This window comes from Anser brachyrhynchus, assembly GCF_964034855.1.
Source record: "Anser brachyrhynchus genome assembly, chromosome: 4".
NCBI classification, from domain to species: domain Eukaryota; kingdom Metazoa; phylum Chordata; class Aves; order Anseriformes; family Anatidae; genus Anser; species Anser brachyrhynchus.
Genome location: NC_137698.1, coordinates 59,945,549 through 60,175,974, shown reverse-complemented (window position 1 = coordinate 60,175,974; position 230,426 = coordinate 59,945,549). Strand labels below are relative to the sequence as shown.

At 40.3% G+C, this 230,426-nt stretch overlaps 7 protein-coding genes and 3 long non-coding RNA genes across 25 annotated transcripts; 6 read left to right on the top strand and 4 right to left on the bottom strand.

Moving 5' to 3' along the window:
- Positions 1-19,213: 19,213 nt before the first annotated feature.
- SEPSECS (Sep (O-phosphoserine) tRNA:Sec (selenocysteine) tRNA synthase) lies at positions 19,214-45,976 on the bottom strand. Its single transcript, XM_080590881.1, has 11 exons — positions 45,843-45,976; positions 44,557-44,711; positions 42,191-42,309; positions 41,944-42,102; positions 40,853-41,006; positions 36,709-36,811; positions 35,097-35,226; positions 34,860-34,951; positions 24,613-24,706; positions 23,874-23,964; positions 19,214-22,155 (listed from the first exon to the last, which is right to left on the bottom strand). Exons 1-11 carry the CDS (start codon positions 45,954-45,956, stop codon positions 21,906-21,908), a joined length of 1,461 nt encoding a protein of 486 aa, XP_080447007.1. The 5' UTR covers positions 45,957-45,976; the 3' UTR covers positions 19,214-21,905.
- PI4K2B (phosphatidylinositol 4-kinase type 2 beta) lies at positions 45,955-67,441 on the top strand (the record flags this gene model as incomplete). 2 transcript variants are annotated; one of them, XM_080590878.1, is made up of 10 exons in its annotated part: positions 45,955-46,345; positions 51,812-51,969; positions 57,139-57,339; positions 57,873-58,004; positions 59,329-59,482; positions 60,470-60,537; positions 60,909-61,008; positions 62,246-62,379; positions 63,458-63,517; positions 65,765-67,441. In XM_080590878.1, 10 exons carry the CDS (start codon positions 45,955-45,957, stop codon positions 65,936-65,938), a joined length of 1,572 nt encoding a protein of 523 aa, XP_080447004.1. In that variant the 3' UTR covers positions 65,939-67,441. The 2 variants fall into 2 exon arrangements, with proteins under 2 accessions (XP_080447004.1, XP_080447005.1); XM_080590879.1 differs by lacking the exon at positions 45,955-46,345 and adding an exon at positions 48,994-49,329.
- A 1,076-nt stretch (positions 67,442-68,517) lies between these two features.
- On the top strand, positions 68,518-79,212 carry ZCCHC4 (zinc finger CCHC-type containing 4). Its single transcript, XM_080590880.1, has 13 exons — positions 68,518-68,659; positions 68,788-68,906; positions 70,264-70,346; positions 71,034-71,309; positions 71,824-71,904; positions 72,200-72,272; positions 73,229-73,379; positions 73,714-73,814; positions 75,066-75,187; positions 75,802-75,877; positions 76,380-76,431; positions 77,166-77,310; positions 78,982-79,212. Exons 1-13 carry the CDS (start codon positions 68,578-68,580, stop codon positions 79,103-79,105), a joined length of 1,485 nt encoding a protein of 494 aa, XP_080447006.1. The 5' UTR covers positions 68,518-68,577; the 3' UTR covers positions 79,106-79,212.
- Positions 79,213-79,698: 486 nt separating this feature from the next.
- ANAPC4 (anaphase promoting complex subunit 4) lies at positions 79,699-98,764 on the top strand. 3 transcript variants are annotated; one of them, XM_080590857.1, is made up of 28 exons: positions 79,699-79,927; positions 81,372-81,477; positions 82,029-82,161; positions 83,598-83,672; positions 83,812-83,838; positions 83,940-83,984; positions 85,170-85,254; positions 85,660-85,770; positions 86,370-86,453; positions 86,709-86,795; positions 87,531-87,595; positions 87,691-87,733; positions 87,842-87,918; positions 88,365-88,465; positions 88,545-88,596; positions 88,812-88,867; positions 90,049-90,095; positions 91,050-91,106; positions 91,274-91,330; positions 91,692-91,785; positions 92,939-93,036; positions 93,503-93,564; positions 93,648-93,686; positions 93,781-93,882; positions 95,158-95,235; positions 96,086-96,256; positions 97,446-97,569; positions 97,960-98,764. In XM_080590857.1, the coding sequence occupies exons 1-28, from the start codon at positions 79,820-79,822 to the stop codon at positions 98,173-98,175; spliced, it is 2,400 nt and encodes a 799-aa protein (XP_080446983.1). In that variant the 5' UTR covers positions 79,699-79,819; the 3' UTR covers positions 98,176-98,764. The 3 variants fall into 3 exon arrangements, with proteins under 3 accessions (XP_080446983.1, XP_080446984.1, XP_080446985.1); XM_080590858.1 differs by having other exon boundaries at positions 81,372-81,482; XM_080590859.1 differs by lacking the exon at positions 79,699-79,927 and having other exon boundaries at positions 81,380-81,496.
- A 295-nt stretch (positions 98,765-99,059) lies between these two features.
- On the top strand, positions 99,060-158,057 carry SLC34A2 (solute carrier family 34 member 2). Of its 9 annotated transcripts, XM_080590864.1 has the most exons (18): positions 99,060-103,513; positions 104,483-104,615; positions 106,224-106,373; positions 106,608-106,745; positions 107,448-107,507; positions 140,212-140,267; positions 145,830-145,944; positions 146,054-146,188; positions 146,788-146,916; positions 147,851-147,994; positions 148,620-148,731; positions 150,536-150,731; positions 151,277-151,372; positions 152,683-152,803; positions 153,514-153,681; positions 155,054-155,170; positions 155,259-155,383; positions 157,020-158,057. In XM_080590864.1, exons 7-18 carry the CDS (start codon positions 145,839-145,841, stop codon positions 157,593-157,595), a joined length of 2,025 nt encoding a protein of 674 aa, XP_080446990.1. In that variant the 5' UTR covers positions 99,060-103,513; positions 104,483-104,615; positions 106,224-106,373; positions 106,608-106,745; positions 107,448-107,507; positions 140,212-140,267; positions 145,830-145,838; the 3' UTR covers positions 157,596-158,057. The 9 variants fall into 9 exon arrangements, with proteins under 9 accessions (XP_080446990.1, XP_080446991.1, XP_080446992.1 ...); XM_080590865.1 differs by lacking the exons at positions 106,608-106,745; positions 107,448-107,507; XM_080590862.1 differs by lacking the exons at positions 99,060-103,513; positions 104,483-104,615; positions 106,224-106,373; positions 106,608-106,745; positions 107,448-107,507 and adding exons at positions 115,506-115,629; positions 118,733-118,943; positions 131,841-132,042.
- Positions 122,702-145,823, bottom strand: LOC308194696. Its single transcript, XR_013950804.1, has 3 exons — positions 143,630-145,823; positions 129,261-129,401; positions 122,702-125,247 (listed from the first exon to the last, which is right to left on the bottom strand). It is a non-coding gene; the product is annotated as an uncharacterized lncRNA (long non-coding RNA).
- On the bottom strand, positions 157,017-164,828 carry LOC308194695. The gene is made up of 3 exons (XR_013950803.1): positions 164,739-164,828; positions 163,502-163,762; positions 157,017-163,293 (listed from the first exon to the last, which is right to left on the bottom strand). It is a non-coding gene; the product is annotated as an uncharacterized lncRNA (long non-coding RNA).
- Positions 163,982-175,534, top strand: LOC308194698. Of its 5 annotated transcripts, none has more exons than XR_013950806.1 (3): positions 163,982-164,104; positions 170,211-170,406; positions 171,046-175,534. It is a non-coding gene; the product is annotated as an uncharacterized lncRNA (long non-coding RNA). The 5 variants fall into 5 exon arrangements; XR_013950807.1 differs by lacking the exon at positions 163,982-164,104 and adding an exon at positions 166,219-166,434 and having other exon boundaries at positions 170,312-170,406; positions 171,051-175,534; XR_013950808.1 differs by lacking the exon at positions 163,982-164,104 and adding an exon at positions 166,219-166,434.
- On the bottom strand, positions 175,240-213,102 carry SEL1L3 (SEL1L family member 3). The gene is made up of 24 exons (XM_080590848.1): positions 212,964-213,102; positions 208,464-209,031; positions 206,414-206,540; positions 203,372-203,493; positions 201,995-202,110; positions 199,697-199,752; positions 198,675-198,807; positions 197,880-198,012; positions 196,987-197,133; positions 196,404-196,609; positions 194,527-194,706; positions 193,256-193,375; positions 192,502-192,642; positions 191,319-191,381; positions 189,060-189,236; positions 187,346-187,473; positions 186,598-186,681; positions 183,453-183,543; positions 183,258-183,342; positions 181,089-181,198; positions 179,686-179,813; positions 177,954-178,056; positions 177,787-177,859; positions 175,240-176,508 (listed from the first exon to the last, which is right to left on the bottom strand). Exons 1-24 carry the CDS (start codon positions 213,018-213,020, stop codon positions 176,342-176,344), a joined length of 3,315 nt encoding a protein of 1,104 aa, XP_080446974.1. The 5' UTR covers positions 213,021-213,102; the 3' UTR covers positions 175,240-176,341.
- A 225-nt stretch (positions 213,103-213,327) lies between these two features.
- SMIM20 (small integral membrane protein 20) lies at positions 213,328-218,180 on the top strand. The gene is made up of 3 exons (XM_080590904.1): positions 213,328-213,461; positions 216,296-216,352; positions 217,642-218,180. The coding sequence occupies exons 1-3, from the start codon at positions 213,353-213,355 to the stop codon at positions 217,677-217,679; spliced, it is 204 nt and encodes a 67-aa protein (XP_080447030.1). The 5' UTR covers positions 213,328-213,352; the 3' UTR covers positions 217,680-218,180.
- Positions 218,181-230,426: the final 12,246 nt, after the last annotated feature.

Below are 230,426 nucleotides of genomic sequence, written 5' to 3'. Positions count from 1 at the left end.
CTTGCTTTTTGGCCCCCCGTGAGGGAGCTGCCCGGCAGTGAGGTGTCTCCTCCCGTGTGTCATCCTCCCAAAAATCCGCGGGTCTGCTCCCGTGTGCAATCCCCCCCCAAAACCCGTGTGTCTCCTACCGTGTGTCATACCCCCCAGGGGGCAAAAATTGGGAATATACGGGCAAGAGTTGAGTCGGTAGGCTAATGCCTCTGCCATCTGGTTAGGCTGAGGCATGGCAGAGAAATGATTTGAGGTCGGTGTCATTCCCAGTTTATATGTATATATATATATGCATATATATATATACACACACAATATACATACATATAATATACAAATATATATATATTTACACACATATACGATATATATACATATAACTATATGTGCATACACAGTGATTTTAATGATTCACATAATACACCTCTTCACAGGAGCTACGCCACATGACATCTGTGTCTTGACAACCACAATAATCTCAGGATACTTACTTCACTGGCAGGCACACAGAAGTTGTTGCAAACCATGAGCCCTGCTCAATTTTCTTCCTACAGCTGGGTCACAGGTACTTTACACTCTCATTGTAAAGCAAAGAAAATAGGCAGGAAAACTGCCAGAAGCGGGTGCAACAGTAATTTTCCAAAACAGTAGCAAAGTTGTGACAAACGTTTTTTCAACAGCCGCTGTGGCCATTCACGGGTGCCACTTAGGGGTGCATTCACAGCCCCACAAAGTGGTGAGGCTGGCAGGGCCCTCAGGGTCCACCCGCCCCAGCCCCTGCTCACGCAGGGCCACCCAGCGCAGGCTGCCCAGGCCCACGTCCAGGCGGCCTCCGAAGGTCTCCAAGGAGGAGGCCCCACGGCCTCTGGGCAGCCTGTGCCAGGGCTCCGTCACCCGCACGGCACAGAAGTGCTGCCCGGTGATCAGATGGAGCCTCATGCTTTCCAGCTTGTGCCCGTTGCCTCTTGTCCTAGCACTGGGCGCAAACCAAAGTATTCACCCTTCCCAAGTGGCATGAACAGTCTCAGGTGGTGGGATGGCTACAAAGTTTTGAATGCCTGTGGATACCTACTGGCATATAAAGCACCTTCTCTAGAAGATATACACCTATTTCATCCCCAAGACTTTATGATCCTGATTCTGTGACTCAAATCCGCAACTTCTACTTGAGCTGAGCTGTTTCGTGCAGGCCTCTTTTCAGAAGGGAATGCTTTTTAACCTGCTGTCCCTGCCACAATTAATTTTGCAGACAAGCTGCTTTCCAAATTAGCTGTACCTTCTTTGCTGGTCACCTCCCCACCCGCAGGGAAGAGGAAGGAGGCTTTTCTGCTCTCCCCTCTTGCTGGGCTTCACGTGGCTTCACCTGCAGCCGCCCCACTCCACACGGCTGCGTGGGATCTCGGGACCCTAGGAGCAACCTTTCCCAGGCTGCTGGAAGAGGACAAGGGAGGGAGACACATGCAGGAGAGAGGGGGTTCGCCAGAGGCTGAGGAAAGAGCCTGGAGCAGCAGCAGGATACAGCGGGTGGCCCCGTCTTGCTGAAATTAAAAATGAGCGATGGTTTCCAAACATTGGAATGACAGAAAACAGGTGCTTGGGGGTGTAGAAATATAAATATGCATACACACGCACCCACACACATATATACATTTCCTTAAAACAACATTTGGAAATTGTTTGTTTAAAAAGGGATGCCTACTGTATGCATACGGTAGCCCTGCATAAAAATGAAATACTTTCACTTGAGAAGAAAAAGGGTGTCAAAACAGAGCTCCAAACAACTAGGAAGAATGCATTCTGTTGCTTTCCTTCAAATTTCAGTTCATAGGTTTATGTGATTTTTTATGTAGGCTTGCAGGTGCATCCATTTAAGTCATGGCACAAATAAATGCAGTCAACTGCATATGAATGATTGTGCTATCAGATACCCATAGATAAAATGGCATTTAGAATGAGTAACACAATGAAAGAAGCACTCAGGCAGCATGTCAATGAGCATGACATAAAAGTCTGACCAGATATATGAGGTGCAAAGGATATGCCAGAGATTTAAGTGGTCCTCACAGTCAGGTGTGCACAAGAACATGTCCGAGTGCACACACGTGTAAGGGCATGGTCCTCAAAGTGGGCATTGGATGGAAAATATGCTGATTCTCAGTTGAGAATGGCTCAGACATCTTGCTACTTTAAAGGATTACTTTATTATCATTGTCACTTCTGCTAACACAATGACTCTTCTCCAAAATCTTGGTTATTGCAGAGAAGTGTAATCACACAGCCATTTAGGAGCACATAAATATTAAAAGACATATCCTGATGTGAAAGTTGTAAACCCTGTTCCTTCAAGATCAGGAAGGTGTTTCTCACACGGTATCATTTCTGCTTCTTAACCTCTTTTTTGTACCCCCCTGCTTTATTCAGTATAATATTAATGTAAATCCGTTCACTGTATTTTCGTGGTGGCTTTGACAGTGGACAGAAAGCTGCAGATCAGCCCACTCCATATGACATAAGAAGTGTAGAAGGGAAGAAAGATCTCAACCTTCTGTTTGAGAAAAAGTAATTTCTAGGTTAATTTGCAAATAAAATTGAGTTTTGTTGGATCACAACTCACCACCTGTCCAAAGTAAGAAATTTGGGAAAAAATTGGGTGAGATGAAAGTATGTCAGTAGAAGTGTTCCTGCTATGAGGACTCTTAATTCCTTGTGACCCTGCTGTGGAAGAAAGTATGGGAAAATTAATGCTCTGAGCAATATTCATCTTGCTGAGTGTTTTCATTTCTTTCTTCACTCGTGGCTGATGTGACCTTTTTGGACTCCAACTGCTAGAGGAGATGGACTGCAACATGCAGAGTACATTATTATTCTCTTGAATTTTCTCCAGCTTTTGTACCAAATGTTTAGTTTGCTTGGTCAGGATTAAATGTCCTTCTCTTTTGCCTTCTGAAGGTTTCTGGACCAGATCACACACCTGGTATGTTACTGCAGTTTTAAGGAAGTGTGAAAGCAGTTTTCCTTGCTGAAATGCAACACTACAAAGTATGCTTTCAAAAACTATTAAAAAAATCTCAGGAATTAAACAAAAACTACGGCTTGCCAAATCCTACTTCAGGAGAGCAGTCTTCTGCAGTGACATGCTGCTCTCCACCCCCCCTCTCTTACACCAGACATAAGCTACGTGCTCCACGTGGCAGAGGTTGTTGCTGATGTTACACACTGCTGGAAGAAGAGCATTTGGTCACACAAATTGTCCTTGCACACAGGTTTTCCAAAAGGCCCCTAAACATGGGTTCATTGTGGCTCCAACACTCTGGATCTGGGGAAGGCACGCTGTGGGAAAGAGGAGTAGGCAGAACGAGTTGGGGCTCCCCAGAAGTGTTCACACGCAGCTTCACCTACATTCCTACCTGGCAAGAGGTCTCGCTGGAGTGCTCCCTGTCCACCCCTCAGATGGGGTCTGATGGGATCTCTTCTTCTTCGTCACGGTCTCCCTGCCCTCTGTCCTCTCAAAACTAGTTCAGACCAAATGAGCTCAAAATTTATCCAAGGTTTCTGGGAAAAAGATCCAAATGCAAGCAGACAGCGCAATAACAGAAGTCCCATTTCTTTACAGCACCAGGCAAAAGAAAAAAAAGCCAATAGAGAGGATGGCAATTCTACAAAACACAGGGATTTTTGTATGTGGAAGCTGACTCTGTGTGAAAGTTGGTACACTATTTGACCCCCTAAAATTCAACTAGGAATTTTTATTTTTCTCTTTCTACCTTAAACTCAGCAAAAAAAATCTAAATTAGACTTGTAAATTAAAGTAAAATTCATTGTTTATATTCTCAAGGGCAGAATATCTATAGCATTGGCTACAAAAAAAAGTGTAGCAAAAGTATATGGATTATGTCCTTTGAAATCAATGAAACTGAATTACTGTACTTGGTATTTGTGTCTGTGCATGGCCAAGGCTCAGATAACCTGCAGTCCCTCAAAACCATAGGCATTTGAAAATAAACCCTTAGATAACCCGTAATTCAGATAACCCACATAAAAAACAGAGGCAGAGACAGGGAGGCTGTGGGAGAAGAAAAGCAGCCTTTGTGGGAATTATGGCAGGGGACTGTTAAGATAAAGAAGGTCATATTTTGCCTTGTATGTACCTATTTATTGAGAAATTCTACAATCAGCTAATAAATTCTAATGCTATTTGGTCAGCTGCAGCCCCCGACCCCTTCACCCCAATTTTGCTTGATACCATGTGCACTGAACCACTTCAGAAAAGCACCAATTCTCTGCATTCCCAATTCTGCTGGAAGTGACACCGAAATATCTTGGCTTCTGCACATTTGGGTCAAAACTAGAGATGATGTCCGTCACACAACAGACGTTGCCTAGCTTGTAGGTTTTAATCACCAGTTTTATTCAAAGTAGTCAGATTTAATCTGACATTGCTTTGTATATGCTAGAAAGTGCTATGAATATTTTCTGAATTTCAGGTAACTTAGACCCCATTTTCACAGCAAAGGAGGACAGAAAGAACAGTCCAAGACTGAAGCAGCTTGGCTATATTGGCAGCATGGCATTTGGTGTCATCCTTAATAGATTTTCTCATCTTCATCCTAATTTCTGTGTGATTTCGGTCCCTTGTGGAGCCTAGATGTGCTAAATGCTGCTGGAAGCGTGAAGGGGGCAGTGCTGCCTGAAGGGGAAGGGGCCTCATTGATTCCTATGTGCTCCTTTCTTTCCCTCGTAAATCTGTCCTGTTTGGCTTTATATCTTAAGAGCTCCATTGCCACCACAGCATTTGTACACTGGAGTACTCGTAGATGTTTCTGTCCCCTCGCCAGCTCTTTCTGCATGAAGCAGCTACGTGAATATGGATGGTCGAGTGCCCTGCTGCTCATCTTTCCCACCTGGAGAACATCAGGCTTGGAAAGCAGCTCCTCCACGGCTTGCCACGCTCATTTTCATGCAAGAAGCCCTCAGTTCTTTTCCTCTTATCCCAATCCTATGAAAATCAAGTGTGGTAACTGCTGTGCTACAGGCTTAAAATTGAAGGATGTAAGTAGTATTCTCACTAAATGGGTTCTGTAGCTACTGACATTACACCATGTTAAAGCATGTTTTACACTTAGCGGTTTCACTTACCTACGTTTACCACGACATACACCCTCAACCAGTGCACTAAGAAGCTTATCCCGATGTATGTTAGCAGGGAAGGCAGGTTTAATCCCGGATGCCTTGAGCCTCAAATAAAAGCCAGAGGATGATCAGCGGGGGTGAGCTCCGCAGGGGCTGCAGCACCTCCCTGGGAGGAGAGGCCGAGCCGGGATCCTTCGGCCTAGAGGAGAGGCGGCTTTGGGGGCACCTCCCAGGAGTCCTCCAGCACCTACGAGGAGGTCATCGAGGAGGTGACCAGGCTCTTCGCTCTTACCTCAAGGAAGGAGGACGAGAGACAACGTGTGATGAAACGGGAGGGGTTCAGACTGGATGCACGGAAGAGGCTTTCCCCAGGAGGGCAGTCGGGCGGTGGGACAGCCCGGAGAGGCTGTGCAATCTCCATCCCTGGGGGCTTTGAGAAACGGTGGTAATGACCCCGACCTCAGAGCTGGCGCTGCTCTGAGACAAGATTGGACTGGAGACCTCCTGAGGTTTCTTCAGCCTGGATTATCCTGGGATCATTTGAGTCCGTGAGCTCTGTTTATAGGCTCCGTAAACAAGGAGCCTGCTTGTAGGTGGTGTCACTGAGAATAAGAAATGCAACTGTGCAACTCTGATTTTTTTTTCCTTTCCTATATTTAAACTCTCATTAAAAATGATGGATTCTTTCTTTTTCTCTTTTTTTTTTTCCTTTTTACATCACCCAGATATATTCATTTACGCGCACATCCGCATATAGAAACAGAGAGTGTCTGTGCATTTTCCTCTGTGTATTTATCCACTAAATGCATGTTTTATAATCCTCGATGTTTTGCAAGGCTACAGGGTAATCTGCTTCATTCAGTAGTTACTCTTGCTCAGGAAATGCACAACAGTCACAAATGCTCCACAGATTGGTTGCTGGGTAAACTGTAGCTCATTTGTATTCAGCACCCTGTGTAAAAGTGATAAGAAGCCAAATACTCCTAGGAAACAGCACAAATGAAATACAGCACGCAGGAGGCAAAGTATTTATAGAAACAAAATATCAGCATTTTCCACACATTTACACAAAGCAATTTCAGTCTTTTCATAGGAAAAAAAGAACATCTCTGGCACTCATTTACTCATTTCCCTGCAGTCATATATTTTGGCCAAAAAGCACTGACTACATAGAAAACCTTCAGGTCACAGCAAATTAAAGATCAATGACAACCCAAAATAGATGCTGTCGTATTTTCACTCCTAACATGTCTTTGTAATAAGAGCGTTGTTTTAGAAAGTAAATAACGTGACATTTCTGCTTGAATGGGGTTTTAGCATCGTGGCTGAACTCTGCCCGCAGATCCCCAGCCTGCTATCAGCGAAAAATATTATGTCTGCGTTTAACTCCTTGGGACCTCTGGACTGGTTAGCTGAAGGAAGTGCAAGACTGAGGCCTGGTGGTCAGAAAACCAGCCCGCCACATCTTCCTCAATGTGCACGTATCCACCATGGGCTCTGTTCAGGCTGGCAAAACCTTGCTGAGTTTGGCTGTGATGCCCGCCTGCATCCCTGAGGATAGTCCCTGCAGACCTGCTCCAGCTAACGGTACTCTGGGCAGTTTGGCCAAAAAGCTTCAGCTTTGCTCAAGGGAAGGATGGAAAGGACCGTGGCAGCCTTTTTAAGAAGTGAAACTCTGCATCCCACTTAAGTCAGGACATCTGCATTGGTAGAGGGAGACACGGATCAGGCCAAGACCCCGCTGCCCACCAGTGCTTGGTTCTGCTGGTGGTTCTTGCCCACCCATCCTGTCCCGTCCCATCCTGTCCTGTCCTGTCCCATCCCGTCCTGCCCCCACGCACAGCACGGTCACCGAGTGCAGCACCCGCACCGCTGCTTCAGTCACCCAGCTGACGGACCATCCTCCCCCATTTCTTTAAATGACGGGTTGAAATGCAGAACTATTTTTACAACGTGATTTTGTTATGTGCACTTGGCTTTCCTTGTGTGCGTGGCTCATACAGACATCTTATGAGTAGCATTAGTTTTATGCAATATCACTTATAGATTGGAGAAAAAAAGTAGTTGCTTAGTCATTCCATGGTAAAGTAATACAATATATAACAATTTTTGCATGAAGCTTACAAAATAAGCACCTATTCAGCTAATTCCATGCATTATTCCCTCTTGGTTAATGGTGTGAATAAAGGTTGGGAGATACCACCAGCTGTACATTCTGCTGTGATCCCTGAACTTAAATCATGATTTACTATTTGTGGATTTGGGGTGGGGGTGGATTTAGGCATGCATGAAGAGTGAATGATAAAATCCCTGCTTTTATTGCTTTTTTATTGCTGGAGATTTTATTAGGAACACTGGAAACAGGAAAAACAAGTTGGAACCTTCTAATACAGAGCAAAGAAATAAAACAATGAATAAAGAAAGATTCTAAACTGGGAAACAGCAGAAAGACATAAAATGTTTTTTTTTGTCTGCCATAACCTTAAGCTGAGTCAAGAATGCTTTAGATCAAAATCGTCTTAACTATTAGTGGAAAAGACATTACATTTAATGGTACTAAGCAATCTTTTGCACATCTCTATTTAAGCTTAATTCTCTGTGATCTCTATCAAGGTTAAATAAGAAAATAAACGTGCACATCAGTGGTGTACCAACAGCACAAAGGAGGCTCAGACACCGCTGGCTTGACACACAGCTTGACACAGGATTTTCTTGAATCTGTTTCCTGTCTGTATCCACACACACTGTGTCCAGGTAAAGGAAGCAAATTTAAAAGATGTATTCCTACCACACCAGTTTCCTGATCAACAGGAGAGCAACCTGCAAAGCTTCTAATCTGTTCCTACCTGGCAGAGGAGTGACGATATGTACCAACCCGAGACAAACCTGATAAAATGGACCTCACTGGGAAAAAAAAAAAGGACGAGGTTAGAAAATCTTTAAAAAACTGACCCTAAAGCCACTAAATCAGTAAACCCAAGATTTTTTTTTTTCTGACCAAAAAATGTGGAGGCCTTGCAAGTTACTCTGCTTAGGATAAACTGATGCAGTGCTGCTCCTTACAAAATTTTTAACCCCGTTCCTTTGGGCACTGGAAGGACTAAGTAAACACGGGCAGTCTCTTTGCTTCTACCAAGTCTCTTCCAGACAGTATAACTCAAAAACTGCCTCTCCAGGCTTTTTGTCAGGGTCATGCTTATTTAGGGTAGATCTGACTTTCCACTCATTTCTGTGTCTTTCTCTTCCCTTGTGTATTCAGTCAAACATCAGGAAAGTTCCTCTTCCCAGATGATTTGGTTTCTTCAGCGCATTTACAAGTGAAAGATTGTTGCTTCACCAACCTCTGCAACACAGTTAGGTTAGTACAACACCTACTGGAGGCAAAAGATGAATATTCAAGCTCAGGAAATCTGTTTCACCCTCCCAGACACTGATTTACTGATTTTCTGAAGTCTTTAAAATTAATGCAAACACTCCGTTATGCTTTGGGTCATATGGTTAACCTGATCTGTTTTCTTCAGAGCTGTAACAGGGAAGCCAATGTTTCCAATTTGTGCACCTAAACAGTACCTTTTTTTCTCATATCAGATATCTATTTCCCTTGCTAGGATTCTTGTCTACATTTCAATACTCATAAATCATACCGATACAACAAAATAATTTCTTTTATTGTGAAATTTCTTACAGGGTCAGCAAGATTTTATCTAGAGCAATGCAGACATTCAAAGCTGCAGTTTATGCGTTGCTTTGAAGGGGGGAAAAAAAGTCAGGCTTGGAAAGTAAGCCAATAGCTCTCTGTATGGGGTCTAGGCGCAGGACACTGAAACCTCAGCAAAGTATCAGATGGACCTTGAAGGCCACGTGAGAGGGCACGAGACTCTTCCCTCCCACTGGCAGGAGGAAGGATCGGTAACAGCTAAATCAGGGTAGGCTGAAGGGAAAAGAATCGCTGATGCAGAGGTGCTAGATTGAATGACTGAGGCATCCCTTCTTGTGTCTTGACCTTTCAGAGAAGAAGGATTCTATCTGAAGTGGAGCTGGCTGCATTGGGAATTCAGGCATCACCTGCAGGTGTGATTTAGTGAGGTGGCCACCTCTCAGAGTGCTTGGCTGCTGCCTTATTCTGGTGGGTCCCAAGTTCAAAAGGTGCCTGTGTCCAAAACTGCCCAAGCTGTGGGGCTCCAGATCAGGCATACGTAAATTCAAAGGAGATCCAGAAACGGAACATTTCTTTGCCTCTGTCCCAGTGAAAGCCTTGCTCCAGCATGTTTTCTTAGCACACTGTGCTGCTACAAATGCAAATACGCACCCTGAGTATCACAGCCACGAAGCTTGGTATGCTGATCTTCAGCGTGGAGGCTTGGCTCACATGGCCCTGTGCTGGTCCTGCAGCCACTGGCACTTTCCAGGCTGGATGGGGCCTTGGCCAACGTGATCTAGTGGGCAGCATCCCTGCCCATGGCAGGGGAGCTGGAACCAGATGATCCTTCAGGTCTCTTCCAACCCGAGCCTTTCCATGATTGTGTGACTTCTTGGCTCCGGCACGGGGCCCAGGGCAATGTAACCTGCCGTGCTGACAGCAGGGCAGTGAGCAGCCTTGTTCTTCCATCTATGCAAATCTGATGCCGTGGCTTACATCAGGAGAATCAGCACTACGATACCTGCTAGCTGGAGTAATGGGCTATTGCTCTGAACCTGACAGTCACTGAAACCAGAAAGTATCTGTCGGTTTGAATTCTGAATCAATGAGCTTAAAGAATATCCTTGCTTAGGATAAAAGACTGAAGTCACCGGTTATTCTATACCATTTGAATGACTTTGCTTTATATTTATATGACCTTTCTCTTTCTTTACATTTTCTCTTTTGTTTTCAAAAGCAGAATTTTAAGAAGGTGCATCGAAGATGAGTTTGAGTGAAAATGACGCATTTGTTTTGGAGCAGTGTCGAGCCCCGTTTCCAGAAAGAACGGAAAAGTACAGCCAAGATCAAAGAACTTCGAACAAAGACAAAGGTAAGTTCTTCGGGAGCACAGCCAAATCCCCGGCGTGGGAACCGCGTTCCCAGGAGCACTGCCTGACAGCTGGCTGCGACCAAGCGGAGCGCGGGGAAAACCCAAAGACCGGCGTGCAAGAGCGACGAAAGGTCAGAGCGGCGAAGGAGGAATATGGAGAGATTAGATTAATCTGTTGGGAATCACGTATCGTCAAGAACAGGCTTTGAGGAAGATCTGCCAGGAAGATGAGGCAGGCAGAATTTGCTTGAGGAACAAAGGGGACCAACCCGGATTGAATTTGGAAATAGTTAGCACCACCTATTGGTGACAATTTTACACGGAAAAAGCTGGCCTATTCCCAAGTATCTTTATGCAGATGAAAGACAAAATCAAATGCCAGTGTGATGTTTGTTTTAATAACCAGCACTTGAAATACTTATAGAGATGGGATTCTTAGTTGTGCTTCTCACGCCGTGGTTTAGGTTGATTCTCAATAATGCACTAAGGACTTGGGAAATACGTACGCTGGAGTTTAACATGATATCATTAGGTCAGCATTAGATCTGACCTCACTTCAATTAAAGTAAGAGAAAATCCACTGAAAAGCTTTTCCTATGTCTTTCACACTTACCAGCATTTAAAAATACATGCAAAAACCTCCATATGCACTAACAAGCAGCAAAGTGGAAAAGACAAAAAGAAAAATATCTGTAAAGAACTCTTGCCTTCTCTCCGAAGCTGATCTAATCAATCAAAATGCATTTTGCTCTGCATATTTGCCTATTATATTTGCTGACCTGTGTAAGTAAAGCTCACAAATATTGGCAGTCTTGTGCTTTTCGGGAAGGGAGCTTTCAAGCAAGGCGCCATCCATCATAGCATCAGTGCTCTTAAGAGCAGTTTGGAAATACGCTAGGATGGAAATACACTAGGACTTGTTGGATTAAGCATTCTGGGGGCTTTTCGTAACCAATTTTGGTCATTAAAGACATGGTTACTGACCAGCATGGAGCAATACAGGTGCTGCCTTAGTAAACCTACGATCTAAATGCATTAATTTGTCTGCTCCCTGTGCCCGGTGCCCTGCGCCCATCTTTGCCCTTTTAAATTATTATTACTACTGCTTTTACTGCCAGCCTGTTAGCTAGAAAACTTCACTCAGGGGAACCAGCCAGACTTGCAGTTTAAAGGGGCTAAATGTCTTTGGGAAGAGCTGATGTGGAGAGACTGGAAGATCCACCAGGAGCCGAGGTCTTTGCCCAGGACGGTGCCGAGTACTTTCTGCTGGTTCTCCACATCCAGCGGGATCAGACCCCGCTCCTGCAAGCTATATTAACGCATAATTGGATTTATGCACAGGCGTTCCCAAACAGCATTGTTTTATCTCAGGCCTGTGCTATCTTTCTTCCATTTAACAAGCGGTTAAATAAAGGGCAGCGGCGAGAGGGAACAATTCAGCTGGGAGCCGCCTGTGCTTGGCCAGCCCGAGTGGCCGCGATCAATCGCCGCCTGTGTTCCAGGCTGTTGGCAAACACCGGCTTGCCCAAAAGGCTGAGCGCATGGTTTGTGGCTGCCTGCAGCAAGTGTTTATCACTCAGAAGAAAAAGCACCTTTGTTTTTTAATGTATGCCATTTCTAAATGCAGTTGTTATTTCTATTGACTATTTAAAGTATCAGGATTTCACAAAAGGCTTGTGAAGATATTTGTGTACTGAAAGTGTCCAAGTAAAATGTGAAATCATAATAAAAAATTTGTGTCAATATGGATTAAGTGTGTTTTAGGTGATCAGGATTTATGGCACCTACTTAAGCAAGAGAATAGTTCAAATCTAACAAATAATTGGATTTTTTTTTCAATATACCTCAGAAATGACTTGTTGTTTTTTTGCCTTTTTATTTTGTTCTTGAGACCTTGCAGCAAGATTGAAAGTGGAGCTCAGCAATGCCCCAAGTTTGGATGAAAATTATAACCACATTGGAAAACAGCAAATCCCTGCGGAGCTGCAGGGCATGTTGCTGCTCTGCGCTCCCCCTGTTAAGCACCATACAGAAAGATCTGCTCAGAGGCAGGACAATGGCTTCTGATTAACTGGTAGTGCTGAAATTTTCGCTGTCAAAATTTTATTTTACATTGTTTTCTGGAAAGCTACAAGTAACAGCTTAAATATGCTTTATAATATGACTGGACTTCGATTGCACATGGATAAGTTATTTGCTTAACTTCAAGCAAGATGTATTCAACTTTCCTGAAACCACCGACTTCAAAGGCAGGACTGCCAGTGCACAAGAGACTATGTAAGTAACATTGCTGAGGTACTTCAAATACTTAAGAAAAATATCTGCTGACAGGCTTGAAAACGGGCATTTTCTGGCCATAACCTGAGCACGATAGAAATGCTGATGGTGAAGTGTTACTTCCCCGCTCCTGCACTGTGCCTCTGGAAGGAAATCAGAGGTCTTCATGTTTCCTAAACTCCTTTTATCCTGGGCCCTTTGAAATAATCAAAGAGGCTAGCTAGTCACAAACACCAGCCTGGAAAAAGGGAGCTGCTGATTTCATCCCCGTATCTGCCGTAACGTGGCATTTGGTCTTGTGAATCCTATGGCAAACCTTACTCAGGCAAAAGCGTGTTTATCCTCGTCTCAATAGCAAAGATCTAAAAAAGGAAGAGTGGAAGTGATCTGCAGGTTAAAGAGAGAAGTGCTGGCACAGGGACCGTGTGGGTAGGGGGCTACCTGTCCTGTGCCCAGCCCATCTCCTTCCATCTGCTGCTGGGGGCTCCCCGGGGCAGGGCCAAGGGGCAGCAGGGACTCAGAAGCCCGTCGATACCCCTCGGTGCTCCTTCTGCCTTTGTTTTCTTGTCTATAAAGTAAGAAGGACACTTCATGTAGCTTGATCTCATAGAAGGATGGAGGAATCTACGCTTTTCGTTACAAGCTTTGTAGACCTCAAGCAAAACTAAAAAAATACTTGCAAGTGTTTTACAACCAAGATCATAAAATAAAATCATGAAATCGAATTTTTAAATTAAACGATTTAGCTGTGTTTGTGTGTAAAGCTCTCTGAGATCAGCTTTCCCCCTCCTTATGCCAGTTGCTAGTCTCTACTGCTTTTTTTTGGACGACCGCAAAGCAAGTCCCTTATGATGTACATGCTCTAGGCCTGGACCGGCGATATGATCAATCTTCTGAGACACCGGCGTCCTCTGCACTTCCATGTCACAACGCTTACACTGCTCTATTTTTATTGAGGAAATGAGGTCACTGAAGACTCACAGACTCCTAAATACAAATACTGTACCGTAAGGCAGAAGAACAGCGGCAACCTCAACCCCAGCGTGACTGGAGAGCAAAGAAGCCTGCACACCTGTCTCGTGGGACATCTGGCCAGGGGGAGCAAGTCCCACGGCACAAGACTTCTGCCACAGAAATCCATTTCTCCACATCCAGTGTAAGGGCGAGGGAGGGAGAGAAGAGCTTAAGGACTGCCCCACGTGTGCAGTTAATACCTGCACTGCTGTGGTGGGACAGAACTGGAGGAAGAAGCTGAAGCTGCCTTATTTAATAAATTCATTTAATAAATTACATAAGTAAGTGTAACAGCCCTGGAGCCCTGCCTGCACAAAGGGATAAGGCTGGAATTGGCCCTGGCCCCTTCAGAGCACTCTGGGGTTACGGCTCTCCCTCTCCATGCCATTTCAGAGCCATTCCAGCCTTTTCTGAGCAATTCCTTCTGAGCAAAGCCTTAGGGACAAGGGCTGCAGGTCGGACTGAAGGTGGGATGCAGGAGCTGTTGGTGCAGCCGCAGAAGTACAAAGCAGCAGCATGCAGAAAGAAAAAATCATAAGGAAAAAGGCAGGACACTCGGCCACAGAAAGGCCGGCGTGACAGCAACCTGGTAAACGAGCGAGGGGCTGGCAGCAGGGACGCTTGTCATTAAAAAATAGCCTGCTCTTCCCGACGTGTTTATTTTGGGAGCGCGTTTATTGTGCACGGGCAGCTTATCTCTGCAGGCCAGGGAGGAGTATAGATCAGCTCTCCGCTGTCACCCCGGCTGACAGGCAGCTGCCGCGGCGGCAGAGTAACAGCTGAAAGGCCGCGCATTGATCCCCGTGCCGCCGCGCTCCATTTCAGCTGGCGAGGAGCTTGCGTTCGCCCCGCTTTTATTGAAGCGATTTCTTCTAATTGGCTATTTAATGCTTTAAAAAATACGGGAGATACAGGTCAGTGCTCCTGTAAGCTGATGTTTGGGCAATGTTTTCCAGGTACAAATGAAGATTTGCTTACACCCAACACAAAGGCTGCAGAGAAAAATTAATGATCTTATCAGGTAAAGCAGGTGTTGTGGTCACACCATCAAGGTCACCGGCATTAACAAAACACTCCTGAACAGAACTGTGGCGTGTTCCCAGCAAGGTGCTGGAGTGTTGTAGAGATAATGTGCTCGGCCTCAAGGGGAAAAAATATGATGCGCTAACACTCACTAACAGCTGCTAATGGCAGAGGATCGTGGACACGGAGGAGGAGGTTTGACCTAGCAGTCCTTTGGAGGAAGATGCAAACAACTGGCTCGATTCCCCGCTGCCTTGCCCCCGCTATGGCCTCCCATGGTTGTGCCAAGTAAATGCAGCATATATGCTAAGTGGTATCACATCAAAAGGGTGAGTCCGAGCAACATTTGCACAGATGCAAGAACCTGCAGAAACTGCAAGGTAGGGGAAAACCAGGGCCTGTACGTGCAGGAAGAGGGACTCCCGCAAGAACGAAGTGCAGGGAGCCTCAGAAATGCAGTTTTAGGGACTAAACGAAAACAGCATCTTATAACTCTGCTAAAGCAGTGCCCCAGGAGCACTCTGAGTCACGGCTGCTTGCTTCCACGACAAAAAAATACATTTTTATTGTCTCTCCTTCCCGAGAGCACTGCAGAGCCGACGCACCTAGAGCAGAGAAACCCCTGGATCAGCAGACCAAGCCCTTGAAGGCCAGCAGCGCCCTTCCCTCCTGCCCAACTTGTCCCTCCGAAGGGCCCCCACAGCCCCTGCCCCGCCTGGCAGCAGCAAGGACACGTCAGTATTCGGAGCACGAAGCCCACCAACACTGCTGGCATGGGGGCTCAAACACCCTCAGCCCCGCTCCTCTCCGTGAGGAGGCCCACGCGGGCCTTGCCGTCTTGCTGAGGCGGCAGTAATGTTTCGCTCACCACAAAGTTTTAATGCTGATAAAGGGTGTTCCAGCGATAAAGCAGCACTTGTCCTGCCAAACTCAGTGTGAAAACAAAAAGTATTTACCTGCGAGGAGCACGCTGATCCAGAAAGTCACCATGAGGCACCCTGAAGGGTGCGTGTGGCCTACAAGGGTCAGCAGTACCACAACCGGCTCCTTCTGAGGCCAGGCGTCACCGAGGAATGTGTCACTTCTGGGGGCCTTGGAGCAAATGAGGCTGAAATTCTTAGGGACCCCTCCAGAGAGGCGAGAGGAACTGCCTGGGGCCCGGGCGGACCACCTACTGCTAGGTGGTGGCCATGCTGTGCATCTTCTTCTGCAACCCAAGGTGCTGATACACCTCGATACGGCTCACAGAGTTAACGCTCGGCTGCAATTTTTTAAAGCAAAAATGAACAGAAAAATGGAGCGTGACAGTTTGTGCCATCTGCATGGAACGCGAGCTTGAGTTTTAATGGCATCAGTTATATCATTATTAACAAACGTTTTCGTATTCAAACCCATTTACTGATTATAAAGCCTCTAACAAAAAAAGCTCGCGGCATGTGCACTCGCACCTGCTGCTTTCCTGTGCTCCGCTCCATTTCCTGCCTGCGTAGCTCTGCAACAACGGGGAGGGGGCAACGTGCTGGTCGGCAGCCTTCCCCCGTCCTTCTTCTTATGCAGTAGTACACCACACACACAAAAATAGGGTGAAAAAGGGGAGAAAAGTTTCAGAGGAAGATACAGGAGTGATAGAAATGAATAACATTAGGAGGTGGGGGTTAAAATGAGAGCTGTTTTGACGCTGTTCTCTGGCACCGCACATGGTTGATGTTTAACACTGTGCAGCAGGTCAAGCCTGGACTATGCATCCTCAGATCCTGCTGAAGACTCACTCACCTCTTCAGCTGCACAGCAAGCATTTCAGGCTATTTCTATTTTTATAATCTTCCCATATACTTTCCTCATCCTCTATTTAAGCATCTTTAACTGCATCCCAGGCCCCTCACCCCCCCAGCCATTTGCAATTTGTGCTTGGCAGTCCAATATCAATACTTAAGTGGGGCTGCCTTCCTCCGCGTGGGCACCGCACGCTCCTCCTGCAGCCAGACCTCGCCACTGGATTTGAGTGGGATCCGTCAGCCTCGGTGCCAGGGCAGCACACCCCGCCTGCAGAGGTGTCACTTCACTGCATTCAGACCCCAGAGCAAAATGGTTTAGGTATGGGACAAGAATAGCTGCAAGTATTTTTGAAGAATTTACAGCAAGAACTTTATGTATAGCAAAAGCCAAACACACATAACCAGTATAGAAAACTTCCAAAATATCAGAGACCTTGCTCTTTTTCCTTCTATTTTAGCCATTTGCTCCTCTGGCAGCTTTCAAACACAAGAAATGTGCCCAGGAAGCAGCTTTTGGAAAGAATCAGTCAGTAGAAACACTCCATGCTTGTTTGAATTCCCAATCATTTGGTGTGTTCCTACTTGGGATGCCTAGAGACAGAATAATTAATAATGCACACACCTCTATTGCCGTAATATTATTTGTGCAAGACCAATGTCCCACCTCAACCAATGGTCAGTGTAAGAAGGGAGCCTGATCTTTGAAGCTCTTTGAGAAAGAGCAATAGGAGAGGTAGCAGCCAGTGAAGCCAATGAATACGGTGAAATCAACATATCCATTCAATTCCCATTAGGTTTAATTAAAAAAAAAAAAAAGCACTTATAATTCTGTTATAGCCGACTCAGACTGGATTTGAATCCGGACTAAGGCAAATTAAGTTTCACAATCAAGGTTAAGAAAGAAATTCAGCTTCTGAACTGGATCAGCTCTGATGACACGCTAAAGAACTTAGCTGAACTGTGGTATAATGAAAAGCCTCCTGGTCAGCAGCAGATGAAATTATCAAACCCATCTTAATTTGATCATGAACTTGACTTTAGGATCCCAAAAAGAGTGTTAAATGCTTGGTCCAGTTACAGTGAAACTGGTCCAGAACACTGAAGCTGATCCATCAGGACAAGTACATTACTAGTGCTTTGATCTGACAGTTGCTTGATGAGCGACTGTGACAAAGCAAATGCTTCTGTAACTATAGTTTTTAAATGCCATTATTAAACTGCACTAAAATTTATGTTGTTATCTTTGAGGGACAAAAAAGTGTAACATGTGAAAAACAATTATTACACAGCAGATACAGCACAATTTTTCAAGTGCTGGTTTCAAAATTAAAACCATTTGAACAAAGGTTCTCTCTGAGGAGTCACTTTGTAACTAATTCAAGCCTTTAAACAGCTATTGTTTAAAAACCAGTCAGCTACATACATTGTTGTTCCTTCAGATTCCAAATCCTGCCAAGCCAGGTTGATTAAAATGCTGCATCTTAAAGTAAGAGGCAATCTAATCACCCCTTATAAAAAGTGAAAACAGCAACTCGATTTTTAAAGCATCGTGAACAAAAGGCTATAGCTCATCTATCATTCACGTATGGATTCGTGTAATGATTCTTCAATTAGAATTATTATCCATACAGCAACTGATGACTGAGAACTGCTGATACACTGCAGATGAGAACATTTGGTAGTCTCTGGGCTCCAGCCTTTCTTAAAAAATGATGATCACACAATATAGATCGCTCGGTTTATATGTGTATTAAGCTGCAATGCCAGCATTTACATTTGCAACATTACAATTTTGCTTTCTTAGGCTCAGGAGAATTTGCTGCATCTGGTAGCTTTTATTTGCTTTGTATCTTCGGCAATCGTTAGGAACAAAGCGTGAATAGGCAATATTATTGCTCAAATAGTCCTTAGTTTTGTTCATTATCTCAGATACTACAGAAGTAAACTCAGAGCGCGTCTGTGAGATGGATCATTCAGTGTCAGTTTGCTTGCACTATATTATCCCAGCGCTATTTTTATAAGGCAAGTCCATCTGCTCCTTCATTTCTTTCACCTATATAGATTCAGACAGCATAAGATGTAGTATCAGAGGGAAAGAAAAGCATCTCACGGAACAATTACAGGCATCTTAGGGGGCATAAGTCGCTTTAGTGGTTCAGACTGCGGCAACCTGAGGGGTTGTTCCCTACCCACGCACCCTGCCCCGCTGCCAAAGGTTATGATCTTCAGGAGCAGGTATCTGCAGACTGTGTTATCTGCAGACCACGTTTTCTGCAGAACAGGAAACATGCTTGCTCCACAGGCACCGTTTCTCCTACCTGCAATGCTCACTCCAACACTCCTGTTTCGGTAGTTGTTAATACAGCGTATGAATTGCGGCAGATGCCAAGCAGACGGATTGCTTTGCTAGCCCTGCTACAAGGCAGTAACTTTTGGCAGAGCAACAAACTAGGTAGCAAGAACGGGAACCTCCTCAACTTCTGAATCCTAAATTCTTCCGGAATATTTCAAGTGCTTGCCCTTTCCTCTTTCACCGCTGGTAACCACGTGCTGTGACCCATAACAAGACAGGGACAGGTAGCTACAGAAATAGCATGTTAATGGTGTTTCTACTACGGATTCTTGCTAAATGAACCCCAAGTGTTACCTGAAGCCCATGATGCTTTCCTAAATGTCTCATTAGTAACACGGATGCTGCAGATTACAGGTTGGCTCTAGCAGATTTTTGAGGTACGTGAAAGCCTTTAGTGTCATGTGCCTATATAGAGGTCGGGAAAAGGGTTGCACCATTCATTTTTTGAGTTAAAGAGCTTCTAACTTCATCGTACAACCTTAGAAAGAACTTCATAGATGGCAAATATTGCTAATATGTTTGTTTTTTTTTTGACAAAGCTTTGCCAATGCTACTATCATCTTTCAGCATTTTCAGACCTGCCATAGCCATGGAATCTCCCCCTACCTAGTACACAAAGAAAACGAAAACTCTGCTAATAATTATATGTTCCAGTATTATTTTATTACTTTATTATAGATATTGGTGAATAGAGAATAAGTGGTCTATATTCTCCTTGAAAAATACTATCTATCTGTTTCAACTATGCTGTAAATAACTATTTCTTCTCCATTTCTTTTAAGGTATATTGCCACTTGAATTCCTTAACATTTCAATATAATTATCATGACATTTATATAATGCTTCTGTCTATATAAACCTAGTATTAATTACAACTTACCACATCTCAGGGGACATAGCAGGCAAACACAACCATGAACTGGTACAACTTGCCAAAGTAACAGAACACAAATATTTAGTTCAAAAGTTTATACCTCATGGTGGGCATATTTCTCAAAATATTTTAAACTGTCTGACTTTAGGTGGAATGATTAAGATTTGTGAAGAGCTTTAATGACACACAGACACACAATTTGTAACTAAACGTGTCACATTAAGATGTTTTTCAATTAAAAAATAGAAGGTTTAAAAGCACAAAATCAGAACAAAACAGTTAATTCTTTCCCTGGATATTTGTTCGGACAGATTTGTTGAAATTTTTATCCCTGATTTCAAATGGGAAACATTTTGAAGACAGGAAAACACTACCTGAGCAAGCAGTTCAATCTAGAGTAGAAGTGAGTAAACTATTTGCAGCAGACAATTTATTACAAGAACATAAAAGGTAGAGTAGAGGTCTTTTCCTCTCAGAAAAGGCAACTGCTATTGGGTGTTTTTTTTTCCAGTTTCAGGATATTATTCATCAAATCCTCATTGTAGCTGCTACCATGCACCCCCCCAAACTCTCACAACAGTAGTTCTAATATTCACATTTTGTGACTAGTCATCTAAATCAGTAACTTATGCTCATTCAGGCAGGAAACAGCAATATCCAAAACCAGGAAGAAAGGTATCACTAAGGCCCCGTGATTTTCACTGTCTGCTCCAATACTCTGAATACAGAGGGCAGAGTGAGCTACAGTTTTGTCTCTCAAGCCTGTAGGAGAACTTTACTGACTGGAAAAACTGAGGTATAGCATCATCTCAAAACAAAACCAAAAAAGAAAAAAAAAAGAAAAAAGAAATTTACATCTCCTTATGGCCACAAGGACTTAGTGGTCAAGTTATATTACCCTTCTCCTACAATGTGCTTGTACAGCAAATAACAACTGTGACTGTAGTCCAGGGAGCCATCCCTTCCACAAGCTTTAATCAATCTGAAGTGTAACTGTAGCAATAACAATGTGGGAGCAGGTTCAATTTAAACTAAAGATACAATGAGCTTCACAAGTGAAAGCGCCTTCAGGATGATTAGCAGTCTATTAACTTCCACATATTAACTTCACCTCCTGTATCAATTCATTTGAGCACACTGGAGGGACGGTCCTTTCAATAGCACTGTTTTGATAAGGCAATTTCCAGAGGGCTCTGAAGGATACGGCTCAGATCCCACCAAACAAAGTAACTAGAAAATTTCCTGACATTTGGAACTCATTAATCGTGGTGTCCCAAGTATTACTACATTACGGACAAAGAAAAATGTCTTTGAATGTTCAGCTCACTTTGAACAGCAAATGACATAAAAACCTGCATATAATGTAGTAATTGTATTTAAGAATAATTAACTAAAAATTTTGCAACCTACAGCACTGTCACTCCAGTGATATGGAACCTTTGTTCCAGGAACAGACCCCGAATCTATTGTTTCTTTTATGAATTCAAATCAGTAACTGCACACAGCCACAGAAGCGCGAGTGCCAATAGCACTGTGAGACAGTTCAGAAGTGGATGTCTATAAATTTAAAAACAATGGACTAAAAATGCCAAAACACCCTCAGGTCTGGCTGGCTCTTGAAACTGCTGCATTCATCCCACAAAGCATTCTGCCTTTTCAGTGGATCTCTGACCTGAGTACCTCTATTCAAAAGTAACTATCAAAGAAGAGATGAAATGAATAAAAATGATTTTCCCTCTCCGCTCCATGGACCCATGCTTTCATCACTGCTCTTCCTCAGCATTCCATTTGGTTGCTGAACTATGAAAACGTTCTCAAGAGCTGAGTATTGGCAGGATATGAGGTATTCTACGTTTTCCTTTGCCACAGATGGCTCCTTTGTTCTAGGCAGTTCATGAGATGTGAGAACATCTAAGACTATTATTCCAACCCTGTAATTTCTTCACCAAGTTTCAACACTGCATTTAGTAAGGGCTATCCCAATGCGTTTATATAAATCTTTGAAAACAAATGAAAAGTGGCAAGTAAGCAGAGGAAAAGCAAGACACGTTGAGAGCAGTGAAACATTTCTTGTTGGTTGTGTACCTAGACAGGAATTTAGTCATTGCTACAGAAAATCTCGTTAACGAAGAACATGTGCATAAGCACTCTGTGACCATACCCAACAGTCACCCACAGGCTGACAGGCCAGGTCAAGATTTTTATGAATGTAGAGCTTTACTTTGGCAGATATTAAGTATATTTGTGTGGTGCAAAGAGCTTGTGTCTGACTTTCTAGGAAGGGAGAATAGGAGAATATCATCTGTTTCCTCTGAGCCTGAATTTCACCCAAGTTTTGTTGTTGTTGTGTTTTTTGTTTTTAGGAATAAATTTTCTGCACTGCAGATTCACAATGCAATACAAACCCCATACTTCAAACAAAAACGTATCCTCCTGTGTTACTACATCTGTATCTTCTACTTTGCAAGTTGTTCTGTGCCTGTATTAGAATCACATATTTCATTCACAGTTTTTTCTTTGTTTCCTTCTTTCCTAGATGTCTTCAAACACTTGTCCAGTCTTTTTAGGAATACGTCTACATCTTGCTTTTTAATTCCAATTGCTGATGCAGCATTGAGGTAAGCACAGGGATAGTCATTTGAATGTGACATAAAGCCTTGAAAAGTGTAGTTATTCACTGTCTGTACAGACCCACAAGGAACAACCCTGAAACAAACAAAATTGTGATTCAGTTAAAGACGCCTTGAATATTTTTATGTGATACTCTATGATGAACGTATACAAATTCCTATACAGTGCAATATCTCCTAACTCTAAACAAATGCCTGTAAGCAGGCTTACAATAGGCATTCTCCAAGTTAGTGCTCAAGCATCGCTATGAGTGACAGTGGCAGCAGATCCTACATTAGGTCAAGTCTGTGGGCATAGGGGTGTGTCCCTTCCTCTCTCCAGTTAAATTACTAAGATCTTCACTACTGGTATTTTGAGCTCCCTAGCATGGGGTGAAAGACATCTCAGAATCACATTCCCTCCTCACAGCGGATACTTTTCACCACTGCTTTTACCTCTTCCTCATATGAAGAACCCCTACCTATTACACCCTGTTTCTCAGCGCTCAGCACACACCCATTCCCTGATAAACCCAGACTTTAATCCACACCTTTCCTTGTCAAAGGAACAACTCACCTTATGGCTATAGTTAAAACCTACAGAAACAGTTAACACCAATCAATTTTAGTCAGAAGTCAGAATTTATTACATTCTTTGCAATCCATTTAAGAAGCTGCATTCAGACAAACTCCACCAGGATTAGCAGATCCTTTCTGTACTGAAGTGCTCAAACCACAGGTTATGCGAAAGCCTGTGTGCTAACAAAGCAGGAAGATGCTATTATTACCACTGCCGTGCACCACGAGCCTAACATTTAAAGTCTGTCAAAATGCCAGGTCTAACTGTATATTTACTGCAAAAGAATCACTTGCTTATACAAGAAAAGGAAAAAAGGGGAGCCTTTGTATCACGCAAAGAACTGGAGAGCTTTAACTTTTCAAATACGGAACTTCTTGAATCATTTCAGCCAAAGATGACTGAAATTTCCGGACAAGCCAAGGTTAGGACAGGCAAATTAAAAAGAGCATCGAACTACAGTACACATAGATTTACTGTCATTCATCTGTGCAGGAAGTGGAATAATCCAAGCTAATGAAGCATACCTTCTGATGTGGAAACAATCAACTCTGCTACAGAAAATGACATTAAGTCTACAGCAGAAGCTAGCATGGCAGCAGTAATATTCAGATTAAAGAATTCTGCCAAAACAAATTCTAAATCATTCTCTTCTTCTAAAACGTTTAAACCAAAATCATTAAAAATGATTTGGCTTACATTTCCGCATACCAGTGTCAACAAGAATAAATTCAGCTCAGAATGGCTCGAGTTGAAGTTGTTGTTTTTTTTTTAAACACAGCTAGTTCTGGAAAGCGGGATTTTCTTCCATATGACAAAAAGCTATGCAGGGTATTAGAAGCTTATTCCCCTGACGTCCAGCACAACCGTATTTGTGCTGCAATAAACAAAACAAAGATCTTCCTTAAGCAGCTTACAACTTAACTGTAAGATCAGACAACAGCTGGAAACTAAATGAAACCAAGGGGTTCTAGGGAATAATGACACTAAATTAAATGGGGATAGATTATCTATTTAGTCTACCAAAGCTAACAAAGAGGGCCTCATTGCTAACTCAGGCAGGTACACACATTATTAGTAGATAACACTGAGGAAAAAGGGTATGTTACTCTTGGAACTGTATTGCCACACTGAAATCTGTAATCATGAGGCAACTGACACAAAACAAATATTATACTATATATTTTATGAAATCCTAATACAACTCCTCCAAATTTTCAAGTTCATAGCATCCTCACCTTGCTCCAGAAACTTGTCTTGTGAAAAGCATAGATCCGAGCTGGGTAACGGCTACGTCATTATTTTCATCTAGATTCTTCAGTGACATGGCTGAAGTAACAGAAGATCAAATTAATTCTACTACAAAGCTTCTCTTTTTCCAAAAACCGCAGGGGATAAGGTGCCTTCCAACAATAAAAATCTGGCCAAATATTTGTGTTCAGATATCAAGGAAGAATAAATATGAATATTATAGTTTCATCATTTTGTTTTCCCACAAGCTGTCATGGATTACTTCTTTGGTTGGACTGTACATAAGGCAGAGATTCTGCACAGGGGGCAACATTACTTGGACGTTCAGCAGAATTTTTGGTTAGAACAAATATCTCGAGTAGGAATTGCATAATTTCTTTTACAGCACTGTAAGATGAAGTGAGAAGTAATTACACCCTAATTTATTTTAAAATCTACTTATTTATAAAGTATTACTACATGCTAACATCTTCTGCCTGCCTTGATTACAATAAATGAGTATGTTGGACAGGAGCAATTTTGTAAAAAGTAAAGGGCCTGAGTCACTGCTTTACTGCTCTGCTTTTACAGATGGTTACCTTATTGGGTTCAATGGTTTCATCCTGGCTTAAGAACAATTTAATGGAGTGTAGTGAACAATGACTAATGTATAGGAAATGTATATGAAACTGCATTACAAATGCACAGGATATTAGAATTTCTTTTGAAATATAACAAACAAGTTACCTAAGGATATGGGATTATGTGGTGTGTCTAACAGTCTCTCATTGTGGGTATCTGCCAACTTCTTCAGCCCACTTGAAAGATAGGAAAACATCTCCTGGAAAAAAAAAAAAAGATGCAATATTTTTGTTATTAGCTATCAAACAGAAAATGGTACCTATTTCACAAAACTGGTAAATCTCCATTACATCCTTTTTATGCACACCGAAGAAGTTGTCCAGACAAATCTCTGAAATCCCTCTATAAATGAAAAGCTCCATTTCCTTAACCCTGGTCTTCCCCTCAAGATGATGGAAAGCTCTCTATCTAGACTAATATCCGTGTTTGGGATGTCAGCCATTCTCTCTGTGGATCTGAAGCCTAGGGAAGTAAAATCTTTAAGAGATTACTACTATACAGCAGGTCCTCCTCCACGCTAGTGTCCTCTTGAAGGAGTAGACCCTTCCCCACTCCTGCAAGAGCTTCCCCTCACCCTGGCCCCACGAGCCAGAGAATGAACTGTTACCATCACAGATAGCCATGTTGTGAGATATTGTTCCTTACATTATCTTCTATTAACACATTCCAGGCTAAAACCAGCACATTTTGTTACTATTGTTATTATACAATCACAACTCCCAAAGGTTCACAGACTTTCTGTATGCAAAAAGCAATACGGTCTCTTAAGGAGAAGGCTGTGACTACATGTTTGAATGTATTTTGTTTCATACAACATATATTCTGAATACTCAGCTCTATTGTGTAGCCAGTCCTTTTCAAGCCTACTAAAAAAAAATGGAAATGAATTCCTGATATTGCTTACTTAGATTCCACCCTTATTGTGAAAGTATCATAAAACTGAGATTCACAGATGTTTTGGCTAAGATACAAGTCCCATTGCACATTAAAGTATGCTTCTCTTCCTTCATCCCTGTTTTATTTCTATAATAATCTACAATAACTGCTCATGGTCTTCCTCAGTTTATTATCTTCCCCCTCACATATCAGCTCAAAACACGACACAGTAAGAATTAACACCACTCTTATTGTATTTGGCTTCTCTTCTGTTCTTTTTAATGCTTTGTTTCTCATAAATAATAACAAAAACATGCAGATACTGGGTAGTTGTTAAAAGATACTAAACATCAGATTTCTTTTTCTGGCCAGAAGGACTCTGCCTCTCAGCTACTTCCATGTGACTGCCTGTTGCAGCATCCACATCAATATCTGGACCTGACAAGTGATTTTTCATTCTTCATATAGAGTTGTCTCTTCTGTTTGCAGACCAGTATCCTGTTCTGACCTGCACACTCTGACAGGTATAGATTATAGCTTGTGATCAAAATTATGCTCTTGAACAGAACCTCCCACAGCTCTTATGAAACCTAGTGAGTTTTGTAGTAGCTAAGTTAGAAGATTACAGATGTTTTTCTTAAGCCACTGCAGTGAAACCAGTCTCACTTCATGAGTGATCAAATGAACGCCGCTCCTGACTTGCGCTTCCTAATACCATGGAATGAATTCTGCCAGGGAGAAAAAGCACTATGTTACTATCTAAAGAAATCAGGCTGCAGATTCACTATCAACCAGACCATAAAACTTATGCAATACTTTGAACAACAACAGAAAACTATGGGAGACATCTATGGTATTCCAGAACTTGAAATCTGTGAAGAATCATTCCACTGATATTTTTAGAGGTATTTTGAAATCAAGTGATTTTGGGGCTTCGATTCTTCAGAGCTTATTTACAGTTCACTCGCAGAAGTTGAAAAACATTTACTCAAACATTCAAACACTTTTCCATTCCTTCTAGTCCCTCACTGAATATAAACACATTGTTCATTTGTTATTTGCTTTCCACAATGAGCATCATTAATATGTTTAGCCATTACATCAGGATGTTTTGGAATACAATTCATAAACTAATTTGTGCTCCCTCTGCTGGCTATTTATTTCTACAACCGAAGCAGAGTTTTACAGAACTATACATTAATTGTGCCTACTATGGAGATATTATCGATGAAAATAGTACAGAGAAAAGCCTATTCTGGAAAAGGAAGAATTTCCCAAGCAATTCATTTGTCTTTGTCATACCTAGGGAATTCTCTACAGCATCTCTTATAGTATTTATTAATAAAAGGACTTCAAGTTGTTATAAACAGTTACCCACTGTACTAAATTATATTAAGTACCTACGTTACTAGATCAGCCTTCACATACGCAGAAATTTGGCAGAACCAGTAAAAATGCGAAGATGGGGAAAAAAATATCCAAATATGCATTTTTATCAGTTTGACTGAAGCTATCTGAACAAAAATTCAAAACTTCTTATTTTTATGACCTCTTGATATTTTATAGTTTCAGAATTTAAAAGGTTTGTTGTAAAATAGATTAATGGCCTCTCCAAAAAAGAAGAAAAATGAAATATTTTGTGAGGTCTAATCTATAACCAACCCCTATTACAAAATATTTCTATTATGTGGAAAATTTATAAGCACCCTAAGCAATTATACACAAACGAGCTCTTACATAATTGAATTTCCATGGTAGGCATTCAAGTTTTCTCCAGTGAAGCTAACTATTATGCTGAAGTTGCACTGAGCAACCCAAGCACTAAATATCAATTATGTTTCGTTATTTAATTCTCTTTCCCCTTAAAAACTTAAAACTTTACAACCTCTTTGCTCTACATACAGACTGACTCTCACATCATGGAACCACAGAACGGTTTGGGTCGGGACCTTTAAGACTACCTGGTTCCAGCCCCCTTTAAAACCATTCCCCCTTGTGTCACACCATTTCACCCATATAAAATGAGGCTGCAATGCTGAGCATGGAGGCTTGTTAGTCCCTTTCGAAGGCTTCTTTTCTTGAAATGCAACCAAAAACACAACAGAAACTCAAACGTGTGTATGTGCAACACCTACATATACCACACAATCTCAGTTATAGATTCTCTTGCATTGCAAGAGAAAAAAATAATTTTGTTCTGAATTCATAAAACAGTGGAAACTTAAAAAAATACAAAACCTATTAAAGGACTTTGAAAGCTTGGTATCACATAAAGCAGACTGGAAGACAAATTGCTGGTCAGCAGCTCTGCAAAAAGGGATCTGGGGGTGCTGGCCAATAGTCAAAAAGGCAAGCAGCATTTTGGGGTGCATTAAACACAGCATACATAGCCAGCTGGTCAAAAGAGGTGGCTCTCCCACTGTATTTAGCACTGGTGCAGTCTCACCCTGAGTACTGTGTACAGTTTGGGGCTCCACAACATTAGAAGGATGCCTGAAAGGGTTGGCAGGCACGTCCTGTGACAAGAGGCTGGGGACACTTGGGTTGTCAGGTCTGGAGAAAAGGAGGCTGAGAGGCGACCTCGCTGCTCTGCACAACTCCCTGAGGAGGGGAAGTAGAGAGGGAGGTGTGGGTCTCTGCTCCCTGGGAACCGATGACAGGACGTGTGGGAACGGCTCAAAGCTGTGCCTGGGGAGGTGCAGACTGGGCATTAGGGAAAACTTCCTTACCATGAGGGTGGTCAAACACCGGAACAGGCTTCCTAGAGAGGTGGCGGATGCCCCATGCCTGCCAGTGTTCAAGAGGCCTTTGGATAACGCCCTCATTAATATGCTTTAACTTTTGGTCAGCCCTGAAGTGGTCAGGCAGGTGGACTGGGTGATCTTTGAAGGTCTCTTCCAGCTGAACTGTTCTATTCTAATCTAACAGCAACAGCTCAGTGAGTCTTGCCAACCTGGTATGAAAACACTAAACTCCATACTTATTTATTTGTTTTTTTTAATTCAGCAAATCTTCTTGTCAGCACTTACAAGGCCAAGAGATGTGGCTCCTTAAGGGCCATACCTCTCTCACTTGGTCTGAGTATGCACACCGCTTCGAAGCTTCCATCCATACTTGGCACTTGCTTAACTACACACCACCGTTTAACGTAATGACTACACCCAGTTAAACCATCTCGCCTCCATCCAGACCACAACCTGAATAAGGCTCTAGATATTTCACAGGGTGAAAGTTCTGCAATACTCCCACAGGTTTCACAAACTACAGTCTAGCAAACTGACTCAACCAAAAAAAAAAAAAAAAAGGTAATGAATGTCTTTCTTCTTGCAAGAATATTTGAAGTTTTACATTTTTAATATGCAGCATTAAATCTTTTCTCTTAAATTCAATCTTAAGTAGAGCAGCAATATAAACTCGTACTGAACAGTACAAATAATTTACTCCTATCAGAACAAACCACATTTTCTTGCATCAACAATAAAACATGAAATGTAAAACCAGTATTTTACTGAACTGTAAAAATCAAACAATTTCCTCCCACTCAGTGTGGTTTTAAATATTTTAGATGCACACTCCATAAGGACATAAGAACGGCTCCAGTTAATCACTCTAGAAAGTATAAAGACAGATGAACACAGACATAAAAAGCTCCATCACACCCCAAGTAACACAGAAATATGTTTAAGACAATCAGAATTATCTTGATCATTAGCTTGTTAAGGGAAGACTGCTGTAAGACGTAACCGCTGAAGAGAAGGTGAAGCTATTACCTTTTCAGTAAGAATAGCACACTAACTAGTTAATTGGATTAAATGGATCGCTTACGTACACATTGGAAAATAGTTAAAAGGTATTAAGCCTGTTACGGAATGCAGGTCCCTCGCTGTCTGCCAGGCCTGACATGACGATCAGTGGAAGCCCACTGTTTGTGGTACCACGCAGTGCAGCCCCTCTAACTGCTACGTGTGGCCTGGTTCAGACAAATGCATGCATGCAGACAGAGAGTTTTAAGACCCGGCAATACAGAATATGGGACACAACGTGACTGGTACTGAGGAAATCAAAGCAGTCAATTCATAAGCATAACCTTTACATAGTAACATGAGTTAAGCAACAACATTAACAAATTTGACCATGGATCTGTTATTGCCTGCATTACAAAAGGACCTAGAATCCCTTACTGAAATTTAAAAAACGCTGTTCTAAACTCTACATAAACATAGAAGAAGTAATAATGAGAATCCTGTACAAGCAAGAAAAAGTGACTGCTGGGAGTTTTTTTCCATCCCTTCTCTAGCAACATCAAGGCTAAATATGACTGCAGAGCACATTCCTTATTACGTTGTCATAAGTGGTCATGTTTATTCAGACACTTGGATGGCATGCATGTGCTACTGCCTTGCTCTCCTGTCCTCTGATTCATTGCACCATTTTATTCCCTCATATCAGAAGACAAATTTCATACTCTTGGACAATCTCATACTCCATGAATGCTAGCCTGTCAGAAAATACCATGCTATGTACATACCTGGCCCTGAGGCTGGTGTCACTGGCAGAATTTTGGATGTTTTTGATCGTAGGATGGTCTACACGACACCAGGCCTGACAGGATGGACCTTTCTCAAAGTAGGAAAAGAATTTGTCTCAGGAATTAGCAGGGCTGATTGAAAGAGCTTTCAATTTCAAATCTTAGAAGGGGGAAAGGGGTAAAACCAGGCTCGCATGGGATGGCATGCCAATGTTTGAGGGGCTGGGTGCCAGCAAGGCCCTTCAGTCTGCTCCAAGATGAGCTGGATACGCTGGGGCACACTGAAATATTTCTACCCTAAGTGTGAGCGGTAAGCAAGAGGAGCTAGAAGCTTTGTCACAATCCCAGCGCTACAACGTCATGGGTGTAAGCAAAACCTGGTGGGAAGAGTGCTGTGACTGGCGCGTTATGATGGACGGGTACAGGCCTGTCAGGAGGGACAGGCAGGGCAGGCAAGGGGTGGTGGTGGCCCCAGATGTGAGGGGAGGCTGGGCTGTACAGAGCTTGCAGGGGGTGACGACACGGTTGAGAGCTTCTGGATCCTAAAGGATTCAGGGACAAGCAAATAAAACAGATGCCATTGCGGGAGGCTACCACAGGCCACCCAGACAGGTTGAGGACACTGATGAATTATTCTACATGGAATTAACCTCTAGATCATCCACTCTCGTCCTTATGGGTGACTTCAACGCCCCAGATGTTACCTGGGAATACCATATAGCTGACAGGAACAGGTCCTCGAACTTCCACACACGTTGAAGATAACTTCCTGGTACAAGTAGTAAGGGAGCTGACCAGGAAAGGTGACCTCCTAAACTTGCTGTTTGTAAACAGAGAGGGTCTCGTGGCTGAAGTGGCAATTGGTGGCTGTCTTGGCTGTAGTAACGATGAAGTGGTCAAATTTAAACTCTGACAATAGGAGAAAAACTGCCAGCAAAACTCTGACCCTTGATACGGGAAGGGCAGACTTCAGGCTGCTCAGGGAACTAGTTATTAAGGACTCCTGGGAATATGCTTTTGAAGGTATTAGGGTCCATCAGTGCTGACCACTTTTTAAGAGTCCCCTCTTAAGAGTGCAAGGACAGGCAATTCCAAGGTGTCAGGAGTCAAGCAAGCAGAGCAGAAGGCCAGGCTGGCAGAGCAGGAATTTTCTTCTAGAGCTTAGGCAGAAAAGGAAAGCATATGACCACTGGAAACATGGTCAAGCAACATGAGACGACTACAGAGATGTCGTTCACCATCGTAAAAAGAAAATCTGTGTGGCCAAAGCTCAATTAGAGTTGAAGCTAGCCAGTACTGTGGGGACAACAAAAAGGGCTTTTTAAAGTACACTAACAGCAAAAGGAGGACCAGAGATAACATCGGTCCATCACGTGATGAGGACGGCAACAAACAGCGACATGGATAAAGCAGAGATGTCTAATGCCTTTGCCTCTAACACTGATGATGGACCCTGGGGCCCCCCAAGCCCTGAGTTGGGGTACCATAACTGGGGGAACACTAAAATCCCTGCTGACTGAATTTGTTCAGGATTTGCTGCTCCAGCTGAACGCATGCAAGTCTGTAGGGCCTGAGAGGATTCATCCCAGGGTACTGAAAGAGCTGCCTGATGTTACTGCAAGACCTCTCTCAATTATTTTTCAATGGTCTTAGGAATCTGGAGAGACTGGAAGCTGGCAAATGTTGTTCCAATTTTCAGGAAGGGCAAGAAAGAAGACCCTTGTAATTACAGGCCTGTCAGTCTCACTTCAGTGCCTGGTAAAATTACGGAGAAAATTATCATGGGAGTTACTGAAAAACACTTGAAAGACAACACAGTCATTGGTCATAGCCAACAAGGATTCACAAGAGGAAAGTCCTGTTTAACTAACTTAATTTCATCTTATGACAAGGTTATCCATCTAGTTGTCCAAGGGAAGCCAGTAGATGTGATCTTTCGGGATTTCAGCAAAACTTTCAGTACTTCTTGTCACAGTATCCGTCTGGACAAAATGCCCAGCACACAGCTAGAGAAGCACAAAATACAGTGTGTGAACAACTGGATGATGGGTTGGGCTCAAAGGGTTATAGTAAATGGGGTTACATCAGGCTGGAGGCCAGTCCCTAGGGGGGTCCCCCACGGCTCAATTTTAGGGCCAGTTCTGTTCAGTGCTTTTATAAATGATCTGGATGCAGGACTCGAATGCATGCTAAGTTTGCATATTATACTAAATTAGAAGGAGCTGCTGACTCTCCTAAGGGTAGTGAGGCCTTGCCAAGAGATCTTGACAGTCTAGAAAGCTGCAATTGAATGAAGTTAAAAAAGAACAAGTGCTGGATTCTGCACCCGGGATGGGGCAGTCCTGAATATATGTACTGACTGGGGAATGAGAGGCTGGAGAGCAGCCCTGCGGAAATGCATCTGGGGATTCTGGTTGATGGGAAGTTGAATGTGAACCAGCAGTGTGCCCTGGCAGCCAGAAGGGCCAGCAGTACTCTGGGGTGCAGCAGGCAAGGCATTGCTAGCTGATTGAGGGAAGGGATTGTCCCGCTCCGCTCTGCGCTGGTGTGGCCTCACCTCAAGCACTGTGTGCAGTTTGGGGCACCACAGTATAAGAAGGACATAAAACCATTGGAGAGTGTCCAAAGGAGGGCTACAAAGATGGTGAAGGGGCTAGAGGGCAAAGTGTATGAGGAATGGCTGAGATCCCTTGGTTTGTTCAGCCTAGGGAAGAGGAGGCTGAGGGGAGGCCTCATGGCGGCCTGCAGCTCCCTCACGAGGGGAGCGGAGGGGCAGGCGCTGAGCTCTGCTCTCTGGGGGCAGCGACAGGACCCGAGGGAACAGCATGGAGCTGGGACAGGGGAGGGTCAGGCTGGGTGTTAGGGAAAGGTTCTGCACCCAGAGGGTGGGCGGGCACTGGGACAGGCTCCCCAGGGCACTGGTCACAGCACCGAGCCTACGGAGTACAAGAAGTATTTGGACAGTGCTCTCAGACACATGGTCTGATTTTGGGGTGGTCCTGTGTGGAGCCAGGAGTTGGACTTGATGATCCTTGTGGATCCCTTCTAATTCCGGAGATTCTATGATTCTATGACTGTTCCTTTCCCTTGGTTGTATGAAATTAATCTCTTCTCAGTAATATTTTGATCTCTCTGGCTTGAGCTCAAATAACTTGAAATAACACTCATGAATAAGTATAAAAAGAGAAAGAAAAAGAAATATCGGAAGTTTTTTATAGCTGACTTTGTGTGAGTAGGTGTAGCTGCACCAATATAGAAAGGAGTACTCAATGTCAAGCTATAAATAGTTCCTGCTGAGAGCCTAATAGCTCTGCCTCTGCCTTCACAGAGCACAGGCAATAAACTATCACTATTACATTTTTACAATTCAGGAACAAACACATTTAAGCAAAAAAGGTTTCTATTCCTACAGCAAATCCAATAAAAGAAACATATTTATGCCATATATAAGGCTATGTTTATAGAGTGTACTCACACTTGATATAAAAAAGACCTGAAGTTGTAAAAATGTAATGCTTTATTCACTTTAGAATCCTACTTCCAAGAAAACGATATAATTTAAAATATACAGCTATTCATTAAGACAATTTACTTATGAAAGAATTATTATTTATGACTTGAACAATATTTATATTGCCCATTATGTTATCTGCTGACAGTGTAAATCTAAACATCAAAGTCAGTACTGCAGAAGACAAGATAAATTCACTTGAAACTCTTTCGGAGGTGGGAGTAAAAGGGGTGAAATATAAAATTCGTTTTTAATGAAGACACAAATCATAGACAGCAATACGCACAGCAGTCCAGAATAAAACAACGTTAGAAACTGTATTCCAACAGTGGCTAAAATGTGACTGCTTTCAGTGTTTCACAAGCCGTGTTTTCACTTTGGTGGTACAGATCACTCCATACCCTAAGTCAACTAAGCTGTTTTTTTTTTGTTTGTTTGTTTTTTCTATATTCTAGCTATTTCTAGGGATCTCAATTCCAGTACAGAGTATCTGCATGCCTGTACAAACAGCTAGAAAAAAGTCATAGCATCTAGCACTACTGCTCTGCTCTGATATCAGAGGCAAGAGCAAGCTGTCAGCAGGAAATAATTGGAACATATTTCATAAACAAAATAATGGAGCATATCATGCATGATTTAAAACTATTAACTTACAGTATGTAATCCACAGTATTTCCTTGTCTAAAACCCTTTACAAAAATATTTCTCTATGTTAATGCACACAGATAGCAAGATCAGGCCTTTAATACGTCCAGAATTAAGGACAACTTGAAAGGTTCCAACTTTAAACCACAGGAATATCTGTGCAATGCAGTTATATCCAACTTAAAACACACAGTCTGGGAGAGGCACAGAAGAAACCTAGCTCTGTATCTAGATAAATGCCTTAAATTACAGTCTTTTAATCTTTTTGTGCCCATGCACAGTATTTATTATTTTTAACTTATTGGAAGCTGTGACTCTCTAGAGAACGCTGTACAAAAGCATTTAATTAAACACTACCATAGCACAAAACCACGATATGGCCGAATGAAGATGAGCAGAAACCCCTGGGTTAGCTCTGCGTGTCCAGTCTCATGCTTTGGTCCTGGAAGCATTGTGATCATAACAGTACAGCATTTCTCAGATTATACTGGGCAAAATCCTACTGTATTAGTCATACTCTGTAACAACAAATATGAATACTGCACGAGATAGATAGTACAGGACCTCAGTTTAACTCTCTGGTTTGGAATACAACAAGGAAATCAGGCTTATTCACAACACCATTTGGCCATGAAGTAATTATATTGTATTGTCTTTCCAGATTAAGAACTGTGTGATCTGAAGAAATTCAACAGCTTTCTGTATAGAAACAGGATTTACTACGCAAAGCAGTTTTGCAACGAGACTTTTAACCGCTGACTTCAAGAAAATTCTGATTCCCAAAAAGCTTACCTTTCTCTCTTTCAGTAACTGTTTGTAGCCACTGGCACCTAGAGACAGAAGTGTAATGAGGACATCTAAAGAAGGAGATGCAGAAGCTCTTCCTGGAAAAAACAGACAAACAGAAACCCAATATACAGATTAAATTTACCAAAAAAAAAAAAAAAAAAAGAAGTAGTGAAAGACAGCTGATAATCGAGTTTTCTGCAGTTACTTTGTATGGATGAAATCAGTCTGCGAACTACTTACCTGGATACATTTTGCTGATCTCCTGAATGAAGGACGCATCGAAGCCAGCAATGATAGCACCACCTACTGGAACCATAAAATTTTTGTCCAAGCTCTGAACGAAAGCATCTATTCTGCCTACTCGAGCACCCTTTATCAAAAGGAACAACAACAACAACAAATGCATAGCATACATTAGAAGAGACTTATGATAGCATCATTATTAAACATAATTCAGCAATGTAACTGAAACAAATGTAATTCCTAAAACTCTCTGATACTGTATTTGTGATGAACAGTTAAAAATCGCAGTATTACCTTTTCTTAGTGTTGCTCATCATTATTCATTGTCTGCTTACATAGTGCCTTAAAAATTCTTATTTTGCTGCAATTTGAAATATTGGTTTAGTTCCTGCAAGTCTATAAAATGTAGCTCGTTTTCAGTAACTACCAAAGAAATCCTTGCAATTTAATGGAAATTATGCAGTTAAAACTGTACAAATCAAAAAGCCTCACAGATTCAGACAGTAAAGGGCTACAGGTTAATGCTTCATTAGAAAAGAAACATTTTTTTCTTGAGATATATAAATATAGCAAAGTATATATAAATAATAATATATATAAATAAATCTGCATCAAAACAAGAGGACTGTGACGCTCTCTCATGGAAAGGGAGCTGGGGGGTTCTGGTTGATGGAAAGTTGAATGCGAGCCAGCAGGGTGCCCTGGCAGCCAAAAGGGCCAACCATACCCTGGGGTGCAACAGGCACAGCATTGCTAGCCGTGGGGGCACCACAGTATAAGGTCATAAAACCATTGGAGAGTGTCCAAAGGAGGGCTACAAAGAGTTCAAGAAGTGTTTGGACAATGATCTCAGACACATGGTCTGATTTTTGGGTGGTTGTGTGTGGAGGTCAGGAGTTGGACTCCATTATCCTTGTGGGTCCCTCATAACTCGGGATATTCTATTGATTCTATATAACGTTGCCTGCAAAATTAAGATCCAATTAACCTCCACACAGTAGATTCCCCCTCTTCCTGGAAAACAAAATGTCCTTATACCTAGCCAATTACACATTCTTAAAGGGAAAAAATAAAAATGGTAGATTCTGCTGTGCGACTTCAGTTTGATTAATCCTGTATAATTGAACTGTACACTTAAGAATTATGCATCATAATATAACCTGAAAAGTATATTCAGGAAGATGTATACATATTAAATAATATGCAAGTAGATACATATTAAAGTACTATTTATTTTTTTTTTGAAAATTGAAAAGTTGAGAAAAATTGAAAATCTCAACAGAACGTGTTACAAGGTTTAATCTACATTCAAGTATGACCTATTATTTTACAGTTAGTTATGTCAGTAAGTTTATGAAATATTTTAAGAAAGATTATTCCATCATAACAGACACTTTTTTATTAAATTAAAAGCACATAATAGAAATAACAAGTATTGTTTTAAGTGCTATTTCCCTCTGCTCCTTGTTCTCAGAAAACTGTTCAACTACCAGACGTGCACAGGATTAGCCTTGGAGCTGTGAAACACGACAAAATTTGCTAGTATTGTTTCTAATTAGAGATTTTCTCATTTTAGTTTAAAAAAATATTTGAAATACACAGTTCCTACCTGCTGGATGAGATGCATACATTTTGAAGATTGAACTCCGTAGGCATTGTTGACTATATGGGGAATGTCATATTTAGCACAAATGACAGCCAGCTCCTCCAGCCTGTGAATATAAAATTGTAATTTAGAGAAATACTGATAACTGTAATTCATGCTATCAATCAGACCTTTAAAAGACTGAAAGGTCTACAAGAGATGAGAAGAACTTTTTTGGTTAGTGCCTCATGGTAGTAGCTGTCACCTTAAGCAGCAAAGGTTAAGGAGAACCTGTTAGCTTTTATACATACTACAAATTGTTGACCCAGGCTGAAATTTTTCATGCTTCACTGGAAGTTTTGTCTAGCACACAGTAAATAGATCCCAAATCATTCTGTTTCAGATATTAACATCTTTTTCATGCTACTTTAACAATAACTAACAGAACTAACAGCTATTTACGCACTTTTCTTTTAATATTCAACCTGAAAACGGCCTTATGGAAACTTCAGGGTGTGTCTTGGGAATTGAGAACTCAGAGCTTCATAAAAGAGGAAGTCTTTACATGTTTCTGGTTATGTTGGTTTTTTTTTGTGTGTAGTTTGTTTGTTTGTTTCAAAGAGCTAGTATTCTAAATGAAACCAGCTAAGCTGATTAACAGAAAAGACATTCTTCAAAGGAATGAATAGCCTTAAAATGACAGCTTTGAATGGATAGCCTTAAAATGTCTGAATGTGGAGATCAACACATTAAAACTTTGTTCAACTGTTTATTCAGAAATAAAGAGAAATTTTCATTTGCCTTTAGAAATTCCCCAAATTACATTGAGTTCAGCTTGGATCGATTTCTCAGTGAAACTAGGATTTATGTGGATGCAGAGGTCATTTCCATTAAGGGACTTCAGCTTTGTAAACACACATATGCTTAGTAACCTTTTCAAGGCACTCCAATCATGCTTCATTTTCTTTAATCCCTTGATTTTTAACAAACTTATGAATATCTCCTAAAAAGAAAAACTGTATGTAAAAAATAAGGTAATATACAATAATTTAAAGTGATGATAAAAGGTAATACTGAAAACAACAACAGAAAAATCCAAGCCTTCAATGTATTTTTGACTAGATCTCCTTTTGTACAGCCTCTCTCTGTGATTTACTGACACCCATATAAAATGTGACAGAGTAGGAAAACATTTTCCAAGAGGTGACATTCCTTTGTATTCTATTTTTATTACATTGCCCAGCATTGTTTTGTAATGCAAAACTCAGTCGCAAACCTCAAGCTACATTTTCTAAACTTCAATCCTTAGGAAAACAGCATCATTACAGTCTTATTTCTAAAGAAATAATTTCTAAAGAAATCACCAGTATGTAAATCACAAGTACGACTAGGTAACACCAGCAGTATTGGGTACGTATTCATTTTTTACAGTCAAGATATTCAGCAGGAGCTGCATGTCCAGTAATTTTTCACATTTATCAACATCCTGAATCCTGAACTACATAACATTAACAGGATACTTCAGGAAACATAATACTACACAGGGCAAAGTTTTTGCCCTCCGATCTGCTGATCTAGATCAGACTCATCCCTCGCCTTCCAAAGAGACTCAGAGGAAAATAGTTCCCCCTCTGACAGGCTTCTTTTTAAGTGCAGGTAGAGGATTTCACCAAACTGGAAACATGAGGGTTTACTGCTATGTGCGCTCACCTTTCTCAGCTTGCTGAGCCTTAGAGAAGCAGTAAGCTATATTCTACAAATCCTGAAAATAGAAAAGGCTCTTTACTTTTCCTACAATTGTTCTACTGAATGATTAGATCCATTCTACAATACAGGATGTGAGGGCTATAGCTTGAAAAGAATATGTGATTATGCGTGATTATGCACACAATTAAGCACACCACTTATCTGCTTCCAAGGATTAAACTGAACCATTAAGAGCAGCTAGTCATATCAGAAAAATAAAGCATTAATCTAAGTTAGGCTACTACTCAAGTTCCTAAAAGTCACAAACAGGACTTAAAGAAATATTTTCCAATTTATTCCTTCTTTCTCTCCTTCTAGTGAAAGTTCATTAAGAAAAAAAAAAAAAAAGCTTTGCTCCTTCTTCTAATACTAATGAAAGTAACAAGATAGAGAGAGGGCTCTGCTAAGTACAAAAATTAACCGAGAAGATAATTTTTTCCTTTTGTTCTCTTTCAAAATACAGTAGTTTTAGAAACAACTCACAGCAACAGCAGGTAGAAGACTATCAGAGAACTGATGTCTCTCCAACAAAGGGATTTATACAGTAGTGCATTATTCCAATAAAGTTAAATAATACTACAAGGGAAAGGTATAGGTACACAGGCACAAACGTCTTCCCTGACCTTCTAACAATCCTAAGCCACTAAAAACTATAAAACACCAGTACAACTAAACAAAACCTTAAAAATGTAAACTATTTAAAAACAGACTTATAAAATGGTACCCTCCAGAAATGCTGCATTTTCCTTCCTGTAGGAAGATGGATGTTATGGCCTTCAATAGCTGACAGTATCCTTTAAATAGAAAGTGCGTTCATTTCCTCCTGTATCTGTGGTATATCATAACACAGCGCCACTACCTAATATTTCATCTCTTAGTTGTGGAGAACAAAACAATCGCGTGTCAAAAAGAGAAGGCAGATAAGGAGAAGATTCATTTACCCGAGCTATAAAATAGACCATTCAATTCTGATAGCTCTGATTTAAGCTAGCCAATAAATTTGCGACTCAACTTCAAACAATGTTCATAGTATTCTGACAGAATTATTTGTTTTTAACTTCCTTCTAGCAACTAGGTTAAACCTCTGATAAATACTGTGGGTTTTTTTTTAAGGTAGGAAATCAGAAGAAAACATTCCTTTACTCACCATGTTTCAGACTCAATAACGTTTCTTTTCTAAACTTGCAAAAATTCAACTAATTTTCCAGGTAACACAATAACAAAAATGCACTGCAGATGAAAACTAAACATAAGTCTTCTCAACTTCATGACAAACACAAAATAATTAAAGTGAGGCAACTGAGACACTATGTTTAAAAACATGTAGAAAATACACCCTGTTAATATCTTGTACTTGCATGTAGTACATGCAGGCCCACAAAAATGTACCTGTTCAATTTTAAAACGTTGTGAATTTGCTTCTTAATACTTATTTTCATAAGCAAAAAGAGAAAGTGGGTTTTGCAAGTAACAATGATGCTTAATTTGGTCAAATAACTCAACATACCAAGTACTTTATCCAGAACCATACTCCAACAAGTCACTTTCAGATTGAGAAATTTTTCAAATATTTCAAAACCAATCTACACATCAAAATAATGACTCAAATATGCAATTTCCTACCCCGTAACTGTAGTGTCCACCTCTGCCTCAGCTAGTGCTTGAATTACATATTTTTATAGCAACTACAGAAGTTATGCATATGGACATGTAACATTAGGAAGGAGTGCAATGTATTTTAAGTGGCGATTCTTTTAATGGTGATTTAACGGCTGGAAATCATAAGCAGCAGCAGCAAGCAAGCAGGCAGCAAATGTTCAAACCAAGATATGTTACAGTAGGGCAAATTGTATGTTATACTCCTACAGCACATCTGCCCGACATATTTTCAAGAGTTTTCTTGTACCAGTATATCTTTATTAGTGCTACGGACACCAGCATAATACAGAAAAGAGCGACTCAAACAAAGATTTTAAATGTTGGCTGTAGGGTTTTTTTGTAGTTTTTAATTAATAGTCTAGGAAAATTCATCGTTGACTACAGAAGAGTAGAACAGGCAAGAGCAATATTAAAATTTGGCGTTAGCTGTGGAACTATATTTTCTGGACTATTTTTCTACGTAAGTCTTCTCCTACTACTTCTATGAAATTACAAAGCAAACCACTGCCAAAGTGACATTCATTATACCAAAAGCGACCTCAGTCATATGAGAGAAGGAAGACCTGTATTACTTACTTCCATCATACACTTTTCTGACAGTGGAACATTGTTTGACAACTTGCCGTTACCCTTACCCAAGGGGATTAAAGTATCTGCCCTAGTTGTTGGCAGTAATTAGGCAACGTCAGGAAGACAGGCATCCAAAACACACAGCTTTTTCACAATGACAACAAATAAAGCACTTCTTACGAAGACTACTTACCTATCAGGTACCCTTGGAGCAAAGCAAGACGTCGTTGAATGCACACAAAGAATATTTTCAGCACCGAGAGCCTTGATTTTAGCCTCCACTGCTTCAATATTTGTCCGTAGCTCATCGCCTTCTAGTACATTCTCTATCACCACAGGCTCAAAACCTAACCAAACGAAACAAGACCTGAATGTATATCATCAAATCTCCAACTAAGTGTGGAGTTTTGGTTCTAGTATAAATCAAAAAAAAAAAATCTTTCTCCTTTTAACAGATTCTTTTAGGTTTGGATTAAGAACATAGACACGTTAGTACAGAATCCAGTCCCTCTTTCTAATTGTCGCTTTTATCTAGTGAATCTTTTATGCAAAAAATAAACATTTCCTAGGAACTAGGACCAAAATCTATGCCACCACTTGCTCACCGAGCTGGAGAATTATGATATCCCTTACTTGCCCTTTCCTTGATCCCATAAATCTGCCTGTAGGAGGGGACAGAATCAGAACAGGGACAGACTTCTACCCTTAGCTTGCTTATAATCTGGTAAACAAGGAATTCCATTTGAGAAAAAGGTAAGGTTTGAACTAAGTAAGGCACCAAACTCATTTTCTGAGTGAGCACTGACACTGCAAGATTACAAACGAATGGGGCAGCTAACACTTGCCATGTTCCAAAATAAAAAAATGTGCAAGTCAGACGTCTAGCTCGTCACCTTCTGATCCCAATTCCTAGGGGACATTTGTATTTTGCATAAATCTGAGAGGGATGTGAACCATGAACCGCAGTTTTACAGCATTCTCAGGAAAGCAAATTGGGCATCTAATTAAGGAATGAATGGTAATTTCCTTAGTATTGTGCTCTCTACTGACTACTTTATGCATCTTCCTGCCTCAGCATATTCCAACATTTTATAAAGCATTAGGAAAACTCATGCGATTGCATGTTAGAAATCAGGTGTGTAGAAATAAAGCACTTAGCACTGCTATGCATTAGACCTTTTCTAGATCTTACTCCAAGCAAGTGAATTCAGGATCACTCTGAAAGATGAAGTTTTACAATCTGTTAGAAGAACACAATCATGTAATCAGTTGTCCCTCTATTACCTGCAGTTATCATTGATTTAAAGCAAGATTTCTGGTCTATACGTGGCCAAATAATGTATTTTGCCTTTGGTCTCTTGTGCCGCAATGTTAAAAAACACAGAGTTAGACTCATGCCAGTTGCCATAGGAACCACAAAGCAATTGGTCACTGTCCGGACACCTGCACACAAAAAACAGAAGTAAGTCAGAAATTAACATGAAGAACACAGGATGTGTCTACACAAAGATATTTTTAGATTTACACCTACCAGCCAGCTTTATAATATCCAGAACTACTGAATTAGTAAGTTTGTTCAAAAGGCTGGACCCTGCAGCTTTAGGCTGGACTGCAGAGATATCACCCGACCTTCCAATTCCATGGATCAACCTAAACAAAGAAGGTGGAAAACACAGATCAAGATTTTTCATGTTTCAAAGCAGTAATTCTTGCTGACTGAAAAGAACTGTTCGATAAACTACTGCAGAAAATGTATCCAACGTGATACCTGCCACACTTAGTTCCATTATAACAAACTACATACATTAGTATGAAATTGTCCTTTTTTTGTTTTGTTTTGATCCATAGACTGACCATGTTCCAGAATGCAAATAAAAACTTGGAGAAGGCCCAAAATTGCAACACCTTTAGCATCTGGCAGGCTTACTTTTAAATACACCCCAGCAACTTCTCGATGCCTGTTGAACTAGCATTATAAGTACTGATATGACCAGACACAAAAATCCAAAGCAAAAAAAATCAGTTGCCTATAGTGTAACATAGTATAGGCACGGTGGTACTATAGGGTACTATAGGGTACTATACTCCCCTGACAAATTCTTTACCTTCACAGGGCAAAGAAGTAATATATACCGTGACAAAACACCCTCAAAGACATTTAAGTTAATGTATCTCTTTGCCCATCTTTTTCTACACCTTCAATTCATCTACCTCATTGTCCTATTCAATTCATCTGTCATACAATACTGTCTCTCTATGCATTCTACATGTATAAATAATGTTTATAAACTGTGCTTATAAACCTTAGATATTATTTAGCACCTTTCAGGATTGAAGTATCCTCAAATCATTTATAAAATCTAAACTGACAGAAATAACTTTACCTATGGCTAAAATGCAGCTGTTCAAGTAAGCTACTAACAATACACATTTATTTATGCCTTTAATTCCGTTTTTGTCTTGGGAATGGAGTAAAATGCAGTCTCATGACTGGATGAAACTCAGAACTTCGTGGAGCACAGTTTTACAGTTTAGTGTTTTTTCCCCACTTCAAGCTATGGTTTGAAACGAACAATGGCTTGATAATCAGTTGAAACTTGCACCCAATCCTCACTCAATCAAAATATTTTCTTCCCTTAGTTTCTACTGCTATGTTCTTAATGGCTTTCTCACACTTTGTTTTCTTTTCTGCACATATTTACTTCTTTCTAAGGAGCTCTCAAAGTCTGGCCCTTAGAATGCGTTAAGCAGAAAGGACAGACAGCTCCACAACCATCTCCTGCCACCTCTAACCACTACCAAAGTTAGCTGGTAAAACTCACTGCAGAAATAAGTGGCATGGAGGAAAGCCTCTAAATCTTTCTTTGCTATTGCTTACGCTCACAGGTGAAGGTGAGATGCCATGGCTAAGGACAGCCTAGGCTCTCTGTGGCCAGAAGCTGGGCCTGCCTTCTCCAGCATCTTCAGCAAGCAGCTATGTAGATACTCCACTGGTGTGACTCTACCTCCCTCACGACATGTCTTAGACTAGACAGCAGTACAGAAAACAGAAAACCCAAACTGATGTACTAGTGGGTTTCTTCATCAATTTTTCATGGTATGGTAGGGTTTCAGAAAGCCATTAAGCTTCAGTAATTCAAATTCCATATGGTAAAGCTCACAACAATTCTGGTCTCTAATATGCTTTTGTGCTAATATTTCGAGGATAAACATTCCAAAAAGTTTCACTGAGTTTCATTCATGCTGGATGGAACATCAGCAAAGACATTCACAGTATGGAACACTATGCAAAAAAAAAAGTTTATCTTCAGATATTAATGCAGAGCCACTAGAATTATAGCATTCAAAGCACCTGTCAAGTGTAAGAAGGGCTTCAAGCTATTAACAGCTTTTCTAGTCTTTATAAATTTGCTTACTTCATATATAAATTTTAAATAGACTGAGTTTTTATGTGCATATCAACTTATCACATAAATATATTAATGAACATTAAAAATACAAATAGCTGTTCACTAGGAATGTTCAATACTTTAGAACTACAACATTCAGTACTTTTGAATAATACACAGAAGAGCTGCACAGCGTTAAAAAGGCAAGTAATGCATGAATTATTTTAAAGCAGGAAGATCTCTCCTTGCATTCAATCAATTCGACAACTCAGGCTTCTATCACTTCAGCATACAGGACATAACCCTGACAAAAGATTTTTGTTACATTCAAGACTTTCCAATGAGTTATTAATGAAAATTTAATACAGAAAGTTGCATCAAGTCAATATTGCATTATACTATTTTTCTCAAATGCTATCTAGGTCTCAGATAACAATTCACAGTAAAATAAGCACTTTGGAAACATTAATAATAAAACAGAATAATTCAAACTGCCAATAAGGTGTACCTGTAATGCCTTCGGGCTACAAGTCCTGACGCCACTCTTCCTTCCCTCTCACCCACACCGCAGTTGCCCAGGAAGTTATTGCTATCCATTATGGCAAGCTCATGAAGAAACAGTTCAATGGTGCTTTCATCCCATCCATCTTCAGGACACTTTCCCTTAATAATAATATAAAGATAACTCCTAAACTTGGAAATTAAGAACAAACACATCTTTATGTAATCTGGTTGATTGATGTTACCCTTCTTCTCCATGCTGAACTGTAGTTTGTATTTTGATTCTGCTTTCTGTTTTTTGTTACCTAGTGTTACAAACTTGTATTCAGAGAAATGTTAAATAATGATTTTTCCATATATTCAACACAATTACCGTTAGCATATCCTGATATTAAAATAGTCAGAGTATTTTTCACTTTCAAGTACCCTTTAAGGTACACACACCACCACTGCAGCACATACATGCTAATTGCTCCCTAGACTATGGATTATTTGATGTATACTCCACACAAAGGCTTAACACTGCAGAAGTTCAGCAGGGCGAACTGGGTGAAAACGAGATAATTGGGATAATAGTAACAAAAATACTAATTATAAGCAGAATATAGTTTCAGCTGTAACTCATCTTCCTATCCACGTAGTTTCCTTTCCAGTTATTACCCTAATACTTCAAGACTTAACTACCTTCTGAAAGTAATTTGTATAGGGCTGGAAGCAGATACAGAGTTTTGTGTGCTCCTCTCGGTGTTAGAACCGCAGTCATCTTGGTGAAGTATAGAGAAGACCCTCAAAGGAAAGGCACTGTAAACCATTCCTATTGCAAATCAAAGTTTAGTGGTTTTTGTTGTTGTTTTGTTTTTGCTTTCGGTAACAAAGCTAATTCAATCGTATTTTTAGGTTAAACGTGTTGTAGGAATGCGAACTCTGTCATGGTGGATGATGTGACTAATGAAAACGTTTGAAACATTCAAGAAACCATCGACAATGGCTCCGGAGACAAAGAAACACATCCCTCCGGCACCTCACGAGAGGGATTTAATTTCGTTATCAACGCATTTCGAAACAATCTGGCTGCCTGCCACCTTCCCTCAGCCCCGCGCGCCCTGAGGCAGCCCTGAGGCAGCCCTGAGGCAGCCCTTCGCCCCCCCCCCGCGCGGCCCGGGCCGGCCCGTGGCAGCAGGTCCGGGCACGCCGCTCTCCCGGGACCTCCCTGCCCGAGATCCCGGCCCCAGCTCGGAGCCCCCCGGGCTCAGCCGGGGCCGGGGCCGGGCCGGGGAGCGGCACTGCGGTTACCTGCTCCAGCAGGGCCCGCAGGAGCAGCTCATGGCCGCGGCGGCCCTGCGCCCCCTGGCGCACGTAGGCCGCCGCCACCAGGCGCTCGCTGGAGCCGAAGTTCTCCGCGTTCATGGCCGGGGGGCGAAACCCGGCTTCCCCTCAGCGGAGCGGTGCGGAGCGGGTTCGCCTCCAGCGCCGCTCGCAGCGCGGCCGGCCGCTGCCCGCCCCGCGGAGCCGCATGCGCCGCCCGGCTGCTCCGGCGGCCCTCCCCTGGCGGAGGCCGGGCCCGTTCCGGGTGCCGCCGAGAGGTGTCGGGCTGCTCCGCGCCGCTGCGGGCCTCCATTTCCCCTCCTCGGCTCCTCTGAGGACCGAGGTGGCGGCCGGCGGCTGCCCGGCCCTCGGGGAGCGAACCCCGAGGGAGGTAGACTTGTTGGCCGAGGAGAGCTGGCTGGGGTGTGCTTCCCCCAAAAGTTTAGCGGTAGAGAACAGCCACGTAACGCCCCCTTCGGGTGCCCCTCAGGGTAAGGAGACCCTTTTGCTCCTCAGGAGGTTTCTGCGAACAAAGTTGAGCTGTCTGTGGTAAATCAAGGTGGTGTATGCAGCCAAATTCAGGCCCGCCCTACCCGAGTCAGGCAGTTCAGCAAAAAAAAAGCAAAAATTGTGTGATAGGTAGGGAGACGTGCTGCTGGGAATGATCCCATTTTCTTCCTTTTTGTGTTATTTGGGAAAATAGACAGGCCAGTAGGAAACCTGGGACAGGCCTTGCATCTTTGCTAGGAATTGCCAGCAAAGCCTGAGCAGGCAGGAACCTTCCCACCCTTGTACTTGTCACTCCATGGGGGCTGGCAGGTTGCCCTTTGCTGTGCTGAAATAACCAGTGGCTAGCATGCAAAAAAACGAAGGGGCGCATTAAACACACAAGAGTGTTTGTTCCAGGGCTTCATATTAACCTGCCTGGTCGACTGAATTTGTTGATGAAGTCTTATCAGATTCTTCTGTTTTACACTTTTAAGCTCAGGTGGCTAAATAACATGAGAAAAGTACACAGTCACCGTCTTGATTCTGTATGTTTAATTACCCTGATTAGGATCTGTCAGGTGTTTTGTCTGAGTAATCTTACACGCCTGTTTGAATTGTCAGCTGAGACTATGATTAACACAGTTTCTTACCCTTTTCAGCATAAAAGAGCTTTGCAAATTGAATTGTCCTGCTTCTTAGTCTCCATAGTCATTCTGCGTTTGGACTGTTACGAGGCATTGTATTGATGTTATTTTAGAAACAGAACTCTTCGGCTTGTTCTTTATTTGAAAGGATCACAAGAGGGCGCTCACCTAAAGCAAAAAGTGCACTTTGAGTATGCATTCCCTGTTGTTTTTTTTTCTGTTTGTCCCGTTCCAATGTTTTGACGTGGTGCTCAGACTGATATTATAAACAAATGAGAAGGCGGACTGTGGGCTAGAATGATAGAGGCAAAAGTGTCAGCATGAGGAAAATGAGCAAACTTATTTGCATGCTCTAATTGTTAGTAATTTTAGTCCAGGTAGCTAATTGAGAGTATTAGCTACTCAGATTTAAAATTAATTGTTTGTTAATAACTATTATGGTGATGTGTATTTTGTTGAATGATGAGCTGTTGTAACATTTGAACTCTGCACCATTGAAGACGGAGGCAATGTAAAGGCTTCTTGAGATCAAAACATGGGCAAGTTACAGAATTCTCATTACAACAGATCAAAAGTAAGCGTTAAGTGTGTGTACACGTACACTAGCATGTGTAGATGGATCCCTAAAGCAGAAGAAATAACTGATGAGTTATTTCTTGTTTACCTTATTCAAAAGAAATAATTCTTAAATCTTTTAGAAACCCATGGGTGAGCTGTTTAACACAATGCTAACAACTCACCCTACTGTAACTAAACCTACTGCAACTACTGTAGCTAAAGGAAGACGCATTCTTCTGTAGTGATGTGCTGAGCAACATGTTAAGAGGTTTCTCATTTTAGTCTGACCTTTTTGTTTGCTTCATGCAGAAAATAAGCAGGATAATTTTCTGCGCTGCACATTGCATCCAGTTGTTGTATACTTCATATTCTTGTTTACTGGGCATAAAATGCCTATTCATTTGGAGTCACAATTGACTGAATATGTTCATTTTGAATAGAGAGGAATGGAAACAGAAATGTAAATGTGAACAGATTTTAACAAATGTTACAGATACTAATGATTACACAACTAAACATCCCAACTTTGTTCCAAAGTCCACTGGCTGACAGGTAACCTGAGACAAAACAAACACAAGTGAAGTATTTCAGCGAGGCTTTATTTTGTTAGTAACCGAGCAAAGTAATTTTTTTTCCATGATCCAGGTAATGTACAGAATGAATCATTATGGCATGAATAATTATGAGAATAATGAATAATAAATGCACATAATTGTTTTAGCTGAGAACTGCCTCGCTCCTGGTACAGCCCAGAATCTCAGTTCTGTAAAGGTACTCCAAGTATGTGTTTTTGTGTCTTATTTCACTAACGCCTCTGAGTGCTGTGCTGAGGAGGAGTGCCCTTGTATAGGGAAATGTAGGAGGCTGCGTCCAGGTCACAGTTTGATGCCGTCTGATGGGTTTCACTTCAGTGAATACTTTACTGAATTCTTCCAGTTAGAGCGTGTCAGGACGGTTGTGGGAAGGTGCAAACAATTATGATACGCTGGTGTTGTTTTCCCTCATTGCTTTTCCGCTTCCCTTTGGAAGTTGCACTCTGTGGCCTGTGCAGAACATCTTGTAAGGTGGGAGAGGAGCTGGGGAGCGGGAATTGGTGTCCAGGAACCAATCCAGCTTCAGATTTGGAGCTAAAGGAGACGTTTCAGGGCTGTTTTGTTGCATGACCAGCGTTTTGAGGCCGGCAGGTGCGATTTCCTCGAGGAGCACGGCGCAGCGCTGCACCCCACCACCCCGCGCTGCCTCACAGCGCCGTTTCCCTAGCACCTGCCGCTGCCCCAGCACCCTGCGGGCAGCTCCCCCCTCCAGATAACCTACAGCGGGACCCTCCCCGTCCCCGCGCGGTTTCCCGAGCACTGTTTCACCACAGCACCCGCGACCCCCGGGCCTTGAGGCGGCCCCAGGGGGCTCCCGCAGCCGCCCTCAGCCCCCTCAGGCGGCGGGGGCGGGCAGCGCGCATGCGCGGCGCGGCGGCGGGCCCGGCGGTGGCGGCGAGGCCGCCATGGGGCGCGGCGGAGGGGCCTGAGCCCGGCGGCGCCTCCCCCGTCCCCGTCCCCTCATGGCGGAGCCCGAGGAGCCGCTGCTGCGCCTCGCCGAGCCGCCGCCTCACGCCGGGCCGCCAGCGGTAGTCAGAGCAGCGCCCGGCGGGGCCGTCAGGCTGTGCGGGGAGCCGCGGGAGGAGGAGGACGACGAGGAGGAGGAGGAGGAGGAGGAAGGCGCCGAGGGGGATGGCGAGGAGGAGCCCCTGCTGCGGCCCTCCTGGGGCAGGGAGCCCCGCCGCGCCGCAGGTACGTGCCGGCACCCAGCGGGGGCTGCGGGCGGCCCCGGCACCCTTCCGACGTTTGTCTTCCGTGAATTTCTCTGCTTGCCGTGTCTCCGAATCCCACCTCGAAGAGGGAGAGGATTGGGGGGGGTAAAAACCCAGAAACGCGCGGGCTCAGTTATGAAACTGGAAAGCATGAGCACGGCTGGTGGCCAGTGTTAAGTATTTGTGCCAGGTGATAACCTACAGAACCGTTGTTTGCTGCTTCTCCTCAGACTTTCAAGCTTTCTGCTGCCCTATGGCTTTGCAAACAGGTGTGCACCTAGGGGTTAGCTCTTCTAAGAAAGGTTTGTGGCACTGACTTCATTTGTTGTTCTAATCATACAGTAGGATTTCTTGCCAGAGACAGGTTTAAAAAGAAAGTTTCTTTTGCAAGAGTAGTTCATTGTAAAAACAACCAACCAACCCTTCCCCACCAATCTGAGCAAAATAAACTATGCTAGTAACTTTTCCTTAGTAGCCATAGGGAGTTTTTGCTAGCATAATGTGTTTAAACATAAGGAAAAAAAAAAGAAAAAAATATTACGTAACGCTTCAGAGTGGAGACGAGAGCCATGTGTCTTGCCCTGCTGGGGCAATAAGGATGGTGAATGCAGAGCTCTTGGGATCTGCCCAAGACCATGTAAGAAAGTCTTAGAGCAGCATCTTTTGTCTCAGTCTCGTTTCCCTGTCCTCGCCTTCTCTGTCTGTCAGACACTTGTAGGTGCAGGAGTCTTTCCTGCTGTTGCCTGGGTCACGTGGAACAAATGCACCAGGTGTTATGCATGATTATTACAACACTGAGACTGTCTCGTAATACGATTATGGTCAGAACATGCATAGGAAGAGATGGAATTGGTTGAAGGGACAACCCTTACTAATGTTAAGAGAGTGTAAAGGAAGTTTAGTGTTACAGGAATTGTCATGCTACACTGACAAAATATATTGGTTTAGCTTATGTCATTGCTAACTTGATGGAAGAACAGGTTGAAGTGTACACTTGGGTGACAGCCCTGGTGTCCTTGGGATGTCTTCTTCGTTCAAACACAGCAGCTTCACAGCCTCAGACCTCGTGTGAACTAACTTGAGAACAGTTAGATGGACAGTTAGACTGTGGGGGTGAGCCCTGGTCTCCCGGATGGGGGTTTTCTTGAAAGAGTCATTTTCACAGCTGTTGCAAGAAGAACCTTGAACACTCAACAACTTTTAAGTTCAGAGACAGTACTAGAAACAAGAAGTGAATGTTACATGTTTTCACAGTGGAAAATTTGATTATTTTAATCCTGGAAGAAGGAAACCAACTTGGAAGACTCTTCCACTTTCAACAGACACCGCTTCTGAGTAAAGTGGCATATTTTCACTTGGGGACTATTGGTAAACTGAAAGGAAACTTCTTAAAACTGCCAACGTCCTTCTTTTCAGCCATATGTTTTTGTACGCCCCCGTCGCCGTAGTGATGGCTTTCTAGTAGCACAGTAGCAACACAAACAAATCCTGTGTTTCAAATATTTTTTCTTGAGCATACAGCATAATATATTTTTTTTTATTTTTAATTTAATACATTCTTCCTGCAGCTATATTTCATTTAAGAAGACACATGACTGAAGAATATATTCCCCGAGACAGTAAGGATTCTTATGGTTACAGGTTCTGGGGTTAATGTCAAGGAATTAAAAACTGACCTCTGAGAAAGCTAGCCTAAAGATATGTTGCAGAAATCTTCAGTTTAAAAACTTGCACACAAAAAAATTGGAAAAAGTTTTAAGAGTAACACAAGTATTAACGCCTGCCAACTGCTTTTCTAGTTAATTTTCTAAATGTCCCTTATCTACATAGAGCTGATCTTTTCGTCAGTGTGCGAAGAAGTTCTACAAGTGGTGGTGCTTTAATGCTGGAATGGTGCTGGCATGCCATGCGTGATTGGGATGTGGATGCCACTTGTCAGCTCTACGTGTAGCATACTGCTTTGTGAATAGCATTGTTGTGTCTTAGGAGCAGTTAGTGAACGTGCTAGCCAAGCTGAGAGCTGAATGATGTGATACCATCCTAGTAGTGGTTAATGGACAAGTTTACTTTGTTAGCTTTTTCTACAGAGGAACAGGAATCTTAATAAAAGTGATATGTAAATCTTTAGTGCATTCATGTATCTTTTATGGGTATTTTTGATTTTTCTTTTTTTTTTTTAGGCTTCATTATGTAAATAAATTTTTAAAAAATCATTGGAAAGTATAAACACTTTGCAAGGGTAGTCTCAAATGTTGTAAAAGTGTTGTAGATCTGGCTGAGGTTTATTAGATGTGGGTAAATCAGTGGGCAAGCTTGCACTGATTTAATGGGCTGGATTTTTCAGTCTGCTATTGACAAAGCATTAGCAGGGAAAGCTATTAGTTCTTCTGTGTGTTTACTTACATTGTTATTCATTCTTAGTACAAATTGCACTTAAAATTGCTTATTTCCTTATTTTTCAGGGCATACAGGACACGCTGTTGATATGAATACGTTTTTAGATGATCCAGAATTTGCAGAAATCATTCTGAGAGCAGAGCAAGCTATAGAGTGTGGAGTTTTCCCAGAAAGAATCTCTCAAGGATCCAGTGGGAGCTACTTTGCTAAGGACCCAAAAGGGGTGAGCAAAATATTTCAAATTCAGAGACTCTAACACTTAATTTAAAATGAAACTTATAAATTCCTTTTGAATTGAAAGCCTTTTACCTAAGTTCCTTAGTACTTTATGGTATGCCAAAATCTATGTTGGAAAAGTCAACACAAGTAAATATTTGGACTTCACTTATGCTGCAAGATGTTAGAAATGTAAATAACTGTTGTTTCTCTGTTGCAGTTTTATCATGATTTGGATGATCTGCACCAGAGAAATATGGAGGAAATAAAAGGGTCTCTTTAACCTCTGAAAACAATTCAGGGATTTTTTTTTTTTTTGTGCAGAATCTAACATTTTGTTCTCTGTATACTTCTATGGATTTTGTTTTGAAACAACCGGGCTTCTAATTTGGGTGCTGTTAAGAGTTCTTTAGCAAGCCTTCAATGTTTTTATCTCTTCTTTGTAGATTGTCTTATATTTAAGATGGTTTTGTTTCTTTGCTCCTATATAATTGGTAGACTGGCAAGATGAGTGATACAACCAAATCTGCCTTTTTACTTATACTTGTCTGCTAAATCTTAACTTGGTAGTTTTTGTTTCCCTTTCTTTCCCTTAGTACTAAATGGTACCTGAAATAGGTATGGTACCATCAAAGAGGTGACAAAGAAGTTAGTTACCTGAACAGATTGCTTGAAAAGTAACATTTGGGTAGAATTCTTTAATAAGATGACATACTTCTTCACACTTCAGACTTACTTTCACACTGTTTTCTTTAAATCAGAAATACTTTGCTTACGGACCTGTTCTAAAGAGTGGAGGACTCAAAACATTTTCAGCAACTACCAAAAAGACCGTTCCCTATACCTTTGATTTGTTTTATCCAATTTTATTTTAAGTTCCATCAACAATCTTTGGTTTTAGGTAGATGTAGATGTTTGTTAATTCTGAGATCCTAGTCGAGGTGGACATGGAAGCTGTAACACTTCAAGTGCCTAGGTTTTCAGAACGCCTTCGAGATCACTTCCTGCATCTCCAGAAAGGTCATTTCCCATTTGTTTAGGGATTATCTTTATTTTTGTTTTAGTTTTTATTCGTATTGTTGGTCAGTACAGAATATATTCCTGTTCTGCCACTTACTTTTCGTAGATGTCCAGCTTGTTTTAATGCCAGATTTCTGATGATGACATTTATGCTTTTGAGTCAGTGATTGCCTGACTTAATTCAAATAAATACGTGAATAACTTATGTTGTGTTCTCATTCTAAATTTATTGCTAATGTACAGTGGTAGAACTACCTCTAGAAAATCCAAGAACTGCATGTTATAGTTCAGGCTCTTGTGTTCCAGGAACATTTGTTAGCAGTGAGCCCCCTCATCCTACTGGAGGAGAGCCTAAGTAGGTTGGGAAGGAGGAGGTCTCTCTTTTTGAAATTGGACGAATAAAACATTCTTTTCTCTAATCAGTTTATGGGATTCTTGCTTATGCCTAGAATGCTGTTTTTATGAAAGCTTGTTCAGTTTCATTAGTTTTTTAACTTCAAGTCCCTTCTCTACTTCGTTAGTTTAGTTCTTTGTCAGTTTTCAGCTTGTATATTTAATATATGCATTTTCAAGTAGTATACTATTTTTGAAGAGATTTTTAAATTAAGATTACATTTTAGGATTTTTTCCTGGTGTATATTAATCAAGTAAGGAAGCAGATACTTGTCTAATACTTTTAAAGAATTTATTGCTTAACTTGCTTCTACAGTGTTATGCTAAAAATGTTTTCAATCTGCTTAAGTGGAGTTTTCTTAATGCTGTGCAATCAAAGTGTCTTATTCTTTGAAAGTTAGGGCCAATAGGGCTAGAAAAGTCATTCTTGTTGTGTATCTCCATGTGTGTAAATATCTTTGAGGAGATGCTTGAGGCTCACAGTGTCCAGGAGCTAATGAGAACGTAAGCATCGTTTTTGTAACCATAGTATTATAGATGGAGCACCTTGTTTCTATGTTTCTTATGTGGTGATTCTGTTGGTTTTATTTCTGTTTTGCAGTGGGGTGTTGGTTTTGTTCCCGGGAGTGACTTGCTCACCTCTCCCCACTTCATGCAGGTCATTGTTTTGAATGTGTCTAGGAGAAGTGAAGACTTAAACTAAAAATTTGGTGATTTTTTTTTTTTAGTGGAGGCCAGAAAGATTTCATTGCAAAATATTGCAAAAAAATATTTACTACCATGACTGAGAATAATACTGAATTCCTAGCTTACTTTGAATTTTGCTTTTGTTCTTCGCGCTTAGACCTTACCTAAATTTGTTATCCTTATTAAAGGTCTGATTAAAAAATATAATTTTGCCAGTACTCTGACTCCCATTTGTAGAATGGATTTCATGTCCTGTTTGACGGAGTGTTGCATCATCCTACTTCAGACCAGTTTTGTGACTTGCTTTCTCCTACTCTTCTTGAGTAATCTTCTCGTTATGTGGGAAAGAGCTTATTAAAAGATGCACTCAGCCTTCTTACTGGTCAGCTTCTGCACTGTTTACCCACGCTAATACCAGCTTAGAGCTAAGACGTTGCCACTAGGTCATCTTACTGATTTGATTCTTCCAGAAATACAAAACTAAAATTGTCTAATTAAAATTATCACCTTTGTGTATTTTATTGGCATAGTTCTATACTGATAAGCAGCAGTTCAGTACTTGAGCAGCACTCTTGCTGAAATGATGAATATTTCTGCATTCATTGCTCACTGTGTAACCAGGAAAGAAAAAGAGATCGTCTGCTGCAAACACAAACTCTTCTGCAAGGTGTTTCTGACCATCCAGCTCTTGGCTAACTGGTAATGTCAATGGAGCCTGTCTAGAAATTGGTTTCGGCTTGCACAATGAAGGCTGGCCTGCTGGGCTGTCTGCTTACTGAGCTGTCTGGTTTTACTCCGGTCCTCAACATCAGTGGCTCTGAAAAATTTATCATGGCTCAAACTTGAGGGAAAACTTGAAAACCATATCTCGATTTGATGCTACAGCACAGCGTGGTCCAGGCGAGTACTGGAACGAGCTAAGCTCCTTCTTAGAACGTTCAGTTTGCGGGAAGTGTTACCCAGAGAGTGACTCAGAAAGGAGATCATGAATGGCTTGGCATATACTACCACGTACACCACTGCGTCTCTGAGAAACAGAAAGCTGCTAGCTTTGTTTTGAGCAGGCAGGTACGTGTGAGTCAACAGGAATACTTAAATAACTTCTTAACAATTCTAAACCTAACGTTGGGGTTTTGACTAAAGTCGTATACCAAGTACATTCAGTTTCCAAAGCATTGTGACTTTTTAAAAAGGCCAATTACTGATGTATTATGTGCAGAGAACATAGGTTTGCATCCCGGACTGTCATGTCACAGAGAATGCTTATTGTAAACTTAAAAGCCTTTTGTGGAGGCCTAAATTGAATAGTAAATGTTCCCTTGCATAGAATTTGCTTGCAATTCTGAAGATACTCTTCGAATCACAGATAGCAGCATGTTGAAAACATAAGAGAACTTTTGTCACTATGTTTCCTCTTGATAGGAAGCTTATTTTATAGGATGAATGCAACTAGTGATATTTTGTAACTCTTTGTTCTGGTAGTTGATGGGATGACTCCAACCGGATGGGCAGGACAGGTGCTGTACTAGTGTCTGGTGGCTTGGGTACTGTTTACAAATGGAATGAAGCAAATTCCCTGTAGCTAATTTTGTCCAAAGCGGGATTAAAGGCAGGTCCAGAACAACTAGCTAGTTCATCTCCATAATCTAGCAGAACTGGCAGTTCATGGAGAAGGATGCTAGTTTCTGACAGCCAGCAAATTTATTTATGACTTGTAGTGTTAAACAGCTACGAAAACTGTGGTATGGCTACCGTCAATGTTTGGTTTATTTAGAGAGTCACTTTTTTTTGGTAAAGATTCAGAAAAATTAATATGTGAAAATATTTTAAATGGTTGTTTTCAATATTTATTAGATAGGACCATTAGGCTAGAGTTTATCACATGTAATTGGAAGGTTATCTATTTCAGTGTAATAAGAATCTTGCGGTTTGAGGTTAACAAATATAGAATCATGTGTAGGAGGCACCTTGAGAAATCATCTCTTTAAGACAATCGTGCTTTACAGCACAGGCATTAACAGGATTCCTGATGAATGCATGGCTAACATGTTCTTAGTGGCATCCTGTTTTGGAGACAGCACAATCCAGAAGTTTGTTGCAGTCTGGTTCAAAAGAGTTTTGCTTTGTATTTTATCTGCTGGGTTTTAAGCATATGATTTCTTGTTTCATTAACAGTAAATGTGTTATTTGTTTCTCTATAGCAAGCTGTTGCATGGTTCATTTTGTGTCCCATTTTCTGTTCTTTAGACTAAACAACCTCAGTTCATACAATCTTTCATTATTCACATTTTTCTGCTTATGCTGATTGTTTTCTACAATTTTCTCCAGTTAGTTCACGGATTTCTTGAAGCATAATGTCCAAAATTGAACACAGTACTTTGAGTAATTTTAAGCTTTGGCTCAATGTCTCCAATGAAAATAGTGGCTGACAGTATGAATTGTCAGCTTCGAGTCAAGGAATCTACGGCAGTAGTAAATTACACCACTCTTCGGAATTGCAAAGTGCAGTTTTTTATTTTGATCTATTCTAACTAAAAGCAATAAATAAAATGAATACAAAATATAAAATGTAACACTTGATTATTTGCATTCTGTATATTTGTTGCTTTCCTGGAGCCATTTTGTCTCTGTCTCAAATATCTAATAAATCTGGAATATCTAATCAATCAATCAAGCTGAAACTGCTTTTTGAAGCTACTTTTAAAAGCTCTTTTCTATTTTAAAATGCAGTCCTTTTTAATTTTGTAAAACTAGTAAATGTTAGCTGGTTTTGATTTTCTGTTATGAAGAGTTTAATTTGAATTTGTGCTACTTCTAGAAAAGCGTTCAGTGATGCATCTATTTGATATATCTTTTATTAGATCTATTATTATTATCTTTTTATTATTAGATCTATATTATTATCTTTTTATATATCTTTTGTTAGATCTAGTTTTATGATGTTATCTAAAAAGAGCAATTGTAAAATGCAATGGTTAGTATTTAAAATTATTTTGAAAACTTTTTAACTGAAAGTATTGGTTAATATTTTGCAACTTAAAGCATTCATAGTTTAATTTTATATTATTTATCCTAGAAAACTATTGGAGTATTCAAACCAAAATCTGAAGAGCCTTATGGACATCTAAATCCAAAATGGACCAAATATTTTCACAAGATTTGTTGTCCTTGCTGCTTTGGCAGAGGCTGCCTCGTTCCAAATCAGGGATATCTCTCTGAAGCTGGTGCCTATCTTGTAGATGACAAGCTGGGGCTAGGAGTTGTACCCAAAACTAAGGTAAAAGTTCAAATATATAAATTATTGAATGCAAATATACAGTCACAGATGTGTCGGTCTCTGGACTGTGGTTGTGAAGACATCTTTGTGTATCATGCATTAGTCCTGAGTCAATTACAGACTATTGCAAGTCCTAGTGCACAGTGGTTTAGTGTAGAAACAGTGACTGTATATTTTTTGTTTTACAGGGTAAGTCTGAGAGCTTAATTCTTTCTTTTTTTTTTTTTTTGAGCTACTTTAGCTTTTAGTATTTTCTGCTATTTTTGTGCTTTGTAATTTGGTGTGAAGCATCAGGATTGCAAATAGCAGCATATAAAGATTCAAATTTAAACGTATTTCATCACATTTCTGTTTGGGATATGTAAAATCACAAATATTCACCTTTTCCTATAAAACTTGCCTGTTGGAAATGCCTGATGCTCCTTTTTGCTTTCTTTGCAACTGAGCATAAAATTTTCTGTTAATCTGTAAATAAAATAAAGAACTGTGCTGTGTTTTTAACATTTGTAATGGCTATGTTTTCATATTTTAAGGTTGTCTGGCTTGTCAGTGAGACCTTTAATTACAGTGCAATAGATCGTGCAAAGTCAAGAGGAAAAAAATACGCTTTAGAGAAAGTGCCAAAAGTTGGTAAAAAATTTAATCGAATTGGACTACCTCCTAAGGTAAGATTAAAGATAAGTGATCTGTGTTTTTCCTTACTCATACAAAACCTTGAATAATAAAAAAACCGTCAACAGTAGAAGAAAAAGCTTGTTGCCTATTTAAAAATTATTTCTGAATGATTGATGGTTGATATAACTGTTACTAGGCAAAATCTGACCACTCTTACAGCATTTCTTCTCTTAGACTATATTTATGATCTAACCGTTTTTATATCAGTTTGCAGGCTAGCTTTTCTGTTGGAGGAGAAAAGCACATTAAAATATTGTACCTCCCTCTTTGTGCTTTTCTTGACTGTTTAGTGACATTCCCTTCAGTGTCTTTTTTTATATTGCATAATTGTTTCTCCCATTGGTATTTATCTAATTCTTTCATATTTCCTAAATCTTTCTCTCCCTTCTATTTGTTTTTCTTCTTTCAGGTATCCTATTGTTACGTTCATCCTACCTTCCTTCTTGTGTACATTACTTCACTGACAAAAACCTCTCATCTTTCTTGTATCCCCAGAACCTCACCACAGTGTCTACTCCTAATCTTTAAAAACACAGATTATGTACAGCACTGGTACTTGTCATTTCAAGCAATTTTGGTTCATGTGACACATGTTATGCAAGCTGGTATCAGCATGGTTACTCGACACACTGTATATTCATCCACATCTCAGCATGCGTGCATCTATCTGCATTTTATGTCTCAAATATAATCCCTCTTTTCAATTTTAATCTTGAGCATCTTTGCTGTTGCCCACACATATGGAGTCTATTCAGTCTGTAGTTTTATTCCTTGGACTCTTGGGAAAAGTATTTCATGCAAAAAGTATCTGTCTTGAAAAAAAAAAAGTAACCAAAGCTGCTGGTCTCATCAATGAACATACAAGCTTTTCAGAGAGGAAGATTTTTCTGCTGTAGATTTTGGTGAGTTTCCTATGAACTGGTGAACCAACTGTTCCCAATGAAAAAGAATAGATTGTATTTCTTCCTCTTTACTTGAAATATTACTCGTAATACCAGACATTCATTTATGTTGGTTTGTCTGGCTATGCTTTGTTCCCGGTAAACTCATTGAGTACTTAAACACATTAAGAAACAAACCAAACAAAAAAAATCCTAATGATAGATTTTTTTGATTTTTTTTTTTAAGAATTTAGGAGTGAAAAAGAAAACACTTAATCTTTTTTTTATATGTATATCACTCCTGCTAGGTGGTGTAATATTTCCACCTGTTCTGTACTGTGAAAGGATATCATCAATTTTTCTGTTAAAGATAAAATTATTTAAATGGACCTATGTGGGAGTGTTTTCCATACACAGTTTTTTAATGTTTCAGGTTGGCTCCTTCCAGCTGTTTGTTGAAGGATATAAGGAAGCTGACTACTGGCTCAGGAAGTTTGAAACTGATCCTTTACCTGAAAACACACGGAAAGAATTCCAGTCACAGTTTGAAAGACTGGTTATCTTAGATTATGTCATCAGAAATACAGGTATCATAGTGTCCTGCAGTATGTCCCTATTCTCTTGATACAGAAATTGTAAATAATGCTGACTGAAAGCTATCAATGAAGGCGTTAATGCATTTCAAATGTTTGTCTTGCAAGTGAAGGCCAGAATGCTGCATTTAAAACTTCTTAAAAACCACAAAACTTGAGATGCAAACATTACATGTTAGAATATGACAAAATCCAAACAACTTTGTGTTGGATCAACAGCAACCTTTTGTTGGATCAACATTAAATATTAGAATGACTATATCCAAACAATGTTTTTATTTAATTTAAGAGTTCAAAAACAAATACTTCTTTCATTTCACTTCAGTTGTGTCAGTTGGCTATTAACTTGTTTCCCCAAATTAGGGTAAGGGATGATGGGGGTTCAGGAAGGATAAGAGAAGCCACAACTACCATCCCTTTTATGCTAAGCTGGATACCATTAACAGCACACTTTCACATCAGTGCAAAATGCTTTGTATTCATTGTGACCAGGCACTGAAGTACAACTGCGATGCGTATCTGTACTCCTGGGTTCGTGTTTCTTTCACTCAGAGGCTGAGATTCTTCTTTTGACTTTGTAGGTGATTTATTTTTCCTCTAAGATGCAAAGGCAGTTTTATCGAAATGTTTCCTTTGTTGCTTCATCTGAGCTGTGCATCTTTAGTGTTCTTCAGGCATGCCAGCATCCGAGGATATTTCTTTATTGATGTTTTACAGTATATTCATCCAGTTAGGGAACCTAAAGAAGTAATATATAGTTAAGAATGCTTGGTAAATTTTCAGTCATTCCAGCAAATCAATTACCTCAAAGGTTTTATTAAAGGTAAAACGTGTTGATTTGGGGGGGAGGGGTTGTATGTGAACAGTTTTGCCTGACTCCTTTGGTAAATCCTCAGTTTACAATATTAGTCTTTCTATACAATTTTAGATGCTCATTACTTTGTAAATGACATGTTGTGACATGCATTTTCTTGTTTAAAGACAGAGGTAATGATAACTGGTTAGTCAGGTACGAAAAACAAGATGATGGGCCTGATCTGTCAGATAAGGTAAGAAAATATTCTGAAACACTGAACTGTTCTGTATCTTGTTCTTGCCTGGGATTAAGTAAATGGCTTTAATCCTGGTACATAGTCTTAAGAAATCTGATACTGCAAATTATTCTAGGCAAAGTGAGTGGAAAAGCTATTTGGATTAGACTAGCCTGAATAGAGAGAGCACTGCTGGAAGTTATTTTTGTGCTTTTTTTCTTTACTAGTTTGGACTATTAGTAATAAAACTGTCTGCTGTTTCTTAAGTACATTTTACATTTCTACATTTCTACAGCTATTCCTGTGCTGCTTATCTTGTACTTGTATTTTAATGTATATCACTATTTTTGTAAGCACATAAGCATCCCTTTGAAATATTCCTTCCCTAGGATATCCAGTGGACTGTAGCTGAAGAATCTACTATTAAAATTGCTGCAATTGACAATGGATTAGCTTTTCCTTTTAAGCATCCTGATGAGTGGAGGGCGTGTAAGTGTTGCATTCTTCAATAATTTGGGGGAAGTAACTTCTAAATAAGTATTTGCAGTCTGGTTTCATAGTTTTTTACTATTATAACCCATCACTGTAGTTATATATCGAATCTTTAAATAATAGCATACTTTACTTCAGAAAGTTAGCAATGAATTGTATTTCTGCAGTGGCATATGCAGTTTCATCCTTGTTAATGTGTGTTTTTGTTAACCCTTAAAACTGTGTAAACTGGTAGTGGAACTGAAAAAATACCAGTGTTTCTCACATTTTTCTCTTAATGTCATATAAAATGACTCGAGTGTAAGGATATACAACTTGTCTCTCTAATGGCAAATTTTCTATTTCAAAAGTATTTTAAGGGTATTGTTTTAAGTGAATAAGCAGACAATCTGCATGTTATTTTTACTCCTCTTCAGCTTTAGCTTAGTAATCTCCAGTTAATACTATGTCCAAGCAGATCGGATATTGATATTTCCAATAAATCTAGATTGCATCTGAAAACATCTCTGACTACTTAGAGTTTAGAGGGAAGTGCCTGGCGGTGCTTACAATTATTTGTCTGAACTATTAGCCAAACAGGTAATTATGACTTAAGTGTGGGCTAGTTTTGTGGGTAAAAGGCTAGCTAATTACCCCACTCACAGCTCTGCGTAGTCCTAGACATCTTGATACTCAATAGCTGCTGTCCCAAGGTATCTCTCTGCTACAGTCAATTCTGCGGACATGGCAATGCCTCCTTCCCTTAAAGGTGGTAGGAAACATGGCAATGCTTGCCTTCTCTTGAAGAAGCTGATTAATAGCAGCTACATGAAAAATTCAGAATATTTTTCTCAGTGTACTTAGAAGAAGGCATCTTAATAGAAACAAAAGACTGTTAAAAATAGGTACTTCTTTGTTCTTCAGTATAAACTGAACATCTGAAAGATTTCTGATTGTAGCCATTATTTTATTCCAGAGGAAACTGCATTACTGCACAAGGAGAAAGCCTCTACTTCTGTTTACAGTATTTAGTTATTGCTTAAACTAAATACTTAAATATGTTTTCACTGTTTGGAAAAAAGCTAAGTAGTTGCTTTTGTAGTTGCAGCCAGATGAGGTATGTGGGGTAACAGGCAATGCTGTGAAAAAGTGTGTGTTACTGAGAACTTTCAAGAGGGAACACAGCAGTGGTAAGCATTTAAAAATTTAATTTTTGCCTGTTGTTAATCTGAAAATGTGTTTTACCTACATTTAGATCCCTTTCACTGGGCTTGGCTTCCTCAAGCACAAGTTCCCTTCTCTCAGGAGACCAGAGACTTAGTTCTTCCTCGCATCTCTGATATGAACTTTGTACAGGATCTTTGTGAAGATCTTCATGAACTATTTAAGGTGAGCAGGTTACCGTGAATTTGACATTACTGAAGAACCTAACTGTTCCATTGCAATTATTAGCTGTTTTTTCTTTTTATGATTTTAACTTGTGTATGCCATGAAGCAGCTTTAACACTGGCATGGGTTTATATAATTAGAGGAAACCATCACCGTTGTGACTAATCAGCCCATCTGAACACATAATTAATTTTTATATATTTAAGTATCACATAATTAAGGCTAGTTAATTTTTATATCTCAAATATCTGTAAGGATTCCATTTAACATACCTCTATAGTGTGTATACACTTTAACTGTATTAGCCCAAGAAATCTTACATTTAATATAACTTACAGTACCTGTATACCTTTTATATGCTTAATTTTACGTACTTTTATTGTGTAAAGCTGATACTGAAATCTTGACCATTGTTATTTTAAATAAGGTTTCAAGTGAAAACTTTGTCAAATTTATTTTAAAGATACTGAAACTGTGCTACAACATTGACGTGTAATGGAATCTCCTTGTCTGAAACATTCCATAAACAATTATGTGTTTTGGTAGAGAACTTGTAAAATTCACTAATGTATCTCATGATCATTTAGATTATTCCACTTGAACGGGGTGGAAAAAAAAATATGTGATTTCAAACTTAATGAAAATGCAGCAGTAACTTCAAAGCTAGATCCTGAAATGCTGCCACTAATATTTCCATCTGACTCAGCTGCATTCAAAGTGACTCTGGGTTTTCTGTTAAACCCAGTAGAATTTGAAGGATTTAATAAAACTGGAGGAGGAAGAGGTATTCCATTTGCAGAGTAAAGGTGTGGGTCCAAGTAGTTTAGCACTGGCGTTTAATGCATAGGTAGGCCGGCTTAAGTGGTATTTATTGATATATTCTACTTTTATGATATGATAAATCATTTGTTTTCATATATGCAAATTTTCTGCAATAAGTGGACTCTTCTGAAATTTGTTGTGTTGGCAAATATGACCGTGCATAAGATGAACTTGATTAATTTGCATGCCAAACACATAGCTGAAAACAAATAGGTCATTTCCTATAGTAACTGTTTTTTTTTTGTTTTTAATAAAGACTGATAAAGGATTTGACAAGGCTACTTTTGAAAACCAAATGTCTGTTATGAGGGGGCAGGTAAGACTGCATTTCAAAAATATATATATAATTTGTCATCACTTCTCAGATGTTAATTTTTGTATCTCGGGGGTAGGGGGACACAAACTCCTATACATTTGAAAGACACTTGAAGGTCTTTTCATCTTAGACTAAATTTCTTTCTAGAGGTTGTTCTTATTGGCATATACTCAAGACAACAGCACATACTGTTTCTTTTCTTTTATAAAATATTTTCTAAAATGTAGTTGGAGGTTTGGTGTGTTTTTTTTTCGGGGGGGGGGGCAGGGAATGGAGATGTACATACCTGTATATGCTTAGACGTATATGCTGTATAGACTGTATATGCTTAGAGATGTACATACCTGTATATGCTTAGTTAAAAAACAATCCATCAAAGAATAGTCATGAATTTGGATGGAAAAAAATGGTGGGAAATATAGGTATGTTACTAAATATGACTTAATTTTGGAGGATTAACTTCATTAAAGTTTTACAAGGAAGAAATGAGGTAATAGAATTTCTTCATCCTAGCAGATGTCAGAACCAGTGATTAGCAAAGTAACTCAGGTATTTCCAGATTAGAAATTTGGTGACAACTAAGCCTTTTTTTAAGAACACTGAAGCAAGGGAGGAAAAGGTTTTCTTCATCTCCTTGCTGCTTTAAAATTGGTGTGATGTGCTAGAAAACAAGCTTTAGCTAAAACTTTAATTCAATTCATTCTGGAGTAAGCTAGGCATAAACCAGTGATTTGTGAAAACAATTGGATGAATTAATAGTCCTTTTAGCCCTGAATTTACTGAGAGTGACTCCTGTATTCTTAAATTCAGCATGGGTACTTTAAAGCCAGACATTCACAACTCCAGGAGTGGCTTAATCTGACTTTTTTTCCTATATCAGGAAGTGCCTTGCACAAGACTACTGTTCTTAGTCAAACATACTCTCGGTTAACATTAGTTTTGTGTGTTGGCTAAAAGCCAACAAACCTTATTCCATTTAATTATTAATAGTTATTTTTGAAATAATTATTTGGAGAAGTTTGTGCAGTTGCTGGAAGTACGCTGAAGTATTCATCCATCTTAAACTGGGTTAAGTGGCTTTTTGTGATGAGTCGATTGGCTACAGGGAATCTGTTCTTTAAGAAAAAGCTACAGGGAAAAAAGCTAATTTCTATAATTGTGAGAGATCTAGCTAAGGATGTCTAAACTAATTTCCCCCTAAAAAGGCTGAATCTGGACCCTTTCTTCCAACGTTTTTCTTGAGGGGGATTTCAGCAGAGAATTTTAAAAAAACTTTTCTACCTTTGCAAGAATATGTCACTACAAATGATGCCTTCTAGCAATGATATTTAGACTTGCTTTTGGTGTAAAAAAAAAAAAAAAAAAAAGTATGTTTCAAGTAAGTTTATAGTTAAAATGGATAACTACATTGATTATGAAAGAAGATAGTAATCTTTAGTTCATGCTGTTTGGAGTGATAGCCAAAATACCTGTTAAAATACGTTGTTAAAAAAAGAAGAACCTAAATGTAAGAATGATAAAGGGCAATGTATTTTGTACGTTAGGCTTCAGGCAACTTTAAATCTGAGGAACTGAAAGTAGTTAGAAGCATGTTGTTGTGAAGCAGGGGAAAAATTCTGGGAAGAGTTTCAAACCCAACTTAAACAATTTTCAAGAATATAGCAATTATGCAACCAAGTAATGCAGACCTACAGAGGATTGCCTTAGGACTTAGGAAATGTAAGTGAAAAGAGGAGTTTCTAGAAGAGCCGATTTGCATTAAGCCATGCTAAGGAATTTCTTCAGCCATGGAAGTGTGGAATGAACAGAAGGTCAGTGAGTTGCACAAGGGAAGAGACATTGTGCCAGAGGGGAAAAAAGGGGGTTGAGATTACAGCTAATGCAAGTATGTCAGCAAAACTGAATTTGAATGCTTGCTGTAGTTTACAGTAAGGATACTATTGAACATGGAGCAAATTATCAGGGTAGGTAGTGAGCACTGAAGTTTTGGAAGTAATAATTTACTTATAGATCTGTCTATCTTCCTTTTTAAAAATTGGAAGAGGATTAACATAATAAAAGAGTAAGATAGTCAAATAGCAGTTGGATGTTATAATGTTACCAAATAAGGTATTTCTACTTGGAATTGATAAATCAATTCTGTAGAAGACTGTGTTATTGAATAAAACGAGTGACAGCTAAACCTATAAGCCTGTTAGCCACAGATTAACTTGTGTGCCCTCACCTTACCTGCTTTTACTCTTTTAGATACTAAACCTTACTCAGGCATTAAAGGATGGAAAAAGTCCCATTCAGCTTGTTCAGATGCCACGTGTGATTGTGGAGCGAAGTAGCACTGGAAGTCAGGGCCGAATTGTTCATCTGAGTAACGCATTCACACAGACCTTTCATAGCAGGAAGCCTTTCTTTTCCTCCTGGTAGCAACAGAAATATATGGGAAGAGTAAACTTCTCTAACTGTAGTAAGCTACTTCTGTGTAAAGGCTCTGCAATAATGTACTTCTGCTGTATACCAAGAGCTCCGACTGCCGACACCTCAGTACTTAAATTCTAAAAGACTTAAGAAATGTATTTTGAATGTAATAAGTTTACAATTTTTGTGTCAAAATTGTGAATTCATATGTCAGGGAATGAGAAGAACTTGTCCATACTGTATTTTTATAGGCTAATTTAATGTATTCTGAATAATACTAAAGGGAAGATGCATAGTTTGCATATGCTGAGAAACTACTTTTGAATACAACAGGAATTCTTTTTGTTTAGTATAAATGTGAGAACCTATACCCTATCAATTTCTTTTTATATGCTCTTTAAAAAAAAAAATAAGTGCAGAATGCTATCTTTGTGAAAATGCTTTTCCTTGGAATTTCTTCCTGATGTTTTAAGCTGTTTATAGATTTTTCATAGGCTAGTTACTTGAAAAAAGTCATGCACTTAAGAAAATAATAATAATAAAAAACCTGCTATGGAGACACAAGTGAAAGAAAGGGAGAAGGGAAAATATGCTTCATGTAGATTTTTTTTTTGCACATGGGGACCAAAATGGTTAAATAGTTTTCAGTTGAATTATAGCAAAATTCATCCCCAGTAAGTACACACAGTTTCTACTGTGACAAAATGAACTGAGTGTACATTTCAAAGGTTGAAGCTTCACCTGTAGCTTTTAGAACTCGTGTATTTAATTACACGTATGGAAAATGTGAGATTTTTGTTGTGATGAATCTATGAAGAATTGCACAATGTTACAGGTTGGATTCTCAATATGAATATAAATGTGTTCATCAGTCACCAAAGTGGTTCTTCACTGTTAATGACAGAAGCACTATTCATCTCAAAGCCTGTCTGCCTTCTGAATTTCTATCCAAACACACTATTATTTTTTGACTGGAAAAAAAAATACTGTAATACATAGAGCACAGAGACTTATAATTGGACTCTTAGCAATGTCATGCTTATTTGCCAATTTTCATTTATGTTTAAGTTGTGTCTTAAGACATGATGGTCATGCTTCTAGATCCATGGCTTATGTTACATGATAAATATTTTGGTAATTTTCTGGACAGTGAAGACTGGGAATGGGAGAAAATTGCTGCTTTTATGAAACCTTCAGTATTTCAGACATTGCTGTATTTTGTAATTCTAAGCAATACTGTTGAACTCAAATAATAAAATGCTTGTATTTTATATAATTTTGAGTGGATGTAAATATTAATGTAGCATGTTAGCAATTCACATGATTAACTGAATTGTTTAAGCCTTAAATGTAAAACTTACTGTGCGGTGGAGTTCAAAATGAGACTGAAATGACCACCTTTATAAACTTTCCATGATTTGTTTTTATCCGAACAGTTTATTAAAATTTAAAGAAGGTATTTATGTACCAGACCTCCTACTGAAGAAAATAAATGTCATAGTTGAAAATGCACAGGTTTTTGGCTCCAGTGTTGCCTCTGTCCTGCAAAAAAAAACAGTCGTTAATTTAATTTTGTTTCAACCTTTTTTTCTATGATTCTATGATTCATACAACTTTGTGGTACCAAATATGTAGCTGTCACAGGGTGGAAGTGTTCGCTAAATTGTATCTACTGAGGTGATGTAGCTGAAGTGGCACTGCAAGGTAAGTTTAATGGCCCTGGCCCTTGTTTAGCATGCTTTGCAGTCTGTGCTGCACAGAAACGTTTCCTCGTGCCTCGCTGTACTATTTTATGGCTTTTTCGTAGTAACTGAATTATTATGACTTGGTGACCAGAACACTCGTACGTGCTCTCTAGACCTTTAAAGGCTTCATCAGGGTATTGGTGGTATAGTGGGAGAAACTGAACATGCAGCTGCAAAGCTGCATTTTGGTTCGGGGCTTTGGGCAATGCTAGGTTCCTAGGATCACCTTGCCTAGGCAGGTGTTGTTTTTTGTTTGTTTCTTTGTTTTTAATAAAAAATCAAAGCTCATCTCTTCTCTGTTCTTTCCACAAATCCTTCCTCGGAAGCATCTCTTCTTTAACACCTAGTTTTAATATTGCTTAGTGGAAGGTGTTGAACAGATGCTGTGTGTAACCTGTTTACACAACACACCAAGCTGTGGTACCTCGATTAAAAGGAAGGAGCAAGTGAAGTTCAAAACCTTGCCAATTCTTGTTCAGTGTTGCCTCTTCTTCTGTGTGGTGTTGCTTTTTTGGTTTTGTTTTGTTTTGTTTTTTTGTAGTTCAACCAGGGCACTTACAGCATTATACCCCACTTGCAGATTTAGAAATCCTTATTGAGAGAAGGGCAGAGAAGTACAAAATCGTGTTTTTTTTTCAGAACTGTTCCACAACTTGTAGCATGATTTCTGCTAAGCAGCATTTATTTGCCTTTCTGAACTCTAATTTTAAGGACTTTATCTGCCTAACAGTGGCACAACGTTAGCAAGAGGGCGGTTTCGGCAGAAGCATCAGCTTGACGTAAAGCGCGGTCGGGGCGTGTTTCTTTTGAAGGGGGAGGAGTTGCGGCTTTATTTTTTATTTTTATTATCACTTGTGGAGGAGGCCCAGCCCCCCGCGTGGCTGCCGGGAAGGCGGCGGGAAGATGGCGGCCGGCAGCGAGGCGGGACCGGGAGCGGGACCGGCCCTGCTCGGCGCGGTGCCCGGCGCCCCCAGCTGCCCGCACGGTGAGCATGGGGGCCGGGGGTCCCGACGGGGGGCTCTGGGGGCCCTGACTGACTGACCGCGGTTCCTTGAGGCGTTAAAGATCCGCGGGTGTCCCGTGTGTCGGGGTGTAATGGCGTCTGTCCTGCAGGTCCTGCTCTCCTCTTCGTAAAGGTCAGCCACGGCAAAGAGGAGGGGAGAAGATTTTATGCTTGCTCGGCCTGTAGGGATAGAAAAGATTGTAACTTTTTCCAGTGGGAGGATGAGAAGGTAAGCGAGGACTGCTTCAGGCTAAGTAAACATTGGGGTTTTTACTCTGTTTAACGCAAAACTGAATATATATATATATATATGTGTGTGTGTGTGTGTGTGCTGGAAATCTGTGGCAATTGTTTTGTAAATTTCGTCTAACAGCTCTTACTCAGGTATTGGAATAATTTTTTCAGCAGAAATGTGTTTCATATATACCTTTCAAGGAAGACTGTGCACATTTTGAGCAAAACTGGTGTTTGTTTCTTTTATCACCAAAACACCAAGTTATGAATTTTGCTAATACTATGCAATGTTGAACAAAAAAAGATAGTTCTGATTCCAAGTGGTCCTCATCTTCCACGGTTAAGACGGAGAAAGCCTGGTGGATACAGGCAGGTGGTGTGTAAAACGCACGAAATAGTGAGGACAGTGGGATCAGCGTGGTGCTCAGTAGTCTCAGAACATCTGCAGCACTTTTCCTAAAGAAGTTTGGTTGGAAAACTGCAGGGCAACAAAGTTGAGATTGGTGTGTGTTGGTGGAAAGCTTGCTGTGGCTTCTGTGCGCCGCATTTTGTTACTTTCTGTGTTGCCTTAATTGAGTATCTCGCGGTTATTGTCCTCAACAGGTTGGCAGGTTGGAATTTATTTGGGTTCGTAAACTTTTCAGCGCTGTGCTAGCTACCATTGAAAAGTATCATGAAGTGAAAATGAAGTGGTTAATCACTTGTTGTGTAGATTTAAATACTAGGTATTCCTAGTAAAATTTCACAATGAACATGACATCACTGGTGTCAAAGGGACTTTTGTTCCTTTGAATTTCCCTGTCTCACCCTTTAAACAAATCTGTAAGTTTTGTGCAAATGTCTTGGAACTATTAACTATGGAACAAATAAGTATGTTGTGTGGAACCAAAGTAAAAGAGTCAGCAGAGCTGACGTGCTTTTAAAATAACGGCACGCAAAAGACTTGGGATATTTTTCCACTGTCAGTCCTGCAGGGTAAGGTCATAGTTCTGCAGAGGGAAAGCAACTGTTGGAATGCATTCACAGACAGCATGTCCCTCTCTGTCTGCATCGTAAACATGTTCTGAGATTTTTCCCTCAGTATTACATGTGGTAGAAGAATGAAATCCTTATATTATTTGTTTGTTTTTGCATGGATTGAATTCAGAGAGACTTCTGTTTTGCAGCATGCCGCTACACTGCAGTCATGCTTGTTACTGAGTGGGGAATCCAAGGAATGTAATAATTTTCTTGAACAGAATTAATGAACCATGAGACCTTTGATGCATCCTTTTTGTTTAGTACTGAGATTTAATCTGCAACTCAGTGATACCTATTTGTTTTGTAACTTCTTATATACGTAAATTTTACAGGTGTCAGAAACTAGGCTTGCAGCACGTGAAGAATATAATAGAAATCATCAGCCGCCTTTTACTCACAGACAGAATGTGGAAAGGTATTGTTGCTAAATGCATTTTCTTTAGTAAAAATCAGTCTTACATAGGTTAAAGTACTCTGAATATGGACATAATAGAGATATTTAGAAAAATAATAAATGGTTGACTGCAAAGGGTAAATAGCATGAAACATCTGATTATAGCACAATGTTTTTGACCCAGGAACTTATTTTCTTTTCCATATATACTTATATGTATGAAAAAAAAATATATATATATATAGTTCTTCTTATGTTAGTGCTCACAATGTGCTAACAACAGGTCAGTAATGATGTGAGTTGAAAAAGTTATTCCTAACTTTCAGTGTGAAAAGGTGACAGGCTTTTTTTCACATGTTGTGAAAAGACACCAATGTATTACACTAATAATGATCTGTGAGTTTTGTGTATAAGCATACAGGACTGCTTGCTGGTAGTTGTTACAGAGTCTTTGCTCTGTAATTGAGTTATTTTCTGGGAACTCTCAATATATTTGGGTGTATTATTTAGTGTATTATTTACTTGTTTTCAGGGGAGGCTTTTTGAAAGTGTCTGAATATTTTTTTCATAAAAATTACTTCATTGACATGTAGGTAATGGAGTTTTGCAAGAACAGTTTAAGCCATGTGCCTATTTAAATGTATTACAAAATATGAAACCCCTTTCATTTCTTTTATATAGGCTTTTATTTATTTATTGTATTTAAAGGTACAAGAATTTTGTTCTGTTGCCATTATCAAAGAGGAGGTTTTGCCAGGAATGTCAGCAACTGCTGTTGCCAGCTGAATGGGAAAAACACTCCAGTCACCAGATTCTGTGTGATATCTCCACTGCCCAGTTAAGAAGCCCCAGTCAACTTCTGTATCCACTGGAAAATAAAAAAACAAATGCACAGTATTTATTTGCAGACAGAAGTTGCCGGTTTCTACTGGACCTTATTATTTCGTTAGGATTTAGACGAGTGCTCTGCGTTGGAACACCTAGGTACGTCAGTGGAGATTGTTATGCTTTCAAATAATATTACTGTTTCAATACTGTGCAGCTTACTAATATTTAAAAATTAAATAATCTAAGATTCTCCTATAAAAAGAGGTTCACTGTGCTTTAATTGGTTGGAATTATCCAGGCATCTAGTGGGACCTTGCTTAGAGCTCACAAGATAACACAAGGAGAGTGTAGCTGCACTGCAATTAACTTCCCACCCAGCCACCTGTTTTTTAAATGTCCTTTGTTTCTCACAAAAGTGATAACTTTCTTAGCTTATGTTTTTTTTTTTCATGGTGATCTACTAGTCTCTAGTGAGATATCATCTTTTAAGACTAACATAGTTTTCTAACTTTAAATGTAAGCTAAATAGAATTATTCAAATTCAGATTACTCCATTTTCTTTATCTGTTTGGTTTTAGGTTTAGTAAAGTACCAGACATTCTTGTCTTGCAAGATATTTTCTGAAGCCAGTGATTATGTGTTAAATCTCTTTGCTCCAATTATACTTCAGGCTTCATGAAATGATCCAGTCAAAAGCATCACAAGAAGAAGATTTCAGGGTTAGAAGCCTTCTGCTAGATATTGATTTCAGGTAGGTTTTGATAAATGTTCATCTGTCTGAAGAGTACGTGCAAATATTTATATTTTAATACTTTAAAAGATAAATTGGTAGTTGTTTTCTGTTTCCGGTCTCTTTCTTCTCCACTTCTACTCACATACACAAATGGCAGCTAGTTTATGAGGAAAAATAATTGTACTTTATAATTCCTGGTACTGTGTTGTCAGTAATCACCTCTTTGTTAAGGTCTTGTTTTCACTGTAAATCCCCTTAGGGCAGGCAAAAAGATATTTATATTTTTCTGTTACTGTTAAAACTTATTTTGCAGGTATTCACAATTTTACACAGAGGATGAATTCTGCCACTACAACATGTTTAATCATTATTTTTTTGGTGGAGAGGTAAGAGCAAGTATTTCGTGAATGCTTTGTAAAGAATACATGTTGTTGATGCAGAATTTTGTAAGAATATCCTGGCTAGTTTAGATGGTTTGTTAGAAAGCAACTGTTATGGGATAAAAGCAGTCAACAATACTGGAAATCAAAAAATAACAGTGCCTCTTCAGTAATTCTTTCCCACTTGGTTCAATGATAAGTTGCATGTTAAATTCATGCTAAGTTTACTTACCTTAGCTCAGCTCTTACTAAAAGACAGTTTGGTGTGACTTGTTGCTGTACTAAGTGTTGGTTAGCCCTGTTTCTGTGTTGCTACCACAGAATTAATTGTTTTATTCCCAGCCTTCACAAGCCTAGTGGATGCTACAAGACTTGTTCACTGATGTACTGGTGGGAAGGAAGAGGAGGTTGTCCTGGTGTATACCGAGCAAGCAAAGTCAAAAGATTAACCTTGTCATAAAATGAAGTTGAATTAGTGTCCTGGGTAAAACAAATGCTGAATTTGTAATTCGTTGTTTCTTTTTAAATGGCACATTAAGTACTTGAGTTTGTTAGGAAACCTGCTGCTGCAATAGAACGTTTACTGTGGGTTTGTTGTTTTTTTTTAATGGAGGATCATAGTGTAATTTAATTCCAAACACTTTTCAGAGCACTTAGCCTAGTAATTTCCTCTGTCACTGTTTGCTTTTCTCCTGCCATTATTAGTAAGCTGCCACGGATTTGCTGGTTTTTGTTTGTTTGTGTTTCCCATTCTGAAGCCTAATTTTAGTGAGTTCTTGAAAATAAAAAAATAAAAAGAATCCTCTAGAATGAAATGGAAGGGTGGTCTGTGTGTTCCTCTACACAAGAAGAAATAACCAACAGTGTTGAAGTTGAAACTTCTAAAATAATTATTATCTTGCCAAATACAGTCTTTTTACAGTTCTTGAATCTACATTTTTAGAAATTTATCTTTCTTACAGGCTGAACATGAAACTTGTAGGAAATTCTTGCATCAAGACAAAGATGAAAGAGTTATTATGGTGACTGATCCCCCATTCGGAGGTTTAGTGGAAGCACTGGCTTCTAGTTTTAAAAAACTGATGGCAATGTGGAAGGAGACAGAAAAAGAAGGTATGTATTACAACCAGAGAGGTGGGTTAAGCTGTAACATCACGTTAGGAAAAAGTACCTATTTAAAAGTCTGTAATTCTTGCTACTTGTAATTCTTGCTAGTAACACTTCTTACCGACCTAGGCAGGTGATACAAATTGTTAGAAGTAAATGGAACTTAAAGCTCAGTATATATAAACATGCCAAAAACTTCCTGCCCCCTAGAGGAACTAGTTATTATGCCCAGAGTGACATACGTATGTATGTTTATGTATTCAGAACATTTACTCAGTTTTATTCCTCCTTCACATACATTGTTTTTCTTTAATGTACATCCAAATCTTTTCATCACAAGGTTATGAAAACCAAGAGATGCCCATGTTCTGGATATTTCCATACTTCTTTGAGTCTCGTATTCTTGAATTTTTCCCAAGCTTCAGTATGATGGATTATCAGGTATGACCAAGCCCAGTGAATTTGCTAAATTTCAGTCATGTGAAGTGTGAACAGGAATCTGATGAAAAGGGGCATAATGGTATTAGCCGCGGATGGGCCTTCCTAAGCTTCTCGTTCTGTTGGAGGCACTGCAAACCATGTGATGCTCATCATGTGAACCCCAGATTCTGTATTTGTGTTAGTCATACCTTTAATAACTTTGCCACAATCCTACAGTTTGTTATATACAAGCTTGTCTGTCACCCGTCCACTTCTTCTGAAATGTTTTCAGTGTGACAAACTTTGCACTAATTTTAACAGGTGCATATTGCAGAAGTGAAGAGGTAGCTTGAGGAAGAGTGCTTAATTTTACCCAGATGTTGAAATGTCCGTAGCTTGATGAGTAATGTCCAGCCCTGGTCAAAAGAAAGTTTAAGGTCTTTAGTATCCAGAACTAGTGGGACAAGAGTAGAATTACACTGGACATTTTTGGAATTATGTAATAAATGAAGTTGTCAATGATAAAGAGATAATTTGGAGTCAGTTTCTCTAATGTTGTATCCATTCTACAAGTTGTTTAAGAGCGTTTACATCAGTGACTTTTGAGAGAGCAATCGTGTATTGATGATGTTAAAATTTTATTTCCTTCTATAACAAGTCTGCATAAAATTTGATATGGGTATTCCAGACAACATATTTGTATTGTGTAGAATGGAAATTCCCAGAAAAAAATTGGAAACTAATGCTAGTCTAGATTCTGTTCCTGTGGGTGTTCAGAGATGAGAATTTTGGGGGCAAGTTCTAGGAGGCAGAGCTGGAAAAAGCAGTGCTAATTGGGTTTGCAACGTTCTAATAGTTCTGAGATGGGTTAAGATGGACATCAACTCTTGTTCTGCCAGACAGAACAAACAATATAGTTCTGTTTTTTTTAATAGGTTGCACTTTTGTAGAACAGCCTCCTCTATAGTATAAGACAACCAAAATGTTATTTCAGGTGCCCTATGCAAAAGAGTAAAAAGGGAGAAGTTAACTTGGATAGTTGCAGTGCTGAGAACTTGGTTTCCTGAGTCTAGTCTGATATTATCGTTGCACAAATTTAAAAAGAAACGAGGCAAAATACTGTCTGTAGAATTTGTAATCTAATTTGAGGTTAGAGTCTTCTAGATAAAAATGACAATTTCATAAGATAAAGGGAATAAATATGCAAGTAGTTCTCTCTGTGCTTAGCATTCAATGTAAGACTTCTTTTTAAAAAATTTTTTTTTTTTCCAGGTAGACTATGATAATCATGCACTGTATAAACACGGCAAGACAGGTCGCAGGCAGTCTCCTGTCCGTATCTTCACAAACCTCTCCCCAAGTATGATTATACTTCCTGTAGAAGAGGGCTACAGGTAAGTTGTGCTAACAGTCAAATGACTGAATGAATGTTTGTTTTTAATTAGGGTATAAAGGCTTCAAAAGACTTTGGAATGTGCTCTTCAGTATTGTCATACCTAACTTCTGGATACCAGGTTCAAGAGCATGTTTCACTAAGTCTAACGTCACATGTTCTGTGTAAACAATGTGTAGGAGACTTGGGCATCTAGAAAGAGCTCACATTTTCCCTTGTGGAATGATAGGAAATGTGTACGCCTATGGGAGATGGAGATGTACAGCTATCCCAGCTAATCAGCTTCGTTGAGACACTAGTTAATTACATGTGCACCAAGAGAAGCGTCAGGGACAAATGAACTTTACTGATGAGGCTCAATTAATGGGGTTTGGTTTAATTCACTGCTGATAATGTGTTGCTAATTTGAATTCCTGCACCCAAATTTTTACTGCTTGTTTGTGCCATGTTTGATTATGAGGCTCTGGGCCTTAGTGGTGGCTTATGAATCAAAAACATGATCTTTGATTCAGCAAAATGATTTTGCAATCCTTATATTTATTTTTGTTGTATAAATTTCATTCACATTGCTTCATTAGTAAGTATTGGACCAAAACACAGTTTTCTTTTTACCAGGTTCTGTGCTATATGTCAACGATATGTTAGTTCTGGCAACCAACACTGTGAGATATGCAATTCATGTACATCAAAAGTAGGTATTCTGACTTCTTTCTGGGTGACAATTTTAGCAATAGCCTAATAACTTCTGTAACATTTAGTGTGGTAAAAACCTATTTTGATACTGATTTCCTTGGGAAACCCCAGATATTTTAATTCAGTTGTCTTACTAACTTCACTGGACATCATTCATAAATTACTGGGAATTAATTTCTGTTTTTTGGTTCCTTTCTGTTGGAAAGAGGACTGGAAAAGTTATCTGCTTGCCACTTACACCACACCTTATTCATCAGTGCTCTGTTTTACACATGCCTTTCTTCTTATGTTTCAGAAACTGTAATACTTGTTAACTTCAAAATGCAGCCATTTTATGGTGGTTGTCACAGATTCTCAGCGCTGATGTTTTTAAATTATGGTCCTTTCTACACAGCACTTGTTTCTTTAAATAATGGAGACCATACATTAGAAATTCAGTTTTAAAATAGAATCAATGTTTTTTAAAACAAACATTGCATTTATTCAGCTTTTATTTGCAGGATGGTAGACAATGGAAACACTGTGTTCTTTGCAAAAAATGCGTAAAACCCTGTAAGTACAGAAAAATACTTCTCTAAAGAAAAGTACACTTAAGCTATATTTCAAGGAAACTGAGGTGACAAATCAGAAGAGAAAATATTCTGTAAAAGAAGTAAAATGGGATCATACAGAAGATATAGCTTAAAGGAAAAATCTGTTTTACACAAGTTGCCATAAGATAATGTAGTTATTTCCACACAGTGGAAATACACCTAAATTCTTCTCAAGACATACTAAAATCCCACTTGTATTTGTTATGGGAAAACTGAAATATTTTGAGCTGTCATGTGTTTCCTAATTTTGTAAACTTTTCGTTAGAATTTTATAAACACACAGGCAATTGCTAAAATGTTTGTGGGGGCATGATCAAGTTATGCTTCATACACAAATGAAGTTGTATTTATAGTGGTATTTTATTAGCTGAAGCAACCATTTGAAATGGTTGCCAGTATTGAGATTGTATCTTTGTAAAACCATTTTAACATGTGAGCCATTTTTTCTTGTTAAGATCATGTACAGGATAATAGTTCTAATGACAAAATAATTCAGTTATATTGAAATAGTTACACGGTATCTCTAATGAATATTTATCAAGTATGATAAGGGACCAGAGACTGAATACCCACATCTCTGAAAAGGTAAAACAAAATAAAAACCCTCATAAAATAGTCTATGTTTAAAACTCAGCTTCAGAATGATAATACTGAACCTTCTCTAGATCATAAATCACTTCACTTGTTTTGCAGCTTGGTTTCACTGTAACAACTGCAACTGCTGCGCTCTTCAAAGCCACACTTGTGAGAAGACTGATGCTGGCTGCTTTGTTTGTGGCAAGGCAGGTCACAAACGCAGTACCTGTCCCAGTCTCTCCCGCACTAGAACATCATGCCAGTAAGTGTGATATTGTATTAATATAATGAAAAATAGCTTTCAGATGAGAGTTGACCCTATTACATAGAAATGATTTAGAAAGACAGAATTTAGGCTTTGCGTGCTGGTGTTGTCAGCTTTCAGTATTGTCCACTTGCTGTGTTGCTGGGAAGTATATACCAAAGGAGGATATGATAAAAACCAGGTTCATTTAGATAGGTAGCTTCCTGTGGTTCCCAGTTCCTTAACTGTCTTCTATCAAAAGGGATTTATACAGGTCCCAAACTTAGTGAATAGTGTATGGCATAGCTCTGCCAAGAAGATTCAAAATTAATCTAAAGTAATGTAAAACTTTTCTCCCCTTTGGATTTCTCACAGAATGGCAGAAAAACTAGTCACTGCACAGGTTTTATTGCTTCTAATCTCTTTTGCTTTGTTGTAGATTGTTTTTTCAATCTGGTATTTCATGTGTTCTCTGCAGTAAGGTCTAAATCTGCACCATGTGATAACTTTATTAACGAGGGGCACATGAAGTATGTTTATTCTGCCATGGCTGTGTTTCTGTAACATACACAAGCACATCTTTTTATGTATCAAAAGACAAAAAGTGTGTGTGATGGTCTTCAGGTAGAACTAACTGTAAAGAGGGAAGAGTGGTTGCTAAGAGATGGTCCAGCAATTGGCTCAGTCATTCCAGTTTGTGACAGTTGGCCCACACTTTTGTAACTTCCCCTGTAGAGTGAATGGTTTTATTTGTGATTCTTGACTTAAATGGATGTAACAGCGGAGATGCAAATCTTCCTTCCCAAAAGATGTACCTCTCTTGGATAGTGAGATTCAGGCAGTTAACCTCTTGGGTCAGCATCAAGATGTTCACCAGCTGCCTGCTAGATCTTAGCAGACTGCAGGTGTGTTGCTTCATGCCCTGCTACAACATTAATCCAAGTTTTGGTTACGGAGTATTAGAGTTAAAATGTAGCAATATTTTGTTTTATGTTACTCCCTCCTTTAACAGTTCTTTTTTTGCTTCAAAAAGTAAAAATGATACTAAAAGAAATTCATGAAACCTCATCTGTTTCTTCAGTGGGGTATATATTGTACTGGAACGGTTTAGTCCTTTCAGGCTATCAGTAATTTACTTTGCTGATTTATTACTGAAAATAACTGAAAATGACATTTATTTCTTTTTCTAATAAAAACACCTGGAAATATTTTACTTATTAAAATTACCCAGTGTTTTGTGCTATGAAATGCATCCTTTGTAGGAGACAGAAAACAAACAACTTGCTAATTATATTTGGGTCCCTTATTTGCATTTTATACTGTTATTAAACTTTATCTACTTTCATTTATGCCTTTCTATTATATATTCATACATAAAATACTCGGCACAAAAATCTGTATGTGCTGTTTTATACTTGGTCAGTGGCATTTTTTAAGTTTCCTATAGCTATTTAAAGGTAAACGCTGAATAAGAACATAAATGAAAAGTAATAAATGACAATAAAGCAGACAAACAGTTTTTGGAAGATTAAATGTCATAATACTATAAAATTGAACGTACTGTGAACTTCTTGTGACAGTACTTCTAAGTTCATATGCTTATATGGACAGATTATATAAACTATCAGCAAATGTAGAAAAGTATGTTCCCTGTTTTATTCTAATCTGTTTATTTTTCTTGCTTTACAGAGCTGACAAAAAGCAAAGACAGAAAACTCTAAAGAGGGTAAAGATGAAGATCCATAAAAGACTGGCTATGAAACACGCCATATTCTCCAGAAGAAAAATAAAGAATAAGAAAAAAAAGACATGACTGCTTGATATACAATTATTTAAGAGACTTTTTTACGCACAGCCTTTGATTCAATTTTTTGTTAAATGTTAATATCAATGTTCAAAATAAAACCTGATTTAAAGTGACAATTCTGTTGTTGCACATCGTTACTGGAGCAGAAGTGCAAAATAAACCACGCTCTTTACCATGTGTTTGTATGATGTCACAATGTTGTGTGTTTAGCTGTTTGGTTTAGCAGGAGCCTGAGGTCAAAGGAGTAGTGCTGAGAGGTCAGTTGTACTCGGGTGTGAGTGGGTACTGCAGTTCGGGGTACACACTGGTGAATTTGGGGCGAGGCTGAGTGATGGAAAGCCACAAATTCTTAGGAATCCAAGCTGCGTTAGCTCCATTTTTCTCACAGTAGGGTTTTGTCTGGGTGATTTTGAGTCGCATTTCCCACTGCCAGCGTGGAGCTGGGCTGTACAGTAAAACTGGACATAGATGTCGATGCAGCCCCTGGCTGGGCACAGGCAGGAGAAGAAAGTCGGGGAATCGCCTCACAGCGGGACGCGGCAGCAGCGAGGCCGTGGCCGCGCTCCCCTCAGGCGGCGGAGCGGGGGAAGCGCCGCCTCCGGAAGGCGGGAGCGGCGGCGGGCGGGCGGCGGGCGGCCGTGAGGGGCCGTGCGGGGCCGGAGGCTCCCCCCCAGGAGGGTCGGAGGGTGCCAGGCGGCCGCCTGGAGGAGCGCCGCCGCCATGCCCGCCTTCAGGCAGGTCGGCGAGAAGCAGCTGCCCCAGGAGGTCGTCTTCATGGCCTGGTCGCCCAAACGGGACCTCATCGCCCTGGCCAACAGGGCCGGGGAGGTGAGCGCCGCCGGGACGGGGGCTGAGGGGCTGAGGGAGGCGGGGGCGGGCGGCGGCCGCCATCTCGCGGCCGCCCTGCGCCGTGTGTGAGGGAAGGGAAGGGAAGGGAAGGGAAGGGAAGGGAAGGGAAGGGAAGGGAAGGGAAGGGAAGGGAAGGGAAGGGAAGGCCTGCCCGGTGCCTGGGGCGCTGCTTGTCCCGTCACCGGTGACTGCTTGGAAGCGTGGCCGTGTGTCTAGGCACAGCCACGCTTTATCAGGCTTCGCAGTACTCGTTATGCTTTCCGGTTTTAATTTGCAGAAAAAAATCATAGGGTTGGGGTGGGAGGGGTCTGAAGGATCACCCAGTCCCACCCTCCTGCCGTGGGCAGGGACACCTCCCACCAGCCCAGGCTGCCCAAAGCCCCATCCAGCCTGGCCTTGAGCACCTCCGGGGATGGGGCATCCACAGCTGCTCTGCCCCATCCACAGCCTCACCACCATCATAGTAAATAATTTCTTCCTCATATCTAATCTAAATCTACCCACTCTCAATTTAAAGCCATTAACCCTTGTCCTATCACTACAGTCACTGATAAAGAGACCACTATACGGTCTCCCCAGTGCTGCCTTTTCTCCAGGCTGAACATCCCCAGCTCCCTCAGCCTCTCCTCACAGGAGAGGTGCTCCAGCCTCTTGATCATCCTTGTGGCCCTCCTCTGGACTCACTCTAATTCTTCCGTGTTCTCCTTGTGCTGGGGGACCCAGAGCTGGATGCAGCACTCCAGGTGGGGTCTCTCGAGAGCAGAGCAGAGAGGGAGAATCCCCTCCCTTGCGCTGCTGGCCACGCTGCTTTTGATGCTGCCCAGGATGCAGCTGGCTTTCTGGGCTGCAAGTGCGCATTGCCAGCTCACGTGGAGCTTTTCATCCACCAGTACTCCAGGCCCCTCTCTCCACAGGGCTGCTCTCAATCCACTCCTCACCCACCCTATTCATGTTTGGGATTGCCCTGATCCAGGTGTGGGACCTTGCGCTTGGCCTTGTTGAGTGTGCTGATGTTACTCTCAGTGCCTCTACCTGTGAGATTATAAAGCATGTAAAATTTCCTATTTAAATTAAATCAATTTTCAATCTTTTCTTCTTCCTGAAACCACTGTGTGGTCATGCATGCAGACTGATTATGCTTTTGGACTGTCTTTGGTGGAGAAGCGTGGGTAACCCTGAAGGTCACAGGCTGCTAAATTCTACAAGGCGCCATCTATTCCTCTGTATTGCTGTACAGTAAACAGTATGCTGGTCTCTAAATCACGTAGGAGTGAAGCATCTACTTCAGGAGAAGGTGTTATTGAGGATGTAGAAGTTATTAAAAATGTTAAATATTGTGTCTTGAATTGATTTACAAATGGCATTAATGGTTTTATTTAAATTAGTGTTTTATCATTCTGTCTTAAATGTGTTTGCTTTTTAGGTTTTGCTTCATCGGCTTGCAAACTTTCAACGAGTTTGGAGTTTGCCGCCAAATGAAAATACAGGAAAAGAAGTGACTGCTCTTGCTTGGAGGCCCGATGGCAAAAGTAATGTAAAGTATATGAGGTGACATGCTGCAATAAAAATCACATTGGAATTCACTGAAGGTTATGGTGTTGATACATTTTATCTGCAAAAGAAACTTTAAAGTAAACTATTTGAAGAAAAGGGTAGCTTAATTTTCTGTAGGTTTATTCAAAGTGAATAAGAAAGATTTCCAAGATGAATTTATGTCCAAAATACTGCTTTTCAAGGTGTAGCAAAGCATCCATTTCCTAACAAAGCAGTTTTATGTAAACTACTAAATTTATTGGGAAAATAGAGAAAAGCTGTCTGATCAGGACTGTGTTAGAAGCATGTTCAGTTCAACATGTAAATAAATAATTTTGGAATCAGGCTTTTGACTTAAATATATCACTTAAAATATGAGAGTTCAAACCCTCATTCTAATCAGTAGGTTTCAAGTGAGAATTTGGAAGCACTGTAAATGGACAAAGAAAATTCTGTTCAGAGGTGGACTTTGAAGATGCGTTGTTTCAATGTAAAGTACAAAGTTTTGCATGTTGGTTATTTATACATTTTACTCGTCCTTTTCTAGTTTTGGCTTTTGGCCTTACTGATACCAAGCGGATTATTCTGTGCGATGTAGAAAAACCTGAAAGCTTGCACTCCTTCTCAGTGGACTCATCTATTACCTACATGCACTGGATGGAAGTAACTGAGGAAAGCAGGTGGGCCTGAGAAACTACAAGTAAATTATGGGCTATGTAGCACTACCTTACTAATAATTTATACTTCGTATGTTACAACCAGTCACATCATAAAATATGTCGTAGCAAATGTCATCTTCTTATTGCTTTATTCTAACCAAAAGGAAAATTTTAACAGATACTTTTCATATGGTTATATTCAGTGCTAAAACCTTAGTCTTGTGATTCTTTAGGTTATAAGCAAATATTTCAGCATGAAAGTGTTAACTTGTACAGCATGTCTCCTGATCCAGTTTACTTCGATACCAATTAATTTATTAAAATAATTATAATAATGTTATTAGGTTATTTTGTTTCCTTAGAAAAGGTATTGTATTTAAACCTTTCTTCATTTGTGCTTTCAAGACCTTTAGTTCGGTGTTTACATCTTTTAGCAGTGCGTCTTTGGTATGACATCCAAACCTGCTGGCGGTTCTGCCATGGGTGTGCTTGCTCAGGAAGTCAGATTGCTTGCTCGTAGTGACTGTGAACACTGTGGCATTAAATAATTCTCAGTAGCACTTGTGAGCTGGGAGATATCATGGTCCCCATTCCTGTGGTCTTAATTGTGGCACTTAATTGTAGTCTAAGATAATAATTAATAAAACATTTATTTGAAAAAGAGATGTGGGGTAAGTCTGACTGGCAGAGATTTCCCACCCTGCCTCTTGAGAATGAAAACCTTAAGATACCAAGAAAACAGCTATACCACAAGTTGTTCTAGCGTTCTTCTGATTGTAGAATTATAGAATCATGGAATGGGTTGGAAGGGACCTGAAGGATCACCCAGTTCCAACCCCACTGCCATGGGCTCAGATGCCACCCACTAAATCAGGTTGCCCAGGGCCCCATCCGGCCTGGCCTTGAACACCTCCAGGGATGGGGCATCCACAACTTCTCTCATCCACAGGCATCCTGTGCCTGTGCCTTACCACTGAGTGAAGGATAGATGGGGATAGACTTGTAGGGAACCCAATCATTCAGACATGTCTAAGGTGTGGTATAAGGACTGTATTTTAGTCTTCATACTGCAGTACGTGTCTTTAGAGTGAAGCTTTGTTGAGCTGCAAGTAGGTTAACTCCAGGACTGTACGGGTTTTAAACAGGAAGCCCCACTCAGTAACTGCATTACAGATAATGGGGGATTCAGTGTTAAGGTGCTGAGCCAGCAGTTACAAACTTTCTCCAAATATTCTCCTTTGATGGAATTAAAAATAAATAAATCAGGCTTCTTTTATTAATCTGGTTATTAGATAAATTTAGCTATTAAAGACCCCATAAGGGATTACTCTCTGATGTTTTATCTTTTTAATATAAGTGACATGTTGAGTATGTGCTGTAACTTCAACGTTAGAAATTCTCTTTCCCCTCCCATTTTTACAGTTTGGTTAGTAAAGGTAATCTTATTTGTTTTTCAGTGTTCTCACTTCCTTTTATAATGCTGAGGATGAGTCAAATCTCCTTTTGCCTAAATTACCAGCACTACCAAAAAAGTGAGTGTTATACTAGCAATCCAGGAATGTAACATTTGTGTTTGTTGTCATTGTTTTGTTTTTTTATCTATACTGCTCTACAGATGCTTTGGATTAGATGTCAGCAGATTGTAATTGAAAATACTGTTTTCTTTTTCAGTTATAGTACAACGGCAAAAATTTTCAGGTAACCTATCATATCTTTTTTAGTTTTTGTGTTTTGTTTGTTTGTTTTTCTGCTATTGAGACAAGCTACATAAAAACCAATCGTGTATTTTATATTTTCAGTGAAGAAAAGTCAGATGAGATTATGAAGCTTCTGGGTGACGTAAGGTAAATTCTGTTTGTGGGTTGTTCTTCCTTTCTTATTTATTTATTCATTTATTTGTTGGCTTTAAAATAATGGAGGGGCTTACTTTTACGTTATTCATAATCTGTTTTTAAGGGTCCTGGAGAAAGGGTATGAAATGTTTCCTTTTTTTGTGTACAAAGATGAAGTTCAAGGAATATACTTTAAAAAAGTATCCGTCAGTTTACATTTTTCTTCCTCAATTTAGAGGGTTTGTCAGACACCTTATGAACAACTGCTGTTGGTGCCACATCTTCTTTTCCTTAGATTTCTTGGGGCACAATTGAAGGCTATCCTGTATGTTTTACTTAAACTGATCTTGGAGACCCCATGAATGTTCGTTATATTTCAGACAGAGAATTTGTTTTTGCAGGTTTGCATGAGTGTGATTAAGATGAACTTAATATTATCGCTGAAATTAGCAGTACTACAGTAACTTCAAACATCTTTCATTAGGAAACATGAGGAACAGCTGGAGGATGTGTAAAATTGCCTTTTAAGTCTTGATATCTCTTCTTCTGGTAGGATTTCCTTGCTAGGGGAAAAAATGTGGCAGCTGGTGTTTGGTATAGGATTTTTTATGTTGCAGAGCATTGCTGCTCACTGTAATGTAATCAAATTATGTGCAGTTGAAGATGCATTGGTGTGCAGCAGCAATAGACGACCTCCCTGTCCAATGTTTTAAATGTAAACAAAAACGAAGAGGTCAAAGAGAAGCATTTTTATAAGTCATTGCAGCAAATTGATGTTAGTAATTGAGCAGAATACAGATCTATTTGTCCCAGATCCTGTTCTTTGAATTGGGTTTCTGTCTCTGATGCTGTTGTTACCTGTGGCTGTTCTTTGCAGCTGGATCTATATTATATATTTGTTGCTGCTGAGGTTTTCCTGAGGAGAACCAATGAGCGACTGCAACAAACTTACTATGTGTGTGGTTAGGATAAATGCAGGGGAATGAAAGTGTAGTCTTATCAGAGTGCTTTGCAGCCTGTATTGGTGGGCAGGCTGTTGTAGTAAGCTGCTACTTTTTTCTTCTAGAAGGTTCAAATTTAGGGAACATTATATTTGTTTGCATTCTAAACTGGCAGATGTGACTTCTGATAGTCCAGGAAAAAAGCTGTTAATTTCTTTTGGTATGCTCATCAACACATACTCTTCTGTTTTGATAGGCTTAATGCTCTTGTCCTTGGAGGCAGCTCAGGGTTTATTGAAATTTATGCTTACGGAATGTTCAAGATTGCTACAGTAACTGGGGTATGTTTGTTTCCTTTCCATGCTTTTTTTTCTTCAGAATATACCAAAGTATAGCTGCATTGAATGAAATAATGCGTATGTGTGCTTAAACGTAAGTGAAACTGCATTGTTGAAATTTCAAAGAAAGGAGTAATTGTTTTTCTGGGTTGGGTTGTGTGGTTATTGCTGGAAAGACATTCCAGCTCTAACTGATCATTTTAATGTATTTTCATTTTCAAATGAAACTAAGCTCAACACTAATCCACATTAAAAAGGGTGCTTTTGTTCTTGAACTGTAGCTGAAAATTCCATTTTGTTTTTAGATGTCATTGAATGCAGTCTTCTTTGTATGTGAATGTGATAGAGCAGTAAATGCATCATAAGAAATTACAGTATTTCAATAACATTTAAACTGCAATCCTTCAGGTGGCAGGTTCTTGTCGTGGACTATGTTTGTCTAGTGATTTGAAATCACTGTCAGTTATTACAGAAATACAAGACTCTTCGGACAGTGAGGCAGAGATAACATATTTTCAGGCAAGTAAAATAATTTTAAAATGTTCTTTAAAGGTAAAAGTGCTTGCTTTAGTTACTTTCAGCTAACATTATTGCTTTCCCATTATTTGCAGAAAAACACCACAACTATTATTTTCAGTCTCTTTGAAATTCACCCCAATCTAGCTTTTCGATCTCACATTGACAAGCAGTCTCACAGATGAGACTGATGGTGATGCTCTGAGGCATTCTTTTAAAATATTACTTTAAATATAATATTAATTTATTCAGTTAGTTACTCAAAATTTCTTCAGTCTTCACACAAAGGCATAGAAGCAGTGGTGTTGATTGATAGTCTATCCAGAATGGTGTTGACTGGATAGTCTATCCAGAACAGTCATCCTTCAAATAATTACTGTTAGAACTCCAGAATTAGGACTTTTTTTCAAGAATTTTTTGGATGTATTAAAATATTCCTTACCTCTTTGAATTAACTTAATTTCCCTCTTAAAATCAACTTTAAGAAAATGAGAAATGACAGCTTTTTTGTGGGTCCTCCCCATCTGTCTTTTCATTTTTGTTATCTAAAGCTGTTTAAAAGACAAATCATCTGTTAATGTTTCTCGGTTTGTTTGTTATAGCTGGATACCAGTCTATTATCAAGTTATTTACCTGAGGTAACTCGAATGGCCCGGAAGTTTACTCACATTTCAACTCTGTTACAGGTACAGTTTTGTTATGACATCTTTTTAATATTGCAGTTCTTAGAGGCTTCAATATTCTTAAATCAAGTAATTTTTTTCCTAGTAGGAAAAGTAAGTTGGTTTTAAGTAAGCGTAAAGCTCTGACTTGAAAAGTTGACAATAAATTTCAATTGTTATCTGCAGTATATTTTTCCTTTGCATTGTAACAGCCAGTTCTCTAATGTGTACTGAAGGAGAAAAAAGGGAGTAATGCTAATGTTTGTTTCTGTATTACAGTATATAAAGTTGTCATTGACATGCATGTGTGAAGCATGGGAAGAAATACTGATGCAGATGGACTCACGGTTAACAAAGTTTGTACAGGTATCATAGTATTAACTGTTCTTTTGGAAAGAAAGTTTTTTGCCCTATTTCTGCTGTTCATGCTAACAAAGTATCTTGATTTTGTTTGTGTAATGCCTCCAAATAACAATTTCTAAGTTCAGAGACAACCTCGTTGCTATTGTGTATCAGTCGCTCTAGCATTGAAGATACCTGAGTACAGTCAAGTGCCATTGTATTGTGATACTCCTTTACTTCATTGATTCTACGTTTTTTTGGTTTTTTTTTGTTTTTTAAGTTACAGTTTTCAGCTTGCACAACTATTGAACAGTTGCTTTCTATTTAAGGTTGTGTTCTTTGTACTTCAGTCACTGACAAACTGACCGCTGTAAATGCGGAGTGGCAGCCCACCCGCATTTGCAGCCTGGTTCAACAGAGCAAATGTAACAGACAGGATTGGGATGCTCATGAATTTGCTTATATTTTGTGTGCATGGCTGAAAGTTAATTGAATCAAGGAATTGATTTACTTTTAATGTAGATTCTTGATGATGGCAAACTGAAATTTTTAGATTTTTTACTAATACAACTGAAAATAACTTAAAATACTGGACTTGAATCATTGAATTGAAATGAATTTCCAGTGATCAGTAGTCTGATTTCAGCATTCAAGGGTATGGATGGGTTTTATGATGTACTTTAATTGAGGTATTTGTGAGATTATGTGGGGCTGGATTTAAACTCTTTACCAATCTATTTCAATCATTTTGACTGACAGGAAAAGAATACAACCACTTCTGTTCAGGATGAGTTTATGCAGCTGTTGTTATGGGGCAAAGCAAGGTAGTTACTGTTGTTTTATCTGAGTATGCATTTGCATTTGATATTGAAATACAAAATGAAAGGATATTTGATTTTCTCTCCCTCGCCCCCTTTAGTCTGGAACTTCAGGCATTGTTAATGAACCAACTCACAGTAAAGGTACGTTAATATTATTTAACGTTAAAATGATCTATTTCAGGATCTTTCAATCACTGTTCGGTTGCATTAATAGAATATTACTGTATGTTTGTATTTCTTTTTTAACAGGGTTTAAAAAAACTCGGTCAGTCCATAGAGTCCTCCTATTCTAGTATACAAAAGTTGGTCATAAGTCATTTGCAGAGGTAAGTCATGAAGTGTTCAATACGTTTTAGATAAAATGGCATATTATATACTTTGCTAAAAGGCAGTATGCAGTATCAGTGGTTCTTTGTATATAGATGTGCTGCTGTGGAGACCACGGTAATGCAAAATGTACTCTTGTCCTCTTGGGTGATGGAGAGCTATAGAAATATTTCAAGCAGTCTCTATGGCCTATTATCCATGTATCACTGCTTGGTGTTTTTATAGGATCTATGCAAAATATTCACATCAACTTTGAGTGATGGTTAAAATCATTAGGACAATGTTTGCTTTTCTGTGAAGTGATAGTTTGTTAACTGTTATATGCCAGATGACCTTATAAAGCTCTCTGGTTTGCCCATTAAAATATAAAAATGTGTGTAATGAAACAAAGAGTTTCCAAGTGGTAGCTACAAGATTATAATATTTCTTTGCTCTGCTTTCCTAGTGGCTCAGAGGCACTGTTATACCACTTGAGTGAATTGAAGGGGATGGCTTTGTGGAAACAAAAATATGAGTCTCTGGGATTAGATGCATCTGGAATTGAAGGTACAGTAGTCTGTATGGTACTTACCCACTCTCATTTTACTTTTGACAGCTTAATAACAATGTCTTGCTCTCTTTGCAGAGGCTATTACTGCTGTCGGTTCTTTCATCCTGAAGGCAAATGAGCTGCTTCAGTAAGTATAAAGTCTGGAGAATTTTAAAATCTGGTCTCACTGCATCTCATAGACTTACATGCCAAGAAAAGTCTTACTGGGAGGGTTGCTTTCAGCATTTTTTAAGAAATTGATATGCTTACAGACCTTTCCGTAGTAAAGATGAAACTTAAACCCAGAACAGCTTATGACATTTAGGTCTGGTAATTTTTTGTTGTTGTTTGTTTCTTGTGCAGGGTTATTGACAGTAGTATGAAAAACTTCAAAGCGTTTTTTCGATGGCTGTATGTTGGTAAGCTTGATGACATAGTAAACATTCAGTATCTGTTTTGTATGGTAAGCACCAAAATGTTAATAAGTAATTAAGCCAATTTTAGTTATAACTATCTATTATTATTATAGAAATTTTCTGGTCATCTATAAGTTTACAGTTGATGAGGCAAGAATAATTATAAATGTATTACCTGTTTTATATTGATAGATCTCCATTCAATTTACATGTGCTTAGACTGGGTATTCTATATTTGTAACCTGTAGTATTACCCCAGACTGTTGTGTGCTTCATTGAGCAGTTTGCTGGTCTTGACTTGGGGAAATGAAAGGATTGTTTTTAGTTTACACCAAATTTGAAGTGTAGTGTAACTTTTTGACTCTGTCACTCACTGTTGTCTCATACGGACACCTAGTTTACATTGGTGTGTAACTTTCCTGTTAGCAGTCTCTGCATGTTCTGACGCAGTTTGTAGCCACATCCAGTTGTAGCTGGGTAGCTGCAGGTGAAATGCTAGAAGAAAGTGCAGAACCCTTTGTTTTAGACAGCTTGCTTTTATAAAGTGGTTATGAGTAGGTTTATATTTTTTTTATTAATTGTTTCAGAACTATTTTATAAAAACCTAAGCAGTCTAACCCAGTACTGTAAAAGCACCAGAAATGCAGTGTTTGTGAACTTGCAAACAGGAAAATAATTATTTGAATTTTAAAAATTGCAGGAAGTAGAACTATTAGAGTTCTGTCATAACATTAGTACTTCAATTATTTAAATATTCACTGTGATTGTTTGTTTTGGAACTAAACAGAGAACTTTATCTAATTCTTACTGATTTAAAATTAATTATTTGTAATACTCTTAACACATGAATACTGTCATGGCCCAAAAAGTGTATTTTATGTATACACATTTTACTGCTCTTACTATGGACATGAATAAATTCTTATGAACTCTTATAATAATTTTATCTCAGTCTTGTGGAGGATATAATGCAGTTGGAATGGATAAAAGATAAAAATTATCCAAGATTTGTATTGCAAGTTTAATTTCAGACCCAATTCGTAATAGTTCACTCCACTCTTTAGCTTCTGACAAATTAATCTTTCTTATATTATCAGACGTGTCTTATTATATAATAATGGAAAATTAAGAATATTAGGAAAAATATTAATATTAATGCATTAAGAATATCTTTTTCCCCTCAGCCATGTTGAGAATGTCAGAAGATCATGTGCTTCCAGAGTTGAACAAGGTAGTAATAACATTTTCTAATAAATGGAGGTGTATTTTGTATTCTGCTTGACTTAGAGGGCAGGATTAAAGGTTTAAAGGTTTATTTTTGTTTCAAAACCAAAATGGTGTTTGTACAATTTCTTTGAGAAAGCTGATGCCTGCACATTCACACTAATATACTAATGTGCTGTCTTGCATATACTACTTTTCCTGTTTTCTTTAATAGTATCCTTTTTAGTACACTGTATATGACACAAGACCTCTGTGAAATACCTGTATAGCAGCTCTTTAGATGCCCTAAATTACAAAGTTAACAGGAATGGGATTTTAACATCTTTATCAATGCCCTGAAAGAGATAGACTTGACTACACCTGCATCAGATTTGCAGACACTGACACACTGGGTGAACCAGTTGGTACACTTGAGGACAGAGGGAGACATCCAGGGGGAAATATGCTGCAGGAATGGACCAGTAGGGACCTCCTGAGGTTCAGCAAGAATGAATGCAAAATTCTTCCTGGGGAAAAATTTGCAATGGCACAGCCTTAGCTACCTGGGGAGCAGCTCTGTTGAGATGGACCTGGAGATGTCGGTGGGTGCAAGCTGGTCATGAGCCAGCAGTGGGCCCTCGCAGCAAAGACAGTGTAGAGTAACAAGGGCTGTACTAACAGGAGCATGGCCAGGAGCTGAAGGGAGGTGATTATGCTCACTATTTAGGACTAGTCAGATCACATTTAGAATGCTTTCTCCAGTTTGGGGCCCTCCCATACAAGACAGACATGAATAAACTCGAGTGAGTTCAGCAGATGGCCCACAAACTGGTGAGAGACTGGAGTACTTACCCTGTCCTCACAGCTGAGGGAGCTGGTCTTGTTCAGCCTACAGAACAGGTATTCTGTGGGCACTGAGTTGTATTTCTCAACGTTTGCTCTCCTCTTGAACCCCCCCCCCCCTTTTTTTGTTTTGTTTTAGATGACTCAGAAAGATATCACGTTTGTTGCTGATTTTCTTACTGAACACTTCAATGAGGTAAGTTATATTGGTTTGCTGAGTACAGCAGTTGCACTTAATAACTGTATTTTTGCTGCCAATAATTGAATCTGAAAAAAAATAAATACTTAAATCATCTTTTTGTATCCTAATTCTTATTACCTTTGTATTTAAATTTTGTTTTTGTTTGCTTTTTTTTTTTTCAGGCACCAGAACTTTACAATCGTAAAGGAAAATACTTTAACGTGGAGAGAGTTGGCCAGGTAAAGAACCAGGGAATAAATGGAAAAAGAGAATAAAATAGGTAATCCTTAGATGGAGAAAATTCTAAAGGCTGTGCCCACTCTTCTTCTCTGTCCCTGTCCCTAAACATCATTTAAAAATCAGCTCCATATGGAAATGGTCCACATGGAAATCAGTTCCATATGGAAATGTCCATATGATCTTAGATGATAGTTTATTTTCTGATTCATTCCTTGAAGGGGTAGAATATTTAATTTTAAAAGCAGAGGTGTTGTATTTAGAAGGAACGTTTCACAGAATCGTGAGAGGCTGTGTTAGAAGTGAATTCTAATGACATTTATTCTTAATTTACAGTCTTACAAATGTCTCTTTCTTTTCTAGTACTTGAAAGATGAAGATGATGATCTTGTATCACCACCTAATACAGAGGGAAATCAGTGGTTTAATTTTCTTAAAAACAGCACTCATCTTAAAGGTAATGTATGGTTTACAACACATTGAATGAAAAGTATATGGAAAATTTAACAAGTGTAGAAGAGTAATCAGTTTTTTCATGCCTATGAGTTATTTCTGTAGTGTTAGTTATGACATCTGAGTAGAATAAAATAAATGGGCCTTGCTATTTCACAGAGTTTTTATGCAGCTGCTTACTTAGTTGTCTACAATTTTCTGGTTATTTGGAGTTTTCTACATTTTATGTACCAGTCTCAGAAGTGTTGGTTTGGAAGGAATTGCAGGAAGGTGTCTGTTTTAAGAGATGTTAATTCCAGTGCAAAGAAGTAATAAGTACCATTTGGTCACATCCTGGGGAAGTGTTCTTGCTTATTCTCTTTCACTGAATTTTATAAACTTCTGCAATGTTCCTAGAATATTTTGTTAATTAGTAGTGAAAAGGAAGTAAGAGACTATAACAAACTGATGCTGAGAATGATTCTTGTTTAACCATAGAACTTGTGAACTGTAAAAACTTTTACAGCATAAACTGTCTTGTAACATAATTTGCTACAGCTGCCTTTTTCTGTCATTACCAACTAATTCGATAAAAAGAGGGGACATGATAGCATTTTTTGTTTGGCAAACCAGGATCTAGAAAATGCTATCTAAGCTATCTAAAATGCTATCTAACTGGAGTTAGAATTTATAATCAGGGAATAATTTAGGAGATCACTAAATCCAGCCTTCTGTTCAAAGGAGAGCTGACTTCAAAGTTGGACAGCTCAAGACTTTGTACAGTTGAGTTAGAATACCTGCAAGGATAGAGACGGCATAGCCTCTCTAGGTGCCCAGCTCCAGTCCTTGTGAAAACTTCTCTGTATCTGACTAGAATTTCCCTTGCTGGAGCTTGACTGCTACATCTCCTCTGGCTGTGTGCAACTTTGTGAATGATGATGTTCTGCTTTCCGTAACTCCTCCTTTAGGTAGCTGAAGAGAGCAATAGGTTCCTTCTCACTTGCCCTCTTGTTTCTAGGCTGAACAAACCCAGCCCCTTCAATTTGTGCTCTAGCTCTGTGAACATCTTATTGGCCTTTCACTGGACTCACTCCAATTTGTCACTTTAGTGACAGCGTAATATATTTTTATAGAAAAAGAAGCATTCTTTTAAATGAACCTTGATTCTCTGTTTGCAGAAAGTCCGCTTTTGTTTCCGTACTATCCTGAGAAATCACTGCATTTTGTCAAAAAGCAAATGGAAGGAGTCATTGATCAGTGTTTACAAAAACCAGCTGTAAGTTCAATTTACATAAGTGGTAACTTTCTTTTAGGGGTAGCAGCCAGCTGAAGCTAGTAGCCAGGCTTAGCAAGGCCTGAAGTTTTAATCTTTGCCTTTAAGTGCCTCAAACCTAGGTGGCAGCACGCATTCAAGGTTCACTGCTGGGTGTCTTAAGCCTTTGGTTAGGAAGAGCATAATGGGGGAATTTTTGTTCTGTGTTTTCTGTGCATTCTGTTTGCCATGTGCATTAATGAGAGCTGTTTTAACATTAATTAACTCAATGTATGCACTGTAGATTAGATAGCTGATTAGTTGACAATACGTTAATCTGTATTCCAATATGAATATTGGTGGATTTTTCTTTCAAATATACTAGGGTTTTATTCTTATTTATGTATTTATTTATTTAATGGTATTAAGAAGGAATATGATTATGAATAATTGTCTGTATTTTTTGGTCTGTTTTCATTATATTTGTTAGGATGTGATTGGAAAGTCAGTGCGTCAAGCATTCTGCATGTCTCTTTACAAAACTTCTCAAAGGTATTTTTCTACATTATTTGTAAAGTTCAGTTGCACAAAATTATAATAGTATTTTATATGCTGGTTTTGTTTTCCCTTTTCAGTGAAGATTCCACACCTCAGTTATTTAAACTACCATTTTTGTAAGTATGCTGCTATTCCTTGTTATATATCATTTAACAGTTATTAAAATGTGATCTGACTTTTCGTTTCCCATTTACTCCCCCACTGTTATAGGTGGAATGACAAAGCATCCAATATACATTATGTGCTTTTCACCATATTAGAAAGTTCTATTTCTAAAATATACATTTTGAGGAGACATACAGATACTTCCAGGTAAGAAATAAAAAGGAGGGGGGAGAAAAATGTTTTGTGAGATTTAGCATGTGTTTAGAGGCAATTACAACTTGCCCCAACCCTGAAAGTTGCCCCATTCCTGGAAGTGAAGGAGTCAGGCTGGATGGGGCTTTGAGCATCCTGGTGTAGTGGGAGGTGTCCCTACCCATGGCAGGGGGGTTGGAACTGGGTGACCTTTGAGGTCCCTTCCAACCCAGGCCATTCCATGATTCTATGAACTTGAAGCTTTCTGTAAAAAGACGGATTGAGCAGCATGAACATAAATCCATAAACGTGGAAGACATTAGGAGGTGCAGTAGGAAACTACAGTAAGAGTTTGTATTTTACTAGGCTCAGAAAATCTGATCAAAACACCCAAGATGTTTGTAGGCTCAGGAAAAAAAACAGTCCTTGTTTTGCTCCTTGGAGCATTACTTGCTTGTTAACTAAGAAAACTTAGAGAGAATGAGGTTTTCAGCATTGGTTTGTCTTACAGTAAATATTCTTTAGTTAATTCTCTATAGCCTGTGATTTAATACACTAGGGAAAAATAGGGGTGTTGGACTCATAGGTTCAACTAATAGAATACATCTCTTTGGGATGTAGTTTTGGGCACCTTCAGGAGTTTCTGTACCCAAGATGTAGTTTGTCACTGCCTAGTGGTGCTGATGTAGTTGTTTAAGGTGCATTCTGTCAGTGGAATCGCTGAAATGACCAGGGTTTAGAAAACAACAAAAACTTTCTCTCCATAAAATACTGACTTTTATAATTGTGTCATTTAATTTGAGGAGATAATGACAGGGTGAGAATTTCTAAAAACATTTTTACAGCTGAAGAAAACACATGATGAAGCTATCCTCAGTGTTTCCAGTTGAGAGCTTCTGATGACAAAATTATAGCCTTGTGGTGTAGTTTCCATCCTATTTCCTCCCTCATTGGTATCTTGGACAGCCTGAACTCATTTTCTTTAGATTTGAGAAACAAGTAACTTAATGGACCTGGGACTGAAACAGTTGAGCCAAGACTTCAGCAACAAACTGTATCCCACAGGCCAGACGCAGTTTCCCATTTGACTCCATTAGTCACATTTTGCTGAGGGGCAGAAGAAATCAAAAGATTCGCATCCACCAGTTATATCATTTTGGGATGTAGCCGTGTGTTGTGCTAAGCTTAGACAGGCTTACACCCTCTCTTACCACAGCTGCCATTAGAGATTTTGTATTTTCTACAAGTGGAAAAGAAGTGTCACCAAGATAATGATCTCTGTCCTTTTAGATCTGTCAGTAACGGAATTCTTGCAGTAGAGTTTGGAAACCTCCTGAACAACAGTATAAATGAGAGCTCAGACTCCAGGTCAGTATATTTAGTTGATTTTTCTTCCAGAGTTGCACATTGCTGAATTGAAGACCATGTTTTCCAGTGTTTATTTTACATGAAGTTAACTTCTCACACATAATAATTTGGCTTTTATCCTGCAGATTAGTACTTGGGATGCTGGACTAGCTTGTAGTTCCTGAGTGAGTCAGACCGTAAGACAGGTGCCGTGTCCACGTGTCTCTTAATACCTCCAGAGATGGGGACTCCACCACTTCCCTGGGCAGCCTGTCCCAATGCTTAACCACCTTCTCTGTGAAGAAATTCTTCCTAATGTCCAATTTAACCTCCCCTGGTGCATCTTGAGATCATTGAATTATTTTGTACTTAATCTCGAAGTCAAGAAACACTTTATTTTTTTTAGTTGAAAACTAGAGCTTTAGTATGTGTGCTGGAAACAAAGCTTGTTGGAAACAGCTCTTGCTTATATCTGCAATCTTCTTAAAGTAAGATAGAATGGGAGGCATCTCAGAAGACGTGGCAGGCTAAGTTAATGCTTTTAATGTAGAAAGGCCAAATGTGGTGGCTCTCAGTACCTTCAGCTGTGTTTTCGAGTTTTCCTTGGTGTTTGTGTTAACTGTTTCTTACATTTCAACTGAAATGGGAAGAAATAAGATTGCTAGTAATGTCCTTCAGTGGCATTTGTTCCGTATCTTACAGGAGTTTTTAACAGTCTTTCAGTGTCTTAGCTACATGTCTGACCTTTTTATTGTTTACAGTAAAGCTCCCTGTTAACTACTGAATACTTAACGTGGGTGCTGTGCAAGTTCTGCATTCACTTTTATTCCTTGATGCTTTCTAAAATATAGGCACTGTTTTGTTTCTATAGATGCTACAGTTGTTTAGATGCACATTTCTATGATGATGAAACTGTAACTGTAGTTCTGAAGGAGAGTGTGGAACAAGAGGGGAAGGAGAGAATCTTGGCGCAGCTGCCTTTATCTTCAGTATACACAGATGAGGATCAAGAAGGGGAGTTCATCTGGGATTCCACTAAAAGGTACTGAAAAACTTTGAAGCCTAAAAGTGCAGAACTGAAAAGCAGATACAGCAAATATTCTAATTGTGTATTCTGTGTGTGTAAGTATCTTATAGGCAAAAACTCTTTGTGTGCTAGAGAAAGTGTGGTGAAGGACTGAAGTTTCATGAACAGTTTGTTTCATGGGCTTTGTTTTGTTTTAGTTTTGTTTGTTTTTTGGACAGAATACTACCTGTGTACTTGGTTCTACTTTGATGAAATGGGAGGAATGATTCAAGGCATCTCATAGAAGCAGAAATCTTACTTGTTTTCTGAAGTGGATGATAACTTTGCTGGTCAGAATATTGAGTTTAGGATGTTTTCAGTGTATTTGCTCATCTGCCTGTGCCTTGTAACAGGCACAGATTTTTTTTTTCTTTCCCCTGGTAGTCACACTTACAACTATTGTCAGCTTAGCCTTGAAAACATGAGCTGATGCCTCTCTGTTGGAGTAGGAGGGGGAAAGCATCTGGAGGAAGTGCACACAGGAGAAAAAAAAAAGCCATCGTAGTTTGAATGGCGAATCCAAGCTTTAAACTGTTGTGCCTCATTTGCTTTTTCTTTTTTCTCCATGTGCCTTTCTGGTGGGTGGATTAAGATATATTAATGGCTCAAAACAAAGGGCCATACTGCTCTGTAGATTCTTTTTTTATGCCACAAAGAAATTTATATTCAAGAATGAACAGACAGTATTAAAAACCAGTACGAACTAATCGTGGCCACTGTAATAGGGAGTTCCTTCATGTAGTCCATATGAGTGGGAGTGAACAGATATGTTTGTCTAAGGTCATGGAGGCCAAACTTCTGTGTAAGTGGAGGTATTGCCTCCAGGACTTCATTTGGAAACTCTTCTTGCAGAGGAGGGATTTGAAGGAAGCCTAGCCTCAATTTCTTGCTATAGTTGTTATCTGTGGCAAGATGGGACTCTAGAACTCCCTCTTGTTCTGTTGTAATCTTTTGCCTCAGTTGAAACATGCGGTGTCTCCTCTGTTGGATCCTCTCCTGCAGAGTATCTGGAGTATCTAGAGTTACGACGGTTTTAAATGCTTATCTGCTTGCTGCATGTGGTATAATAAAACTTAGACAAAAAAAAATGGGACTCACAGAGATTTATCTTTTTTTTACTACTGGAATTTTCTTATGTACTAGTTTTGTGCTTCTCTTCTTGCAGACTGGAAGAGCAGAGTGGTGAGATACCCACACGTACCATCTTCTTGGAGAACCAGTGGAGAGTGCTGGAGAATATGAAAGCTCAGTATGTTGCTGTAAATGGCATTAGAAAAGTTTCCTGTGTGGTAAGTACAGTATCTGTGAACAAGCCTGTAAAAATTAAAGGAAATGTACTATAGCTAGAGAGGGTGATAACCTGTTTCTCGTAGTTCATTGAGGTTCATCAAGATTCTGATTTTTATCGCTATTTGCGTATTGATTATTCTCTTAGAGTCTGTTATGAATGTGTCAGGATACAATCGTACCTGTCTCACAACACAACCAGGAAAAAACCTTTAACAGAAGTTAATAGATGAACTGGTTTTACTTTTCAGCCTGCAGAGCAATAAAACAGTTTCAAATTTCCTTGATACCTCCATTTCAGAGATAAAGGCTATTTTCAGGCCCGTTGGGCAACACTTAAATTGGTGTTGGTGCTTTCATTTATTAATTGAAACTTCTTAATGTTTCCATAGCTAAGTTCAAATCTCCGTCACGTGAGGGTGTTTGAGATGGATGTAGAGGATGATGGGGAAGTTGAGGAAGAGGAGGAAGAAGAGATAACTCAGACTGCAGCTGGGGAACCTGAAGAGCTGAATCAGTCTGCAGATAACCAAGAAAGTGTGTGTGGTGCATCTGCTGAAGAACTACCTGATGAAGCTGAAGAACATGAAACAAGCCTGGGTCCTTGATAGAGACTTTGACACTGATAAAGGGACAAGGCTGAAATCTGCCTTCAGGCTGCTGAGATGATGTGTCTCCTACACGCTCTGCGGCATGAACATGTTGCTGGGTGTCAGTTCTGTATCACTTCTCTCACTTCTCAGCTAAGACCATCCGAGTTCAAGAGTATACTTTCTTTTTTTTTTCTTGCTTTTTTTTTTTTTTTACCTGGCACATTGGCTTGGTAGGAACTAAATTTCTTTCTTTGAGAGTTTTCCATTTGAAGCTTTTTATAGGTGGAGAGAAAAAGAAATGCCAACTAAGGTTTTTATAGTTAATCTGGTCAGTCCTGAATACTGTTCTGAAGATAAAATGAACATGTGTGTGAAAACAACAAAACACCAAGTTTTAAGGACCAAAATCTTTCCCTGTCAGACTTCGTGTTCTACTGATGGGTGCAGAGGCTTCTTGTAAAGATAAAATTTAAGTGTGTGTATGGCCAGCAACAGGCTTGCAGATCAGTATAAAAATGGTGGGATACCAAAAGTTAGCAACTGTTATTTAAATACATACTTTTAAAAAATATTCTGATAAAAATCTGTCCTCAGTAACAGAGTATTTGTTCAGTTTGCAGTTCTTTGGTTTTCAGTACAACATTTTCTGTGGATGTGTGTGGGTTTATGTTTTGTCAGATGTCTCAGCCCCCTGGTTTGTATGAAATTGCTCCAGTCTTTCTCCTCCACCTGGTATTTTTGTAATGAAAAGTTACAACAGAGATTGTTTTTGTTTGTTTTTATTATTCTGATGTGGTGCTGTGTGTCTTGCATAGGCTTCAGCATAATCATGATCCTTGCTAGTTTTTGTATTGTTGTACGAGTGGTGTGGTGCTAAGCAGTAAAAGCTAGCAGATGTGTTTAGAAACATGACATGTTTTCTTGTTGCCTACTAGCTGGCTGGAGTCTTAACTTCACCTCAGCTCTTTGAATGAACAAAGCGACTAAATGCATGATCTTCCTCCAAGACAGCGAGTGTATGTTTAATTTCTGAAGAGGACCAGGTCTTATTCTTGTGCTTCATTCTGTATTTCAGAACTATGTGGCTTCTGAAACTGTTGTTTGGCATTGCAAAAATCAAACGCTAGAATCATCCTCTTGCTCTTGTTTTGAAATGCACCCTTTTTTACGTACCTTTTTTTTGGTGAACTTTCTGATGTTTTGGACTGTTTGTTGGGGGAGGCCTTTCTAAATAAGCTGTTTAACTTAGAAAGCGACTTCTTATTTTTCATTTTCCTTTCCAGCCTCCTTGAAAGCTGCTGGTTGTTCAGTGTTCCCATCTAACAATGGTTGAAGGCACAAGGAAGCTGTAGGCCAGCAGGGGCAGGAGTGTCCATTCAGGTGTTTGTGAGAAATTGCTGCAACTACAGAACCAACCCAGCTCAAGCTTGCTCTTATGTTCTTCCAGGAAACTTTTGCCACTGATCTTACTTCAAGAATTGGCACGCTGGAGTGCTTGGAAACAATTATTTTGCTATATTTTCTGCTGAGTATCTTTAGTCTGCCCACATATGAAAATGTGATCTGCCCTGCCCTTAATTGTTTCTAAATTTGGTTTAATAATAGCCGTGTCCCATTTCACAGGGGCATGCCCTTTAGAAATCTCCCTGGGGTTATTCTGTGCACCTTTCTAGTCTGGTCTTGGATGTACTTGAGTGAATGGGAATTTTGTTTCTGGGTTGAATAAGTACATATGTACTTTCTGAATTTCCCAGTGACACAAAACAAAAGCAGCAGTTTAGGTCAGTGCTACTGAATGTATTGCCAATTCCTTCTGTCAAACTTTGTCTTAATTTTGCTACGTGATTTCTGTAATAGTAAACGTGTTGGTAATGTGCGTTGGTAATGTGCTTATGCATCCTTTTTTCAAAGGGTAGTAATTGATCTTGACGTTTTTGAGGATTTTGGTGGTGTCTGAACCTGGTGAATTCACTTTCCACATAGATCTCTTCTTCATCCTCCTTTTTTAATGCTAATCAAAGGCTCATTCAGCCTTTTTCTGCTGTTAACGATTTCTCATTGTTGGTAGTATAGTAAAAAATATATCTATTTCTCAGCAAATATGCCCCCAGTCTGCTCTTTATAATACTAATCTTTAGGTTTCTAACAGTCAACTACTGCTGCCTTTTTTCTAATGTCCGTCTGTTTTGCATGTGTTATTTCTAGGTTTTTTTTTTTTTTGGCAGCTTTTCTTTTATTTTTCAGCCATTCATCTCGTGTAGTCCCTTTTTCAGACCTTTTGTCCGTGGCTGTTCTGCCTGGTCTCCACGACTTGCAAATTTAGCACATTGCCAAGTTTTTGCTTCAGTCTCTCCCCAGTTAGTGCTACCTTGCTTCATAGTCTGGGCATGCCGTGATCTGTTTGTGGTACTGCTGCCTCCCACTTCAGAGGATTTGATTGCCCACTCACATCTGTCTTTACAAACAGGCACCTGAGCTGTTCTCAGACAGGAAGTAAATGGAGAGAAATAGTGAATGTAGGCTTGCTTTAGTTAATTGTTTCTTATTGCAGAGTGGAAAAGAGATGTGTATTTCTCTAACAATACCTGCAGTTGGTTGTGATGCTGCTTGCTTTGAAAAACTCGCTTAAGGCTGTTTTGCATTTGTTTAAGCCCCTATGTAAGCCTCAACAAAATGGGAAAGCCATCTAGGTGAGTACTTAAGTTCTTTAGTAAGTTTCTGTGGCCTGTGTTAATATCTGTAGTCAGCGTTGGCTCATGTGTCATCTGATACTGCAGTGATATCTGAGATCTCTCTTGCTACCTTAAACTAGCTATTGCTTTTGCAGTTTAATTTAATTTTTTGCTTCACAAGCTGCTTTAGCAGAAGTGCCAGCTTAGCTTGCACCGTGGAGCAATGGTAGCAGTCTAAGAAGGACATGCTGGAGAGGGGAATGAAGACCTCAGCGTGAATCACTTCATAAGGAGATGTATATGAATGAGGAGAGAGGATGAAAGGGGTTGTCATAGGGTGAGTGAGTTCCACGGGAGGAGATGCAAAATGACATAAGGATCTCTATGGAGAATGCCACTGTGGAAGAATTCTAAGAAAAAAAGAAAACGAAACTCTGGAAGTAGAAGAGAAGAAATGCCACTTGTAGGTGAATAAAATGTGTTTAACTGTACCTTTAGGTTGAGTAATAGAGCTGCTAGCAAATCAGGAGACGACTGGTGCCAGCAAAGCCCAGTGCTGAAGTAGGTTATAATGGGATATGAATGTTGTGTTGGTGTTCTGGCATTCTTCCCCCAGGGGGTATTATAAGGCTGCTGCTCCTGTCTGGCTGTTTTACAGCTCGGTGCAAATGATGTAATCATGCCTGCTACTGTGAATCAGAAGACCTTGGGTGGTGTTTTTTTTTTTTTCCCCCTCCAGTTCCCACACCTTAACCTCGTAGGTAAAGTAAAGAATCCTATCAGTTTTCGTTCTTACAGATCTCACCAGGAGCCCTACCTCCTAGAGTGAGTCTATCATTGCAAAAAAGAAATTAAAAAACTACTTAGGACCTAGTATAGGAAGTAAAAGACACAGTTTTTAAATCCATACTGTTATATGGATTACTGTCATGTAAAGGGAATTCAGTCCCACCTCAGCAGAGCTCGTGCATGTTGGATCTGGTGTTGGAGTTCTCTCAGTATGTCACTAAATCTGTTCTACTTTGAACAAACCAGTAATTTGCTTGGCTGAAAAATTTTTGATTTTCTGCAACCTGGAGATTGAGGCTCTTGCCGGCCACCTGAGAAAGGGAGGTTGGTTCGGAAGACCTCCCAAACTGAGCAGTAAACAGGATTTGGGAAAAGAAAAAACAAAGCAAACAGACATCCCCACAACATCTTTCTCACTCTAGTGATTCTTATACATATTAGAGGCATATCCATTTTTCTCTGTGCCCTTCTTTCTTAAACGAGTTATTAGAATAGAGATTCTTCTGATTTTGCTCCTTATCGTTCTCAAGAAAATTCATGTACAAATTCTGTAATGAAGATGAAGACTTACCCTAAGGTGCACTGAAAATCATTCTCTTAAACAACCACTACAGATAAGAATCGCAGGGCAAAGGTAAGGAATTTGTTCATCTGGTCACATATTTATTTTAGGCCGTTGAAGTAACCTACGGTTTCCTGAGGACAGCAAAAGGCAAGTGCTTTCAAACATTGGGATCATCTGAAGAAAATAAAGTTTGCCTTTCTGTTTGTTGAATTAACAGTATTCCCTTTATAGTGGAATCCTAGTAGGCTAGAAGCAAATGGACAATGCTCTGCTTTGTCTTTTAGAAATGAATTGTATTTGTTATGTCCCCTCTCCTGCAGCTAGTCTGTGCTAGTTAGTGCTCCAACTACTTAGCTTGTGTTCAGGATATTGAAATTCAGGAGGAAGATGGAAAGTATCTGCGGGCACTGTGATTTCCTGACAGTGTAGTTTAATTTTGGGATGATGTTATTTTGATCAGTTGCGTGAAAAACAACATACTGTTTGCCCTAATTTCTAGTCACTTGATTTTTTTTAAAAAGTATTAGACCAGGTGAGTACTGATGAGTAAAGTGGATAAGAATGCTGGATTTTTTTAATGCTTCTCTTGTCATGCCTAAAAATAAATATCTTATAAATGGGTTTATTTTCTAGATCATTGTTCAATGTAGAGTAATCCTTTGAGAGAAAGAACACAGCATGCATATGACCTTGTTTAAAGGCTGATAAAGAAACTAACAAGAGATGGCCACCTGTTCATAACCTATGGTCAAATCATGGTTAGTTCAGTGCTTGCCTTAAAATACTGTGTAGCTCTGCTGTGCAGTAAGACGATTTCTGTGCTTCATTCCACAGAGGATTACCATTTCTGTCATTCCCTTCCATGGTTGGTGGTCACTGAAATTTTGGAGAATTGTAATGCTAGGATAGGTATGAATGGGAATGCCTGGGCGTGGAGGTACCAGAAAGAACAAACGGCAGGGCTATAAGAATGGTATGTGCTGATGTCCCTTAGATTAGCTGTCTTCAAAGTCCTAGCATGCGTCTACCTGCAGGTGGTCAGGAGGCAAAGGGCCTAAGCAGATGAGCCAATCCTGATGACTCTCAGAGGCAGGACAGAATGGGCAGTGATTGCAGAGTGATTATTGAGAGCTCCCGAAGGATATAAAAAGGCCTATCCAAAGTCAGCACAGAGTTGCCAGTCTGAGAAGAGCCCGAAGTCAAAAGAACTGAATAGCTGGTGTTCCCTGCCCCCTGTGTGGTCACAAGGAGTCCTAGACAGACCTGGATTCAGGAGTCTTGGTGCCTGAATGTTGAACAGACTTCTTGGATACATGAATCCAGCCAGGTACTTGTGAGTACGCGAATATGAGGGCGTGAGTGTGGATGAATGAAATCAGCTTTGTTTTAAAATGAAATCAGCTTCCCTTCTTACATTGGACGACTTTAAGGTTTGCTGTGTGGCTGCTACAGTGTTGATTACTTAAATAATGGCGAGGAGGATGGATGTAGCTGGGTGGTTTTCAAAGACTGAAAGGATGGACCCAGTCTAAGGCGAATGAAACTGGGTGTAAAGCTTTTTTAGCAATGCATCTGTTGAGATCTTTTTGGAAGAATAAATCAACATACCCATCCAGAGTTTAGGGATATTTAGATTTTTCTGTGGTATCTATTCATCACCTTGATGTTTGAATGTAATTTAAAAGCAGGTTGCTCTGGGCCAAGTTCCACCTTTGGTTATCCCTGTAAAAGGTGACTGGAGGTTCGTGGGTACAATTGAAAGCAGATTCTGCCCTTAAATTCCTACTATCTTTATGACAAGTGTTAACAAATCATTTTTTTCTAGATCTGACCTACTTCCTGATCTGGTGTCTCACCAGAGTTTATCACAGATATTGGAAACATTGTGGTCATGCAGAGTCAATGATATCATGACTTAAAATAAGCAGATAGAGTTCCTCATACTTGGAATCGATATCCAGACTATAGTAAAACAAAGAAGAAAAAAAAAAAAAAGATCTAACTGCTTCACTTGAAATTAAAAAAATACTGATGTTCCTAAAATGGTGCCTCCAAGTAACAAGTGACTAAGACGTTCAGCTTCCTAACTGTGCTTTTTCACTTCTACCTATCTTCTAAGGTGAAACTCTGCTTAGTGGATGAAGTTCATGGTTGGTCTCTGCCTTCTAACAGCAGCCACTAACATGAAATCAGAAGTGACTTTATTACTGGGCTCTCATTTGTCAGTTACTTCACAGCCAGGTAGTTTTCTTCCTTAAAAAGTAATAATAATAATAGAGTATTATTTGAACTGCAGGCAAATCTACAGTGTGCTAGGTGTGCTGCGTTCCCGAGTAAGAAGACAGTTTGTACCTGGGAGATAGCAGTCTAGCAAGAGATAAAGAATACCTAATACAGGCAAGGCTCCCATTGTGTTCTCACCTAAGTAGGTAAGTAAATTCACTGGAGAATTTGCTTGCATTTTTGTCAATGGATGCAGATCGTGTTTGTGAGATTGGTGTAATGTGTGGATGTTTCTAGGCTCGAGCTGACAGCAAGCAAGGGTGACCAGTGCACAATATAAAATTTCTAGGCCATTTTCTTGCTCTGATTCAAAATAACCCTGTTCGGCCTCATTTGTTCTCACAGGACATCTTTCTATTTAGAGTCTAATTAGAGGAAACCACATTTTAGAGGTGATAGCATAGCAAAAGTGAGACCAAAGCAACAGATCTAATTGGAATGTACCATGGACATAGCCGTCGACCCCCCCAGAAGTGGGGAACTAATTCTATTTTTCTACCCCTTCCTTTTTTGATTTTTCAGTTTTTCCTTTGCTTTGCCTTTAATCCCCTACCTGATCTTAATAATACCTAAGATTTACTCTTATCTGGATGTGGAGGCTTATCCCTTGAGGAGTTCTTAAAACATTTTTACCTCACCTAATGTATAAGGTCTACGTTTACTGTGCTTACCTTTCAACTGCATTCCTTTTGTATACTGCCTCGTTAGTTTCTAATTAGATACAAGCCCTTGAGGGATTCTCTAAAAATCTAGTGACAGTATGAATTTGCTAAAAGCTACTTCACAGGCACAACCCTGCACTGAAAGGACAGCCTTCTACCTTTGGGGAGCTGTAGAAAGGAAGAACATGGAAAGGTCTGTGTCCCTCTGCGAAATACACCCAGGCCAGAGCCCAGATACTGTATACACGTATGTCTTAAAAATGTTTGCCTAAACAAGCAGTATCTTTTCTGTAATATTTTTCCGAGATATTCAGAATTGATTAGTTATTGTTACATATTGGCACCTGATGCATTTGGTTGCTTTGACACCTGCAGCAGCTGTGGATAACCCTCTTGTAAAACCCTCTTGTATTTTCAAATATAATTTTGCTAATTTATAGCAAACTGCTGTGACTATCTCATATCTCACAAATAAAGTATGAGTAGATGGAGGCAGGAGATGAACAACAGAAATTTAGGTGCTGTGTGGAATACCACTGGTGTTTTAGGGGGGCATACGGATTTTTCCTGAGTGTCTTATGATTGACGTGATTGCTTTGGCAACTATATTGTCTCTCCAAGCTCTTCGTTATTGCCTTCTTCTTCGTTACCATCACTTACGGAATGGACTTTGTGACTGATCTAGTTTTCCTTACCTGATCTGTTGCAAAGCCAGTGCTTATACCACTCTGTGCAGCACAGGCTGATCCAGATGACTTTGCTTACAAGAACTTTGCTGCTGCCTGTGCTTGAATAGTGGTAGTAAACAGGCAGGGATGATGACCTCTTTGCTCCATTTAGATTCACAAGAGGATGCCAGACTTGGCAGTAAAATATTATGTCACTAAGGTATCAGCACTGTGAAGTGATGCCAGTTGAGACTGTTTCCTAAAGCTCCCTCTCCCAGGACAGAGATTTGTTTTAAAGTCGGTGTCCTTGCCAAGTACAGTTTGACTTACCAGTGCTGTGTGTCAGTGCTTCGGCAGTATCTGAAAATGCCATCACTTTGCGACACCTTGAGGTTAGAAAGTATTATTATTATTTGTTTTTCAGGTTGAGAAGCAACTGCGGTTGGACATGGATCGTGCCATGCCATTACTTTCCTTGTCTTCTATTCTTCCAGCTGCTGGTTTGGTATAGCAGATTTCCGTAGTGAAAGTCTGCTCCTCAAGCCAGCTCTTCATAAGAGGTGATTTGCCAGAGGTGAGCAGCCTGTAGAGAAACAGCTCTAGTGGTAATTCTGTACAGGTTTCTGCAATCAGGGCACTGGGTTCCTGTTTTCTGGTCTAGTTTTTGGAGACTTTACAGTTTTTCTATCGTAACTATTTGGCCCCAAGGCAAACTTTGTAGTAATTTTCAGGAATGTTCCTTAATAACATACATAATTATTGTTAACACTTCAGGTTCTTAGCCTCTGATTCTTTTGTTTTGTTTTAGGAAAGAAAGACATTGCATTCTTTGAAAACTGAAATTTAAAAATCTCAGCCCTCCTCCAACATATCTAGAAGCACTTTAGAAATGTGGGGCAGATGCAAGGTGCTGTAGTGCCATAATAGTAAAGGTCTGTTTTGAGAGGTAAGGGAATGTATTAGCCATGGGTAGCCAGCAAAAATTTCAGGCACTGGCTTAGAAAAAAATGTTCGCTATGTTGCATATGACTGCATAAGCTGGTTAGATGATACTCTTGTTTCACCTTTGTTTGCTAGTTCAGTAGAAAATAGAGAAAATGTCATACAGCAAAAATGAGTAAATAGTATTTTTGTAATCTAGTATTTTCCACAGTTAACTTAGAGTTTTGATTACTGGTAAAACTCCAGCTTTGTCCACATGCTTCTGCTCTCCAATTTTAATCTGTGTAGTAGTAACCATAACTTGTTATAACCATATCCTTGTTATAACCATATCATAACATGTAACTTGTTATAACCGTATCTTTGACAAAGCTCTTAATTTAATGCTTAAGACACTTGCAATTCTATAGTAATTTATTTTGAAGGAGTTGATCATTAATGTGAGGGAGACTGCATTTGTGTTTTCAGTGGAATTCCTATTCAATCAGTATTGTGGAGTAAGTATAATTATTTCCAGGATCTTGTCTTCTCAATTTATGGGAGTGTTTTAAATAAAACTGAAAATATTTGATAGTGCCAGTCAGACTGATCAGGAGGAAGATGTATGTTTTTTTTTTCATTCTAGTGGGCTTTCCAAAAGTTATTTTTAAAACTTTTTTCCAGAGTTGAGAATTTTTCTAAAAATAGTTTTGTTTTGTCAAAGCAGAAAATAACTTTGCAAGCATTGAGAAGAATAGATAAGTGAGAACACCTGTGAGACATGAAAGTGAGTACAAAGTCTCTCGTCCTACACAGACATTATCTACATTATGGTGAAAGAGGGTTTTTGATCCAAATGTTATGATCCTCCCAGTATTTTTCATTTCTCGTTGTGATACATGAGTATGGGATTGTTTTTAGACATTTACTGAAGTAAATATGTGAGGGAGGCACAGTTTCTGTAACTCATTGCTCAAAGTTGCTTCATTGTTTGGGTGGAGTCTACCTAACATTTGCTCGGTAATGTAAACATTTGGGCCAATATTCAGTTTCAAATAACTCAAAATCATTTGGCTAAGAAAAATAAAAGTTTTTTTCCTACTTGATTTTTTCCCATAAGCTTTGGGACAAGGAGTATTACGGATCCCTTGAACGGTATTTCTGAGCTGTATGATCTTCACTCTCACTTTACTTGTGTTACAGAGACATTCTGGAGGGTGAAATTAGTAAATTAAGTCCTTTATGTTTGCATGTACACATTTTGGATAACAAAACTGTTTAGTTTTGGGGAGAGCGGTAAATGTATGTTCCTCTCCCAATATGTATTCAAATCTATGTTTTCAAAGTTATCATTTCATAAAATATAAAATAGCATTGCAAAGACAAGATAGATAAAGTGCTTGTTTTTACAATCAGGAAAACCCTATTAGATTTATACTGAGATAGGGAAGGAGAAAGGGAAAAAAATACGTATCAAATGTGTTCAATTTTTACACTTTCATTGAAAAACTAAAACCAAGTTTGTCTCTTGGGGGAAAAAGAAAAGCAAAACTATTTTAGTACTTTCATTTAGCTAACAAAGTATTTATCTGTATTGTCTGGACGTTACCAAACATACACTGGAAATAGGGTCAGACGCAAGGTACTGCACACAACATGTTTTCTACGCATCCTTGTAATCTTTAACACTGACTGGAATCTTTTCAGGACAGGAGTTTTCTGGGAGCTCATGATGAAGGGAAAGTATTTCGTAGATACTGGTTGCGAGGTTGCGTTGGTTAGCATGGGTGGGATATCAGAAGGACCAGGGTTGGGAGTGGATGAAGAATCCAAAAGGGACAGTCATCTGGGTAGAGCATGGAGAGTGGGAGGTGAATGTGGGAGGAAGCGAGACAGACATAGGTGGAGACAACATTAGTCAAAGCTGATGACATGAGACCTTGCGTCTTGGAAATGGGAAGCAGCAAAGAGTTCGAGAGCAACCCCGACCTGTCCGATGCAGACGGACATGCTGTCTTAGAGCAATTTGGTTCAAGCATGGAGCGTGCCTGGAGAGCTACTTTTTTTCTGGTTTGTTTCCTCATGTGAAAGTGATGACCAAAAAAAAAAAACAGTTATTTTCTTTAGCATGCTTCCATCAAGTAGGAGGTCCAAACACATTGCCGTTCTTATCAAGTTGATTCAATTTTGTCAGCAATTTTGCATTTTATCTAGTGGAATGTGTCAGCGCTTGCTAAGGTGTACCGTTTGCTGTACAGGAGTGGTAGGCATGTTAAAGGTTGCCCTGCATCTAAAAATAAAAGATTCTGGCAGAAAGCAAATGGAAATCTGCGTCACATATTTTTATTTGAAAGAAATTAACTGTTAAATCAGATCTGGACATAAGAAAGGATTTGTCTTAAAACTAGCACAGTGCTTCTATTTGAAGGAGTGTATCTGTAAATCATGTCTGGACATAGTGAAAGGTTTATTTTCAGTGTTGTAGGCAAATATTGATAATACTACTGCAATGACAAAGATGTAGTGCTTTTTTTTTTTTTTTAAATGCAGCTGAATTTCCTTACCTATCCAGATATACATGAACTAAAATGAAGCATGCCTTCCTGATGTCTCCCAATACCACCCCAATACTGCTTCTGCATGCTAAGAAGGCTATCTGTTCCTGTCTTAGCACTGGGCAACTCTCAAGGTTCACATGGGCAGGTGGGGCTGTGCTTTGAAAAGACCCGTGCTGCATCTCTTAGTTAAAACAAAGAACCAAGTTGTCCTTGTTGTAGTATGTGCAGTGATTTAGCTTAGTCTTGCTTGTGCCAGTCTGTTAAACGCACAAATCCCTTTAAAAACCTGGACCAGTATGTATGGATCCACAAACGACTGCGTAGTAATGTTTGGTTTTACAAAAATAAGCTAGTGAGTGGTGCCTGCCTACGCACACGCTGTCATTTGGTAGTACAAGTGAGGTAGCTACCTTGCAGTGAGAGCAGAGCAAGCCCACTGGCACTGATAAGGGCACACTTAAAGGGCAATTATTGTGGAATGCCTAGTGTGCCATAAATCCACGCCCTACCTCACCTTACAGCAGCTCATTTAGGTAGTCTCATCCTCACATCTTCCTATAAAGTAGAATTGGTTTTGGTAAAAGAACAACCTGGGTCCTTTTTAATATCACTCTCATGAGCACATAGAGAATACGTACAAAAATAATGGTTGGGGTTTACTGGATGATGCATATCTGCCTTGGTTCTTGCTATTCCTGGGCTCACCAGGACTAACCGGGTGTTTCGTGTGACTGTGAGAGGGGCTGTGCACCAGGAACGCAGCTCTGAACATCCGGGCTTGGTCAGGAGTTTTCTCCTGAGATGGGACTGCAGCAGGTGGGCATGCGCTCCTACTGTTATGAGCACATCTGAAATGCAGATGGACCTGATGCAGGCTCTCAACAGATCGGTGAAAAGCCTGCTGAAAGGTATGATTTTTATTTTACTGCCTCAGTGTAAAAATTGCTGGCCCCCAGCCTGCTTGCTGTGTGTGTTAAGTAAGGACATACATCATTTATTTTTTTTTTTTTCGGTGTCCTGCACATGATGAGCTTACCACACGTGCACAGCTCATGCACTCTGTGTCTAGTAGGTCTGACTGCCAGCAGTCAGTGCACACACATTGTAGGGTTGGTCTGTGAAGTGGCCATTTATCAAGAATTTCTGGATACCTGGTAGCCCAGCTAGCTAGGTAACTGTTAGCAGTTACCTAACATCCAGAAAACACAGAGAAATGGCCAAGTGAACTTTCTGGAGTGGAGGGAGAGGATCTGCATGGGAAGAAACCCCCAGAAGCTTGGCGATGCCATTTCCTTATTGGTGAATGATTTGCATGGTTTATTAGATAAAGCACTACAATTATTTTACAGTTCTGGATGTTTGGCACTTTCATTACTTTCTCTAAGCCAAGCTTTAACTTTGTACCAGAGGACAGAAACCTTGAAAGATCTTTTGTTATTGTCCTTTTCCCTTTGCATCCTTTCTGTTTCAGCTGAAGTCCATAACTGTGACTTAAGATTTCTGGTTAAACCTGTATTTCCCATTTCTGACTGTTTGTGTTGTGATTCTGGAGGAATATCACCATGCCCTCTTTGCTGGTCCTTACTGACTGCTAACGGCCTGAAAAAAAGGGAATTATGATGTGACATTTGGTGTCTTGGGTTCACTGGGCTAACTGGGGAGGAGGGGAATGAGGCTGGAGCGATTATGGGTCTTAGGAAGCCAGCTTGACCCATTTCGTTTATTACTGACATATTTTGACTATACAGAATGACTTTTTTTTTTCCTCTCTGATTGTTTAGTTTACTCTTGTCCAGTCTGCTTGGACATATTTGCTGCTGCTAAGTTCAGAGTGATCTCTTTGTATTAATTGCTTAGCAGTCAGTTCGTGAGAGTACTCCATCTAGCCCAATTGTTTGCCATAATAACTGAAAGCAAGTACAGAAAATGAGAATGCAGAGTAGGTGGATTTGTTTTTAAATTAAATGAGTGGAAAATATTTACAGGATTCATTGTTCTCTAACTGCAAAAGCTGCTATTGAACTCCTGTTTGTCTTCGTCTTAAGTAACCAGGTATTTCTGGGAGCCTTCCAGCAATGTTTTTATTATATCAGATGCACACTTCAGATGCCTGTGTCCTCTGCAGGATGACCTGCCAGGGCACTTGGACACTTTCTCTACTGACCTAATGGTTATGTTTGGGAATCTTTTGATACAAAGGTGCGTAGATTAGCCACTGTCAGTAAACATGTCCCAAGCACTGATCATTGGGAGCTCATCCTGGAAGCGCTTTGGGAAATGCATGTCACTTACTGGTAGCCTTATCTGGCCTACTTAAATCTGTCCTTTCTTCATTTGCACAGTCTGAAGTGCTCTGGCCTAATTATTGGCACTTCAGAAAAACAGGCTTAATCTTCCTTTGCGATTTGTCCTAAAATTCCTCTTTAATATAAAAAACTATTGTGATCAGTTGTTGTAGTGGTGATTATGATACACCTGTGATGTTTTGAGAAGTTAATATATTTTACCAGGCCAACAGATAAAGCTAGGGAAAAACAAACAAACAAACCAACAAAAAAAGTAGATCTACTTTAAGGAAGAAAATTGCTTCTTCACTGTCTGTAAGTTCATCTGTTACAGCAATGAGCAACTGATTGGTTGGAAATATATATATATATATATATATTACTTCTTCCTAAAAACTTGTTTTGCTTTAGAGGAAAATTAATGGCCATCTTCCCAGCTCATGATAATCTACTCTTTCACTCAAATAGTCAATGAAACTGAAAATGGGTTTGAGTTCACCAGATCAAGAGGGGAAAATTTTACCTCTGTGTATTCAGATTAAGTGGTGGAGTTGCTGTGATTGCTTCATCAGTGTCACGTTCCGTAAACTTGTGTCTGGTTTGGCTGCTTGGTTGCCATTTCAGGATGCTCTTCGGAAGGTACTTGAAAGGCCTTGAAGACAAATAGTGTACTGCCTGCTGGTGCAGACAAACTAGAGCTGGTGGGCTGTGGGAGTTGAGAGATGAGAGCAGAGACCTGGCTTCTCCTTTCTTTTCCTTTACTTGCACAAATCTTTGTTTTCTAAGTTGCAACAGGGGGGTCTGTTCATTTCTTTCCAGAATAACTGTGTTATTTCTATAGCCTGTGTGAGCAGTGCTGCCTTGGAGGTGTGTACTGGTCAGATGCAAAGGAGCAGAGACAAGGCAGTTTTCCTGTTGCGGAAATCCCACTGAACTGCAGCTTTTTCTGTCTCTTTATCTCATTCACCTTGTATTGGTGGTGCAGCTGGAAGAACAAAGCACCCTCCATCCACATCACCTTTACTGCTTACTCACAGACCACTTGTATCCAGCCTCAAAAAGAAATGTTGGAAAATAGTGGTGGACTCATTCTGCCATCCTTTCCTGCCAGGACTAATGGCTGGTGTGTACTGAAAGATAATTTGGACCAAAGCAAATGGGGAAACTGGTAGCTAGATGCTGGATAGACAGCTGAGCCATCGCTTGGTATCAGAATACCACCAAGTTTGGGGCTTAAAATGTAAGCTTTAAGTACAACTCTCTGATTGAGGTGAAATGTGCTATTTGGACTGGATTAGTGATTCACTCTGTTAGAAATTCCCAAATTAAAAATATGAGCAGCCTTTCAATAATCAGGAATAATATATGCTAATTGCCAGAACTGTTTCAAGGGGAAGGATTTGATTGTCCATCGTTCTAATAGCTTTAGCTGATGTAAATAATTTGAAAATCTGTCTTAATTGCTTTGTAAACACTTTAGATTACAGTATTCATTCATTTAATCATCTTCTCTATAAATACACTTAAAAATAGTATGATTAAAGAAGCTTTTCTTCCTTTCCTGATGGAAACAAAAGGGGACCTCAACCTCCTTGCAAGGCTTGTTTTGAAAACATCTAATAATTATAGGATGAATGAGTGATTTGTATTGCTTATTTATGATGCCTCATCTGGATTTGCCCTTGCCTGTGAAGCTTCATTTGGGCCTAAATTAATTAGATGACTCTAATTAAAGGAAGGCCTTTGACTTAGGAGCAGGAAAACGTGTTCGCATGGAGACTACACCCTCTTTTTTATCTGACAGCATCCTTGAATGATAGCACTATGTCATAATTAGGCATGTCAAACAAGTTAAAGAAGATGAATCAACTTATAAGTGGTCCCAGAGGAAGAGGTGGAGGATGACTGATCTCCAGAGGAGGTGCAGAGAGCAGTACACATAGGGTTTCTTAAGTGAGATGTATCCTTAACTCCCGATATTTCTGTAAGTACCTAGTGGCTAATATTTAAGTTCTGGAGCTCGAAAACATCCCTTAAGTGCAGAGATGGAGGAAACAAAAATAAAAGGTAGGAGAGTGAGCAGAAACACTGCTTGTACACAAAAGTAATGTAGCTGTGTTGGGTAAGTAGAACAAAATAATTCATTTTTATAGAAGTAAAACCCAAATCTTAAGAACACCAGTCAGCGCAGCACTTGCCTACCTTCTGCCTGTTCTGTATAGTTCACTGTGCGTGTTTCAGCAAGTGCATGCACTTACTCCCTCCGGGAACTCACACAAGTAACCAGCATCCTTTGAATATGGACCTCCAAACACCACAACCTTTATGAATCATTTGGTTCAGGGGTGATTTTCCAAAACTGCTAAGCACTGTTGAGCCAGTGTTGAATTAATGATTGAAATAATGTTTACATCTGATGCTGGGGCTGCTGAGATACCTACATGTGGGTGCAAGTGCTGCCTGAGAAGAAGATATCAGCCAATTATAAAGCAGACTCAAAATACAAAGTTGTGCCCTTGGTTCCTAAAACTGTGTAACAGCATCCAGAAATGGTTAATATTTCTCAGGACATTTTAGCAATGTTCTGGGAATGTCAAATTGACAGCCCAAGCATAAAACTTTGTTCCTATTCCTGTGGCTGGGCCAACATCCATGGTCATTTTATTAGACTTGATTAGAGGCCAGCAGCTCTGGTACCAGAGGAAGAGTAGGAGCTTCAAGTGCGTGAAAGGACAATGTCAGGATTCTACCTACAAGGTGGTAGGGCTTTGTTTCTGAAGAGAGAGCTGCAAATAGGGGCAGGATGAGCAATTGAGAGTGATTTTTCTGTTTCTTGGCTTTTCTGGAGAGGAAGCCACAGACTCAGAGGTCTCTAAACACCAGGAAAACACTTCTTTACTGTGTGGGAGACAGAGCATTTACGAGAGAGGCTGTGGCGTCTCCCTCCTCGGAGATCTTCAAAGCCACCTGGACATGGTCCAGGGCAGCCTGCTCTGGGGAGGCCCTGCCTGAGCAGAGGACTGCACCAGATGACCTCCAGGGGTCCCCTCCAAGCTCAACCATTCTGTGATGCTGTGAAAATTATGTTTTTTTAATGGTTTATTATGCAAATTTTCACAATATTGCAGGAATTAAAAAATAAAATAAAATACCCTTCATCACTGGAAGAAGGTAGTTAAACATGGAAAAAAATCAGGTAATTTTACCAGTGTTTTGAACCTGTAACTGCTGAGAGATGAGAAAATGGTGTAGAATGAGCCCATGTATCTAGGACTTTGGGATTTTTGGCATTAAATGTCCCAAATCCAATCCCTATGGGATCAGACCCATAGGATGTAAGTGAAATCCAGTAATATCTTCTAGGTGAGGTCAGGGTTCAGTCTGCAGATAGAGCCGTGTGATGATAAGGCACAGGCATTAGCCAACAGTCATAAAGCAGAGGCAGGTTGTCATCTGGCGAGTTTCTTCCTGCTCACGAAGAAAAAAAATAGCAGCATGTTTATCTTCTAAGATGTTAACTCTAAACAGAGTAAGGACACAGTGAAAGCTGTTCTGTTACACAGAATTAGTAGTCAAGAAGCTTTTTCAATATTAAGGCCATTTATCCTGAGAAGGTACAAAATGAAAAATCCAGTTGAAATGTTAGTTGTGAAATTGACAGAGGGAGAAGATGGGAACCAACCTTCTGTCTACTCCAACCTGCCATAGAAAATTTCAGAACTTGGCACACACCTGGAAGACATGTCGGTGCAGTAAAACCTGTGTTCCCAGCTCCAGCTCATGGGATACATCTGGGGAACTCTGAAGCAAGGGAGTCAAAAGCATCTTGGAAGGTATCCAGCTGAACATCAGATGGGTTGCGCTCTACATTTGTGATGCTTTTGTTTTCGGTCTCCTACCACGACCTGAAATCTTCCTAAATAAGCTCTTGTTTCTTTTGTCATTAAGATCATTTGGCACCGTAGGGGACAAGGACTCTCAGGATGACATCAACCCACTTTGGAGTTTACAGATGTGGAAGAAAAAAAGATGTATTTGTGTATCCCTTTGAGAGGTCAGTGATCAGGTGAGCATGGGAAACACAAGATTTGACATGGTTTTAGATCATAACACAAAGGACAACACTGAGGTAAACCAAAAGCTAAGGCCTCTCCTGCAAGGGAAAGAGGGGAGAATGACTCCCTGCTACTTTGGGGAAATGTTAAACCACCACCTGAGGGGCTTTGCACAAGGAAAGACATTCTAAATATTGGAGTAAGGAGGGAGGCAGGAAAATACATGAAAATGGAGTACGAAATACAACTTTACAGAGCCTCCTGAAGTAATGAATGCTGTCTTTGAGGGGGATGCATGATCCTCACCTGGTCAAGAATATCAGTGCAGGTTAGTGAGTAGATATCTTGGAGATTGCTGTAGGTTCAGTTTTTGGTATTACCCTCCCTGAAAGACAGCAATATGAAAGTGCAGCTGTCATGCTCTCTTTTGCAAGGAACAACTGCTCACATATGTGTAAGCATACGCAAAGCAAAAGGAACTGTGATTCACATCTGAGAAAACAAGTCACCTTGTCAACACTGCTCTGAAGTGCTTGCCAGATATGAGTTATATAGAATAACAAGAATAGCAGCTGAACAGTCTCCTTAAATTGTCATTGTGTGGTCTTAAAAAAGGCTGTTTTTCCCCTCAATGCAAGCGAAATTGTTTCTTTCACAAGTGAAGCAGCTTTACGTAATACCTGCTCTCTCAGGTGCAAAACGAGTATTAGAATAGAGGTCTGCAGCCAGCTGAGAGGGTCGGTCTTCGCTGCTGATGTGAACTGATCTAAGGGCAGGTTGACAGCAAGGTGCGTAGCCCGGCCCTCCTCCCCCTGCGCTGGCTGCCTGTTCGTGCCCTGCAGCTGGCTATTGGTGGCTGCCGGTGGCCAGATCAGAAAGATGACAAATTCATCGAGCTAATGTCTAATTGTCCATTTTCAGGTGCTCTTTCCTGAGCTTGACTTCATCTTTCTTGATGAACAGTGATTTAAAGTGTTTTCCCACTCTGATAACTGCATTCAATTCACTACTGCAGTGGAATTAATGAACAGGTTTGATCAATCATAATTTTCTGTAATTCTAATAGTTTTCTAAGATTAAACTGATGAGGAAAAAATGTTCCTTGCAGAAGTCAGCTGTCTGGCATTATCTCATAACAAACCAACTCCTGAAATACACTCAGTGAGTTATGCAGCTCCTTAACCAGGCTAGATTAATCCTTAGATAATGTTTGATTGCTCTTGATTACATTTTTTTTTTATTTTTTTTGTTCTCATTTGCTGTTATCAACATTAGCATAGTAAACAGCTTTATAGTTATGTTAAAAACCAACGCTTAAGCTCAAAGATCAGAAAGTGATATACAAATAACCTCAAGTTTCTTGTAACAGATCTGTATCTGTCTTTGGGCGAGGTGGTGGTTAATAACATGACCTGAGCTCCTAATTCCTGCAGGCACTCCCAGTCAAAGCAGCAGCGTGCTGCTGTTTAAAATAGAAAGTGGCGCTGTAGCTGGGACACAGGGAGAGGCTGAGGAGGCTCCTGAGCACTGGATTGCATCCCAGGTGTGTTCCTGGTGGCACAGACTCTGTTGCTCCCTCATCTCCTCTCTCTCCCCAGGCCGGTCACTTCTCTCCCCTCCTCTCTAGTCTGAGCCTGACCTAGTTCTGCACACCCTGACAGCTTTTTCGTCTCTTCAGCTCTCTTCAGGTACCTTGTACCAGCCTCCTCCTCCCTCCAGTCCCGGATGTCCCTCTGAATTTAACTGTGCACATCACTGCCCAAGCCTGCAAACCTCTTTCCCTCACCAGCCACCGCTCTCCCTCTGGAGTGCCCTAACTCCATCAGTGACCCACAGCTTTTCCCCATTTTGCCTGCTCGGCTGGTTCCTATTGCACCTAACTGCTCTTCCTCTAATCCTTCCCTCCTTCTCAGGCAGAATTCCTTTCCAGTCTCCTTCTCCACTCAGAGCTTCCTTCCCTGGCTGTCTCCCACTCCTTACTGGAGTTACCAGTACTCCTCCTCAGATCTGGCTCCCTTCTTACTCATCCCAGAACACTCATTGATTTCGAGACCCTAATCTCACTATCTATCTGTGACCAGCTATGACTGCATCTCCTCTCTATTAGATAATCGGTTCTTGCCAGACTCTCATCTGTTTCCTCTTCCAATCTGTTTTTTTCCACACACCTTTATTCGGGTTAAATGGTTCTCCCTGCCGTGGTGGTGGGCAGTGCCACCAAGGCCCCCGGGGGCACAGGAGGCCTGGCTTCCCTAGTCCTAGCTCCAGCACAGGTTTCACCTGGCGTTGCACTGGCTGTTTTGGGCTGATGTGTGCTTTGCAGTGCTGGGATCCAGAGCTGTGCTGAGATGGAGCCAGCTCAGATGACTTCATGTACAAAACCCATTGCTGCTACTTCTTGCTGGTATCTTTAAGTGCTTTCATGTTGTTCTGCTCTCCTTAGGAGTGCTTGTGGTAACTTTTTGTCTTCAAAAATAGACTAAATTGGTTTTAAACAAGGAGATGAAAGGCTGGCTGGTGTTTTCAGTGGAGATTTTGATACCTGTTTCAGCAGGGCTAGGATTTCTCATGATGGTGACTGGTTTCTGTTCCCGTGCTCATAGCACTCAGAGCCTAACACCCTGCATTATCTCTGTAGGCTACCCGTGTGTGTGTCTTGGGGAATTAGCTGAAAACATGAAAAGTCTGTAGCTAAGTAGTAAGAAGACAAAATTTAGCCACATAAGCCTGCACTCACAAAATTGTGCTGCTTCCTGTTTACGTGTATGAGTCTCTATTATAATAATGTGCACCTTCTCAAGGAATATGCTAACAAGTCAGGTTTTGCCCCAAATTGAAGTGCATCTTGTAAGAATGAACATGAATGAATTCCACTCTGTAGTAGCTCTGGATTTTTATTTTTATTAATTTTTTTATTCTGTATATAAAATCTTAGGAAGTTGTATATAAAACCAGTCACTGCACACATTTGAGAAGCTCTCTAACACAAATTGCTATTTTTATTTTGCTAATGATTCTGATTTATTTTAATAATTCATAAGACCTTCTCTACCTTTAACACTTCAGTGGCACAGAAACAGTAGCTGTAACTTGTGTTTGCACTTGGGATTCTAGGAGGAATTTTTGAAGGTGGAGAGAAAGAAACCAAGGTCAAAGACCTACAGGGCGCTAATAGAAAGTGGAAGAGATTGGAAGAGGACTTGGAAAGGCAAAACTCCTTTGAGAACTGTGAGAGAAGTAAAAGAAAAGCAGAAGGCTGACAGTGAAGGAAAGAGAAGGCAACACTAAGCAGAAGAGCGTGAGTGTCTGTGTCAAAGGAAGGAAGGTGAGGATGCAGCACTAAGGCTGAGATCATTGCAAACTTTGGCAAGACAGGTTTAATGAAATTACAGATTGCATTATATCTGAATGTCACCTGGTGCGAAAAAGGGCGCGGCCCAGTATCCTTTTGTTTAGTAAGTACGGATGTCACAGCAGCAGGTCTGAGAAACTTGTCGTGCATCTAGAGCAGGCAGCCTTCCAAAACACTTCCAAAACTTCCGAAACTGGCTGTTGCTAAGTTTAACTTTGTTCTTATTTCCATAAGGATATAAAGAACATTTATATAAAGAACAAAGGTAATGAAAAGATGCCTGATTGTTATCTGTGGAGTCCCACAGTCTTACTGGGCAGAGAGACTGCCCTATCTCCATGGCCGTGCTATTGACCTGCTGTCTCTGGAAGGCACTGCTTTTCTGGGCAAGGAATCCTGTAGGTTTTCAGAGCATCTCTGGTGGCATTATACTTGAGGGATGCTGGACAGGACTGAATGTGAATAAAGTTTGTGTGATTTGGCTGCTTGTTCATTTGGAAATGAGTCCACTGACCGATTGGCAGCATAGCTGGTGTCAGTCGGTCCCAGATGAGGCAGTTTCAATGTAGGCACATGGTGGGGATGAATTAAAATTTTACCAGCTATGGAAAAAGTGTGTTAGTACACGTGCCAGTTTTCATCCATTGCTGTCATAGTCTTTAATGGAAATGCACGACCAATGTTAATTACAATCTTATTTTACATGGAAAATGTCTGGCAGTAGGAGTGTACAAAGTGAGTATAACACAGGAGAAACCATAGAATACACCAAATAGAGGTAGAAATTATTTTTTTTGCATTTTTTTTTTCCATATTACGGTCTAACTTATATTTCTTATCTGTGAATATTTATTAGTAATTTTAAATCCTTTTAATTTTTTCTTTTAACTGTAAACATGCTAGGGTGAATTCAGAAAATGAAGAATGGACTTGTGCTTGGATTTGCCTATAGCATTCAGTTCTAAAGTTATATAAAAAAAACTTGGAAAAAGTACTTCCTCTGTACTTAAAAATATATGTTTTTAAAATTTCTGTGCAAATTATTCAGTTTGGCAGATTGGCAGTGTGCTCAAGCTAGGATCTGAATAGTACTAAGTATTTAATTTCATTACCTTAAGAAAAATATTTCAGATATTAAGGGTGGACAGAGAGAGACTTGGAATACAGTCCACAATTTTTTTTTTTAAACTGTGAGTATTGTTTATATTGGAAACAGTTAATTCAGGGGGGTACTGACTTTGCCTTCATCAGTTCTCTTCAAACCAAGGCTAAGTATTTTCTGTAAGCCAGATTTTCTGTAGGCTTCAACCCACTAAAATTGTGGGTTTGATGTACAGTCAGTTGGTAAACTCTGAAACTGCAGGTGCATAACTCGGAGGAGATAATAAATAATAACACTCCCCTCGCTATGTGTGGGAAGCTTTCCTGAGTTGTTGCTTTTATAGAGCTCTTCTTTTTCTCGAACGTCCTGCAAGGATATGGTGCATGTTCTCAGGTACTGAAACAATGAAAATGAAGCATCACAATTAAGGAACAAGACATGGCAGCTGCAATCTCTGGCTTGCAGGGGAAAGCAGAGTGGACAGGAGTTTCCAGCCTATTAGCAAACTTATGCCAGTGCCATTGTTTCTTTCTTTAGCCAGGGACAAATTGCCTAAAAGTGCTTTGCATGTTCTGGCTCTGAGTTATTAGGAGAAGCTTTCCTCTTGCCTTTCTGAAGCAATCCCAGATGTGTAAATGGAAAGTAGGTTGGTTAGAATCCAATATTTATATTGAGAAAACTTTTCTATGGGCTGGCTCATTTAAATGGGACTGCTGAAGTGAGAAAGGTGCTACCTACTGTGAGCGTGGACACAAAAATCCAGCCTTTTGCCTGCCCCTCTCACCTGCAGTGTGTGCTGTACCAACCAGTACTGACCTGTTTGTATTCACTCAGGTTTCAGAGGCAGTGTCTCCAAAACAAGGCTTTCTTTAAAGACTCTGAGCTCGCAGTGATAAATGGGTCAGCCTCGTGGATACCTGCAGTTCTGAGTGTTATGCAGCCTTAAAACTTGGCCTTTCATTTGTTATTCTTCCAGAAGAAGTCTCGTGCAAAGGCTGTTCCACCCAGAGCCACCTCTTTGGATATTGTTTTCTTGCTGGTTGCAAATGGGGAAGGTTCGGCTCTTTCCTGAGAAGTCAGTGGGTGGTGAGCCTGCGTTGCTGGTTGGGAAACACACCTTTTGATCGGTGGCCCTGGAATCAAGATAGCTGGGTCCTATTATATTCCAGCTTGTGCCTGCACATGTCTGGTCAAAGCATGGTACTTGCAAGCTTCACAGGGGGTATTATTTATTTACTTGAATTTACTTTTTTCATGGTGTGTAGTCTTCTTCCAGCTAGGTTGGGGTGCCCTATTGTCTAGCTGACTTTCCTTTAGTTCCAGGAATGTGACTCTGCTTGTTTTGTTAATGCTTAGAGAAGCTGGTGCTAAAGATAGTAACAAAGAGTCATGACTACAAAGGTAAAGAAAACTAAGAGAAAATCTGGGAACTCTGAGGACACGAGCCTTCAGGTTTGGTCAGTGTTTAGCTTTTGGATTTGGATTTTTTTATTTTTGATCAAATGAAACTTTGACAGATAGGTTCACAGCTAAGCTGGCTTTATCTCAAAGGCTAAAGAGCTTCTCAAACAAACCACTTGACTTCTTTTTTATTGGATCATAAAGCTGTCTTCCCTGATGCTTCATGGGAATGAAGCAATGTTAAATGTTCAAGAGAGGCTTCGCCTGCAAAATTTGACATTTTTAGAAACTAGAAAAATCTAGACTTCTCAGCTTCTTTGTCTACCTTCATCTGCGGTTCATTGCCACACCAGCTGGAGAGGCATTTAGGCATTCTAATACTGCAAAATATAAGAGAAGAAAAACTGTTTGAAGAAAAAAAAAAAAAAGCATTCTGGTAGACCTCTTTCATGTTATTCTCCTATTCTGTGAAATGGGGCACTTCATTAACCATTAACATCACTTTTCTAATTATTTATTTGCATCAGTATTTCAGCTCAACCTTCTTTGTTGACTCCTAGGCTTTCATCACAGAGGATAAAATACAAGTAAGAGCAAAATAAGTAGCCCCTAGTAAAACCCTCAGAACATAAGTGTTATAAGTGATGGAAAATGTATTATCTACATATGGTGAAAAGCTTACCAAGTGCATAGCAGGGCTACAGGGCTGTAGAAGAGGAGAGGGATGGTTCTACAGGGGCTTTATGCTGCAGTGTAAGCAAATGCAGTACTTTGAACTAACAGAGATGAAAAATATTTGCAGAACATTTCTTCACATCTCTGGTTGGTGCAAAATACATGATCCTGTGAGAACAGATGATTTCCTGCAGGATGACTGGAGTGGTGAGCGAGAGGATTGTAGAACCAGCACTATGGAGCTTAGGCTTTAGTAGTTAGCATCACCAATTTCCCAAAGGTTAAGCCTCTTATCAGGAAAAAATATCTATGTATAAGCGTCCTATGTGTTCCTCTGGAAACTGCAGAGCTGCAAAGTGTGACTGGAGTGCTGCTGCCTCTGTAGTCTGCAGTACAGGCTGTGGTGTGGGGAGCTGCACCTCACAGCTTGCAGTCTCTTGCAAGCCTCTACTTATAAAGCTAGCTTTTTGTTTTGAAATTGAACTATTTTTACTAAGAAATATGTACATTATTGTTGTTATACAATTCTATTACAATATTTTATTATGCTCAGAGAAATGAAGATTGCTGTTGATCCACCATACAAACAGCTATGGGACGAAGGGATGCTGAAGAGGTACCGTGAAATGTGGGATGTTGTGATCCCTCGTGTGTACCTGTAACTTGACAGTTGTGGTCACAATAAAATGAAGTCCTTGGGAATGTAGAAAATAGACTCATTCCACAACAGTGGAATTTGGGCTCATTCAGAGAGGACAGGTCAGCACCAGCCACAGGAAGAATGTGCAAGAAGGACTTGAAGTAATGCCAATGCCAAGCTTGTCTGTTCAAAAGCAGTGTCTCTACACAGAACTGCACACTTGGATCCAAAATCAAAGTGGTTGCACTAGAGAAATGCTGCACCCTGTCACGTAAGAACTTGTAGTTCGGACACTGCTTAGCACTGATGTGGCTGTGCCACTTGCTCCTTTTGAATTATGTTCCCTCAGGTGTACCCCCGCTCTGTTTCAGCATTTTGTGGGGGCAAGTAAGGAGCTTGAGATGCACTGCTCTTCAACACGATGTGCTCCTTGGCACTTTCACTGTAATCTCAAGAAATAATTTTTCTTACAGTCCTGCTTGCTTTAGATATAAGACTGATTCTGTAGAAGTCAGGGATCCTGAAAAATATAAGCAGGATGAAACTTTTAATAGAATGAATTTGGATGGAGAAAAAAAAGGATCTGGCATCAATTATTATTAACAGAGAATGCCACAAATATATAACACCTGCCTACTTCCTTTCCACTTTTGTGGATGTAGAAGAGTCTTATCTTTGCGTTTGATTCACAAACATTGGCCAACACTCGCTCATCCAGAGGCAACGCCCCTTCCATACAACTCTTTTCACTGACATAGGAGGGCTTGTTTCTGATTTTGGCAAATGGGTGTAGTACAATGTCAGTGTAGTTATGAATTTTACACAAATCTAAATAGAAATGAATAATCAGATTTTTTAATGTGAATAAATAGACGTATTTAGGATGGTGTGTTGCATTGCGTCACTATACAGCTTTATAGGCTTACAGGTACAGCAACAAGTTGTCATATCCGGGTCTGCATATATCACTATTTCTTAATCAGCACTGTGTGCAAAGTTGGCAAAAGCATCTATTTAAAGTCTTAATGTTACTTCTAGAACAACTGAAATTGTTTTAGAGTGCATGCTGAATTCTTACAGTAGTGAAGTACAAAAGAAGTTTGCAGCTTGCACACAGATCCAGAGCTGTAGGCACATCCCCTGAGAGCACAATGCTGATGCAGCCTCTCTTGGCTTCTTTTGTAAATTCCAGAAATATGCTATAGAAAATCCAAGCTACAGACTTGAACTGATAGAAGGGGTGAAACCGGACTATTCCTTATACGGAATAGGAGGTTTCTATGTCATGAGTCTGGTATACACATTTTAAAAAATTTAGTATTTAATCTTAGAAGTCCCACTGCTGAGGAAAGATGGAAACGGTTACACAAGACTCAAGTATTTTAGGGTGTCTTTACTTTAAACCCAGTCTTCCTCTTATTTGTTTAAAGTCATGCAATGTTGCTTAGGTTTAGCTTGGTTTTGGATTTTAGCTGTACAGGAAAGAAATCCACAGTTACTTCAGAGGGAGAGAACAACTTCTATAATACTTCTGCACCACATTTTATTTTTTATGGATTTATACTTGTTTTTCAGCATGGCATTCTTTTGTCAATAGGGAACATCTAATTCAGCCTTTCTGTTGTTGATGTTGTTGGTTTGCAACTACAGAGCATTGGCTTGTAATCTCCTCATACCTTACAAGCTGTTTGTCACCAGAGGCAAAGCATGTTTCTCTAGCATGTACAATCAACAGTTGAGCAACGGGGAACGTCTCCTTTGTCGTGCTTTGCATGCCATTAGGTTTGGGGCACTGTTATTTGTTTCCCTCTTGTGAGTTAGACATAAATTAGAGTTCCCAAGTATTTACTATGTTTAAGTATCCCATGGCATTTCTTTTCTGAACTGTGTAATTCAAAAGTCAACACCCAATCTTTCTTCATGCCTGTGACAACTGCTGATGTTTGCAAAGCATTGTGCATCGTCATAGCTGAACTCTCAAAGCGAGGTGACTGTGGTACAGTGCAGTAACATGGCTGTAGCGCAAGGGCCTCCAAAGATGATTGCTGCTTTAGGTGGGCACTATCTCTGCACTAGTTAAAACGTCCTCTGCAGCTCTGCTTGGGTCAGGCAGGTACACCATTTCAGATCTGGAGCTGGTTTAGCGGTAGGTCAACAAACCCAATACTGACTCCATATACACATGTATATCTCAGATCTCTGTAGGGATCACTGATAGACAGCAGGCTCAGACTCTGGTCCAGCCTACATCATAACTGGAAACATGGTGGTTTTTTCCCACTTCTTTTCTCCTTCTTGAAGGACAGTCCCTTAATAATCAGAGGGCTTTGCTTCTGTCTTCTGGCCTTACCTCGCTGCTCTGACCATGGGTTTGGTTCTGGTTCCTGCTCTTCTCTCAGGAAGACCCGTCCTAGGGAAGAACCTCACAACTGATATCTGAAGTCATCCAGTCCTTCAACCTAGTCCAAGGGACAGGAAAGTTACTTATCACTGCCTTCTGGGAAATCAAAATGCCAAGGTTATTTCTCTGACGTAACCCATCAGTCAGCTGGGATCACAGTATACTGAATTAGTTCAGAAAATGAGTTTAGAGAAAAAATTCAATTGAGCAAATGTTTGTGGACTGCATTTTCCATTAGCAGAGAAAAAAAGCTTTTCTGCAGTGGTACCGCGGTAATACCACTGAACACATTCTGAAAGAGCAGGTCTCTCTCCATTGATTGTGATTGACTGGAAGCTTCCAAGAGTAACCCTGTGAGGATAAATCTCACTATTTCAGTACCTCTCTCGATTCCCAGTTATGAGAGAATGGTGGTTATGAATTCCTCTGAAGTGCCGCTTCTAGCACTTTTGTGTAATGCTCAGGGTTTTTATAGCTTCCTTATCTGTATGTTAAAAGCAAGAGTCATTGTGTGGAGGTAAGTGAAATATAAATGTCAGGTATTTGTTAGAATTTTGCAAGGCATTGGCAGATGTGGCAGTAGAACAAAATCTGGTGACTCTTTTCTCATAGGAAGTTATACATAATGTTAAAAATCTCCCCATTCCTTTTTCAGCTTTTTATTTTTTTCATTCAACAAGATGGTGACTATTATGGTAGTTTTAATTTCATTGAGTTTATACTCAGTGAGAGTCAAGAGACTAGGTTTCCAGGGTGTCTACAGAAGGCAGATGAATCTATTTTAGATAAAGTGTTTTATGTAGGGGAATGAAATGGCTTTTGGAGGTCTCCACATTTTTCCAGAAATGAATCTTGCTGTTGCTCTGGTGGCCAGAGGGTCTTTACACTTGGGAGAATAAGGGAAAGGATGAGAACAAGGAACCAGCTGAAGAGAAATATGACAACATAACTTATCACCTCTGTCACTAGGTCATCTAGAAATATGGAAGGCAAACTGAAGTGGTGGAAATTAATTACAGGTCAGTAGCTATATCTTACAATTAAAATCCTAGTTTTAAAGTGGATGGTCAACGTGTGCTTCCACATAAAATGTCTCCCCAGAGAGTGACCTTCCAGTACCTAAAAGGGACCTACTGGAAAGCAGGAGACTCTTTGTCAGGAAGAATAGTAATAGGGCAAGGAGTAGTGATTTTAAATTTAAAAAAGGGTAGATTTGGATTAGATACTCAGAATAAATTCTTCACTCAGAGGGTGGTGAGGCACTGGCACAGGCTCCCCAGAGCAGCTGTGGATGCCCCATCCCTGGAGGTGCTCAAGGCCAGGCTGGATGGGGCTTTGAGCAACCTGGTCTGGTGGGAGGTGTCCCTGCCCATGGCAGGGGGTTGGAACTGGGTGATCTTTAAGGTCCCTTCCAACCCAAACCATTCTATGATTCTATGAAGCTAGTAGGAGTATTGAAAGAATCTGCTGAAAACTTGCCCTCTTTCTCTCTTCAGCTCTACATTTATCATATTTACAGGAATTGATTTTACTTTGTTTCATTGCAAAGTATTTGGCTGAATACAGGATACTGAAGGATCTTTTTCTCTTCTTCAGTGGGAATAGGGGATTTACACAGAAGTTGTATTTTTCCAAATGGAGACAGTTAACCTCAGCACCATCGAGATCGTGTACTTTCTTGTCTGTCTGTATCACCAGAAATGCCAGCTTGCAATAACGTCATTAAACACACAGATCTTTCTTTGAGTTCTTTGATGATATTCATCATGTCCATAAGTGCTTTTTACCTCTTCTTGGCAATTCCTCGGTATTCTTGTAAACAGTCACTGTTAGATTTAATCAGATTTCAACATCTGCATCAAATGAATGTAAAAGCGGTAGTGTTGAGAAGAAGGACTTTTAACATGAATTAATGATCAAAGAAAGGTGGATTTATTTCAGAGTTTGCTAAGGTACCCGGAATATGTATGTGTTGTCCTCAAATTGCTCCTATGAGTTAGTAGAAGAGACATGTTTAAGGAAATTATCAAAGTTGGAAACTGTTTTGTACTTTCCTTATAAAGCATGTTATATTAAGATTCTGGCAGAGCTTTTAACTACATTCCTCATGTGGTGCTTCGTTTATTGTCTATACCCATTATCTTTTATTTCTTCCTCCTTCCCTTTTTTGAACTTTTAACTTTTAAACTTTTGTATTTGATGACCTTTGTATTTTGTTTGCTTGTGAAAGATTTCTTCCTGAGCTTCACTGTGGCTTGGTGTTATTAGGATACAAATTACTTTCACGCACAGGCCCTCAATTCTTTTTTATATCTGAGAATGATACGCATCTGATATGGGCAAGTATAAAAAGGCAAATGTTTTCCCTCTTTTGTGACCATTAAGAGAAAGACACACATTTCTAATCTTACGTTTCATTTGGTGATAAACATGGAAAACTTGATATGCTGGTTGCTATTGACATTTTTGATTGTTTCTCTTTGTATGAAGGATAACTACGTGGGCTAAATGACGTGTGTCTTCAAGCCCCTGCCAGGTGGCCATCCCTGCTCCAAAGCTAGCTCTGCTGACTAAGTTGCTCAGGTTATCTACTCTTGATCTTTTTACATGAAAATGAGCTCAAGTAGCTCTTGTCCCCAGCAATTGCTATTCAAATGACACTGCCCCCAGACATTTGCATGGAATAGCTGTGGTTAGAAGAGGATGTACAGTCAAGCCTTACTGGGAATTACTCATGAACGAAACCTCTGGGCTCACATCCCACAAACCTTTCCTCCTGTTTGAACAGCAGTCCAATTTCCAGTCCAAGAAATCTTTCCTTCAGAAGTTTTATCATTAAAAAATGCATGAATCACAAAGAGTTTTGACAAATCAGCATTCCCTAAGAGTTGAAATGTCTCGAACACCTCCACCTCTAACCTCTTTTTCCATCTCCTTTGGGTTTTAGGCAATGCTTCAGAAAGGCAGGTTGGGTGATCCACTCCAATTTCTCTTGAAATGCACAAAAGACTGAATATATGGCCAGTGAGACACTGGAGTATTACGTTATTCCACTGAGCTTCATGGAGAGCATCGTCTTCTCCAATTTCACTTCCAAATTCCTGATTATTCTTATGCACAATGCTATTGAACACAAGACAGTGTTTACTGTGCTGGCCTTCTACAAAATGTAAATAAATTGTAGAAAGTGTTTTGAATCAAATGTAAGAGAAACAAAATTAATTGAAAGGGCTTAAAGGTGGAGGGTGGTAGAGTGGCCACCTCCTTCTCCAGGGTCCCTGAGATCCGTCCTGCTGGTTCTCCTGCGCAGTGGTTTCTGTATTGGGCAAGGCTCAAATTGCACCAGCAAGCATGACCAAGTTCCCAGGAAAGGAGGGAGAAATTTCCTGTGAGTTTTTATGGTTTCTGTTTTTGTACTCAAAGGCTGTGGAGCGGTTCTCTGCTCCTCAGAGGCTTTCTCTGTCCTGGACCTACCACTTCAAGTTTAGCTCCTATCCAGAACTGGCCCTGTTTGCCCGTGCCTTTGGCTGTGGGCAGCAGTATCGAACTGAGCAGGTACTTCTCAGAGGCACGAGCTGTGTGACTTGGCACCAGATGAAGGCTGCGCCAGCTGCACTGCATGACACACTAAATAAAATTTCTCTGCTGTCAGGCAGGAAAGTATTATTTACTGTAATGACTGAAAGCGTCCCCTCTTTTGTTTCTCACGCAATTTTGGCACAGCGCTTTGTGTGCAACTATATTTGGAAAATAAGAGTTTCCAGCAAGTTCACATATTCCACATGCAATCCTAGACATAGTGTGGTCTTGTGTGTTGTTATTTGGTTTAACAGCAGCTGAGGTGATGCAATGCTCTGCGAGGCAATTCTTACTTCCAAGATCTGCCTAATGAAAGAGAATACAAGAAAGGAATTTTAAAAAATGAAATTATGCTCAAAAGCCTAGACCTCAAAAAGCTTCTCTCACAAGTGTAAAGCAGAAGGAATCCTCTGTACACCCCTTTCCTGTCTGTGGGAATGACAGGTGTGTTTTATCTTTAAATAGCAGTTAATCTAGTCTTTACTTACGCACCTAAGCACATGGAGGATTATTCCGTAGGTAAGTGTGTTTGTTGAATATTGCTCGGACGGTTTCTTACTTTCTTTGTCACTGAAAGAAATCTGGCTATGTGGGTATCTGTGTCTCCTGTTGTTCGCAAGGTTAGCTGCATATCTGAGGAAGAAAGCAGGAAAGAAAGAGTATTCTTCAGAGAGTAAAATGCAGGGTAGCTACTAGGGTTGGAGACATGGGAATATGTCGACCATATCCGAAATGGAAGCAAGAGCTGAAATGCACTGGGAAGCCTGGTTACTTGTGAACAGTCTGAAAAACGGGCATGGGGAACTGGGTCAGATAACTTGGTCCAAGAGGGCTATAACATGACTGGGAATAGCAAAAGTAGTACGTTTTCCTTGTAAGAAGGAACAAACCAGTGATCAAACCAATACAGATATCTCATGGTACAAGGTTTCAGAGCAATTTATAGGGTAAGAATTATTAACATATAGAGGGTGATAGAAAAGGAAATCAAATGGAGGTAATTGTGCTGAACCACAACTTTTTGGAAACAAAACAGAAAACATTTATCTTCTAGGCCTGCTGAATTCCTTATCTGGCTTCTTGTGAAATGTTGAGTATATTCCCAAAAAGGAAAAAAAAATCTTTCGATCTGTAGGAGAAGTGGGACACAGATGAAGAGCTATCTGATTGACATATGTCAGTCAGTATTGACAGGGTTCAGTGGGTCATACCAAAAAAAAAAAAAAGAGGACTATAATACTATGAATCAGTCTAAACATGAAGATATAAAGTGCAGAAAGGGTGGATGGCAAGAATATCAGCAGTAAACTGATATTGCATTAGCTGGAGAAGTCTAGGTGGAGTAGCTTATCGAGACAATAATTGCTATGTGCTGTCCTCCTGGCAGAAGCATCTTCCAACCGCTAGCAACTCCTCTGTAGCTCTAACACCACAGGTTAAATTAAAATTTAACTCTGAATACCTAGCCAAGGCTAACATTCCTTTACTGAGGCTTGTTCCCATCTGACAAAGTTAATGCTGTGGCAGAAAGGGCCTTAGCATCCAGACTGTCCAAAAACAAAAGAAAAAAAAAATAAAGAAAAAGTGGAGCTGTATCTCGCAAACATTTCTAGAAATCCCTGCGATGCAAAGCCCACAAAAAAACTATGCGTTTTCTTATCTGTGAGTGGCTTTGCTATATCACCGGGATCTATGGAACAGACAAAGCAGCAGCACGTCTGCATCTCTGCATCTCCAGATCTGAGAACTGTCTTTCCTTCTGGCAAGCTGTAAACACTTTGGTGGAGGATGAGCTCTGCACGTCTCTCCCTGACTGCTAGAGCTGCTGACCAACAGCTCCGTGTGTGTGGCAACAAATCGCAGCACAGCTGGACCTGCTGCTGGCCGTGGGTGAGGAGCAGCTTACACATTAACAGCTGCAACCTTCCTGGGAACACCCGAGCCATCGTCCTCCTTCCCTCCCTCGGTGCAGGCACGACCTTGCGAATAACTACCAGACTGTCAGATGCGCATTTATGGGGCTTAATGGCGTTATTGTGCCGTTCCCCAGCCCTGCCAGCTCTTCCTCGTTGCCGAGGTGTGAATCCCCTGGTTGCTCTCAGAGGGGGTCCCATTGCGGGCGCTTGCCGTGCGTCCCACTGCAGGAGGCAGTGTCTGCGGAGGCGACGGGACGCACTGCTCCCAAGCCCTGTGCTGGGGCTTGTGTCGGTGATTTTAGGGCATCAGTAGAGGTCTGTCTGCTCCTGGCTGTAATGGTGCCAGCTCTTCCTCCAGAAGCAGAGCGCTGTGGGTTGCTGTGGTCAGGCTGAGCTGGGATGGGGTGTCACGGGGTTGGGAGCAGGAGGAGGAAGGTGTTTGGTGAGGAGATGCGCTGACGGTGGTATGCGCGGTCCAGCTCAGAGCAGAGCATCAAAGCAGGGCCCGTGGCTATGGCAGGAAGATTTCCACCATTTTCTTAGGTCTTGGTTAAGCCCCAAACGTTGTTTCCAATGGCAGTAGTGCAAGCTGGGGTGCAGTGGGCAGCCTTGACCTACCCCAAAGTCAGAGGGAGCTGCTCCATGGGTCGATGCTACGCGATGCTGTCACCTGGCCGAGAGGTGGCACATTTTGAACAGCTCAGTAGAATTTTTTTCAGCTTTCTCACATTGGCCACCTGAATGTTCCTGTGCTTACCAGCGTGGACAGAGCTGGCACTAAGCCACTTCTCTCAAGAAAGCGCTTTCAAGCACAGGCAGTTCTCAGAAATGGTTGTTTAAGGTGGATGTTTCCCTGGACTCCCCTTCAAAAAACAATTTTAAACTCAGGACCATCCAAAATCTAGAAAGTTTAAGATTGCAAAATAGGGAAGTGGGGAAGTGTTGGTATGTCACGTATGGTGTGACGTCTGCCACAGGTAGCATTAACTTGTCCTTCATCGGGAGTTTCTCTCAGCCAGTTGTATCTCTCTCTTAATCTTACATCTTCAGCATGCTGTAGCAGATTAATTCCCTTTAATGTGAAATGCACTCTACAGACATCAGATATTATTATATTGGTATCAGACACATTTAGCCTTATGTATCTTCTTTACAGAATACATCAGAGATGCTGGAAACTGTTCTGTATGCCTCCTCAACAGATCGTGCTGGCTTTGCATTAAATACCATTTATGGGCTGTTTTAATCCTCAGAGTGCCAAAAGCTAGCTGAATCCGTCTACGTAGTGAATACTACACCTATTAGAAAGGGGTGGGATTAATGCAACAAGAAGCAGTGCCTCTACTGAGGAAATATCAGTAAGTCAATAGAACAGATGTAATAACATGCTTGGTTACAAATAAGTGGTTTGCATGAGCTATATCTTCTGCCCCATGCTACCCTTTGCTGTCGTCGCTGTTAATCTGCATCCTTTCCTACTGTGCAGGAGTGCTTCGTTTTCGCAGGTAAGTGCATGAGATGCATCGTAGACTTGAAAGAGCAGCTGCAGCTAGTAACAACACTTACATGAACTACTTCTGTGAGTAAAAGCAGAGAGAAGGGGACTGGGTCTAGTCTTGTACATTTGGTGCGTGCAATCACATCGTAAACTCCACTGGAAACCTCAACAGTTCGCTCTGTTCCCATTTTCCTGCATTCCTCTGAATCTGTGTACTTCCTATTTATTCCTTTAAGAGAAATACCCATGTGTTTCACAAGATACCACATTCTCTGCAGCCTTCATCTAGAAAGTGCAGCTGAATTTTTCCCAGTCCTCTGCATAGCTGTCGGGGTGTGCACCAAACACCTTTGCAGGACCAGGGACTTTCCCATTCTCTGCAGCACTTCTGGGGCTGCCTCCTGGCACACCAGCGGCACTGCTGGTCCCCGAGCACCTCAGACAGGCTTTGGTCGCGGTGCCCTACTGCCCTTAGTGCAGCTAGGCTGGAAGAGTCCCGGTCATGAGTCCTGACACTGTGCTCCAGTGAAAGGAATAACTGCAAACATACCGATTACATCCGGTAAGAGCTTCAGTATGTGGAGACGTCATCCAATAGTTACTCAAAAATGTCTGTTTTGAAATATCTCTGAATATAATGTCTGTATTTCATCCTCTTTTATTCAATAACGTTTTTCAAATAAAGAAGCTCTACGGATGTTTTTAAACTCGTACAACGATGAAATGGAACACTAATGTCATATGTGGCATGTGTTGTGACTAACTTCAAGGTTAGAAGGAGAGAAGACAAATCAAATCATATTTCCTGTAACCATTAACAGTTTATGAGGCATTTGGAGACCAAGCTGATAAATAAATAGCAGGCCAATCAGATCATAGCGCGGGGATCAAGGACGGCACGTAACATATTTGTAAATGGGCTTTACATAATTTATGGAAATTAGCATAAAGTTACAGTTTTACAACTCTGTAAGTGTTGGGTTACACATCATCTGTAACAGAGAAGCCTGTTTAAATCTTAATATATGCAAAATGACATTTGTTACCTTCAGGTTAAAAAAAAAAAAGGTCCTTCCAGAACAGTTAAGAAGCAATTCTTGTCTTCTCACAGCAGTAATTTATGCTTGTTTCTCAAACAAAGAAACACTTGTTTTTCAAGTTAAGGAAGTCTCATTTTTGTGTTATTGTCACTTTATTGATACTGCAATGATTTTATAGGAGGGGCGTTAGCTGAGTAATGGATTATTAAGGTTATGCTCATACAGAGTGACAGAGATACTTAGCAAGACTCAAATCATCAGCTCATTTACATCATATTACGCCAGGAAATTTATGATCATCAATAAGCACAAGACTGGGGCTTAAGTTTGGCTTTTGAAGAGACTTTAGAGAGCAACCAAACTATGTACCCAGAGCTTTATCAATTGGTCTGTTTTAGAGACATAAAATTGCGTCTTCCTATGCAGAGGAATTGTTCAATTTAATAGTTAACAACATCCGCCCTTTGCAGCGAGAAGGTTGCCTCTGTTTTTGTACTACTTCTTTTGGCTTGAGTGACAAGCCGAAGTTTGCATTAGGAAAAAATGTTAATGATGGAGTCACATATCCTTGACGTATCGCTGTGTGTTCACCAGAAATGCTCAAATTCCTGTTTCATGAATTCAGCTTAACAACAGGTCAGGGAATATTTTGTTTTGATTTCTTTTTTAACTTCCTTGGTTACTTTTCCCTGCCTCACTGCTCAAAGTCTCTCTCTGCCAGCATTAAGCCCAAAGTTCAGAGATTTATTCAATACCTTAAAGTTCTCCTTTGTGTGTCCCTACGTTAATGGAATCCTTCCTTTGGAAAAGCAAACATTGCTCTCATTACTCCTGTAATACCCCTTCAAAAAGCCAAAAATATTTTGTGTGAAAGGATTAACTAGAACATATGTCCTACATACATACAGGCAAATGTATGTAAGTTCCTCTAAGTCAATAAGAACTGCAATAAGTACTGTGTTTGTGGTAGATCTTTATTTGCAAAGGTTTACAAGAAGCTGTACCATTAACAGATAGAGATGGTCATCTTATTCCAGTGAGGTCACTCATTGTGTACATCTTAAAGATGGGCACCTGAAGTCTATGGAAAGTCTGTGGGAATAGAAATGGGAAGGGAAGGGAAGGGAAGGGAAGGGAAGGGAAGGGAAGGGAAGGGAAGGGAAGGGAAGGGAAGGGAAGGGAAGGGAAGGGAAGGGAAGGGAAGGGAAGGGAAGGGAAGGGAAGGGAAGGACTGCCATTACATTTCTCTGGATGTTGTTTGTTGTGAAGGCTGAGGACCAACATCCAATTTAAACTACAAGGAGACAGGTTCAGTTCCTGTGTCATGCAGAGTATCATCTTTACTAGACTAAAATCCTCCAAAACTACCTGTAGTTTTTACAGGTGATAGCAGGATTGGATTAAAATAGTTTATGGGGAATAGGTGCAATTGGGAGAAGTTGCTATGAGAGAAGGAAAACATTTTTCTGATGTGTGGCACAGAAAAGTCTTCTAATTACAAGATCCTACAACTATGCAGCAAAACTAGTTTGTCAAATGCAATAAGAAAATTACTGTAGCGCTAACTCCTGAGAAATCCATCCTTGCACTGAGTTCTTTGAAAAACTTGACCTGAGGTCCATTAGTGATTATTACGACAGAAATATTAGCTGATAATCACAAACTATTCATGTTCAGGAACTACATTTTATGGAATGTTACTCAGATAGAGTATCTATTAGATACCAGAGAGCTTAATTTTACTGTTAATTTTAGAGATTTCATTTAAAGTTACATACAAAATTATCACGTTGGATAGTTAGTTGTATGGAAAGTAAGTTTAAAGAAAAGAGATTTATTCTCTGGCCTTATGGCAACACGTCAGCTTTAGTAATTCAACCAGAGCCGAGTTGTCTAAAAGCCATCTCAGGGACAAAAATTTTGAAAGGAGATACTGCCAAGGATTCTGCAACAATAAGTAACAAAACATTGTCACTGATAAAAAAAAAATTCAATTTCTAAACTGGAATTTGAGGTGTTTAATACTTGAAATGTGTAATTCCAATACAAAATTAGTACCTATTCGCCTTTTGAAAGAGTAGCATCTTTGTGGGAGATTACTTATTTTAACAAAATCCTCATACTAAGTCACTCTGAAATCAACCTTTTAGGCAGAAGTCATTTAGGTAGAAGACAAATAAGCATGGCTATGGTAAGCGGCAAGCTGCCCTGTGAGTGGCACGTGGAGGCCAGCGGGCCGGCCAGCCCATGGGCAGCAGAAGTGGACAGGCTGGGAATGTGAGATGAGTCTCCTCGGCAGTGTAAACACACTCGGCTGGCTGCCTGGTAATTATACTGGCTCATCCTGCTGCCGGCAACACCACGTCCAGTGTCAGCCAAGGGTTAACAAATTGTGTAGGAAGAAAACAATGGATTTAAAAAAAAAAAAAAAAGAAAAGAGTCTTTGAACTGTCTTTGAATAATAAAGGAGCTAACAATACCTACTTTCCCGAAGCACTTTGAGATCTGTAAATTAAGGTTTACATAAGAGTGTAAATATTATTATTTATTTAAGAGCTCTCACATTTCCCTTCACTTCTTCTCTTCTTCCTCCTCCCCATTACTTGTTTCTTGGGAAGATGCTGTTTGCATTCATTAATATGTGTCCAAAATGGGAGGCAACAGGAGGATGTGGAATACAAGATTGGCTGACAGATTGAACAGAAGGGAGAAAGAGAGGGGGACGTGGGGTAGGGGTGAGACTATAAAAAGGGTAAGGAAAGGTTAGCAAGAGGGGAATAATATTGGGTTTCTTTTGTGATTAAAAATTTCTTACCCTAAAGAACTCAGCAGATCTTTGTTCTGGAGTTTTTCTGTTTTTTTAATGCACATTTCTCAAATTTTAATTAAGTGTTCAAGACAAATGATAAAAGTTCCGAACTGCTAAGATATTTTTTTAAATGTATCCGGGTTTTAGTTTTCAAAGTGGTTGATACAATTAATATTTTTAGCATTCTGACTGAAATCAAATTCAGGCTCGTGCTGGTGCTGTTTTGCACAAGCCCTATTTGTGTCTGTACCATTTTGTCTGTTGTCGTGTTTCTCTGGAGAGGGTAGGACGTATTTAGGGTCTCCAACAAGAATAAAAACAATTGTCATTTCTGTCCTTGATGGAAAAACAGCTATCATGGAGGATGTGAACAACAAACCCCACTAGCTTGTCTCCCAAGGATGCGTTTGTACCGACTAAAATATTTGAAGCATGTTGTAATGAGAATGAACTGGCTCTATAGTGAAGGGTCTGCTCAGTTATTACAAAACCAGGTCCCTCTTTCCTTTCAGACTCATCACTTTGTCTAAAATTGTTGGCCATATGAGTCCTTCATAAAAACTGTCCTGTATTGAAATACTTCTTTTCCTTTTTTATCTATGAAAGCCTTTTCTGTAGTTTTTCTCTTTCTGACTCCTTCACTTTGCATTTTATTTCTCCCTCCCATTCCTGGCACTGACTCTGTTGACTGCTGCCTCTTTATGACTTTACTCATTACTCAGCTCCCGAAGTATGTTAACTACAATAACTCCATTAGTTCTTTTGCATATCATTAATGTGAGAGACAGTATTGTAATGAAGAACCTTGTGATAGGATTCTGATTCTTTATACATTCAATCAGGTGGTTTCTTATTGCTGTCAAAGCAGCCTTGTAAGTTCTTCACTATTTCTGGCTACAGTAGAAACTTTGGGCAAAAACGAATGTTCTCAGGTTGCATTGCAGCTATGCCCACCAGACAATTTCCTGGTAGGCACTGAATTTTTAAAGACAAATTTACACTTCCTAATGGAATACGAATGAGGTAATCAACTAAAAAAAAAAAAAAAAAGTTTGCATTCTTTTGTTAAATCGAGACATCCTATATAACGCCAGGGACAGAGCCTGTTACAAATATTGATTGCTAGAAAATACCCAGCTGTACGTCAATGTGGAATTTAACAATCACAATGAATATCTGACTGGGCTTTTTCATTAACAAACTGCATGGTTAAAACGTTTACATGTTGAATACTTTTCAGACAATAGAGAAAGCCAGAGCTTAAACTCTTGTAAGTAGCTGCGCAATGCAAGAAGGTGCTCTTCAGCTGAGCAGGGGCAAGTCCTTACCCAAATAGCTGTTGTGGCTGTACTTCACATTGAAATCAGCACCGATCTCTCTCTTTATTGGTCAGCGCTTTGTGGTTTTACATATCTGCAAGAGGAAAGGCTAATTCAAACTACTGCAGCTCCCAAGTGCAGGTAGCCACCTTTGTTCCAGACTTCTGAACAGGCTGAAACGGACAATGTTGTTTCCAAATGCCACAGACAATACCACTTCTCTTCAGCAAAGAGCCACAGAGTTGTTTTCTAGTTTCCCAGCATCCTGAATACCCAGTAAATGTTTAGCAGTGCATTCTTTGGAACACTGAAAGTTAAATTCAACTGTAAGAGAAATACTTCCTCTGCTGATCATAGCTGAGAGTCTCCCTCATGCCTGCTACCCTTTGGAGGTCTGTCTACTGAAAGAGCCAACTCGATTTTGTGCATGTCACGGTTAGTGGAAACACACCCCGGCTGCTCTGACACCTTTGCAGGACAGAGGGCCATTTCTGCTACCTACCTTCACTTACGTAGATTTTAGTTGTGACTGAGGTACACTTGGTTTACTGTACTAGGGCCTGGTTCTTAAATCTGAACGGGGTTGACACCTTCCCAGCAAGCCTCTCGTTTGTGTGAGAAGGCCGTGAGAGACCTTGTAGCACAGAAGCCTGTTATGCAGACGTGTTTCTCTCCTGTGTTATAGCTTCTTGCAACATATAACAGTGCCTGGACAGAGTTCAGCTCTCACGGGATTTGCACATGCCAGGAATTTTTTTCTCATTCTGTGTTTGAGACATTTTCTGTGCAACCCAGAACTGTCTCAGGTGGGTTTTAGGCTGACATGTAGACTGATCCCAGGTAACTGCGGAGTAATCCAACACCTTTGTGACAGGAAATCCTAACACCTGAAATTCGCTTGCTTGTTTTGTTTTATTAAATGTTCTCTGTTCAGGAATATTTTCTGACGTTAGGGCAGTTGCTTCAAAATAAACCTTTAAAGGGGGGAAAAGGAGCATTGGGTTAGTTTTCCTCAGTAGCATCTTCTCTTGAATCTGTTCCTGAAGCATGCTAAGTTAGTGCACTGGGCTATAGCTGTCACTGCCTGGTGTCTTGGGAAGAGTTTCAGCCCCTTCTCCTCTGATCCTGAACAAGGGAAAGGCTTCTGGGATAACTAAGACCTGCCTTCATCCCTTGTGGCTGCTTATGGAGGTTGTTCCACACTGACTACGGAAAATCTGCCCCGGACTGCCAATGACAGCCTCTACATTGCCTGCGTCTCCCTAAGTGGCCGTGTTCTTCTTTCCAAAAGTATTTTTGGGGGAACACAATGGGTCTGATCCCTGCCTAAAGCATGAGCGTGGTCAGTGCATAGGACTGTGCTTAGCAAATAGACTGAACAGCGTCGGAATAAAAATGCTGTCGGAGACGTCACCATGTGCCAGCCGAGCCCCAGCTGGGCACTTCGTCACTTCTCACCGTCAGAGCTGGGTTTCACAAACAGTGACTCAGGACTTAATAAACCACAGCTCACAGAAACACAAGGTTTTCCCAGTTAAAAGCTTCGTCTGACTTCCGATATGCAGGGCATCGTTTATAACCGGCTATTTTTAAAGGTGATGTTAAAGTACGCTTCCGTTAAGGAAACTGAGCCTGTGCAAATGGACCTTGGGGCTGTTTCCTGTCACTTCTTTCCCTATCACTTCTTTTCCTATCACTTCTTTCCTCTTCAGGCTCGTTTCAGGTCTCCTTGTCTCCATCACCACCCCTAGTCAGGGCCATGGCGGTGGTTGGCTTTACACCAGCAGGTCCGTGGCAGGAGCTCGGCGGTTCTGCAGACGGGGCTGTGGAGGCTCCACAACCAGCACTTATTAGACATCTCTGACACTGATACAGGCAAAGACTTAGTTCTGGCTCCCAGCACCAAAGGCTGCATGTCTCTACCGGGTTGAAAGGTGCAAGAAGCAAGAGTTTTATTTTTCTCGCCGAGTTACTAAGTCACTGAGTTGCAGGGGGATACGGCTGCGTACACGCAGATGAAGGAGATCTGCTGATCAAATTGCTGCTTTACAGCTTATTTTCTTGGTCGCACGTTGAGACAGTAAAAATTCAAAAGGTGCCGAATGCAGCCCTTCAAGCTCCCCATTAAAATCACCAGTAAAACAGGTAGCAATGCCAGTGACTTCTGTGCCTAATCTATAATAGCTTACTGTATTTATTGGATAACGTGCCTCTTTATCATAGTCTTCTTCCTTGATAGCATTCTGAATGCAATTATCAAAGGTGTCCTTACATCTTTAAATCTCATTTAGAAGGAGAACCGCAGCCAAAATGCTAATGAGTTTGCCTTAATTGTAAACACGGAGCACTGATAAGAAGGAAACTCCATCCTCTCTTCTCAAAGAAGTTCTTACGTGTTTCTTACTTACACCGCGTTTTATCTGATTCTCCCTCGCTGCTCTCCTTAGGCAGATTAATAGGCGCCCGAACAGACAAATAACAGTACTACTTCTTCTTCGCACCCTCTTGACAGGCTTTCGAGATCGCAAAATATTGTTTGAAAATTATTATTGGAAAAAAAAAAAATTGCTGAATGATCAGGCAGGCTGCAATTTCTCAGGCTGGAATAAACCGTCCCGTAGCACTCACATGAACACATTAGCAACTCCTACTTAAATGCTGATGGGACATTTTTTAGAATGTGATAAGTGTGAAATAGCCTGTGGTTTTATCACTCTCGGGTGCTGCCCACTCCTGCTAAAAAAAGGTTGATTGTGATCATTAAGTTGCAGGTAGGCAGTGCCTCCGGACTGTAAAATAGGAATGTTAGTGCGTAGTGATGAAAGCAAACTTTGCTCAACACCTGTCTATATATATTGCAGGTTGCAGTGGCTGCCCAGTTGATCCGTTCGCTCTGTTGCCTGGGAAGAAAGAAGTGGTAAGTAAAAACAACTAAGACCAAGGGTGGTTTTTTTTTTCTCCTTCTTGTTCTTCTTTTTTTAAGACTTAATTAGCTCGTAAATCAAAAGCTCTGCTTTCGCAGCTCAAGAAAAGGCAGCAGAGAGCTAGTGCAGGGAACTGGAGTGGCATGTGAAATGTCAGCCAGTTGTTAGCATTTTCAGCGTGTGTGCTTTTAGATGAATTTATGTTTTGAGGAAATGATTAAAAAATCATAGTTCTAAAAATGAACTCTGCTAGTTTTTGTTTGAAAGTAACTAGTTTCTTTTTGATGTAATATGGTAAAGGTAAAAAAAAAAACCTGTATTAACAGCTGTCAAAAGAACAAAACCAGAAATAACTGCCTATAACATAAGGTGTTACTGTTTTAACTCTAATTTGGATTGAAAAGCAGTGAGATTTTAAGTCATGATAAATGTCCAGGATACGATTAATGAAACATTGGAAGGAAATACTGTCAGTCATGTGTTAGCATAGATAGCACGTAAGGTCTGTGTACTGCACAAGGCAGTGCCAGGCTGTTCTCGATGGAAACATTTTCTTATGCTAATTCAGTTTGATACACCGAGGTAGAAGGACTACATTAGTCTAATGTAGTTAGCTCAACTAATGTGACAGTAGGCAGAAATCAGCTGGTTTCCCAGTAACTTTTATTAGCAGCTCTTCCATTAGATCAGTAAGTCTTTCTAATGTCATTATTCTTTCTCCTCTCCATTCTTTACCGTGTGTTTTGTGTTCGGGATGGGGTAACTTGTCGTATTTCCTTGTTGCTGGAAACATGTTTTGCTGTTTTATTCTTAAAAAAGAAAAAAAAAAAGAAAGAAAAAAAAGAAAAAAGGAATTGTTCTTTTTAAATACCTACCATGCATTTCAAGCAGTTCATTGAGCTTTCTTGGTTCTGGCTCTTAAGTGGCTGTGTCTGGTGCTTTGCTTGGTTGTGAATGCAGAAGATAATGTTTGGGATTTGTTTTCTCTCTGCACTAGCTTAGACATTAGTTTTCCTTGTTAGTTTTATCTACTTTTCAGCTTTGCCATGTGTTAGATTCAGAATTGTGATAAATAAGTCTCAGGAATTCATAGGAATAAGCAGTGAGTACGATGTTGTTTTTCTAGCTTTCACACACCTATTTTTTAATTTGCTGCTACATTAGTTGAAAACTTACATCCTAGCTGAGCCTGCTAACTTATTCAGAGAAAAAGCCTCAAGGAAGTGCCAGAGCAAAGGCAAGACTTGCTCCGAGCAAGGCTGGACCCTTGCTGGCATTTATTTAACTTGTTGCCTCTTTTGTTGGGGTTTTGTGGCTGCAGCGAACCAGGCTCTTGGGCAAAACTGTCCACTGTTGTAAAGCAACTAAATTAATTTGTGCTGGCTAAGAGTCTTTCCCTTCCTGTCCTGACCTAATTTGCCTCTCTGTCTGAAATTTTGAGGAAAAGTTTTGTATTTCTTCCAACGGTGCATAAGAAGGATTGCAATGTAGCTATGCATTTACTGCTATGAAGCACGTGTGGCAAATATTCACCTTTACTAATTCATACAGCTGGATCTCGGATCAGCTGGTAAATCTCCTTTCAGCATAAGATGTAGCATGATGGTTCATGACAAGAAAGTGACATGCATTTGTGGAAAAGCTGGGAGAGGAGAGAGGGGAGGGGGAAAGCCTGGCAGAAACCCAAACTTGACTTGGAGCTGCTTAAGCAACCTGGGGAAACCTTTTTGCCCAGAAATTTTACTTCACCGTGGTTTCGCTGGGTCTGTTCCCACCGAGGTTAGATGTATTTAAGGCTTACAGCTTGTAGTTCTTACTGCAGGCACAAGCTGCCCTCTCGGTGAATGGTCACGGCTGGAGGGCTACAAACAATACCATCCGGGCACGTGCAAATGGAACTTTATATTCTCCAGGTTAAGACCAGCAAAATAAACAGATTTACTACTGCTGTTGATTTAAGACCGAAAAGCACTGACAGCCAGCCCTACAGCAGCGGAAGCGTTGTTACAGCTGGGTGAGTCACTGGGGAAGGCAATACGGGGTGCCTGTGTGACACCTAGTGTCGCTCCTGTCCTTCCCCAGGGACTGCAGCTCTGAGATGCAGCAGTGAGAGAGGAAATGTGGCTTCAACTTCATATCCTTCATATCTTATGCCAGCATTTGGGTTTCATTCATTCACGTTGGCCTCCCCCTGAGGAGCGGAAGGTTTCCGTTTCGCCTGGAGTCAGAAAGGACGTCACAGGCAGTTAGCATTTTCCGAAGGAAAGACTATACTGGCTGCGCCGCGGCGCGAGAGGGTTTGCCACAGGGCTCGCTGGAGCAGGCTGGATTACAGCTTGCACGGGCGTTAGTTTTCAGGCCTCTGCAATATGCATAGCGTACCGTGACCTGCCACCTTCGGGGGGGAGCGGGCTCCCGTTTCAGCACAGCCCTGAGCAGGATGCTCAGGATGCAGGCACCTGGCCAGGCTTCGCACCAGCTAACACAGCAGCAGAACGTGTTGCAGAGGCACCGGGGCTGGCAGAGGGACCGGCAGCACCCCTCGCTTTGGGCACCTCGTCCAGCAGTTGTGGCTGCTTCGACCTGGACCGGCGGGTCTAGGGGAACGTGGCTCCTTCTGGCAGGCTGTGCAGCCGCTGGCCCGTCCTCTGCCTGCTCCCTGACATGTTCCCTTGCAGCTGTCGTCAGTGCTCAGGAGGAAACCACTATTAGTGCTTTCGTAGTCGTGTATATCTTGCGTAAAATGCTGCTGGTCTTTCACGCCGTGACTGACGTCAGCCTCTCCAAGGGCGCAGCTGACCCGAGGGGCTGGGGAGGGATGCGGGCAGCTCTGTCACCCTGCTCCTCCGCAGCATCTGGGTTTTCTTCTGCACGTTTCTCTCAAGGTATTTAATGTCTGTATTCAGGGCACGAAAGAGCTCTCTGAAGGGAAAACTCTATCCTCGTAGTGCAGCGATTAATTAACAGTAAGTAGCTGTGGCCAGGACGCCGACAACTGGAGTATCAGGTGGCTGTAAATTATCTTCTCAGATGCTTCGTCTAACAAGATCTGGGATCTGGAGAAAGCTGACAGTTTTGGTCGCACTTCAAGGACCTACGTGGTTCTGATTTCACCCGTCCCTGATAGCGATCGCACAGAATTGGCTGTTCAAGGAATACCACTGCAAACCCAACTGCACGAGGCAAATACTGTTAGGATGTTTGGTATTCAGGTCTACCTTGCCAAATGAGAGGTTGGCTAGGACTCATATGAATAATTTTATAAACATACTTATAAAAAAACTTCCGCCACAGAGGTGCTCAATTCTCATTCTAGGGTATTTAATCACATAAAGCAAAAACAATAATGACGTACCTGTGGGATCCCGAGCACCTCAGGAACATGAGTGATGCTTATTAAGATGCCTTGCTGAATTCTTGAACAGGGAGAGTTTATTTAGGAGAACTAGAGGCTGGTTTTCTGTTGAAGTTCTCAAGCTCCAGTTTCTGTAGTGAATGCAGCAGTTCAGTTTCCATGCTGTGACCATGCAGGCTGAATCCTTCATTTCCATACTGAGCTGAGCAGAAGAGCTGTAGAAGTACTGATGGCATCTCTCGGGCTGGTGCTGTTCAGTATATCCTGTGCTTCTCCGTGGCAGGAATATGTCATCAATGCAACTTTGCACCTGAATTTCCAATGCATTTTCACGACTTCTGTTTTACTTAAGGAGCATTTGTGCTGAGCAGATATTTTTTTTTCAGAGCTCTTTAAATGCTGAACGTGTATAAATGAAACTTGTTTAACAAGACTGAGGTGTTCTGGCATGGGTGGGGCTTGGAGGTTGTTCTGGCATGGATAAAAATATGAGAATTTGCTTCAAGCAGATGGAAAGCCTTGTTGAAACAGGCAGGAGTGATTTTCATCCATCTCTTCTGAGATCTTTCTTTGTGTGTCTTAGGACCTGCACTGGATCTCATGCCACTGCTGACAACTGTGTGAAAGTATATTTTTTGCCAATGAGATTGTAGAATGACTTTTTCTGCTAATGTGGAAGGGGAGAAATCCCTAATGTGGGAAGTACCAGAAAACAATGATTATCAGGGATTATCTCTGTGCCATTTCCTTCCCAGCCAAAGCTGAACTTGGGAGTAGGATGTGTGGCTGTTGACATGGGCAGGGACAAAACTTCAGCTGCATAAATGATTATCATTAAACAAACGATTAATTATACTCCCTGAGAGTGGCTGCTAAACGTGGTTGAGCCTTGCTTACGGGCGCACGATACCCGCTCCGACACTGACCCTCGGAGGCTGGGTGCAGGTGCCTTGTTTATGAGGAGCATTGCAGGCAAATTTGTTCATCCTTGTTTGAGCTGTGTGGGTGTGAGACGTGGTGGCTGCCAGGCAGCCCACAGCCTTGCCTGTGGCATGGTCTGACACGTGTGGTGGAGAGGGTGGAAGAGACAGACCCCGAGGTAAAGCTTTTCTGGGTAGCGTTCACCTCTCCCGTCCCTTCCTCTGAGTTTTGGGCCACGTAGGCTGAGGTAACCAACCACCTTACAAGCCTGGGAGGGAAGAATTATAATCATGTATTGTTAGAGCCCGCACAGTCACCTTGCCCCTCTTCTATCTCTCCCCCTGGTTCCCAATACTGGTGAAGTAAGTAGCTTGGGTCTTCCAGGTTTTGGTTCAAGAAGCATCTGCCTCCTCTACTTGGGCCTGGGCTTAGTCTTCCACACGTACTTTTACTTATTCCAGCAGGAATTGGCCATGTAATTTCTTATTTTTTTGAATTATTATTGGATAATATTGAAATACGTGCTAAATGCCTGACCTCAAAAGGGGTCAGGAAGGAAGAAGTTCATGCAGACAGTCTGTGTGAGATGGGAGAGCCTGCAGGTGCTGCTACTAGCTCTGCTTCACTTCTAGCGTCAGCGGCAGGAGTTCCAAATACAGACCCGCAAATGGCCTCTGTCATTTAATAATGCTCTCGTCTGGTCCTTCAGCAAGAGTCATTCTGGACCTTCTGAAGCTTGGGTCTTCTTTTGACTTGTCCAGAGTCACATAGTCCTCCATCCTTCCATGGGAATGAACCAGCAGAGGCAACAAGAAGGTTGTTTTTAGCATACATGCCCCAAACTATGCAGTGCATCGAGGAAGAATGAATTACCAGTTTGATAAAGGTAGTCAGTTAAAACCAGAAGATGGAAAAAAATAAAGCAATCTGACTTTTTGCTGAAAAGAGATAAAATGAATTAAAGAAATGCTTTAGGTTAGGAAAGCTGAGAAACCTTTGCTTTCATGACAGTTAAAAGTGAACAAAAATATAGACATGATTGACTTTTTTATTAATTTCATAAATTGCAACAAATCAACTGTGGGATTTCGAAAGTAAATGAGATATCAATTTCACAAATAAAAGAATAGTTCATAAAACTTAGTAAAAAGCTGTGGTCAAGGACAAATTACTTCTTTTCCATTTCTTTTTCTCTTAAAATTAATCATATTCTCGCATACCTTGTTGTAAATTGAGTATGTTGAGTTCACATACATTTTAATCAGCATTACTTTATCAGTCACAGATCATGGCTCCTTGGCCTGAGGTGGACAAGCCTGAAACCAATAACTATATCGGAGATTCTTCCAAACAAAACCAGAACATGCCGGGAAAAGAAGGAGAAAATCACAAAGGTAACGTGTGCTCTCACCTCTGAGTTAGAGATATGTAAGTTTGACGCTCCATGGAGAAGAGGGAAAGTAATTAAACTTTTTTTTTTTTTTTAATGTTCTATTTCATCAGGCAATGTGACTTCACTTGGAAATAAAGTGGAAATTCAACCTGCATTTTCCACAATAGCCTTGATAGATGAGACAACACCAGAAGAAGACCCATGGGCTCTGCCAGAACTGCAGGACACTGGGGTCAAGTGGTCAGGTAGATATTTCTCAGTAAATAAGCTACCTGCATTTATTTTTTTTCCATTACTTTTGCTGTCTTTGTCTCAGTTATTTTTTCTGAAATGGTATTTGCTGCAGAACAGAATTTAGGATTTGAGCAGTTTTGAGATGTAGGCTTTACACTTTGTGTCACCTTCCACAGTGGTGAAGTTGGGATATTGTATTTAGGCAGCTTAGAAGGAATTGGAAAACATGCTGCTTACCCTCCTTAAAGCACAAGGGGATATATGGAAAACAACCCACAAGCCGTCTGATCTTATTTTCAGGCTCCTATTTATCCTTCTTTACTCAGTAGGATGAATGTGTAAAACCAAGGATCAGTCTTGGTCTTCATAAGGCATTTATCATATACCAAAGGCTTTTTAATTTTTTTTTTCCTTGGTAAAACTAGCTAAATGAACTACCCATTTCTGCAGTTGAAATTTGGATTAACCATAACACTCTTTTAATTATACACTGGGGTCATAACACCATACTTAACTCTGTAGTCTCTGCTTGCACATTAAACTGTTCTGGAGAAAACACTAGATAACATAAATAAGTTGTTTTTTTATGTATAATGTATTTGTTTTGCAGAACTGGATGGAAAAGGAAAAATCATTCGTGTACTCTACGGGATAGGAAAGTTTATCATCTTGCTTGGATTACTCTACTTATTCGTGTGCTCTCTGGATGTACTGAGCTCTGCATTTCAACTGGTAGGAGGTAGGTATGAAAATGCATCTAAAATATCAGGAATAATGAATACAAATGAGGCATTAAATGTCATCCGAGTGAACAAAATGCAAGTTTCACTCTTCAAGAGCATAATGCATAGATTTATGTATAGAGATACAGAGTCAGAAGTATGTATCTCTGCTTGAAAACTGGCTTTCCTCTGCAATAAAAAAGGGCCTTTGTTTCTCAGATTACAAAGAGCTGTTGATGTAGGGATTATTGGCCCCACTTTCTTAGGAGGTTCCTGTTACTTTAGCGATAGTTTACACAAATGCACCTGAGCATAAATCTGTCCCATGTGAAAGTCATTTCAACAAGGAGAAATATCAAAACTATGCTCTTGATCAAAGCATTCTGCACTGAAATGTCTCTCAATCCTTCAAAGATGAAAACTATTAAAATATATTTTCACATTCACCTCTCTCCAAGGGTTGAATTCTGCTGATGGATTCAGAAGTGGTTATCAAAGAAATATGCGATCTGCAGAATTATCTGGATTTTCAGCAACACGGAAAGCTACCGGAGCAGAATTACTCAAAATTATTAAAGTAGCTTTCCTTGACGCAGTAGCCAAAAGCCATCAGGGCAGAAATAGCATTTAAATCTCTGTATATGTGGTTTTTTTTCTTTACGGTCTTTCTTCTGATGATGGTTTTATATGCAGAGTTCTTTGCAGAGTTCACTGTAGCTTGTTTAGTCACTGAAATGAGAAAATATAACATATTGCCTGATAACTGATAAACTGAGAGTTCAGAACTTGAATTTGGATCCCTGGGCTACATCACCTTGTACATTTTTTGGCTGGCAAGCATGGCTACCTATGTATCATATTAAATGGTTGAATGATCTTTAATTAAATGCTCTGCTAATTCCTATTGACTTCACCTTGTACTTCCCTCACTCTGAGAATATGTTCTTGCAGGTAAAGCAGCAGGGGACATTTTTAAAGATGATTCAGTGCTGTCTAATCCTGTTGCGGGACTGGTGATCGGAGTTCTGGTGACCGTTATGGTCCAGAGCTCCAGTACTTCTTCATCCATTGTGGTCAGCATGGTGTCCTCCACACGTAAGTCTGCTTACAGTATCTTCCTAAAGATCACCCACAAATCTCAGTGTGGGGTTGAACAAATGTTCCAACCTGTGCTGAAGTTGTAGAAGAATTGGGTGTAGGAGTAGGAATAGCAGGAAAAGCCTTTCACAACTGCTGCCTTGATACCAAATTAAGGAAAAAAAATAGGGGGAAGAAAAAGTTAATACACTGCAGAAAATGGTGTCCATAATAGCAAAGAAAATCACTGGAAAGCCTTGGTACTGAATGCATTAACTTCTAAAGTATCTGTATTGCTTTCTTTTGTTAGCCAATTACCAAACTTCATATGTTTCTAGCATCATTTCAAAATTCTGCAGTAAGTAGGAAAATGCCTGGGACAGAAGAGACTCTTACTCTGGCCTTCTAACATGCGGTGAAAGGAGATAACCACGGGTTGCAGTGGGGGGTCACTAGACTATCAGAGTACCACATTCCCAAGGGGATTGGTTAAAGCAAACATGTCTAGATTAGAGTGTCTAATCCCAGTGACATCAAGGGAAGTCAGGTCCCTGTGGTGTTAACATAGATTAATTTTCATTGGACCAAACAGCTCGCTGATGATCTGATTTTTTCATTCAATGCTTCATTTTCTACTTTCTAGTGCTGACTGTGCAATCAGCTATTCCTATCATTATGGGGGCAAACATTGGCACCTCAGTTACAAACACAATTGTGGCACTCATGCAAGCCGGGGACAGGAATGAATTTAGAAGGTATTGTACTTAAACACTAGATCTGAAAAGTTGCTTTTCTTCCTCCTTACTAGGTTTTCTCCTATATTGCCTATCAGCACTACAGCCATTCAACCCTTCTACTGACCAGAATTTTAATGTCTAGTTAGGAAAATTGCAAGAAACTTCTAAAGCAAAGTTAATGACCTATAAATGCAATAGATCTTAATCATAAAGGATTTACCATTTATCTCAATGAAGCTTAAAAGAAAAGTTCATTTTTTTTTGCTTTGTCCTATGAAATTATGATGGGAATTCTGTAATTTTCAGCTTCCTAAACTGTCCGCTTTGACATGATAGCAAGTTTTAAGCTGTTGTCATTCCTCGCACAACTGCCAAAGTACAATGCTGTTTAGATATATGGCTTCATATACATGAAGAAAAGCATATTGGGTTCTTTTAAATTTTTGTGGTTTTGTAAGATTCCACCATTTTAAACAGGATCTTACACAATGATAAATTTTCAAACTACTCCAATGATGCCACCCACTTTTTATTACTTCTTAATTATAGGAGTTGATAAATTGACAATACACTATTTTGATCTACTTTCCTTAAGAAGGACTCCAGTGCTCCAGGCTTTTGAAGTCTACAATAAGCAACAGCTGGTAGCCATAGAAAAATGAAGTGTATTAGCTGTCAAATAAATAAAGCAGCAACTTTTTTTGCTGTCACTTGGCATTACCACTAAGAGCTCACTTTGTCACATAGAGCTCTAATTAATTGGAGATGGGCAGTTAACTTGGGAGGGATATAAGACTTTAGTATCTTATATTTATGGCATACCAAACATACAAAATACACCTAGCTGAAGCATATTTCTCCAAGATTTGCTGTTTGGAATCTTTGGTTGAGCTAGTTTCTGTCACTTAAATTCCAATGACAAAGTACCTTAGTAGTTTCTAGTCAAGAGAAAGGAAATAAATAATAATGGGAAAGAAGTTTTTAATGTAGTCATTAACAATCACTTTAGTCTCTAAATACCCTCTGCATATGCTTGTTCTGTAGGGCACTCACAGGTGTATTTTTCACAAAATGGAAAAAAAAACTCTGGTGACCACCACCGATTAAGATATTCTCTCTGTGGTAGCACTCTCAATTTTGTTGGCCTACTTTGAATGCTCCACCTAATTTCCCCTCAAGCAGTTTGGAACCTAAACTACAGGATTAGCATTTCAAGGAATATTTCCTCCACATTTTTCTTCCTCTACAATGCTTAATTTAAGGAGTCATATTTTAAAACAAATACAGGCATATTGCATAGAATTAAGAGGAGCACAAACACCTACCAGGAACTTTGGAAAGAGTGCCCTTGAGGAAATAGCTGTGGCTCCTCAGGTTGTGAAGGAGAGGCTGGAAGGGAGCTGTACACCCGTGCTTTGCAAGAGCATGTGAGAGGGCTGCAAAGAGACGTCTTCTGCATGAGTCAGGGAGAACAGATCCTAGAAGCAAATCCTGGTTGAGAATTAGAAGTGTACCAAAATAGGGTGAGATACAAAAACAATGTAAGCTGTTAAGTCCATTTGGCAGCCTTGTGTTGAGGATTACTTTTGTATTTTCTAGTTTTTCTTGTTCTGGTCACCTTGCCTGACTCTTTCACTTGGGCAACGGTGTGGAAAAAACTTAGAGCTCTGTAATAAAGCAACCATCTTCTGGGACCTTAGAAATGAAATAATTCCTATCTGGAAATGGGCTTCATCCCCACCCTTATGATTTCATATTTAATTGAAGTTGTGCACATATTGTTTAATTAAAAGCAGCTCTATTTTTGAATTTCTTCTTGCAGGGCCTTTGCCGGGGCAACAATCCATGATTTCTTCAACTGGCTTGCTGTGTTTGTGTTGTTGCCCATTGAAGTAATTTCTGGCTATCTTTACCATCTCACTAATGTTATAGTGGAGTCCTTTCATCTTGAAAGTGGTGAGGATGCCCCTGAGCTACTAAAAGTTATTACAGACCCTTTTACAAAGCTCATCATTGAGGTAAGCTTTCTCTCTTTAATGAAGCTACTTGCTTGATACCACCACAGCTAAAAGGAATGCTCTGAATATGGGAAAGGGACTCAATCACTTCTCTGTGTCCTTGGGGTAAAGCTCAATAGCAGGTGGATTCATAAAGACCCAGCTCCATAATTCCCACTTCTATTTCCCCCACATTTCACCTCCATGAGATTAGGCCTAGCTAGAGGGCTGGGAAGGCAGGTGACATATGGGGTGGATGGGATGGCAGCCTGTTGCTTCAGGCAGTTGTGTCAGTGTAGCTGTTTAAGCAGAATGGCTGAGATGATGGGGTGAGTGATTTGGGGAGAATGAGACACAGTGTGAGTATTTGTGCACGTGAAGTTGTACCTTTTCTGGGAGTAAAACCCATCCTCCCTGCTGGGCAGCAGCTCCAGCATTAGAGATGGTCATGTAGGCTTCATGTGGCTGAGCTTCCAAAAGGGAAGTCATTATCTGGGTAGAGCTGAACAGAAGCGTGTGGTGGAAGTTGGACTAACACTGTTGTTTTTTTTTGTTTGTTTTTTAAGCTTGATAAATCTGTAATAAATGCAATTGCTACAAATGACGAATCAGCAAAAAACAAAAGCCTTGTAAAGATTTGGTGCGTAACTGAAACCAATGTGGTGAGTATTATGTTAAATTAGTTGTCAGGCTCCTCAGGAAATATTTATTGATCCATAGCTGGCAAGGCATTGCTTATCATAGGATTGTGAAATTAGATTTTTAAATGAGTATTTATTGCTGCAGAAAAAGAATGAAGACAATTTAATGTAGCTTTTGTACTGCTTAAACCAAGCATGTCATACCAGCAGCAGGCTTGACTTGGTTGCTTTTGCAGGCCCTTGCTTATCAGAACTGGTGGTTTGGAGCCAAACCTTCTACTCCTTTCACATAAAAATGCCTTTAAACTTGGCACTCCTTTACAGAATCCCTGAAAGTGGAAAAAATCTGCAACGTAGGCCCAAGAAAATCTCTTTTTGCCCACCTATCTGATCTAAGCAGCTTTATGTGCTAGTGTGGTCTGCTGGCAGTTGGTTACTTCAGTTTTCTCAGAAAACTGCCTTCAGTCAAAGCCTCTGTGTGGCTAAAATCATCTGTTCTTCATCTGAGCAACACTGCAGCTTGAGGAACTTGTTGCCCAGATTGGCACCAAGGAGTACTTTGGTGGACTGTGGAGCTGTGTCTGGTTTGTGTTGTTCAGCTAAACTAACAACTAGAGCATTGAACAGCCCCTGGACCTCTAACGAGAGTTATTCTACTTGTTAGTGGGTGTATAAAACTGATTCCCGAAGTCCTGAGGCAGCAGATGCTAAAGGACACACAGAGTGGAGATTAAAATTGAGTTTTCAGAGGAGCCCTGCTCCTATTGAATGATGATCTGGATGGCCAGTGAAATGCTAGCCATGGCAGACAGGGCCAGGAGCAGGCCGTGGTAGCGTCAAACTCCGCTTGGGTTACCTGCAGCGGCGCCGGCTGCTCCACCTCAGGTGCGGCAGGAGGCTGAGGCGGGCCTGCTGCTCCCAGTGCCCCCTCAGGTCTGAGTATCAGCATCCGGCAGTCCTCCCACGCCTAGAAGGAGAGCAATGGCACAGAAAGTGCAGGCTGAACTGTGAATCTATTTCTGTGAGCCCTGAGATCAGTAATTACGGTTCTTAGCTACTGATGATCTGGTGATATGGTTGTTCTGACATAGAAGGTTTCATCTTTAAAAGTCGTATTGACTGACCTGAGTAACAGCTCAGCTGTTTATTTTAACAAAACAAAAAAATTTTGCCATGTCATTTCTCTGGTGTCATTAATTATACTCCAGCTTACAAACCTGCCTGTAGCTGCAGTTGATGAATTTTGGTTGTAGCAAAAACCTAGAACTTTGTATGGGCTCTTAAAGAAGGCTGTAGGTGACTGAACCATCCGCTTTCTCTGGCAATTTTAGACACTGCAGAATGTCACAATTTCACCTTCAGAAAACTGCACGTCTCCTGACCTTTGCTGGACTGAAGGAAACGTGACATGGACCATGAAAAATATATCTGAAACAGAATATATCAGCAAATGTGAGTAGTAAAACTATTTCTCCTTCTGCAATACTTTTACAGAGGTGCTTATCTTCCTAATGGTGCCTACAGGCCGCTTCAGAGTTGTATCAAGAGGCACTCGCCTGTATGCATATACAAGGTACTACTACAGGTGCAGTCAAAACAGCTTCTGCTCTGCTGTACAGCTACATCATCATCATCACTGCATCTGGCTGCGCATGGATCCCTTTCCATGCTCCCTGATACCAGCAATTGGGGTCCTCGGTATCATGATACCCTTGCTGTTCAGGTGACTCGGTGCTACAGTTACTGTGCTGTGGTGGCAGCTTGGATACCTCCATCCCTATATGTTCAGGATGTTCAGCAGCCATTCCCAGGCACACAGCCGTCCCTGGGAAGAGCTGACTCACAGCCCAGCTTGGAGCACACCACAATTTCCTCACTCCATTGTTATTCTCCTTCCTTGCACATGGTCACCCTGCTTCTGCCTGCCCTGCAGACGTGCCCGCTGTGTATTTATGAAAGTGTACATACACGAGTTCCTCTCAGGCATAGCTTTTGTGCAGCCAGGGAGGTGGCATTTTCACTCTTTTCGTCACCGCCTCAAGCTGTGTGTGCTTTGGTCTCAGGTTCTTAGGGCTATGCATGAAAACCAGAGCTGGCCTTGGGATCAGAAGCAAAAATGTGACTAGGCCAATTTGTTTTCCTTTTCTTTTTTTTTTTTTCAGGCCGGCATCTCTTTGCAGAAGCAGACCTGCCTGATCTTGCCATCGGTCTCATCCTTCTGGCTTTGTCCCTGCTTGTTCTGTGCTCCTGTTTGGTGATGATCGTTAAGCTATTAAACTCTGTACTTAAAGGACAAGTGGCAAGTGTTATCAAGAAGACAATCAACACTGGTAATTACCTGCTTTTCCTGAAGATTGCTCTTAGAAATAGCAAGGACATTAGGCACATTTATCGACATCTCCTGTTCTCTTATGCAGTTATTACAGAATAGGTTCAAGAAAACAGTATTAAACCAGAGTCATCACCCCCCGATACTTCTTCAGCTCAGCATGCTATTTTCTTCCTTTTAAAAGCTATTAGTTAACAGCTTGCTTGTGGACTGCAGATTAACAGCAGAGACCAAAGTTCAGGCTCTGTATCTTGATGTATAATCATTAGCTGTTGGAAATGTAATCTTCATATCCTCAAAAGATAGTGCTGAGATCATGACTGCCTGCTTGGGCACAGGGCCTGCATGTTTCTTTTAAAGTAAGCTGAATAAATGTACGTAGAGATTAATGATCTAATTTCCTTTACTTGCCCTGCTCCATTCCTTAACCGTCTCCTCAGGGTGAAAAGCAGCCCTGCATATTGGTACTTTCTGTCTTTCCCTCTGTTATCCAGGTGATTTTTCAGCCTGTTTTCATTGTGTGCAAACAGCTATTTTGTCTTGTTTTGTTTTGTTTGTTTTCCACTTGGCTGCCTTTTCTTCATTTTCCATTGAATGGAAGGTCAGGACCTGTACCAGGGAAAAGCAGTCCTGGCATACACCTGATTCTGTTAGAAGAGAGTGCTCACAGACATGGGGAGGACAACAAAGTGGTCCCCTTTCTATCTTCTCCTGGGCAAAGAACACTGCCCAAATCAAAATAAATGAGTAGAAAGTGATCAGCTGCCAGTTACTGTTCATTTGTGATCTACTTGGAATCCCTCTATGTCTTCCTGACTGATGGAGTCCTGACCTCTTGTCACTCATAAATCTGCAGACTATTGTGCTTAGTTTCTCTGATCAGTGTGATTAGCTTTTCTTTGCAAGAGTAACAAGTGAATTATGAGGAGATGATCAGCTTAAAATTAGTTAAAACAAACCACCTTATTTTCTCAGGATAGTCTTCAGAACTTTCTGAAGACCTGATTCCTGTAGCAGGTGCCTGCTTGCCAAAACCAAGATGCTTCAAACATCTAGAAAGTTTTGTGTTGAGCTCAGTGGAAAAATTCCTGGTACCTACTCGTATTACAACATATATGCTACCCTGGGTCAGGACAAAGGTCTACCTAGTCTAGTATCCATCTCACAGTGTGTCCAGTAGTGGAAGGCTGGAGAGAGAGTGCAAAGAACAGGGTAAATTAAAGTAATAGAACTCACTCTGACCCCAAATCTTTTTGTTTTAGACAATATGCAAGCAGTATATTTACATTTGAAATGCTTAATAGTGTTTTCTGTATGACTGGAACATTTTGTTATTCTAAAGACAATGTCCTCCTTTTTTTTTTTTTTTTCAGATTTCCCTTTTCCTTTTACTTGGCTAGCTGGATACCTGGCTATGCTTGCAGGGGCTGGCATGACCTTTGTTGTCCAAAGTAGTTCTGTTTTCACATCTGCTATTACACCTCTTGTTGGTAAGTTGTCAATATTGTAATTTTTATCCCCATGTTTTATCTTTTTTCAGCATTCTGCAATCATTCAATGCTGTTTCTTTTCTCCTAGGCATTGGTGTTATAAGCATTGAGCGTTCTTATCCCCTCACCTTAGGAGCTAACATTGGCACAACCACAACAGCTATACTTGCAGCTTTAGCAAGCCCAGGGAGTACATTAAAATATTCATTACAGGTCAGTATAAACCAGTGCTTTCTTGAATTCATTTAGAATTGCAAATTTTCTGAATAAAGACTTGACAAAATTAGTTGTGATGCAAATATGTCATAGAAATTGGGCTTGATTCTTTGTGTGCTACTAGTGACTGCTCCTTAATTTCAACTATCAGAGCAAAAAGCTTCTATTAAGCATTCCTAGAATGTCAATATATAGTCAGATCTTGCTTTCGTAAATTTAGCTTGATCTGATTAATTCATTCAGAAATCAGACAGGATTGGCCACTTGACCGCAGAGCATGGGATCTTAGTGTTTTGGAATTCAGTGCTCACATTGACAACTCTCTTGTCTTTTCCCTACGAGGGTTACTAATTTATGTTGAGTTCCATGCAAAGGACCCAAACTCTGTTCATGCAGTATACAGGGATTTCTGTCATCTAAGTGGAGGCTTTAAAACTCATAAGATGGCAAGTTGTCAACCTGTGTGACATTGCAGTGAGCATCATGACAACTACATTCTCATTGTAAATCTAATCTGGGCAGCTTCTATTGAATTTCTTTTTGCCTCATACTACTTGAGATGTAGGCAGCCTGGCTTTGGGCTCCCATTTACCATCCAGTAAAGAACATTCCAGTCAGAAGATAACATTTCAATGAACCCTCTGCATCAAAGAGTGAAAAGATAATGAAGTCTCCTTTGTGAATAGGATGAATGCTTTTTACTAGCCACAATAAATTAAGAAAATTACAGAAGTTATTTTATTGTCCTCAGGCATGACAGAACAGATATAATCACGTGAAGATACTATCTTGACCAACCTCAGCTCTCGTGTTAACCTGTTATTTTTATAACGTACTCTAAAAATCAGAATCCAGTACGTTCATGTTTGCTTTAGTCTGATAACAGTTATAAAAGAAAAATAAGATAATGGGAGCAGGGAATGTACTGTTTTGTTCAGTGTATGCTTATTCTGTCCAAGCGACTTCTGAAAGCTTTAGCAAGTACATGTCTCTTCATGCTTATTTTTTTAGAAAGGATTTTGAAATATGTAAACCAAATGATCATAAAAGATTTAGACAAAGTCACATTTCAGGAATCTCCTCAGTGCCCTGTAAACTTTTTGCTAATTGTTTGGAAAATCCAGGTTCGTACAATTAGCAATTTCTCAATAACCTGTATACAATATCTAATCTACTCTTCCCATCTCTTAGTTGAAAACTTAGGGATGCAGAACCTAGTAATGAACAGTTCTCATGTGGTTCTCATGCCTTACTAACAACAGAACTGTTTCCTGATTGTTGCTTGGTTTGTCAGCTGTATTTCTGGTGGGCTCAATTTCTTGCAGTGGAAAGCTGCATTTTAAAACTTCTCCATCTGCAGGGCAGTTTGTTGTCCCCTCTAGGCTTGCATTGTTTCCAAATGCCATGGCCTGTTTGTAGGTTTAGATCTTTACAATGCATGAGGTATTACCCGGTCCTTGCTTCGTGCAGGAAAGGCCTGGCAGTGAAATAGCGTGGAAGACAAGAAAAAAAAAGTGAGGAGCAAGAGAAGGGAAATTATGAAGTCAGCACCACTGCAAGTTATTATTATGTAGGTAGGAGCATTTAAAGGCATTTGTAGGAACAAACTTCTCAAACTTTTTTTTTCTTTCAGATTGCCTTGTGCCACTTTTTCTTCAATGTCTCTGGGATAATTCTATTTTACCCGCTGCCTTTTACCCGGCTCCCAATACGGTTGTGCAAGAGTTTGGGGAACATAACAGCCAAGTACAGATGGTTTGCTATATTTTATCTTCTTGTCTGCTTCTTTCTTTTGCCTTTGTTTGTATTTGGTCTGTCACTGGCAGGCTGGCCAGTCCTTTTGGGTGTTTGCCTTCCCTTGGTTGCTCTGTGTATTGCTGTGATTGTAATTAACATTATGCAGACGAAACGACCACATTCACTGCCTGAGAAGCTCCAAAACTGGGATTTCCTACCCATCTGGATGCACTCTCTAGAGCCTTGGGACAATATGATTATGTCTACACTTGCCTTCTGTGGGAAACACTGCTGCGGTTTCTGCAAGTGCTGCAAAGTCAATGCAGAACAGGAGGGTGCCAAAGACAATCAGCTAAAAACTATGGAGGTTTATGAAAACACCATTGCAATGGCTGATGAAGAAAGAGGTGTAAGAAGGGCACCAGCTGCAGCTTGTGTTGAAAAAACAGGCACAAACAACACAGCCTTATAGTAGCGGATCAACAGAGATACAGCATAGGATGGTTAGTCTCTTGAAAACCATCTTGGACAATGCACTGAGGACAGAGTGAACATTTTGTTAGGTTCCTGCAGCCAGTGATATATCACTCATCAAGGAATGGAGTCAAACAAGCTTGACAGAGTCCCTAGAAAATCTATGATCATTTGAAAAGCTAAAGACAGATTTGCTTTCAGAGGATCTACTGTGTTGTACGTTCATCCAATGCTATCAGTAGCAAATGAAAGAAATCCTGATGTAGTCCCATGTACAGAGGGATGAAAGGAATGTGATCAATTCAAGCTTAATTAAAAAAAACAACCAACCAAACAAGGCACCTGTAGAACAGCCTTTCTGGCCTATTGGCTTATTCAGCAAAAGTTACTTTGATACCCCAGATGCTCTGGAAAAAAAAAAAAGAACCAAACTAACAAAAAGCATCCAAGCATTTTCATTGGCCTGCCTGCAGTGGCTGCAGTAGTCAAAATGGAAAACAGTATTCCCAATATAGGCAAAATCTATTGTCCGTGTGTGGAGGAAAGTGAAATGCTGGGACATCCCTCAGAAGCTCTGGGAGTCCTGGTCTGGCATAAGGGTATGCATAAGCCCATTTTGAGCCCTCTGTCTCCTGTAACACTGGGGACAGGAGCTGTTGTCTTTTGTCATCTCACGCTCAAGGCCAAAAACTAATTGCTGATCCCTTTTCCTGCTGAAGGTTAAGCACTGGGTTTGGAGACACAGTGGCTATGAAAGAGCTTGATGGGCTCAGGATGTGGTTGCGTGGCCATTCCTCTGTCTAGATAGTCCTCCCCAGTCCTGTTCACCATGTAACCCCACAAGCTCTTGCGCTGGCACAATTAGAGGAATGGTTCAGGAGGGAGGACAAGTGGCTGGTGTAGGTGTGGAGAGAGCCACTCAAGTCTGGGCTGACGCCAAGAGACCTGTGTGCAACTATGGCTCCGTCTGGCTGAGCCACAAAATGACCTTTAAGAGCAGCTGTGGAGCTATAAGAGTAGCTTTAGGGCTACAAAAGAGGGAACCCAGAGAGAAGATTATGGCTAGTGCGGGACATAGAGTAGCATTTAATGGTGAGAAAGGAGTGTTCACTCTGCACCATCCCTGTATGCTCCTTGGAAATAACGTGAATTTTACTGGCAATTGAATGTAGCATTACAAATCCCCTGTAAAATCCATAGGTAGTGTAGTCATTGCCACTTGTAGTCCATCCATAGGTAGTGTAGCACTTGGTGTGAAGCTGCTTGTGCTTAGGTCTTACCATTACTGATGTTCTGCTAAATGTTTATGAGACTGCTCTGAATCACGGACTGACAAAGGGCATCATTTCAGTGTCTGAAAAAGAACATTTCAAAGACGCATTGAGTACTTCTGCTGGCCTTCAATAGCTTAGATATGAGTGAGCACGGGATAATATCTGAGGTCCAACCACTAAGAGAAAAAAAATCATGTGGTTGGGTGTAGGCCAACCAGTATAATTTAAAGCCAGTGTATATGGCTGAGGTGAGATTACGTTTGTAATGGAAATGCTGAGAAGACCTTTAGTTTAGCATAGCCACTCAATGCTGCTAGAACACATTTACTTCTGAACAGTTTGTTTTATGCAAAGCACTAGGATCAGTAGGCTGCATTCAGCTATCAGGTAAGCACACATTTTAGAAGGGGATTTTTTTTAATTTCCTTTTAAAGATGACATTTAAAATGGCAAACTAAGTTGCCTAAAACATGTTTGCAAATTACATTCATACTGAGAGTCCAACTGTTGCTACAATTGTGAGCCAATGACAAAATGCTTAGAATCAGAGTGATTTTCCAAAAGCATTTGATTTTGGTGTAGTTCTGCTCCTTGTAGGCTTAGTAACAGAGCAGAGTTACGCCTAACTATTCTTTTGAAAAGTATTTACCTTCTCCTTCATGTAGTTCAAACAGAATTTTGTCAGCATCTCATTTTCAAAGTGGAATTGTGGTATCTTCAATAATTGTTCTTCATTTTATTCTCAGTTCAGGATGCTTTCATGATCTGTGTTTCTTTAGATCCTAGCGTGCATTTCCCATGCTCTGTTTCTACAGAAAAAAAATGTGAAAATTATCCAGAATTATTTCAAAGTTATCTTAAGCATCCATTGAACACCCACTGAAACAGGAAACATTTTCATCTACTCTTACTCATTTCTTAACATGCACCTTATTTTGCATCTCGAAGTAAAGCCATCAAACACAGTGATAACTTTCAGCAAAGCATTAGAGGAAAAGCAGTTCTTGTAAAAGAATCAGGGTAAAAATTATGATTGGACTTACCAGTACTTTATGTTCCTCATTGTAACATTTCCCATATGATATATTCAGTTCTCACTCTCTCCTTGCTGGTGAACTTCAGGCCATATTGTGCCTTTGTTTTAGGCAGATTCCAAACAACGACTTCTGATTAACACTTGGCAGCACAAAATGTCCTGGTATATTTCCCCCCCTGCTCTTAACAAAAGATATTTACACTTTATTTATAATTATTTGAGTGTACAGAACTTTTCGTAAGTTATACAGAAAGAGGTTCATGTGATTGTGTTATATATTACGTATTTGAAAACTATGCAATGTTTATCTATAAAAATGTAAAAAGGAACTACTGTATATTTTGTAATATAACTTTTTAAATTGTTTGTAACTGTGTATACTGCGTATTATGGAGGCTGTTGGCTCCTTCAATGGGTTACGTAAAGATTGTTTGTAATGCAGAGACAGATTTCTTAAAATAAGGATTGAAGACACCTACATACTTTCATCATATGGCTTAATGCACAAGGATATTGAACTCCGCTTTTCTAAAAGATTTGAATTTTCTGTAATGAGGAATTCTGGAAATACATTGTTTCTAAAATACTTTTTTAAACTCTCAAACTTTATCACTTTTACTGTTTTTAGGACAGTATATGGCTTTATACTTTGTCCTGAATACTCATCTTGTCTGTCCTCGTGCACCGAATGTAAAAATAAAGAGAAATTTTAAAAAATGAAGACTTTTTTCATACTATCTGTTTATATACATATCATGGAAGCTTGCAGAACAACATAGTACAACATAAAGGAACTGAGGTTAGCCCCAGGCACTAAAGAAACCCATCAGAGGGCTGTGTTTCCAATAAAGGTTTTCATATGAAGAAAAAAAATTGCTCAGTGCAATTGCACAGGTTGAAATATCTTCCAGCAGGGTTCTGCAGTCTGTCCTCAGTGAAGGTAAGCACAGGAGACCAAAGCCAAGGCTTCTGTAACAACCAGATGCAAACGGCCTGTTTCACTGTGCTAGGCTCAGATTCTCCCTTCTACGTGAAAGATGGCACACGGAGTATTTCCAAAATGCTTCCCTTGACATGAGTGACGTCTGGCTTATGACTAGGCAAAAATAGCCATCGTGCCTTTTTTTTTTTTTATTAAATGTGATCTTAAAATGAAGAGATGGAGAGAAATAAAAAGTACTCCTTAAATGCCTGAAAGATTATTTTAAAAGGTTGTTAGGTTTCCTAATTCTAAGCTCAGCAGAAGCTGAGGAAGCAGCCCCCCAAAAAACTGCCATTTCAAACTATACCATATTTTAGTGAAATGAAGATAACAGAAGTATTTCTTATAACATAAATATTTATGCAATACAGTATGAACAGTCTTCTTCTAAAATGTAAGCAGTAATCACCCTAGGCCCATGATTTAAAACTTACAGCTTCTTACACTCAAGCAGAAATATTGCAATTCCGTGTGCCATCAGCCTCCATGACTCACTGTCCATCAGGAATCAAAGCACGTCCAGGAAACATGCACAGGTTGTGCCATCCATCTCCCAGTTTCCAAACAGACTGCAGAGCTACCTAGGGCAAAGTTCAGCGACGCCTATCCGTATTTAACAACAGATACGTGCTGAAGTGCTGCACTGGCCAGAAGCCTTTAAAATGTTCAAAATAATGCTTCAGCTAATTGCCAGGTTGCTCCTGATCCTGTGACTGGGATCAGTCCTCTTCCTCTCTGCTTATGACTTAACCATGATGGTCATGGCTCCTTCTGGTGCTTCTGGTTTTGCTAACCCTCTGCCAAAGCTGCTCGTTCACTTCCCCCAGATCCAAACTCTCTTGATACTGCACTTAACGACCACTATGATGGATTCCCATTAATCAGAAATGCAGGTTGAATTCTTCATCATTTTTTTCCTTCAGCTTACCTTGTAGTGGTTGGCACCCCATCAGGTCCCCAGAATAGCCCTGGCCATGCTGCTGAGAAAGGCTGCTCACTAATTTACAGCAGATTGTTTGTGCATGCAGCCTGGTGTGGTACCACTGGCAGGAGCTTGGCAATAGCAAAGGATCTGATCCTGTCAGCCAAAGATTAAAAATTAATACTACCAAGCAAAAAGCCACTATTTCACAAGCTGTTTCATGAAGGAGGATATGCTTGATACACATTCATGGAAATGCTGGGCCACACTGCAACTGCACAATTTCCACAGGCTGTGCTTCCGTGCCATGATTTATTTGCATCCAGATATTTTTTTCCTCTAGCTAATGGCCATTCCTGCTGTTGGTACATGCCAAAAGCATGACACTGTAAGTGTAAACCTGCTTGTGATATTTTTGTAGTGAATATTGTGTAGATCTTAGTCCCTTTATTACAATTTTACTACAAAGGAAACCCATAATTTGTATGAAAGAACAGAGCACTGGCATACTGAACACATACTGATTTTCACTGAACTGCCCCCAAACAGATCTCCCACAACAACTGACATCTAGGTATCTCAACAAGACAGAGGAACAGAGCAAAGGCTAGCATTAAAATGTCACAAACATTCCATCTTACTCAGCACCTGATGAAATTTCCTAATTACCATTTACACTTTTGGGGTGTATCAATCTTTTTACACTGCTCAACGTCTAAGGACACATTACCGTGACAAACAATCAGGGTAATTACAGGAGAAGATGTTTTGCAACCAATAGCTCAGCTGATTGTTGTATATTTTTTTTACCGAGTACAAAAAGTATAAATTACAGGGCATGCAAACAACTTACGGACCAAGTGCTGCCCTTGGTTAGGCAACGTGCAACCGTAATTGACATTAGGAAAGTTTGTGCACGTGTAAACTAGGATAGCATTAAGCCCTATTTTAACTGACTAATGCAATGGCCTCAGGCACTGGATCTCAAATGATTGCCAGCAGAGAGCCAGCTTTGCTGTTGCTGTATAATATATACATACAATATCTGCTCTTGCTTGTTGCTTCCAGCTGTTACATCGCCTGAGAAGATGTTTTTAGAAGTACCTATCAATAAATGTCTGCTGATGGTCGCAGCGCTCTTCACCGAGTGTGAACCTAGCAGGGCCAGCTCTCGCCAGATGTTCTCCTGCTGTGGTCTTTCCGAAATGCTTTCAGTGTCTCCGTCTCCAGCTGAGCCATCTGAGGTCAGGACAGAGCTACGCAGCTCAGTCCATGGCCCGGCGGTGTGGTGGTTGTCCTGCTCTCAGCCATTTCCAAACTGCGCGGCCTGGCAAGGCAGCCTGGCCAGCTCAGGCTCAGGTCAGGGGCTCTCATGGGGGAAGATGAAAGAAAGTTAAGAGGTCTACGTTTGTCCTGCTTAGCCTGGTTGCCTTCTTCGGCCAGCCTGGGCCTATCCTCGCTTCCCTCACAGTTGACATCTCTCTAAGAAAGGGAAAAGGAGAAGGCAACAGGAAAAAAGCAAGCATCTCACTGTAGCTCAGGTGGGATCCCATCTCTGCCTTCAGTCCTGTGTGCTCTTCTCCCCTCCCTTCAAGCACGACAATGGCATTGAAACAAGGAAATCCCAAGGCAATGTTCACCCAGCTTAGGAAAAATAGGGGCAGTGAATGATATTTCATTTTTTTCCTACCTTTCTCCTCCATTGCAAGCCTGGGATGCTGGGGGATAAGGAACCACAAAACAGGAGCAGGGCTTGGGGGAACACAGCTCTGAAACGCAGCTGACTTCTGGGGGCAGATGAGGTGAATTTAACACTGGGGCTGGGTGACAGGTTGGACCAGGTGGTTAAATGACTGCGTGTGCATCACAGCAGGCAGAGATCACTTTGGATTCATCATCAGCAATTTCAACACTAGTTTGAGGTACAGGGAAAGGAATCCATTTTACTCCCCTGGAGTAAAACAAAACACGTAGTAAGCACTTAGTAAGGCATCCTAAGCCCAGGTTTATGGAGCTGGTAGTCCCCAGACACCTCACGATCATGGATGTGAAGGAACATCTCCAGCCCACACCTCCTAATCAGGTAGGAGACCACCCCCCATACATTCACAATCTCAACAAAGCCCTCAATAAAGTGGGCTCAAAGCGTTTGCTGAGGCCCACGAGGAGGGAAAACAACCACAGGTGTTCAGGGGCACCTCATGAACAGGGCTTCATCGTGGGCACTGCTTGGGAAGTGACTGAGGAGACCTTTCTCCTTGTGCAGGATGGTAGCCTGGCCATCTCTCCTAAGGTACACGCACACAGAGAGGTGTTGGTGCGCTGGCTGTCAGCACTGCGTGTTGGTATAGCTGCACCCGTTTTGTTGGGGTTGGCCTGTGAATCAAAACGCGGTGCTGTGGGATTGAGCAGAGGCTAGCCCTGGGTGCCTGCAGGGTTTATTTCCTGGCTGGCAAACCCGATTGACAGTTTAGGATCATGACGTGCTTCCCCACAGGAAGAAAGGATACTGGGTGTAAGTGTAGAAGAAAATATAAAGAGAGGGGAGTAGGTATCAGTAGCAATTGTTAAGTCTCAGGCTTCAGGTGGCTGTTAGGCCAGACAGAGCACTTTGGGAAATAAATAACTGCTGAAATCTGGTGAGAGGCATCCAGAGCACTGGGTGAGGAGGGCTGGCTGTTGTACAACACCCAGGTCAGGCACAGTGAGGAACCAGGAGATGCGGCAGGAGCGAGCAGCCAGGGTTCACCTAGCACGGTGCAGGTGTCGGGCACTGAGTGTACCCCGGTTCCTGGGCCTGGCCTGGACAGATTCTTCTTTCTCTTGCCATTTTTCTAAAAGCTGGTGCCATGCCCAAATGCTTCATCCATCACCATAGACAAGTAATTAATGGCTAAACGCTGCCTGCAAGGCTGATTCCCACTTACCTCAGTTGTTTTACTGGGACAGATCCTGCCCCCCTCCGTAGCAGTGCCACGGAGAAGAGTTAAGCACACACAGCCTGAGGAAGGGATCTCTGTCAGCGACATGGAAATCATGTGGTACACAAGGAAGCTACTGTATTTTACAATGCTAGTATTTGCTTTACAGGAAAGAATTTTCTCTCCGGAGTCATTAATCAGCCCAAGAGGAAAAGGTCAAAGCAGATTAAAGCTGAGGGTAGATTAATTTCAGTTTGGCTTGCTTTGGTCCCAAAGAAATGTTAGATCAGTTTTGTGGAATGCCTTTTTCCTCACTAGAGAGTGAACACCTAGTGCTTTCACATAAAATTTAACATTATTGCAAAACTTTAAGAAGATTACAAGCGAGACTGGGCAGCAAAATCCCTTCGGTGTACGTTCAACAAGGCAGCCTACAGTTAATGGAAAGTGTCCCAGTGCTGCTGATGGGCCTCCCGTCTGAGCAGAAGGAAGGGCCATTTCAACACTATCTGTTAATGTCCTGGCAGTCCTCCCAGATGCAAATCACAGAAGAATTTAAAATTGCTTCACCTGGACTGGGGGCATTGCCTCAGGAACAGGCACTGACGATGGTCTCCATGGGACACGGTTTTCTAAGTGCAGCTATGCCTGAATGTATGTTCTGCAGGACAGGCATTTCTTGGGTCTGTGAATGACTGGTAGGATAACTGGTGCTGTGTAAGATATCATAAGTGCAGTTGTTTTCTAAATATCCACGTATATTTCCAGACGTGCAAATAAACAAATGAAATAGGGGCCTACAAGAAATTCGGAGAGGAAATTTTTACAAGGGTATGTCGTGATAGACAAGGGGCAATAGCTTTAAGCTAAAAGAGGGTAGGTTTAGATTAGATATAGGGAAGAAATCCTTCACTGTAAGGGTGGTGAGGCACTGGAACAGGATGCCCAGAGCAGCTGTGGATGCCCCATCCCTGGAGGTGCTCAAGGCCAGGCTGGATGGGGCTTTGGGCAACTTGGTCTAGTGGGGGGTGTCCCTGCCCATGGCAGGGGTAGGAACTGGGTGGTCTTTAAGGTCCCTCCCAACCCAAAACATTTGATGTGGAAATGAAAAATAATAAATGAACACTTAAAATGTTACCTAACATATAATGTGTTACAAATGAACATCACTCAATATGGGCTGGGATTTATTTATTTATTTAATTTCCCCCCCTTAAAAGCTTCAAGTAGCCTTCCAGCTTTCTGTCTTTCAGCTCTATAGAGACAAACCATCTGAGCTAGCTATATCAGCTCCTGGTGCACACCTGGAGATGTTTTAAAGCAAAAGGGAGTGATTGAAAACAGCTGGAAAGTAACTGAATAAGAAGAAAAATCTCTGAATTAGAAGTCAACTTCTGGTTTAAGGATGTGAATCAGAAACTACTATCTATTTAAGCTTCAGAAGATTAGCTTGTGGTAGGCAAAGTTGGCTTTAGAGATATATAGTCTGAATCTGTGGCTGCTTAATGGTTTAATGGAGAAGTAAGAGTTGTGTGTGTGTGTCTGGGGGGGGGGGTTAAGCAACAGTCAATTTTTCTGAATTTTTTACTAGCTCAGAAGGTTTCTGTTCAGATTGAGTATGTTCTTGAACCACAGGAGATTGGGTAGAAGGTGAGAATAGTTCTGCTTGGGCGCATCAGTGGTGTTCTGAAAAATGTAACCGGTGAGGATCTTTTTCTCAATATTTATTGCATGAGCATTAAGTATTTATTCCCCTTCCCTGGTTGTGAGTTAATTCCTGTGAAGGTGTCCTGTACAATCCAAGTCTGAAATCCTTGATAGTTGTGTACTGGATGTGAGGATAAATTTTAGTTAAGACTTTGTTCTCTCCTGGGGTGGGGTAGGGAGGAAGTAAGACAGTAGGTATCTGCATGTACTTATTGCTCATTGCTACTATAATGCCTTAGGAGCTGTGGGTTGGATTTCTGTACTTTAAACATAGAAGAAAAAGATTGTCTTTGTGAAGGAAGCTCATATTTTTTGTTGTGCAGATAAGGAGATGTAAAACGTGGCTAAATATTGCTAGTTATCACTGCACAACGTGGACAACTTATCTAAAAGATAAGTTGCAGTAAAGGAGGTGCTGGGAACTTTGTCTGTAGACAAACAAGAAAACAGACGAGAAAACCTCTTCTTTAGAAATCTGGCATGTGAAGGCACAGAGATGCAAGCTGTATGCAGCATCTGGGTGAAGAGCAAGATGGGATACAGTGGTCAGGAGAAGCAGTGGCAAGGGCGTGGTGCTTAGGGACACGGATTAGTGGGTGATATTGGTGGTGGGGGGGGTGGTTGGACCAGATGATCTTGGAGGGCTTTTCCAACCTTAACAGTTCTATGACTCTAAGCGCCTGGGAGTAAGGATCTTGTCCCCAGATTGCCTCGCCTATGTGTGGAGGTGACCTGTGGAAATATCACTGGGTAGAAGACAAGTCTCGTGCTGAGTTAGAGCTGTGGCTCAGAGAGGGTCGCTGAACTTGTGTTTGCTGGGTAGGTCTTTGTTTTTAATTTTTTTCCAAGATCACGTGGAGGACAGTGGAAAGAAGCAAGCTAATAGAAGAACAGCCCCTTGTAGCACCAGTTATAACAGAGCTGGAAGTCCTATAGCCCATATACCGCATGGTAATATTGTGTGCATGGATTGTCACCTCCAGGATGGTGTGAGTTGGCTGTGCTGCTTCAGGGACTTGCTCCTGGGCTGAGCTAGTATGGGGCTGGCTCAAAACCTCTAAGCGGAAAAAAAAATTAAATTTAGGCTGCTGACACAGGAGCTATTGGTGTAATGGGCAGGTGGTGGATGCATTTCTCCTGCTGTCCTTTTGGAAGGAGCATTAGGTGCATGTGTCCCAGGTTGGGCACCACCAGTAAAAGGGATGGGGAAGCATCCTGCTGGGGCCGTACAGGAGCTGGCTGCTCTCAGTACAGTAGGTGACGTTGTCAGGACTGTCACCTGTCTGACATCTCATGATTTGTAGAGGCAGGGCAGCCTCCTGTGAAGTGACAGATGTAGGCATGAACCTCCTTGGACTAAGAGGTTATGGAATGATGCTTCATCTGTAGTAGGTTCTCCACTCACAAAGTTGTTTTTATAATAAAAAAAAGCTGTATACATTTTTTTACAAAGACAGTAGCATAATCACACAGCTGTATCATTGTATTAAGTGTCCCCCCCACTTTTTTTTTTTAAATAAGTGGTATCAGTAGAGTAGCAGGTTCGTGGGCATCATAGGCACTAGAGCAGCTACACAAAACATTGAGCTTTTACAGTACCTAGAAGCTGTAATCAAAGTTAGTCAAAAACATGTACCACAAATATCTCTGAGCTCCTCTGTTTCTTAGATGAGTCTTCTTAAAGAATGCTGCTGAAAATTAGGAGAAAAAAAAAAAAAAAAGACAGGTATTTCAAATGTGTTCAAGGGCTTATAATTGCAGACCAACAAAAATTAGGTGTCTAAATTCCAATTTATAAGGCAGAAAAAGTTTTAGACTGGGGATTTAATTATTCTGAATTGTTGAAATTGACCACCTGAGTATTACTTTCATGGAATTACTAGAACTATATATATATTTCTAAGGTTGGGCATTCAGATTCCAAATTTGTGATCCAACTCCTGGCTACTCACACTTGCCGAGGACTCTGGGCCTTTATCCCATGATGTGTGGACAGGAAAAAGATTCCCCTGAAGGCTTGCGTTTAGTCAAATCTAATGGATTAATTCTGTTTTCGGTTTCAAAACGCATGTACAGTTATGTGATGTTTCTTTCTGTGGTGAGGGGAACTGCTTTGGACCATTCTGCTTCACTTACAAAGTGGCATAAAGTCCAGTCCTCCTATAGCAGTAAACCTTTCGCTGTCTGAATCTGTCCTGCTGAACGTGTAAGATGTCAGAGCTGGAAGTCAAAAGTCCAAAGGAACAATTTAATTTATTAGAATTAGGCACAGAACACAAATCCTGAGGACACGTTCTTTAAAGTCTTGCAGGATGCTGCAAGAATGACGCAGTGACCTCAATCTGATGAAGATAAAAAAATAAAATTGTCTTGCAATATAGATAATGCACCTCATGATTTTCCTTTACCTGTGCCAGCAAATGCGTGTAAGCATGGACTAGCCTGAATGGTTGAGATATAGGTTGGTGCTGGTGGCACAAGAGCTGTGGCAAGACCACCAGTATGGCAGATTCCCAGGGTAAGAGCTCCAGATCACAGTCCAGTTGTACCCTGGTCTGATTACAGACAGAAATGTGTGTTCAAACCCTGCGCTGCTCCCTGCAGCATTACCAGCCAACACCAGAGACCTGGCACAGCTTATTAGCTCCAGCAGGTCCAAGTACTACGCTGAACCTTTGTCCGGAGCAGTGGGCTGAGAAGGGACAGTAAACCTCTACTTGATCTTTGCTGCTGAGATAACTTGCTGATAGCGCCTGGGATAGCCCATGCGAGCAACTACCCCGATGAATCATCTCTGAACTGCTTTGTCTTGACTGGTGCTACATGTGGACTTCTGCCATTGCAACGAAGTCACAGCATTTATCAGTGAATGGCAGTAAAACCCCAGAGAACTGCTCTTCCCTTTCTGGATGGGGGAATGATGGAGACTGTGGAAGGCTTTGGGGACTCTCAGGTCTCCAGTCATTGTGAAATGGGGTTGGTTTTGTGTGCACGTGTGTGCACCTTATCCCTTCATCTTTTCTCCCATGCTTCCTTGCTGGAAGTCAGTTTATTCACACTCAAACAAACAAAAAGGCTTTTTTTTTTTTCTTTTTCCCTTTAAGCTAGCCTCAACTCAAATCATCAGATTCTGGCAGGATGGTTTTGTATGTTGAGGGGATCAAGGGTGAGACAAACGCTGAAGTTTTAGACTAATCATCAGTGAAGTAGCATTGATACTGTGTATCTTCTCCAAAAGTCATCTCTTGCTCCTAGGACAGAAAAGTTCAGTTGGTGTGATTGTTAATGATAGCACAACCTTTTAAATACTTCAGGAAAAGCCTTTTACTGTTTTCAGTGAAAGGACTGATTTTTATCTTTAGATATACACAGTAGGGACCTTCATTAAATTTGGCATCCCATCGTCAGCCCTCCAAACACTTCTGGAATTATGTACAGCAGCCACAGGAAGCAGCAGGAGGCATCCAAAGCTCTGCTTCCACCCGCATGTGTGTGTGTTGGGGTGGTGGTGGTGTAACTGAGTGCCTGGCAAATTTGTGACTTTTATTTTTATTTTTTTATAGGCAGAGTTATGAACATAAAAACTACTTTCCTTCAAAGAGGGATTTTATTTTATGAATATACCCTTGTTAAGCATTTAATGCATCGCAAGAGAATCTAAGTGTTCCTGGGATAATGATACTGGGGTACAAGGTACAAATAGGCATGTTGTAGGGGAGAGTTGTGAGAGTCATAAACCCGGTTTGATTTTTTTTTTATTTCTTCCCCTAGCTAACTGGATTAGCACAAAGGATAATAAAACTTACCTAGAAAGCTGCATAGATATCCTAACTCAAAATGCTGTACAAGTTATTTTCTGTCTCTGATATCAGCATCAATATCAGAGAGCGGCCGAGTCTGTCACAATGCTCTTCCTTGGTATCTGAGCACCAGGGACCTCCTGCATGCTTCTCGCTGGATATGTCAGGTAAAAAAAATGATGTTTTTATTTGCTTTGCTGATGGAAAGGCACAGAGGGTGTATCTGCCGTGCCTGGCAGAAGAGCTTGCCCTAGGAGAGCCTGAGAAATGGGCTGCACAGCAGGGCTGCTGCCAGACCGCCCCTGGGCCCTCTGAGGTGCTGTCTGCACTTGCCATGGGTATCTGCGTGGCTGCCACTTCTGCTGTGGGTTTCAGCCTCTCTAAGGACATGTATGTGCTTATAATGTATATCAGTCACTGCTTCTGAATCTGTTAGTCTGAGATGGGTATCTGAAGAACTTGGCCAGAGTTACTCTATGCTTACTTCTAGGCTATGGAATATTTGGATTCATGTCTCTGTATTATTGCAGCTTTTCAGGTCAGTACATAAACTTCTAAGTACTGGCCTACTGGAGCTTCTGGAGGTTGACTGTGTTTTTAACATATACTTTATTATCGTTTGGGACCGGATACAGTAAAGATTAAAAACAAAACAGAAAACTAGGGGAAAGATTTCTGGTTAAACAAATATGAGAAATTGTGGAGAATGTAGAAAGCTCTAGGTTATTTTCACTAGAGCAGGTGTATCTGGGTTTCCCATACTGGTATCGTTACCAACTAGGCTCATATGGTTAACTCTTTCTAAGAGTAGTGTGCTGTGGTTGACTTGAAAATGAAATTGGAAGAGCTGCTCATGTGCAACTGCAGCTGGCTTGGAGGAGCAATGCAACATCAAGGAGCAGACACGAGCCTCCAAACCTTGGCATGGACAGCACGTGGAGTTGGTGTGGGACAGAGATGGCAGGGACAGCATTCTTTCCACTAACCAGCTCTGCAGAGCAGAAGGGGAAAACAGTGCTGTGAACTTGCTGGAACGAGGCGAAGTGTGAGTGGAAGCTCTGACTTACCATTTCAGTGAGCCGCAGTGCGTGTTGGAAAGGCTGTCTTACCGTCTACAAACACCTTTCGCGTGAAAGCAAGTCTTCAAGACAGCTCTGAACACGTTGGGACTGCTGGGAGGGACGAATTGATAAACGGGTTGGTGAATCACAGAAATCAGTTCTAACCTCACAATAGGTACTGGGGGGGGGGGGGGGGGGGGGTGTAACGGGGCCCTACCTCACAAAGCAGAGGCCAGCAGCCAACCGGCAGTTCATCTGCCCACTTAATCTGAGCAAGGCCTAAGGATGTGTGTGGTGAGCCCTGGCTCATGGGCATCTGTGCTGTCTGGCTCCGTGCTCCCCAGCTTAGCCTCTTCAAGTCTTACCCCACTCGACAGTGTCGGGACACAGCCCAGGGGGTTCTATGGACCAGGGCTGCTCCCAACACGCAGCTCATGAGGCACCCATATTCTGAGGAAGAGTTTAACGATGGTCATGCTTTACCACTTCCTCTCACGGCCAGGCGGTGAGTGGAGCCTGGCCTTCATTAGCTCATTAGTATGAATTTAGCTGGAGATTGTGCAAGTTTAGAAGCAAATTAGAGACACTTGCTGTGTAAATCCATGACTCAAGGCCATAATGAACAGAAGGAAAAAGTCAAGTAGGTTTCTCAGTTTCTACTCTGTCAAACTGCCTATAAAATAGTGCTAGGCCCTGCTAACCAAGTTGTGCTTATTGCCGTTCACCAGGTGGAACTGACACGAACAAACAGCAATGCTGAGTGTTAGGAGCTTTCTGGAAAGCTGACAGGTGATCAAAGAGAGATGTCAACAGGGACAAACAAGGGAGAAAACCAAGAATCAGGTGATGGGAACAGGGGACAGAATCAAGGTCAATGGGTATGTTAGAGGAGAGGAACAATCACTGATGACAAAGGTAAGTATCTGATGGCATTTACCAAGCAACCCACGTCCTGTAAGCCAAGGGGCACATAAGCGCTGTGGCAATTTCTGTTTGGAACCTCACTGCTTCAGAACATCTAATCTATAGCAAGCTCTTTGCAAACACGTCATCTAACTTTTAGTTATATATGCATAAACTCCATGGACTGCAGTTAGGTAACTTATCTCTTCCTTCCCATTTGGGTTACTCATTACTCTTTTTTTTCTTCTGATTCTCACCTGCATGAACCCATATGCAACTCTTCATAAGAGAGATGTACTTAGGCATGGACTTGGACATTTTTTACTGTAAATAATAAGTTGGCCTTCTGGCACAGGATTTAGTTCCTTAATAGCTTAGGAAAATTAGTTTCCTAAAAAATGGAAGCTGTGATATGTTTCTAGCATGTCTATACCCCAGTGTCTGCCTTTTTTTTGTTGTTGTTTACTGTGTTATTTCAGTTATTCAGGCATTGTTTCTCTTGCCTATGTCTTAGGAGAGAGCAAGGAAATTGCTCTATGCCTGGACTTGCCTCGTCATTCCTTAGCTTCCTTGCACTTGGGCTTGTTCTTCAAAAATACCATCTTGTCTCTTTCACTTCTGTTCTCTTTCTATGGCCCAGTCTTTTAATTCAGTTCATATATTTATGGCAGGGAAGAAAGGATGTGGGGAGGAAGTTCCTCAGCCAAAGCTTATTGAACCTGTTTCATATCTCCGTACTGCACTTCATGCAAGATAAGGGCCAACAGTCATCCAGTGCTAAATGCCATAGTCCATTAGTCAATGGGGACACGTTACGCGGACAAGAATTGGGTATGAAAACTAATCTCATAACAGGTATTTCCCATAGCTTTGAGCTTTCCTCGTAGCTCAGATGGAAAAACTATAGTCCCAGTAGGAGATGTACTTGAAATACATACGTCAAGTACCAGGACTAATATATGTGTGTGTACATGTGTGTGTCATATATATATATATGCAGCTGTAAGCACATGCTCATGCCTGTATATTAGGGTGTAATGTTCATCATTGTATGGACTGGGAAACAGCATCATGCAATGGTCACAGAATCACCCACGTAAGGATGTCTGCAGTCAGTTCTGTCCTGATACTGTCTTGGTATGTAAGTCAAACCTTAGTTTCTTTAAGTTTTGCATAACCACTTTGAAACACCTACTACATAATCTTCAGGCTGTCGCCCACTTAGAACTACCCAACACTGACTTTATTTTTGAAGTTTACCTTCACGTACTGATGTTCCCTGTCTGTAATTGGTATCTAATTCTGTGGTATTTTTTTATTGTAGCATTTTGATACATTGTGCATAGGAACTTCTAGCCTTTGTCACTTGCAGTGACACACATTTACCTAGTTGGTACAAACCGTACATCAGCTTTAGATCATTCAGCACCTACTCTGTAAATAAGGACTCTAGAATTATTTTATGTCTGTAACTTACTTCTTAAAGATAATTCTAAGCTTGAACCAAGAAAGAAAGGGGAAAACGTACATCACTTACACTGCCTTAAGCACCACCTGTTTTGCAAACCCTTTATTTCTAGGCTGTGCTGTTGAGCTGGCTGGGCTTCTGTAAAAAGTGTATGAGCACGCAGAATTCCAGTCTAGAGTTCTATGCTTCTGATTTTTTTTCTTTAAATATTTCTCACTGCCATCCTGACAATTCAATATGTGCTCAAGAACTATAAACTGCACTGGCCTTGTTCTATCAAAATCTCTTTTTTTTTTTTTTTTTTAAGTTGAAACAACTTCTTTTTGGGTTTCCTTGCACATGTTGTAGAATTATGTCACTGCTTTAACTAACCATCCTCTCCTTCTCCCTGGGAACTACATAATTCTCTAGGTTGTCAAATAATAGCCTTCTATAAATCAGATCTGTGAAGGGTAATTTATTATTACTTCCACCTTAAGTGGTGCCACTTTATCTTAACATATTTTTGTGTTAAATATTCTTTGATAGGAATTCTGCTGTAATGGTTACAATAAACAAAGACATGATTATTAACTGCTGGCGTCAAGAAATATAGGGCAGTTTTATCAATTGCCTTCTGAAATATAGATGTGAAATAGCACTTCTGGCAAGCCGCCTCTAGTCAGTTCACTAATAAAGCTGAAAACATGGACAGACTTTGGAAAGGACAACGCGGTCAGCCCAACTGCTAACACTTATTTATATATCAACACAACCTGGAATACAGGAACTCAACGACCTCTGTGATTTCAGCAAAGGGGTTCCAATCATATCACCATTAATGAGCTTCCATGGGATTAATATTTTACTAGGGCATTTAAAAAAAAAAAAGGGGGGGGGCAATTTTTCTCTTTAGGGACAGTTGCTTTTGTGACTATGGCATATGTAATAAAATACATTTTGCACAGCTTACTAAATGGCATGGCTTGCTATTTGCACATTCAAGTATTTTTTTTGTGTGTGACCACTCTAGATGGGATATTTGGTACATAACTTCATGCCTATTTTGTGACAATTATTTGTTTTCAGAGGCTATACTTTTTGCAAGAGTTTTGGGATCACGATTTCACCCTACCCCAGTTTTATTACAAATGCACAATGTTTTCTCTTATTAGGTGACAAACGTGAAGTTGGGAGAATTCTTAAAATATCCATATGCCTGTGTTTAAAAAATTGGTAAAATTAAAATGCTTGGCTCAAAGCTGCAACTCAGAATACTTTGGAATTTTTAGTTCTTTGGAGAATATACGCTGATATGTAACTTGTTTATATAATTCAATTTTTGCATTTTTTCCCCATTTAACTCATTCCCTTCCTACTGAAAACTGCTACTTTTTGACTGCCAAAATGTCCTCCAGGTCTGTTCTGTGAGAATGCTGTGTTCTTCAAAGAAAGTAGTGGTTGACTGCCCTCTTTGAAGCTAAGAAAGCAGACACCTAGATCATGTTCCTCAAAATGTGCAACGGTAAGATACTATAAGAGACTCTCACCTGGAAGGTGTTTTAAAAAAAAATCCTTCACATTTAGGCTGAATTAGAAAAATATTTTTATTTACAAGAGTAAATAATGTAGTGCAAGGAGAGTGGACTTAACCCTCAATAGTAATGCATAGATTGATGCAGTTGATAGACTGTGATCTAAATAATTTTGCAGAGGTGCATACACCCCTGCTTTAAAGGTCAGACCTCTCCTACAGCCACTTACCTCACAGCCTTAAATCACACAGAAGATGTTTGCACTCTATACTCATTATCCCATCTAATGTTTATCAAATAAATTGTCACTTTAACTCTTGTGTTGAAAAGGTATGGTAGAACATGAAATGTAAGAAATGAAAACAAATTTTTCACTCACTTCATGTCACCTGGTTACATTTAAATATTCTTTTATTTATCTAGTAAGGACTCTTTCTCTAATCAGTGGCTCTTGGGTGGGGTGGGACACCCAATTGACACCCCTTTAACTGTAGCCCCAGGAAAAGGCTGACATTCATGAAACTGACACTTCAAGAGTCAGTCAATAGGACTACGTTATGATCATATTGCAAATCTTCCCAGTATTTTTGTTTCAAAAGAAAATACTTTCTGCATAAAAGAGCTAGGATGGAATGTAAGATGTCAAGAAAGTAATTGTTATCACTGTACCGAAGTCCTGGCTGGTGTTCCATGGTATTTGGAAAGTGGAACTAGGTGGCTGGGTTTCACTCTTACATCATTTCCGTGCTTCCAACTCATAAAACTCTGGTAATTTTAAGGTAAGCTCAAATGAAGTAAAGGCCACCTAATAAGTTATTAGACATCTGAGTAAGATATTTTCTTCATCAAAACCAGTGGGAGCTTACCTCATTCTTCAATTAGGTAAAGAGTGTGCCTGTGTTCTTGTAATCCTTCAATACAGTACACTATGATCATATGTTGGGTATAGCGAGATAAGCTGTATTCTCTGTTTGGACTGTTAAAGTTATTGTAGGGGTGTTTTTTTTAAAGTTACAGTAGAGAAATTAGTTCAGTGGATTTTGGCTGTTGGGCTGCATTATTAATGCCATTAATAGGGTTGGTTGCCAGTTCTTACAGTTGTAGTTGTTCATATCCCATCATCCTGATAGAATATCAACCTTAAGAAAACTACACCTCAGCTGGTAACAAGAGAGTTCTGAGGGTTTAACTCCTGCTCCACTGAATCATTTGATAAAGTAGTTTCATCTTGCTGCGCTGGCCGTGTAGCATTTTCACTGCTGTTCCCTGAGGAAGAAGGCTCATCCGATGATGGCTCTGATCTTGTTCCAAGAGAATTACTGGCTACAGAAAAATGCCAAAATAAAGTATTTAAAAACCTCAATGCACCCAAGATGTCGATTTGTCTAATTTTAAATATTATATGGATATAAAATTACAATATAAATACGATAATACTCAAAGGTTAGGAAATATCAAAAGAAGAGTATCTGTAACTTTAACTATTCCCTTCATACATACACACTATAATTCCCAAGTTACACCAATTATAGCTAGTAAGAAAGGAAAACAAGATTGCAAAGTTATTTCCATAGTCAGCCTATGTCCTAAATGGTGTCTATTAACTAGGAAATCTTTTTATATTTAATATTTATGGATAGGATTATTATTTTTTAAATCCTTTTCCCTTTCGGTGTAGGTTGGCAACTTGGAAACTGACTTTTTTCTATATTTTATTACAGAAGTATGTCAGAAAACAGGTTTATTATTTTTTCTTCTTCCTCTGAAGAAAATACATTTAGTGGAAGAAAGTCTTTTCGTAACAGGTAATGTTTATTTCACAACTTAATGATCAAGACCCTGTCTTGTGATTTTAAGTGAAAGAGTTGCCTGAAGCTGGCAATGCTTTTTAAATGATGATTCATTATTTTTGGATGTGATGGTGTGGTTTTTTTTCCCCTTTCCTTAGCAATGCTATTTTGTCTTTGACATCTCTTTCAGTGTGGTGAGAAGGAAAACGGGGTTTTAATAGGCTGAAGCCTGACATTCGTTTTTCTATTTCTTAATCATGAGTGTCCCATCAGAAAAGAGAACATAGAGCTAACTCTTTAGTTCTGGACAGGAGGAATATGCAATTGCTGATTCAAACTATTTACTCATTCTTTTACTGGTCTGAAGAGGCATCGTCTGCTCCTAAGTTACTCTAGTGTACTAGCTCTCTGCACCTCACTTTTACTTCCACCTTGTATCTGAATGGATCCAGTCATACATAACATGGCACACAGTCTCATCACATATTAAAGTGTGAATGTATGAAATCATGCAGTCATATAACTAGTTTCCATATAGTCTCCTACAGTTTGTGCTTTTATAAAGAATCAAGGGTTTTATCAAGGGAAATTCTCCAGAAACTGACAGGCTTAAACCAGTCATCTGTGCCTCGCTTACTTCATGCACTTCTTTTCATCAAAGAATGACTCATATGACAAAGACCTTGCTCTCCATAGGGAGCTCTACCTAATCTAGAATTCCTTTTTTTTAAAGTTCTTACTGGAAAGAATACAACATTGCTTCATTACCATTCAATACCATTTCTTCAGTTTTACTATGAGAAATACTTACCAGATAGAGTCTGAAAATAGTGCACTGCAAATGCAATCAGAATCGATAAAAGAAAGGTTCCCATGAAGTATATCTGTGGCAGGAAGTTTAAAAATGTTAGATGTGTGCAAAGCTGCAGTAGTGCTGCAAATGGATTTTGGCACATGTGCCAAAAGAACAATACATACCAGAGTAGACTGTAAAATATTGTTCCAGAGAACTCTCATGTAAAAATAAAGCAATGCTAGTGAGCATGGACTAATTGATTCTTGGTTACTATGATTCCAGCACCTACAACCAAAGAAGATTAAAACAACTAATTAGTCCTACTTTGCTATTTTGTGGCACCTGTCATCTGGGAATCTCCAGTGTGTTTGTAATAGCACAGAAAAACAAGCAGATACTATTATCACTGTATCACAGGTAGTAAAAACTCAGAGAAATATCAGATTAACCTCATTAAGCACAGAATACTTTACCCTAGGAGCATATTTTTGTTTTCCGATGAGTCGATAACTAGCTACCTTAGGAGACCCTGGCTAGAAGCCAGGCTACCCTTGTCAAGCAATCACAATACAACCTCATATCCGAGATACTTTGCTCTGACTCGTATGAGTCAACTTGAATCCACAAAAGTAGCACTTGTATCAAGATTAGGCCTACAAAATTCAGTTGTCTATGCAGAAGATTGGTGCCAAAAACCCCTTCAGAAACAATGGAGTATTATATAACGCGCTCAGCACTCGGCGTGCTTTAGCTGACTAGCTGCTAGGTGTCTGTTGCAGGGTGAGCTGAGTTGCTTTCCATGAGGTAGGACTTCACCAACTTGGGTAGTTTAAATGGCTAAATCACAGCTACCATAAGCTTGAAAAGATATATATTTTTTTTAACCAAGCTAAGCAGGGTTGCATGGTGTTGGATGATGGGAAATTACTGTGGCGCTGTCCACTCTGGATTTATTCTCACTGCAGACCGGCTGGGTTCAGTGAAGGCAAAATTCAGGTTCAAACTTACAATCCCAGGAAGCCCTACTTAGCTAAGTGGTAATTTTATGTGGATTGGAGGTAATTTAGGGAGCAAGTTCAGACTAGCTGCAGTGAATAACAATTTTGGTGGATTTCTGATGAATCAACAAGTGAGGCCTTAATGTTGGTATCATCTCCACTCTTTTGGGTCACAACTCTGTGGCAAAACAGAAGAAACACCACTTATTCCTTGTTCACAGATACATATTAACCATTAGGTCCTCCTTCCTTAAAAATCTGAAAGGCAGTTCCACAAATCCACCAAATATTCTGTAAACTTTCCATTCCCACTGTGCTTTTCTAACACGTTACTTCATCTAGGGAAGGGAAACCTAAGTTCTCTTTGGTAGAGAGAGCTCTTAGGTAAACAGAACCAGAGTTCTGCAGCTGATTTCTGCACGCACAGTACTTGCACAGCAGTTCAGACAGCAGATCTGTAACATTCTCACATCTAATATTCTGTGCCACATCGGTGCCAGGATGCCCTGCGGCACAGACACACTGGAACATCTTTGCAGAAACAATAGGAAGGACTGCTATTATCCCAGTTACATGCTTTTACATTCCATATTGAATTATGCTATATTTATCCTTAAAAATTGGTTTGGACAGTATACAAATTGTCAGTGCCTAACTTACGAATTTAAATACACAGAATTGGAAAAGGCCTCCTGGATCATTAAATCCAGTCCCTGCTGTTTCAGGTAACCACACACAATCAAGTCTCTCATAACAGCATATTTAGGCAGTTAAAGCATTTCAAGCATGTTGACCTTAACCTGCCTTAAATCATACCAGAGAACAAAGTTAATCATTACAGGAGATGCTGTTCTCAAAAGTAAATGCTACTCATGGAAAAACAGAAGATGTTGATTAAGGTAAAAAAAAGACTCACCTATAATAAAGTTCCTGAAGAAGTGAAGTATTACCAGAATGCAATGCCTGATCAATTTCCAAGTGATCCAGAATGTAGGAAGGTATGGAGTTACCCTCTTCTATGAGAAGGGCCAAATTAAAGAAACCCTAATAATAGAAAAGCATATACATGTTTTAATCATTGTTTTTTCATATGTGTATTTAAGGTCTAATATAAGCATCAAGTATCTAAATTATTATAACCGTCTTCTATAAATTAATTTAGTGTAATGTGATCTTCACTGAATAATTTTGAGAGCCTTTCCTCCTAATCATATAGCCTGCTAAATCCAGAAACTGCCAAAAGAATTAGCATTCATCTGTTGTGACAGTTTTCTGAGAAACTGTTTGAAAAAAGATCTGAGCTTTCTCATTTTTACTTCCTCTTTACATACAGCCACAAAATCAAACCGTAATGTTTTATCTACTACAGAAATGTAAACTGAAAGCAGGAATAATTTCCTGTTCTGTTACCATTTAATTCCCCTCCACCTAGATCAACAGAAATCAGAACAGTGCAACTGAGAGCAGAAACTTGCTCCAAGAAATTTAAATCCTTAATCTTACACTTCTGCCTACTTGGGCTAGTCCTAGGCATCAACATGTCTCTTCAGAGCCATGAAGATGAACACAGAGGAGACGTATGGCAGGGTTTCCCATCAGTTTGGCTTGCATACTTTAAAATAACTGTTCATGTTTATCATCTTTCTTTTGCTAGTTTATCAGCCATGTTTTGTCCTAATATCCTCAAAGTATATCCCATCTATACTACCTCTGATAAATTCACATACAAGATACTATCTGGAGACACTGTCAGAGGTACAGGGAGAACAGAAGATTGCATCTAGGATATTTCAGAAGTATGTGAAGGCAGAACAGGGCATTGAAATGCTGCATGTCTTTGGTAATGTAACGTGATATATCTTTTCACTATAAAACATTTTAAGTTGGGAGCTTTTGTTGGTGGAGTGAACAAAATTCACTCTAGGATACACTCGGCATGTCCATGAAAATGGACTGCTCTTCTAGTTTATTTCCTAAAATAGCAATGGATAGAATTAGAAGAAAACTCAGGCAGTCTATTAACACCTCCCCTTGCAGTAACAAAAAATACGAAGGTCACAACAGAATCAAATCCATCGAGGTATGGTAGCACTGAGTTAGGCTCTTCACTTTAAGCTTTCAAGACACCTTAACCCTAGGACCGTCTTTCTATTCTAGGTCTACCTTCTGACTCACTAGGTACCTTGAAATAATTTTAACTTATTCTAGGAAGTCTCTTCAGTGCACAGATGTAGCCAAGCAGAATAAATACTCTCAGGTTAATCTTCAGATTGTTCTAAACTCTGGTGTTTTATTAACACATTACAACTGCAGACCTACCTGCGAATCTCCCTCTAATGCAGCTTGTGCATACATCCGCACTGACAGCTCAAGGTCTTTAGACTGGTTCTGGTAGCCATAGTAGTAGAAATCTCCCATCTTCAAATAAGCTGTGGAAGAAACCAGTAGCACGTCATTTAAAGCATTTGTAGAGAGAGAATCAAATAATCAGAAATGTGACGGAGAATTTAGTAATATTTCTATTTAAAGCTGTGTATCTTTCTCTCTGATTGTCTCTATGACTGCTTCACATCTGACTAACTACTGAAAACATTTATTCTGGATGAAATTTCTCATGGTTGCTCTTTAATAAATTAATACAGTGAATGATTTTGCTACTTTTACAAAAACAGACTTAGAGACTTCACACCGTATTCCCTCTTCACTTGCTGACTCTGTCTTCGGGCAACCTGTAGCCTTATTATTCAGGTTAGCCTTACTAACTTGGTAAGTCTTAAAACATGCTGCTCAAGAGCTTGTCATGTACATGTCTCTTTGGTAGCTGAATACACCCCAAAAGTTACAGAGGTTTGCTGCTGATAATGTCATTAGTTTCAAATCAAATCCCACCCAGGACAACTGTAAGGGTAGAGTTTTCCTGGTCTAGAAGGAAGCAATGCCCAGCAAATACTTTACAAATATATTTCTCTCATGTTTTCTCTCATGTTGAAATGCTGCAAAGGACTAGAGCGTTGGCTCACTGCACTAACCTATGCTAAAGAATTTATAAATTTCCATGCTAAGCTGTGCCATAATGGTTTGAAGTACTTCTGAACCTTGCTTTGTGTGTCTATTGCAGTTATCTAGAAGTCTACTGTAAAAACAGGCGGGATTATAGCAGAGGTCTTCCAGGAAGCAAGTCAGTCCCAACAGCAAAGGCAGAAAGACTACACGGAGTGCCTGGCACAGACGCAGAGTGGTAGGTCACGAACACTGCAGGGAATCATAACGAGGAGAGCTCCCCTTGACCATATCAGCCACGTCGTTCCAGCCTGGTTCTACGAACACTCCAGGAATAAGCACTGGCCTTTAAGTTATCCTGCGCTGCACCAATACTGTAGCTCTGGGAATCTCTGCTGCCAGGGTTAGACTCCCTCAGCCCCAAGCCCTACACTGGGGATTCAATCCTCTGCTACTGCAGAAAGGGGCCTGAAATAAAACTCCCTCCTTATGTTACTCATGTGAAAAGAGTAATAAAATCCTTCCTTTGATGAAGTCAACAAGTCTTCTCTCTTTTCCTTCAATGGAATCAGTGTCTCACCCCATGAACTTCAGAAGCTTCTAAATGTAAGATTTCACCTATCTATAAGGTCAAAACTGCACCTTGCTAAGGTATCAACAGACTCCTCACAAAAGCTAACAGGGTCCTGTGGCTCCCGTGGCTTTAGACTCTGTCAATGTGGTATTTATTTCCAATGCTGCTACATATTTAAATTAATAGCTTGAATTATTTTTAGACTGCACTTTTTCATATGCTTATTACAAAACACTTAAACTGTCTTGTGAGACAATCAGATGAACATGTGGAAGTACTTAAAAACTCTTTACAAGGCATCAAAATGACTTACTGAATAAAATCACTGATGTATTAAAATTTAAGACCAGAGGAACTTACATGTGAATAAACCTTCCCTTCCAGAAAGGCATAACTCTTGTTTTACAGACAGAGAATCCTTCAGTTCCCCCACGGTAATCTGTACCTATGTTGATAAACTCTGTACCCTAATAGAAAACTCATAATAAATTAGATAAAGAATCCTTTAGCCTTCATTTGTTTCTCATGACTCAATTACGATATGGAAGCGTATTTGCTTTTGGATTTTCTCTTTGATAAACTAAACAGCGTGAGCTCTTAAAGTCTACTGCTTTTTTTTTTTTTTTTTTTAAATGTTGAGTCAATTGCTCAGGCTCTTAAAGGTCTGGCCTGCTCTAAGCTTAGCTTTTTTCCCTTTTTTTCTGATGTTACCCCATAAAATGGAAATTCTCAGAAAAGGTGTGCTGAAACACAACACTTAAAACACTTATTTTCTAATATTCCTATCAAAACACTGAAAAGGAAGTCTGTAAGTATGGATTACTCTTCCCTTAACTCGCTTCATCACACAAAAGTTGCAACAGATGTAGTTTTTGAAATAAAATAAAAATTCAGGAAGAATTCCTTATACGTACCAAATGAGGGTGCATTGATTTGAGACGCAGAGAAATTGTAGTATCTCCAAACACAATCAGTTGCTAGGTATTTCCTTGCTAGGTCCTGGAAAGAAAATGAATTAATCCATTTATAACACACAGGAGATATTAGGATAATGTTATTATTAATGGGTGTTCCTTTTAGAGTAATGAGATGTGAATACATTTACTTACTGGCCTTTCTTCACAGAGGTGTGCTAAATTTGACTGTGACACTTCAATCCCAGTTTCAGCTGCTAGAACATAATGCAGCAGAGCTTCATGCCTAACGTTTGATAAAATAGATTAGTGAAAAACCTAACAAAAGTCACGAGTGTTTCAGTTACAGTTAAAATTAATAACCAAATTGATAAAATCACCTAGGAGCAAAATTGGGTATGAGGCTTAAAACCAAGAGGCTGGTGAACTCATGCAACAGCTACATCTACTGTCAGCACTTGGCGTAACAAGCATTGCTGGATCTCAAGAATTTTGTTTTCTCTCTTGCATCGAACCTAGACTGGCTCCAGTGTGCGTTTACTGTTTTGAGGTGCAAGATTGATGATAAAGCTGTACTGACATTAAACCCAATTAACTTTTTGAATGTTTTGGGAAAATACATTCTTAAAAGATTCTTTCCCTCTGCACTTAAAAAAAAAAATCTATTATTAACATACTTGTATTCATATCTGTCAAAAATTCATCTGAGTATATCTTTGGTACGCTTTACCCTTTATCCATTTATTTATGTGACTTTGTTGTTCTGTCTTTATAGACTACTGGCTCTTTGGAAGAAGAATTCTCTCTCATACTTGAACATGTAAGAGAATAGTCTCAGTCCCTCTATGCACTCTAGGCATTTCATTTACTGTAAAGGAAGTAATAAAAGATAATGTTGCATTTGCAACACAGCATTTCAGTGTTGCAGTGCAGCACTGCCCATGATTCCAGAGGACAGCATCTCTTTCGTGTTCTCTGTCCCTCATTCTGCTCAATAGTGTGAAGACTATGCTTTCAGAAAAAAAAAGTTACAAAATAAAAAGCCTTTTTCCTGCTACTTTACGTACTATGTTGTGCACCTTTTTCCTATTAGACTTCCTACTGAAGGGTCATGCTTCCAATGACTTTCTCCATGGCATAAAGCTAAAACTATGGCAAGTTTCAGGGTTCATTCGCGTAACTGGAAGCAAACATGGTTACATAACATTTGACTTCAGGAGTAGGTGCTTAAGTGAAGAAACTTTAAACAAAACTGTGAAAGCAGTTGCCCCTAAAGAATAAGCAGGTGTAACCTCCTGTTTCGAAACTGCTTTTGCAAGATTAGCAAGATTCTTCTTTAGTACTTGTCCTGCAAAACCATCTGGGATAACGGAGGCCTGGCACCAAAGAAGGAATCCAGGATACCTAAGCTGGGCAATTAGTTCTTCTGATCCTTACATCTCAAAGGACAATTCAGAAAAGAAACATTTAAGATCTCTGAATCAGTCTCCGAAGATCAAACCTCAACTCTTATAGGTGTGTTTGACATGCAGCAGCTAACAACAGTAACTGAGGAACAGGTATTATTTGGTCTGCTTGGCAGTGTAACAATGCACAACTGTGCAAGATACATGAACAAATATTCAGAGGCAAAGATTTCAACATGAACACACTCTTAAATAAAAGAGATATGACTAGCAGACCACTGTTTTTAAGTGACTGCCCCATACACTTCCAGTCTCTGGCACCTAAAGTGGGTATCTAAAAGATTCTTCCTCCTACCTGCTGACACCAGACCTTTTGAGACCTTAATGACCTACCTTTTGGGATCTGAATGCCCTGTCTAGTGCGTATGACTTTCTTGGGACTGTATTCAGGGTGAGCTGGGTAGAGTCACAGGTTGTACACCAGAACCTGTACAGAAATGGTAACTGAGAATTTTTCAGTGCTGAAAAGTGAGGTCAGCTCTCAGGAGAAATGCCTGTGATGGACCAACTATAAAAAAACTGCCAGGAACGGGTTACTTCGAAACAGTCCACTGTTTCTTGTGTATCTTCTAGGTCCAAAGCGTTAATTAAGTGCTAACAGGGGCACCCTGCATGGCTAAAAAGGCTGTTGTCTTAATCGCGTGACAGTTTCTACAGTCTGGTGCCTGCACGAACAGTATCTGGTGCTTATGCCTACAAGTCACTGGGAGAGCTGAGCCCATGGTGAATTCACTTGTAAAATGCCTTGCCTACTACTAGAGACTATGGCTAACTTGATGAACAGCGAGAAGGCATGTCTCATCTCATCATTATGCTTCACTACTCCTCGCGCTGCATTGATACTTCTCACTGCCTCGAGGCTTATGTTCCCTAGTTTGCTAGCTAAAAAGACATACGAAAAATAAAATGTGAAGTAAAACATTACGGTTTCATCGTTTGGGTTTTCCCTCGGACTGTTTCTTATCAAGTCCAGAAAGGCCCCAGTGCAAAAGCAACTATTGCCTGCATCGTCCTGAGGCAGCATGCACTTGCTCAATAATGTACTTTCAGAAATTCTCCTGAATTTCAAAATGGTGTGGGCCTTGCCAGAGGTACCTGGTCAGGCACATGGGAAAGGAAATTTTCTAATAAACCAGAGTCTACTATGCAAACCTAGAAATTATATAGAAGAGAGAAAACAATGTGTGGTTTTTAGAGACAGAGTGAAAAAAGAAGTGAAAGGCATTCCTCTGGCTAATCCAGTGCCCATTACATACAAGAGTACTACCAGATGAAAAGCACAGATAGCAGAAGACAAAAAAATGACTGGCTCTGCTGTTTCCTGCACAGTCTAGTGCAGAAACCCCACACTATACTACGATTTGAAGAACCTACCTATTTCTAGATATCCCTTGAGAACACTGTTACCTTTAAAAATGAGACTGGCAAAATCTTCAAGAACACAGTGAGCTTAACTAACAGGAGAATTTTATTTACACATCGGTTTAGTTTGTCTTAATTTTTTTAACTATGCTCCTTGGGATGATCAATACCTTCCTTCACAATCTGCATATGGACTACAAGGGTCCTCTGTTGTTTGCTCCACTAATTTATATACAGCCACTTGTAATGTGAGTTTGTGGGCTCTAATTAGATGCAACACTATTTTACTCCACGAAGTCTCTTTTTTTCACTTGATCCTGTCGAAATGGTTGAATTAGACTTCAGGTAAACTCCTGCTTCCCTTTATGTCAATAGGAGTTCTGACACTGATTTCAGTGGTGCTGCTACTTGTATTTTTTTTTTTGAGGTGATGGCCCAATGTTAATTGTTTTATCATGCTATCAAGTAATAAAAAGTGGAACATGAACTTGAAGAGAACAGAACAAACATACCATGAAAGTTCCAGATAAGCATTGAGTGCTTTTCTGATGACATGACCTAAGTAACCGTTCTTCTCTGCAATATGTTTTGCCCATCTGTAGAGAAAAGAACAAACAAAGAAATATGAACAGCTGTGCTGCAGTAATGTTATCCCAACTCACACTGACGTGAAGGACACGAAGGATATGGGATCACCTTCTGACTTATTTCATAAAATAAACTGTGGGATTTCACAGTAATTGCTGCATCAGTCATGCAGGTGTTGACTGAATGAGAACATGTTTACCCATTCATCTCCATGAACATACCGGAGATGTCCTGTGCTTTTTCTTGGCAAAATTATTTAGTATTTTGAAAACAAAACCAAAAAACCTTAGTGATGTAAGTGCTATAATTTCTCATCGGTCTCTTTATACCACATTGAAAGTTGTTCATGTCTCACCAAGGAAATATGCGCTGTTTTGTTACACACTAGGTGTTTTTTTTTTCTTTTTATTTCCCTTGGAACAACTCGGAGAGCCTACGTACTTGTGCATCTAGAAGTCCACCAGAAATACTCAGCATCTCTCACAATCTACTGGTCATTTAAATAATACACATACTCATGGGGATCAAACTATACTGCAGAAGAATTTTTTTCTCAGGGAGGTAAGTACCATGAAGTAAAGGATATTTTGACTACAGACTTAAAAATCATCAATAATCAAAATAATCCCACCAGAAACATATTCTCCTTTAACAAATGATTTAATTCCTTACATTACAGCTTTTTCGGGATCTCTAGGGAAGTCTTCCATATTTCCTGTGATGTAGTACAGAGAACATCGTAAAGTCCCTTCTATATGTCCTCCTTGAGCAGCTTTATAGAAATAGTGTGCAGCTACTGTCTGCAAAGAAACAAGACACAACTAGCAACTCCACATTATTAATGCTTATTGAGTTTTGTTTCCCAAGTCTCATTTTATTAATAAATTAAAAGCAGCAGTTGGCTAACACAGACCAACCACTTTTAACTGCTTTTAGTGTAGATAAGTGAAATGAATTCCTCTCTTCAACTTTTTAAGAGTTTAGGCCCGAAAAAGATTTAAAAAAAATGAAATTCTGAACCATAAATAGAAAAGTATCTAAACATACATCTGACACCTGGTATTATACAAGCTTTACAGAACTAAAATTAGGTATTAGTAGAGAAATTAATAAGGGACCCTGGAGAACAGACACAGACTGGGACTTTTACAATGGCGAGACCTAAGTGAAGGCTGCAGAGCAATAGCAATGCTCAGTACACCTTGCTGTGCACAACCACACTTCTCAAGTCTCTGAAACTTTTATAAAAGATAACTCAGCCTGAGCAGGCAGGGACAGAGCCACAAAAGCAGGAGGGCTGTGGGACTCTCCGCATCTTATCCTTACAAAAAGCAACCTATAATATAAACCAAAGCAACATACAGCCCGAAATAATTTATTTCAGGAACTTTTTAACTATCTGTATCTGTTTTCTGTGAGTGATCAAAGACTTCAGAGTATCCATCACTGCCATAACAAAGTACTTCTTCCTTCCCATAGGTTTGATCAATAAAGAAACCTGGGCACTTTTAGGGGTAACTCTTACAACCAGTCCACTCTGAACAGTGTATTCCAGTCCCCAGGGAAGGAAAACATGTTTGTCAAAAGCACATGTTGGTGAGCACTGCTGCTGGCAGCAGAAATGTTCACTGTCTGGAGTACATCCAGATCTCAGAACCCACAGGCCGTGCTGAACACTTCGTTTAGCTCCGAGCACAAGGTCTGCTTGCATTTCTCACAGCCTGCCTCACCATGCTTGTGCTGTTGGTTGAGAACTACCTACACACAGCATTTTCGGCAAAGTTAATTAATGGAAATATAATCAAAGAAAACCCTTCTTGTTAGGGAAAATACATGTTTCTTATTGACACACACAAAATTAAACGGGCTATATCACAGAAAGGCACAGTGTCAGAACAGTGCCATCTACCATGATTATATTGAACAGCTACATTTGTGAGTCTGGCTTGAAAGTCTTTTAATGCAGTGCCGAAGTTTGCAGAAGCAATGTGAATACAGCATAGCTGTTTACAAGTTCAGGGACAAGGTTTTGCTGCTTTTGTCTATTGTGGAAAACATCCTTCCCCCTAAAGTACCAGGGAAGTCATCAGTGCTGAGAAACTAGTCTGCTTGACCCAGGGTGGCAAAAAGTAGGAGCTAAACCTGCAACTGCTTTGCTTCTAAGCTTAAGGAGCACAAACACACACACAGAAGCACAGCTGAGAAATTTGAGTAACGTCACTCTCTCTCTTTCTCTAAGCAATCTGACTGAATTCCCCACTAACACTCTTCTCTGTGACAAAAAGCACCAAAAATGACTCAGAATAAACACAGCAATCTCAAGAACGAAGCCAAAATTTGAAAATTGGGCCCTAATGTAAAATAAGACTATAAAATATTTACTCACTTGGTTTCTACTGGGTACTCCAGGGTAAATCCCATCTAAATAAAGGACACCAAGGTTGTAAGATGCATCTGGATTCCCCAGCTCTTCAGCAATTAACCACTGTTTGGCTGCTTTTCTGTAGTCTCTTTTAAAATTGTGGTAATACCATCCCAATCCATTTACTGCTTGTGGCAACCCCTTAGGGAAGAAAAAGAGCAGTCTCAGGTCATGCATCAACTCTGCTTTGGGTCACATTGCAATTCCAACCTGCTGCCCAATTTTGGGTGTTCTCATGAGCTTGCCTATCTGGACACCTGGCACATGCATCCAATCAAAATTCCAATTGGGATGGAGATATATAAAGATTTGCCTTTTTTTCCCCACTTTTTTTCCTTATGGCCTCATGTTGACTGCAAGGGATTATAAAGTCACTCCCTCAGTGCCTCCCACAGTTCATTAAGGAATGATTCCGCCCTGGAACCCAGTTCCTGTGACTTCTTATTCTACAGGCTCAGCCATGTCTGCATTGAGACCTGTACTTGGTGACAAGAACAAACTGTGAACATTTTTCACTGACTTCCTCTGCAAAGCCTAAATGAGAGAAGTATTCTTGTGTGCATCTGCAGTGGAAATAAGGGAAGGTGATAAGAAAAACCAGGGAGATAATTGCAATTCCAGACAGGATTAGCAATCAAAAAAACCCCACACTTCTAAACTCGAACATTTCTGTAATAATAAACAGGAAGCAATGAACACAGAATTTTACAATGTTTTCAAAACACAGGTATGTATTTTATTTGACTACCCCCACACAGATCTTCTTAATAGAGTGCAACGTACTAAGTTGCATCTTTAACTCAGTAAGTATGGATTGTAAGGAGAAAATCTTCCTGGGACACAGTTTTTATTTTGGCTGCAGTGAGTCACTGTCTCCTTGTATAAACTCATGTCACGGATCATATGGTGGCTGTAAGTTTGCCAGCAGTTCAAATTACTCAGCACCAATAGATAGGTTTGGACACGCTATTTTCTCTTAGTTGAGAATGGATGTTTAATAGGAACCCTGCCAGAAACAGTGTCATAAGGTAAAAGCTACCTAAAAAAATCTCAGTGCACAAATCCAAGCTATTTGCTTGCTACTGTCTGCCAAAAGCTTCTACACTGCAGTCTCTTTCTGTGATCTCTGTAGTAAGAGCTGTACACTACTGGCATTTACAAAGGCCCTCTGGAAAAGGATTTCTTTTCCTTTCAAATTGGAACAGTGTTGCTTGCTTAGTCATTAAAATCCAAAAGCAGTTCAACTTTTCAATAATTATGGTGTTCTTTTTCTATAGAAAATGTACATGGGAGAATAAAAACTTAAGTATCTGAGCCTAGCAAAAGTAAGGAAATTGTTGTCTCTAGGCTGTTCCCAGAAATTTGCTCCTCAGATCCCGAGTTAAGGGACATTTGTCATATCATGAAAGTTATTCTGTTTATTAAAGTCTTTCCCTAACTGTCAAAAGAATACGTAGTCTTGTGTTTCAAAGAGATGACAGACACAGTAGTTTCTTTTCTGGTGGTGGTCTATAATGAAGTCCCACGGACATCATCAGAAATTTAACTAGTTCTGTTTTTTTGGTGCAAGGAAGGTAACCAAGACCTAGGTACTGCTTTTTTTTTTTTTAATTTATTTATTTATACAAAGCAAGGTAAGAAACAGATTGTGGCCTGGGTAATCTGACAGCACTAGATCAACAAAAGGAGTGAGGCTCCTCCTCTCTGTGGTGCCTGTCAATGTTTTCCCCAGCCATGGAAAAATTAGAAGGCTTTGGGACATCCAGATCTTCTCCCTGACATAGGAGAGATGTCCAGAGAGAGCAAGTACGGCCTTTGTACATTCACCAGCATCCACCTAGAGAGACTGGCACGTCAAAAACTCAAGCTTGGTGGGCGCTTTCATGAAAAAACATTTTTAGCATGGTCTAAAACAAAACGCTTTGGAACACGAGACAAAAACATACTCTCGGATAAACTACTCACTCTGTAAGTCACTTAACCATCATCAAGTTCAAAAAGACGTAAGGAGAGAAAATTCTTTTTCATACATAAGTTTGGCTGATTTTAAGTGTTCTAGTCTCTCAGTTAGGAAAAATAAGTCTTTCACCACTCATGGTGAAAGCAACTGGAAAACCAACTATTATTTACACAGAATTATGATAATATGTATTTCATATAAAGCAGAGATCATTAGTATTAGCACCTGGCATAGTAGTTTTATGACAAAATATTGCATTTTACCTTGGCTGCTGCTTTCTTCATCAATTCTAATGCGAGCTTTGTGTTCTTTTTCACACCTTGGCCCTAGGAAATGGATATATGAAATAATCATTGCTTACAAATACAGAATACAGACTAACGAAAATTCACATCACTCAAAATGCATTTTAACATTGATACCATTATTTACTAGCTGTCATTCAGCTTCAAAAAGCTACAATTTAAAATGCAGCTTTGTGCCCATCCTTCATTCACAGCTTTACAAAACCTTAATGATTCATTCTAGGAAAAATTATTTCACCATATGATCCATGTGATTTTTATGGGTAAATAATATCACACGCATTTAATTTTCAGCAGCTAAGGAAAAATTAATAGTATCAATAGGTGCATGGATTGTTCACAATTTGGTAATGCATAAGAGCTCTCAGCTTGCCTGAAAAAGGATGTCAGAGTGCCTCCAGAGGAAATACACAGATGTTATGCTGATGATGTCCATATAAATAAATTCCAGACACAGGTCAAATAGACTATGGATGCTCAAAATTAACACAAACAAAACTTAAGCAAGCATTTTGTAGACAACAGCCCTCCAATGTCAAAGGAATTAGATGACCATCTAGCAGATATTTACTAGAATCTCTAATTTTTCATACTGTAGACTGTCTTACGGACAACTCGGTTTAGCTGATATCGCTTACTTGACTCAGCTGGGGTTAGACCCGAGTTTAGCGCCTGTTGTCTATTGCTTCTAGTACAGAAAAAAAAACCTGCATCAGGAGACAATTAACTCCTACTCAAATGAAATCCCCACTTAGAGATCTAATAAAGGGCATTCTAAGACATTACAAGGAAGGACGTAACTTCTACCTACAACTCTACATTCAGGCTTTTGCCTGCTACCTGTTCAGATATTTTGAGCTGACAAGCCGTTACGAATAATTAGGGTCTACAATTTAGGTGGTGTTTTGATCCTGAATCTGTCTAGGAGCAAACTGACTAAACTCATTTTCACTTGTTCTTTTTAATATTTTTTGGACATACCTGGTAAAAATCAACACCAGCTCAAGAACTATTGACTGGTTTTCAGAGTAAATCCAAAATCACCTGTACACACTCTGACAACGTATCATTGTGGATAACTCAGAAACATGAATGTTTCTAAGGAATGATTTTTGAAGTGAAAACAAGAAACATGACTTACCTTAAACAGCACAATGGCATAATCATATATTAACACTGGATCTTCTGTTTCCGTTGCACCCTTTGCATACCATTCTATTGCTGCTTCAGGATTTTTTGCCACTCCTTGCTGGCCCCAAAATAGCATCTGAGCCAATCGTTGCTAAAAGAAAACAAGGTAAACACCAACACCATAAATATTAGCACTGAGATCGGAATTTCCAGTGGAACCAACTTTTGCAGGCTTAAATGGACTTTAAACGTGTGAAGAAACTAGTTACATGTCCTTGATAGTTTGGAAGCAACTAGTTATCAGGAATAATCATTGGGTTTCCCAATGATGGAATGTACTGATAACAAACCTCCAGCAGGGTTGCCTTTTATAGACCACGAAAGCCTGGCTTGATTTAAGTGCAGAGGTATATGACAAAGGCAGTAGTAAATGTATGCAAATGATTCAGTATTACAACACTGCTGCTGACCTGAATGTACCACGTCAAATACAAATCCAGGGAAAATGATCAGACACGGAGTTTGCTAGGTCTCGGTAACTCTTCCCTTTTACTTCGCTTTGCTGTTATAGCTGTTTACATAGTCACTAGACATTATCAGACAAAAACAAGGGATATAGTTCAAGCTTATAAATAATAAGTAATTCTGGGTTTATAGAGAAAAAGTCTGCTTCACTCTTCTCTGCATCTTTCATATATAGTCTACAAATGTACATACATAACGTGTGTATAAAACCAAGAAGGGGGAAAAGTATTACTTTATACCTGTGCAGCTGCATTTCCTCTTGTTGCTTCATGTTTTAACCACATAAAGACATCACCATTTTCTTTTGTTTGAGCTTTTAGCAGTTCATCATCCATCAGCCTTATAGTTTCAACAAACGCCTGAAGAGTAGGTGAACAGAATAAAAAAATATTACAAAGGATTTCATACATCTGCCGTCAAACAAAAAAGTTGTCTGTTTCCTATTTATCCTTAAAAATTCAGTGGTCAGTTTTGGGTTTTAAAATTTTCACCACCCTTTGCTGGCCAGAACATTAAGGGACACCCTTACATCCAGTTATAGTACAAAACCATAAGTTCACTGTACACTGGAAAAGCATGCAGAAATATAAATAAAAACTAATAAAAATAAATAAAAACCAATAAAATAAAAAAAACTAATAAAATAAAAACTAATAAAAACATGTTTTTTTATATATAAAATAAAACAGCAAAAGAAAATCTTAGTTTTAAACACACTCAGTGCATTTAAATGTACAAAGTGCTTTTGTTGACTAAACTTAAAATAAAAGGAATAGGATTTTCAGGCTTTTTCTTGTTTGTTTTTTAGGCTTTTTAGTTTGTATACAAATTTCTCTCAAAACAAAAAACGGCTGGCAGACAGCTTAATGAAGACCTACAATACAGTGTTTGTACCTAGGTGGTTCTCTGCTTGTTCTTCAGCAATCAAAATCTCTCTATTGTTTGTACAATAACCAATAATCATTCTTTCAGAATTCTAGTACTGGCCTACCTTGAGTAGTCTTTACAGATAAAGCTGTGCTATCTGCTGCTCAGCTACTACTTCTGAGGTCATTTTGCTGTAACTTTACCTCCTCCGATAGATATTTAACAGCCAAATCTTTTAGATTTGATTATAGAAAAGGTAGAAGTACTGAGAGGATAATTCATGTCTTCCTTGAACTTCATGATGTTCGGCTACTGAAACAGCAGACCAGATGTTTAATAATGATGGCCAGTAATATTAATGATTAAAACTCTGAGTGAGGTATTAATGCCCAGGAGTAAGACTTACACTTTTTCGAAAGATACGCACATGGACAATTCTGGGGATTTTAGACTAACTTTGATTTGTTTTTCCCCCTCCTATGAAATGAAGTAATGATACACATAATTTGGGGGATTTTATAACAATCAGATGTGTTAACGCTTGTAAATGAAGATTAGAATATTCTGTTCACATAATTAATATTAACATATGAAAAGTCATTTGCACACAAAATAAATCCAGATACACTTAGAATTCTTTTACCTGTTCCCCTTTTATAGTGTGTTGATCCAAGGATGTCTTTATTGCAATATTACTGTAATAAGCATACGACAGCTCCAAATCAATTGGATAGTTATTAATGCCTTGGTAATGTTTATAGCCAAGATTCATCACAGCAAGTCTTTCATTCCCCTGAGCACCAACCAAACTATACAGCAGTCCCTGGCAAAAATCAACAGAAAAACATGAGTGAATTCACTGCACATCTCACACATTTAGCATTTTTGTGATTTACAGGGAACAGAAAGTTCATAATGGTAGCTGATATACTAGCTATATAACATAAACACAGTAACAGAATCAAGCATGATCCCAAAGTAGCTGAAATGTCCTTTATATGCAAAGAAAGCTTTGAAAGAAAAGTTATACTCTCTAATTACTTTTAAAATATCGCCTTTACACTGCAACCACTAAGTGTGCGGTGATTTTTAATGCCACTTTAATATAGCGTTAATTATATTCTGATACTTTTTATACTCATCAGTGACCTATCTCTACTGTTACTGACATCAACTAGAGTTTTAGCACAGAATTCGGTGGAAACAGATGGAGGCTAACAAACACCATGTAAAAACTTTACCCTAAGGATCTGACAGGACGAGGAGGTTGGGACTTGTGGCTTACAAGATTTTAGCACAAAGCTCCCTCTAGCTACACATTATTTGGTGCTAGAAATAGTCTAGGTACCGCACATTTGCCAACATCATTTTCAACAGTATTACAATTTTTCACCTGCGCTGCAATAAAAACAGCGGTGCCCCATCTGCACTGGGTATTAAATTATTTCCTACACTATATGAAGCAGATCCAATAAAGAAATTCGTTAGTCTTCATAATTAGTACTAGGTACACTTCATAATTATGGTATAAAAAACAATTCCTGTCTAAGGTTTCTTGGGTTTGTGAAACTGAAGTCAACTTGGTCTCTCAGGATTTCTTTTGATTAGTGTCCTGTAACTACGTGAGGCAGATCTGTTATTCTTTACAAGCATTTTATATTACACTATTATATCATCGTTAAATATCTTTTGGCATTTTCAGTACAGCCCTCTTCCAGTGAGGAATACGCTCTTCATTTGACCTCGCAATGGACTCCAGAAACATTTCAGCTATTTGTAACCTGCCTAAGAAGTCTGGAGTTCACCTATTGTGCAGTTGCTCAGCTGAAGCATGGTCAGTTTTTTTTTGTTCCCAAAAATATTAAATTATTTCCCCACTCTACCCAATTTTAGACACCTACAAGCAATCTAGGTGGTTTCAGAAGTTGCCGTATTTTTTTAACTACTGAACATAACTTCTTAAAACCAAAGATTTAACTGCTAAGATTTCGGATTGCATTTACCAGGTCTCTACCACAGAAACATTAACTACCTAAACCTTCCTACTGTGGTTACCTTTAATAATTTGATCATATACTCGGTGCCACATTTTTGTACACAGTACCATGGGACTTCTTTTCTGACTCTGCTATGCAACCTTTACACTTCAGGAGATTTGCCTGAAGGTAGATTTTTTTCATACCCATCTACAAAGGGCTACGGGTGACTTGAATGTTACTCCCTCATCCTACTTCCTCAGCAACTGGGAAGAGAAGCACATTCCATGCCATTCACCTTGCCACCACTTTTAGGTCTTATTAAATCATTCATTTCCCTGCTATAAGGACTTCATTAAGACTTCAGTGACATTGGGTTATTTAGGAGTGACAGTATTAGAGAATGATTTCAGCTGCAGCCTGAAAAGGGATCTGGAGGCCATTTCACATTTTTTTTATTTCTACCGATCCTAAATCTATCCCAGTTTTAACTTGCCTTTAAAAGTAATCAATTTCACATAATGAAAAGTATTAAATATACTACCTTTGTACGATCCACAGGCACACCGAGCCCTGTTTCAAATATAACTGCAAGGAAATAAGAAGCCTTATGGTATCCACAGCAACTGGAATCCACCAAGAAAGGGACAGAGGAGCCCATATTGCTTAGGCCATCAGCACTGGATAAATCCTTTGCAACCTTCTCAAATATCCTCTGGCCAACTTCTAGAATTGTATCACTTTCATCTTCTAACAAGAAAAACACAACATGGGACGAAGTTAAAATCAGGAATGGATTTCCCCTCTGATTCGATACAACTGAATCAGATTCTACTGTTTCTCCTGCTGAAAGGTATTCTCAATACAGACAACCAAATTCCTAGGTATTGTTGAATAGGAAGGGTGAATAAAAATCCAAAATCAAAGTAACTAACCCCTGAAAACCTCTCTCTACTTCCTTCTACATAATAAGCCATCCTTCGTTTGCAGTGCAATATAGAAGCCTTTACTAAGTCAGATGATGTGAAAACAAAAATCCATGAAACATGAACTGAAGTCAAAGCACACCAACTTAAATGACATATACTGTGAAGTTATTTCAGAACAATAACATGAAATATGATTACCATCTGGAGCACTGAAATCCATCTCTTGCAACAGTTTGAACAAGGTGTGGTACTTTTCCCTGAATTCTTTTCCCCACATGAAGGCATCACATCTGGACTTTTCTCCATATTTGCGAAGCTGCTCTAAGTAATAGTTTTCAGAGTAACCTTGAGAAAACAGAATATTCAAGTAAGACATGAAAGCTGACTTGGCTGTTCTGTAAACAAGCCTCCAGTAGAACAAAGATGTTTCAAGGGTACATTAAAAATTCATGGACAAGATGGACACTTCTGTAGCACAAAGCAGTATTGAAAACTGATACAGACAGCATAAGCTGCTTAAAAATACATAAGATTTATTCTATTCTCTTCCATAATATTGCCACAACGCACGTAATCAAATTCTAATTGGAAACACAAGTTCGAGTTCAGCACACATTTAGACTATGATACTCTTCTTTGATTAAAGTGCTTTGGTATAAGCCTGTCAATTGCTTTATATTAGCTGACTGTGGAAGAGACGCTGTAGCAAAAATGCATGCATTTTTGGGAAAGGGCTTAAAATACCAAGTGATTTTAGAGTAATTTGGTAATGAAACAGAAGACAGGTAATTGAATAGCTTCCATTTAAACTTGGAAACATTTCTTTGTCCCTTTGCGTACCTGTCTTATTCGAGAAGAAAAATGACAAACATGATTTAAGTTTGGATTCCACTGTACAAAAGCTTCTGCAGGAACAAAACCAGTTTTAGCTACCAGTAACAAGATTAAACTCTTAAAATTGCCCTTTTCTTTTTATTCATATGACCAAATTTAAATTTACTTTTGATGATCATTAGCCAGAATGTGGTAAAAGGAAAGAAAACAGGTCTCCAAAGATGACAGCTTTAAATTCATTTCTCATGGATACTTACAATCTCTTTGTGCTAGCTGGCCTTGCCTTACAATACGTTTGTACTCATAAACTACTTCTTGAATGTCCATACATCTCTCATAGTAGCGTTCAATCTGTTCCGCTGTTTCTTTGTCATAAAGAGGGTTAGAAATCTAGAAAAAGGCAAATGATGAATAAATGTCATGTACAGCATCTGTCGTTTGTTGTCTACACTTTGTGAGAAAGAAGTGTTCTAGGAAATAACAACAAAAGGAAAGTGATTGTTTACTACTGTCAGCTTATCTGGCACATCATGTTAACGTGCCAAGCAACCTGATGCTGGTCACAAAAGACTATGGCTTCAAATAGCCAGCGTAACTCAACAGATGAACTTTAAAAAAAAAAAAAAGATGAAGCCTGTGTGCTTACCACCAGCTTTAACAAAATCTTAAATTAATCAAATGTGTTCAATACTGTATCACTGAAAACTCTGGAAAACTGAGCAATACTTACAGTAAGTCCTTATTTAAATACAGATTTGGGAACATTGCTTTACATACTTGGTTTTAGAAGTCTTATCTTTTAACATTTGAAGTGGTAACTAACATTCCTAGACTTGAACATGAACGGATTGTTGTATATTGGTTATATATTCCCAAGTTCTCTTATGCGTCATAGCAAGTTAATCATTTAGTAAGAGCTTCAGTTTAAAAAAAAAAAAGTCCTGTGTTTGTCTGCCTAGAACGCTCTTATGATCCCAAAGAAATTTCCCTTGGTGAAGTACCGCTGGCTGGCTGCTAATATTTAAACATTCTCAGGTAATGCTGCTGTTTACCTGTTCTGTGTCCAACACATTGAGCCGATAGTATTTCACGGGTCCAAAGAATGCTTCAATACCATTGACATATCCACTGCCTCCAAGAACAAAATATCCAGCAGTGTCATCGTAGTAGAAATCTTCCCTAAAACTTGAAAACATGAAAGAGAAATAAGCTGGCTATCAAGAGGTATTATGAAAGAAAGAAAGAAAACAAAAAAGAAATTTAACTTAGAATTTCAGTAACCAACAGCCTTAAATTTATTACCAGTATCTTTTTCTTTTTCCATCTAAAGAAATCGACTCTAAAAATCCACTTTTGTCATTTACTATGATGATTTCTGCAGTAGATTTAACAAACACCTTGTCTACAAAAATAGTAAAGCAGCAGAATGTTTTATTTTGCTGACCCATAGGACTCTTCTGCAGTTTTATGCATCATTAAATAACCTCAAAGATTTCAATTCCATCCCTCCCCTGCACTTCTCTAAAACTGGCCTATCAAAATTTAAGTTGTCTCCTAGAGTTACCATCTACAAATTTACAGTCTCTGGTTTGTAAACCACAATAGAGGAAGCCCAACTACGAAGCCTTCAATGCAATTTATTTTTATACGGTTTCCATACTAAAAATCTTGCTATCTACCTAAGCAAAGCAGATACACTGGTGAAATCCTAGCTGCTTCATGCAATAGCAAAACTCCCTTTGACTTCACTAAGGCCAAGACTTCATTTGAAGAGTGATCCCAATACCACTGATCTTCCTAATCAGTTTTTAGTGGGAGGATCTGTGATTCTGGAATCAGACTCCAGTACTAGACCGTGCAGCATGAGTTCATGGCATTAACCAAATTATTCAGATCAGATCATTCTCAGTGTCAGCACAGTAAAACAAGCTCATTTTGAGAGTGTAGACAGTAAAAAAAAAAACAGAAATTTTGAAAATCTGGAATCTCAGTTACAGACTTGTGTTGTCATCCTACCATTTTCCATACCTGAACATACACACACACACTCAGCAAAACAGAAAATGTTGCTTACATAAAAGACTGATGATGTTGTCTTTTCAAATTCTTCCCAACACTGCTTACTTCTATCTAAAAGAACACAAAGTATTAATTGTAGTAGACTAAATATTACACATTATTAAGTCACTTTAACTCAGTTTACAAGATTACAGCTGCAGCATGTTGGATCTCCTCCGTGCTAAAGAGGATGGTGTCACATAGCTGATTTATGTCTTGAATGCTTAGTGGAAACATGGACAGTTGTCTGTGCTGACCAATGATGAGAAACAAAAATAGCACAGATGTTGCCTACATCAGCTATTTCATCCCTGTGTTCAGTTATAAGACGTTTATACTTTGCTGAAGCTTTTACTCTTCCAAACTGTGAAAGGTTGTTTTCCTTTTATGTAATGAAGAGAAATTTGATCATCTCAAGTAGCTGTAGCCTACAGGTAAAGAATGGCCAAAAAGTTAATGTAACAGGCCATGATTAAAAAAAAAAAGTCTGGGTTCAACTCCCACAGGAGACTTTCAGTGCCAGAATTTCTAGGATGACTGAAAAGGATGACAAGATGAGGTTTTCATAGACATTGCTATTTTAAAAAATTGTCTAAGGACTCACAAAACAACCTTGCAAAATTTTATCAAGTGCCTAGCTATCCTTATGGATTCATCCACATCTTTCAGTGCTCTTAAAATCTGACTTAATTTCTTGATGCCTCAATCTCACAGCCTTCCCTAATTTATATATATATTTTTTTATAAGATCACATTGGTCTAAGCATATCTCATCAATGGAAGTGAAATAAGTAATTGAATAAGAAGATTCTTGTGCACGTTTGTAGGATTGTAGCACTTAAAAACTTGCTACAGGAATACCTGTCAATAAGATGTAACCGAACCACAGTTTTATCTGTCCCAAGACTGGATCTAAGTACTGAAATGTTTTTAAGTTTGGTTCTACTTCCTCTGCCTGCCACAGGAGTGCTCGTTAAACTCTTTTCAGCTCCCTTATTTTGTCCAGAAGCGGAAATTAATTAACCACTGGTTTTATCTCATGCCTGAATATATTCACTCTGCTCTCTCATGGAAGAATGCTTTTTCTTAATCTAATTGCACAGGCAATCCTCGAGTTCCCAACAAGGCAAGACTAATATAACCTTTTATCAATATTGACAGTAACTTCTGCATTTGCGCCTCCAAAATTCATACGCTCTTCCACTTCCCACGAGCTTAAATTAGTAACTACAATTTAAACAAGCAGAAGACAGTTCTGAGCACACAAACCCCTCCCTTCACTTCTCCTCTTAACAATACATTTAAAAGCACGTTAATGCACAATGCTACTTCATTTTTTGCAAGCCAATCAATCAGCTCACCATTTACATGCTTAAATAGGTGGGATGCAAAAGGAATAGCAGTAGTTTAGACTGGACAGAGCTCTCTCTGCACAGCACTGTTTCAGCTTTATTGGTCACTTACCTCATAATTTAAATCTGCCTCAGCTTTTCTGGCAATTTATTAGCAATTATTTTTACAATTCAGAATTTAATCTATTCAACCATTTTCAAGGAGAAAGAAGCTGAGAAAAGCAGACTGATAAGGTTTTTGATTATTTTCACACCCTAATATCTTAATAGCTGTAAGTACAGGCAAGAACTCAGGAAGGGAGACTGAATGGTTTTCCGAGCTGCTTTTGGAAGGTTCTTGTGAAAAACAATTGTGATTTGTCAAAATGTAAATTATGTATTTTATCTACTACAGAGGGATACTGCAATATTTTTTGTGTCTTTTAATGGCAGTCAATCCTATGCTGCTCTGTCAAATATGCAAAACTTGGAAACTACACATGCTTTCTTTTAGCTACGCTGACAATAACATCTAGACAAGAGGCATGCTACTGTACACAGAAGCCAGACACTTAAATTTTCATATCAGAATAATAAAAATGCACAAGTCTCCGAGTCCAAAGTCCCTGGGGGCTATTCGCACTATGTAACTTATCTAGATAAAGTATCTAACCCAGGAGTTCTGGTTGCCCATACAGTCAATAAAGTTGCCAGACAGCAACTGTGCACCAGGATACCTGCTGAATACGCAGTAATTCTAGGCACTTATCTTAAGCATCTAAGATGACTTCCTGAAGTCAGATAGTCTGTACATCTGTGGCCAATTTCTAGTGTAAGATTTTTCATTCTTTTGCTATGTGAGCATGTGCAGATTATACTATTTCTCTCAGCTTTACCTGAGAGATCTGTTAAGGGATCTGTCAGAGGCATAAACAAATTAGACAAATTTCAGTCTTTATCTGGTGATTCAGTAGCACACGTACCTGTCCACCCTTAAAAGAGAGATCCAGTCGAAACCACTGCTTCAGAGGAAGGCTGAAGCTGGTTTTCACTGCAAGGTCATCTCCTCTAATGAGGTGCATCTGAATATGCACGCAACCTGATAGAGCAACAAAGGAGGAAAAAGACCATAAACACCACAGAAATGTTAAGAATGGATTTTCTAATGTATTATTCACAGTGACTCTGTCCACCAGCAGACATCTGTCATCAACAGACATCTGGGGACTCACCATGCAACACATCAACTCTAACAGAATCACAGGGAAACGCGTTCTATATCCTAGTTATGCATCTCAGGTGCTAATGCACAGACTGCCATGTGAAACCGCTGAATCAAAACCAGCTTGTCTGAGGGACAGACATTAAACCTATCTGTTGATCTCAAAAAACTAGACGTGACTGCAGCACGCAGCACAGGGAAACAGGGCACATGAGTATCTTACTCAGTGCTCATCTGTTAGCACGTGAGAGCATGATGACCAAGTACAGGATGATGCTAAGCCCTGTTCCTTGGACCTGCAGAAGCTGGGCTCACAGTCTGAACCTGTACGAACAGAACAGACTATTCTGATACCCTAGTCTACCACTGAAAAATGCAGGCCCCAGAACCTCTCCAAGCAAGTCTCAGACCAAGCTAGTCACTCCCAGGGGAGCTGTTATTTTTGTTTTGTCTTCTAAGAAACACATCCAGTTCATAAGGGAAATACAATGGATAATGGAAAACACGCCACAGTGTTATGCCAACTGTTCTAATGATTAATTATCTAAATTGGTAACAAGATACAGAAAATAGAAACTGCAAAAATAGTAGAGAGGAAGAGATTAGCAGTGAAACTTGCAAAGAAGGGGAAAAAAAACAACCTCGAATGAGAAAGCCAGGTGTGCACTTTCAAAACTCTGCAATCTTTTGCTTGCCAGCCAGCTCCCATCTGCCGAATTTCATTCGGTTTCAGAGACTGAAGAGCCTTCTTCTGGCATGAATGTTCTTCGACTGTAAGTGTTGCTAGACTAAGTGTTACCTCAACCTTTATTTTTGGAGTGGGAAATAGACTATGCTCTTGAACATCACAACATATGCAAGAACTTAAATTATTTGAACTTCTTCTGAGGCTATTCAAAATTCTCAAGAAATCTCATGTAGTAGGTATCTAAGAATTGGGAGCAATATTAAAATACCACTTCAATTTCAACACTTCAGTTTTCAAACATGACTCTTCAGACATTATAGTCAAAAAGCATTTCACGAGATCAGTTTCACAAAGTAGGGCTGATAATATATTTATAACTGTTGTTCCTAGGCACAAATCTATAAAGGCTGTATTAGACCCCCTCTGAAGGCCATTAATAAAATCCCTTACCTTCCTCACTTAGAAATACAGCAGGAGTACCATACATTTCTTTTGGATCAATAAAATACAGAATACCACACAAGTCCTTTTCACAGTGATGCAGTAAATACAGCCAGATTGAAACGGTGAACCTGCATGAGCAAAAATAAACAAAAAAAAAATCCACTCCTGATGAGAAATCTCCCTACGTAATTTGAAAAACATGCATTTCACTTTAATTTAGCCAACTGTATTCACACATGTAATCTTCAGAACAGCACACGTCCTGCACACTAAAAACACTCAGAGCAACTCTATGTAAGATTGTTGCATCTATGATCTCCTTATAACCGAGCACTTTTGTGGTACTGACATGAGAGGAGAGTTAAGGGAGTGTTATCTGAATCAATTCCAGAATGGTGAATCAGAGCTACTGCCAGATCCCACATCAACAGGGAACTGAAAAAGCAGCTGAGACAACTTGGAGCCACCCTCCTGCATGCAGACTACAGTACAAAATCCCCAAGTGCACATTCTTGTGATCTCGATTGTAGAAACCAGTAAAAACTAAGCTCTGCCTACCAAGCTATACTAACCAACAGCTGTGAAAATGTGCTTGGGAGGAGCAGGTGAAAATGACGTGAACGTCTGGGTAGTACAAATAGGTACGAATACTTGTCACAGAGCTGAATCAAAGGATAAATAAAGGTGGAGCATGATCAAACTATGGAGCAGTGCAAATTAAAATAAATAAAAAAAAGGAAGACCCAACAATGTTATCTACTGAGCAATTTCTGCACAGAGCTGGAACAGTTTCACTGGCTCTGCTGGCATTACAAAGCAGATTTGCTAAGGCACTAAAAGCAGAATTTGTACCACTGGATCTGATTTTAAGGAGTTTCTCTGTGCCAGACTAAAACTGCCTCCGTGCTACTGACAGGATCTTGGCCACTTATTTCCGTAACAGCAAAGTCAGCTAAATGCAGAATGCCTTTGACAATCCTAGCTTCAACATACAGCCCAGCAAAGCATTACAATGCTTTCTGACAAAGTTCTCAATAACTTCTGGAAGGAGGTATTGTAATTAAGACACAATGCAAGTATTTGTTGGGTCAGCTTGCCTTGCATCTCTTGCGAGAAGTTTCTAGGCACACAGTACCTCCTACCTTAACCAAGGTAAGTCTGAAAGTGTAACAGCTGCTCTCATGTTAAAAAAACAAAACAAAACGCAGATAAAATTTTCCCTAACATAGACTACACCTTAAATAGCCAGTAACATAATATCCTCCACAGCTGGCACATGGGTGAGGTAGACAGGTTTGTAAACCATGACTGCTTGTAAATATATCATTATGTGATCTACAGGCAGACACTGTGCTTCCAGCAATACCGCTTCGGCTTGAACATCGCTCTTTCCGTCTTTCGTCTCTGGCAATACAGCAAATTCAAATGCTGTACTCTCCATTTACTCCTGGACTGTCAGTCTGAGCACATAACCTATCTGGACAAATTTCCGGGGATGCAGGTGGGGACAATGCTGACTCATTTCACCTCCTCCATTGCCGCAGAGTGCCATGCAGGACGAGTAGTCCCTCACAGTCCCAGCCTGTCCCTGCTGCAGGCTGTGCACTGGCAGCTGCCTCAAATGACTGTTGCCTACCTCCACTCCTCTTCCTTTACATTGAAGCTCAACGACCCTGTTAAACGATAAAGGCAAATCTATTTTGGAAAGCTGCTTTCATTAACTAAACCCTTGACTGAAGTCAAACGAGTAACTTCAGTTTGATCCATCCGCTCCTGTTTGCCTCTCAGTGCAGGGGGAACCACCACTCACATACAAGCAGCTGAAGGAAAAATCTCTTCCACTTCTTAATAGAGCTACCCAAGGCTGTCATGCACCCACAGCACACAGACAATGCTTTCTGTTAGCACTGGAGAGAGAACCTGAAGTCAAGAGACATTTGGAACTGTGTGGAGCCACTACGAAGTTGCATGAATTCCCGCTGTTTTCTCAACCAGAGCTTCAGTACCAGAAGCAGAGTGCACCTGCACTGGCGAGCGAAGGGCAGCAGGCTATGTAAACCCGGCTGTCACCCATCCTAAAGAGACCAAGAGCTAAAAGCTGCTCTGTAATGACAACTTCAGACTTACAGGATAAGGGCTAATAATTGTGTGGAACCTGGACCGGTCGACAAGTCTTTGGCACTCTCTGATTACAGGCCAAACACAAAGCAGCAGGCAAGCTCAAGTTCCTGCAACCATTTCCCATTTCTGTGATAATGTTGCTGGGGTAACGGCATCTGGTGGAAGGGAGATTATGGATGTACACGCATGCACGTGCATGCGTGCACAAACACTTTTTTGTCTGAAGTTGCAAAATACGACTGAAGAGTTGTGACAGTTTGGGGAAGAGGAAGAAGAGCAGAGAAGGATGATCCTACCAGTGGGATTTCTCTGTAACTGCATGGTGTGCAGAGCTAAGTGGTTTTACCCCATCTGACTAGGACAGTTTACGCAGGGATGGTGGAAGGAAACAGTGTTAAGCTCAAACTGGATGATTTATCAAGGCAGGGGACTCTAATCACTAAAAGCTTGTCTTCTGCAAAATAACTAGTGTGAATTTATAGGGAAAAAAGCTGTTCTACACTGCCTGCCCTTGCAAGAAACCACTGCAATTAGTCTGCAAATGGTGTTTGAAATGCAGATCTCTTTGTAATGCAGAAAACCTCGGGCTAGGTAGTCATGAGACAGCTGTCTGATCATGACAGCACGTATCAGCTAACCTACCCTCCCCTAACTGTACATAACCAGCTCAGTTTCACCTACCACTGGTATCTCCTACAGTACATCTTAGTGCAGTGCTGTGTAATTATGCCTCTAAGGTTCAGGTTAATTCCCTCCAAAAATAAAATCAGAGAACGGAAGGAATAGCTCACTAGTTTCCTTTTGAGCCTTTTCTCAAAACAGCAGGCAATATTCCTTTACTTTGTGAATACAGCCCAAGAATTTCAGTACACCCTACAGCCTTCAATAACCAATTGTGGCCCGCTTCAGTTACTTGCCTATACTTACATCGGATAATCAATCTGATGTTGCCTGACTGTTTCAAGTTCTCTGTTTTCAAATTGTTCAAATCTCTTCACAATTCCTGTCTTCTCCCCACTGGAAGCATATATGAAGTTGAGAATCTGAACGCCATCTGCAAAATACAGTCTTTCTTAATCTGCCAGAAAACAACCATTGATAACTGAGCAATTAATTAGCTCACACTTGTATAGTCAAACATTTGAGGTACACAACAGATTAAAAATTAACACAAACTTTCAATAAGTCTTTAAGCACAAGTTCATTCACTGTTCTTAAATGCATTATAGTCTTGAAATGAATAACCCACAGAAAAGTGAAACGGAGTCTATTCCCAGCTGCTGTTAGAAGCAGGGAAGACAGGTATTTACATCTAAGATGCTTAAATTTGAAGCAGAAGTTAGCTTAAGCAAAAGTTAGCAAGGAGAAAATTTACGTCGCTCATTTAAATCTCATTCTATCTTTGGTTATGCCTACGTGAGATTACTCCACAGCTCTTGGGCTTGCTCTCCATTTTCAGGTCTCCCCTTTATACTGTACGTGTGAATAAATACCAGTTCTGTTCTTAACTGATTTACGTAACCCTGTAATAAATCTAACTGATAATGCTGCCCTGATAAGAAACTGGAAAAAGATGTTCAAAGCTTACTCAAGGCATATCAAGAGGTTTCCTAAAAATCAAGCAATTTGTTACAAACTTCTTAAAAAAAAAAGAATAAAATGTTATTTCCTCCTTTTTCTTGGTATTCTAAGTGTTCTTACCTATAAAGCAATTAGATAAACCGTAAAATGTTTCACGCTGTTGTCAGAGTTCACATGCTTGGTCTCTAACAAGTATTTTAGAAAGCCCCTGAAGGCAGCAACTCCCTTGCTTCCCTGTTCTTTTCAGTGCATTTACATGCCAACGTGGCAAAACCAAACAATACAAATACCTTTAAAAGATTTTCTAGGAGAGAACCCTTTAGAAGGAAATAACCTTTCTGGTTAACAACAACAACAAAATAACAACAACAACAAAAATTTAAATTTGTAAAGCTAGAGACAGGCGGACAGGAAAAAAAATAATCAAGAGAACTCCGAGAAAACCCAGCAAGCAGAGTTGTGGGTTTCAGAATTCATAAAACAGGCAGGCCAAAATAAAGACTTCATATTTAGACCCATAAATACTAAAACTATAAGCATAGCCCCAAATAAAGTACTTCTCTTGCTAACCAACAGGATGTACCTGATATAATTTTTTTTTTTGTATACCACTCCTAAAGGTTAGTATTTTGTTATGTTAGCAAATTGTAAATGATACAATTCTTCTTTAGCAGATGGTTATTTTTCCTTGTGATTTGTGTGAATCTATACCTGAACAGAAAACAGAATTCAACCAAAATGGTCAAATACAGCATATTTAGTTTTTTAACACTAGCATAAATGTTGAAAAATTAGCATTTCTGAAAAATAAATTTATTAAAAGCATATTTTTAATTTTAAAACTATTAATTTTAATAAAAACTGGTTGTTCATAATTGCTTCAGCAAAAAAAAAAAGGAAAAAACTACTGTAATGTTTATTTCACTATAAAGTCTTAAAAAAAATCTGTTTCCAAGTATATGGCACTCATCTTAAGCAGAAAACATGAGACGTCCCATATGAGAGTTATATATGTAAGAACTGCAGGACTGACGTTGAAATAATGCAATATGGGACTGAACAACTCTCTTTGAAGGAATGGCGTCCATTGACCTCAGCGAGTTTTAGATAAATATTTTGTGAATATGCTTAGAAAATAAAAGGCAGTGCTGCAAGAGATCTCCAGGCTGGCTGTGATTAAACAAGCTGACTATGAAAGACAAGATGACTTTGGTCATTTGAAGCTCCAACCCTGCAGTTACTAAGCTTACACAGTCAACAATGTGGGCCAAGTAAATCGTTCCACACAAAAAGCGTGTACCTGTAATAAATGTTAACAGCTTACAAAGATGTTATCTGGGTCCTGTTAGTCCCCTCAGAAGAAATTAAAAAAAAAAAAAAGTGACATTACACATACCGCTTTCATGAGGGCACTGGGGTATCTTGTTTGCCTGGAGCATCCACAAATAGTCAGTGCCCCACTGAAGACAGACTTTGTGGTCTTTATACGGGCGTTCAAAAGGCGGAACTGCTTCTAAAAAAGTGTAATTTTTGGCTACTGCCTCCTGGTAGCTTTCATTCTGCTCAACATCATAGCTGCTAACTAGTTTGTGACTAATCCATGCATATAATATCACACTGTGCACCATTATTGAGTTTCTGATGATATAATCATCCCTGTAAACCATGATGCTTGGGAACTTCAAATGCACTTGCCGAGTTTGACTAATGTAAAGGTTCTTCTCATCCTTCCACCTCCTTCTGTATACTGGTACGCCAGTCCTGAACTCTGAGGAGGCTACCGCTTCCAAGTTGACGATACAAGGCTTAGAACATAAATACTGAACTAAAACCTCAGAATTGTTAAGAACTTTCTTTTCCAAAATGTTTAAATGAATGAAGTCCGCATAATCCACGTTTCGTTCAAACCGTGGAGTAACAGCTGTTGTCCGTAACGTCTCCTTTCCAAAGGATGGCATAAAATTCTGGAAGGAAAAACAGACAGAGTAAAACCACTGTGTTAACCAGAGAACCGACATGTGCAAGATTACCAATACACTGTCAACAATAATAGGACACTGCAGGAGCAGGAGGTTTATACACAGTACTCAGACTCCAAAATACCAGGATTCCTTCACACAGCAGGTGCATATGAATTACTAAAGAGATACCATCAAGGTTTTAACAGTAATAACTCACCTATGTTGACTTCTCAAAGCCACATATGCTTCCCAACAAAATGTACTTATAGGGTGTATCCTTCTGCAAGTGCAATCCGGTCTACTAAGATACTGACTTTCACGTCATGCTATTTACACATGTTCCCTGGATCAAGCCTAAAGAATATATACAGAAGTGCGCTGGCATTTATTCATCCTATCGTTGCTGGCTGGCACGGCTGCAGCCTGGTATTTCTCTCTTTCTAAAAAGTTAACTAGTTGTGTTACCTCTCATGCGGGTATCCAAAGAGCTGGAATAACGACTAAAGCAGCACTCTGCGGTTTCCTGAGAATGAATCCATGTTCTGAAAGCATTTAGGAACTTACTACAGAAACATTCCTATCCACAAAATGGGCTTACAAATCTGGGCAGCGAGACCAGCAGAAGACATTTGCTCAGCTTTTGCTCTCTCTCGCTATGCCCATTATATACTTCGTGAGTTCTTGGACACCCGCCAGGATTATCCTCCGCGCTGAAGTTGTCGTATCCAAAGCTTCAATCTGCTTTTTTTTCTTTCTGCTCAGCGGTCAGTGACTGGATTGATGTGCTGCCAGGATACCAAGGATTACTCGGCTCGGAGGGCCAGCCACTGTCACTGCACTGCTGCCAGATTCCCTGATCTGTCTAAAACATCCCCAGTCGCCTCTTAGGACTGCCAGGCAAGCCGGTAGTTAGGATTACTCAAAATGAGAGGCTCTGTTTTCAGGGACTTTTAACTTTGCTAAGCTTAAACAGATTGAATTGAAATGTATCTTGGATCTTGTACCTCGGACTGATGGCTTTTTCACTGCAATTCTCAAAATATTTAAAAGCTTCAACCATGTGGCTTGTACATTTCTAGTTATTAGAAGCATGTGCTGTGAACCTGCAGGACAAGACCTTGCCCATGTTCCAAGATAGGGATCAGTAAAAATCCCTGATGATAAATCATTTTGTTTTTTATTTCTTACAAATACATTGCAAGTCCTTGAAAGCTACTCTGAAAAAAAATAATCTTCAAAACATGTGAAGCTGTAAATATTAGGAAAAGCTACAACTAAGTTTACCTGTACTACCTCCTCCTTCCTACAGATAATTTTAGATTTAATTGTCTGACCAAATGCTCTTTTTCCCCTTTATTCAAAGCAGAAGTTGGAAGACATAACTGAATGAAGAAACTTTTGGATGAGAAAGGTGGCTATCACAGCTAGCAACTGGATAACTCTAGATAACAAGATTTATTTACTTTTATTGGTCTTTTTGAACTTGTCGCTCAAATTACTTCCCACAAGAACAACTGACTGTTCCTTATCTTCTCGTGTCCGACGAGAGACACAGGAAGCCAAATGTGCAATGATGCTGAGCATAAACACACGTAAGCCCCCAAATGTCTGTTTTGACCAAATAAAATGCCATAAAAAGGAAAAACGCTCCATGATGTTGGGATCTAAGCTTTTTACAATAGGTAGTCTCTTCAGAGTAACAGCCTTTCTCTCCCTGTCTTATTTCCCATCCTATAAAATTCTATAAAACTGAATTAGCATTTCAGTCACTAGTGGCAAAGTGCAGCAGAAATATTCCTTTGAATATAACAAATCTATCTGCAGATCCGTGTTTATATGATGTGTTTTATGAAGGACCTACTGAAGAGGATAAAAAAGGAATAGCAGAAAGAGGTTGGTGTCCGTTGGAAGTTACTATCACAACCTGCAATAAAACACCTGCACAAACACCAATTAAAAAGCTGATTAGAGAACCTTGATTTTGACTCCGATACCTCTCAGGCAGAGATACTATTACGACATGTTTCTTATGTAAACCTTTTATGGTTATAGATATCTCTAAAGAACAGACACAACAGCAAACACAAATTACGCTAAACCTCTTCCACTTGATGGATACCATCCATATCTATCAAATACTTTTTGACCTTGCAAGAAACAGTATGTGAAAACTGCTTGATCTGTATGATTTATTATGATTTTCCTTATGGCATGGCCCCCAGTTTATAAAAGTCATGCCATTTGGTTATCACAAAACATTGAAGTCTACCAGGTAGACACTACAAATCATCGTGTTACCACTGCATGCTTACCGCATACACGTATTTACAGCTACAAATCATCCAGGCAGCTCTCAGTTTTCCCAGGGGTTTCTCCAGCACAGAGATATGGGAGCTGGCTCCCAGCAAAGACAGCTTGGGTCTGGCAGGGTTCATTAGCAAAGACGCAGCAGGATGTGAAATGTGGCCATCCGGCTTCCAATGAAAGGCTGACTGGCAGAAATTATGCTAGTGGTGTGTTTTTTTTTTTTTTTTTCCTGTGGTGGGGATATCCCAAGGCAACTCAAAGCCAGCTCCTTGTAGTACAAACTGCTCCGAAAGCACCTAAGCATGACAAAGCGTGACCACTGATGCATAAGGTCAGCTTCAGCTGCCTTGCCCTCAGTGCCCGCTCTGCAAAATGGCTCGCACAGGCTTAGTCAAGAATCTTTTCTTTGTATTCTGTGGTGCCTCAGGTATTGAGGCACAAACTGCAAAAATGCACGAAGCACAGTCGGGTGTGCTGTTGCACCACACCTCATAAATCCTTCAGGATGCTCATCCAGCAAGGAACACAGTGAAAAGACCCCCCCGAGTGATCCCACAGCGATGCAGCTGTGGCAGACCACGGACAGCAAACTTTTCTAGACAGTGGCTGAGTCTGTTCCCACCTGGTTACCTCTGTACATCGCTCTCACGTACTGGGCAGCGTGCCTATTAAATAAATCTTTCTGTGAGGAACCCTAAACATCACTTCCCTCAGCATTACCTCAGACAACACAGGGTTAATTGTACATAATCTCTGGCTACAGAGAGCTAGGATGAAAGGATTACACAATGAGTGTGATTATGAGATTTAAAAGTAAAATTTTCCCAGTGTAGTAAACAGGCCAGCTATGGTGGATTAAAAATGGTATCATGAGACAGGCAGGGCTCAGCAAGAAAGGCACAGAGGCTTCATTGTGTGGGGCAACTTGATTGTAAAAGCCGTCCAAGTTTTCTTCTTGGATCTTTTTCTTAAACCTGCTGAACCTGAGGGAGTGAGCCCGAGCCATCTCACCAGTGCTGGGGTAAAATCACTGTGGGAGAAAATCACAACAATTAGTAGGAAAGTGTGCATTTGCAGTGGTGAAATACCACAGAAATGGTGCCTTCACTCACTGGAATATGATCTCAGCGGGATAAGAGCTCACCCTTGCAGAAATTCCACATGAGCCTTTGGGATCACACCAGTTCGCACCACGCCTGAAGGTAACCCCAGTCCTTTACCTGCGCACACCCGCCACGTCACGCTTTTTTAGGATGTGTGAAGAGGAGACCTGCCACAAAAGGGTGCCGACCTGCTCCTATGTACCCATACCGGGTACACAAACGAAGACTTGGACAGGAGTTTGCATTTCGCAGCAGCAAAGAGGGGAAAGAAGCTTAGTTCAGCAGACGCCTTTACAACGCGATTGTTTCCAGCGGCTGATGCACCCCGAGGCAGACACCAGAGGCACCCCACTCTTCCAACCCTAAGGGTTCAAAGGGGTTCAAGCTAAAAGGGTTCAGTTTAAAGGGCTTCACTACACAAAGCTTGCCAGCCCCGAGCCCCCCGGCCCCCCGGGGCCGGTTCCTCAGCCCCGCCACCATTTTACGGCTCCCGGGGGGGAGCGGGGCAGGTGCTTCGCCACTCACCGTGAGGAGGAGGAGGAGGAGCGGGGGGACGCGGCGGGGCAGCCCGGCGGGCTCCATGCTGCCGCGGCGGCTCAGCAGCAGCAGCAGCAGGGGGACGAGGAGGCGCCCATCGGCGTGGCGGCGCTGCCCACTGCCCGGCCGACAGGGCTGCGGCGGATCCGGCTTCCTGGAGGAGGAGGAGCCGCCGGCCGGGCAGGGCAGCGGCTCGCCCCGAGCAGCAGCCGCCGCCGCCCTCGCGTCCCCTGCGGCCTGCGGGGAGCCTGCCGTGTCCTGTCCCCCCGTTCCGCACCGGGAGGCGAGGAGCACGGCTCCGGGCGGCCGCCATCAGCCCCGGAACCGGCAGCGGCGGAGCCTCGGTGGAGGAGGAAGAGGAGGGGGCCGCCGCCATCATGGCGGGGCTGAGCCGCACGCTGGGCATCTTCGGCGGCTTCGTGGCCGTGGTGGGGGCGGCCCTGTACCCCATCTACTTCAGGCCGCTGCTGCTGCCGGACGAGTACAGTGAGTGCCGGGGGGCCGCAGGGAGCCGGGGGGCGCCGGGGAGCCGTGTCCCCGGAGGTCGCTCGGCGCTGCCACACGGGCCTCCTGCCGTCTGCCCGCCGCCCGGCACCCCGCTGCCGGCGGCTGGTGGGGCTCCTGAGGGGGTTCTAGGAAGAATGACCAAAAATAGGGCGGCAAACTTATTGATCTTCTCCGAGGGACTTTAGCCTCGCTTTGGAAGTGAAGTAAAATGTAACTGAAAGCAACGGGAGTTATTTAATGTTGGTGAAGCTGCAGACTGCCCCCAAAGACAGGTGTTCTCCCCTGTGTTCCCATTTAAAATCCTTACTCTTTTTCGCCTACCTTACTCTTTTTTACTTGTGGTGTGGTCTCCAAAAATATTATGTGTGATTGATCATTACGGAAGGGAGAGAGCCAATGGATAATTTCCTCACCTGTGTTTGCAGGTTACATAAGCAAATGATCTCTGTCAGGAATTTTTTTAAGTCTCCGTTTAACACATAAAATGGGCAGTGTACAGTTAGTAAATACTTACACTTGGTATTTCGTGCCTGATTCTAGACTTTATTTAGCACATTCTGCTCAAACTCTCCTTGGACTGCACCGTCAGTAACTTCCCTTCCACCTTGGGATATTCTGTGATCCCTGTGCTTTCCTTGATGCTCACCAGTTGCCTGAGAGCAGCACAAGCACTCACCGAACACGTAGAGGAGAACATGGACTTTCATGGTTGTGGTACTGCTGTGGAAATAATAATTTTAGGGTTTGGGCTACAGAGGTTTTAATTTTCTGAGTACACTCTAGTAAGCTGTATAGCAACAAAACTTCTAGAAGATTGCTGCCCCCCCCCCCCCCCCCCCCATTAACTTGAGCTGTGGGTGAATACTCATTATTTCTGCGTATTGGGAAGCTGGGTCTGCAGTCGGACATCTGGGTTTGCATCCCGTAGTAATCCTGCAAGAGGCGAGAATGGATTGTAGTTCTCGAGTGACATTCAGCTACGTAAACATGGAGAGCCATCTTTTCTTTCTTCAGCCTCGTGTTTCTTGTGTGTCACCTGAATTCTGCACAAGTGAGGCACGGTATGCTCGGGAACAAGTCTTTTCTGTGTGATACTCACACATCTTCAGAGGAGTTCCTAGAGGTTTAACAAATAAAATGGAAGATACTTGGGAAAACAGCGTGTAATCAAATTGATAAATTGTGCACACAGGGGTTTCTGACTTAATTTCATAAATAAATGCTATAATTTTATAGCTTTTTAGCATCTCCGTTTCTAGCTTTGATGTTCCTAATATTTTCATGTCTGGGACTAGTTTTAAAATAGACTATTTCCTCATACTAAACACATAGTTTAGTGGCAGCATTGAAACCTTGAGATCTTTCCACCTCTTCCACTTAGATTAATTAATGCAGCTGGTTGACAGAATCTATTTGGGTTGACGCCAGATGGGAATAAGGCATTTTCTCAGTAGAATCCATGTTTTTGCTGAATTGTGAGACTCTGCTCCTTCCGCATCCTGTGAGGTGGTTGTCCTGCCATCGAGACTGGCTTTTTCTCATTTTTCTTTGTTTTACCCATTTTCCAAGTTGCTTCCAGGCCCCATCCTAGACTCCCTATTGGCCATTCTGTGTCCAGTCTCTGTGTTTCTTGTCTGTTTCTTCTCTGTGCTGGTTTCTTTGCCTGACCAGCCAACAGCTCTTTCTGATCACCCCAAGTGTGTTTCAGACAGACCTCTCAAATTGATTCCCATTTTGATCTCTGCCTCTCCTCTTATTTTAGCATCCATCTCATACTCTTTGGCTGTCCTTCTCCATGTCTAGGAATAAGTCTGATTCCTTGCCCTAATTGGTTCTGTTTTCTCTGAGTTTTACACCCTATTGTTTGAAAATGGATTGAGATTTTGTATGCTAAAGAGTATGGAACAGCAATTCTTATTCTCAGTGGACAGAACTGAGTGCCTGTCCCCTTGATATTCCTGCTAGTGTCTAGTAGCCTTAGTCATGTACCTAGACAGCCTGATAACATGCAGTGCTTGTGCATTCTCAGTGTGGTAGGATGTGGAAAAACTTTAGTTTTAAGGTGGGCTTAGTTCAGAGTTTCACCTGAGACAGTGCACACAACAATTTTTTTAGAGGATTAAGAAGTTCAGTGGGATTGACAAAAGGCTAATAATCCAGACAAGCTTTGACTTCCTTTTTCAAAGCACTACAGTGGTAAAGCACTTGACTGGAAAGGGGGAAAAAAGGGAGGGAAACAGGGAAAATGATACAGTTTTGTCCATTTTTCTTTCTGGAAGTGTTTTGATTTAAAAAAACAAACAAAAAAAACCTGAGACAGGCCCACTCTGTGGAAAATAACCTCCTAATACTCAATTTCATTAAGTTTGCCAGCAGTAATTTTATAGATGCTGCCATGAAATCTGTTTGTGATGAGACAAAAGATTTTTCAGGACCTGAAGATGGGGATCACTGGTTCTGGAAGTAATAAATCTTTTGAGGAGTTTTGCATTGAGCATGTGAGGGGTAGCTCCTAAAAGTACCGGTCATTGCTTAAGTTATGGCATCGCAACAGGTATATCAGCATTTTTTAGAAAAGTAGTCATTACTTTAAGATGACTATCTTACAGGTTGTAATCTCTCAGAACAAACTAGCTGTTAGTTTCCTTGCGAAGTGTGAATGCAACATTTGTGTTGCATACACAGATACTCACCAGAGTTTTACTGTGTAGGATTCAGAATGAATGTAATTTTCAGTGTTGCTTTATTACGTACAGGCAAGGTGTCCGGTATTTTCTTTTTATAAGTAGTGTTCTTTCTGTTTTGTTTTCCAGAGAAAGAACAGTCAATAAACCGAGCTGGTATTGTTCAAGAGGATATTCAGCCTCCAGGTATACTCAGTTCACGTGTTTGCATTGATTGCTTTAAAGGTCTTGAAGTAAGACCTGAGTATTTCTATAGATTTAAACAATACAGTGAAGATTACATTCAAAGAATACATGTATAATAAACTTATCAAGAATGTGTTTTCTCAGGTTTACAAATTACGGATTTGCTAAACCTGTTTTCAGTTGATCTAACTGGTCAAATAAAATTGTAGTTATTCAGTAATCTTCAGTCTTTCTTAAACAGTTTCCACAGCAGAAAACCAGCTCAGAGTAAAGGAACCATGAGTGGTCTGGGCTCTAGCTGTAGAAAATACCCTGTTGCACCCTTGTTTTGTTGAGTACTGCTTTACAACTCAGCTTAACCACAGTTTATGAGGAAATTATCAGTAGCTTCCAAGCTCATGGTAGGAGGGTTAAGGCAGAAATCCGTAACACAAATGGAGGTTTTGAATGCAACGATAATAGCTTTTTGATACCTCCTATTCCCCCATTCTTTTCTACCTCTTGTTGGTAGGAAAGCATGGAGGAACAAAACTGTAGTATGTCAGACCATCCCTGATAGTTTATTGTCTCTTAGGTAACAGAGTTGGCAATTCATTATGCAAGGTTGGCATTTCTTGTTTAAAGATACAAGAATGCTTGTCTTGATGAAACAGTTTGTATTTGAATATGTTAAAGGATAACTTATTCCTATTTTTAGAAAAGCCTGACAGCAGCAGCAGGGGAAAATCCAATAGGATTAATGCCATGTCCTAACTACGCACATCAGTTAATTCGTCAGTGCAGGACTTGCTTTCCAAGAAGGTGGTGAAATGTTGAAGAAGAGCAGGAAATTATTATGAAATAGGAGCCTGGTAAATCTGCCTTTTTATTAAATAGTAAAGAAGATTGGACTGTCTCATTTATCCAAGATGCAGGTACTTGATGACTAATCATCCTCAGTATAATTTTTTAATTCAAATTTAGCTGCCAATAAGAATTTATGAAATCCACTAGTTGAAAACAAAATCCAGCCAAGGTGCAGTTCTAGTGTTTTTTTTTCCCAACGATCTTGGAACACCTTACATATGGGTGTAATAGATTTTCCATTATCTGAAGCTTAAGGTCAAGATGAGGTTGACTTTATAAATATTTTTGCAACCTTAAGCAGAGCTGAGAGCTCAGTGCAGAAAATGTTAGATTCTTTCAATTTTTGTCCACAAGGCTGGAATAGAAGACAAGATTTGTTTGTTTGTTTGTTTTCCCCAATGCTCTAGTTATGAACTGCTGGTATTATCATATTTGATTTATAGGGTTAAAAGTGTGGTCTGATCCCTTTGGAAGAAAGTAATGTCGCTGGCTGGGTGCATTGCAAGGCAGAACTGAAGACGGACTCTTCAGCTGTTTCTTCTTACACTGAAGTGTGCCAGTGGGTGTCGCTGGAGAAGAATTCTGAATATGCTGTGTGGGCGCATGAGGAGCAACAAACGCTACTGGCTGGAATGCCAAGAGGAAGAAAATGCTAATTTGATAGAAGGTGCTTTGGTAACAATGCACAGATTGTTAGAGTGCTGAAGGATTAATTTTAAAAGTGAAATATTTATTTCCTTGAGAAAAGGGAAGAAGAATTATTTTTGTGGTTAATCTGTAAACACTTCTAGAAAAAAATATGAATAGACTAAATCATGCAGACCACTGCAGTTTCCTCCCTAGTTTGAGAATTACTTTTTGTGGTTTTATGAAAACATGATAGAAGTTTAGACTGAGAGAGACCACTGCAGATTTGTGCTCTCTTATGCAAAATATAACACGGTGAGTGTGAATTTGTACATTAAAATTTCTTCCTTTCAAACCAATGTGTATTTTTATTTCATCATTTATTTTGCGAGTAGTGCCAGCCATTCTCTCATTTCTCCTCCTGGATAGGAAGGGGGAAAATAGCATGAAGAAACTCATGGATCTAAATAAAAACAGGGAAAATTAGTGTAATCTATTGCCATTAAAATAGATTTGGATAGTGAGAAGCGAGCAACAAAAAAAATAAAACACTCCAACATTCCCCTCTCCCCTCCTCTTCCAGGCTTAACTTCACTTCTTCATTCCTGACTCATCTTCCCCAGCCCCCTAGCAGCACATGGGGAGTGGGGTTCTAGTGAGTTTGTAGCAGTTCCTCTGCTGCTCCTTCTTCCTCACACTTCTTCCCTGCTCCAACGTGGTCTCTCCGCAGGCTGCAGCTCCTCTCAGGAGAACCTGTTCCAGCATGGGTTCTTCATGAGCTGCAGTTCCTTCAGGAAATAATCCAGCTGCTGTGGTGTGGGATCCTCCATGGGTTGCAGCATGGATATCTGCTCTGCAATGGTCCTCTGCACAGACCGCTCTAGTGCCTGAAGTACCTCCTTCCCCTCGTTCTTTTCTGACGTTGGAATTCATGCTACTATTTCTCACTTTTTTTTTTTCTTACTCTGCTTGTCTGCTGTTTTACCTTAAATGTGTTTTCATAAAGGTGCCGACCACTTGGCTGCTGGGCTGAGCTTTTAGAAAGCACTTAAGCATACTGGTCATCAAAACAGCCTAGTAAAGAATTGCCCCTGCTGAAGATCTTTACCCTAATTGGATGTTTCTCTTAACGATAGGTTCTGAATAAATGATGTTTTCAGATTTCAGAAGAAAGAAGCGCTCTATAACCTGCAGTTGTTATGGTTTGTATCCTAACAAATGTTGTTGTTGAATATAGGTGTATCGCATACATATTTATCTTGAATATGCTGTCTTCTTTCCTTGGATTATTCTTAGTATTTCATTGTGGGACAAACGTTTTGACCACTGCAAAATCATGTACATTATGTAGAATGTATGTGCAGTGAGTGTTATTTATAAAGTTGAGGAATTAATTTGCTATTTTTACAGACATCATGTGGCTTTATTAATGACAGATAAAATACTTGACTTTTATGATGCTCTCTTCCAAAACACCATTCTGTTACTTGCTATTCCTTTTCTACCTTTTGTTGTAATTCGCTTCCCATTCAGACACGTACTTCCTCTCCTGTTTTTTTTTTTTTAAGAATCTCCTATTATCCCAGTAAGCTTTACATTTTTTTATTTTATTTAATTTTAATTTTTTATTTTTAGCTTGTTTGCTGGGAAAATGTGAGCACACTTGATTCTTTTGAGTTCTCAGGTGCTCTTACATGGTAGATGATGGCTGAAGCCAGAGTTCATCCAACCTCAGGGTTGTTGACACAAGTTTCACTATGTGGCATAGCACAACTCTGTCACAAAGCTAATTCAGTCTTTGCTAGGAAAAGAAGAATCAAACTGAAGAGCAAAGAGTTTTTTATCACTTAACCGTTTCTTCAATGAGAGCGTGAAAATGAGGGAGCCTTGCTTTCTTGAGCAAAACAAAACGGTGATGAACCAGAAAGTTGCAGCACACTTGTTTCTTCTAAAATACCTTTCCAATGGAAATAAAGCATTGCTTAAATACAAATAATCTGTCTATAACTGACTAGTTACAAGCCAAGGAGTTCTAGCAGAAACTGGAAATTGTTCAGTATTGTTCAATAATGCTGCTTAGTGACACAAAGCATACATCATGGTAATGCGGAATAGTTATTAAACTGCTCCTTCAGGATAAATGATGTGATGGAGGATATTAAATTATTTAATTTGGAGTTAGGAGATAAGACAGTCCCTGCTACTCTTCTGTGTTGTGAACTTGAACAATTTGCTGAGTCTGGATGTTTCCTAGACAAATATTAGATGGTTTCAGAACAGCAGCTGCGTGCTACCAGGTTCTGAGCCTTTTGCCTTCATTTCACTTAAATGTTGCAAAACACTTGAGTACATGAACTTAATTATTTAGAATTTATAAAATCCAACGCGTCTGTTGGTCATGATCTCTAGTTCATTCTGGGGCAAAAATGAGATGACAACGCATGCAAATAAGCTTGATAAGTTTTGTATTTTTGTTGTTTTGAATTTGCAGCAGTGCATATTTGTTGCATACTACCAAACTACATTGAAGCAAAATATTGTGTGTTTGTTTTAATGATCATAACTTTTCATTTGCTGTATTCAACCTGATAAAATGGGTGATTTGCCATTTCTTTAAAGTGTTAGGAGAGTGAATGCCTTTTTCAAAATCTTTTGTATTTTGTCTGCATAAAACTAATTACTCTTCTTGCAAACCAATACAAAATAGAACTGTTAAGTCAACAAGGAACATACTGCGATAATTCTCAGTTTACACTGAAATTTTATGCTATTGCTCTGGCAGTTGCCAGTTGCCTGGAGACTTGCCCGAGACTCCTGTGGGAAGTCCTGATCCTGCAGCTGGTTTTCTGGGCGTGGTGACAATGCTTTGCTGTGCTCCTGGGCACTGTACACAAGCCTTTCCATCTCCTAACTGCTCAGCTGCAGGTGAAGTTGGATAGATAGCAAGTTGTGCTCCCTAGAAGTGTTTCCTTATCTTGCTCTGAAGTTAGGAGGTTTTACTACTTTTGTAGCCTGCAGCAACTACTGTTTTTCAGCACAAGCACACAAAGATGTTAGATGTTTATAATAATTCATTATTTTATATAATCGCTAGCACTTGGAAAATCTGTGTCTAATCTGACCTTCAGAGAGGACTCCATTTTATGGTTTTAGTCTACTTGTTCTGATTGTTGAGATAGACGGTTTGGGACAAAACATTTGATTAAAAAAAAGTTTTCTAGGAATGTTTTTTAAAGTTATTTATTCTGTAATATGAATACTTATTTATTCAACTGGAATATGAACAACAAATATAACTTCAGCCTTTGGTGGACTTGGATTAAAGTTTGAAACACTGCTTTGACTTCCTAACAAAAACAACTGGTTGTACTAAATTTGGACCTGCTGCAGTAAGCTGATAAATTTTGAAATTGTTAAAATTTGTGCTATGAAGAATAAGTTTGGCATTTTGGTCTAAATGCAACGTGGTTCAGACACATTGCGGACTGTTGATGCAATGAAGCCCTCAAATGCAAACGCTGCAGGAGGAAGAAATATGGCAAAGGATACTGGCAAGAAAGAAAAATGGTATTTTTAAATATTTGCTGATGACTGCACTTGATTTATTGAGCTAGTTCTCACTGGTAAGGTGAGAAGGGATTTTTTTTTCTTTTATACGTAAACACATTAAATAGCATCAACTGATCTGCAAATTTTACTGTATATGTGCTCGCCCAGAAAAAAAAAAAGAAACCTGTCCAGAAAAAAAAGCAGTTTTTATGATTTGCAGTTTTCCATACCAAAATAAATCTATTTTCCCTTCTTGCAGTCTAGCAATAATTAACTACTCATTTTCTCAGAAATGTGTACACTCCTACTGACCTTCTTCGTGTTAACATGCAGACACAGCAGTAAATGAAAAGCTACATTGACTTTTTCTGTGGTGCCACACAGCCCAGATAGAATGTTTGCTAGTGGAAGGAAATTATTTTCCAGCTTCTGAGAAAGTGCTGCGAAAGATAGTTTTTATGTGGACAATGCATGACTGGAGGGCAAAAAACAAAGTGCAGGGTACAGCATATTAAAGCTTTCTTTTTCGCATATTAGCTTAGCAAGAAAAATGGTACGGTGTTTAAGACACTGTCTTGGAAATTAGGAGTGTAGTGGTCAATTCCCTGTTCCACCACAATTTTTTTTTCCTGCCAGCAGGTAAGTAACACAGCTTGTCAGCTTCAGTTCTGTCTGTAAAATAAGAGTAATAGTACTCCTCTTCCTTGCAAGGCAGGATGAAGATAAATACAGGGGTTGTTTGTTTTGATATTCTGGAAGCTCACCTGTTTTTCACAATATTGACAGTTTGTTACAAGATCTCCAAATCTGAGTATAAACTTCTACCTGCAAGTTGAAGTGCTACCCAGCGTGTATGTTACTGCAGCCACGCAAAAAGCACAAAACTGGTCAGGTTTTGCTACTGACCCAGGTGTCTGCTCTAAGCAATTTTCAGGTGTTTTGACTTGTTACTTCCCTTGTCTTCTGAAACAATGGGTCCTACCTACTCACCTTCACATGTTAAAAAAAGTAGCTGCAAGTCCTGAGCAGGGGAGGTCAAGTGGCAGTTAAAGGAGGTGAGGAAGAACTGGAAATACTGCAGGAGAATAATGTTCTGTAGGCCTGGAGGAACACCTTGGAGGTAGGGTGGTGGGTTTGAGGAGGAGACAGGGCATACTGGTCAGCTGAATGGACAGGAGCATGAGAGACATAGGACATAAGTCCATGGGAAAGCAGCCTTCATTAGCTCTCCTGCTCACAAACTGGGATACCTCTTTCTCTCTTATATGTTTACACCCCAGCAGATCAGAGGCAAACATTTCTAAAGAAAGTTCCTAGTCAAGACAGTGAATTTATCATTAGAGGAGAGCACCTGAGGAGATTCAATATAACTATTCTTCACTCTAGCCTACCTTGAGAAGTCAGAAATCTTAGAATAATTCAGGTTGGAAGGGGCCTCATGTTGAAAAATGTATTTTAGGCCCCAGTTCACAGGGAAAGGTGCCTCCTTCACTGTCAACTTTATCCTGTAATTCAGTACGGTGAATATCAGCAATACCAATCAGGATAGAGGAGAAAGATACTCCCATTGCTTCAGCAGAAATTCCTGTAGGAGGAGTCCTTCTTCTCAGCCACCCATTCACTCCCAGAACTGGGTGGCTCAAGCACAGCTTAGGAATGTATTTATTCTTTCACCCTGGGAGAAGAGAAACCACTGTGGGTAATCAACCAGTTCCTTGGTTGATTATCTGTGACTTTTGGTGTGCCAGTGATTGTAGCAGGCCAGCTCTAGATCCAGATCTCCTCCCCACCTACAGAGGAAGGTTCATACAAGAGCTCTAACTTGTGCCATTACTGACTGAGCAGCACCACTAGGAGTCTTCTGAAACCTGGAAAGCAGGTAATCTCAGTAACACAATCTTCATTATCTGCTTGTAGCTTCCTCTGAAATAAGCTCTCCATTCCCTTAGTCCTTCCTATAGTTATCCTGTGAGTGGCTAGCACAGAATTTCTCATGGTTCTGTAAAAAGTCCCATTATAAAATCCTCAAATTAAGAACTTGGTTCTTGTTACTTTCCCCTGCATTTTCTTTGTGTTTTTAATATGGGTTATGTGATTTTGTGGCCTCTGCTACCTACTGCCTGCCTACCAATCTGCCTATGGATCAAAGCAATGATGCCAGCAGCACCAATGGCTGAAAGAGCCTCTAAGGAGCTGGAGAGGCATTCCCATACATTTAGTCTGGCAATCCTACTAACCTGTCACAGACTTCCCCCTAGTTGTTTTCAGCTGACAAGCTTTTGGTTTGTAGCAAAACCTCTTGTTACTATTCCCCATTGCACTAGTGCAGTTAATTTTGGTCCCATAGCTATCATTCCAGCTATTTCAAGTCTTTTGTACTGACATTGCCTCCCACACCATTTAATCAGAACATTTCATTAGTATACTGCTACTTTTTTTGTGCCAAACAACTAAATTTGTCCCAGGGTAGTTCTTTGAGGAATGAAACTATTAAAATCCCTCCAGGCCAATGACTTCCTTTTGTCATTTCCGCTTCAGTTCCATACCTGGCTTGCGAGTCTTATAACTACTAATTGCCTCCCACGTGACATTATTTAAATGCTTTGCTAAAGTCCAGACAGAATAAATCCCCTGAATTTCTGTCATGTTAACAAGATGGTTACCTGATGAAGTAGCAAGATTGATATTCTGACATGATCTGCTATTTAAATTTTTATTTGTATCCCCATTTTTCATTACTTTAGAGTTTGCCATGATCCTTGCGTGTTTTTTTCTGGCAATAATGACAGCTAGGCAGAAGTTTTCCAAAAGAAGTCACAGAAGTACCCAGACATCATCATACTCTTTTTGTCTGGATGCACCATAATGCATATGAAATGAAAGACTGGCACTGTCAGAACTAAATAAACACTGTGAGAGGGTTCTGCCTTTCCAGCCTAAGGAGAGACATTTGCTGGTATCGGTTATTTTCAAAAGCTCAAAATTTTACATTCTTCATGTCTCTCTGCCATTGATTATTGGTTCATAAGAAGTAAGCCTGACTAATAGAAAGTTGCTGGAAATTTTGTTCAAGAACACAAGGCTAGTTTTATTTAGTCACAAAAACTATCTCTCATCAAACTCACAGAAGAGGAAGGGCAGTTAGCAAACCGTATTGACAAAGTGTGATTATTTCAGTTGTCATCTCTGCGTTCATTAGCAAGATTATTCAGGGTGATGCAAATTAATTTACATCTGGTTCTGTTTTCCACAGGTCAATGGGTGCGTATTGCTTAGTAAGGCTCTTGACAAGGCAGGCATGACATACAGATAATGACTGCCTTGAAGAAAATAGGAACTTTCTCTTGGCTTCAATCCTTTGGATTCACAGGAAAGGTACAGATTAAGGCAAAAAATGTGATATTTCAACTGTGCCAATGGTTTTAATGGAAAGACACTGATACGACACTTTATGATTCATTTGTGAACTGTCACATCCTTTGGGATCTACCTAGAATATGACATGTATGGTATGCTCTATTGGATCCTAGAAATTCTGAAGATGCCTCACTCCATCCAATTTTATGCTATATTTACAGCAAGTCACTGCACCCCACACTTTTCCAGGAGTCTTCTCATGGTAATGTGTTCTATTTAAGGTTCCAATCGACTCTAAGTCTTAGAAGAGCAGAAAGTATTTCGTTCCTTTTATTTTCTGCCTTCAAGGAAAAATAAGTTTGCATACTACTCTCTGTTGAGACAAACATAAAATCTTCAAGACCAGGCTCAAGTTCCGGACTCTAATCATGATATAGGGGAGATTTCTAATCTTCTAGACCATTTTTCCTATCTAAGTTGACAGGCAGACAACTCCAATTCTAAAGTGGCCTTGCTGTGTGTTCTGCCAGTAGTGCAGAAATGCTTAGTCACAAATACAGTTTAATTCTGAAGAAGCATTCCATAGGATTTAGGATTAACTTGTTTAGGAAGCTGTATCTTGTGGCATATAAGGCAGGTATATATATACAGCAGGTATAAGGCTCCTTCCCACTTAATTCTTTCAGAATTAGGCAATGTTGACTCCTCTGCAGGTTTTGAGACAACTCAAGAGAAACTAATGTATACTTATTTTAGAGGGACCCTTCTTTACTCATGGTCTATCTGTCCTGGAATAGACCCTGAACTGGATTTTCAGGTCCCAACTATCTGAAAATACCTTCTGACAGTTTCAATAAAATGTTCTGAGTGCATAGCCTTCTTTGTGTATGAAACACCTTATGAAATGTTACCTCTACTGCATACAAGCACTGTGGTAATATTTATGTCTGCTTTGCTGATACTACCTGAATGGAAATAGAAGTTGTACCCTTCAGTCTCGTGTGTTACTTAATGTGTTGACTTTTATTGACTATTATTCATATTATCATTATCTCACTCAGAAGTATGTTAGGGGAAACCCCTTAAAACTGCCTGCATGTTCTAAGTATAGATGCTTTATGGTAGGCTTATGCTTGTGAGTATTTCTGAGTTAAATGCTATCTAATGGATATACCATTTTGTATCACCACTGAAAACAACACACTCTTTATAAAGTAATGAAGGAGGAGACACAACCAATTCAATCTGAAGAGTCTGGATATCAGTAAATATATTTAGTTGCTCCACAGATGTGCTGGGAGGGATTATTTTTGCAGAGGAATTATGTGTAGGAAAGAAGACATTCCGTTGGCAGGTACATCCCTGCACGAAGCAAGACGAAAGAGCAATGCCACAAGTCTACTGTGGGTGCTGTTCAGTGTCTTTCCACTTTTTCTAATGCCATTGATCACAAGGATCATCAAGAATCTTTATCAGGATGATGTTAACTCTAGTTGAACGCCTCAATCCAAGATCTGAGGTAAAAGCAGTCTTTCAATTCACACAATTTTAATTGTTCCTTCATAAATGTGCTGTTTCAAAAACAGTGATATCACAAAATCAAAGAATCATAGAATATCCCGAGTTAGAAGGGACCCACAAGGACAATTGAGTCCAACTACCGGACTCCACACAGCACCACCCAAAAATCAGACCATGTGTCTGAGAGCGTTGTCCAAATGCTTCTTGAACTTTGGCAGGCTCCACCTTCTGGGTGAAGAACCTTTTCCTGACACCCAGCCTGACCCTCCCCTGTCCCAGCCCCATGCCGTTCCCTCGGGCCCTGTCGCTGTCCCCAGAGAGCAGAGCTCAGCGCCTGCCCCTCCGCTCCCCTCGTGAGGGAGCTGCAGGCTGCCATGAGGCCTCCCCTCAGCCCGCTCTGCTCTGGGCTGAACAAACCAAGGGACCTCAGCTGCTCCTCATACATCTTCCCCTCTAGCCCCTTCACCATCTTTGTAGCCCTCCTTTGGACACTCTCCAATGGTTTTATGTCCTTCTTATACTGTGGTGCCCCAAACTGCACACAGTGCTTGAGGTGAGGCCACACCAGCGCAGAGCAGAGCGGGACAATCCCTTCCCTCAACCAGCTAGCAATGCTATGCCTGATGAACCCCAGAGTACTGCTGGCCCTTCTGGCTGCCAGGGCACACTGCTGGCTCATATTCAACTTGACATCGACCAGAGCCCCCAGATTCCATTCTGTGGGGCTACTCTCCAGTCTCTCATACCCAAGTCAATACATATATCCAAGACTGCCCCATCCCAGGTGCAGAATTCAACACTTGCTCTTCTTGAACTTCATTCGATTGGTGATTGCCCAGCCCTCTAGACTGTCAAGATCTCTCTGCAAGGCCTCGCTACCTTTAGGAGAGTCAACAGCTCCTCCAATTTAGTATCATCTGCAAAGTTACTTTAGTATATATTTGAGTCCTGCATCCAGATCATTTATAAAAACATTGAACAGAACTGGCCCTAGAATGGAGTCCGGGGATGCCCCACTAGTGACCGATTGCCAGCCTGATGTAACCCCATTTACTATAACCCTCTGAGCCCGACCCATCGTCCAGTTGTTCGCCTGTTGTATTGTGTGTTTCTCTAGCTGTATGCTGGGCATTTTGACCAGAAGGGTACTGTGACAAGAAGTACTGAAAGTTTTGCTGAAATCCAGAAAGACTACTGGCTTCCCTTGGTCAACTAGATGGGAACCTTATCATAAAAAGAAATTAAGTTAGTTAAACAGGACTTTCCCCTCATGACCCATGTTGGCTGTGACTAACATAGACTAAACACAGACTAAATGCTGGAACGGATGAGTGGAGGTGATGGAGGACAATCCCTTGCAGGGTTAACTTCAGAGTCAGATCAAGTTGCAATGGATGTTTGTCTCAGGGTTAAGTGCTGTCCCGTAGCTACCCGCTCAAGCTTTGGTAAGTCAGTACAAAACATCATCACCTCTGGGAGCATGGTAAATCAGTACCTGTTTGTCTGAAATGTATGCAGAAGTATCATTATGGGTTTTGAGCAAAGCTCGTTAGACTGTACCGGGGACAATGGTATTGATTGTCTCCAGACTTAGCACCCATGCCCTGTAAAGAAAATACCCTTACAGTGCTTAAAAAGTTCAGCAATATCACTTTTCTGTGTATTAGGTGGCATACTCCATGAATGCCAGATTAAATTTCTGTACTCACTTGAGGGCATCAACACTGGTCACTGACTGGGTTAATCAGTATCTTTCCAGGAGGCTCCACGCAGCCTGCTGTATATTTACGGGTCATTGTGAAGCAGAGGGTCATTGTGATGTCTTTATCTGAATGTGGGTGGGTGTGATGAACATATGCATTTATGTGTCCACCATGTGAAGAAAAGCTAGAGAGCTGTGTTTGCTGTTCCCACCAAAGATGGTGGGAAAGCAGAATAACCAGCAGTTACTGCCCAGTGACACTGTGGATGGAATGAGCTTCTGAAGAGGTTTTTGCACTGCCAGAAGAGGTGAGGGGCTGCTTCTGGGTGCGCTGGCCAGCCATGATCCCTTTTGAAGTATCTTTGGTAGAAGGGCTTTGGCAGCTGCAAGCAACCATGTAGTGGGGCATGCATGATAATCACACCTCTCTCCACCCAGCAAAGCAAGAGCCACAGTCATATTTGTGCAAATTCCAGCAAACAGCAGCAAAGTATCCAGGACTGCTCACCCCTGTTCAGGACAAGAACAGAGCCATCTCTCCGACACACCTCATACAACCATCTATTGATCTGCAGCCTAGGCAGTATTCGCATTTCTCTAAAGGAGAGATACTAACATTTGGAAGCCCTCTGTGCAAACTCTTTCCAAACACTCGTCTTGTTTCCCTTGGGCTGGAAGTCATTTTAGATTTGCCAGCTGGGACTCAGCCCCTGGGCTGATTCCAGCACCTGAGCCTAGGTTTGTGTCAGAATGAGCTGGCTGCTCCCGTGGGATATTACGGCATGCCCTGACGCAGGGGTGCTTGGAAAGGTGCTGCCGGACCTCTGGAAGGAGACGGAAAGTGGCAGTGTCAAAGCAAAGTGGTGGCAGAGCACTGATATCCAGCTCCTTCAGATGTTTAGTTCCTGGTGAGTGGTATGTTTAAGAATATTCTTAAAGCTTGTGGTGGTAGCAAGAGGTGCTGGGCTAGTTGCTTTTCCTATTTCGTCTGTTGTGAAATTTGGAATATCTGAGACTAGATATATAATCAACCCTGCACCCCAGAAGCCCCCCAGGCAGAGACAAATCGACTGGATAATTGTCCAGTCCTAACTGTCTGAATGTAGAATGAAACTTTTGTTTAGTGTTTTCTTTGATGTTTATTTCCAAGTAAAGACAAATTGCTTTTCGATATAATGGTTCAGTCTCTCGGGATCTTTGTATTTATGTTATTCTTGTGCATTATTATTTAAAAAAAACACAACAACAGTAGCCTATGTGATCACAGCTGAAGAACACAGATTTTGTTCTCAGGAAAAAGGTAAAGGAAGAAAAACTGCATTCAATTCTGTTATATAGTCATGAACATTAAATCTCTTCGAGAAGAATGGTTCTAGATGTTTCCATTCAAAAGTACTGTGTATAACTAGCATAATAATTTATTGACTTATTCACAACCAGGAACAAGAATTTTTGATTCATCTTGTTTTACAAAAAAATGGCTCCACAGGGTGTGGAGTGCCATGCAAATAGCAATTGCAGATTGTTTCTAAACAAGGATAACAGGACAGAGATCGGCAGGGAGTTAAGTGATGAGAAGAATTACCTCACTTATACTGGTGGCGACAGAAAAAGGAAGACAATGGTTTATCTGCAGTTCTGGTCATAGCTTTCAGCTAAATTCTGTTTTATATTCAAAGCTCTCTCCAAATATTTGCTTTTGACAGTTTCTGAAATATTTATCATCTTAGACTGACAAAATAAGATTTGGACCTGTGATGTAAGCCAGACATCTAAACCAGACCTTGTATAGGGAAAAGAATTGGGTGTTCCCAGCCTAATAACCCAGAACTTGGCCCAACAAGAGGGTCTGTCAAGAGGGACTAGAGAGTTAAGGAAGTTCAACACTTGTCCGTGGAAGCTGCTTTCAACACGATACTAATCCATGGCTAGTAAGACTGAACTGGTGTCCTTTTAGCATCTTTCTTCAGCTAGGTAGCTTCTTTCACAACTATCTTCTGTGTCTCCTTTTGAGCAGCTCCCCCAGCACAGCAGCACTGAAGTTTTTTGCTCTGGGGGTGGCTGCTTGGGGAACACAGCGCAGCACATCCTTACAGGAGTGAGGAAGCTCGAACTTGAGGAAGCTTGGGTGAATGGATTTACTACTGATGCAAGCCCAGGCACTGCTTGCTTGTTCTGGCCCCTCTTCTGTCACTCAGGATTTTATAGACTGAAGAATTGAAATACTGGAAGTTATTTCTAATCTCACTGTGGGGAAAGTTGTGCTACGGGTTCCACCCAGCTGAGGAATTCCTGAAGAAGCCAGGTACGCTTAGATACAGGACTCACAATGTGCCTGTCCTAGAAGATGGCAGCTTATGCCACAAGTGGTCCTGGGCACTGCCTGTAGTTCAAATCTTTCACTGTGTACCTGGAAGATAGTGCTCAGCACCTCTCTTCAATGGACTTTCCTTGTAGACACTTCAGGACTCA

Coding starts and splice junctions, on each gene's coding strand:
- SEPSECS (XM_080590881.1), bottom strand. CDS start 45,956: ATGAACGCGGAGAACTTCGGCTCCAGCGAGCGCCTGGTGGCGGCGGCC. Junction 35,227..36,708: donor GTATGCATCTCATCCAGCAG/GTAGGAACTGTG, acceptor CTTTTGATAAAG/GGTGCTCGAGTAGGCAGAAT. Junction 22,156..23,873: donor AGACAAGTTTCTGGAGCAAG/GTGAGGATGCTA, acceptor TGTTTGTTTCAG/GGTTGTTCCTTGTGGGTCTG.
- SMIM20 (XM_080590904.1), top strand. CDS start 213,353: ATGGCGGGGCTGAGCCGCACGCTGGGCATCTTCGGCGGCTTCGTGGCC. Junction 213,462..216,295: donor GCTGCTGCCGGACGAGTACA/GTGAGTGCCGGG, acceptor TTTGTTTTCCAG/AGAAAGAACAGTCAATAAAC. Junction 216,353..217,641: donor AGAGGATATTCAGCCTCCAG/GTATACTCAGTT, acceptor TTTGATTTATAG/GGTTAAAAGTGTGGTCTGAT.
- ZCCHC4 (XM_080590880.1), top strand. CDS start 68,578: ATGGCGGCCGGCAGCGAGGCGGGACCGGGAGCGGGACCGGCCCTGCTC. Junction 68,660..68,787: donor CGCCCCCAGCTGCCCGCACG/GTGAGCATGGGG, acceptor TCTGTCCTGCAG/GTCCTGCTCTCCTCTTCGTA. Junction 71,310..71,823: donor CTCTGCGTTGGAACACCTAG/GTACGTCAGTGG, acceptor ATTATACTTCAG/GCTTCATGAAATGATCCAGT.
- SEL1L3 (XM_080590848.1), bottom strand. CDS start 213,020: ATGGAGCCCGCCGGGCTGCCCCGCCGCGTCCCCCCGCTCCTCCTCCTC. Junction 206,541..208,463: donor CCAGTGCCCTCATGAAAGCG/GTATGTGTAATG, acceptor TGTATTTTGCAG/ATGGCGTTCAGATTCTCAAC. Junction 186,682..187,345: donor GATCCCGAAAAAGCTGTAAT/GTAAGGAATTAA, acceptor TTTTCTCTACAG/ATGGGCAAAACATATTGCAG.
- SLC34A2 (XM_080590866.1), top strand. CDS start 145,839: ATGGCTCCTTGGCCTGAGGTGGACAAGCCTGAAACCAATAACTATATC. Junction 150,732..151,276: donor TTACAAAGCTCATCATTGAG/GTAAGCTTTCTC, acceptor TTGTTTTTTAAG/CTTGATAAATCTGTAATAAA. Junction 155,384..157,019: donor CATTAAAATATTCATTACAG/GTCAGTATAAAC, acceptor TTTTTCTTTCAG/ATTGCCTTGTGCCACTTTTT.
- ANAPC4 (XM_080590857.1), top strand. CDS start 79,820: ATGCCCGCCTTCAGGCAGGTCGGCGAGAAGCAGCTGCCCCAGGAGGTC. Junction 87,919..88,364: donor GTCATAAGTCATTTGCAGAG/GTAAGTCATGAA, acceptor CTGCTTTCCTAG/TGGCTCAGAGGCACTGTTAT. Junction 91,107..91,273: donor TTACTGAACACTTCAATGAG/GTAAGTTATATT, acceptor TTTTTTTTTCAG/GCACCAGAACTTTACAATCG.